Here is a 272,494-nt window from a genome sequence, read left to right on the forward strand (position 1 = left end):
AGGCTGCATGCAGCAGAATTGGAGTGGTGCTGGGTGAGACTGCAAGCAGCAAAACAGGAGCGATGCTGGGTGAGACTGCAAGCAGCAGAACTGGAGCAGTGCTGGGTGAGGCTACATTCAGCAGAACTGGAGTGGTGCTGGGTGAGGCTGCATGCAGCAGAACTGGAGCGGTGCTGGGTGAGGCTGCATGGAGCAGAACTGGAGCGGTGCTTGGTTAGGCTGCATGCAGCAGAACTGGAGTGGTGCTGGGTGAGGCTGCATGCAACCGAACTGGAGTGGTGCTGGGTGAGGCTCCATGCAGCAGAACTGGAGCCGTGCTGGGTGAGGCTGCATGCAGCAGAACTGGAGCGGTGCTGGATGAGGCTGCATGCAGCAGAACTGGAGCGGTGCTGGGTGAGGCTGCATGCAGCAGAACTGGAGCGGTGCTGGGTGAGGCTGCATGCAGCAGACCTGGAGCGGTGCTTGGTTAGGCTGCATGCAGCAGAACTGGAGCGGTGCTTCGTGAGACTGCATGCAGCGGTGCTGGTTGAGGCTGCATGCAGCAGAACTGGAGCGGTGCTGGGTGTTAGGATTCGGTCCCCAGTCCTCTTTTGCTGACCATAGCTTTCACCATCACATGACACGCCAGCAGTATAAAAGGGAGTCCTACCATAGTGTTGTTGCTTGTTATTTCAAACCTGTGGGTTCCTGCTATTTTTGGTTCCTGTGAAGCTGTTGGTTGTTGCCGTTCCTCACGGGCTCGTGAGGAACCTTGGAAAACTTGCCCTTTTACCCGTATCCCTTACCTTGATTCCCACTGTGGTAAATTCCCTGTTCCCGTTCCCCTCTGTACCTTTGTTGATACCCGCCCTGTGTTCCCGTAGTGAGTTAGTTAGCGTACCTGTTTCCCGTTCCCCCCCATCTCTTGTTAGAGATTAACCAACGACATCCAGGGGCTCCTGTTTGTCAGACACTGTTTTAGTGTCTTTTTGTTTCCTTTAGAACCAGAGACTTGTAGCTCACCTAGAACGGGCGCTAGCCGTTCGTTCCTTCTGCAAGTCTTGTGGAAACTATCCGCCTCGTTTAGGGCGGTTCTGACGTTGTGAGCTATATCCCGGCTGGGAATCTTTTTACACTCATTTCGCTCGTGAGACGAGTAGTATCGTTTCTCACTGTTTTTGGTTTTCCCCACTCACCACCCTTTTTAATATACAGGGGTTTTTTGTTCATGCACGTTCCTTTTGCATGTTTTTTACCCTGTGAAATCCCATCACGCCCAAACCTTAAACACCCGATAAACCTGTCTTGTGGTTACCAGATAATCCCCCTCGAAGCAAAACCTGCATTTGTTAATGGTAAGTGTCAGTGTGGTGAACTGCTGGATATGGTCTTTTGTTACTGTATCAGGATTGGGGACTGAAGATTATTGTGTGCTATACCTTTTTTGTTTCCCTGTCTATGCAGGTGCGGAAGCGAGGAGGAGGGTGTTGTTTGAATCTCCGTTCTACAGGGGTGGAAGGTTTGGAGCCTTTGTTTCCACCCCTTTTCTGGTTCAACGGTTAACTCATTTGTGCCATCTAGTGAGTGACCGGTGAGTCGGGGAAGTGGTTGGGACTTGCCACGTTCCTGCAGTGTGTGGGTTGGGCAGGAGCCTAACAGAATAACAAGCCCACGTTTTACTACACTGCCGAACGGATGGATGTAGAAGGAGGAGCTACGGCAGGGGCGGAAGCCCCTACCATGCTCGATATTATGGGTGCCTTAGCTGCCTTACAGGCCCAGGTGCAGGATTTGAGACAGGAGAACGTAGGATTGAGGCAAGAACTGGGGGCGGTAAGGGCGCGGGAAACCGTGCAACCAAGAGGACCGACACCCCTTATACACCCGGCTACGTTCCAGTATGGAGGGGCGGGACAGAGTAACCCTGGAGGTGGTACCCAGGTTGCAATCACTGTGTCATCCCCTGTTCCTGTTCCCCTGGCTCAACCTGAACGATTCTATGGAAACAGTGGGAAATTTGGCATGTTCATGAATCAGTGCCAGTTACACTTTATGTGTAGGCCGGGGGCCTTTCCTGACGATGCGGCAAAGGTAGCCTTTACGCTTTCTTATTTGGCTGGTATTGCTGCCCAGTGGGCTATCCCCTTAGTGGAAGGCAAGGATCAGGTGTTGCGGGATTATGATGCTTTCAAGGAGCTGATGCGGGGGTTATTTGCCAAACATGCATTCATGCAAGCCAGCGACTCAGAACTGCTGAAATTGCGACAGGGCAGACAGGATCTCCTAACGTATATAGCGACCTTCAACCGGTTGATCTCAGAAACACATTGGCCAGCCGATAAGCGGACCTCATTGTTTTACCAGGGTCTCAATGATGATCTGAAGGACGTGGTGTCGCAGGTAGTGGATCCACCGGAGGAGTGTGCCGCATTCATTGACCTGGTGATTAAACTGAACCATCGGCTCTCTGAGCGACGTGGGGATCGTGTATGTTTTCAGGTGTCCCGCGGTAACTTCATAAAACCCGAAGTAAAACAACCCCTTGGGGAGCCGAAGCCTGAGCCAATGGAAATAGGGGGAGTAAGGGGGCCTTTGACTCCTGAAGAGAGGAAAAGAAGAAGAGACAAGAACCTATGTCTCTATTGCGGACAGGGTGGTCACTTTGCTAGGGAGTGTCCCGTCAAACCATCAGGGGCGGGTTATGGCAAAAAGGTGGCATACGTACAGGTGGAAAGGTTTCCTCTTCCTGCGCAACACACGGGGCAATATGAGGTGTTGGGGGCGGTAGACCTGGCGCCCCGACATTTTGTCATCTCGGCTCAACTTTTACTGTCAGCACAGAATAGAGTACCTGTATCGGTGCTGTTGGATTCGGGTGCCACGGGCAATTTCATCGACATTTCTCTAGCGGAAAAACTAGGTGTGCCCTGCCAGTATAAGAAACAACCGGAGTTGGTACGAGCGATAGACGGAACCGAGTTGTCATCTGGGTGTATCACCAGACAGACGGTACCGTTACGGTTGGTGTGTGACAACGGACACTCGGAATGCGTGGTGTTTGATTTGATCGATGCACCTTCTTTCGGGTTGGTGTTGGGGGTGCCTTGGCTTCAGGAGCACAATCCCAGGATTGATTGGGTGCGGCGTCTAGTCACTCTGGAGTCGCATTATTGTCTGAAGAACTGCTATAGTGTGGCCAGTAAGAAGGTCCCACCGTTGTACTGTGCAGCTTTGGAGGAGAGTGGAGTTCCGCGGCAGTACGGGGATTATGCCGATGTATTTGATAAAGGCTACGCTCAGAGTTTACCACCACATCGGTCTTTTGATTGTAGAATTGATTTGATGGAGGGGGTTCCCTTGCCCAGTAGCCGGGTCTACGCATTGTCCGAACCGGAGGAGAAGCATCTTAAAGACTATCTGGATGAGATGTTAGGACTAGGGTTCATCCGTCCTTCTTCTTCGCCCGTGTCTTCGGCTATCTTCTTCATACCGAAGAAGGAAGGCACACTGAGGGCTTGCGTAGACTACCGGACGTTAAATAAGGCTACCGTTAAGAACAGGTACCCTCTTCCACTTATCCCCGTGTTGTTAGATCAACTCCGCAAGGCCACGGTGTTTACGAAATTAGACCTGCGCGGAGCTTACCATCTGATCCGTATGCGGCCCGGGGATGAGTGGAAGACGGCTTTTAAAACCAAACACGGGCTGTTTGAATACTGTGTGATGCCGTTCGGTCTGTGCAATGCGCCAGCGGCATTCCAGTACTTCATTAACGAGGTCCTGAGTGAGTACTTGGATAGGACGGTAATCGTATACCTGGATGACATCCTTATTTTCTCCGAGACAAATGTAGAACATCACACACATGTGCAGCAAGTGTTGCAGAAATTGCGGGAACATCGGCTTTATGCCAAACTGGAAAAGTGCCAGTTTGATGCAGTTGAGGTGGAATTTCTGGGATTCTTGATATCGGCGGAGGGAATACGAATGGACCCAAAAAAGATAAAGGCGATTCTGGACTGGCCGGTACCAACCACGGTTAAGCACATACAGGTACTTCTAGGGTTCGCCAATTTTTACCGGCGCTTTATCGCTCGATTTTCAGACATCGTGGCGCCGATGACTAGGTTGTTGCGTAAGGGGTCCCTTATGTGTGGTCTCAGGAAGCTCAAGGAGCCTTTCGTCTGTTAAAAACTTTTACCACTGCTCCGGTATTGGCCCATCCTGACCCTGCGTTTCCTTTTTTTGTGGAGACAGACGCGTCCGCGGGTGCAGTAGGAGGGGTACTGTCCCAGAAGGAGGAGGGCACAGGCCATATGCATCCTATTGCATATTTTTCGAAGACATTGTTGCCTGCCGAACGCAATTACACAGTGGCGGAACGGGAGTTGTTGGCAGTGAAACTGTCTTTTGAAGAATGGCATCACTACCTGTGGGGGGCCCGTCATACCATCACGATTTACACCAACCATAAGAACCTGGAGTTTTTTAGATCAGCCAGGGCGTTGACACCAAGACAGATGCGGTGGGTCTTGTTTTTCAACGAGTACGACTTCATTATAACCTACAGACCGGCTGCTCAGCAGATTAAATCAGACGCACTGTCCAGGATACATATCGATCCCGAGGAAGTGAAATCAGGGAAAGAAAGTAGACCTATGCTCGATAGTAGAAGGATTGTGGGTGTGGCTTCAGTAGAAGAGTTTGCGTCCAAGGTGAAGGATCTGTTGAGGCACATGGATTTGGCCCCGTGGTTACAGCTGTCGCAGGTGGTGCTCCGGGAGGGGTTGCTATATCAGGGGGATAGGTTGTTTGTTCCACCCGAGTTGAGAGCAAAGGTGGTGGAGTGGTGTCACTCTTCCTCCTTGGTCGCACATCCCGGAATAGGGAAGACGAAGGAGTTGTGCCTGAGGTGGTTTTGGTGGGAAACTGTGGCGCAGGATATACAGAAATATGTGACAGCTTGTCCTGTTTGTGCCATCAATAAGCCCTCACATAGTAAGCCCTCTGGTTTGTTACAGCCTTTGCTGATACCCCCTTCCCCTTGGCATACCATCAGCATGGATTTTGTCACGGATCTTCCTTTGGTATCAGGCTTCACGACCATTCTCGTGGTGGTGGACCTGTTCACCAAAATGGCCCACTTTATACCACTTAAGAAGTTACCCACCGTTAAGGAGATGGCCATGGAGTTTATGACTTCGGTCGTGAGGTTACATGGGCTGCCTACAGCCGTCGTCTCAGATAGGGGGGCGGAATTTGTATCCCATTTCTGGACGGAGCTCTGTCTGGTGCTCAAGATGGAGATACGGTTGTCATCTGCGTATCATCCCCAGTCAGATGGGCAGACAGAGCGCACCAACCAGACAATGGAACAATATCTGAGGTGCTTGACTACGTCCCTGTCGTGCGACTGGGTAATGGCATTACCCATAGTAGAATTTGCATATAACAACAGCATACACACGGCCCTGGGAATGATACCATTCTTTTGTTCTATGGGATACCATCCTAGAGCCCTAGCTATTCAACCCACTGGGCACATGCCAGCCATTGACGAAGTGTGTAAACGATTGGGTGACATCTGGGAAGTGGCTAGAGGCAGGTTACAGGAAGCCAAGGCGGCTATGAAAGTACATAGGGTTTCGGCCCCTGATTATAAGGTGGGCGATCAAGTATGGTTGGTTTCTCGTAACCTACGGCTACAGGGGTCGCGCAAACTACAGCCCCGGTATGTAGGCCCTTTTCCAATCGTACAGATAGTCAACCCTGTGGCGATGAAGATGTTATTGCCATCGGAGTATAAGATTCACCCAGTATTCCACACCTCATTGCTGAAGCCCTTTATTCCGTCAGATCAGGTCTTGCCCCCTCCCGCTCCGGTACTGGTGGATGGAGAGGAGGAGTTTGAAGTTCAGGCTATTCTTGATTCTAGGAGACGGAGGGGTAGGTTGTATTACCTGGTAGATTGGAAGGGGTATGCTCCGGAAGACAGGACCTGGGAACCTGCTGGAGGGGTGCATGCGCCCCGTTTAGTGAGGTTGTTTCATAGACAACATCCCAGGAAGCCAAGACCTGTGGGGAGGATCATTGGGGGGGGGTACTGTTAGGATTCGGTCCCCAGTCCTCTTTTGCTGACCATAGCTTTCACCATCACATGACACGCCAGCAGTATAAAAGGGAGTCCTACCATAGTGTCGTTGCTTGTTATTGCAAACCTGTGGGTTCCTGCTATTTTTGGTTCCTGTGAAGCTGTTGGTTGTTGCCGTTCCTCACGGGCTCGTGAGGAACCTTGGAAAACTTGCCCTTTTTCCCGTATCCCTTACCTTGATTCCCACTGTGGTAAATTCCCTGTTCCCGTTCCCCTCTGTACCTTTGTTGATACCCGCCCTGTGTTCCCGTAGTGAGTTAGTTAGCGTACCTGTTTCCCGTTCCCCCCCATCTCTTGTTAGAGATTAACCAACGACATCCAGGGGCTCCTGTTTGTCAGACACTGTTTTAGTGTCTTTTTGTTTCCTTTAGAACCAGAGACTTGTAGCTCACCTAGAACGGGCGCTAGCCGTTCGTTCCTTCTGCAAGTCTTGTGGAAACTATCCGCCTCGTTTAGGGCGGTTCTGACGTTGTGAGCCATCTCCCGGCTGGGAATCTTTTTACACTCATTTCACTCGTGAGACGAGTAGTATCGTTTCTCACTGTTTTTGGTTTTGCCCACTCACCACCCTTTTTGATATACAGGGGTTTTTTGTTCATGCACGTTCCTTTTGCATGTTTTTTACCCTGTGAAATCCCGTCACGCCCAAACCTTAAACACCCAATAAACCTGTCTTGTGGTTACCAGATAATCCCCCTCGAAGCAAAACCTGCATTTGTTAATGGTAAGTGTCAGTGTGGTGAACTGCTGGATATGGTCTTTTGTTACTGTATCAGGATTGGGGACTGAAGATTATTGTGTGCTATACCTTTTTTGTTTCCCTGTCTATGCAGGTGCGGAAGCGAGGAGGAGGGTGTTGTTTGAATCTCCGTTCTACAGGGGTGGAAGGTTTGGAGCCTTTGTTTCCACCCCTTTTCTGGTTCAACGGTTAACTCATTTGTGCCATCTAGTGAGTGACCGGTGAGTCGGGGAAGTGGTTGGGACTTGCCACGTTCCTGCAGTGTGTGGGTTGGGCAGGAGCCTAACACTGGGTGAGGCTGCATGCAGCAGAACTGGAGTGGTGCTGGGTGAGGCTGCATGCAGCAGTACTGGAGCAGTGCTGGGTGAGGCTGCATGCAGCAGAACTGGAGCGGTGCTTGGTGAGGCTGCATGCAGCAGTACTGGAGCGGTGCTTGGTGAGACTGCTAGCAGCGGTGCTGGTTGAGGCTGCATGCAGCAGAACTGGAGCAGTGCTTGGTGAGACTGCATGCAGCAGAACTGGAGTGGTGCTGGGTGAGGCTGCATGAAGCAGAACTGGAGCGGTGCTTGGTGAGGCTGCATGCATGCAGCGGTGCTTGGTGAGACTGCTAGCAGCGGTGCTGGTTGAGGCTGCATGCAGCAGAACTGGAGCAGTGCTTGGTGAGACTGCATGCAGCAGAACTGGAGTGGTGCTGGGTGAGGTTGCATGCAGCAGAACTGTAGCGGTGCTTGGTGAGACTGCATGCAGCAGAACTGGATTGGTGCTTGGTGAGGCTGCATGCAGCAGTACTGGATTTGGTGCTGGGTGAGGCTTGATGCAGCGGTGCTGGGTGAGACAGCATGCAGCAGAACTGGATTGGTGCTGGGTGAGGCTGCATGCAGCAGAACTGGAGTGATCCTGGGTGAAACTGCATGCAGCGGTGCCAGGTGAGACTGCATGCAGCAGAACTGGATTGGTGCTGGGTGAGGCTGCATGCAGCAGAACTGGAGTGGTGCTGGGTGAGGCTGCATGCAGCAGAACTGGAGCGGTGCTGGGTGAGGCTGCATGCAGCAGAACTGGAGCGGTGCTTGGTGAGACTGCATGCAGCGGTGCTGGGTGAGGCTGCATGCAGCAGAACTGGAGCGGTGCTTGGTGAGACTGCATGCAGCATAACTGGAGCGGTGCTTGGTGAGACTGCATGCAGCAGAACTGGAGCGGTTCTTGGTGAGACTGCATGCAGCAGAACTGGAGCGGTTCTTGGTGAGACTGCATGCAGCAGAACTGGAGCGGTTCTTGGTGAGACTGCATGCAGCAGAACTGGAGCGGTGCTTGGTGAGACTGCATGCAGCAGAACTGGAGCGGTGCTTGGTGAGACTGCATGCAGCGGTGCTGGGCGAGACTGCATGCAGCAGAACTGGATTGGTGCCGGGTGAGGCTGCATGCAGCAGAACTGGATTGGTGCTGGGTGAGGCTGCATGCAGCTGAACTGGATTGGTGCTGGGTGAGGCTGCATGCAGCTGAACTGGATTGGTGCTGGGTGAGGCTGCATGCAGCGGTGCTGGGTGAGACTGCATGCAGCAGAACTGGATTGGTGCTGGGTGAGGCTGCATGCAGCAGAACTGGAGTGGTGCTGGGTGAGGCTGCATGCAGTGGTGCTGGGCAAGGCTGCATGCAGCTACACTGGAGTGGTGCTGGGTGAGGCTGCATGCAGCAGAACTGGAGTGGTGCTGGGTGAGGCAGCATGCAGCAGAACTGGAGCGGTGCTTGGTGAGACTGCATGCAGCGGTGCAGGTTGAGGCTGCATGCAGCAGAACTGGAGCGGTGCTTGGTGAGACTGCATGCAGCGGTGCTGGGTGAGGCTGCATGCAGCAGAATTAGAGTGGTGCCGGGTGAGACTGCAAGCAGCAGAACAGGAGTGATGCTGGGTGAGACTGCATGCAGCAGAACTGGAGCGGTGCTGGGTGAGGCTACATTCAGCAGAACTGCAGTGTTCCTGGGTGAGACTGCATGCAGCGGTGCTGGGTGAGGCTGCATGCAGCTACACTGGAGTGGTGCTGGGTGAGGCTGCATGCAGCAGAACTGGAGTGGTCCTGGGTGAGGCTCCATGCGGCAGAACTGCAGTGGTGCTGGGTGAGGCTGCATGCAGCAGATCTGGAGCGGTGCTGGGTGAGGCTGCATGCAGCAGAACTGGAGCGGTGCTTGGTGAGACTGCATGCAGCAGAACTGGAGTGGTGCTGGGTGAGACTGCATGCAGCAGAACTGGATTGGTGCTGGGTGAGGCTGCACGCAGCTACACTGGAGTGGTGCTGGGTGAGGCTGCATGCAGCAGAACTGGAGTGGTGCTGGTGCTGCATGCAGCAGAACTGGAGTGGTGCTGGGTGAGGCTCCATGCAGCAGAACTGGAGCGGTGCTGGGTGAGGCTACATTCAGCAGAACTGCAGTGATCCTGGGTGAGACTGCATGCAGCGGTGCTGGGTGAGGCTGCATGCAGCTACACTGGAGTGGTGCTGGGTGAGGCTGCATGCAGCAGAACTGGAGTGGTGCTGGGTGAGGCTGCATGCAGCAGAACTGGAGTGGTGCTGGGTGAGGCTCCATGCAGCAGAACTGGAGCGGTGCTGGGTGAGGCTGCATGCAGCAGAACTGGAGCGGTGCTGGGTGAGGCTGCATGCAGCAGAACTGGAGCGGTTCTTGGTGAGGCTGCATGCAGCAGAACTGGAGTGGTGCTTGGTGAGACTGCATGCAGCGGTGCTGGTTGAGGCTGCATGCAGCAGAACTGGAGCGGTGCTTGGTGAGACTGCATGCAGCGGTGCTGGTTGAGGCTGCATGCAACAGAACTGGAGCGGTGCTTGGTGAGACTGCATGCAGCAGAAATGGATTGGTGCTTGGTGAGGCTGCATGCAGCTACACTGGAGTGGTGCTGGGTGAGGCTGCATGCAGCAGAACTGGAGTGGTGCTGGGTGAGGCTGCATGCAGCAGAACTGGAGTGGTGCTGGGTGAGGCTCAATGCAGCAGAACTGGAGCGGTGCTGGGTGAGGATGCATGCAGAAGAACTGGAGTGGTGCTGGGTGAGGCTGCATGCAGCAGAACTGGAGCGGTGCTGGGTGAGGCTGCATGCAGCAGAACTGGAGCGGTTCTTGGTGAGGCTGCATGCAGCAGAACTGGAGTGGTGCTTGGTGAGACTGCATGCAGCGGTGCTGGTTGAGGCTGCATGCAGCAGAACTGGAGCGGTGCTTGGTGAGACTGCATGCAGCAGAAATGGATTGGTGCTTGGTGAGGCTGCATGCAGCAGAACTGGATTGGTGCTGGGTGAGGCTGCATGCAGCGGTGCTGGGTGAGACTGCATGCAGCAGAACTGGATTGGTGCTGGGTGAGGCTGCATGCAGCAGAACTGGAGCGGTGCTTGGTGAGACTGCATGCAGCGGTGCTGGGTGAGGCTGCATGCAGCAGAACTGGAGCGGTGCTTGGTGAGACTGCATGCAGCAGAACTGGAGCGGTTCTTGGTGAGACTGCATGCAGCAGAACTGGAGCGGTGCTTGGTGAGACTGCATGCAGCAGAACTGGAGCGGTGCTTGTTGAGACTGCATGCAGCAGAACTGGAGCGGTGCTTGGTGAGACTGCATGCAGAGGTGCTGGGTGAGGCTGCATGCAGCAGAACTGGAGCGGTGCTTGGTGAGACTGCATGCAGCAGAACTGGATTGGTGCTGGGTGAGGCTGCATGCAGCAGAACTGGATTGGTGCTGGGTGATGCTGCATGCAGCAGAACTGGAGTGGTGCTGGGTGAGGCTGCATGCAGCGGTGCTGGGTGAGACTGCATGCAGCAGAACTGGATTGGTGCTGGGTGAGGCTGCATGCAGCAGAACTCGAGTGGTGCTGGGTGAGGCTGCATGCAGCAGAACTGGAGTGGTGCTGGGTGAGGCTGCATGCAGCGGTGCTGGGTGAGGCTGCATGCAGCAGAACTGGAGCGGTGCTTGGTGAGACTGCATGCAGCAGAACTGGATTGGTGCTGGCTGAGACTGCATGCAGCAGAACTGGATTGGTGCTGGGTGAGGCTGCATGCAGCAGAACTGGATTGGTGCTGGGTGAGGCTGCATGCAGCGGTGCTGGGTGAGACTGCATGCAGCAGAACTGGATTGGTGCTGGGTGAGGCTGCATGCAGCAGAACTGGAGTGGTCCTGGGTGAAACTGCATGCAGCGGTTCCGGGTGAGACTGCATGCAGCAGAACTGGATTGGTGCTGGGCGAGGCTTTATACAGCAGAACTGGAGTGGTGCTGGGTGAGGCTGCATGCAGCAGAACTGGAGTGGTGCTGGGTGAGGCTGCATGCAGCAGAACTGGATTGGTGCTGGGTGAGGCTGCATGTAGCGGTGCTGGGTGAGTGACTGCATGCAGCAGAACTGGATTGGTGCTGGGTGAGGCTGCATGCAGCAGAACTGGATTGGTGCTGGGTGAGGCTGCATGCAGCAGAAATGGAGTGGTCCTGGGTGAAACTGCATGCAGCGGTGCTGGGTGAGACTGCATGCAGCAGAACTTGAGTGGTGCTGGGTGAGGCTGCATGCTGCAGAACTGGAGCGGTGCTGGGTGATATTGCATGCAGCGTTGCTGGGTGAGGCTGCATGCAGCAGAACTGGAGCGGTGTTTGGTGAGGCTGCATGCAGCAGAACTGGATTGGTGCTTGGTGAGGCTGCATGCAGCAGAACTGGATTGGTGCTGGGTGAGGCTGCATGCAGCAGAACTGGATTGGTGCTGGGTGAGGCTGCATGCAGCAGAACTGGAGCGGTGCTGGGTGAGGCTGCATGCAGCAGAACTGGAGCGGTGCTGGGTGAGGCTGCATGCAGCAGAACTGGAGCGTTGCTTGGTGAGGCTGCATGCAGCAGAACTGGAGTGGTGCTGTGTGAGGCTGCATGCAGCAGAACTGGAGTGGTGCTGGGTGAGGCTGCATGCAGCAGAACTGGAGTGGTGCTTGGTGAGACTGCATGCAGAGGTGCTGGGTGAGGCTGCATGCAGCAGAACTGGAGCGGTGCTTGGTGAGACTGCATGCAGCGGTGCTGGGTGAGGCTGCATGCAGCAGAATTAGAGTGGTGCCGGGTGAGACTGCAAGCAGCAGAACAGGAGTGATGCTGGGTGAGACTGCATGCAGCAGAACTGGAGCGGTGCTGGGTGAGGCTACATTCAGCAGAACTGCAGTGTTCCTGGGTGAGACTGCATGCAGCGGTGCTGGGTGAGGCTGCATGCAGCTACACTGGAGTGGTGCTGGGTGAGGCTGCATGCAGCAGAACTGGAGTGGTCCTGGGTGAGGCTCCATGCGGCAGAACTGCAGTGGTGCTGGGTGAGGCTGCATGCAGCAGATCTGGAGCGGTGCTGGGTGAGGCTGCATGCAGCAGAACTGGAGCGGTGCTTGGTGAGACTGCATGCAGCAGAACTGGAGTGGTGCTGGGTGAGACTGCATGCAGCAGAACTGGATTGGTGCTGGGTGAGGCTGCACGCAGCTACACTGGAGTGGTGCTGGGTGAGGCTGCATGCAGCAGAACTGGAGTGGTGCTGGTGCTGCATGCAGCAGAACTGGAGTGGTGCTGGGTGAGGCTCCATGCAGCAGAACTGGAGCGGTGCTGGGTGAGGCTACATTCAGCAGAACTGCAGTGATCCTGGGTGAGACTGCATGCAGCGGTGCTGGGTGAGGCTGCATGCAGCTACACTGGAGTGGTGCTGGGTGAGGCTGCATGCAGCAGAACTGGAGTGGTGCTGGGTGAGGCTGCATGCAGCAGAACTGGAGTGGTGCTGGGTGAGGCTCCATGCAGCAGAACTGGAGCGGTGCTGGGTGAGGCTGCATGCAGCAGAACTGGAGCGGTGCTGGGTGAGGCTGCATGCAGCAGAACTGGAGCGGTTCTTGGTGAGGCTGCATGCAGCAGAACTGGAGTGGTGCTTGGTGAGACTGCATGCAGCGGTGCTGGTTGAGGCTGCATGCAGCAGAACTGGAGCGGTGCTTGGTGAGACTGCATGCAGCGGTGCTGGTTGAGGCTGCATGCAACAGAACTGGAGCGGTGCTTGGTGAGACTGCATGCAGCAGAAATGGATTGGTGCTTGGTGAGGCTGCATGCAGCTACACTGGAGTGGTGCTGGGTGAGGCTGCATGCAGCAGAACTGGAGTGGTGCTGGGTGAGGCTGCATGCAGCAGAACTGGAGTGGTGCTGGGTGAGGCTCAATGCAGCAGAACTGGAGCGGTGCTGGGTGAGGCTGCATGCAGAAGAACTGGAGTGGTGCTGGGTGAGGCTGCATGCAGCAGAACTGGAGCGGTGCTGGGTGAGGCTGCATGCAGCAGAACTGGAGCGGTTCTTGGTGAGGCTGCATGCAGCAGAACTGGAGTGGTGCTTGGTGAGACTGCATGCAGCGGTGCTGGTTGAGGCTGCATGCAGCAGAACTGGAGCGGTGCTTGGTGAGACTGCATGCAGCAGAAATGGATTGGTGCTTGGTGAGGCTGCATGCAGCAGAACTGGATTGGTGCTGGGTGAGGCTGCATGCAGCGGTGCTGGGTGAGACTGCATGCAGCAGAACTGGATTGGTGCTGGGTGAGGCTGCATGCAGCAGAACTGGAGCGGTGCTTGGTGAGACTGCATGCAGCGGTGCTGGGTGAGGCTGCATGCAGCAGAACTGGAGCGGTGCTTGGTGAGACTGCATGCAGCAGAACTGGAGCGGTGCTTGGTGAGACTGCATGCAGCAGAACTGGAGCGGTGCTTGGTGAGACTGCATGCAGCAGAACTGGAGCGGTGCTGGGTGAGGCTGCATGCAGCAGAACTGGAGCGTTGCTTGGTGAGACTGCATGCAGCAGAACTGGATTGGTGCTGGGTGAGGCTGCATGCAGCAGAACTGGATTGGTGCTGGGTGATGCTGCATGCAGCAGAACTGGAGTGGTGCTGGGTGAGGCTGCATGCAGCGGTGCTGGGTGAGACTGCATGCAGCAGAACTGGATTGGTGCTGGGTGAGGCTGCATGCAGCAGAACTGGAGTGGTGCTGGGTGAGGCTGCATGCAGCAGAACTGGAGTGGTGCTGGGTGAGGCTGCATGCAGCGGTGCTGGGTGAGGCTGCATGCAGCAGAACTGGAGCGGTGCTTGGTGAGACTGCATGCAGCAGAACTGGATTGGTGCTGGCTGAGACTGCATGCAGCAGAACTGGATTGGTGCTGGGTGAGGCTGCATGCAGCAGAACTGGATTGGTGCTGGGTGAGGCTGCATGCAGCGGTGCTGGGTGAGACTGCATGCAGCAGAACTGGATTGGTGCTGGGTGAGGCTGCATGCAGCAGAACTGGAGTGGTCCTGGGTGAAACTGCATGCAGCGGTTCCGGGTGAGACTGCATGCAGCAGAACTGGATTGGTGCTGGGCGAGGCTTTATACAGCAGAACTGGAGTGGTGCTGGGTGAGGCTGCATGCAGCAGAACTGGAGTGGTGCTGGGTGAGGCTGCATGCAGCAGAACTGGATTGGTGCTGGGTGAGGCTGCATGTAGCGGTGCTGGGTGAGTGACTGCATGCAGCAGAACTGGATTGGTGCTGGGTGAGGCTGCATGCAGCAGAACTGGATTGGTGCTGGGTGAGGCTGCATGCAGCAGAAATGGAGTGGTCCTGGGTGAAACTGCATGCAGCGGTGCTGGGTGAGACTGCATGCAGCAGAACTTGAGTGGTGCTGGGTGAGGCTGCATGCTGCAGAACTGGAGCGGTGCTGGGTGATATTGCATGCAGCGTTGCTGGGTGAGGCTGCATGCAGCAGAACTGGAGCGGTGTTTGGTGAGGCTGCATGCAGCAGAACTGGATTGGTGCTTGGTGAGGCTGCATGCAGCAGAACTGGATTGGTGCTGGGTGAGGCTGCATGCAGCAGAACTGGATTGGTGCTGGGTGAGGCTGCATGCAGCAGAACTGGAGCGGTGCTGGGTGAGGCTGCATGCAGCAGAACTGGAGCGGTGCTGGGTGAGGCTGCATGCAGCAGAACTGGAGCGTTGCTTGGTGAGGCTGCATGCAGCAGAACTGGAGTGGTGCTGTGTGAGGCTGCATGCAGCAGAACTGGAGTGGTGCTGGGTGAGGCTGCATGCAGCAGAACTGGAGTGGTGCTTGGTGAGACTGCATGCAGAGGTGCTGGGTGAGGCTGCATGCAGCAGAACTGGAGTGGTGCTTGGTGAGACTGCATGCAGCAGAACTGGATTGGTGCTGGGTGAGGCTGCATGCAGCAGAACTGGATTGGTGCTGGGTGTGGCTGCATGCAGCAGAACTGGATTGGTGCTGGGTGAGGCTGCATGCAGCGGTGCTGGGTGAGACTGCATGCAGCAGAACTGGATTGGTGCTGGGTGAGGCTGCATGCAGGAGAACTGGAGTGGTGCTGGGTGAGGCTGCATGCAGCGGTGCTGGGTGAGACTGCATGCAGCAGAACTGGATTGGTGCTGGGTGAGGCTGCATGCAGCAGAACTGGAGTGGTGCTGGGTGAGGCTGCATGCAGCAGTACTGGAGCGGTGCTGGATGAGGCTGCATGCAGCAGAACTGGAGCGGTGCTGGATGAGGCTGCATGCAGCGGTGCTGGGTGAGGCTGCATGCAGCAGAACTGGAGCGGTGCTTGGTGAGACTGCATGCAGCAGAACTGGAGCGGTGCTTGGTGAGACTGCATGCAGCGGTGCTGGTTGAGGCTGCATGCAGCAGAACTGGAGTGGTGCTGGGTGAGCCTGCATGCAGCAGAACTGGAGCGGTGCTTGGTGAGACTGCAAGCAGCGGTGCTGGGTGAGGCTGCATGCATCAGAACTGGAGCGGTGCTTGGTGAGACTGCATGCAGCAGTACTGGATTGGTGCTGGGTGAGACTGCATGCAGCCGAACTGGATTGGTGCTGGGTGAGGCTGCATGCAGCAGAACTGGATTGGTGCTGGGTGAGGCTGCATGCAGCGGTGCTGGGTGAGACTGCATGCAGCAGAACTGGATTGGTGCTGGGTGAGGCTGCATGCAGCAGAACTGGAGTGGTCCTGGGTGAAACTGCATGCAGCGGTTCCAGGTGAGACTGCATGCAGCAGAACTGGATTGGTGCTGGGTGAGGCTGCATACAGCAGAACTGGAGTGGTGAGGCTGCATGCAGCAGAACTGGAGTGGTGCTGGGTGAGGCTGCATGCAGCAGAACTGGATTGGTGCTGGGTGAGGCTGCATGCAGCGGTGCTGGGTGAGTGACTGCATGCAGCAGAACTGGAGTGGTGCTGGGTGAGGCTGCATGCAGCAGAACTGGAGTGGTGCTGGGTGAGGCTGCATGCAGCAGAACTGGAGTGGTGCTGGGGGAGGCTGCATGCACCAGAACTGGAGCGGTGCTTGGTGAGACTGCATGCAGCAGTACTGGATTGGTGCTGGGTGAGGCTGCATGCAGCAGAACTGGATTGGTGCTGGGTGAGGCTGCATGCAGCAGAACTGGAGTGGTCCTGGGTGAAACTGCATGCAGCGGTGCTGGGTGAGACTGCATGCAGCAGAACTGGAGTGGTGCTGGGTGAGGCTGCATGCAGCAGAACTGGAGCTGTGCTAGGCGAGGCTACGTGCAGCATATCTTGGGCTGTGCTGGGTGAGGCTGCAGGCATCAGAATCGTATAGGCTCCTGGTGATACTGCAAGCAGCAGAACCAGAGTTGTGATGGGTGAACCTGTGTGCAGCAGAAACGTAGAGTTGCTGGGTGAGGCTGCATGCAGCAGAACTGGAGCGGTGCTGGGTGCAAAAGCATGCAGCAGAACTACAGCGGGAGGGGTGAACTGCATGCATCAGAACTGGAGCAGTGCTGGGTGAGACTGCATGGAGCGGAACCGTAGTGGTGCAGGGTGAGACTGCAAGCAGCAGAACTGGAGCTGTGCTAGGGGATGCTACATGCAGCAGAACTTGATCTGTGTTGGGTGAGGCTGTAAGCATCAGAAACGTAGAGGCGTTGGGTGAGACTGCAAGCAGCAGAACCAGAGTGGTCCTAGGTGAGACTGCATGCAGCAGAACTGGAGCGGTGTAGGGTAAGGCTGCATGCAGTAGAACTGGAGAGGTTCAGAGTGAGGCTGCATGCAGCAGAACTGGAGCGGTGTAGGTTAAGGCTGGGTGCAGCATAACTGGACTTGCACTGGGTGAGAGTGAATGCAGCATAACTGGAGCGGTGCAGAGTGAGGCTGCAAGCAGCAGAACCAGAGTGCTGTAGGATGAGGCTGCATGCAGCAGAACATGAGTTTTGCAGGGTCAGACCGCATGCAGAAGTACCAGAGCAGCTCTGGGTGAGACTGCATGCAGTAGAACTGGAGTGGTGCAGGGTGAGACTGCAAGCAGCAGAACTGGAGTGGTGCTAGGTGAGGCTGCATGCAGCAGAAATGGAGTGGCGCTGGGTGAGGCAGCATGCAGCAGAACCAGAGTGGTGCTGGGTGAGACTGCATGCAGTAGAACTGGAGCTGTGCTAGGTGAGGATATGTGCAGCATAACTTGGGCAGTGCTGGGTGAGGCTGCAGGCATCAGAATCGTATAGGCACCTGGTGAGACTGCAAGCAGCAGAACCAGAGCAGTGCCGGTGAGCCTATGTGCAGCAGAACTGGAGTAGTGCTGGGTGGGCCTGTGTGCAGCAGAAAGGCAGAGTTGCTGGGTGAGGCTGCATGCAGCAGAACTAGAGCGGTGCTGGGTGCAAAACCATGCAGCAGAACTACAGCTGCAGGGGGTGAGACCGCATGCAGCAGAACTGGAGCAGTGCTGGGTGAGACAGCATGCAGCAAGCAAGATCACAGGCACAAATATGGTGACAATCACTTAGAGATGCTGCAACATGCACCTCCAGACAACAAATGGCATCAGATTTCACGTGAAACATACAGACCATGTCAGCCTTGGAGTGGAACAGCCACAACCATCACACGCGGTGCTGGGTCAGACTGCATGCAGCAGAACTGGACAGGTGCAGAGTGAGGCTGCATGCAGCAGAACTGGAGCGGTGCTGGGTGAGGCTGCATGCAGCAGAACTGGAGCGGTGTAGGGTGAGGCTACATGAACCAGAACTGAAGTGGCGGTGGGTGAGACTGCATGCAGCAGAACTGGAGCGGTGTTGGGTGACACTGCAAGCAGCAGAACCAGGGTGGTGATGGGTGAGACTGCAAGCAGCAGAACCAGAGTAGCACTGGGAGAGGCAGCATGCAGCAGAACGGGAGCGGTGCTGGATGAGGCTGTGTGAAGCAGAATCGGAGCGACAATGGGTGAGGCAATACATGGGATTCTGCTAGCCAGAATGTGTGGGAGTGACTGTGTGAAATTGTGAATGTGGCATGCTAAGCACATAGGGGTGATTGTGAGACTGTGCATGTGGCACACTTAGCATGTAGGGGTGACAGTGCATGTGGCATAGAGGTGACTGTGCATGTGGCATGCCTAGCCCTTAGCGGTGACTGAGACCGTGCATTTAGTATGCTCAGCACATAGTGGTGACTGTGCATGTGACATGCTCAGCACTTAGGTCTGACTGGGACACTATGCATGTGGCATGCTTAGCACATAGGGGTGACTGAGACTGTGCATGTAGTATTCTCAGCACATAGGGGTGACTGTGCATGTGACATGCTCAGCACTTAGGTCTGACTGGGAGACTATGCATGTGGCATGCTTAGCACATAGGGGTGACTGAGATTGTGCATGTAGCATGCTAAGCACATCGGGGTGACCGTGCATGTGGCATGCTCCGCACACAGGGGTGACCGTGCATGTGGCATGCTTAGCACACATGGGTGACCGTGCATGTGGCATGCTTAGCACACAGGGGTGACCGTGCATGTGGCATGCTCAGCACACAGGGGTGACCATGCATGTCGCATGCTCAGCACACAGGGGTGACCATGCATGTGGCATGCTCAGCACACAGGGGTGATCGTGCATGTGGCATGCTCAGCACACAGGGATGACTGTGCATGAAGCATGCTCAGCACAAAGGGGTGACTGAGACTGTGCATGAGGCATGCTTAGCACATAGGGATGACTATGCATGAGACATGCTCGGCAAACGTGCAACAGTGTGAGTTATTGCCTGTGTCATGCTCAGCACATAGGGGTGATCGTGTGAGCCGCCGCGGCCCGTGCAGGTAAGAGCGTTGGGACGGTGGGGCTGTTGGGGGAAGGGGGAATTTCAACGGACAATGATGAGGGAAAATTAAATAAATTAATAATTTTCCGTTATCATTGTCTGTCGAAATCCCGCAACCCCAACCAGGCCCCATCGCTCTTTCCTGCAGATCCCTAGTTCTGCTTGAAAAAAGGTGCTACAATAAGTGATCTAATCTTCTTTACGAAAAGACATGCTCAATGGAGGAAGGCACTTTACTCACTGCTTCAGATCACCTCATCCAGGGAGTCTTTTCACAGACATGTAGACTTATGGTTTACCCCTCACCTATGTACAGAGTGGAAGCAACAATGGGAATATCCTTACCCAATCATCAGACCACAACCTGGACAATTTTGACAATATTTTCCCCATCATCAAGAACACAGTGGCTAGCACTGAATCCTTTCCCTCCTAAGACGCTCTAGTTCCCCAGGCAACCCCCAAAATCCTAAAAGTGTGTCCTCTCAGAGCCTCAGAAAAAAACACAGGAGTATAACCCATAAACCTCTTGAGATCTGGGTGAATATATGATACGATACGACAAAATCCGAAAAGGTAACACTAGGGGAGTCAGTTATATCAGTATGTAAAATACATTACGAGGAAGGAGACAGCGGGAAACTCACGTAAAGTTTTTCAAAAGTGCACATGGCATCATATATTTGGAAAAAGGTTTAGATGTGGTACAGTTGTAACACCACTGTAGGCATAAAATGCATAGGCAGCCCAACTTGGACTTGGTGCACAATTGAGCTAAGTGACACATAGATGTTGTGATGCAAGTGACAAGGTGAGAACAGCGGAACGGCGCGTGGTGACAGTAAGTTATGTTATGTTATGTTATGTGGTTTTTATTTGGCGCACAGATGCTCCAGCTAAGGAGCGTCCTGGCGCCCGACAAGGCAGCTACACAACACAACTAAATAAAACAACACAAGCATACAACTAAGGGAATAAAAACGTCGACGAAAGGAAAGCAAATCGCTCATAGCGCGAATTGCCGGGGGTAAGGAGTTCCACAAAGCAGCTGCCCGCACTCGAAATGAGCGTCCACCGGCCCTACTTCGCTTAAAGCGCGGCACAACGGCCAATTCGAGGTCTGCCGATCTTAAGGGTCGTGCTGGGATGTAATTGGCCAGGAGGGTCGTAAGGATCGTTGCCGGGGACCCCTTCAAGATCTTATAGGCGACGCAGAGGACCTTAAACTGAATCCGCTGAGCCACCGGAAGCCAATGCAGCGCCCGTATGGTGCTGGAGGTAGGACAGAATCTTGGGAGGCCTACCACCGCCCTCGCTGCGGCGTTCTGGATCCTTTGCAGGCGCCCGATCTCTGCCACATTCAAACCGGCCAACAAGGAACTCGCATAATCCAGCCTGGAGATAACAGTAGCTTGGATCATGAGTTGCCTGGTGGGGGCATCGAAGAACTTTAGCACAGGACGAAGCCCACGCAAGATGCCGAAGCAGCATGCAGCCGTGCGTTTAGTGTGGCATGCAAACGTAAGGGAAGGGTCCAGCCAGACCCCGAGGTTCTTAAGCTCGGCGACTGGGATGGGAGCAGGACCCAGCTCCTCCGGCCACCATCTCTCTCCCCACAGTTCTGGCTGTCTGCCAAATACCATGACCTCGGTCTTACTAGCGTTTAGCTGAAGACAATTGGACGTCATCCAGCTGGCGACCGCCCTCAGTCCTTGTTGAAACCTGGGAGCGTCGACTTCGGCATCCCCGCTGATCGTGACCGCTAGCTGGGTGTCATCGGCATATGACACCATGGTCATACCCCATTGTTTGACAACCTCAGCTAGCGGCCTTACGTAAAGATTAAACAGCGTAGGGCTCAGCGAGGAGCCTTGGGGGACGCCCAGGTTCAACGGATGGAATTTGGACTGATAAGGCGGGACGGTCACGCTAAAGGCCCGGTTGGTTAAGAACGACCGGAACCACTCGAGAGCAGTGCCGGTAACACCAGCCTCCTCTAGGCGCAGCAGAAGGATAGGGTGCGAGACGGTGTCAAAGGCAGCGCTTAGATCTAATAGCACCAGCGCTGCCGTTTGTCCCGCGTCAAGCACGGAGCGAAGGTGCTCCACCATATAAAGCAGAGCCGTCTCCGTGCTATGACCTGCCCTAAACCCATTCTGTGTAGCGTCGAGTATATCTGCTCGACGGAGATGTTCCGAGAGAACAGCATTTACGTGTGCCTCCATCACCTTAGCCGGCCATGGCAAGAGTGAAATAGGCCGATAGATCTCCGGCTTGCTCCCATCCAGGCTAGGTTTCTTCAGAATAGGACGGACCATGGCTCGCTTCCACTTCAATGGAACTTCGCCAGATGTTAGTGACAAATTGACCAAGGAACAAAGCGGTGAGATGTCGTGTACCGCTAGGTCCTTGAACACTTCAGGGCAAAGTGGATCCTCTGGGGACCCAGACTTCACTCTGCGGGCCAAAGTGCCTAGGCTATCAGAAGTTAGCAAAGGTAGAGAATGTAGTCCCTCAGATGGTGGTGGCTTAAAAGGTGGATTCGCCGAGGGAACGACCAAAGGAAAGGCTCGATAGATGGCATTCACCTTTTCCAAGAAAAACTCTGCCAACTTTTCACAATGCTCCACAGAGCTCTGGTGTGATGTTGTGACTTTTTTGGCAGTGAGGTCTTTCAGTACCTTGAAGATAGCCTTTGCCGGGTTCGAGCTATTCCTGAATTGTGTCGCGTAAAAAGCGGCACGAGTTCTACATACCGCCCGATGGTACACCTTCACCGTTGACAGATATAGAGCTTTCTTAGAGCTGGATTGAGTGACTGTTTGGTTCAGCACGGATTGAGTTACATGGGTTGCGTGGGAATAGATGGGAGCGATTTAGGTAGAACCACACAGTGTTGAGGCGCCTTCAATTGCGCTGTGGGGTCGATGACGTTTCGATCCTAGGAACTTAGGATCATCATCTGGACGGGGCTCCTGTCTTAGGAAGTGCTGTACAGGGGGGAAGGGAGACGTGTCAGGGTGTCGACGGGAAAGCTAGAAGGCACGCATGGGGGAACCCAATCTAGGCGCAGGGGGGCCTGCTTGTAGGTCAGGCTAACAATAGTACCTGTAGTGGAGTACCAAGGAGGCGCGGGAAGGCAGGGATAGGCGGGAGTCAATTGGGGCGCGGGAGAGGTGTGACTATCATTTGGGAGGATGGGCTCAGGATCTAAGGAGTGATTCGCAGAAAATGGAGGCCAAGCCAATGTGAATCAGTGGGAGGACTAGCCAGAGCAGAACAATCTGATGTGGAAGTGGTGGCCATGTGAGCGCAAGGAGGGTCTCTGGAAATTGCAGGCGGGTGAGAAGTCTGGTTGGTCTGTGGAGCCATGGGGGTCGAAGGCAGTATCAAGGGAGAGCTAATAGTAGTACCTGTAGCTGGGACATCAAAGGAGGGATGAAGCCGACGCGTTCACAGGCAGTACGGCGTAGCGTGGGTGAATTGCATCTGAAAAGGAGGGGGCAAAGGTGGGAATGAGCTCACAAGGGTTAACGAGGCCAAGGCACGGTCGAGAGGGAGCCTCAACATCTCTTTTGACCCTACCCTTTCCCTTCCTTGCTCCTGCATAGGGACCATCATACATAATAGCACCTCTTCAACTACACCAGGTGGGACTGAATCTCTCTCTTGCAATCACCAAACTAGTCTGCACGCTCACCACTCCTCTTGAGCAGCTAACTCGGATTTACTAAGCTCCACAAGTCACACCATCACCCCGTCTATACTCTTGACCTCCAAGCACACTACTGCAGATACTATTAGTGTGCCTAAGACTCTCCCTCTAGCCAAATTGATGTCACACCCGAAATCTGAACTCACTAACTGGGCTAGCAGCTTGATTTCTATGACCCTGATGCTTCTTCTTAGCTGGGTGTTGCACTTCTCACCTCCTAAGTTACTTCACAATACTACCTAGCTTCTGCAGGTTCTTCCAGGCAAAGTTTTTCTCTACCCCTTCATTCCCAAAATCACACTCACTTCCTAGCCCCCGTCCCTAAGTTTCGGAAACCAGCTCCCACACCTCATTCAAATCCAGTCTTGACAAGATCTTACTTTTCCTTCAACAACTCAAGGTGGATGTTTACAGCCTAACATCTCACCTCCCAGTAGGCCAAACATCAGAGGTTAAGTTGGTCTCTAAAGGCTAAGTGCCACAACCACACACATCCTAACTACTGCACCAGGCTTTCAGCACTCTCCCATCCACTGGGACCTCACCAATTTTGTCTTCTACGCACCAATGATGGAAAACCTCACCCAACCCTAATGACCCCTGTTAGATTTGGGGGTCTCTGGTTGGCACAGGTAGGTAGTTGTGACAAGCAGGGACCCTCTCCTCTAGTCAGGACAAGGGGATTACCCTCCTCAAATAACCCCTGCTCACCCTCTAAGTAACGTGGCGCGAGCAGTCAAGGCTTACTTCAGAGGGTTGTAAGTTAAGCAGTTGTGACCACATACAGTAACCCAGTGACAACACTACAAATGGACACCACACAGGTTTTATATAAAAAATAAGTAGACTGTATATAGATTTACCACAAGACCAATAAATGACAAAAATACACACTATGATTACTTTAAGATGGTAGATTAAAGCTTAGTTCAGTTCAGTTCTTAGATGTGACACTCTGCGTCAATGTACCTTAAGTTGTGTTGCGCTTCCACGACAAGCAATGTCGCAGCAATGGGAAATGCAGCAAAGTTCAGGTGCAAAGAAATAAAGACGTGAAGATCTTCCAGATGCGGCACGCTTCTCGGGGTGCGAGAAGTTCTCGGTTCGATGCGTGGACTGCAGCGGCGACACCCTTACGATGCGACGGCAACAGCGACGCTCTTCTCTACGATGCGTTAAGCTCCCGCACGATGCGACAACTACAGCGACGACATCCAGGATGCGACGGCAGCAGCTCTGACGGCGGCGCGCTTTTCGGGGATGCGCGGTGCTCTTGATCAATGCGGTGCAGTGCGACAGTTCCAGCGCCAACACCGTCTTTTCTCCGGAGTTGCGACGGCAGGAACAGCGACGGCGACACGCTCCGACCTCGTTGCGCGATTCTTCTCCTGATGCGGTGCAGTGCAACAGCTCCAGCGGTGACACCCTCCTTCGGAGTTGCGACGGCAGCATCAGCGACGGCGACGCGCTTTGTCTTTGTTGCGGCACGCTTCTCTCCGATGCGGGCAGTGAGACAGTTCCAGCAGCGACACCCTCCTTTCTCCGGAGTTGCGATGGCAGGCACAGTGACGGCGACACGCTTCTTCTCGTTGAGTCGCGCTTCCAGCTCCTTGCGACACGCAGTTCCTCAGAAGGCCCAAAACAGCAGCAGGCACTTCCACAAGAACGCTGGGGGTGAAGTCTGTTGTCCATGAGACTTCAGCAGGAGGCAAGCTCTTTTCCAAGCCCTTGGAGATCCTTCACAAGTTGAAAGCAAAGTTACTCAAAAGTTCCTTTCTCCTTCCTTTGGCAGTAAGGCAACCACTGCAGGCCAATCTCCCAAGCAGCACTTCAGCTTGGGAATAGTCTCTCCTCAGTTTCTTCAGGTTCCTCTCCTCAGTAAAGGTTTCTTGTTGTTGTTCAGAGTGATCTAATTTCATGGGAGCAGGGTCCCAATATTTATACCCAGAAATCCTTTGTTATTGTTGGAGGGGAGAGGGGCCTTTGCCTAGTCCAAACCAATTCCTGAGCACTTTGTTTTCCAGACTTCTCCTCTCCTTTCACAGTGCAAGGCAGAAACATCAGACGCCCCACAGGAGGTGGAGCCAGCATTGGGGAAGGCAAGTACAGTCCTGGAGTACTCTAATGATAGTCTTCCTTCTCTTCATTCAGTGTGCAGGGCAGAGACATCAGCCGCTCCCCAGGAGGTGGAGCCAGCATTGTGGAAGGCAGGCACAGCCCTATTCAGAGTTCAGGTGCACTCCTCCCTCCCATCAAGATGCAGATCTCTCTATTCACCACTGGGTGACTCAGCCTGTCTCCTGGAATTCCCCAGCCCTGTCACTCACAGAAACCAGACATAGGAATACACAACCTAGCAGAGGCAGGTTTGAATCGTTACCTACTTTCTAAAAGTGGTATTTGCAAACACAGCATATTAAAATAAACTTTACTAAAAGATGTATTTTATTATTCTGAGTCCAGGCATACTAAACTTGAATGTCTACCATGTTCTCTGAGCCTGTTAGGAATATAAAGTGTAACAATTCTAACAGCCCATTCTGGCCTATGGAGAACAGGTAGCCTTGCAATAGTGAAGAACGAAAATGGCTGTAATTCACTATTAGGACATGCCACACACATCAGGGCTTGTCCTACCTTATACTTACAATGCACCCTGCCCTTGGACCTACCACAGGGGTGACTGATATGAAGAAAAGGGAAGGTTCAGGGACTGGCAAGTGGGTGCACTTGCCCAGTCAGCATGACAGTACCAGACTGCACCCAGGCTCTGCAGTGGCAGACCTTAAACACACTTTACACGGCTGCTTCTGTGGGTGGCACAACCAGTGCTTCAGGCCCACCAGCAGCATTTGGATTTACGCGCCCTGGCACACTCTGTGCACTAGACTAGGGTCTGACAAGTAAACCAAATAGCCAAACATGAAACCACTGATTCATACATAAATTTACAGTAGGGAGCACTTGGACTGTGGCACTGGATAGCAGTGGCACAGTGCACAAAGCATATAATATACCAGCAAAAATGGAAGGGAGACCCACGCCAATGGTGCCAGGTCTAACAACCCCTCTCGGCCCTTTAGATTAAAGGATCCACGGTCTGACAAGGATATTCATTCCCCCTCCTACTCTCATATGATCGCTAACCAAGATAACCTGCCAAATCGAGGCAATCCACTCTGACCCACTCAGAGCACTAAGGACAAACTCCAGATCCTTAAATAGGAACAAACTGACTCGAGTCCCCCCCCACTATGCATACCTCATATTTCAAACCACAGCTTAAATGCATGCTTCTCAACTGCAGATCTGCAGTAGGACATGCTGCTGATACTGCTGCCCTCATCCTTGCACGTGATCCTGACCTCTTAATGCTGACGGAAACCTGGTTAAAACAACTAATCTGCACCCATCCTCAACATACTAAGGCCTCCTAGCTATGACATCATTAGGCTAGATCGATTTAGTGGACAAGGTGGAGACATCACCTGTACACATTGTAACAACCTGTTAGTCAAACAATCACTATCTGCTGCCTAGTCGTCATGCGAATACTTGTGCATCAAGGTTGCATGTACCAACAGGCAAGTATGCAAACTCCACATGCTCTACCACCCTCCACGAGACAGCCTGCAGCTGTTGTTTGGGAACATGTACTCTGTCATATAGGTATGCACAGACAGGCAACAAGTCAGACAAGATCGTGACTACACCCGAGATGTAGAACCTTCATCTCTGCATGCTGAGGTACAGGGTCTGCTGCAAACACCCAGAGATCTTCTGATATATAATCACTTTGCTTCTGTAGAAGAGGACAGGGTTAGTTTACCAGGTCTTATACGATCATAGCTCCTTTTATGATTTATGGATTACTTACAATGCTGACCGTATTTGTTAGGCATTTTCTTACTCATTGTGGCACATATACTGCATATTAGAACACAATAGTTAAAATAAATATTTTAAACTTTTCTTGTGTCTCTGTCAGATCTTATTGTGGACAAGTACGAGTGCGAGAGCAAAAGGGTATGTCCTGTCACCGCGATTCCTGAATCAGGAGTGTTGTGTTCTGGGGTGTCTAATCACTTGTCCCTCTGTGAGTGAGTAGGAGGTCAAGTGAGACACTATAGCTAGTAGGGCTTGGGCTCATGGGTACTAAAGGTGGTAGGAGAATGCATTCCCTGCCTACTAAGGTTCTATGATCCCAAGCATAGTTCTGTGATTTGTAGATCTCTGCAACACTGCCTCTGCTCCATCCTCTTCCCCTGTGCAGCAAGAACCAGGAAGCACACGGCTTACCAGACCCCCTGACCAATCACAACACTGTCTTACAGCAGCTTTGTGATTAGTCCGAGCGCTGTGGTTCAGCGCTCAGACAGGGGCTGGCAGGCTGTGCATGTTCTCCACACAGGCTTTGCATTACTCTCTGGTCGGTTAAAATGGTATGCATACTTAGGAACAGCCTACCACTCTTTCCCCAGCTCCAAACAGCCAAGCCCCACCCCACACCCCAACCAACTGAGCCACTGCAGTTCAATAAAATTATAGTAACATTGCATTATCATTATTTTATTTTTCTGTTTTGAATTGCCCAGTGGGGCGACACGCCTCTGGAGCAGATACCACTGCGTTTGGTAGAGTTTACAAACAGTCCATAAAGTTAGTCATTGTTGTGCCTAGCGGAATTACAAGTGTCTTCTTGTCTCCTAGACCTGGTCCCCTTGGTACAAATTGTGAAGTAGAGATGAGCTGGAGAAGGGAGGCCAGGAAACGAGGCACCTTTGTGATGTAGAACACGATCCACTGAACTGTGTGCTTTGCTCTTACCTTGACAAGTCTCTTTAGCAAATCAGGGCGATAAAAAGTGTCAAAAGTGGAGGGTAGCGTAAGTACCTGAAGCGCAGCAGCTCTAGCCGAGTTAGGGATATTGAGATCATCCTGGGTGGTGATCGAGGAGCCTTCCATGCCACAAACAGGGCAAACTAAAGTTTGGAAACTCTTGACATTAATTTGGGGTTGAGAATAGCTGTGGCTAGGATGGCAGATGAACTATTCAGATGGGGTAGCTTCCACAGGGATGAAGGATACATGGTGGTGGAATTAAGGTGGGACCCACATGGATAAGGAGGTCAGTTGAGACTTCTGCTAAGTGGGAGGATAGGACTGGAATACAAGTTCCTCTTTCTCTCAGTTTTGTTTACTGCAACTAACAACAATTCCAATTAAACACCAACTTCTTTTAAACAATGACTTTTGCAAAGAAAGCTTATGTTCAGGCTCGTTTTTCCATGTAAGGTATGCTGTTATTTAAAAAGTAATCTGATACGTATCATGCTCACTTCACTGGAACATGTATTGTTTTTCTTGGTTACTGTGGCATTTATTCCAAATCTGCAGTAGGCAAGGATTACCAAAGAGGACATTTTGGCAAATGCTCTCTGGAGATTTGGATGGTGAAGAACATTGCAATCTGCAGGATTTGGATGCAGATCTGTAATGAACATCCCATTCTAGTCTTTGATGGTTAGGTCAAAGAACAAACAGCCAAAAAGAACAGACTCACAATGACTGCGGACAGCGGATAAGGATCCATTCCAGTTGGAACTCCGACTTCCTGGATAGAGAACTCATGATTAGACCCTTGTTTGTTACTGGAAATGCTGGTAAGAAACAAACAAATACATGTAAACAATCAAGGAAGGCAAGATTTGCATGATTAATATTCACAATAGGGATCACCCTAACCAGCTATGTACTTATCCCACCATTCCATAAATTCACACTTAAATACGCCTGGTGTAATGATCCTCAAAGGGCTAGAGGTTAGTACACAATGCCTAGAGATATGCCTTATCAGAAATGATAAACTGGTGTGTGATGTGACAAAATTGTTTCCATGGAAAGAATCCTTTTTAAGGATGAGAACCCTCACTCACCCAAGGGTGACATGCTTCATCATTGAGTCCCCTCCTCACACCCGGATTGCAAGGTCCGTAATGTGGGCTACAACTCCCAAAGTTGGAGGAGCAGAGGTGTTTTGATAAGCAATGGAAATAGAGTCAGTGAGGGACAGATTGCATAATAAATTATAATATGTGGTGTTGTTTAAAACTACTTCCAGAGGGCCAAAAATCTCTTTATTCTGTAGCTCCAAAGGGGTGGAGTTAAAAAAGAGGATTGGGTTTTTTTTAACAAATATTCCCCTATTGGTGGTCAACATGTTTCTGTCCATTAGCAAGCCCAAAAGGGGTTCCAGGGCATTCATCAGGACCTTGATTGATTAGTCACTCTGTTCAATGTGCTCAGAGAAAGTAGAAAAATTATTATTTATACTGGCCAGTCAAGGATCGAAATTGCCAGGGAGGTGGCCCGAATATGGAGGGGTGGTCCACAGTCGTTCTCCTCAAGTAGTCAGTTGTATCCACCCTCAAGCTACTAGGACCATCCAGGAGCGCCCCATGGTCCTCTCTGGAGTCCTGGCGAGGGTCAAGATACGTATGATTGCCAAGATGTCCGAAGATTAGTGAATAATTTGAAAGTGCATTATATCCATTACAGCAACCCAGGTTTGAAATAAGTCACCAGGGTTGATAAAATCTGTATTAAGAAGACCAATTACCACATAGACAGTTTTTGCATCTTTTGCCAAGTAAGTCAAAGCAGAAAGCATTGCAGCAGTCAAGATAAATTAATATCAGCTCCCACAACTGTGGTGTGTGAGAGATAGCAGCAATAGCTAATATTCTTTAAAAAACATGTTATTGGGATGATAAGAAAACTGTGAAAGAATATATGGCAAACGTTTTATATGTTTAGGTGCTTTCATTGCACAAAATGCAGTGGCATAATAAAAATTCACAGTGAACCACGAAATACAGGAAATATGGATTTCATCTTCAGAATGAAAGCTACCTAGGCAATCCAGGAAGCTTAAGCATTGTCAGGGATACTAGGATTAGGCTAGATGGAGGAACAAATTATGCCAACGTTTTTTTAATTTAAATATGCATTAAAAATTTGAGAATTATGGTGGCCTGGATGACAAAGATGGTGGTCATCAAGCTAAACTAGCTCTGTGCTGTCCGGCTTGAATCCAGCACCATATTGCCTCACCATTATCACAAATCACCGGCCAGTGGTGGAAAATAACGAACAGCCATCTGGGAGTCTGAGGGCGGTCCACGACAGGGGCAGCCGAACTGCATGACACCCTTTGCCTGGGAGGCGCAACTGTCCGAGGGTGCGGCTCTCCAAGTAAGAGCCTTCCTCCCGTAGTGGGCAAGACTGCCTTGGAGCCTGTGCAACATGCAGCCGTCCGAAAACCAACGGAGAGGGTGAGCATGAACCGAGTGCAGGCCCAGTGAAGATACCTTCTGTGGCAACCCCGCCACTGCACGAGGGGAGAGTAGGGCACATGAAAGAGGGCACGGGCGGCAACAAGTTGCCCCTCATGATCCTCATACCCTCAGGAGAGATACAGGTGAGCCGGAGGGAGATCAGAGGCATGTATGTACTGCACAGCCTGCCTCTTCACAGACTAGCGCAAGTGAAGTTAAGTCCCTTCCACCGACAATGCAGGGTAGATGCTTCAGTGCCCGGCGGACTGCTGAGGGAAGAGGTTGCATAGTGGTGGCTTCCCCTTGTGTAGGTGGGAATCCTTGGGGTTTTGGCACCAGGGTGAGGCCTTGCATGAGAGGAGGGACACAGTGAGGCAGGGAAGGGTCCCTTTCTGCCTTCCTGAACTTGCTACAAGGAGGTAGTTGACTGGGGTGCTAGGCACAACGGAGCGTGCCTGCTGGAAGGTTTGCAGCTCTGGAGACATCCTGGGAAAGCAAGACAATCGGTCTTATAGACCCCACAAAGAGCCTCCGTTGTTACACTATTGCAAATACATTTAAAGGGCCACTCATTTTTTTTTTTTTTAAATATATTTTTATTGCAGGAATCAGTAAATCAATACAATAGCGACCAGCATTATATTATGAAGCACGTATGACAAGAAAGCCCATCGACCCCCCTCCACAACGTTTGTACACAGCCAATTAGCCCATATCCCTGGGGTTGGGCGGCAAATGCAGCAGGGGTCAATAGAATGCTGGAGCTGGTCCGGATAACACACTGTCCGTCATCTGCTTTTCTAAACAAACCCAAAACCCCCAAAATAAACCCCCCCCCTCAAAATACCCGTTAACTGTGGAACCCCCCCTTCCCCCCCCCCCCCCCACCATCAGCGCCCGGGAGCTCATCTACAGAGGATCCATTGCTCGACCCACCGGGAAGGTAATAGTGCTGTCAATGCTAATGTTTATCGGGACTCAGGGCGAGTTGCTTCATCACTTTCGGAGTCGCTGGGGGTACAATAATCTCTGAGGGCCTGCACCAGCGTTTCCCACTCTAACGCGGCCTCCTGCGCCTTCTCATTACCCTGCCTCCAAGCCAGCTGGTATCTTAGCGCGCTCTCACCCGCCGCCCATTTCAAAAGCTCACTGTGCCATCTGCTGCCTGCAGGACCAGCCCGTGCCTTCCAGTTCCTGGTCACCTCTCGCTTAGCAAGGAGGAGCCCCAGGTCGATAAATTTACTGGAGATTTTATTCCGGGGGGTATGGGGGAACCAGTGCAAGAGCCCCACCGCCACATCGAATGATAAGTGCCTCCCCGTCACCTCCTCCAAAGTCGTCGCCACCTCCTGCCAGTAGGACGTCAGACCCGGGCAGGCCCATAGCATGTGTAGGAGGTCCGCCTCCTGAGCCGGGCATCTAGGGCATTCCGCTGAAGCCGTGGCAAAATAACGCCTGATCTTAACCGGGGTCAGGTACGCTCTGTGGAGAACGTAATAGTGGACCAGTTGGAAACGGGCGCTACGTGTACCCTTCCAGGCACGCCTCACCAGCTGGGCCCAGGTCGTCTCCGGGATCTCCCTACCAATGTCCTCTTCCCAACGGGACTTCAATGTGGCGAGAGGAACCAACCCCTCAGTAATCAACCTGCCATAGAGGCAAGTGACCGCCTTCACCGTGCCCGCCGACATCATCACATACTGGCATACCTGAGACAATTGGGGTTCCTCTAGCCCGTTCTGCCAGTGCGCCTGGATCGCTCGCACAATGGCCGAGTGTAGCAGAAAGTCGCCCCTGGAGATCCCGAAGCGGTCAATGAGATCCTGAAAGGACAGGAGCGCTCCGTCCTCGTACAGGTCCCCGACGAGCTGTAAGCCCGAATCCTCCCAGTCCGCCAATCGTGACCAATCCCCTCCGTGGGGGAGGGCCGTCAGCATCCCCAACGGTATTTCAGGCGCATATGGCGTCCGTAAGTGGCCTCTGGCGTGAGCCCGGTTCCAACATAGTCGGATAGTCCGCTCCTCCAGCGATAAGTCCCGTAGGACCAAGCGCTGTCGCAGCGCGATAAAGGAGAGGACGTGCCTGGCTATACCCGTCCCCCTACCGTCTTCCGGGCCTCTGAATTCCCTGGCTATCTCCTGGGTGTAGGTCTGGAGCTGCGCCGCCAGATAGTACTTCTCGAAATCCGGCACTGCGAGCCCCCCCTCGTCCTTTGGCCTCATCAGGGTATTGAGGGCTACCCGCCGCCGGCCCGTTCCCCAGAGGAACCCGACCACCATAGAACGCAGGCGGCGAAACGTGGCCGGTGGGACCCAGATCGGCAAGGTTCGGAAATAATACAATAGCCGGGGGAGCGCCACCATTTTAAGCAGGGCAATGCGTCCCGCCACTGAGAGCGGCAGGGTGGCCCAGAAGTCCATGCAACCTCGGAGCGCTCGCATGCATCGGGCAATGTTCCCATCTAGGAGGTCGGGTTGGTCGTGATACACAAATACCCCAAGGTATTTAAAGCAGTCGGGCTCCCACCTGATCTCCTTACTTAGCGCAGGAGCAGGGGTACCCCTGCGTATCGGGAAGAGGCAGGTCTTAGACCAGTTCACTCGGAGACCCGAGACTGCTCCGAACTCCGTTAGCGCTAATTCCGCTCCCCGTAAAGCGTCGACCGGATCCTCCAGGAAAAGCAACAGGTCGTCCGCATAGAGCGAGACATAATGTGGGCCCGCCGCCGTCCATAAGCCCGTGTAATGGGCTCCCGAGCGAAGGTGCATCGCCAGTGGCTCCACCGCTAATGCAAAAAGAAGCGGGGATAAGGAACACCCCTGCCGCGTGCCACGCTCCACCGGATATCGCGATGAAATCAAAGGGCCCGATCTAACCCTGGCCGAAGCGGAAGCGTAGAGGACTGCAGTCCATTTGACAAATCCCTCCCCGAGGCCGAATCTCCGTAATACCGTGCATAGGTAGTCCCACTCCAGGCTATCAAAAGCCTTCTCCAGGTCCACCGACAAGACTACCGGGGACAGGGCATCCACGAATGGTTCCCCAAGCAAACGGAACAGCCTTCGGATGTTCATTGTCGTATTCCGCCGTGGGATGAAACCGGCCTGGTCCTCATGCACTAGGGAACTCATATGTCCCAGCAGCCTCGAGGCCAGAATGCTGCTCAATATTTTGTAGTCCACCGTCAACATGGATAGGGGACGGTAGGACCCCGGGTCGGATGAGTCTCGGCCCGGTTTGAGGAGAGGAACCACCAACGCCTCACACATCGAGCCAGGGAGACGACCCAACCTCTTCGCCTCCCTGTAGACCACCAGTAACCGGGGGGCCAATAGGTCAGCGTAAGCTGCATAGAACTCCACCGGGAGGCCATCTAGGCCCGGGGTCTTGTTTCTCGCCATCCGTTTGATGGCCCCGCGGATCTCCCCTAGGTCGATATCAGAACCCAGGGTGTCCGCCACTTCCTGTCCTACGGTGTGGAGTTCCAGTGGGCTAAGATAGTTATCAAGCCGATCTGGGTCACGTGCGGAGCGACTACGGTATAAACTTTCGTAGTAATGCCGGAAGCAACTAAGAATCTCCGGTTGGGTGCTCACCTCGGTCCCATCAGCCCTACGCATATTTGTCGTCGTCTGGGACTGGCGCGTGGGGTTGGCCAACCACGCCAGCAACGCACTTGACCTGTCTCCCTCCGCAATAGACCGGACCGTATAGGCCTTATAATCGAAACAGCGGAGCCGTTCGACCTCCACCGCTACCTTCTCCCTCGCCTCTACCGTTTGTGTTTGCAGTTCCGGGTGTCCGGGACGGCTAACTTCAAGCTCGCGGAGTGCCCGGTCCGCTGCCTCTAAATCAGCCAGGATAACACGCCTCATGCCCACCTTCTTAGATATACAGTAGCCCCTCACCACCACCTTAAAAGCATCCCATTCGAACGCCCTAGTACTCGCGGAACCACCGTTGGACGCAAAATAATCCGTGATTCTCTCCCCTAGGTCCGCCTTGAAGACACTGTCCTCGAGGATCTCGGGGCGCAACTTCCAGGTGGGTACTGCCGGCGTCCCGGGGAACCAGCGAACGTCCAGCAGGAGGGGGTTATGGTCTGATATGGTCCGCGACAAGTACTCCGACCGGACCGCTGCCGAAACTAGTTCGGGCGAACCAAGAAAGCCATCCAGCCTGACATGCAGCTCATGGAGGCTCGAGAAGTACGAGTAATCTCTAGTCGCGGGGTGATGCGCCCTCCAAATGTCCGTCAAACCCCAGCGGGTCTGCCAATCTTGACGGCCCTTGGCCGTACGCCGGACCGGGGAATCGGGGAGCGGGGGATGCGAGCGGTCTATGTCCACATCCACTACGGAGTTAAAATCTCCCCCCAGCAGGAGGGGCCCGGCGAAAAAGTGGGCCAGCGAGCCCGATAACCTGGAAAGGAAGGCAGTCTGGTCAACATTAGGAGCATAGACACAGCAAACGTTCAGATCCCTCCCTCCTAGGGTGCCTGAGATGGCCACGAAACGCCCCTCTGGGTCTAACACTGTCCTCGTGACCTGAAAGGGGACTCCTGCCCTAATCCATATTAGCGCCCCCCTGGCATAAGCAGAGTACGCCGTGGAGAAGACCTGCCCTCGCCACCTACGCTGAAGCGCCGCCCCTTCCGCCTTGTTCAGATGCGTTTCCTGCAGCAGCGCCATTTGCACTCCCCTACGCACTAAATAAGCATGGACCTTGTGACGCCTGGACATAGTGTGAAGCCCCCTCACGTTCCAAGTTACACATTTCAAGTTAGCAACATCAGCCATTGTCCCAGAGTGTTCTTGCACAGTCTCCCCGTTCGGGTCCCCACAAAGAAAAAGCATCAATCCTCCCAGCGCTGATGGCGGCCACTTTCCCCACCCAAAACCAAACTACCCAAAAATCAACAAGGCCCCCCCCCAACCACCCCAGAACAGGACCCAAACTGCACCATCTAGATCCCATCCAAACCTCGACGTACATCAACCCCAAAATCCCCACTAGTCCTACGGTCGCCACCGTAGGAAGGCCTTATGGGCCAGGTGCGGGCTGGGCGGAGGCAGTGGGCCCTCGTCGCCCCGGCTACCAGGACTATAGCAAGCCCCCCCCGGTGTCAAAACCTCCCGGGGCAAGAGCAGAGGCCCCCCAACCCTCTCTCCACCGATGTCAGCAAAAAAAAAAGGAAAAAAGGGACGGCAACCGCCTCCCCCCTGCCGGGCCCCCACCCAAAACAAGGCAGCGTACCCCGTTACCCTTGTCCGTCCAAAAGGTCCTCCACCGATTTCGGTGTGATCACCGGTGTATGGGTACTGTCTGCCACTGAATCTTCTGAGTCCGATGGTGCCCCCTGAGCACCCGGGTTTTCTTCCTCCTCCTCGAGGGATTCGCCTCTAGCTCCCGACAGTTCCGACAGAACCTCCAACACTCCCCTCCGTTCCGATGATGTCTCCGCAGTCGATGGCCCTCCCGTGCGGCCGCGGCGATTCCTGACTCTCTTGGATCGCCTCCGTTGTTCCGGCTCATCCTCCCGTTGGGTCGAGGCGCCGAACCCATCTTTCCCTGTTCGATACAGTTCAAGCCAGTCGCAGACCTCCTCCGGGGTGTCGAAAAACTGGGTTTTATCGTCGACAATGACGCGGAGCTTTGCAGGAAATAGGAGGGAATATTGGATGCCCTCACTTCTAAGTTCACGCTTAACCGCCAGGAAGGAGAACCGCTTGCGCTGCGTCTCGTAGGTGTAGTCAGGGAAGATGTTCACCTGACTGTTCGCAACTTGAAACGGGCCATTGTGCCTGGCGGCATTTAGGATCAAGTCTCTGTCCCGAAAATGTAGCAACCGCGCCACCACCGGCCTTGGGGCACGTCCCTGCTGTGGGGGTCGTGCTGGAACTCTGTGGGCCCGTTCTAGAGTGTAGAAGGAGGACAGCCCCTCCGGGACCACCGTGTCTCGGAGCCAGGTCTCCAAGTATCGCACCATATCGCCGTCCTCGATTTTTTCCGGCAGGCCCACCACTCGAATGTTGTTCCTCCTGTTGCGGCCTTCCGCATCCTCCGCCCTCCGTTCGAGGGTCTCGATTCGGGACATGGCATCCTTTATCGTCGCAGCCAAGGTTCTCTGCGCCGGTTCCAAAGTTTTCACCGTGCCCTCCACCTCCTTGACCCGGTCTGAGAGTTTACCATGGTCCGCCCTAAGGAGGCCCAGGCCCGTCGCCACCTGAGCAATGTCCTGGTGGAGGGCCGACCGAGTAGCCTCTATCGCCTCCAGTACACGGTCGAACTGTTGCTGCAGTGGTGCGCCACCAGGTCCTTTTGGGTCTCCTTGCTCTTCCTTGTCCTGGGCTTCAGAGTCCGAGGTGGTCTGATTGGATCCTTTGGCTCCTCTAGGTTTCCCCATGCTGCCAGGGGCTCTCCGTGGGTGTCCCGGAGTATGCGTCTCCGTGTACAGGAGTCGGTCACGACCTTCCCGGGAGTTCGTTCTCACGTCGGGTATGGGCGATCTTCTTCTCCAGAGCCTGTAGGGACTCCGCCGCTTCGGCTCGCGCCACCGCCACGTTGTCCGAGGGCACCGATGAGGGGGCGGAGACAACCGTCGCCTGGTCGGGCAGGCCCGTTCACCCACTATAGCTCCGGGGTGAGGGCCACCAACTTCCTCGGTTGATCCGTGGCGCCAGAGTGTCGCGCCTCCCATGTAGTTGGATTAGGCCGGGGATCGTAGCTGGTTGCGGAGTCGCGATGCGGACCACCATCCGGAGCAGAGGGCACCCGCTCCCGGTGCCCTCCAGTGCGTGGGCACCCGCCCGGTCGTCTAATCGAGTATAAACCCGTTGTAGGAGGTCCGAGCCTGTCAATGTCCAATGTCTAAAGCAACCGAGGATGGTGAAGCCAGGTGCCAGTCGACACCCGCGAGACCTCCTCCGCTCAGTAGCTCCGATCAAGGGGACAAAGGAATCCGGGCGCCATGTTGGGTCGCACTCCGCAACTCCGCAAACTTCGGCATTTCTTCGGAGCAACCCCCGTCCAAACTCCACCAAGGCCCCCGGCAGGGTGTCGTCGCCTCGCTCAACCGAATACGGGGTCTGGGGTGCCCCTCAGCCACCGATGTTCAGGATAATCTCGGGCTTAGTCCCGGAGCCGAGCTCCCAGGCGACCATCGCCATCGGCGTCCAAGCCACGCCCCGCCTTTAAAGGGCCACTCATGCCGCCTCAAAGGGCCCCATAGTCTTCTATGGGTCTTGCGGGTCCCACCAGCTGCATTGTGTGGGAGAATACGAGGCAAAACCCCTTTTAGAGACAGCCATGGCCAAGGACAAGATCCCCCAACAAGGCAAGCAAACCTGCTGCAAAATCCGCTTAGCTTTTGCAAAGCCCGGAAGAAGGGGCACATGGCGCTGCAGTCAACAGGATCATGATCATCACTGCCATTAATCGGTCACAAGACACATTAGAAGCCAATATTGGGGCAGTAGGAGTCAAAATCATGTTTGTTGTGCCACGACCTTTGCCGTGCGGTGGACAGGATCGCAGGGGTCAAAGTAGGAGTAACAGGGTTGGAAGATAAGGTATCCAAAATGCAGTGGATGATATCTAGACTCTTTTACCATCACTAACGAACTGGCCGAAAGCATAGAAGATGCAGAGGGGAGAGCACGGAGAAACAAACTTCACCCAATAGGATTCCCTGAGGGCTGTAAAAGGTCCTCTGAAGAGGCTTTTCTGGGTCATTGGCTATGCTGCAACATGCCGTTAGATACATTGTCTTCCTATTTTGCTGAGGAGCAGACACAGGTGCCTTGGCTCCAAGGCAGCCCCCGGGGGATCCAGCCAGACCTTTCATGACCGGGCCACCATATGGCATCATGCCTGGGCTCAGAATGCCCTGATGTATCAATCCAACAAAATACAACAGTTTCCGGATTATACCAAGGGGGCCCAACAACAGCGCAAATCCTTCACAGAGGCAAAGAAGAAACTGAAAACCTCAATTATATGATACTTGTTGCTCCATCTTGCTAAACTACTTTATCCTCTATTAATACCAAACCCTCTTCTCGCTTGTTCATTGAAAGACTGCCTCAGGAGAGTTGAAAGCCTGAGACCACACACGTCATCTTCACTAAGGACTGGCGGTGACACTCTGCAGCAGGTCCCTGGACCTACCGAAGATGGTCTTGAAACAGAGGATGAAATACAAACTGTTCATGCTCATCCTGGAGAAGCGGATGAGACTACCCCGTGGCAGATACTTCATGGTACTGAAGCATAGGGAGAATGGGCAATGGTGGAGTTTGTGTCCCTATTCCCCGTTCATGATGTTGGTGCAAGATCAATACCCTGGGAGCATCGCTGGTCAATGGGGCAGGTATTTGGCTGTTATGGGCCTCATGAATGGGAAATCTCTGACATGAGTCAATGTCTGTGTCCCTCCACCCCTTAGAGTATCCGCTTTGGAAACTACAACTATAACTAGATTGGTGGGAGGTTTCCCTGTGGTGCTGGGGGGTTGGGTGTTGTGGGGCTGGACCGGGGTTGTGGATGAACACAGACAGAATCGAGAAAGGGGACAGAACTATTAGTGTTCATTTTGTGATGGAACTATTCATGTAGACACAAGGCCTTGCTGTGGACTGGTGACAAGCTAAGAACCTAAGGTTAAAAGAAATCTTTTAACCTGTGCTTGCACTTTATCTCTCCTACCTGTCTTCTTCACAATAATCACACTGCTCCCTGGTCCACCGCGGGTTTTCCTGCTTGCGTGGAGGGAGTACGCGGCAACAATCTTCACCCACTTCCGGGCAGAAGACCGGAGGGGACGGAGAATCTTTACTATTTAGTTCACATGCCACAATCTTCGCACAGCGGGCACACCACCGGCGCACCAAAGGGAAGCCAATCTGCGCCCGGCCGGGGCCAGAGGCCACAACCCCTGCCAGTTTCCTGACCCATATTTGTTCCTATAGCCCACACTCCCTATACATTCTAAGAGGAACAACATTCGACAACTGCCGACAATATTTGAATATCGCAGTTGAGCACATCAACTGTCCATATGTGGGTTTAACTTTTGGCCGGTCATTAAGGCACGGAGCCCCCTGTAAATCGTTCCATTATAAATGTCGTATACTTGTAAAGCGCACAGCTGCACCCAGCAAAGGGGAGTCCCGGCGCTGTGTACCGCTGGGGAACCCGTCCTGGCTTTCCCTGTGGGATGGTCCCCACTGGGAATCCCCAAGGTGGAGCCAGGCATCCCCGGCGTTGGTGGGGCCGTTGTGGAGATTAGGCAAGCTAATGCCCAGAGTTGCCGAGTGGGACCCCAGGTTAGAGTAGGCACCGAGGCAAGAATTGTCGAGTCCATGACCCTGGTCCACGACCCTGCCGCGTCGGGAATTGAACCCTGGTCCCGGGCCGACTTCTGCTCCCGGGTCTGCCGCCTCTAACCAGTGAGCCACACCACTCCACTATAAAGATGTTCCTGCTAAACTGCAGATCGTTTCCAAAGCATGCCACTGAAATCGCCTTGCTATTGGAAGAACTTAAACCTGATGCTCTCTTCTTGACGGAAACCTGGCTTAATAAGGAGTACGAGACGATCCTTACTCAAAATCTCCCATCATGGCTACCTCATACCATGACCGTAAGGAAGGCCAGGGGGGGCTTAGCGATTGTCTTTAAAGACCACTTTAACTGTTGCATTTCCCCAGACCAGGTACCAGACTGCGAGAGGCTTTCCTTCACCTTCTTTGGGTTACTAATATACCGACCACCCGGGGCCCTAGATCAATTGCTCAATATCCTCCCGCTAAGCATAGCTAATCTAGCCTGCTCGCCATCTAACTTCACAGTATTAGGGGATCCTAATATCTACCTAGACAACACCTCTGATCATACCACTAATGAGCTGATCATGAGTCTCTCCGCACTTCAGCTAAAGCAGAAAGTATCTGAACCGACCAACTTTAAAGGCCACTTACTTGATCCCGTTTTTAACAACTGCACCAAACTTACATCAGGAGCACCGTCCCTGCTACCCTGGTCTGACCACTTCCTGATTCCTCTGTCTTGGGAAGCCCCGGACCCCACCCTTCCTTCCAACTCAACCTCATGCCGGGAACGCAATTCGTCCAATCTTCCCAGAGAACCATGGATCTCAGCCCTCAAAGCTACCAGTAAAGACGCCCCCTTGGTACTCCCCAAAGTTACGGTAACTCAAACAACACTGCAAAAGGTTTGAGAGGAAATGGAGACAGACCTATGCAATCTCTAGCAAATCCGAAGACAGGGCAGCAATAAAAACCTATAAAGACTAAATCAAAGCCGCTTTCTATGAGTAAAACATGAATGCAGCTTCTAATTCTCCTAAGGAAATCTATTGGATCACCAAAACCCTTTAAAAACTGCCCCAGAAGCAACCAACCCTGGACAATGCCCAGTCCTGCTGTAACAACCTAGCGGAGTTCTTCCACCACAAAATACATTATATATACTCTACCTTTACTTCTATCCAGTCTGAACTAACTCTGGCCCCCACTAATTGTTCAGGATGCGGAACTCAAGCTACACTGGAGCTACTCGCTACACTGGAGCTACTCCCCCCCCCCCGGACAGTGTAACTTTAGACCCCATCATGCACCGGGTAAAATCGGGCTCCCCCTTACAACCTGCGCCCCCATACCTTGTTGCCAGTCAGAGCAAACATCCTACCAACGGTTCTCGACCTCCTGAACTCCTCCATTTCCTCTGGAGTGGTACCCCTGGCATGGAAATGTGCTATGGTAAAGGCTCTCCTAAAAAAGCCCAATCACGACCAGGACAACCTGAGCAATTACCGCCCCATCTCCCTCCTTCCCTGGAGGAGTAAGATTTTGAAAAAACACGTCAACTCAGTGCTGGGAGAGTTACTAGAAACCAACAATATACTCCATCTTTCACAGACTGGTTTCCGTCACCAACATGGGACAGAATCCACCCTCCTTGCAGTAACAGAGGAGGCTCAGAGGATTTTGGAACATGGGGGTTCTGCGGCAATCATTCTTTTTGACCTCAGTGCAGGATGACACTGTAAACCACGACACGTTGATTTTTAGACTTGGGAACCTGGTGGTGTCGGGCAGTGGCATCGCCTGGATACAATCCTTCCTAGGTGAACAATCTTTCCAGGTCTTTGAAGGTGATGTTGTCTCCAAACGTATGCCCCTCAGCTGTGGTGTGCCTCAGGGCTCTTCCCTGAGCCCCACACTATTTAATATTTACATGAGTCCCCTGGCAGAGATTGTCCGTCCATTTGGCATAAAAATCATTACCTACGCTGATGACACTCAGCTCGTGGTAGCATTAAACCCTCCTAAGAAGTCAACAAGCAACCTAGGAAGCTGCCTAGAGGAGGGAGCCAAATGGATGAAATTCTTTTGCCTAAAGCTCAATGGGGATAAAACCGAGCTTATGCTTTTCGGGAACACCCCCTCTTTTAACTCTGAGCGACTCTGGCCGAAATGCCTTGGCCCTGCTCCAGTCCCCAGATCAAAAGCCTTGGCATCTGGTTGGACCGCTCCCTCAGTTTTAACTACCAAGTGGCAAAACTTTCGGCCACCTGCTACGTCCTCCTGAGAATGTTACATAAAACACTCCCCCGTTCTCCCATTTCAAGCAAATAAAATGATCGCCCAAGGTCTTATTCTATTTCGCCTGGATTATGGGAAGGCCCTGTATCTAGGGGCCCTCAATCCACCATACGCAAGCTCCAGATAATACAAAACTGCGCAGCTCACACGCTCCTTTAGACCCCTCAACAGTCTGCAGCTTCTGCAATGAGGAGCCTACACTGGCTACCGGTCAGGGAGAGAATCCAATTCAAAGCCATGTGCATTGCGCACAAGGCCTTCTGGAAGAAGGGCCCTACAATCAGACGATCCATGATAACTCCCTACCAACTCAGCAGGCACCTCCGCTCAGCATACTCTTCTCTCACCCTACTATCTAGAACAAAGAGAGTTAGATGTGGCGAACGCTCTTTCTCCTACAACTCCGCCAAGCTATGGAATGCTCTTCCCCCACGCATGCGGATGGAGCCCAATCTCCTACCCTTTTGCACACGTTTAAAAACTCTTTTTAACAACTGTTACTAAACCGCTGTGTCCTTTCTTGTGTCCGCGTTCGTCTGCAGCGCTGGGATGCCTCAGGATAGCTATCGCGCTATATAAATGTTTCTTTCATTTCATTTCAGGGAGAGAGGCTACACATTTCACTCCAGTTTGCACCTTACATTCTCAAACATCAATTATTTCCTGCTGCCCAAAACAGATACACAGGGCAACGGCCTCCCTGATCTTAGCCCGCAGCCTTTCAGACCAGTCCCAATAGAAATCTGCATGACTACCAGGTAGCAAAGGCCTTCACCGAGATGGAGGCTTGCCCCTTGGTCTCTCCACGGTACGGTATGCAGGTGCAGATAGGCGAGTAAACTGACACGTATTTTGCACATAATCAGGAATCAGTTAACTCCCAGGGCATTATGTGCATTCAAAGCAACCCCCATTAGTAAGTATCAAAAGCTGCTTTATAGGCAAAAAACATAAAAAGCAGCAATTGGTCAATGACCTGGAGTCTTGGATACTGGATCTTGAGACGCGCTACCTAGAGAGCTCAGATCAGGAGCTATTTGGAAAATTAGTCCATAATCAAACTGTCTTACAATGTACATTATCAGATGAGGCGAGGAAAGTTTGGTTCACTTCACAAACATGCATTCAGCAGTGGGGAGACAAGGCCAGCATCGCCTTTCCTACGATCTACGGCAGCATACACCGATTACATATCTTTCAGACCAGGACAGGCCAAGAATCACTGACGATGGGACCATCAACCAGTGCTTTGCTCAGTACTATTCTCAGTTATACGCCCAGAGCTATGGATTGCCAGAGGCATCCATAGACTAATTTGTGACTGACCGGTCTCTCCAGATCCTTCGTACGATGATCCCAGAAGGGGGACTATCAGCAGCCTTGAGCCAACTGAACTTGGGAAAAATCAGCCAGGCCCAATGGCTTTCCGAAGTATTTTTCAAACTGATCATGCATAAACTGAGAACGCCTCAGGAGGCAGTCGTACACATAGCAGTGAAAACGATATGGATGCCCCATAACTTTCAATGGATTGAGATCACAGTAATTCTGTAGGCGGGATGACCTTAGGATGTTTGGTCCCCACATTGTCTTAGTTCCCTCCTAAACACGGAAGTTAAAATCATCTGCAGGGCTTGGCAGACCGCTTATTTACATTAATCCCCTCAGTGGTAGACCCGGACCAGGCAGGATTAATGCCAAGCATTAAATTAGGCGATTACTCAATGACTTCGCACTTTGCAACCAACTTGTGCAGCTGCAGCAGTGCTCTAGGAAGATATGGAGAAGGTGTTCAACTCAGTAGGTTGGTCCTACCTTTTCTCTCTTCGCTGCTGCCTCAACTGTGGGCCACATTTGCTTGCTAATGTGCGCCTCCTCTATACAGATATCACTACCTGCATCCATGTGGGCCTCATAACAATACATTTTGCCATCCATAGGGGCACGGGGCAAGACTCCCCATTATCCCCACTCCTTTTCGCCATTGAACTCTTGGCTGAATGGTTCAGCATTGATGTAAATGTAAATGTAAATGTAGTTGAGCTTATATAGCGCACAGCTACCCGCAGTGGGTTTCCCGGCGCTTGCTTAGGGAACCCGTCCTGATATTCCCCTGTGTGATAGCCCCAGCAGGGTATCCACAAGGTGAAAGTCAGGCATCCCGCCACGAGGGGCCGTTGTGGAGATTAAGCAAGCTATTGCCCAGAGTTGCAGAGTGTGAACCCGTGAGTTGAGAAGGCACCGGAGCGAGAATTATCGAGTCCGTGGAATTTTTAGCCCAAGACCCGCCGAGGCGGGGAATTGAACCCTGGTCCAGGACCGATCTCAGCTTCCGGGTCTGCCGCCTCTAACCCCTGAGCCACGGGTTGTCGCATAGAACAGCCGGCTATGCCGATGAAGTCTTGATATTTTTACAGACCCTGAGAGATCACATCCACGAGTGCTACAAATGTTTCAAATGTTTGGTGAAACATCATTCTTTTTCATAAATGTATCCAAGTCCTTGGTGTTCCAGATTCCCAACCACCTCCTGACTTAAGCTGGGCATCTGAGTTGGCGGTCTTCACACAGTGATTTTGCTTTCTCAGAGTGTTAATCACCGTGCACAAACATGACATGGGTAAGCAAAATCCAACCACCAATCAATTCACTAACCGCAGACCATAAGACATGGTCTGTGCTCCCCCACCCCCCCCTATGGGTAAACCTGCCATATTAAAAATTGTGTCCCTCCCCTGATTCGTGTACCAATTACAGAACTATCCTGATCCTTTGTTCGCAAAATACACTCTATGCTCAGTTTCTTGCGGAACTAAGGTCTCCTACATATGGCTGTCACAAAATGCTTGAACTACATGTATGAAGCGGATATTGAAACCTACTATAGGGCGTTACTCTTCACGATTATAAACAAATGGTGGTACGAGACCCAAGGGGATCCCACACTGAGAAATGGGCACTCCAGGGGACCCCCATTCGACACCATTATGGAGGAAAGATGTGATCAATGCTTCTCCCCTGCAAACATTACCGAACGAATATGACCTGCACCATGGCTAATTCTACCTCTATCTACAGGTACAACATGTGTGAATGCCCTGCAGAACAGGACTAGAGGACCTCCCGGATTACAATCCCGAAATTACTTCTTGGAGAACTGGGGGTGGGCGGTGCACTCACAGTGGCGCAGATAAGCTGATCACTTATACACACATGCCAAGACATCTTTGTGGAGCAATGGTCCGCATGGGAGTGTGACATAGGCACCCTCACAGATGAGGAATGAGCAGAGGAGATAGCCTCCTCACAGTATCTAGAACTTGTGACACGCCTCTGCCTTATACAGCTTAAAATATATTCATAAAACATACCTCACGAGACGAAGACTGAAAAATGGGTGTTGTGTTCTCCCCCTCCTGCCTCTGATTAATGGCTCAAGAGGCGACCTCATACATACTACATGGACAAACTGGAACAATAGCGTCATGAAACCGCTCGGTGTACGTGCGCTCAAAATATACCTTTAACATAACAATACTGGTGACGGATACTCTGTTTGGGTGGGGTACTAAAGAGATCTATCCCTCCAAATCCAGAATTGGTCCTCTTACACATTACTACAGACCTTAACGAAGGCCAGTAGAATTTATCATCACCAAGGTTAAGATTGACCACGGCCAAAAACGACGTAGCCCGAAGATGGAAGGGCAGTAACCCTCTGGGAGTAAAGGAATGGCGCAGAGCACTAGATCGGTGCATTTAGCAGGTAGCAGGCCAAATACAAAGTCATGAGTTGGCCCCATTAGTAGATTAAGTTCTGGATGAAATGGGCAGATTACAGGGGCATTACCACATGCTCAAGGGTCCCACAGATTGACGGCATTAAAGCACAGATCCGCACATTTACCGGGCTGATGGCTAGGGTCCCCTTCTGGTTAACAAGTCGTAGGACGTTCCGTAGAGGGGGCTTTTAGGGAGAGCGCGTGGTGGAGAAACATGGTTGGGTAACAAATGTCCTGGGGTTGTTTTAATACAGTCTTGGTTCCCTTTATTTTAAAACCAGAAATGTGTTAGTAAAAAAAATTGTAAATTTTGTGGCACATTAATCAACAAATTATTTATGAAACAAATCCTGCTATTCAAATTGCAATTATTGCCCATTGCTTGCTCCACAGCTGAACAACTCCAATATAAACATGTATTATAAAAAAAAAATAATGGTTGATATTTAATATGGTCCTGTGTTGCCATGTAGGGGTCTGGTGACATTTGATAGCCATTCTACCTTCAGCCCAATGGTTTACGTCACCAATGGCAATATTGTATCATATTACACACACCGATAGTCCCACAATACAGAGAAACACTAGGAGCATCAGTAAGAAGTATACAATAGAAACAAACATCAGGTCTCAGACTTCTCTAAATCCTGTCACCTGGCTCTGCAACCGCTCACATTTAGACAACTCTAAAACAACCACAATCTACTACCATCTGAATCTGCCTCAACTTCCAAACTGGGGCACTGTGCTTCTTGGCCACCAATGGAGAAATGGTCATAAACCAGATATCAGGTTCAGATCGGTAGGTTATACCGGAATAGATGCAATTATCAGACTAACCTGGTCAAAACATTGCCAAAACGTTTCAGAAATGAAAATTCCTTAACATACAGGAAAATCATCTGTGTCTTCACTACACTGCCAGCATGAGTAAGCCATTTAATTTTTACCAGAGTGGATAAAGTATGAGATGCATCATATTTTGAATAATACATGCCTGAGGTCTGTGCCACTACTAGCTATTGACTTACATACAGATTTCGACACTATCAAGAAGAGATTAATTAGGATAAATCTTCCATTTCCCTCGAATACATGACATCTCCTCTGCAGATCATCTCATCACATCTCATCTGCAGATCATCTCCTCTGCAGATCATCCCATCTGCATATCATCTCATCACATCTCATCTGCAGATCATCTCATCTGCAGATCATCTCATCACATCTTATCTGCAGATCATCCCATCTGCAGATCATCCCATCTGCAGATCATCCCATCTGCAGATCATCCCATCTGCAGATCATCTCATGACGTTTCCTCTGCAGATCATCTCATGACATCTCATCTGCAGATCATCTCATCTACAGATCATCCCATCTAGACCTTACCATCAGGAAGAAAGTTCTCATTAAACCCTACATTGTTCAATGTGTACCTGGCCCCTTCGGCAGGCATTATGCAGTCTTTCGACATTAAGGCGGTCTCTCATGCCAATGACATGGAATCTGCTTTCTCAAGTTACAAAAACTGTTTCCACGCAAGAAACTTTAAAAGCATGTCTAATCAGTATAACAGACTAGACGAAACAGGCACTTAAAATGTACATTTAATTAAACAGACATTTTGACCCTCAGGAGTGTACTCAAAAGTCTGGTCCAATGAATGCTGGCCCACTGGAACTGCTACTCCCCCATCTTCCATCCACAGAAATTTGGGTGCTAATTTTGAGAAAGACATGCCCTTTCACATACAATGCTCATTAAGGAAGTTTCTTGACTTGATAAACTCAGAAAACACTAGTACATACCTGGATTACTGCCAGGCTGGATTACACTAACAGTCTGTACTTTGGGCTTCCCAACTATCTGATCAATCGTCTGCAGATCATGCGTTCTGCATGATCTGCAGACGATTGATCAGATCGTAATCCAGCCTGGCTGTAATCCAGCTATGTACTAGGGCAGCCAGCCTATTTATTAAGATACCTCGATATTGCACGTATCTCATCTTCTTCAACATCATCACTGGCCCCCAGTACAATAGCGTATCCTGTTAGGCACATTGGTTCGGGCACACAGGACTTTCTACAGTTCTGGCCCCAAAGAACTCACTGACCGGATCCGTCACTGCAGTCCACCCACAACTCTGAGGTCATATGATGCCACGAGGGGAGGTGGATCTTTCGCCTTCTGGTGCTTCAGACCTCCATCATAGCATCAATGAGCCTTATTTTAGGAAATAGTTGAAAACTGTGTTGGGTCAGGACATCTCTTAGTCATCGACGATCTTGGATCAGCTTCCTAAGCCATTGCTTTGAAACAGCGACACTCATTACATCTGACATCAGCCCAGATGAGAATTTCTTTCAGTCATTCTAATGGCTAAGTGTATAATGCTCCGCCACCGAAGGAACGCCCCCATTGAAATGCAAGATGTACATAGTTTTCAGGAAAAGCGACTGGCAAAGACTACTGAGTGAGCATAGAAACCATCCGGAAAAGAAGGATTGAGACACTAAGAGCAAATCATTGGTCATGATAAAAGCACGCTTGAAGCATCAATTCAATACATATCATTTTAAAGAAGAATATTAGTAGAGCGTGAACATAAGTGTTTAGGGACTTAAGGTGTTTTATGCTTCTTGGGTTGCTTTGCGTGGGCTAAACTGGCTTTCCAATATGGCTGCCTTCTTTTGGTTTCTTTTCCATTTTTAAGCTGCGGGCTCCATGTCAGTCACCTTCAGCTATTGCTTTGTTTTCCCAAAGGGAGTTCTCTGCCTACTGTAGTCACAAGAAAGAAGTTCTAAGCCAATATCAGCTCTGTACAGAAGTGATTCTAACAAGCATTGGTAAAGGCAGTTGGACTGGTATACGGAAGGAAAACATAGGGCCACATGATTTTCTGTGCAATATCTAGGCAACCTGCCTCGTTCTGTGCCTTTCCCTGTGCTTGTAGACTGCTGTTTGATTCCCCAAGGTTGCACTGCTGGTAGGCAGAAAGCAGCAAAGCACAGACATAGGTGACAGAACCCAGCCAGTGGTATGCGGGAGCCAATGAGCAGTGATGTTTCAATGATGAGCCAAAGTCAGGACGCGTCAATAAATCATTTTTATTGGCTTATTGCTCACATACAAACATGGAAGACAAAGATTCTGATCCCAATCTCCACCCGAGTTTCCCTTTTCAAGTTTTTCTCCCTTTAAAGTGCCATTCATAGAGCTCACAAAGATGTAATTTCAGAAATGCAATACAAAATGTAAGTTCCCTTTAAACTTGCAGGAATTTAGTAAGAATTGGATTGTAGTATCTCTTTAAAAAAGAACAGTAGATTAAAAAAACTGTCCCGTGTGTAAATCTGCAGGTTAATGCCTGAGAAGAGGATAATGATGCCCCATGGGGAACATTATTAATGCCTATGTAAGAGCGAGACAGACGTCAAAAGGGGAAATGGTTTGGCCAAGCAGAGGGCGAGTCTTGTCAGCTCATCCAACAAACTAAGTGGTGGGAGTTTCAAGGAGCCAAGACTAACTATACGAAAACTCCCCCTTTGGGTACAAGGATGTCCAGTCCAATGCACATGCTGGTAAGGCAGATTCTATGTCGAAGGTGAGATGTATTGACCATCCTTAACAAAACCATTAATTCATGAAAACATCAATACTGATGTGTACATTAACACTGGAGTATAAAAATTATCCTGCACCACCTGAATCTGTAGAACGTATAGTGCAATCAACCTTCAAAAACAAACATCTCATTTAGTCAATGCAAAACAAAACACAAAAAACAGACGATTGTAAAAATAAACAGTAGGAAGCAATGTAAACAGACAATTTGAAAGAGTATTAGTGGCTATTGCATAGGTAGAGTTAAGCCCTCAACTCTACAAAATGCACAGATATATATGGCTTAGTAGCAATAAAAACGACATTGTAAATAACATGTATGAATGACGCTTACATTTTCTACATACAAAGCATTCATGTAACATAAGAATAGGAGCCTCGGAAGAGAAACTCTGCAACACTGAACAACAATCATCTTGGAGGTGTGCCAACTTCACTGCGGAAGCAACACAGAGTCATTAAATCACACATAAGTACTCGGGAGGGCTGTTACATCAAACGTGAATGTACTTACATCAGGAATTTTTTCTTTGTATTAGTTTTCTAAAATGTTTACTTCACAGGTAAGTGTATTTTACATGCATGTGTATTTATAGAACAGTAGCAGTAACTGAACTGCTTTGCATGGAACTTGCCAATCTAACCCAGTCAACTAGGCTTTGGCATGGCAAGTTTTGTCTAGATCGCCACCCCCCCCCCCCCCCCCCCGAAAGAAATTTTTCATGAAAGATAGACCAAAAAAAAAAAAAAGAAAATCACAAACTGTTCAAAAGAATTTCATAAACTTGTCATGAATGTAGAACATTATCCAGAAAGGCTGCTTTATTTGTTGAACAATCATTCAGTAAGGATTGTTGTGTGCGTTTTAAAAAAAAGGTCCCAGGCAGAGTTTAAGGTATTAACACTTTTGTTACTTTGCTTACAGTACTAACATTTGGCCGATAGTATGTTAATTTGGCTATTGGCATTTAGAGTGTGTATCTATAGAGTGCATTAAAGGGAGGGCAACAAAATGTACATTTGTTAATACATTTAGTAGTGTGTGTTGGATTGGAACTAAATTTGGCAGAAGCTAGGAAGGAATTGTTTCCATTGGTATATGAAGTGTTGTGCCAACCTATAAAGGGGGAGGGGCATAGTTAAAAATGGGAGGATCAATAAAATGTTCCTATGCTTAAAACTTTGGAGCGGTTTTATCAATTTGAGGCAAGTAGTTCGCAAGTGGTACCCAGAACAGAAGCACGCCGAACTCAGCGCCCTACTGAAGAAACCATCAGCGGACCCCACCGAACTCAAAAACTACCGCCCCATCTCGCTCCTCCCGTTTCCGGCCAAAGTCATCAAGAAGACCGTCAACAAACAGCTGGCCGCCTTCCTCGAAACGAATGGATCCCTCGACCTCTCACAGTCTGGCTTCCGGGCCAACCACAGCACAGAGACCGCCCTCATCGCAGCCACCGATGACATCCGAGCCCTGCTCGACAACGGAGAAACAGCGGCCCTCATCCTCCTGGACCTCTCCGCCGCGTTCGACACTGTCTGCCACCGCACCCTAGTGCAGCGCCTCAGCAACGTCGGAATCCAGGAGAAGGCACTGGAGTGGATCATCTCCTTCCTCGCCGGAAGGACACCGAGAGTCCGCCTTCCCCCGTTCAGATCAGAAGCCACCGAAGTCGTCTGCGGCGTACCACAGGGATCATCGCTCAGCCCCACCCTCTTCAACGTCTACATGAGCCCCCTCGCAGCCATCGCACGCCAACACAACCTCAACATCATCTCCTACGCCGACGACACTCAGCTGATCCTCTCCCTCACCAACGACCCCGCCATCGCCAGAGCCAACCTACACGAAGGGATGACAGACGTAGCCGAGTGGATGATGACCAGCCGCCTGAAGTTCTCATCCTGGGATCCTCACCCTCCGCCTGGGCCGACTCCTGGTGGCCCCCGCCCTGGGCAGCGCACCCAAACAGACAGGCCACATACGCAACCTGGGCTTCATCCTGGACTCCTCCCTCTCCATGACCAGACAAGTCCACGCAGTCTCCTCGTCCTGCTTCAATATCCTGTGCATGCTACGTAAGATCTTCCGGTGGATCCCCACCGAGACCAGGAAGACGGTCACCCAGGCCCTCGTCACCAGCCGACTGGACTACGGCAACGCCCTCTACCCCGGAACCACCGCCAAGCTCCAGAAGAGACTTCAGCGGATCCAGAACGACTCAGCAAGACTCATCCTCGACATCCCCCGACACAGCCACATCTCCGGACACCTGAGAGACCTGCACTGGCTCCCGGTCAACAAGAGAATCACCTTCCGTCTCCTCACCCACGCACACAAAGCCCTACACAACCAAGGCCCAAGATACCACAACAGCCGCCTCAACTTCTACACTCCTACCCGCCAGCTTTGATTGGCCAGCCACGCCCTCGCCGCCGTTCCCCGCATCCGAAGAGCCACAACAGGAGGAAGGTCCTTCTCCTACCTGGCCGCCAAGACTTGGAACTCCCTCCCGATCCACCTCCGCCTGACCCAAGACCATCTCTCCTTCAGGAAGCAGCTCAAGACCTGGCTGTTCGAGCAGTAGCGGACCCCCCCTCCCCAAGCGCCTTGAGACCCTTTGGGTGAGTAGCGCGCTTTATAAATGTTTTTGATTGATTGATTAAGTTTGATGGAGTACAAGGGTATTGGCAACATTAAAGGGATTGGGGTGGCGGGTCAAATTATTTTTAGATGTAATCATTTTTTTGCAGAGTTTAATGGATCTACACGACATTAGGCAGGGACTTGCCATGTTGAACCTACTTTTAGCACGTTTAATTTCACGCAGATCCACCTAGGTGGGAAATGGGGAAGTGTTAACTTGCTAATAACATTGGCACTGTTTGATGTACTTGCACAAAATCTAAACGAAGCTTGGAAGGTTTTGTTTTTGATTGGTATGTTACGTTTTGAGAGGAAAGTTAATTGCTTATAACGTTAACACTGTTTGATGAATCTGTATCAAATGGGGAAGGCAGTCAGCAAGTAGCACCCAGTGCAGGTATTTAAGGTTTTATGCAAATTCAATTGGGGAGGGGGGGTAATAGGGGGGGAGTTAGTGAGAGGGCAAGTATTTTTGATTTACTATTAACGTTGCTAAATTTCGTTTAGATCCATTTAATTGATCCAACGTTATTAGTAAATGTAGGAAGCTGGCTCTTTATGGGATATCCCAAAAAGAGTTATATTGTGCAAAGTACAGCTATTTCCTTTAGCACTCCCAAGGTGCTTTTATAGAGGGAAGTGTTATCAAGCAGCCTTAGGCTTATCAGAGGGGAGTGTTAGACACTCACAAATAGACAAAGTAGCCAATAAATGACACACAACTCAATAAGGAGATCCACACCAATTTATAAAAATAACTTGCATCTTTATATATATTTTTAGGCACCAGCTCAGGTAAGTAGTTTTTGCAAGTCCTTTTGCAAGGATGGCTAGTGTATCAGGCTTGAAGGATTTTTAGGCCTCAGGTATGGGTTGCATTTAGGGGGTAGAGATGAGTTTTAGGATTTCAGAATGAACACCATCCACTCCGGATCTCCGTCAGACCCATGCCCACACCACATCTTCAACAAAGCCAGCGCCGCCATCGCACCCAATCTGCGAAAAGCCATCAACATCTCCTTCAAGACAGCAATTTTCCAGGAGAGCTGGAAGCATGCCGAGATCAACGCCTTGCTCAAGAAATCCAAGTGGACCCTAAGGACCTCAAGAACTTCCGGCACATCTTCCAGCTTCCATACCCGGCGAAGATCATGAAGAAGACAGTCAACAAACAACTGTCCCGCTACCTCGAGGAGAACAGCATTCTGGACCCGTCCCAGTCCGGATTCCGCAGCGACCACAGTACCAAGACTGCCCTCATCGCCACCACCAATGACATCAGGACCCACCGCAGCCCTCATCCTCCTGGACCCGTCAGCCGCCTTCGACACGGTCTGCCACCGCACACTACGAACACGCCTCCACAACGCCGGGATCCAAGAGAAGGCCCTGGACTGGACCACCGCCTTCCTCTTCGGCAGAACACAGAGTGGCCCCTAAGCCACAGAGATCTGCGGCGTACCCCAGGGCACATCCCTCAGCCCAACGCTGTTCAACATCTACATGGCACCGCTCACCAACGTCGCCCGACTGCACAACCTCAACATCATCTCCTACGCCGATGACACCCAGCTGATCCTCTCCCTCACCAAGGACCCCCACACAGCCAAAACCAACCTCCACGAAGGAATGAAGGCAGTCGCCGAATGGATGAGGAACAGCTGACTGAAGTTGAACTCGAACAAGACTGAGGTCCTCATCCTCGGATCCACCCATTTGGCCTGGAACGACTCCTGGTGGCCAACCGCACTAGGAACAGCTCCAACACCCACCACGCATGCAACCTAGGGGTCATCCTCAACTCCACTCTCTCCATGACAAAGCAGGTCAATGCCGTCTCTTCCTCCTGCTTCAACACCCTCCGCATGCTCTGCAAGATCTACAAGTAGATCCCCATCGAAACGAGAAAAACGGTCACGCAGGCCCTCGTTAGCAGCAGGTTGTACTACGGAAATGCTGTCTACGCAGGAACCTCGGCCAAACTCCTGAAATGGCTTCAATGCATCCAGAACGCCTATGCACGCCTGATACTCAACATCCCTTGCCACAGCCACATTACACCCCACCTGAGAGACCTGCACTGGCTCCCCGTCAACAAGAGAATAACCTTCAAGCGCCTCACCCACACACACAAGGCACTCCACACACTGGACCCGCGTACCTCAACAGCCGATTCAGCTTCTACACCCCCACCCGCCAGCTCTCCTCTACCGACCTCGCCCTTGCCATAGTCCCCCGCATCTGAAGAGCGACCCCCGGTGGCAGATCAATCTCCCACCTCACCGCCAAGACCTCGAACACCCTCCCCATCCACCTATGGCAGACCCCAGACCTGCTGACCTTCAGAAAACTCCTCAAGACCTGGCTTTTCGAGCAGTAGCAGCATCCCCCACCCCAGCGCCTTGAGCCCTGTAAGTAGTGCGCTTTACAAGTGCTATGATTGATTGATTGGTTGATTGAATGAGTAGTATATAAGGATAGTGAGGGTTGTTAAGGGTTCAGGGATAGGTTGTAAATAAGAGCAGTAATGTGCCTTTTCGGCCTAAGTGATGGGCAGAGGGTACAAAATATTAATTATTTTTTGGGGTTCAGGGAAATGTTGTGTTTGGGCTAGTAAAAGGTTTTAGGCCTCGGGCATGGGTAGGGAGGGGTTAAATTAAGGAACATTTTGGATTCAGGGACGTAGGGTTGTTCACACTAACATGTAAGGGTTGTGTGAAAGTAATATGTGTTGGTGTTTTAAAATGTTGTTTCAAATAGTAAAATTACATTTTTTAAATGTAATTAGATGTATAAACATTTGAAATCTATTAACATTAAGTTACATTTAAATTGTTAGTGAGCAGTTTCATATGTATATGTACATAAATATACATGGGTTTAAATATATAAGTGTAAATAAGGGTACATATAGATTAAAAATGTATATTGTGAATAAATTAAATAATAAGGGTTAAAAGTAATACTTGCCTATGAAGTAAAGGACTGCAGATGTAAAGCCATGCGATGTAAAGGTTGCCCCTGATGTAATGACACGCACTATTAAGCCACTCCGAGTGTAAAAGCTGCAATGTAATGACTCCTGATGTAATCAACTGAGTAGTTGAAACCGAAATTCAATCTTTGACATCATCCGCTGAAGTAAAATCAGAACATGAATGAGATAAACACATTGAGAGATTTATGTGGATTTAGTGTTGGGCGGATGCAATATCCTAATGCACTTATAATAAGGCAGCCAGAGTATGCTTTAAGTTTGTGACTCCTAAGTGCACAAACTTCAGTTTTTTTGGTCCTTTCCTTTAGAAATGTTATTGAAGCCATATTTATTGAAACTAAATGGATTTCCTGAGATATCAGAAGAATGGACAAATGGTAATAGAGGGAGTGAAACTTTGTTATTCCAATATCACCAGCTGATGAAATGATTCAAAGTGCAAACAGTGCTATATACAAAAGTACCAGTAAGAAAGAAGAGATTCACTGCATGTGTGCACCACGCCAGAGCAGCATTCCACTCGATATGTAATACTCCATCGCACCCAGAAAATTTAAACCTTCTACACACAGACAGTATGATGTTATTCTAATCTAGTATTGAAAAAAACTGTGTATTCTTCATATGGGAGAGACCACAAGGTTGGGAGGGATAAGTCCTTAAGAGATCTATAGACAGCACAGAGGGTGGAGCCTTCATTAGATCTTTCTCTAATCAACAAAGATTAAAAAGATTTAGCAGAATGTGATCAATATGTGACAAGTAAAAGTCATATGGCATAGTCAGTGCCCTTATACACAAGGGTCTATGTTGCCACTGCATGAATCCCTGAATTCACAGCTTAAAATGCCTGCTGCAGACTAAAATTGGGAAGCACTACTAAAGAAGGACATATCTGGGATTCACAGCAACATTTATGAACCCAATTAAATCCAGAGGTAAACTTTTGCAGTGGCCTCTGCTCCTCAGTCACCCTTTGCATGTTGTCAGAGGTTGTTCCATTATGTTTTCGCAATGTTTCATAACTGCACGATTGATTGTCTTTAGACGATTTCTTCACATCTGTAAAACAACAAACATAATTCTGGATATCAAATCAAGGAGCTGACCGCTCTAGTGCATCAAATATAAGAAATGAACCCACACAAACAGTTGATCTGTAAAGAGGTTCATAATGCACACACTGAACTGTGCTTCTAACTGAGGCTCAAAGATGCATTAACTCACCACAAACTCCCCACAGTAAGACCCCACAAAATCTGTATAAACGGGAATCGGCTATCAACCTCAAAGTTGTGGTAAGCTACACCAACTGAAATAGATTCTTTAAAGCAGAAAGAGGGTAAGATACCAATTTGGACTATCAGAAATTGAAAAATCTGTTTCAGATCCATGTTAACACAGCAGTTTAAAAAACATTCATTAAAATTGGGAGCAGCCATAGCCTAGATGCAGCCAGGCTGCCATACTCTAGCCAATGAGGTGACAGCATGCAGTCTACCTTTCTTTCAATGACTATGCTACAGAAAACACCAAGTCCGACTAACAGAAATGTTGATTTGTTCCAAAAAAAGAGCTTTAGCCATCTCTTAAATGTTCAAGAAATGCAATACTCTTTCCATCGAAGTGGCAGGTTGTGGAGAGAAGCAAATGCAAAGAAAGTTGGTAATGGAAAAAAAAATTTGCGATGAAATTGAGAACTTTGTGGATGAATCTAGGAAATGTGAAGATAAACTTTCTTTTGACAAAGCAGAAGTATGGTTATTTCCAAGTAGGTGCATGCAATTCACTCAAACTCCTTGTTGATTTGGTGGCTAATACAGGGGTCTTCCATGAAAGAGGAGTGTACTTTGAACTGGTTCAAAAGGAGGCCAACTTAGTGCCGCCTAGGCTTTAGTCAGCTGCCAAGATGGGAGATATCTTTTTTTTAACTGTAGGAATACACCCTCCATAAAGTCCATATGCAGCCTTGATGAGAACTAAGAAGGTTTATCCAGTTTAATGGATGTATTTGGAAATTGTTGCCAAGTCACTATTATAGAAGCATATGTAAGGCTCAATTTTTTCAATTTCAAAGCTATGGTAAAAAGCTGATGTGGCGTCAACAAAGCGGTGTCCCTTAATTGTAGATAGGGATCACAGACAGAGGAGGAGTAGGTCTCTTTTTCCAGAATCTAAAAGAATTAACGTACGAGTGAACATGTTTAACAATTCCATGTATCAAGGTTGTCACAGCCATACAGGACCCATTATGTTTCGTGTGCAATGTTCTCTCTTGATTTTGCACAGTACTTTGGGCACAAAGGAATCATTAGGAAGGGGTACAGGAACTTCTCAATCCAGTAATCTCTTTCGACTTTCCTTCTGCGGTTGTTGATGTCATGTTGGCAGAGAGGCGCTCCCCCCTACAAAACTGGTGTACGCCAGTCGATGGGATACATTTGTGACATGGTGCAGCACCAGACACACTTGACCCGTTAGAAGCCAAGTTGTCTTAATTCTTGTTGTTTTTGTCTCTGGTCCAGCAAGGCCACTACTGCATTGTTGTGGTTACCGTATCGGACTTCTCTATCTAAGAACACCCTTCATGATGTTCTAGTGGGAATACAATTTTTTATGTGCACCCCTTTGGAGCCTCTATGCATTTGCCCATTAAGGCCATCATTAAAAACTGTCTCATCGCCATGACAACAGCTAGGCATGTAAGCGTGCTGCAGGCTCATTCGGTCAACCCACCATATACAACACTTTTTCCACATAAGTTAGTGTGGAGGACCCAATGTCCTTTGTGACAAAAGTAGTCACTCCATTCTACGTTAGGCACACATCCCCCTTCAGACATTCTTTGCCCCACCTAACTCCTCTATTGAGGAAGCAGGACTATCGTTTGGACGCTAACATGGCACTAAGCTTTTATATTGATTGCACCAAAGAACATTGGGGGGATGATCGGCTCACTGTGGGTTTCTGTTGGGCAAAAAAAAAAGTGCAAAGCAGTGAAAAAGTAGACCATTTCCAGATGGATTGTTCACTGTATAAAGATCTGCTACGTACTAGTGAAGAAGGCTCCATAAGGTTTACGGGATCACTCCACCACAGCTAAGGCTGCCAATACTGCGCTTGCACACAAAGTACCTTTCCTAGACATTGTGAGCCTGATAAGTGGGTGTTGGCATATATCTTCATGAAGCCCTACTGTCTCTATTGTCGGGTCCGTCAAGAAGGATATTTTGCCCGATCTCTCCTGTGGTCCTTTTTGGTCTGAGCCACTTCACAGACCCACCACCTGGATAAGTACTGGTGTGGTATCCATTTACAAGGTAAATAATCTTCTCTTAGAAGTATCTATCAGATGAACAAGTTACTTACCTTCGGTAATGCTTTTTTTAATAGATTCATCCTCTAACTGCAGACTACTCACCAACCATCCCCCGTCCCCATTCTGTGACAAATGAAAAAAGGGTCTTGAGCCTTCCAGAGAAGGATATAACTTTGTTAAAGATTGAGAACTTCACAAGAACCGAAGGAGTCAGTGCGTGCTTGTAAGAGACACATACGCAGATTTTTAAGATGACCCTGAGAAAGGTAGCATCAGTAGATTAGTGTCTGCTTTTGTGATGGGTTTGAGGCCTAGGCTCATTAATCACATTCAGCAGAATGAATGGTGTTGGCAGACAAAGAGTATGGATGAGATCTTGGAGCCATCAAAATATTGTAGTGTTTATTGTGATGCAAAGCAGAAGTAGCTCAAGGAGAAGCTGATGATTGCCCAGACTAAGCAATTTGAGAGAGAGACCAGACCAAATTAATTCACATATAAACTTTTTTCAGCCTGGAATGAATCAAATTAAAGGTGTGTAAATGAGAAATAGAGTGATGCGGATGCAAGGTAGTGGAAGAGGGATGATAAACAATGAGGACATGAATGTTGAAATGATGAAGAACACCACTGCTTGCCACTTGTGTGGGAAGTTAAAGCACTGGAAGAGGGAGTGTAGTCAAAATCTAAATAGGATTCAATGGGAGGTTGTTCGACAGATTAGAAGAAATGGGATTGTCCCGAATATGCAAAATTCTGAGCAGAATGTGCAGAGTCAGAAATCATTCTGAATGTCGATACCTTCAACCCCAATGGTGGAGCCAAACACGATAAACTAAATGCTCTATAGTGCAGCGTATCAATATAATCCATTGTTACTGAATGATGAGTTGGCTGGGACCAGTTCACAATGATGCTGCCAGAGGGAGAGGAAGATTGCGTACCTGGAGCAGTCCTGGCGGTAGACCCAAGAGGCCCAAATGTTGGCAGAGATGTCAATGGCTATCCAGTTTTGTTTTTGAATGATACAAGTGCTACTCGTTCTACAGTTCGTTCTGTGGGAGTCCTAAACCTACTCCTTTCAGGAAAAGAAGTCCAATTTATAGAGATTAGCAATAAAACTATTAACCAGGTACCAACAGATGTCCCAGGTGAAACTGGTCAGATGGAGATCAAGCACCCATTTTTTTCACGAGATTCCAGTCCTGTGAACTTGTTGCAAGGGGACTTTCTCTGCAAAATGAATTTTGTGATCTACACAAGATGAGGATTTGGTGTTTAAAATAAACATTTATTTCCAACCATGACAAAAGAATGCCTGCCTCTGGATTTGCAACATAATGTCAAAGATGAGGTGGGAGATATTTCTGGAAAAGAAATTGGACTGATCAAAAGAGCAGAGCCAGTTAAAATAGAAGTCAAACCAGATGCAATATTCCTTAGAACTAGATCGTGATCGAAAAAAAAATGATTGAGCAGGTAATCTTCCGGGAAATACTTGATAACGAGAAATAAAAAGAATGGCAAATGAAGAATCGTGCAAAATCTCCAAAAGATTAATAAGGTTGTGATTCCATGTTTTCCAGTGGTACAGAATCCAACACTAGTTTTGTTAAAAATGCTTTATGATGCACAATGGTATACAGTCAACCATTTATGCCAAGCGTTCTTCTCAATTTCTATGCACGAGGAATCTCAATATTTCTCTGTGCGTTTTAAATTCTGAATACAGTTATCGTGTGTTGTAGAATCAATGGTATACTTAAATCCCTTTGATTGTTAGCCGAATTCTGTAGAAGGCCTAGAAAGTTTGAAGCTGCACTGCAATTCAGTATTACTGCAGTACATAGATGACCTTCAGGCCTCATCCAAGACAAAGGAAGACTGCAAGCTTAATGCAATAGCCATAAAGACATGATCACCCCCTACAAAGCCCCCAGAAACCTTCGTTCTGACAGCGAACATCTGGCCATAGTCCCAAGATTTAAGAAGTCGCGCACCGGTGGCCGCCGCTTCTCGGTCAAGGCCTCCTCAAAATGGAACGCACTTCCTCGCATGTTGCGCCTTGAACCTTGTCACGCCCTCTTCCGCAAAAAACTTAAAACCTTCCTCTTCCCCAAATAGTTCCTGGTCTCCCCCTCCTGGATTTCACAACCTTATAGCGCGGGGATGCCTTCGGGTCACCAGGCGCTTTATAAATCACAAAATAATAATAATAATAATAAAGAATTATGTGGCTGTGAAAGGACATAAGGTTTCTTCAACTAAAATGTAGTACTGTAAGAAAGAAGTGATTTGTCTTGGACACCACTCTGAATATGTGAGGAAAGTCTAAAAAGAATGAGTTTCTGCAACTTTGAAAATGAGCCAGGTGACCATCCGGAGGGAGGTTCTGATGTTTCTTGGATTTGTTGGCTACTGTAGTCAGTGGATTCCACACGTTACCTTGATTGCAAAACCTTTAGTAAGGTTGACATGTGAGGGTCATTCAAGATCCCGTACAATTTGACAAGAACGTTCTGATGCATTTGAAGAGCTCAAAGAGTCTGCATGTGCCCACATTCCGGATGCTTTATTACAGTTTAACATTTTATCTATATTGTTATGAAAAAGGCAGATGCGTACTTTAGATTCTGACTCGAAGGCATAGTGATTTAATGTGCTTTGTAAGCCGTAATGGATCCAGTTTTAGTAAGTCTTCCAGGTTGTTTGAGATCGGTTGCAGCTGTTTGTACTACCACTGAACAGAGAGAAGGAATTGTGATGGGTCACACTTTAATTGTTTATGTTCCATACTCAGTAGGCTTCTTGTTGACAAGAACGAGAACTCAGCATCTTACCAGGAGGAGGTTGACACATGAGCAAGTGATACTTGCAGCTGAAACATGACGATCAAGAGGTGTAGTACTTTGAATCCAGAAACAGTGCTTCCTATTTCAGACAAGATTTGAGAGGGCAGGAAACTTTATGCTGAAATTTAACCTGAACTGGATTGACTGAAGGTGACAGAGTTGTGCAGAAAACCTCTGTAAATGGCTGATCTGACAATATTTGTTGATGGTTCCAGTTTGTGAGACCAATATGCAACACTGAGAGCACCCTATGCAGTATGTACCGTTTCAGAGACATCAAAAGCATCTTCTCTGCAAATGTAACTTTAGTGCAAGTGGAAGAGTTGGTTGGATGGACAAAAGCTTGTTCCTGGTTGGAAAATGTCAATGGATTGATTCCCACAGCCAGCCAGTATGGTTTTGGAGTTTGATTTAAACACCAGTCAGTATTGTTTTGGAGTTGTGCATTATTTTGGCCAACTCTGGACCAAAAGGGGTTTTAAGGCCTCCTATGGAGCCCCAGTAAAGAGTGGTGCTTACATACTGGATTTTTGAAAGCTTTACAGAAGCCAAAGGAGATTGCAGTGGTCAAGAGTGTTGTCCATACACCTGGTAAAGATCTAGTAACACTTGGAAACAAGTACACAAAGCAGGTGGTAAAGTACTGTGCATCACAAGAGGAGACAGTTGTGCAGTAAAATGAGGATAATGACTCAAGAATAAGTACAGTGCAAAATGCAGATAATAACTTTTTATTTATTAATTGAGTGAGCTGAGGGGGGTCACAAAATTCACCAGATGCGGAGAAAAAGATCGGAGAAATTGGTTTACAAGAAAAACAAGATTTGTATGTAAATGCTAAAAATAAATGTGTCCTTCCAGATTCGATGCTCTACCCAATATGTAAATACTTGCATGGTAAGTCGCATGCAGTAAGAGATTGTTGTTGAAGGAGTGAATTCCGCGGTTTGGGTTACTCATTTCTATATGCACTTCAAAAATTAGGATTTGCAAATCAACCGTACTGCATTCCACATGAAGCATAAGTACCTTTACAGCTATAGTCCACAATCTTCTGGTGTTGTAGAAAGGGCAAATGGGACGTACACGTGACGGAAAGACTAGTTTGTCTCCCATGAAGTTGTCAGGAGAGCAATGTGGATTGCCTATGTTCTGTCAGCTGCACTTATTTCAATAACTGATGATATTGTGCTAGATTGCTGCCTGACTGGTCTGGAGAAATCTGTCTCATCAGGTGAATGTGGCAACTGAAAAACAAAAGACATTCCCTGCCACAGTTTGAGCATAGGAGATTGGATTGCAGTTCGAAAACATGTCTAGAGAAGAAGTCGAACAGTTCCTAACAGGTGATCTTGACAAGCATTTTGGTGAAAAGTGCAGGAGCGCCGCAGTGGAACCACGCTGCTCACACAAAGGGGGTGAGAGTGGCAGAAGCTGGTAAAGGCAAAGCAACACAGAGAAAAGGGCAGAGTCGAGCACAAAGTCAAGCTCAGGTTCATAGCGTGGATCTAGAGGGGGGTGAACACTTTGAAACGGGTACCAATACAAGCAATGGAGTGAGAAAATCGGCGTTACGGGTTAGTAAAAGTAATGATTTAGAACCTGAAACTTCTGAGGTCCAGTTTCACAACCGGGACGGCAGTTCCGGCAATGCATATTACTCTGTGCTACAGAGCTGGGACAGCAGGACCCAGACCTGTAGCACACAGTAATTATTTTTTTCATTTAAAAAAAAGAAATCCTGAAACAGAGCTGAGGTTCCATTATAGCTATGGTCCACAATCTTGTGGTGTTGTAGAAAGGGCAAATGGGAAGTACACTTGACAGAAAGACTAGTTGGTCTCCCATGAAGTTGTCAGGAGAGCAATGTGGCTTGCCTATGTTCTGTCAGCTGCACTTAGTTCAATAACTGATGATATTGTGCTAGATTGCAGCAAAGGCCTGGCTTATCTGGCAAAATCTGCCTCATCAGGTGAATGTAGAAACTGAAGAAACAAAAGACATTCCCTGCCACAGCTTGAGCATAGGAGATTGGACTGCAGCTGCAAAATATGTGTAGAAGAGCTGCCTGGAGAAGAACTGGAACAGTTCCTAACGGGTGATCTTGACGTCAAGCACTTTGGTGATATGTGCCATAGTGGATCCATGCTGCTCACACTAAGGGAGCGAGAGTGGCAGAAGCTGGTAGAGACAAAACTCCCCAGAGTGGAGCACAAAGTCAAGCTCAAGTCCACAGCGTGGATCCAGAGGGGGGTGAACACTTTGAAACGGGTACCAATACAAGCAATGGAGTGATAACATCTTAGTTTCAGGTTGTAAAAATAATGATTTAGAACCTGAAACTTCGGAGGCCCAGTTTAAAAACAGGGCAGAGGGTTCCGGCAATGTATGTTAAAGTATGCCCATGGGCTGCAATAGCAGGACGCAGCCCTGCGGCACAGATTAATTCTTTTTTCATTTAAAAAAGAAAATCCTTAAACAGGATTAGAGAAAATAGAATGCTCCCCTCTCCATGAGAGTCTTCTGCCATGGTGGGGGAGCATTATAATATTCTTTCTGTTCCTTAACCCCAGGTTTTACCTGGTGGTAAGGAACAGTAAAAGAGTTACTGCATGTCCACCCATCTAAATTGGGCAGGCGGACATGCAGCCATTTTTTCAGATGGCCCTTAATCTCCAAGGCCATTGTAGAAGTTTGGTCACAGTGGAGGCCGAGTAGTCTGTGCCATGGCCAAACTGACCACATTTAATTCGGGAGGGCCTTGGTATTGGCGGCATGTAACTCTGTCTCCGTTGCGATGGAGTATACATACCGCCAATATATAAATCGGGCCCTATGTTCCTTGGACAGTAAAGAGCATCTGATGGACTGCTGCTGAACAGAGAAAAGCTGAAGATGATATTCCAAGGAAAATAAGAAATTGCAAGAAAAAACATTGAGCCAGTTGAAAAACCTGAGAGACAGACAAACTAATGAACCTATGGCCAAAGGATTACCAAGGAGTATACCAAATAGAAAGTATGCCTCACCTGAATGGTTGTATACAGCTGCAGTATCTGAAAAAGATTAAGTAGCAGAATTCGAGATTACAAATTAGTAGAGAATCCGGCAAGTACAAGTTTGAGACAAACTGAAAAAGAGAATCTAAAGAAGTACTGCCTTGAAAGAAAAAAAAGAATAAAAAGCAAAGTTGAAAGAAAAGACAATAAAAAACTAAAACAAGAAATTTAGTCTGATTGAAATTAACTTTTGCAAGATTTTTTATATAAAGAACACTTTGATTACTATTTTATGTTTAAGACTTTTTTTTGGTTTTGTAAGAGATTCAATGGGAAAAAAATATCATAGCAATTTTAAGAAGAGATACAATACAAATACTCTCACCTACAACAATAGGCCGGTGAGGCAAAAAGGGATGCAAAGGAGTAAAATCTGAAATAATACATTTCCAAAGAAGAAAGAAAAAAAAACATTAATAGAAAGGAAAAGTGGAGGCCTTCGGGGGAGAGTACCGGGTAGGCTGTCTAGCGAGTGCTATTTGGTATCATACATTAAGGCTCTTCTACTAACTAATGCTGGTGTAAACGGAGACCTTAAGTATCCTAAGTCTGTTCTGCGGGAGAGGTTTCTTCAGGTATCTGGCGAATCGTGCGAAAGTAAATCAGACAAGTCAGCTCTGAATTCTCTACTGAGATAGCCAATGAAGGGACCGCACATCTTATCGAATCACGGCAACTGATTTTCCGCTACCGCTGGGAGCTTTTCCATTCCCAATAGATCCCACAGCCTGTGCAGCCAGTCTGCATGTCGCGGTATCATAGCCTGGCCCCATCGTACCAACAAGGCTTGTTTTGCCGCGCACAAAGTCAGCGTGATTGCGCGCCTTTTCAGGGATCCAAGGGGATATGTTAAGTGGTTGGGGAGACCCAGAAGAATATAACTCGGGAACCTCTGTATTGAAGATTTGATCTAGTGGAGAAGTGTGGCTCAATGGTTAGAGCGGCAGACCCTGATACAGAGGTCTGGCCCGAAACCAGGGTTCAATTCCCGCCTCGGCGAGTCTTTGGCTCAATTTCCTCGGACCTGATAATTCTCGCCTCGGTGCCTAATCTAATCATGGGTCCCACTCTGAAACTCTGGGCAATAGCTTGCTTAATCTCCACAACGGCCCCAACGGCGCTGGGATGCCTGGCTTCACCTTGGGGGTGCCCAGGAGTGTTCACTTGACAGGGAAAAGCCAGGAAGGGTTCCACAGCGGTATGAGTACAGCGCGAAGATACCTCGGGGTATAAGTGCGCTATAAAAGTACGAATTCATTCATTTAATTTCATCTATAGCATCTAATATCTCCTGCCAGTATGGCTGTATTTAGGGCATTGCCACAGGAGATGTGTTAATGTCCCAATGTCCCCGCACCCTCTCCTGCATGCAGGGTCTTCTCTTTTCCAGTGTGCTGTGCGCTCAGGCGTGTAGTACCAGTAGTGCACCATCTGTAATAGTGTCCCTTTACCTGCGGCAGAGCGTGCCGATGTATTTGCCAGTTTCTGTATATAAAGCCATTCCTTCTGAGGAACCGGTCTACCACACTCCTTCTCCCATCTCACCTGCGCTTTTGTTTTACTTTGCGATTGTGGTGTATTCAGGAAGGTGTATATATCTGATACCAGCTTTTTATCTGTGTGCCTAGTGTTAAGCCACTTTTCACACAGTAAAAGGGATGTAATGTAATGTAAACAAATATTTGTACCGCGCGGCTATCGCTCCAAGGAGCATCAAGGCGCCACTACCAGGATGGTGTAAACACTGGTCATACTGCTATTAGTAATTGCGCCACTCCTTCATACTAGTGTTCTAGCATGGGTGTCAGGAAGCTTAAAGATCCTGGTTTTTAGAGCCTTTCGGAATTCTAGTTCCCGCTCGATTGCTCGGAGGTGGAGGGGGGAGTTTATTCCATGCCTTTGCCCCTAGTACAGACAAAGATTTGCCCCCCCCCTTGAACTTAGTCTGAACATAGGAACAGACAACAGGTTGGCATTGGAGTAACGCAAGTTACACCCAGGGTGGTAGTGAAAGAACCTCCCTTGTAGGTACTTTGGTCCCTGAGAATGGAAGGCTCTGAAAGTAATAACTAGGATCTTAACCTGTGCTGATGACGAGCTGAGCTCGTCATGAAATGATGGCATTATGAAAAAGTCAGCATAGGAGGGGAAAACACCTAGCAGCCAAGGTGTTAAAAAGGATCCTTTTGATAATTGGTAACCAGTGCAAGATGTTTAATGCAGCAGATGCAGAGGATTTCTTTGGCAGTTTCAACACCAGCCTAGCTGCTGTGTGTTGCACCATCTGGAGTTTGTGCGGGACTACTTTAGTGGACCCCGCATATAGGCTGTCGCAATAATCTAGTCTAGATTTCACGAGTGCGACCGTTACCATTTCCTTAGCAGCCAGGGGGATCAGGTCGAAAAATTTCCTTAGTCCCTTGATGACATTGAAACACGTCCCTACTACTGCCAGTGCCCGTTGTTTGAAAGACAGAGCGGAGTCGAATTTGATGCCTAAATTACGTGCCACATTGTTTGGTATGAGGGGGTACCTCTGCGTTAGCCGCCACAGATGTTAAGGGACAAAGTCATTATGAGCACCCATTGGTATGATTTCTGTTTTGCCCGTATTACATTTCAAATGGTTCTTCCCCATCCAGTCGAATGTAGCCGTTAGGCAGCTTTTCAGATGATCTTCCCAGTCCTGAGTGTCTTTATCAAAGACTAGGATCAGTGGAGTATTGTCCGCGTATGCTACCACATCAATACCAAAGGACGATATCTGCCTAATCAGAGGGGTAGTATACACATTGAAGAGTGTCAGGACTAGACCCTTGCGGTACACCATTCGTAAGTGGTTTTTCCTTCGAACAGAAATCCCCCAGTGTGACCACCTGTCTCCTGCCACTTAGAAAGTTGTTAATCCAGTCCAGGACCTTTCCAGTTATGCCAGATGTTGCTAGCCGGTCAATCAGGATGGTATGTGAGACCGTGTCGAAGGCTGCCTGCATAGGGTTTCAACGCTGGTTGTGTAACTCAATGGCAAATAGAGCTGTCCTGCCATTGTGCCGATGACGGCAACTCATATCTTTTTTAGATTTGCTGAAAGGACATGATGCCTAAATGGTTGAATAGGTCATCCACCGTCTTACAGACGTGACTGTAGCTCGAAGTATCAGGGAAATATACACTCCCTGTGGCCGGTGTGCTTTAGGGAGACAGACAATCTTCCGTATGTGAATGCCTGTAATGGCCTGATCGATAAAGTACCACTGTTTCTCCATTGTGGGCCTATTCCACTTCACCATATACTGCAGCTGAGCCGCCTGGTAGTAATGTTTGAGGTTGTGGAGGACGTGGCCTCCCAATGTAGGCAAAACGTGCCCTTTTCCCCGCCCGTAAGTAATGTTCTAGCAAGTGTTGTACTTTGGGTAGCAACAGGGGTGGGGGGAGCAGGGGTAGTGTAGAAAAGTTGTATCTTGTTGAATGTAATACTGTTTTTGACAATTCGGACTGGGATGCTGCTATTCAGGACTTCACTCCATCTGCTTTCTCCCTGAAATGTTGAGTTGTGTACTTAGGTACACTCCAGATTGGATACTGGGCTATCCTTGTCAGTCCCTAGTTTATGGTACCCATGTACCCAGGGCATAGGTACTCAAGATGCCTCCCAAGGGCTGAAGCATGTATTATGCCACTCTTCAAAGGCCATGCAAAATTGAACTACAGGCCTGCCATTGCAGCCTGTGTAAGTTGGCGCATGCACCACTTACTTAAGTAGGTTTACTATATCTAAGGGTCACTGCACTTAAAACCTTTAAGTCACCCCTATAGCAGGCAGAACCAATCCTGAAGTCAGGGTGCTTGGTTCTAAGTGAGAGGGTGTCCTTGCATGAGCAGGACACCCCTTTAGCCAACGGAGTCCATTCTTCCAGGGTGTCAGCAAAGCAGCCATATACTAGTATAGGGGGGCATTATGCGACCGAGGGATGACCAACTCTAAAACGGCTGAAACAAACCCCATTTGTTTAGTATCAAACATGTTGGAATAATTCCCCCACACTGGTAACCGGTGTGGGAGGTATGATTCCACCCCTCAGAAGCGTGCTTCGTGGGGTCCCAGGTGTTCCTGGTACCAGCCTTCTAGCTCCTGAAAGCACAACATGGTTGCTTCAGACCAGAGACCTGTCTGCCCTCCTGCTGAGCCAAGCTCGAGCAGGGGAAGGCAGAACAATAGGCATACTGTCACAGGGAGGTGTGACCATCTCCCAGACAGGATTTAGTTTATTAGGACTGAGTGGGTGCGCTTGACAGCGACTGAAAATCTGCATGAGGGGCACATTTGGTGTCCCTGTCCATAGTCCAGTTCAAACCAGTCCTGGGAGCCGTTGGCTCCCGCTCTAGTGCGAAACTTGACAAAGGACATGGGAGTAACCTCCCCCTGTTCAGACCTTCCCCTGGGAGGGTCCCCTGAATCTTTCCAACCCTCACCCGTAAGTACTTAAGGGCTTACCTGGCTGTAGGACCCTGGGTTCGTCGTGGACAAGATTCTGAGGAGAAACCACTGGTCTTCGCCCGTCTGGGCACTTTGGACTTTTTTTTAGGACGTCGTTTGGGCCCGACTAAGTCTTCCTCTCAGTCTGCTACATTGTCTGTGCACCATACAGGATCTATGTAGGACCTGTGGAGCATCCAAGACACCTGAAGATATTCTCCCTTGGAGTTAAGGGGTCGCTCCTGTGCATTCGCAGGCAACGCAAGACTGCTGACCGGTCTGCTGATCCCGAGCTCCTACGGACTCCGAAGGCTTCAGCAACACAGAAAGTGGGTTCCTACGTCCCTCGAGGACAGAGTTGCCCTCTCACCAAGTTTGAGGTCAGAAACCCCCGTGGGGGCTGTAATACCCGGACCCCTGTGCACTGCATACTTTTGCAAGTGCTTGTTGGCTTTTCTGCAACAAGTGCATTAGGCTCAGAGTATCCCCAACCTCTGGCAACTTCTCCTGCAAAGATCTTCAACCAGCCCGCACCGAGTGCACCACTGCCTGTTTTGTAGAGCTGCTCAAGGTCCTTTCATGACTTCTGTGCCTCTGGCCTGTGAGTCCAGTTGAGGGTCCACTTCAGTGGGCTCCCCTGTGTGTGCGGAGTCTCCTGGACCGTTCTGGTCCGAACCGTACATATCCTTGACCTTCTGCGTGGGTTGCTGTGGCCAAGGCTTGTTGGTGCTCCCGCTGGACACTGACCCCTCAGCACTCTACTTCCTTCGTGGCACAGCACGCATCCGGCTCCTTTTCATCCTCGATGTCGCCTGGTCCCTGTGGCTGCAGAGTCAACGCTCCTGTCAACTATCCTGAAACACCAGACATCGGTGGGCATTTGTCTACAGACCCCCTGGTCACTCCGAAGTGACCCAGAATCGTTCCCCTCTGCTTTCAGGTACTCCGACAAGAATCCACATTTTGATACCAACTGACACTTTTTCCCCTTTCAGCAGCAGTTCTTCTTCGAAGTCCTCCATTGGGTTCGACGGCGGTTTCCACCACCACTACATCCCTATGCACCCGGCTTCCCTGTGACAGGTAAATTGGGTACCTCGGTATCCAGGAGTGAGGTGGCTCTCCAACCTTCTGTCTTCCACTGGGTTTCTTCGAAGTCCACTGAGAAGGGTCCTTAAACTCAAATTCCAACCACGACTTTCACATAGACTTCTAAGGAGCACGCAGTCGTGTTCCCACACTGCACACGCACTCCTTGGGGTCCCTATATACTCTGCTTTGGTGGTTCCTTGGGGGTCGCAGCAATTCTACGTCCTCTCAACACTGTCTTGACTCGAGTCGTGGTTCTTATACCACTTTTAGTATATGCTTTGGTCCTCCCCAGGAACCCACTGTGTATGAGTGGTCCTAACTGTCATTTCTTTGGCCAAGTACTTTGTGTTTATCTCCATGTAGGAGATAATGTAACTAGATATTGTTATATAATGAATACAGTTTTATAACTACTGTGTGGTTCTCTTTTACATTAATCTATACAATAAGACTGGATTCTGATTTTAAAAAAATCTGCTTTACAGTCCTTCAAGACTAAGCCTGAAGGGTGCTCTCCACAGCTACCACTTGGATAGCTTTCTAAAGGTTATCCTGAAGCCTCTAAAATCATCATAAGGGTTTTCTGGACTGGTGCAGGGTGCCCAATTTAATTAGTGGAGAGCATATACCAGGCCAGCCTCTCACAGGTAGGATCTGCATGAAAGAGTATCTTGGGAAGAAGTGTCATTTTTACAGCCGCTAGTTTCCCAAGCCCGGGCAGCGTATGATCCTTCCATTTTTCCAGCTCTGCACGGGTCAGCTTGCAGGCGGCGATTAGTTGCTCTCTGCCGTTTGCCCAACCGTGGGGTGTATGTGAAGGACCAAGTAGGTCACCCACTGTGAAGTCCATGGGTACGGGTAGAAATTCCGCATAGTGTACTTCTGGAGCCGATATACTGAGGTTGAGGAGCTGCGATTTCTGTGCGCAGAACTTGAAGCCTGACACTGCTCCACTTTCAAGAAAAGCTTTGATAAAGAGCAAAGTGGTCTGCCAATATCACCAAGACAACATCGCATATAAAAAGCAATTTATTGTCCCTACCTACCATCTTCACTCCCACTATCTCTGCATTTCCCCCGACAAGTTCCGCAAATGGCTCCATGTATAATGCAAAAAAGAGCAGGGACGGGTCAGCCCTGACAGGTTCCCCGTTCAATACAGAAAGGCTGTGATATTGTCCATTAACCCACACCACTGCCTGAGGATTTGCATAACCAGCTAGGATCAATCCTATAAATCGGGGTCCCAGGCCTACAGACCATAGAACTGCTTTTAGGTGTGGCCAATGAACTCTATCCAACGCCTTTTCGGCATCCATCGAGAATAGTGGTGCTGGTGTCTTAGTTTGTTCAAATTGGTCTAGATGATGACAAATTCTCTTTGTCAGCTTGGTCCGGATCAATGAGGACCTGAATCATTGGGGCTAGTCGCGCAGCTAAGACTGTGGTGAAAGCCTTCGCATCTACACTTAAGTAGTGAGATAGGTCTATATAATGCACATTGAGTAGGTTCTTTGCCCTGTTTGGGTATAACTGTAATGGTGGCTAATCTCATTGTATCTGTCAGGGTGCTTGATTCGCTAAAGGAATTATATGGTAGGGTAAGGATTGGGGCTAAAACGAGGGTAAACAGTTTGTAAAATTCTGCAGGGTAGCCAATGTGTCGCGGCGCCTTCCCGCCTGGTAGGTGGAATATTGCAGTAAGTACCTTGTTGGTAAGTATGTCTTTATCCAGGGCAAGGGCATTTTGGTGGACCAGCCTATCTGTTTGTGTGCAGCTCAAGTAGGTTTCTACTTCAGCATTAGAGTATTCTTCTGCTGTATACAATTCCCTGTAAAAATGTTGGAATTATTGTGCAATCAGCTTATCCTGATCCAGCTTATCCCCCTGGGCATTCACAATTGTGGTCACCCTCTGGTTATTTGTCTGGGCTCGGAGCCTCTGGGCCATAAGGCGCCTGACCTTATTCCCTCCCATATAGTATTTCTGCTTGATCTCTAGTAGGGCATATTCAGCTCTATCCATATCTAAGACCTTGAGCTCCTTTCACGCTATATTAAGCCTGCGGCGAACTTGGTTCATCCCCGTTCTTATATATAGACCCTCCAGTTCTTTGATCCTTCCCTCTAATGTAGTCCACTTTGCCCCTCTCTCCTTATTGAAACGGGCCATATTGCTAATAATGTGGTCCCGTATGACTGCATTTAGGGTGTCCCATAAGAGCACAATAGGGTGTCAGTGTGTCATTTACTTCCAAGAAGGCTCAGAGATTACGGTCTTGTATGTAAGTATTTTAAGATTCAGACGCCAAGTGCAGTGTTTGTGAGTCGATGTGGGAGGGCTGAATGTGATGTAGATGGGGGAATGATCAAACAGTACAGACACTCCAATATCTATTTCTTGGATATAGGATTCTAAGGACTAGTGGTGAAGAAAAGGTCAATTATTGTAGGTGTTTGGTGTGCTGCCGAGTAGTGGGAATAGGATCTCTGTAGGATGGTATTTACGCCAGGTGTCAACAAGGTTAGAGTTAAGTTGTCGTAGGCCTTGTGGTGATAGTACACCTATGTTACCCACCCTTTGTACTGAACGATACAATGCTGCATCCATTACCAAATTAAAATTCTCGCCTACGAGTATGTGCATATCTGTAGTTTCCGTCACCCGTCCGAATGCATCTAGGATAAAGGGTTCCTGACATTCGTTGGGGATGTAGACGTTAGCAACGGTTATGTAGTGTGCCCAGTTTGTAATAGGAAGTGAGAGAAGGAGACCCAGGATTTCAGCTTGCGTACTAATAACTATCCTCAAAATGTGTCGCTAAAGGATCGCCATCCCCGTTTTTATCCCCTCCCCGCAGAAAAATATTGGCGGTCGAACCAGTGAGACCAGAGTCATCGCCAGTCTGCTGGAAGCAGATGTGTTTGTTTGAACAGGTAAATATCGCATTTAGATTCTGTTAGCATAGATAAAAGTGCCATCCTTTTTGCTGGGTCATTCAACCCTCTCAAATTATAGCTAACTATTCTAACCATTTCTCAACCATAGGTGTCGTGCTTAAGGTAAGCCTATGTCTAGCCTTTTGAGCCCTCCCACTGGAGTTTAAGCAAAAAGTAGCCCAGTGAATAACAAGCGATATTGAAAACTACCAAGAAAAAGAAGAAAAAAAGAGAAGGTACAAAAAAATAAACAATACTCATCAGAAACTGGATATCAATTCCCCCTCCAAATCGTCCAACACATGAGAAGCAGGGTACATTGTGTTGGGGGTGCATCACAGGGTTCATCAAGTCCTCGGTCCCTGCACCACGCAGCCCAACCAACACTTCAGCATATCAAAATTGGGGAAGGTCCTCAGGTCTATGCTCATCTTCGAGGAGGTCAGTAGCTTGATCTCGATGTTGTTGTCGTCATTGCCGTTCCCAATCCTCCTTAGTCGCTATTCGGCTCATCCGGCGCCTCCTGGTTCTGCAACTGTTTCAGTAATGCTTCCCTTTCTGACCGACTTTCCAAGTCCGATGGTTTGTTCACTTCATTCCCCCTTGATCGGAGGGATAGTTTATTCCGGCGCCTAGTTGGTTTGGACTTATTGTCTCCCTCCGGTATGTCACCAGATACAGAAGCATCAGGTTCTATTTGGTCTTTCTCTTCTTCCAAGTTGCGGACACAGCGGTTCTCATTGGCCTACACGAAGGGGAGGCAGAACAGGTGGACCCACTTACATCGAATTCCCTTCCGTTGCAAGATTTCCATGAGGGATTTTTGATGGCGCCTTCTCTGCAGCGTGATGGGGAATAGATCCTGGCATAGCCATATGTTAATGCCCTCAAAGTCAATGGTGGTGCGATCTCTGGCTGCCATCATAATTGTGTTTTTTTCTGTGTAATGTAAGCATGTGAGAATATCTTGTGGCATCCCAGGCGTTTTTGCGGGGCTCTGTTCGTGCGCCCGGTCCAGGATGACATCTTGCCATGCCAGTCTGGGGGCCACATGGTGGAAGAGTCTACGGACATACTGCTCCAGCCCAGTTGCCGTAACTTGCGGAGGGACTCCTTTTATACGTATATTGCCTCTCCTGGATCTGTTTTCAGGGTCCTCCAGTCGATACTAGAGTTTGGAGTTCCTTTCTTGAAGGTCCAGGAGTTCTCTGCGGTGAGCATCCAGCTCTTTTTCTCTTGCATACCCCATTCACTTCAGTGAGACCACCCTCAGACCTATGCCCCCCACCTCTCTCCGGATCTATTTAACTTTGGTTGTTATGTCTTGCTTTAGCGCCGCAATATCGGACCCGCTCCAAAAAGGGTTTCCAGGAAGGTTCTTGTCACTCGGGCTTCCTCCTCCCCCCCGGTCTCCTATTGTTTTCTCTGGGCTAGTATTGCATCCCATTTGTTTTTTGTGGGTAGGCTTGGTGAGCAAATCTTCAATGCTGCCATCTTTATTGGTAGGGGGTTTAGAGGTTGCCATTACTTCTCTCAGGAATTGAACAGTTCCGTATTCCTCGCCTCTATTTTATTCTCTGGACTGCCTTTTTAGACTGTTTTTTTCCTCCAGTCCCGCTCGAAGCACGTCACCTACATCTTTGAGTTATCCCCCTAGGTCCGCTGTAGCTCCAGGCTGCCAACTTCACCCCCTTAGATGTGTCTTTAGGTCTGTGGCAGGAGCTGCCTTTCCCTCTGCTCTGGCAGCCACAGATGCGGGCCGCTCTGCCTAATGCTCTGGTCACTGGTCCGGTAGGCCTCCTGCCTGGTGCAGGCCTGTCTCACTTCGTGCAGCTGCCCAGGATTCTTAGTCTTCTTAACCGAGCACCCACCCGTAAGCTCCACTCTTCCCGGAGCGCGGCATCTGAGGGCCGGGAGCAGCTCCTGTTAGGTTTTACTGATAGCGGGTTTCCTATAGGTCTTCACTCGGACCTCACTGCTGCTCGCCGCCAGTCTGCGAGGGGAGTGCACTGGCCACTCTCACCCCCTACCTCTGACTGCTACCTCCGCCGTCCCCATCTCACTCTGAAATGCCGCTGAGCCCTCCCAGACGCCTCAGACTGCCGACCTCCGGGAGACTCCAACCAGCGCCATTTTGCACTGTAGCCGCCAATGGCATCCAGGGTTACCCGTGGCTCCGCTCCGTCCGAAGCCAGCAAACTGGACCACCAGTTGCTCCGGCAGCCGCCCAGAGCACTGGAGGTTCTTTGTTGGTGTTTGGGTAGCTCCAAGCTGTGTTGTAACAGTGGCGAGCGGCGGAGTTCACAAAGGTCGCTACTGCTCAGCCGCCATCTTGGCCACACCCCTCTGATTATTATTTTAACAGAATAAGAAGAGAAGAAAGTATTGTTTTAAAGAAATATTTTGCTGATTTTAGATTTTGTAAAAGAAATTGCGTCTCAAATAGAATATAGGGTACAGTGGATAGGGTAGAATTGTAGAGTTAATAATAATATTATTAGTTGGGCTGTTGGTGAGGTTATCTTCATGTTGAATATGGAGACTTCCTGGTTAGGGCTCTTTGCTCATCTTCAAGCTCATTTCCTTAGCTGAGAAAGGCCGCCTGGCATTGGGCTTCTTCCCTAAAGTCTCCCTCCTTCCCCGAAGGGGCATACTATGGCAGTGTTTGCAAAGGCTAAAGATTACCAGCTATTGAAGCAGTATCGGTTACAATAACGGGGACCAAAGGGCGAGAAGCACACAAGACTTCACTCTGCCTCTCAGCACTGCTCTGTGCACAAGGAAGCGGTCACTTACCTTCTAGTCTTGAAAGTCTCAAACTCCTCACGGAGAAGGGGTCTGGTGAGGGAACAGCTAAGTCTCTGCATTCCAGACAGTGTATCTCTTTATATTCTTTAGGCTGCACCAGTGCACTCTAAATAGCATGTTCTCTACCCTTCAAGGGGAGACAGCCTTCGTTCCACCACAGATTTCCAGCTTTCTTTAACTGGGTGAGCAATGCTCATATACAGTTATAGTGGCTGTGTCTCGAGCCCAATGGTCACTCACATTTAATATTGGCCTCAAACCTCTGCCAAGATCCAATCATATAAAAAGGCATTTGCTTCAGGAGTTTCACAGTTCAATGTTATCCAGATGAGGAAACTCTCGGGTTGGGGCTTGGCAACCAAACTACCATGGCCCATATGGTGCTGCTCTCCAATACTGATCCTATGATGCTTGTTTTCAGTCCAGGGAGGACCTTACCTGGCAGTTCGGGCTGGACTGTTCCCATTGGGTGCAGGGTCAAGACTGATTTGCATATGGCTGGGTCCAAACTGGTATGGCATGGTGAGCAAAATAATGATGGATTTAGGCCCAGATCTCTGTACTGGGGTGAATGTATGACATTGTTCTGCATTCTGTCCATCAATTGTTGTATTTGCTCTCCGTTAGGAGATGCAGGATACTGAAGATGGGAAGTCACCTCACCTTTCTAGATGCTGTGCACTCTTGACCATGCACTCAACTGCAGTCTTTGTTGAAGAGTTCTTTCCAGGCCACAGGATGCCTCACTGGAAGAGGCTTGGCCAAGGGCACCAGAGAAAAATGTTATTCAGGCCCCCATTAAAAGGTTTGCAATTTCAATCGAAACACGCTATTGTATCTAACGGGGCTCAGTGAGTGCAAGACGTTGCTGTGCTTATGATGTGGTCAGGGAATGCACCGCTAGACTCTTGGCTACAGCCTTCACTGCACAAGCTTTTCTCTGCTTATAGTCACCTCTGGGGTGCCCTATGACTTGTGTTGTCAGCAGGAAAGGGCAGGGACTAGTGTGCAGACCCCTGCATTACAGGAATAATGTCATATTTGGAGTTTTTCATATGGAGTCGATGCCATGTATCTGAAGAAAGGGCCTCAACCAATCCTTGCGAATGGTCATTACAAAGAAGGTCTGCTTAGAGATTACTCCTCCAGGCCCCAATTCAAGATGGAGTGGAGTCTTTCTGAAGTAACGAGAGTTACTGTTGGATATAACTAGGCAGAAGTAATGAGTAGATGTGGTGCAACGCATACGTTCCCTTATCGTTCATCTTGTTGATCACCAAACTGTTATACTCTTTTAAGAAGGAATCTTGATAGACCTTTGCAAAGTCCTGTCCTTTATACCGATACATTAGCTTCGTCATGGTTACTGTATGATTGGCGGGGAAAGCTGAAATGTAGGCCAAGCTCTCTAAAGAATCTTTATATTTTGCCAAGTTATCTTCTTGTTGGGAGTTTTGATCAATTTACGATTTATCTTCCTCTGGTCCATCATTTACTCTGAGGGACATTTGAGGCTTCGTCTATCTAGCAGGATTAATAGGGGCTGGAGAACGACACCTCCATGACTTTCATACTAACAGAGGCCAATAATTGAGGCTGAATGTCATGAGATGGCACTACAGTAATGCCTTTAAATACTTTGCCACTGACACCAAGTGCTATAACGTTTTCGGTAGTGCATACTTTTCTTTCCTTCACTTTTCGACACAGAGTATTGAAGTTGGTAGTCAAGGACCACTGGTGCCAAAAGGCAGATTTTATTTCTGGTCAACGTTTAACACCATTATTGGTGGTTGAACTGGCAAGGGTATGTTTGTCACTTTCACAAGGATCACAGTACTTTGGTATTGGGTGTCATGGTTCACTCCTTTTTGATTTTCACAATTTCATAGGAATAGACAATTTGGGATTACTTGTCTGGGATTTGCAAGCCTAGGGTTTTTTGGCAAAGATAATGTATCTTCTTACACATCTCAGCTGGTCCTCTGGCACCTCATCAGAACTCAACATTATTCTGCGGCAGTTTGGAGGTTTCATTCCATGTTAACGCCGAGCCATCCTATAGCAGTTCTGATACTGAATCATTAAATGGATTGATCTCACCTGCCTTAGCATGAAGTACCAGTGATTGAGCACTTAACGGTTTCAGCTTGAAAACATGACAAACCTGCCAAAGTGTTGTATCCGGAGATGCCGGTTACAGACGTACGGGCATTCGAAGACAATATCCAATCTGACCTAAAAGGTTTTGTCCACCTTAGAGGTCAAATGTGCAGTACTCTATTTACAGCCAGAACACAAGGGATGCTTTCAAGTTAAGAGTCATTATCCTGGACCAGAAAATACATTCATCCCAGCCCCCCAATTTAAAAGCCAGTGGACTGGCACATGAAAGCTGGGTCTGAAGCATGCCATCCCAGACACCGTGGTATCATGTGGTAACTTTTAGTCAAATGTTTCACTTACCGAACTGCAAGCAGAAGAGATGTCACCAACAGACACACAATGCCAGCAAAAAGGATGACCAACCTCCCGCGAGACTGTGGCAGCCCGCCTATAATAGGAAGAAACATGAATAATGTCTGAGCATGCTCTCTTCATCTCAATCATTGCATAGACTACATTTGTTACTGCTGGGATCCATCATAAGAGACTAGAGACACGGCAGGCGCCAATACAAAGACTGCATACAGCCAAAGTTAGTCATAAACAGGTCAGTCACAAACCCCCTACAACTAACCAAGGATGAGTGTCTAACCTCTTGCATCAGAACTATTGTAAAAGTCCGATTATCAGCGTGACAGAGCTCATCATTTTACAGCCAAGAACTTCCATTTGAGGCTCCTTTTTTCAACGACTGAAGATGCAGGTGACTCTCTTTGAAGATGCTGCAGGTTCAAGGTCACAACTCCAAGATACCACAAGCTACAATTCACACAAAAAACCTCATTAAATTGAATATATTATCTTTAGAGAAATTAACTTGAGTGATTATAGATGTGAACACAATTATGCACTCCTATTGTTTAATATATATGTTCATATAACACATGTACTGATATGTTACATAAAATACTGCTATCTGCTTCTTTAGATAGGGTTCGGTAAAGTAAAAAGTTTTGATCACGTTTCTTTTGCAGACTTTCACTGAGCAAAGGTCTAGACACTGCTGGAATTTTATTATTACATACTAGCAGCCCGTCCCGACATTGGCTGGGGATGAATGCGTGTGTGATTCACGCTGGTAGTTTGAGTGCTTTGTGTCCCCGCCTGAGCCCCGGACTAAATTTCAATTGTGAAGTGGCTTTTATCGTGTGGTACGCTGCCTAGCTGGAGTCTCCGCCGGAGCCGTTGTAGCGTGAATGGCGCGCTGAATGAATGGCGCGCTTGTGCGCCCCTTTATGTTTTTTTTATGTGCAGCCCCTCTGACAAAGCTGACGGCCAGAAAGGAGTAAAGGTTTGTTTTTGTTTCCAATTTGCACCACAATATGGCAAGGTCCGTGAATGCGGCGCACGTGGGTGTTTGGAGACGGCCGTGTCAGAAGCCAGCAGAACGCGAAGGTGGAGCGTGAATGTGCGCGCACATTGCTTGTGAAAACCGCGCCCCTTAAAAAAAAAAAATTGTCAAGCCCCCTCTGACAACGCTGCACGCCCACAAAGGTTGCGCCGCACTAGATAGGAGTAATGCCGCCTGAATGTCAATGGGCGTGAATGCGGCGCACCTTGGTGTTTGGAGACGGTTGTGTGAGAACTGAGCACAACGCCAAGGTGGAGCGTGAATGGTCGTGCACATTGCTTGTGAAAGCCGCGCTACTGAACTCCGCTGCCATTTTTTTTTGTGCCACGCCCCTCTGACAACGCTGCACGCCCACAAAGGAATAATGAGAAGTGTACTTTGACACACTCACGCCAACGCCCACAAGGGACTACTTTACCCCTAAGGTTCTTTGACCTTTGTAATGTAAATGGTGGGCAGCTGTATAGCCTTTGTCCATCTGCTGCAACTCCCCTTTACAATGCTGTATTGGGTGTTGTGATTGGTGCTGTACTTCTTGAGCTTACCCGCCTCAAACGTTTCAGCTCTCTCTTTAGAATAGTAGTATAGATATAAATAGTGTAACACTCCACCTGACCTCAATTTGAACAGGAGCTCTTATCGGTCAAAATTATAATTTTTTAAAAAATATTCCTTATGCCGCCTTAAATTTTTTAAAAATGTAAGACAGGTTAGACTGTTGGGCTCTCCAGAGTGTTGGGTTTTGTTGGTACACTGCCTGCAGAAACAAGACTGGTATGAGATTTTAAATTAAATGTACTTTGTAAGTAGGTTATGAAATTCCTATTGGTTTGCATTTTTCTACATTTTGTATTATGGTGGTTATGACGTGAAATGTATTTATATTAAAATATATTTTAGCAGTCTTACTGTATCAGGTTTTATTTTTAATAGAAACGTGTTTTTAATACAGACTGATTATTTAAAGGTAAATAAGTAATATTGATAAATAACTATATTTTTGTGTATTTTGATTCCTGTTGATTTTTAGTCTTTGTTGGATTGCTAAGTGGTCTATAATAATCAATCAAGGAATTTGTTGAGCATGCTACTCACCTGTTAGGGTCTCAAGGCGCTGGGTGGGTGGGGGGGTTCGCTACTGCTCGAACAGCCAGGTCTGGAGTTGCTTCCTGAAGGCGAGGTGGTCCTATGTCAGCCGGAGGTGGATGGGGAGGGAGTTCCATGTCTTGGCTGCCAGGTAGGAGAAGGATCTTCCTCCGGCGGTGGCTTTGCGGATGCGTGGAATGGTGGCAAGGGCGAGGCTGGCGGAGCTGGCGGGTTGGCATGTAGAATGCGAGGCGGTTGTTGAGGTACACGGGGCCCTCGTCTTGTAGAGCCTTGTGTGCGTGGGTGAGGAGTTGGAATGTGATTCTCTTGTTGACGGGGAGCCAGTGCAGGTTCCTCAGATGGGCAGAGATGTGGCTGTGGATGTCTAGGATGAGTCTAGCCGAGGCGTTCTGAATGCGCTGTAGTCTTTTCTGGAGTTTGGCTGTGGTTCCGGCATAGAGGGTGTTTCCGTAGTCTAGGCGGCTGGTGACGAGGGCCTGGGTGACCGTCTTCCTGGTTGCGGTGGGGATCCATCGGAAGATTTTTTCGGAGCATGACCAGGGTGTTGAAACAGGATGAGGAGATGGCATTGACTTGCTTGGCCATCATGAGGGAGGAGTCCAGAATAAAGCCCAGGTTGCGTGCGTGGTCTGTGGGTTTGGGGGCGGTGCCCAGGGCAGGTGCCAACCAGGAGTCATTCCAGGCCGAAGGGAAGGGACCCAGGATGAGAACTTCCGTCTTGTCTGAGTTCAGCTTCAGCCTGCTGAGCTTCATCCATTCCGCGACGTCCTTCATTCCTTCCTGGAGGCTAGTTCTGGCGGTGGCGGGGTCGTTGGTGAGGGAGAGGATCAGCTGTGTGTCGTTGGCGTAGGAGATGATGTTGAGCTTGCGTGCGACGGCCGCGAGGGGGCTCATGTAGATGTTGGATGGTGGATGGTGGGGCTGAGCGAGGAGCCTTGTGGAATGCCGGAGATGACTTCGGTAGCCGCGGACCGGAACGGGGGGAGGCGGACTCTCTGGGTTCTACCGGTGAGGAAGGAGATGATCCATTCTAAGGCCGGGCCTTGGATGCCGGTGTTGCTGAGGCGCTGTATCAGGGTCCGGTGGCATACCGTGTCGAAGGCTGCTGAGAGGTACAGGAGGATGAGTGCGGTGGTTTCCCCGTTGTCGAGCATAGACCGGATGTCGTCGGTAGCTGCGATGAGGGCGGTCTCGGTGCTGTGGTTAGCTCGGAAACCGGACTGTGACGGGTCGAGGGATCCGTTTGTCTCGAGGACGGCGGAGAGTTGTTTGTTGACCGTCTTCTCGATGACTTTGGCCGGAAACGGGAGGAGCAAGATGGGTCGAAGGTTCTTGAGGTCCATGGGGTCCGCGGTGGGTTTTTTCAGGAGGGCGCGGAGTTCGGCATGCTTCCAGCTCTCTGGGAAGGTGGCTGATGCGAAGGAGCTGTTGATGACGTCGCGGAGTTGGGGTGCGATGATGGAGTCGGCTTTGTTAAAGATGTGGTGTGGGCATGGGTCGGTGGGAGAGCCGGAGTGGATGGTGCTCATGGTGCGGGTGGTGTCTTCGGTGCTGACCGGGTTCCAGGTGCAGAGGGTGGCGGTTGGGTGCGCTGGGGCTGTGTGCTGAAGCTGTTGTGTATGTCGGCGATCTTGCGGTGAAAGTACGAGGCGAGGGAGTCGCAGAGGTCTTGCGAGGGTGTGATGTAGTTGTTGCAGGTGCTGGGGTTGGAGAGCTCTTTGACGATGCTGAACAGTTCTTTGCTGTTGTGGGTGTTGTTGTCCAGGCACTGTTTGTAAGTAGATCTCTTGGTGGTACGGATCAGTTGGTGGTGCTTGCGGGTGGCGTTCTTGAGGGCTGTCATGTTCTCTGTTATCTGGTCCTGGCACCAGATTTTCTCCAGGGAGCGGCAGGTTTTCTTTGAGTTTATGCGGTCGTCCTTGAACCACGAGGCTTTCTTGCTGTGGAGTCTGCTGGGTGGTTTCCTCAGTGGTGCAAGTTCGTTGGCGCATTCAGTGATCCATTGTGCGAGGTTGGGGGCTGCTTTGTTGGGGTCCGGCGTGATGGCGGGAGGGTTCTGGCTGAGAGAGGCGGTGATCTTGCTCCAGCTTCTGCAGGGGGCCTGCTGCAGGTGGTGGTGGGGGGGGTCGTGGTTTTCTTGAAGGAGAAGTGGACGCAGCTGTGGTCTGTGCAGTGGAGTCCGGTGAAGTGGCTGAAGGAGATGTGCTTGCTGGAGGAGAAGACGGGGTCAAGCGTGTGGCCGGCGTAGTGGGTGGGGGTGTTCGCTAGCTGCTTGAGTCAGAGGTTGGCGAGGCTGTCCAGCAGGGTGGTAGTGTTGCTGTCTTTGTTGTTCTCCAGGTGGAAGTGGAGGTCTCCTAGGAGGATGTAGTCTGGGGAGGTGAGGGCGTGCGGGCTTACGAAGTCTGCGATGGCTTCGCTGAATTGAGTGCGTGGTCCTGAGGGTCTGTAGATTAGGGTGCCTCTGAGGGTAGTCCTGGGGTAGGTGTGAATCTGGAAGTGCAGGTGTTCGGCGGCTGTGAGGGTGTCTTCTGAGTTGGTCGTGATGAGGATGGTGTTTCTGTGGACGATGGCGATGCCTCCTCCGGTTTGGTTGGTGCGGTCCTTCCGGGTGATCTTGTAGCCGCCCGGCATGGCTATGGCGATGTCGGGGGCTGAGGAGGCATTCATCCAGGTTTCCGTGAGGAAGGCGACGTCCGGTGTCTAGGAGGTTCCAGAGTTCGACTGCATGCCTGTGGACGGAGGGGGTGTTGAGCAGGATGCACTTGAGGGGATTCTTGCTGGTGGTAGGCTTGGCGGGTGTTGGTCAGGGACGGGTGCAGGTGAATATGCACTCTTGGCAGGAGAAGGGTCCGTAGGTGCATTTCGGGGTGGCCAGGTAGCAGGCTGTGTTCAGGCTGGTGTTGAGTGCGTGGAGGGTGCGGCATTGTAGGTTCGCTGGGTGTGTTGGCATCGTCGAGATCCAGGGTTCCTGGCTCTGGGCGCGGACGGGCGTAGAAGGGCTTGCCTTCGGCACGCAATCGGCGCGACCGCTGCGTGTACGTGCAGACTCTGCCATAAATGGAGAGAGGGAGGGAGGAGCAGCTGGGAGGCGGGAGCGGAGTGGCGAATAGGAGGGGTCGAGGGTACAGAACAAAGAAGGGGGGCTGGGCTGCGGGGGAGCAGCGGCGGGGAGCGGGGAAAAAAAAAAAGGCCGCCCACTTTTGGTAAATGAGGACAGGCTTGGTATGTCCCTTCGGGGCCAAGTCAAGGGACTAGCCTAGGCATTTCCATAAGCACACACTGGATTAGCACAAGCTCCCATGCCACAGAGCACCGTTCAGATAGGTATTAGTTAGCAGTGGCATTCCAAACGTTATCTCTCTGCTGAGAAGGAGGTTAAATAAGAAACTTTGGCATTGACAACAGCCAACTGCCCCAGCACGATAGCTTGCTCTGGGTCCATACTCCAGATGGCATGGGGGTGCAGAGAAGTTTCCCTTCTGTGCACCAGCAGTGACTCACCAAGACTGCATCCAACTGCAGAACTCTTCAGGGAGCAGGGACCGACAAGAGAACCCGCCCAACGCCAGGGAGAGCAGGCTCCGCGAAACAGAAAGAGTGATGGAGAAGAACGAGAGGCAGGAGCCCAGATCTCCTCTGCACAAATCAACCCCAGGAAACCAATAGTCAAGCTAAAGCTACCAGTTAAGTTATCAGGTAAAAAGTCATTAAAATAAAGCAACCACGCGTTTTGCATTACAATCGCAGAAATTGACACAAAAACGTGGGCCTCCCTCAAAAATAGTAGAAGTAAAATAAAATAGGTATAATAAAATAAAAGAAGGTCAGAGAGCAGTACTTTGTAGGATGTAGTAGGTCTTTGAGTAGTATACAGGTTTAATGAACTTTGAGCTTTTGAACATTCTAGATCTGCTTTTTCATGAGAATTCTCCGAGCGTCTCATCTTTGGTCCTTATTTTTGCAAAGTCTACTTTGGAAACTACGACTACATTCTTAAATCAAATTAAACTAGGTTACTTTGCGATCCAACAACTATTCTTGCAGTTATCTAATCAACTATTGTCCCAAATCCACATTACATATTTCTAATCGGCCCAAGATGGTGGAGGCTCCACTCTGCGCTCCCATACATCTTTCCGGAGCCAACATCATGGGGGCTGGAGGCAACCCTGGGACACACCCGCCTGCCTTGCAATGCCCCACACCTTTGAGCAGGCTTTCGCCATGAATCTTGCCTTTTTCAGTCTGCTACTGCGCCAGTTTGCGCCGGCCACTGCTTTGCACTTCTCTACAGGTCAGGCCTGGAACGTCATGTTGGCCCGCAATACATCGAAGGACGCTAGCACTGCTGTTTTGGGCCCCGGGGAACTCCCTGGGCCGTTTTACTTAAAGTGCCCCGGGGGCACAACAGGGGTTTGCACCCGCTTTGTGCATCCCCATGGCACTTTGGTATTATTAAAGGGGCCACAGACGCTTGTGCGTCCCCTTCTGGAAATACCAATAGCGCTGGCACACATAAATCTGTTCAAGGGGGCGGACCCTCATTTGCATTGGGGCGTGCTCCATTCAAATGAGGGAATCCCTTTGCTGTATTACCAACGCAGGTGCAGAGGCAAAGAAGCTCTTGCGCCTCTTGAGAGCAGGCCTCTGCAGGAGGTAAAGGGGTCCTATGGACTCCCCAGACATCCCCTTTCAGGCGGGTGGAGTCAGTGACTGCACCCACCTGCAAGGGGATCGCTATTCCCCATAAAAAGTGCAGGCGGATTGCTGCCTACACAGTGAAACACGGAGTGGCTGTAAAGCAGCTGCTATGGATTTCACGTGAATGCGCTGCCCCCAGGGCAGCAAATGTTCACGGCTGTCCTGTGGGCAGTGCATTCCCCATAATGCAGTGCATTTTGCTTCATCGCAATGAAGAAATATGCGCCACATGTGGCTTCTGGTGAACTTGGGCCAAGACCCCAGAGCTTGGACGTCGGCCCTGCCCGCCTACACTGGGTCCTGGAGGAATCTGCAACTACCAAGCTGCGGCCGGTCTTCCTACTGCAGGGGATTAGAGCTACATCAGCCCTGGAGGTGTTTGGCGCAGCCTGCCTACTACTGGCGACCATCATAGCTTCCAGATATGGGCTGGGCCGTACCGAGGCCCTGAGGGATTTTTGTGGTGACATTACGACGGCCGGGCCTAGACGACAGGAAAGATGCGCTGCACCCCTTTACTAGGGGATGGTCGGCAACACTACTTAACAGGCAGCTTCCGCCCCAACTGACTATTTTTACCGCTATCAGTAATGATAATCCACCAGGGCCTCACTGAGACTGCCATGTGAGGGGATGCATGCTCCACACCCACCCCACAACTGGTCCCCTTCCTTTGTACCCCCCCTCCACCGTACCTCACATCAACAAGACCACCATGGGAGGCAGATCCTTCTCATACCTGGCTGCTAAAACATGGAACTCACTCCCCACTTACCTTCGCCTTACCCAAAACCACCTAGAATTCAGAAAGCAACTTAAAACCTGGATATTTGACAAGTAATCCTCCTCCCCTCCCTTAGCGCCTTGAGACCCTCTGGGTATGTAGTGCGCTATATAAATTCTTTGACTCGACTTGACTTGACTCCCAAAAGTAGCTACTACACACTGCTTTTTTTTCCTTGAGTCACGACTTAAGTGTATTGATTTAAGTGGAATCAATTGATCTACGCAGTTTGGAATTTTTACGTTGGTATGATAGATGGACGTTGAGTTTATTCATTTTCTTTTTCTATTTCTTTTTTGTTTCTGGCTAATCTAACTGACTATGACTGAACATGACACATTTGCTTACAGTGAGGACCACATCCAAAAACGAATTAACGCACCCCGCGCGTTTTCCTCAGTATCACTAAGTGATACTGCCAAAACACAGAACGAAATAGATAAACTTACGAGATTAATGAAAAAACAAATTCGGACAGAGCTTCATGGCCATTATTTATTGCAACATCTTATATCAGGCACTATTCCTGGTGGTCTCCAGATACGAAAGATTCCAGTAATATTCACGGAAGATCCGTTATATAAAAAAGGCTACATCTGCATTGAGACGAAGTGCACCCGGGACCTGATGGTTTTAACTATTGAGACTGCGCAACGCATTTCCAAACAGGAACTAGTTGAAATTGCGAAATTAGAACAAGAAATAAAAGAGAATCAAGCCATATTGGATGCAAAGACTCTACAAAGAAATTGTGGAATTTAAGGACTACACAATAAACCGAAAAGAAATCAAGTTTGAGAGAGACAAGAAGACCTTCTCACTGGACACTACATATCCTTATTTGCAGGCAGATTTTAATGCAAGACAAGAATCACAGAGATTTCTCTCTGAAAACCAAGGTAGATCAAGAGACAAGTTCATCTCTTTTTCGGACACCTCGTCATCATCAGGAGAATCAGAAAATAAAGGCAGATTTAACTCCTTCAATCCGATCAGGAGGGGAAACAACCAACCGCAACTCAATTCTTCTTTTCCAAACAGAGGAACTCCTTTTTTAGGAAGAGGCCAAATGAGGCCCCGCGGCAGGAGCAGATATCCCAATCAACCATGGGAAATGAGAACCAGGCGGCAATATTATAAAACGTAACTACATCTTCAATCTTTAACATTTCAAATCGCTAACTAACTTCAGCCGAGGAAAGTTTACTCAGCAAAGGACTGTCTTATGTACCAGCTAAAAACACAGACTTTGTCAAAATTAAATCTGAAGTGATTGAATTTTGTTGAAATTCACGTCTCAGGACTTTTTTCTTAGAAAATTCATAACCTATGTCTATGGAAGTAACCGGACTAAAAAATAAGTCAACATTCTGCCAGTCCACAAATAAAATACCAAAAGAGGTATTTACCTTTGAAAAAACAATTTCATCTTCAATTGCAATCAAGAAAGAAAAAGGAACTTCGATAAATATAACATCACAAAATCAAAGAAAGAGGCTATTACTACTCTAAAGAACGACACACCAATTGTAATAAAGCAAGCCGATAAAGGCGGCTTCATAGTGGTCTGGAGGACTCAGGATTACATCATTGAAGTTAAAAGACAATTGGATGTCAAAGAGTGAAAAACCGATAAGGATCCAACAGTAGAGATCCAGAATGAGCTTACTCCAATATTAAAACGTGGACAAGAACACGGATTTATTGGCCAAAAAATATCCGAGAATTCCAATTCTCTATATTCTTCCCAAAGTCCACAAATATGCAACTCATCCACCTCGGAGACCTGTAGTCTCAGGGTGCGAATCGATCTTAGAGCCCATTTCAAAATATGTGGATTTTTTTCTAAGACGGTTTATGGAACAGGTACCGTCCTATATCCAGGACACCACAGACTTTATAAAAAAAAGAATAGATAAAATAAAATTTTTCACCTAACCAACACATTTTGGTGACATTGGATGTAGTATTCCTTTATACTACGACCCCACAAGAAGAGGGGTTAGAAGCAATACAATCTTTTTTGTAAACAAGACCACAACCAACCAGAGTACCAACTGACTTCATTATGACATTGGCGAGTTTTTCAAATTTGAGAATGATTTTTATTTTCAAATTAAAGGATGTGCTATGGGATGCCCTTTCGCTCCAGAACTGGCAATTTTGTACATGGCAAAATTTGAAGAGAAGTGTGTTTACAACAATCCATTCACCCATAGTATATCGGACTGGGTCCGATATATTGATGACATTTATGATATGCACTGGAAATGAGGAAACTTTACTTCAGTTTTTTGAGTGGCTAAACAACAGATTTGCTGATATTAAGTTTAGCATCAACCATGCACCACGAAGGATGACATTTCTGGACATGGAAGTGTACGCTTCAGAAGGGGGCTTTGCAACAACTTTATACAGGAAAGAAACGGATCGAAACAAATCCATGCACTACAACAGTCGCCACCCAAGAAGCCTAAGGGATAAACTTCCTTATGGACAATTTTTATGGATAAAACTTAATTGTACATTCAAAGATGAATACTACTTTCATGCCAATCAGCTAGCTAAAAGACTAAAAGATCGCAATTACCCTGAAAAATTATTGAAACATGCTATGAAGCGTGCTTGGTAACTCCAAGGGACGTACTTTTGGAAAGAAAAGAGAAAACACTCTCTAAACAAACCGGGGGCACAGAAAGCATACCTGGCAGACCGGCTGGACTCCACGCATCACGCCGCTTGCCTTGCTCTCCCCCGCCGCCGCATCTGCCATCGTGGCAGCTGAGAGGGGGGAGCACTGCTGCCTACAACTCCCAGGGTCCTCTGCTGGGACTCGGGGACGCCGCCTGCAGCGTCATTGTACCGCGCCCAGAGGCGCATAAAGAGGCGACACTACTGCTGGGGAGCGGGGGCTCTAAACAATACGGGGCACAGAAAGCATACCTGGCAGACCGGCTGGACTCCACGCATCACGCCGCTTGCCTTGCTCTCCCCTGCATCTGCCATCGCGGCCGCTGAGAGGGGGGAGCACTGCTGCCTACAACTCCCAGGATCCTCTGCTGGGACTCGGGGACGCCGCCTGCAGCGTCATTGTACCTCGCCCGGAGGCGCATAAAGAGGAGACGCTCCTCCCGCGTCGCGGGACGCGCGCGGCCAACGCCCGGGCAGAGGGCAGGCCATCTGTGGCCATTTGGGGCCAGAGGAGGCCGGGCCCAAACTCTTGGCTGTACATTCCACCATGGGTAAGAGAAAGCTACACGTATCGTTGGACCAGGGAGGAACTAAACCCAAAGTTCCAAGGAAAACTGCCACCATTATTTCCTACCTTACCTCTGCAGTGGGAGTATTGTCCTCGGAAATCGCCACAGCTGAGAAAGAATTTGGTTTAGTAAGTAATGATCCTGATTCGTTTGGTCCCCATAGTAATGTCACCAATCGGGAAAATCACAACCCATTTGAGCCCACCGTAATAATTACACACAACAAGGCGAATACCGGCCCTACAACTTCAGCTTTATTAGTAGAAGATACACAAACCAGAATTACCTCGGTTTCACCCCTGCAAACAACGGTGGGATGCACAGAACCCCTTAAAGGTCCCAGTCTCTCGCCCAAAAGAAAATCAAATGGGAAGGAGGAAGCGCAAGGCGGGGAAAAATAATATTGATATCATGAGTGATGATAAAGACATCTCTAATCTGAAAACTAGGATACAGGACATCATGGAGAACTTCTTTTCGGAGCGGTTAGAGCATATCCTGACTACTATAGCTAAAGACATTGTAGACTCTCTGAATAGCTGTGTTTATGATTTAAGTAAAAAATGCGAAAAAATAGCGGCAGCTGTAAATGGGATTAGTTGCTCCTTAGAAAGGAAACATAATAAGGGCCCATTTTGTACTAGAGACAAGATTGATTCAGAGAAGACAGGTGCAAATGTCCAAAAGGGTAGAGTCCCTGGCATGTTGGTATCAGACAACCTGCAAAATTGCACAACACTTAATGTGGGTACGGAGGCTATAGCAAAAGAGATGATGACACCCCCCAATGATCCAGGGAACAATACTGATTTCATCAAAGTAAGCCCTATAAGAAAACATGGAGCAAAGGCTGAGATTCAGCGCAAGAGGCCAACGGCTGTACAGCCGCGGATTAATATCCCTCCGGCCGCAGCACCGTTTGTCGCTTTCCTAGTGGGAGTTCCACCATTGAATGTGGGGGGATAGGTAGTCCACAGATGGGTTACTTCATCTGACTAAAAGATGGTGTGACCAGAACTGTACGGGTAGCACTGGTATCTCCTCAAATATCTCTATGGCAAGAAGAGTGGGATGGCTAGGGAACACTAGAAAGGAGATTGACGGTGATTGCGTTGTAGTTAATTTTAACAGCGCAAGTCACCCACCGCGACTCCTTTGGGATGCATCTGAACTGAGGTATGAGGAAGGAACGGTGAGGGCGGTCCCCTTAGGATTCTTCTATCCCCAAGGACTACCGTGAGGGCGTCACAGGCAACAGTTCAAAGGGTGGTAGCTGAGCAAAACAGAGTAGCGGTTCGGCCTCCTGATATGGATCAGACAGGATGGTCCTCAGCCATTACAGGTAGAAAACTCTCAACCCATCCTTCAAACCAGGTGAGCCAGATAGCAAACCTGTTTGTTAATACAATAGGATCATGTCTTATTTCTAACTTGGCCGACAATATAGAAATTGACTGACTAGCCCTATCCATTACTTCATCTGATAAACATATCACTGAGAGAGGTATACTGGATAAAGATACAGATATTGACCATCTAATCCCAGATTCCGATATATTCAGCATTATGTCATGGAATATCGCTGGACTACGGGCCAAAAGGGCTGACTAACTGGTTCAGATATTGTTGCATTCCAAGAACCTTGGGATAGGAAGGGAGATTTCTGGGTAGATGGTTATAAGACTTAATCAGTGCCCGCACGGCCCTCCTTAGCTGGGAGGTCAAAGGGGGGGGCTAATGCTCCTAGTCTCCACCAAATTAAAAGGGACGGTAAGATTGGTGGAGGTTCAATCCCCAAATGTACTTGCCATAGAATTTATGGAGTTAAGACATGGTAAAACACTAGTGATACATTTTTATAATGCAGAGGAGGGGGGGTTACGCAATGAACATCTCCTTCTTTTGACCCATTTTTTAGAAGAGTATAAAAGTCAACAAACCAATTTTGTGTATATTATTGTTTTGGGAGATTTTAATATTCATTTATGTAAACACAATTGTCGAATAAGGGAGGACTATGGCCCTGCGTTTGCTTCAGTCCCCCACTTTGAACACACAATGAAGAGGGAGGCTCTGGAACATTTTCTGGCATCCTGTGATCTATATGAACCGAGCTTTTACGATAATCGAGAGAGGGTTCCTACATTCAAGGGTAGGGAGAATAACTCAATTATCAACTATATATTTGTATCACCAGCCTTGTTAAAACATACAATTGTGTATAATGCATTCTTGTCCCAATTTAGTGATCATAATCCAGTGATTATCAAAGTTGACTGTGGGTTTGCTTTCTTAGAATTGGGATCTGGGGTTAGAGGGCCAACACATGTCAAAACAAAACAGCAAGGGAGGAGGCTGAAATGGTCTAAAATTATACATGAAGATCTGCTAAACAGCTTACATGTGAGAGTTAAGGATGAACTGGACATTTGTAAAGATCAGTGTCCCCAGGGGAAGGAAATAATTATTGCCTTTGAAAAAATATGTCAACAGGTGGCGCAGGAACTCACACCCAACTAAACATATCCCAGCTAAACTGAAAAGATGGTTTGATTCCAATTGCTCTAGAGCGCACCAATCCCTGATGAAAGCACTAAAAACCGAACCTAGAGATAATCTATTAATTCAAGGTCTAAGGAAAGACTATAAAAATGCCCAGTTAACCAGAAAAAAAGAAATTAACCAAAGGGCGTGGGAAAACCTAATGGACACAGCAGTACTGAAGGATAGTGCTAAGTTTTGGGACATAGTGAATAATCCTCTTTTTACTGGGGATGAGAACGGGCCACTGGATATTAATATCCCAGAGCAGGACTGGATAACCCATTTTGAAATGATCTTCGCTAGTAAGACACATTTTCCCATTTTTTTGGCAGACACGGAAGATGAAGAAAGGAGAGAAGTGTCTTTAGTACAGTGGAGGTGGAGCGGGCCATAAATGATAACAAAAGTAGCAAGGCGCCTGGCCCTGACGGAGTGCCTGCGGATTTATACAAGAGTAATCCAAAGGAATGGGCAAACATCCTGTCAAATGTTTTTAATTCAACTGTAAAAGCAGGTTTTTCTGAAACATGGGCCAAATCTATTATAATACCGGTGTTTAAGAAGGGTCAAAGGGGGGACCCGCGCTGCTATCGACCCATTTCGCTGATTGACTCATCGGTGAAAATTATGGCTAGAGTCATACTGAATAAATTGACAAAATGGTCTACGGACAATAAAATCTTATCGGATTGTCAGTATGGCTTCAGAGAAGGCAGAAGCACAGGACCAGTGCCTGAATCTATACCCGATATCTCAGAAATACACTAGAGCGGCCAAAGGGTCGATTTACCTTGGTTTCATGGACCTCTCCACACCGTTTGATCTAGTTAATAGATCAAAGCTGTGGAGGATGTTACTGGACCTGGGTTTTGAGCAGGGCTTGGTGTTCTTTTTGGCAGATCTACATAGGGATTTAACGGCAAGCGTAAGGCTAACACAGGAAGGAGCTTGCTCACGGTCTTTTAAATCAGGTAGAGGGGTCAGACAAGGGTGCATTCTGGCCCCCCTCCTTTTTACTTTATATGTTAATTCCTTAGATAAATATCGGTTAACATCTACACTGGACATACCGCGTATAGGAGAAACTTCCATCTCAGTTCTCCTATACGCGGATGACGCGGTCCTAATAGCCCGCACCCCACTCGGTCTACAAAGACTTTTAACTGCGTTTGGGGTTTTTATGGATTCCTTGGATCTGGTTGTAAACAGTGCAAAATCTAACACCATGGTATTGGGTCCTGGATGAAAGAAGGCTAGAACATTTTTCTGCAAGGATGTGGAAGTAAAAAGGGTAAAATCCTTCACATATCTGGGCATATTGTTCGATGAACAATGCTCTTGGTCCCCCAACTTCTGGCAAAAAAAACATCAATGACCAGGGCAACTTCGGCCGTCAAAGGTTTTGCCCAAAGACTAGGAGGCAGGCCATGCGAAGCTGTACTTTCCATTTATAAAGCCAAATGCCTTTCAGCGGCAATGTATGGATCAGAAATCTGGGGGGTATAAGCAAGCGGAGGAATTACAAAAAGTAGAGAACAAATTCTTCCGCTCTATCCTCTCAGTCCCTCAATCCTCCCCTACTTTTCAGTACATCAGGAGCTAGGGATGGGGTTTGTGGCAGATTCTATCAGTGTGGCCCCCCTTATCTGTTGGTTGAAAGTTTGGATTAATTCTGACTTACACCTAAATCAATTGATAATGAAAGATAGTCTCAAATTAGATAAAGCTAAGGATATCCAGTGGTTATCCTACGTGAGCCATGAGCTGAGACAACTGGGCCGACCTGAACTTTTTGAAAACCCGGCATCTATTGTCAAAGAGGACATTGGCTGGGTGAGGGAAAATTTCATGGCTCGTAAAGCCATGGAGAGGGAGGAAAATGAGCTTAAAAAACCGCTTGTCAGAGCCCATTATTTACTGACCAAGACTCCAGCGATAGAGCCATATCTACAGATAGTTACAAGGTCTTTCCACCGAAATTTATTGACAAAATTTAGGTCTAATTTAATTCATTTTGCTTTGGGAGTGTTTGATGGGTGGAGTAAGCCTGAGGATACGGCACTCTGCAAATGTGATGATATGTCTATACAAGATACAATGCACTTGACCTTCTTTTGCGAATTTTATCATGAGAGCAGGTCAAAATTCCTAAAACCCCTGTTAAGAAGTCTGGGATTGCCCAAGTGAGGCCTGCTTTATTATACCTACAGATGCTTGATACTTCCTGGGTCATTTTTAATGTGGCTAGTTTCCTGGTTGCTGCTATACGTGCAAAGAACTTAAGATGTATAAATAATGGTGTTGGTATGGATATTCTGTGCTCATGATCACTTCTACGGATTCTTCTATCTACCTCATGTTTTTAAAGTATGCCTTTTGATAAAATTGTAAATAGATTGTTAATATTGATTTAAAAAAAAAGTTTTTATGGCGTTTTTAAACAGCATAATGAATTGAATTTTTGTATGTTTATGTGTACTTTGTATGATTTTAATTAATCGAATAAAGTGGTATTGACTTGACTGGACTTGAGAAAACAAAAATGGACAGTTTGTTATGTGTCACGACATTCATTCCCAATACCAACTTTTTGAAGAAAGTCATCTGCCAAAATTGGCATCTGGTTCAACATTTAGATGACACACTGAATCAATATCCAGTGTTCACATTGAAAAAGGATAACAGCATTGGTAACCAGGTCGTTCGAGCGTCCCTTCCAAAAATTGGATCTAGACAAACATTACGGGATCAGTTGGGTTTACCCCCGATAAAGGGTCACCATAAATGTGGAACTTGTGTTTGTTGTAATCAGAAGATGGAAGGTTCTGTGTTTTCTCTTAAAAACACAAATTGAAAACATGACACCTTCACTAATTGTAAATCGAATAATGTGATGTACGGGATCGTGTGCCCATGTCAGAAACTCTATATAGGGAAGACTAATCAAGAAATACGGCAAAGAATATCCCAACACAAATCGAGGATTCGGAAAAAAGTACTGTCTGCACCATTAGTTAACAATTGGATCCAAACTGGAATCCGACCCACGAGGAGGAGATTTGGAAAGAAGACTTACACAGAGAGAGGCACTATTGATTGTGAAATTTGACACAGCAGTCATTGGTTTAAATTAATTATCTGAAATATACAATCTGTGAGGAGTGGTTTCCAAAGATACATCAGTTTTTTTACACCAAGCTAAACTTGTGATTTTGCCAGTACTCTTTTGAAATGAATCATACTAACTTGAAAATAATTTTGTGCTGTAAGATGTCCCCATCTTTACACATACATGCCTACAAGGGTTGAACTTAAAAAATAATATTGTGCTATGTCATCTTCACATAGACCTGCCCATAGAGGTTGAATATTAATGCAATCCTAACTGGAAAACTAAGTATCCCATCATCCTTAGGATCATGTGACAAAGCAGTCTGGCTCCTTTAGAAATTAAGCTTCACACATATACAGGGTTTTTATCATTGCCCAATAAGTAATTATCTCATGCCGTATTTCAGATATATTCCACAAAATCAAGATTGACGTTCTCGTTTTGATATTTGGACTGCCAGCGACTAAAGCTACATTTCCCAGCATTCCGGAGGTCAAATGACGAATAGGAAGTTAAATCCTCCAGACGCGGTGTTTGTTTCTCGAAGTTATGAGGAAAACAGACGGCCACTTCTAGCGTCCAAACAAGATTAAGATATAAGTAAGTACTGACAGCGCCGTGCGCGACGTAAAGATTAACTTTAGAAATGCTGCCGAGCATCAATCGAACTGAACGGGTCGATCATAACGCATCCTGCTAAAGATTGACGCAAGTCAGACCTTGATAATGGTCACGTTCACGAGCATATTTGTGTTCAGCTCCGCCGGCGTTGATATGGGAAAGCTGTGTATTCCAGAAACGTTATTGCCTGATACACGTAAAAACTAAGTGTATGGGCCCCTTCTGTGTAGGTTTAAACTTCGCCATTTTTGGCAATTTGAACCACGTACCTTATTAGAATTGTGCCAGTTGTACACGATACCAAGAGTACATGTTTACATAGTTTAACTTACTATTACAGGCAAGAAATTACAATGTGTGGTGACTCAAAAACACACAAGGCACGTGTTGTACACTATTTGGCATTTTTTGGTTAAAGAGACATTTTCAGTTCAGACAGCAGATTACACCTCCTGTTTTTCAACTTCATAGGAGCTGGTTTTCACAGCGAGAATGACCGTTGGAGCGCCCCCCAAAAATAGAGGAGTAAGTGCAGATTCACACATTTAGACAAAACAGTCTCATAGAATGACTACTGGGACGGAGCTCTCATCTCTCCCCCCCACCCCCCTTTTTTAGGTCGAGCAGACCTAAAAAGCATGTGAAGCATGCTGTCTGCGAAGACATCTTTTGTTGGCGTGTTCCGATGAATGTGAGACAGGGGATGTGCACGCGCTTTCCATCGGCGATTTCACCTCCTGGGCGCGCACGCCGAGCCCGGCGCCGTGCACATATCCTGTTCTCAACATTCACCGCAAGTCAGCTTCTGGCCATCGCGCGCGTACACACAAACACAGACACAGACACAGCCACACTCAAGCGTGCGCACGCATGCACACACAGGCACACACACACACGGACTTACGCGCGTGCACACAACACCCTCCCCCCCTCCCCTCCTCCCCCCACTCACCGGGTTTCTCAGGCTCCTCTCGTCCCGCGGTGGTGGCGGCATTACACACGGACACATTCATTTTCGGTAGGCACCGGGGGATTAAACAACAGGGATTTCCTGGAAGTCCGTCCGAACACAGACTCCCACTGGCTCCTTGCCCATTACACAACTCCTCCCCGCCGCATGCACCCAGCTCCCGCTTGCATTCCCGATCTCTCAGACACGCCATTGACATTCCGCCGAGTCCCAGGCCTTGGAGCTCAGCTCCTCCGTCACGTCCGGCCCTCGCGTGCCACGGATTTCCTGGTGATTTGTTGCAGCTGAGCTCTCGCCGCTGTCCTCACGGGCTGGCTGGCAGGCCAGGCAGGAAGGAGATAGGGGGAGGGGCTCCTCTCCCCGCTTGTCACTGGAGCCCCGCTAATGAGGAGATGGGCTCCAGGATTAACAGCGTTAGGACACAGCCGAGTGACTGGGGTCAGCGCTCAGGCAGAACAGATGATTTTCACAGACTCTTCGCGTTTAGGGCGGGCAGAGGGGACTTATAGAGAAGCGGTGTATTGTGTATCCACAGGTTTTAAGAGCGAGTCCCTGTGTGTGTGTGTGTGTGTGTGTGTGGGTCTAGGTGAATGCTGATGTGTTTAAATGCAAGTGTGCGTGCCTAGGGATGAATGCATGCTTCTTTCTATACGAATGTATTTGCGTTGATGTGTGTACTTCCGTTTGTCTGATTGCCGGTGCGTGTATCATTAAAGCACGAGTGTTTGCATGAGTCTCTGCATGCATATGTACTTTGTGTGTTTGCATGTTTTGTGCTAATGTGAGCATGGAGCACATCTGTGCTAGCACAGGTCTGTTTTGTATGTGTGATGTCGCGTGTATGTTTGCATTTTGTTTGATCGTTTATGTTTATCCTTACATGCGCGTGCATTTCAATGTTGTTCTCATGCGCACCATGAGCATTTGTGTGTTGTATGCATTAGGCATTTAAATCGGTGTATGAGTATTTTGTGTGTATGTTGTATTTGTGTCTGCATGCAGCAAGTCTGTGTTTCTGTAAGTAGGGGTCTGGGTTTTATATGTGTATGCCCATGTGTGTTGTGCAGGAGTGTCTTTGCAAGTGTGTAGTACTGCCTTTGCACGTATGTTTGTGCACGAGGGCTTGTGCATTATTTGTTTATGTCTTTGCCCGTGCAGCGCTCAATCCCTTCGGGGTGCTGAGAGACGAGAGATGGTGCGCAGACTAAGCGGCGACGGCGGTGGACGGACTGAATGTGACAGGCTCACGAAGCCGCCGTGTGCCAGTGGGAATTACACCGGTGGCAGCTGTAATCCCATCCCCACGCGCCCCCTCATCTGCTCAGGGGACAGCCCCAGGGAGGAGGGGGGCGTGCAGTGCGGCGTGGCCGGCTGTTTGTGGAGGGCTCCTTCCCCTAATTAGGCCGGCGGGCCTCGCAAGGCGCTCCTCATTAAGGGGACCGTCGCTCCATGTCGTGTACGTGGTAACGAGAGCCGAACGCTTCCCCTCCTGTACACCGGGCCGAAGGAGTTCTAGGCTCCGGAGAGAGCGACTGAGGGTGCCGGCCTCGAGGTCAAGCCCAGAGTAATGCCGTAAACACCGCTCCGCTCGGGAAATAATAAGATTCTGCCTCGTGCTTAGCCTTTTCCCCACGTAGCGCGTGCCACTTTCCTGCCTTCCCCACCAGAAGCCGGGCCAGAGTTTTAGCATTGATGCGGAACCCGAGCATTCATTGCCTCCTGCCTTCATATCAAGTTGCAGTCAAACTGAAAGCAAATTATTCCTGTCACCATTTCTGTTCCTCTGCGTTTTAACGTTTTTTAAAGAAAATGTGTGCAACGCATCTCTCAGCGAGAGTCGGGCTTCCTTATCACTGGAATGTCTGATTACAGAATACCACTTTGCTGCGACAAGCCAACAGCGCGCGCAGGCCATCCAGGGCAAAGCATCTCTCACCCACACATCTAACCACCCTCTTACCCACTCATATCACCATCCTCTCATCCATTTATCCATCCTTTCACCCACTTATTCAATCATCCTCTCACTCATTCATTATTCTATCCACTCAACCATCCATCTTTCACCCATCCACAAATGCATCCTTCTAGCCACCCATCCATCTTTCACCCACTCAGTGTTCATCCTTTCACCCATTCATCCATCCATCCATCTTTTCACCCACTCATACACCCATCCTCACAAATGTATCCATGATTTCATGCACCCACTCATCCATATATACTTTTATCAACCCATTCTTTCACCAGCTCATCCATCCATCCATCCTTTTTCCCTTTTTAGGGCTCGCCCCTATTCCATTCCGTAAGGAATAACCCACAGCAATGCCGAAAGCTTGTTGTTTATAGTCTCCATTTACCACATGTTTATTGTGGCTTTAGTTCAGGGATTACCATAGTAGCACGTGTACCCCACTGGGATTTACATGGTCTGTTGGCCACTCGCTCATTATGGCTCCGTCTGAGATGGATTCCCAGTCATAGTGTGCTAGACTGTGGCTTGAGGGCACTGTGAGCCTTGTGTTTAATTTTCCTTCATCTTAGATTTACGTAGATGTATGTATGCTGCGCTTTGGGTTTGCCTAGCTCTATCTTTAGCTCTTGCGGACTTTGTAGTGTGTTCATGAGGTTGTGCAGTAGAGCATGTAGTGTGTGTCTATGTCTTACAGACTGCTTCGTAGTCCAGCAGAAGGAACATTTGCTCTCCATGCAATGTGCTTATTGTCTATCTATGACAAATTGTGTGCAGATCTGATCGGGGCGATGTTCACAGCTCTGCCGCTGCAGTGTGTTCAGAGAGAGAGAGCACATCCAGTCTTCAGGTCTGTAACTAGTGACTAATTCCAGCCTTGGTCGGAGTAGAGAGTATACAAATGTCAAGATCGACTTGCTAGCTACAATGATGTCTGCCATGCAACCATTTACTTCGGACCCTCAACCTCACACACCCTCACTCACCCTCACCCACCCTCACCCACCCCCCTCACCCTCACAACACTCTCACCCTAGCTCACCCTCACCCCCTCACTCACCCTCTCACCCTCAACACTCTCACCCTAGCTCACCCTCACCCCCTCACCCTCACACACCCTCACACCCCCTCACCCTCATTCACCCTCACACACACCCTCTCACCCACCCTCTCACCCTCACACACACTCCCCGCCCACCCTCTCCCCCCTCACACCGCCACACACCCTCAGAACGCACACCCCCTCACCCTCACACCCCCCCTCACTCTCACGCCCCCTCACTCTCACACCCCCCTCACTCACACCCCCCTCACTCACACTCCCTCACTCACACTCCCTCACTCTCACACCCCCTCACCATCACACCCCTCTCCCTCACACCGCCACACCCCCTCAGAATCCACACACCCTCACCCTCACACATCCCCTCACTCTCACACCCCTCACCCTCACCCTCACACCCCCTCACCCTCACACCCCCTCACACACACCCCCTCACACCCCTCACCCTCACACCCCCTCACCCACACCCCCTCTCACACACCCTCTCACCCTCACACACCCTCTCACCGCCCCTCACCCTCACCGCCCCTCACCCTCACAACCCCTCACCCTCACAACCCCTCACCCTCACAACCCCTCACCCTCACAACCCCTCACCCTCACACACCCTCACACACCCTCACTTACCCTCATACATCCTCTCACCCTCACACACCATCACACACCATCACACACCCTCACCTCACGCCTCACACTCCTGCACGCCACACACTGCTGCACGCCACACACCGCTGCACGCCACACACTGCTGCACGCCGCTGCACGCCGCACGCCGCTGCACGCCTCATACTGGGCACGCCTCACACTGCTGCATGCCACCCTGCTGCACACCTCACACTGCTGCACACCTCACACTGCTGCACACCTCACACTGCTGCACACCTCACACTGCTGCACACCTCACACTGCTGCACACCTCACACTGCTGCACACCTCACACTGCTGCACACCTCACACTGCTGCACACCTCACACTGCTGCACACCTCACACTGCTGCATTACTCACACTGCTGCATTACTCACTGCTGCATGCTGCACACTACTGCACGCTGCACACTGCTGCACGCCTCACACTGCTGCACGCCTCACACTGCTGCACGCCTCACACTGCTGCACGCCTCACACTGCTGCACGCCTCACACTGCTGCACGCCTCACACTGCTGCACGCCGCACACTGCACACTGCTGCACGCCTCACACTGCTGCACGCCGCACACTGCACACTGCTGCACGCCTCACACTGCTGCACGCCGCACACTGCACACTGCTGCATTACTCACACTGTTGCATGCTGCACACTGTTGCATGCTGCACACTGCTGCATGCCGTACACTGCTGCATGCCGTACACTGCTGCATGCTGCACACTGCTGCATTACTCACTGCTGCATGCTGCACACTACTGCACGACTCACACTACTGCACGCCACAGACTGCTGCATGCTGCACACTGCTGTATTACTCACACTACAGCACGCCTCACACTGCTGCACGCCTCACACTGCTGCACGCCTCACACTGCTGCACGCCTCACACTGCTGCACGCCTCACACTGCTGCACACCTCGGGACACCACCACATCACTCTGGGACAGCACCACATCACTCTGGGACAGCACCACATCACTCTGGGACAGCACCACATCACTCTGGGACAGCACCACATCACTCTGGGACAGCACCACATCACTCTGGGACAGCACCACATCACTCTGGGACAGCACCACCACATTACTCAGGGGCATCACTCAGGGGCACCACCACATCACTCAGGGACACCACCACATCATCACTCACAGACATCACCACATCACTGACAGACATCACCACATCACTGACAGACACCACCACATCACTCTGGGACATCACCACATCACTCTAATACACCACCACATCACTCAGCCCAACCACATCACTCAGGACCACAACAACATCACTCAGCCCAACCACATCACTCAGCACCACAACAGCATCACTCAGCACCACAACAGCACTGCCCTTGCTTGCTACCAACACCAATTGCCATAGCCAATAGGAGTCGCATTAGGAAAGTGTAAGCTATTGGCTTTGTAAATAAAAATGCTATTAATTTATATATTTTCAAAGCCAACACATATTTAAAAAAAATTGTCATTTACAATACAAATAGCTCACACTTTCCTAATGCGAGACCTATTGCATTGCAAATGCTTGTTCCTCTTGGTCTTCTTTTCTCCTCAAAGCACATTTTGTTGAAAATCAGTTGTGGAGACATAAAAACATTGGAAAGGAGATCGGCTCTCTCTCGTAAAGGTAACTGAGGTTTATTTGGTGGTGCGTTTGCATGATTGAGGTTGGTCCGTGGATAATATAGTAACATAGTGTCATTGTCCTTTTTCAGCTATTGGTCCTGATGAGAACCGGGTCTAATAACACCGGAGTTTGAAACGCGGCGACCACACTTTTTTGCTCAACAAGTGCTACCTAAGAGGATATCCCCTTGTCGGAGTTACTGTAGAAAGCTAATGAAATAATTAGGACACAGAGAGGGTTTTACCAAAAATAGGCACTGTTGGCTCCAATATTGTATAGTCAAATAAAAAAGGGAAAAAAATGTCAATGTGTGTAATTGTCATGTTTAATTTTTTCATGTTTATTGGTTTTATTTTAAAAAAAAATCTGATTTTCTGTTTTTGTATTTTTTCTAGGTTGTGTCTAAATTCAATTTGGTTGTTTTGTATGTTGTACAATGTCTGATAATTGTGTGTGTGGGTTATACATATGAAACTTATGTGATGCAAAATATTGAAGCTTTTGATACTATGAAAAAACAAATATTAATTGAAAATAAACAAAAAGTAGGTAATTTACTTTGTCTCGGTTCACATTCACTCACGGATGTGACTGCAAAAGAAAGTAGGGTAATAAGTGTTAAACAGTATTGGCAATTGTTTTTGGTGTTGTTCGTCTCCTGGAGGCATACGACCCTCTCCGCCTCCCTTGTGGCCATGACCTGGCTGCTCATGCTGCCCAACGGATATCAGTGGAGGGGCAAGCTGGCCAGGCATGGGACAAAGCTTTCCTCTGAAGTCAACATGTATCGCTCTCACGACACCGCACCCCATTAACAATGGACCCTGTGCTTCCTGCTGTATTTAGTCTACGCAACCTTGGGCAGCAACAAATCCTTCACCACCCAGTTGCAGCCAAAAATTGACTGCTACACAGCTTCCTAACTACAACCTCCCAGGGCTCCTCAAATCCACCAGACCATCTTAATTTGCCTTTGAACCCTGACAGTAAGGACTATCCTTCAAGCCTCCCACTCGGCTTTAGAGACCAAAATAGGCGAGATGAGTGGAAGTCTCCTTACTTCTCCAGGACCTCCGGGGAGTGGAAGAAAAGGTCACGGAGGACCGGATGTTTAAACTGGAGGGCACAGTCAGGGAGCTCAAGTAGAGAATCCAAAGCCTTTCGACTTCTGCGGTGCTGGAGGCTCGGGCCAAAGATCCAGAGGGCCAAGCCAGCCGCGGCATTTTACGCTTTGTGGGTTGAGCAGAGGGACAGTCTCCAGAGCAATTCCTGGAAACCTGGCTGACCTCCTGGCTACCTATTTCCTACCTATCCACCTATCAGCCCCCCTTAAGCCCCATACTCCACAATAGCAGAGTCTCTTTACTAGCTGGATGGAGACGCCATCCTCCGGGAGGCTCACACAGCGAACGGCCTCTGCTACAAGGTACTAGACTATACCTGTGTGTTACAACAGAGGCACCAGACCCAAGATGGTGTTAGAAACAACAACCACGGGGATCAGCTACATGCTCCTCTTCCCTGCATGCTTCATTCATCTCCTAAGGAGGCTCTCACTTAGGCTACAGAACAACTTTTCATGAAGTGCAACACCCTACCCTCTTGGGGAGAGGGAACCCGGGCTCGACACCCCAGGAAACGCACGGGGTAAACAGGCCACAACTGCCTGGGCTCTCGAAGACGTCTCGCTCTGAATCCCAAAAGGGGTGGGGAGGGGTGGCCTGCAAAAGCTTGCCAACCTCTTTGTCCTGTACCACCCTCCTCAGCCATCTGCTCCATGAATGACAGGAACCTTTCAAAACGATGGTTAATCTCCATGGTGACTATATCCATCTATTCTCTTATGACTACCACCAGTACAAAGATATCTTCTAACTAGCTCTGGCTTCCATAAGATGGATTCGGACTCGTAGGTATTCTTTTTCTGATTAGTTATTCATCTAGTTACTAGTTGTTGTGTAATGGGGCAACAGACGTTTCTGTGGTGGTTGTGTATGGTGGGAGGGTTCTATAGGGGGGGGGGGGGGGGAGTTTAAAGGTTTTTCTTTTAATTGTGGTTTGTTTTAGTTTTCATCTGCATTGCACACCCACTTTTCCTCGCCGGCCCCTTTAAAATTCTTTCCCTACTATGAATCCCGAAACACCGCTCACCGCCCTCTCTTTGGAATGTTAATAGCCTCAATCATAAACTCCAAGGTGGGTCTATCTTCCAATACCCTAAATACCACCCTCCCGTTGGTGGTGCTCCAGCAAGAAACCCACATGCCCAGCAATCAATGATCCGTTTTGCAGTAGGGGGCGGTGGGGGCTACACCAGAGTTTACCACGTCAAATATACAGCCAGTTCCAAGGGCACTGCTATCCTGCTTCATAAAAGTCTCCCTTTGCTCATCACAAGATGGTACTGATGTCTTAGGCCGCTTTGTCCTGGCGGAGGGTCACATTGAGGGCGCCCACTGAACGATGGCTTCGGTTTATGGCCCCTACCCCACATTAGTATCCCCTACACGGGAGGCCCTTGCATCCTTATTCCTACAATCTCTCCCTGGCCTCATCCTTTTAATGAACGGCCTAAACTCACTGATGAACTCTCTGATGGATTCTAATAATCCCACTGCATCTATGATTTGGCTGCCTCGACCTTCTCCAACAAATAGCGCCTGCTTCATCTCCAGACTAAAGAATACACCTTCTTCTCTCACAAATCCTATGACAGGCTTGGATATCTTTTCATACCCTCTACAGATACGACAAGACTGAGCGTTACTCATATCCTACCACGTGCATTGATTGATCATGTCCCCGTTACCCTGACTATCAGATCCTCAAGATACCAGCAACTAAGTCACTGGCGCCTTGGCGCATAGTTGCTGGCAGACTCCGACTTTGAAGACTTTCTCCAGACCCAAATCTCTGACTACTTAGAGACTAAAAAACAAACATATGTGTGGAGGGTCAAGGGGAATATTTTACGACCGGTCTGGTCGTTCCCCTGCTGTCAAGATACAAAACACAACAACAGAGCAGACCAGGTCTAGAAATGGTGTGTAACTATACCAGTGACTGTGAAACAGTTGGATGCAAATGTGAGCAAATGCTATTGAAAACAAAAACTATTGAAAACAACAGCTAGAGCAAATCCCATCAGCCCACCCTTATGGTGGAGTTTACGTCATGTGGGAATTGCTGGTCATACCATACCACGTCCGACCATATAGTGCCGGTGCGGGAGTGGATGTCAATAGTCTAACCATGGTGTACATCCTAGAGTGATGTTAATAAAGTGCAGTGCTCAAGTGATAGTGATAAATAAAATTGACTACCCAGACTCTGAAACACGTTCAGACAGAAGTCCATGTGTCAAGGGTTAAAAACACGCCAAGTAGTAAGACTACCCTATGGCGCTGTGCAGGACGGTCGACATGTTTCAGCCTTAGGGGCATTGCCCCGGCTTTCTTCAGGACCTTAGACATAGAATAGCTACTGCAACTACATGTGATGTGTGAGGAGAGAAATAACAATGAATGTACTAAGAAAAAGTTACATATCTACCAGGAACTTTAATGCTTAAATGTCCCCTGGAGGGAGAAAAACATGTCTTCTTCCTATCAAAAACAGAAAAACATTTTTTCAAAAAACATTTTTTCAAACAACACTAGATTACACACACACACACCCGCATGCATACACAGATCTCTGTGGTATAGTTACACACCATTTCTAGACCTGGTCTGCTCTGTTGTGTGTTTTGTACTTAGAGACTAACCCACACTTAGTTACTTCCCCCACCATGGTATGGGAGGCAATGAAGGCAACCCCTCATGGCTAGATAATCTCCGACAAGACAGCTGCCCGATCCCATAAAGCTGCCCGATCCCATAAAGAGGTAGTCTTCCTGAAGCATGATCTATACTTGGCAGATGAGGTCTATGTAGCTAAACCCACTGCCCAACTGAAACATACAGCGAATTTGAAGAGGCTTGGACTTCGCCAGAAATATCTGGACACTTCAGCCTCCACATACCTTATCTCACAGGGAAGGTCTATGAAGTGGGGGATAAAGCTGGGAAGCTCATACATTGGTCGGCGAGCAAGGACCTAGCTCTATGCCCGATTTCTTCCTTGGTGGTGGGGATGGGTAGAGATGTGTCATATCCTCATTTGATCGTGCAAGAATTTGCCCACTGCTTTACCCACAGGCATGCCACTCACCCGGCGATGGAACCTGAATGCCTTCACCCTGTTGTGAAAGACTTACTTCTCATCTGCCTAGCTGACACTGACAGACAGGAACCCAGCATGGAGGCTGAGATATCAGCAGCAATCGGGGCACTCCCCAACGAGAAATTGTCTGGCCCCAATGGCTTTCCACTGGAACCATATAAAATATGCCTCCCACTGACCACTCCCTTACTTGCAATGTACAAAGAAGCCCCAAGAGTGGGTTAACTCCCCTACAATCTCTATGGACCATCTCAAACCACGGGAATCTCTGCTGGTCCTATAGGACTATCTCTATCCTTAATATGGAATCTAAGAATCTTTCCATGGTGGCAAACCCGGTGGTGAAAATTATCACCTCTAACTCAACCAGACCAGAATGGCTTTATGCCAGGACGCAGTACTCGTCGCTGTCTCCGTCAGGTTCACAGCATTATTGCCTAATCTGCAGATGTGACGTACAGTCCAGCCCTCATCTCGAATGATTTAGAGAAGGTCTTCTACTAAGCAGTTAGTTCCTGTTCTGCTTGTTGGAACCGATTTACTTTGATCCCCTCTTTTGCCGTCTGGTTCGTACACTTTACTCCGGTTCCTGGGCTAAGGTCTGAGTAAATGGGGGTAGCCTCCAGGGCTATACCCGTGGAGTGTGGTACGAGACAGGGCTGACCTCTCTCATCCCTACTCTTTCTATTCCCCATTGAGCCGCTGGCAGAGTGGATCCATCAGGGTGCACAGCTCTGACTTACATTGGCTGGATGAAGGTGAACACCGGGTCTCGCTCTATGCAGATAACTTGCTTGTCTACCTGGGCCTCAGTCCCTGGCCTCCTGCAGGTTAAAGGTCGACACCGATTCCTCCGGCCTCAAGGTGTACTGGTTCAAATGCACCTACATTCCCCTACGGGACTCCCATAATGACATTAGAGCCATAATCCTGTTCCCCTGGTATACTGCCCATTTCCGATACTTGGGAATTCAGATCGCCTTCACCCAGCGGAAGGCTTGGGACCTTAACTCCACACTCCTCGTAGCTGGTGCCAGAGGAGACAAGGCCCACTGGGCTACTCTTCACTTAATGTAGCTGGCAGGATAGCGTGGTCTAAGATGGTCTTTTTGCCAAGGTTCCTTTAAGTCTTACCAAATTATTCTAATCCCATCCCCCGGTCGTTCTTCCGCAACCTACATTCTGAGGGGACACATTTTGGCTGGTCCGGGGACCTGCTAGGAATCTCATTCCTCAAGGGCATGCTGCACCTTTACAATTGTGTGCTGGGGGTTCTCAGACGTTCCCCAATATATTTGTGGGCCAACCACCTTTTCCCCATCACTGACTGATTCTTCTCTGCCCATGGGAATCTCGCCATAGCGATTTAAAGAAGACAGAGTACCATAATGTTCCAATGCAGAGTTCAGTCTGCGCTGTCCCCATAGACCTGCCCTTAGATACTAGTGTGATTTTGCTCGCTCCGCACCGATCTTTGAGGCAGATTGGGTGGCACAGGCTGCCAACAGCAATGACACCACTATGGGTGGGTTATTGGCTCCCCCAGACTGCTGCCTTGATGTCATCTGGGAGTGGGACTTCATAGGTGTCTTGACATTGGGGATGTTGGACTGACACGTCTATGCGTACATTCCAACACCTTATGTACACCTACACTATGCACAAGTCAATTCTTTGGCTTTTTACAGCTACGACACGCTCTGAAAGCCTCCCTCAACTCTTAGGTGCCCTCAAGCCAAGCACCTGGAAACGCACTTATTATAATCGCGGTTGGTAAAGAAGGGCATATATTATCAGTGTATTGGGGAGAGGAGTTTACCCAATGGCTAGGGCGGTCGACCTCGAATCTGGGGATCAGGGTTCGAGTCTCGGCAATGACACTACACATTCTGTGATTCTGGGAAAGTCACTTAATCTCCCTGTGCCTAGCAAAAATGAATGTGTCCTCATGTAATGCAACTGGTGGCAGGTAAAGCGCTCGGATACCCGATTCAGGTCAGGTTTGCGCAATATAAAACATTATTTTTAAAAAAAGTGGTGCAAGTGCTTTGGCAACTGTCATACTAAGTTTTTAAATTGCCACCGTAAGGAAGAGTATACATTTGACCCTCACCATCCATCGTGATATTGTAGACCGCGTGCTGCCAGCCCCTCTCACCACACATCACGCTGCACTGGACGTATCCGACGGCTTCTGCACTGGGGATCTGCAAGCTGTGGTTACCCGACAGCAACTGAGAGGCTGGCACATTGTTCTTATTGTGAGACCAAACCACAGTGTCCGCTTTTCCAGTGAAGCGGCAGTGAAGGAACACATCATTTTCAGACTGTGTGGCTGCAATCGAAACGTTGCAGACAGGATCTGCAAGAAAACAGAACATATTTAGAAAATAAATTCAACAGCTCAAAATGGACGCGGAGTCATGTTCTGAAGAGCTTAAAGTTACATTGCGTTGCAAGATCAAATTTACATTTTGGAAAATGTAATGCCACCAAGAAATTTTAAAGCAATTAACAAATGAAATCAGCCTAAACCTCCAAGATTCACTTGAGTAAACATAATAGAATATTTTCCTATAAAAGCTTGCACTTGTAACCAAGGTATATCCGTGGCATGCAGGTAAAGAAACCTACCCCATTTGATGGTGCAATTACCAAACACAAATTTCCAATCTATTTGAATTGGGTAAACAACGGCAAGATTGAGAACTCCATACAAATCGGGTTTACCCCAGGAGCATTCAGCGGTCTATCCCATGGGGTGGGACAATACAACTAATCTAGGGAAATTATCAATTAATGTGTCATTTTCAAACATAAGTGGGTAGTTTTTAATCAAGTAATTGAAAAAATTCACTGGTGAAGAAATGAAACCAAAGGCAGACTTTTGAGTGTGTAGACCGCAGCCAGAGAACAGAACACTGGAGAATTGTAATGCTTCAGGGAGTTTTAACACTATTCTCTGCAGCTTCGTGAACTTGGATTCAAGTAGTCATTTTTTTTCTTTGACCAGTATGTGGTTAATAAGCCATCTAAAACAGACAAACACTTGGTGGGACTATCCTCACATTAAACTTTTGGGCTGAAATTTTGGCCACTGTGGAGGCAATTCTCGGTTATCTAATCTGCACACACATCTCATTACTGCGTCCTTGAAGTTCCCTTTTGCAACATCAAACTATATTTAACTGCCTCATTATGTGCAACAGCCCAAAAAAACTTTAATTTTTTGTTAGAAATGTGCGGTCTCTAGTTGGCAATGGTTTGCACCTTTGGCCAAATAGGGGGCCTTCCTTCTAGTCAAGATAACGGCGATACACTCCTAAAATAACCACTGCTCAACCCCTAGGTAGCTTGGCACGAGCAATCAGTGTAATGTCTGTGCAGGACGGTAGTGGCAACCATCGCAGTTGTGTTGTGAAGCGTAGTGGTGCAGCATGCAGTGCTTTCAAGTCACGGTGCAGGCAGAAGCTCAGTGGCAGTCCTCCAGCAGCATCAGTGAGACTGGGACTGCGGTGTGGAGGGTTCGTTGTTCATAGAGGTGCTGACAGGTCATGGTGCAATCAACAGGGGCAGTTGCTGGGAGCTGGTGTCGGTCGGCCCAGACTGTGGGGTGCGACGGGGGTGGTGTGTCGTGTGACTAACAAGCAGTGCCCACAAACCACAGTGCGTCATAGGGGGCCTAGTCAGCGATGCAGTCGGTGAGACCAGGGCAGCAGAGTGAAGAGGGGCTGTGCGGAGTGCGGTGCCCACAGGTCGCGGTGTAAGCAGCGGCTCGGTGGAGGCGATGATCATCTGTGAGACCAAGGTTGCGGTGCGAGGTGCAGCGGTGCCTTCTGAGGAACCTTCAGGACATAGAGCGAGCAGCAGTGCTGGTTGCTTCTCCCCCTCTGTGGCAAATTATACCCATGGTTCCAGAGTCAGTACCCAGAGGTAAGTGAAGTATTTGCTGTCCCCGAGACTTCGAGAATAGGAGGCAAGCTCTCGTTCAAGCCCTCAGCAACAAGTGAAGAAAGTTTAGTCCAGTCCTTTCACTGCCCAAGGCAGAAGCAGCAACTGCAGGCCAACCCAGCAAAGCAGCAACACAGCAAAGATGCAGTACTCCTCCTGGAAGTTCTTCCAGCTCTTCTTCCTAGCAGGTTCCTTGATCCAAGCGAGTTCTTAAGGTCTGGGCCCCAATATTTATACTCCGTTTCTTTTTGTTCTGTTGGGCAAAGAGTGTGTATATAGTCCAAACCAGTTTGGTCCTCTCTGGCCCAGCTTCCCTGCAGGAGGTGGAGACAGCATTGTCCAAGGCAGACCAGGCCCATTCAGGTGCAAGGAAATCTCCTCCCCTACCCTAAATGCAGCCCAGGTCTATTCAACCCAGCCCCGACTCATCCAGGAAATGCAGAACACACCTCAACCCCCCAGTGGCTGTTTGAAGAGAATGCACATCCCTTGCCCCTGTCACTCCAAAGCAAAATAGTCAATCCACAACCCAGCAGAAGCACAGGATGGTTAATCAAGAAAATTCCTACTTTATAAAAGTGGTATTTTCAGACACCGAATAGAAAAATCATTTACTAAAATATGCATTTCTATACTCCGAGAAATGAATTTTAGAATGCCTGAACTCAATCTTGTCCCAATAGGAAGGTATACTCGTAAAATGTTAGAGTATTCCCCATTCTATCCTATGGCACAGATAGCCTTTCAACAGTGAAAAATGTAATATACTGCATTTCACAAACAGGACATATCATACATACCAGTACATGTCCTACCTTTCAAATACACTGCAACTCACCCATAGGGGTGCCTAGGGGCTACCTTTGGGGTGACTCACATGTACTAAAAGTGAAGGTTAGGGCTTGGCAAGTGGGTACACTTGCCAAGTCAACATGGCAGTAAAAACTGTGACAGACATTGCAGTAGCAGTTCTGAGAATCCTTTGAAAGGCTCGTGTGGGTGGCACAATCAGTGCTGCAGGACCACTAGCAACATTTGATTTACAAGCCTGGCACTCTCAGTACACTTTACTAGGGACATACCAGTAAATCAAATATATCAATCATGGAAACACCAATTCAAAATTCAATTTACAATAGGAGCACTTGCACTTTAACACTGAACAGCAGTGAGAAAGTGCGCAGAGACACTAAACCAGCAAAAATGGAGTCAAAACCGGGAGGTCAGAAAGCAAAAAGACAGCCGAAACACGCCGAAAGATGCCAGGTCTAACACTTATGAGAAGAAAAGATCCTCGGCCAAGCATACACTCGCATTAGCAGCTGTGGACATTCATGGCTTATGATCAATTCTCAATTGCAATGTCTGATCATTGTAAAGATTCTGAAAGGTTATGGAGCCCTCTTGTACAGTAAGCAGTCACATGGGATCCCTACTGGTTGCTTCTCAAGACAGATCTCTAAATAGGCATTTGCTAGGCCAGTACATGTAGTTTTTTCGGGGATAATAGGTGCCATACTCGTGTCTGCCTGTGTGGTTTGTTCCCAGTCTGTTGTCACCCTTTTCTAATTGAGAAGGTGCCACGTACTCTGCTGTGCATGTTTCACTATTATCTAGTTGGGCAGATGGTATGTACTCTTCTGTGCATGATAGTTATGCAGGCTACGGATTTTATTGTTAAGATCACTATTTCAAGAGGTGGGCTGATTAGTTAAAATCCTCAGTGTTCCTGTGACCTAAAGGTCACCTAATGCTTGTTTGTAGTTTACAAGTTAAACTGCCTTAACAGGTGGTTCTGATTAGTTAAAACAGTCTGGTTTCTGCTGACCTAAGGGTCACCTGATGCTGGTCAGTTTATTTGTTCACCAGCCCTGACAGTAGGTAATTAGTTAGGCTTCCTGTTGACCTCAAGGTCATTGGGTATTGTTATATTCTTGCCTGTCACTTTAAGTCTACTGTTTGGTCGCATGCCACTGCATGAGACATGTTTTGCTTTAAGATCCTTCTGTGTTCCAGAACTGTTCTCTAGGTGCATTAACTGTTGAAGCTCAGAGAGCCTGAACTGAGACATAGATGGATGTCATTCGTGCTGCCAATAAACCTACATTTCTTTTTCATCATTCCTGTCTGGAGTATTTCTACAAATTTGGCGACGAGGGAAATCACCACTAGCAGCACGAATTTATCTTAGTGGTGCTTTGAACCCATTTCATTCATTTTGCTTCAATTTAAAAAATTCTCAAATGGTATGTACAAGATTTCTTTATATGCATCTTTGATTATGCCAGCGGCTGTTATTTCCTCTTTGTGCTTTGATTGCACCTGCGGCAGTAATCGTAATTTATTTGTACTATCTTCAATTTATACCATTTGAACAACATGAGAACGGTCAAGTTGAGAGATTCAATCGAGTTCTGAAGAATTTTGTTGTGGAATCAGTCAAATCTGGAGTATCTTGGGTAAGTTCTTTAAGGGAAAGGCTGTAGACTTACCGTATTACACCTCACACTATCACTGAGGTAAGTCCTTTTAAGTTGTTCAAGGGTAGAAATCCAGCTTCAAGAATGTTACCGTGGTGGTTAAAAGAGAAATAAAATCAGTTTTCTGTGGACCAGGTTAATATTGAGGATGTTGCCAGACGTGTGGGAGAGTAAGCAATTCAAGACTAAAGAATGGTATGACAAAAAGTGGAATACAAAATCTCAAGAATTTCAGGTGGGAGAATGGGTGAGAATTCTCAGACCGGGTTTGTTATCCAAGGGTTCCAATAAGTTTAGTGATCCCATTCAAGTTAAAAAAGTATTTTCTAATAGTGTCATGACTCAGGATGGCAAATTTTGGAATGTCAAGAAATTAGCTAAGTGTACTGTCATGAGTGATAAGAGAAACCCATCTAATAAGCAGAGCGATTTGTTTCCAACTGATTCTATTGCTCATAGAGTGAAGGATACCAAACGTGTCATCAACATTCCTAAAAGATATGTCAATTGATTTTGTTTGTTTTAAGACTTGTATTTTTAGGTTTTCAGATATGCTATTTTGTTTATAGTTGTATAAGTTTATTTTCTTTGTTTTATTTGTTTTGATAAAGAGGGAGAGGTGTTATATTCTTGCCTGTCACTTTAAGTCTACTGTTTGGTCACATGCCACTGCATGAGACATGCAATGAGACATGTTTTGCTTTAAGATCCTTCTGTGTTCCAGAACTGTTCTCTAGGTGCATTAACTGTTGAAGCTCAGAGAGAGCCTGAACTGAGACCTAGATGGATGTCATTCGTGCTGCCAATAAACCTACATTTCTTTTTCATCATTCCTGTCTGGAGTATTTCTACAGGTATGCTTGCTTGTTGTTGGTTATATGATAGTCCGAGCAGTGAACTTCGCTCGCAGAGTTTTCCGCATTACGCAGAGCTCGCAGAGTTCTGAAAAACTCAGCTTCGTGCAGCAGAGTTTTTTTCCCCTTACTCGCATTCATCAATGTCAAGCTGGCGAGCGAGGAAAATTCACCTCCCGGTGAGATTTTTCCTCATTCTCGATAGTCAACATCAAGTTGGCGAGCGCGAGCATAGGAAATCAATCTCCTGGCGAGATTTCTCAACGCGGACAGTCAGATTTGTCATTGCGAGTGGTCGCATATGCATGCGACCGCTCTCGTTGAGAAGCCATCCGTTCGCGTTGAGAAAGTTGCTCAAGAGGCAGAAAGGAAGAAGCGCCCACTTGCCCTGTGCATGTTACGGTTCACGGTGATTGCACAGTGTGGACAAGTACCAGGCACTAAAAATCACAGCGAACGGCATTTATCTAACGCACTCTGCTGGTAGCGGAGCTCCGCTTAGAGCGGCAGAGTTTTTTTGGGCACTTTGGGGAGTTTCGAGTAGCGCAACTCTGCAAACTCCGCCCCAAATTAGTTATATGTTTATTTGTAAAGCACACTATCACACATGAGGGTATCTTAGTGCTGCCCTGTTCACATGCCCTTATTTAGCTGCATTGCCATCTAATTAAAGGTCTCCACTCCCTGCCTCAGTTTCTTGCCAGACTGCCAAAGACCACTTTCTAATTGACAAAAAGCACTCATTTATCTTTATGTAGGTTCCAGTGCTTAATGTGTTTGTTTACACAACCTTCAATTCCCGGCCCCATTCTCCACTAGAATAAGCCTTCTAGTTGACAGGAAACACTTATCTTTTAAGAAGCTTCTGATAAACAATTGTATAAATACAGCTTTCAAACTTAGCTTGGCTTCGTTGACATCTTGAGAGAGCTGCATCTTCCATCAGCACCACTCTTGCTACAAGAATAGCTTTAACATCTTCACCTGGAAGCTTCCAACAACCTTGAACCCAGAAAACGGTTCAATCAGCCAGCAACCCCTCTTGGAAATCTGTCCCCTCCAGATAGCTTCTAACATTGAACCCGGTAACCTGGACAATCAGCCAGCACCACCAAGCCACGATTGCCTTGACTATGACCATCTTTTCGCCATTCAACAGTCTAGCTATTCCGGCCCTTCACACAGACATCAGCTTAGTGTACGAACCAGGCGCTTTTAGTTTTGACATACTCTTTCTTCATGGACTCCCTTGAAATTACAGTTTCAATAAAAAAAGTCTTGGCTAAAATAGAAGACTGGCTGTGTCAAGTAACACAGTGTTACGGACAGATAAAAATGTCAGATTCATCTGAGCAGAGGCTAAAGGATAAGCGCTCAAGATTGCACGCACAGGTTTGTGATAAAGGGCCCTTCACAGGGACTTGAATTCCTTATGGCAATTCTTGCTTAGTTGGTTTCATTCAGTACTCACATCACAAGCTGATTGTAAAGCATCAACATAAGGTTGTCCGATAGGACTGTATTCTTGGGCGCCTTCCCACTAGAGCTTAGGAAGATGATCTCAGGTCTTGCAAAAAGAACAATTCATGGACACAATGCACAACAAGGTCATACATTCACCCCAGTGCAGGGATCTGGGCCTAACTCCAATGTTTTTTTTTCTCCCCATGCCATTCCAGTTTGAACTCAGCCATATGCAAATCAGTCTTGACCCTGTGCCTCATGGGAACAGTCCAGCCCGAACTGCCTGGCCAGGTCCTCCCTGGACTGGAAACAAGCATCCTGTGACCGGTTTCTGAGCATCACCCCTCATCAGCCAGGCTAGCTTGAATCCAGTGGCATGGAAAGCACAGGACCCAGGCCTGGGCAAACCTGTCGACTTGGGTGACAAATGCAAAAAGAACAGTTGATGGACAGAATGCAGAATATTGTCATACATTGACCCCAGTACAAAGATCTGGGACTAAATCCATGGATCTTTTCCTCCCCATGCCATTCTAGTTTGAACTCAGCCATATGCAAATCGGTCTTGACCGTGCACCTAATGAGATCAGTCAAGCCCCAATGCTAGCCAGGTCCTCCCTCAACTGGAAACAAGCATCCTAGGACTGGTTTCAAGGTTTCAGCCCTCACCAGCCAGGATAGCTTGACTCCAGTGGCATGGAGAGCACCGGACCCATGTCTGGGCACATCCTTCCTACTCGGGGTGAGTCAACACTGATGTGCATATAGGTGGGTCTGAAGTAGGGTGGTGAAGTGAGCTAAAGAACAATGATTGATTCAACCCAGATCTGTGACTGGGGGTTGAGTGTCTGCTAGGTTTCAGCGCTCCGTCCATCATCTCCTTTTTTGTTTTGCTTTCTTTGCCCTTAATTAGCAAGGTATGCCCCAGATGTGGGTCCCTTGCCTACTTTATCACTGGATTTAAGTTAGCCTGGGGGATTATAGGGGTGTTACCCCGAAAACGGTCCCAGGATGCTTGTTTACAGTCCAGGGAAGCCCTGGCTTGGCAATTCGGGCTGGACAGTTCCCATGAAGCACAGGGTCAAGACTGGTCTACATATAGCTGGGCCTGAACTGGGGTGGTGAAGTAAGCTAAAGAACAATGATGGCTTCAGACCAGATCTGTGACTAGGGGTGAAAGTCTGTAAAGTTTCAGCGCTCCGTCCATCATCTCCTTTGGTTTGTTGTCTCAGGTGTTTGGCATGAAGGGCCTCTCCATCTTTTCACATTCTGTTCTTAGTTTATATATTTTATCTGCTCATTATTGAATCTTTCACAATAAACAATTACCAGAAAAGGCATTGGCACTCTTCCGTTTACATTCTGTGTAGCCATTCTTATTGTTTTAAGCCATGCTTATTGTTTTAACACTAAACAAGAAGAGAATTAGCAGCTTCCATGAAACCTTGTTCATTTTCTAAACAATCGCAAAGAACAGAGGATTCAATTTGTAAGAAATAACATCGATATATTGAAGCAAACTTTATTAACACTTAATGACAGCAGCGAATATTGACATGACTAAACATACTTTTAAATTTCCACATTTACATCTAAATACCAAACAAATATAATTTAAAAAAGGGCATAAAATCTGGAAAAAACTGTTCATTGAAGGGAAAAGCCTAGTCATGTTACTGCCAAGATTGATTATTTCAGTAGATGTCGCTGTAAGGCACAGTTCATTGGGCAAAATGGCAGTGAGTTGAGTTCTTCCTTTCCCAAGTCAGGATCTATTCCGGATGAAGTTAATCTCAGGTGGTCTCTCAGCATCCACTAGTTGACTGCTCAATGGCAATGGTGTAATTCAGGTGTCAAAATCAGTGCGTGATCCCACTTTAGGATTATCTGACCATTGCCAGCATATTTGTAACAGGTTACATTGAAAGACACGAGGCTTGGAAGCAGGTATTCCAGAGGAGAATACTTAGTCTTGTGGAGTGGTGTGGTTCACTGGTTAGAGGCGGCAGACCCGTAAGCAGAGAACGGCCCGAGACCAGGGTTCAATTCCCGACGCGGCAGGGTCGTGGACCAAGGTCAAAAACTGACTCGATAATTCTCGCCTTGGTGCCTAACCAGGGAACACACTCGGCAACTCTAGGCATTAGCTTGCCTCATCTCTACAACGGCCCCCCACAGACGCCGGGAATGCCTGGTTTCACCTTGGAGATACCCAGAAAGGGACCATCTCACAGGGAAAACCAGAACGGGTTCCCCAGCGGTCTTCAGCACCAGGATACTCCATGGAGTCTCAGTGCCCTTTACAAGTACACCCACATTTACATTTACATTTGTGGAAAGGGATTCATGTGAAAGCAGGGAAGATGCTGGATGCGTCGGTGGTATGAGGAGATCCCATATAAAATGCCTACACTCATGCAAAGTTCATTTAACCTCAATCGGAACAAGAGGTGGTGAAAGGAGCAATGCTCACTAAGTAAGGTGGCAAGTTTGTCAAGTTGTTTTACGGCACTCCCAGAGGGGATCAAAGCAGAATCTATACCTCTGCCAGGGAAGCCAGTTTGAAAGAAGAACCTTCAATCAAATGTCCAAGAAAAAAAAATGTACTCTCCAACCATCAACCAGCATTCCCATGGTCAGGCCACTGACAACCGGCATAAAGCTGGCAGGATGTTCTGGATCAAGGTTCTTAGGGTTCAGCCTTAAGGTACATGAGAAAAGGAAATTGTTGAAGTGTCTTGCTGTAATGCTGTGATTTTGGAGAGCCTTAAGGAAAGCAGGAGTCCAGCAGGGATCCCAGTAGGCCACTGGTAGCCTAGGATAGTTCCTAGTATTGGGAGTTGGAGAGTATTTCAAAGTCTCCCTCAGACCATTACCTACCTGGATGTCATCCTGTTAAGCTTGTTCTGTGAAGACAGGTTGGTGTGTTCTTAGAGCTTGAGAATATTTGCTTCGAAGACCAGGTAGTCTGATGTCAGAGAAGCTTTGGAGTATAGGATCTTTGTGACAATTTAAATTGTGAAACCCTGTCATAATCCAATGTAGTTCTTTGAACATTTTGCTTCCAAAGCTGAACTACTTAAGTCTTTTGACGCTTGTGATAGACCGAAGACCCCAGCATGATGCTGGAGGGAAAACTTCGTGCACTACATCCGTTGTAGAAATTGCACTGATTTGGCTTCAACTCCATTATTTCTACTTTCATAGAAGACGCTTTTACATTAGGGTTTGGGGATGCAACACTTAAGGGGCTGCAGTCTTTCTAAACCTTTGGGGATAATTAGAAATCCCCAACTTATTCACCTGGCTGAAGTGTATGTGGTAAATTAAACATCAAAAGTAATGAAGTTAGTTTCATGATCTGTAGGTCGTCGTGTTGGGAAAAACGATTGCAAAGGTCTTTGTGAGATGTCAACAATGAAGACCAAGACTGTGGCCACTCTACGAGACTTGGATGCTTCATGCATCTGAGGAAACCTGGTGTCCTGATGGAGAATATTGCATTCAATGGTGTGTCTCGCCAAGTCTCTTGGCGATTAGGATAACAATTGCTCACCCAATAAACTGTATATTTTGTGATTTTCACAGTATGTATTAATTCAAACAGGCGCTTCTGCAAAATTGCCAATTTGTTGTAGCTATTGTAAGTCCATAATTTGGAATGCACCACAATCGTGACTGATATAAAGAATCAATTTAGACTTCTCAAATCCCTTAACACGGAGGTAGCTGGTCAAGAGTTTGGATTGTTTTATAGTGGTAATATGAACTCATTCATCTACGTAATAGAAGGGACACTGATGCACACATTTGGATACAAACTGCATACTATCAACCATGGATAAATGATAGAGGTAATACGTTGATTAAAAGTTTATCGACAAATGATTGGCAATAATATTGTTTACATTACAGACTAAAAGATTGAATGATCCAAAGCGTGGATTAAAATTAGGAGCAAATTGGGTAATACACAAGGTGAGGGAAATCAATAACTTCTAAGTTTGTCAGAAGGGAAATTATTTGGGTACATTTTTGTGATGCAAACCAGATGTTCACATCTCACATGAGTCTGTTGCGGTTTATGGTGATATCTGTGGTGGCATCTGGAATGACATCTGGTTGGTTGGAGTGGCTGGCCGTCAATAAACTCAAAGAAAAACGGTCAAAGCAGGTGACCACAAGCAGGTTGTGTAATCCGTAATACATCCATAAAAGTCGTTGGTATTCGTCTTCTAGGAGCCATTTCTGTGAGGATTCTACATCTGGGGACAGTCTCAAAGGAATGGATTGTATAGCCAGTTTGTGATTAACTATGTTGTCCCCGAAGAGGAGAGCAGGTCAAACATGTTTAACAATTCTTTTTATTCCTTTTTTTTTTTTTTAATGATTATGCTCTTAGCCTAAAGATCGGCCGTGGGATGGGAGCAGTTTATACGGTGGTAGTAGTAGTTTACAGGATTGCAGCAGAGACTCAGCGGATGGAGAAAGACTAGTTGTAACTTGTAAGGTCCTTCATTCTACATGCCCAAGCCAAGACCAAAACAAAATGTGCTAAACCATCCACTAGAAATTGTGCATTGACGGAAAGAGGTCTTAAATAGTGGAAGTGGAGTGGTGTGGCTCACTGGTTAGAGGCGGCAGACCCGTAAGCAGAGGACGGCCCGAGACCAGGGTTCGATTCCAGACGCGGCAGGGTCGTGGACCATGGTCAGCGGGCTCGATAATTCTCGCCTCGGTGCCTACTCCAGTCAGGGACCACACTCGGCAACTCTGGGAATTAGCTTGCCTCATCTTCACAACGGCCCCCCCAGACCGCCGGGGATGCTTGGTCGCACCTTAGGGATACCCATTAGGGACCATCTCTCAGGGTGAGCCAGGACGGGTTCCCCAGCGGTCGAAGCGCGGAGATACTCCTCCGGGAGTCGATTCCTAGCGCTATATGAACCCACAGTTAAAATTAAATTAAGTGGAAACCATATTGAATCCGGAGAAAGTTTAATGCACTAAGACCTCTACAGAACTTCCCAAACCAGGCCAGGTACTTGGGAAAAAAGGGCAGGGAACCAAATCGCCCCATCAGGGGTTATCAATGAAGCTGAGCAATGGGTTGAGGTATACGACGGTTTCATTTCACCATCACCTGTTCCAATCACATGTGAAGCTAATCTGATCTGTAATAACCAATTCACTGTAATAGCGATTGCAGACCATCTCAGTAGGTTTAATGACAAGTGAAGACAGAATATCTGCTCCAGCGACTAATAGATGACCTGATCAGATTAGAGAATTAACTGAAGGCTGAAATTCTAGAGCTAGAGGCCTTGGGGAACACTCCTACAAGCAAAAAGCCTGAACATTACCCTATCTCCCACCCCAATCCTGCAAATGCCCCAGGGAGCCCAACCCAGGGCCAACAATAGTTGATATGGGGAGTTTCAACTGAACCCCTTTCTCACTGATGTGTGAGCTTTATCCAAAGCTGTAAAAGTGGATACATTTACCCACAGATTTTACCATCACTTCTCCAAGCATTAGGCCTTTAGCCTTCTGTGAAGATTGAAATTATACTGATTTTGGGCTTATGCGCATTAAAACTGCTTTTCTCCTTTCTGCAATCAGACTGAGGTTTGCATTTCCTAGAAGGCAAATTGACCTCGGACTTCCTCCCTTCAGGAGCTCAGTATTCCGGTCACTCCCAGGGACATAGGCCTCTTCCACCGAATCCAAAAATGTGTGCCACCGGACCCAACAAATCCAGCAACCCATCATCACATTGCTTTAAAGCATGCTCTTAACCTTTCCTTGGATCCCTTCAGAGTTTCAATAAATAGGAGGTCAATTTAGGATCCAAATTTGGACCGTCTCTTTTTCACCTACACCAGGTCATGAGCATTCTGCCCTCATCACATTTCTCTTTTCTCAATGTAATGTTTTCTAATCCTTTGCTTAAAATAATCTGCTAGATGCTCTATTGGCAAGTAATCTGAGTTTCCCACAAGTCTCACATTGTTAGGTCAAAAACAAATCTTTGAACCAATGGGTCAGTGTTGGTCTTAACCTCATCAAAATCTCCAAACTCAACGCCCCCATAAATTCTCTATATCCATATACAAATTGAATACTCATCCCAATCTCCATTCCTCTATATTGGTAAGCTCCAATACCCATCATTCGCAGGGATATCCTGCCTTCTCACCGTGCCGTCAAGGACCCTTTTCTCTGTAAATCACTCAGGATTTCCATTCCCTGAAATACAAGGTTCCTCTTCTAATGTCATTTGCCTTTTTCTTTAGACTCTTACCCACTGGACATTTATTCATAAAACCCTCCTCTACATAGAGACCAAAACTCTTACTCTTCATTTCCTGTATTTTTCTCTTCCTACTTGCTTTAGATAGATCTATATTTCATAGTTTCCTGCATAGAATCCTTGATCTCTTGACTCCCAATCTCCCCGAGTCGGTGCTCTAGAGGTCTTCCCTGTTCTCCAGTCATCCCGACTTTAAAAAACCTACTGCGTTATTTAATTGGTCACACTAAATGTCATCAAACTCTTTTAGTCCTTTCAGAGGGCCTCAAAGACAAACTTCCTGAGCAGTCCGGTATGCATAGCTATACTGTAGAAGGAATACTCACTCCATTCTTTTGGGCCATGCACCTAGCCGTTTTAAGAATAGAAACGCATTAGAACCCAAAGCTACATTCTCCCTTAAAATGTACTTTGCACAAGGTTTTTCCATTTATATCCTCCTATTTGTTTCTGTTCAAGCTAACGCTGTTAATGTACGTGTTTTCAGTTTTTGATGTTCTGGTGCACCATAGCACGATGGCCAAATAAAACTTTAAAAGCTTGTGAATCTGTTCTTCATTCCTTACTACTCCCAGTTCCATTCTTCAACATCAAGAGAAAGTGTTTTAATCACACTAAGTTGTAGCACGGAGGTGTGTGATTAAATGACGTTCTGGTGGTATGTAAAATGTGGATATCAATAAGTATGAGCTATGAGATCTCTTCTGTGGGATTTTCTGGTTACTACGCGCACATCTTTGGTAGCACTTATGGGTGTTTTTTTGTTTGTTTTTCTTTTCTTATTTAACCTTATCTTTAGGTGGTGCCATGATAATTTACGGCTTGGCATACCTATTGGAAGATTATAATTAGTTCCATATCTGTTGTTCCAGCCCTGAGGAAGTCTTTGGGTCACACCCTTTGACGAAACACGTGTTGGCTGTTGTTTGTATTATCAAGACTCAACATGTGTGTCAACAAGTCTTCTTGAACATCTCTCAAATAAGAAAATAAAAGACAAAGGACTGATGACTACAAATGCGTGTATATGGACAAATGATTGGAACTAAAACTTTTTATCTACATTTGTGAATACTTTTTCTATGCTCGGGGGTTCCTCTAATTGGTTTCATGTTATAATAACAATTGTTGTACTATTGTTATTTCTATGACAACGTTACGTGGTCGCTGTCTTTGGTTCCCCTTGATGCAATTTATGAATATACTAGTCTTAAATTATTTGCTGCTTGGGCAATGCGCGGAGTATACCTCACTACGTGTTTGTGCAAAGGCTGACTACTCCCAGAGCGGTTGGAATTTGAAAAGGTTTTATAAACCTGTGTAATTGTGGGTACTTTCAATGACGTCACTCTGGTCTGATCACAGCCTTTCAAAGTAGGCAGTGTTCCATTGGCCCCAGGGCTTCCATTCTTCTCATCATGAAAAGCTCAGGACCAGCCTAGCTCCGAATACAAGTGAAGATGCAGAAAAAAGCTTGGATCATAAGCTATATTGAGGTGAGCGAATCAACGCCTGGTGAGTAAGTTATCTCTGTCTGTTTTCTCTTACCATCGCTTCTCCCTCTCCTCCTAAATCTGTCACCAGCTCCATTCAGCAGATAATCAACTGACCTCATCCATCAATTACTGAACACATTATTAGGTACCAGAACCAATACCGGTCAGCAGGCCTCTAAAAATCCACTTGCAATGGAGAGTGAGACTTAATCAAGTCGACCCATTTCTGCAGTGCTTAATTTGAGCCAGTGGTTTGCGGTGCTCAGCACCAGCACTTTATTGTCAACACCGGCACTTAAGAAGAGTCGCAGTGCGGCGTTGTGGCGGTGCTCTCGGCGGTGCCGAAGCTTTGGCGTGAAGCGAGGCGGTGCGAAGTGCAGTGCCCACAGATCGCGGTGCAAGCAGCTGCTCGGTGGCGGCGTCAATAGGGGTCGTTGGTGGGACCAAGGATGCGGTGCGGCGTTGCACTCTGCAGTGTCTCCAGGACACAGTCGGCAGCAGCGTCGTAGAAGTCGTTGGGAGGCTTTGCCTCGGTTACAGCACAAAACGCACTGTCCCCAGTGCTGCGGCAGAAGAGCTTGAACTCTTTGCTGTTCCTGAGACTTCGTGAACAGGGGGCAAGCTCTACCTAAAGTCCTTGGAGAGACTCACAATTTAGGTCTCAGAAAGTCCAATCAAGGCCCTTCACTGCCCAAGACATAAGCAGCCACTGCAGATCAGCCCAGCAAAGCAGTCGCCCCTTTTCGCAGCTTCGCTGGCTCTTCTTCTTGGCAGTCTTCTTGATCTAAATGAGTTCTAAAGATCAGGGGTTGGGGCCCCAGTATTTGCATCCAAAAATCCTTAGATCTCCTAGGAAATCTACTACCTCTTCCATCGCAGCCCAAGTCTATTCAGCCCTTTCCTGACCTACCTAGACTATTTGGAGCCACTCCTGCTTCCTAGCCATCTCTCGTCCTAAACCCAGACAGGTGATCCACATTCCAGCAGAGGCACACGGGAAGACTGAGCAAGAAAATACCTACTTTCTAAAAGTGGTATTTCCAAACGCAGAATGTAAAAAACACCTTCTAAAAGATGCATCTTTAGAATCGGAGTTCAGGCATACCATACTTCATTTTTCTACCTAATTCCCTGGGCCAGTTATGTTTATAAGTTGTTATAGACAAGCCTCCCGTTCGCTCCTATGGGGAATCGGTAGCCTTGCAGTAGTGAAAAACGAAATTGGCTGTAATTCACGATCGGGGCACGCCTTACACACCCGGGCATGTCCCACCTTTCACATACACTGCACCCTGCCCACAGGGGTACCTTGGACCTACCTGAGGGGTGCCTGACTTGTAAGAAAATGGAAGGTTCCGTGACGGGCCAGTGTGGGCACGGCCGACTCAATATGGCAGCCACACTGTGCGCAGACTCTGCGATGGCATGTCCGAGATACCTTTTTTCGGGCTACGTATGTGGGTGGCACAATCCGTGCTGCAGGCCCACGAGTAGCATTTGATTCACAAGCCCCACCACCCGTAGTGCACTTTACTAAGGACTGATAAGCAAATCAAATATCCAATTGTGAAAACATCAATCCATAACACACTGAGCACCTGCACTTTACCACTGATCAGCAGGGAGGACAGGAAGCAAAAACTCTAGGGAAACACGCCAAAAGATGCCAAGTCTAACACATGTCCCCTCCAGCTGAAAGTAGGGAGAACTACCCACTGTCCTGGGAGTTCACTTCACTAAGACGGAAGAACCTGGACAGACCATCTGCATTGGCGTGTTCTGTGCCAGGGCGGTGTTCCACCGTCAAGTCCATTCCTGTAGGAAGATGGACCACCTCAGCAGTTTAGGATTCTCTCCCCTCATTAGCATCAACCATCTGAGGGGCCTGTGGTCGGTCTGAACCCGGAAGTGAGTCCCAAACAGGTATGGTTTCAGCTTCTTAAGTGCCCAGACCACTGTGAAAGCTTCCCTATCTATGGCACTCCACCTCTGTTCCCTGGGAAGTAGTCTCCGGCTAAAGAAGACTACAGGTTGGTCTAGGCCTTCTTCGTTTAGTTGTGAGAGCACTGCTCCCACTCCATGCTCTGAAGAGGTCGGTCTCCACAACAAATTCCTAGGAGAACTTGGTTGCCTTGAGCACGGGCGCCGTGCACATGGCGGCGTTCAGGGCATCAAAAGCCTTCTGGCAGGACTCAGTCCAAATCACCTTCTTTGGCTGCTTCTTGGAAGTCAGTTCAGTTAAGTGGGCAACAATTTTGCCATATCCCTTAAACCTCCTGTAGTACCCCGTGAGTCCCAAGTAGGCCCTCACCTCTGTCTGGGTATTGGGGGGCTCCCAAGCCAGAAGGGTGTCAATCTTGGGCTGTAGGGGTGCCACCTGGCCGATCCCTACCTAGTGTCCTAAGTACACCACTGACCCCTGCCTGATCTTGCACCTACTGGCCTTAATCGTGAGGCCTGCCTCCTGCAATGCCTTCAACACTTCCCTGAGGGGCTACAGGCGTTCGTCCCAACTGGAACTGAACACCGAAATGTCGTCCAGGTATGCAGCGCTGAATTCCTCCAGCCCGGCCAACACCTGGTTGACCAACCTCTAAAAAGGTGGCAGGGGCATTCTTCAACCCTAAGGGCATCACCCAGAACTGGTAATGTCCTTCCGGGGTTGAGAACGCGGATCTTTCCTTGGCCCCCTCGGTTAGAGCAATCTGCTAGTACCCAGTCGTTAAATCAAACATACTAAGGAATTTGGCAGCTCCAAACCGATCGAGGAGCCCAACAGCTTGGGAGATGGGGTGTGCGTCAGTCCGAGTGACGGCAATGAGCCCCCGGTAGTCCACAGAGAACCGCAGTTCTGGGGTGGCACCGGGTGCTGTAGCCTTCAGGACCAACACCACGGGACTGGCCCAGAGACTGCTGGACAGCTCAACCACCCCTAACGCCAACATCTTCGAGACCTCCTCTTTGATGCTGGCCTTGTCCCGGTCAGCCAATCTGTAAATCTTATGTCTCACAGGGGGCTGTCACCAGTGTCCACATCGTGGGTACACCAGTGAGATTCACCTGGGGTCAAGTAGAGCAGCGGGGCAAACTGCCCCAGCAACCGGCGACACTCGCTCTGTTGCTCAGCGGTCGGGGAGAGGATCACACCATTACCGACCCATCCCCCTCTTGGGCAGACAGGAGGTCCGGGAGAGGCTCCCTCTCCACTTCCTCCCCGTCGTCCATCGCCAAGAGCATGCTCACTTCAGACCTCTCAAAGTGGGGCTTGAGGCGGTTCACGTGGAGGACCTGTAAAGGGGAGCCTGCAAATCCACCAGGTAGGTGACCTTACTTTTGCGCTTCACCGCCTCCAAGGGCCCAGTCCACTTGTCCTGCAAGGCACAAGGTTCAACTGGGGCCATGGCCCACACTTTTTGTCCAGGTTGACACTACCAGAGTGGCATTCTGGTCGTACCACTTCTTCATTTCCTCCTGGCTGGCCTCGAGGCTCGCCTGAGCGAGTTTCCTCAAGAGGGCCATTTGGTTTCCAAATGGCAGCATGTAACTAAACACATCCGGGGATGTCTTCCTGGAAGCGGCCTCTCAGCCTTCCGTCACCAAGCTTAGAGGTCCTCGCACCAGGTGACCGTACAGAAGCTCAAAGGGACTGAACCCGAGATACTTCTGGGGTACCTCCCTGTACACAAAGAGAAGGCACGGTAAGAGGATGTCCCATTTACGCCTCATGGGTTCAGTGAGACCCTTGATCATGCCCTTCAAGGTCTGGTTGAACCTTTCTACCAGACTGTTACCTTGTAAGTACCACACTCCTTCTACGGGGGATGTCATATATTTTGTTATGAAATTGGTCACCCTGTCAGAAACCACCTCTCTGGGGACTCCCATGCGGGAGAAGATCCCCATTAACGCCTGGCCCACCACTGGCGCCGTTGTTGTCCTGAGAGGGATTGCCTCTGGGTGGCATGGTCCACCAAGACCAGTATGTACCTGTTGCCCATGGGATCCAGTGGCCCCCACAATGTCATCCCTACCCTTTCAAAGGGTGTCCCAACAACGGGGAACGGTTGGAGAGGAGCTTTCACCTTCTTCCCACTCTTGCCACTTGCCTGGCAAGTTTGGGAAGACCGACAAAACACATCCGACTGCCTTCGCATTTGAGGCCAGAGGAAGTAGGTGACAAGCCTGTCAAAAGTCTTGTCCTGCCCCAAATGTCCCTCCAAAGGCGCTTACGGACCCAGTAGGAAGGTCCGTAAGCGCTGGAGTACTACCAGCACACGGGCTGACCCAGGTTTTGCGACTTTAGGCTTGCTGTACAGGAGATCATTCTCCCAGTAGATGCAATGTGACCAGGACTGATCACCAGTCACGTGGGCTGCGGCCTGCTGCCGCAATTCAATTCAATTCAATTCGGTGATTTATATAGCGCGCTACATACCCAGAGGGTCTCAAGGTGCTTGGAGACGGGTGGGGAGTTACTTGTCGAATATCCAGGTTAAGTTGTTTTCTGAATGCTAGGTGGTTCTGAGTGAGGCGAAGGTGAGTGGGAAGTGAGTTCCAGGTTTTAGCCGCCACGTAGGAGAAGGATCTTCCTCCCATGGTGGTTTTGTTGATGCGAGGTACAGCAGCAAGGGCTTGGTGGGAGGAGCGTAGCTGGCGGGAGGGGGTGTAGAAGGAAAGTCGTGTGTTGAAGCATTCGGGTCCAAGTTCGTAAAGTGCTTTGTGTGCGTAGGTTAGAAGGCGGAATGTTATCCTCTTATTGATGAGGAGCCAGTGGAGGTTTTTCAGGTGACCAGAATTGTGATCTTTACGCGGAATGTCTAGAATGAGTCTGGCTGATGCGTTCTGGATGCGTTGGAGTTTTTTCTGAAGTTTTGCGGTGGTACCGGCGTATAGGGTGTTTCCGTAGTCCAGGCGGCTTGTAACCAGTGCGTGGGTGACAGTTTTTCTAGTTTCAGTGGGGCTCCAGCTAAATGTTTTTTTGAGCATGCGAAGAATATTGACGCAAGATGATGAAACTGCGTTGACTTGTCTGGCCATCGAGAGTGAGGAATCCAGAATGACGCCCAGGTTTCGTGCGTGGTCTGTTGGGATGGGTGCTTTTCCAAGGGATTCTGGCCACCACGAGTCGTCCCAGGCGGAGGGGGAGGTACCTAAGATAAGGACTTCTGTTTTGTCGGAATTCAGTTTCAGGCGGCTGTGCTTCATCCACTCGGCTACTTCTCTCATTCCTTTATGTAGGTTGGTTTTGGCGGTGTTAGGGTCTTTGGTGAGTGAGAGGATCAGTTGAGTGTCATCAGCGTAGGAGATGATGTTGAGGTTGTGTTGACGTGCGATGGCCGCGAGGAGGCTCATGTATACGTTGAAGAGGGTGGGGCTGAGTGAAGATCCTTGTGGCACGCCGCAAATGACTTCAGTGGCTTCTGATTTGAATGGTGGGAGGCGGACTCTCTGAGTTCTTCCGGCAAGGAACGAGGTGATCCAATCCAGTGCTTTTCCTTGAATTCCGATGTTTCTGAGGCGTTGTAACAGGGTGCTATGACAGACTGTGTCGAAGGCTGCGGAGAGGTCGAGGAGGATGAGGGCGACGGTGTCACCATTATCCAGTAGAGTTCGAATGTCGTCTGTTGCTGCGATGAGTGCGGTCTCAGTGCTGTGTTTGGCTCGGAAGCCGGACTGTGTGGAGTCGAGGGATTTGTTGGTTTCGAGGAAGGCGGCGAGCTGGTTGTTGACAGCTTTCTCGATGACTTTGGCCGGGAATGGAAGGAGTGATATGGGGCGGTAGTTTTTGAGTTCGGTGGGGTCAGCTGTGGGTTTTTTCAGAAGTGCGCTGAGTTCGGCATGTTTCCAGCTATCTGGGAAGGTGGCGGAGGTGAGGGAGCAGTTGATGACATCTCGGAGGTGGGGTGCGATGATGGAATCTGCTTTGTTGAAGATGTGGTGAGGGCATGGGTCTGTGGGGGATCCTGAGTGGATGGAGTTCATCAGGCGGATGGTATCATCCGTGGTTATTGGGTTCCAGTCATTAAGGATGTTCAAGGGGGGTGAAGGTGTGGCAGAGGGTTGGGTGGGTTGGTCTCCGGGTTGGTTGTCGAAGCTGTTGTGGATGTCTGCGATTTTGTCGTGGAAGAACGAAGCTAGGGAGTCGCAGAGGTCTTGAGAGGGAGTGATGTCGTTGGAGTTGGCAGTGGGGTTGGTGAATTCTTTGACGATGTTGAATAATTCCTTGCTGTTGTGGGCATTGTTGTCAAGTCGGTCTTTGAAAGCGGCTTTCTTGGCAGTTCGGATCAGTTGGTGGTGTATGCGGGTGGCGTTTTTGAAGGCGTCTCTGGTGCTGGTGTTTGGGTCTTTTTTCCAAGCCTTCTCAAGGGAGCGACAGAGTTTCTTGGATTTCTTAAGATCATCGTTGAACCAGGGGGCGTTTTTGCTGCCTAGTTTGATTTGACGTTTTTTCAGGGGTGCCAGGTTGTCGGCGCTGTTGGTTAGCCATTGAGTGAGGTTAGTGGCTGCTTGGTTGGCGTTCGATGAGTGGGCAGGGGTGTTTTGAAGAAGCGATGAGGAGATCTGGTCGATGGTGATTTGTTCCAGTTTGTTCGCAGAGTAGGTTGAGGATGGTTGTGGGTTGTGGTCTTTTTATAGATAAAGTGAACGCAGCTGTGGTCCGTCCAATGGAGAGCTGTGGTGTGACTGAAGGAGATATGTTTGCTGGAGGTGAAGATAGGGTCGAGTGTGTGACCTGCGAGGTGAGTGGGGGTATTAACAAGTTGTTTGAGTCCGAGGTTGGCGAGATTGTCCAGAAGGGCGGTGGTGTTGCTGTTGTTACTTTTTTACAGATGAAAATTGAGGTCTCCCAGTAGAATGTAGTCCTTGGAGGGGAGGGTGTGTGGGGTGATAAAGTCAGTGATGTCTTCACTGAATTGTGCTCGGGGTCCTGGTGGCCTGTAGAGGAGGGTGCCTCTGAGTGTGGTCTTGGGGTCGGTGTGGATCTGGAAGTGAAGGTGCTCGGCGCTAGCGAGGTTGACGTCTGAGCTGGTTGAGATGCGGATGGAATTTTTGTGGACAATAGCGATGCCTCCTCCCGTTTGCTTGTTGCGGTCTTTTCGGATGATCTTGTAGCCTTCCGGGATGGCAATGGTGATGTCTGGGGCGGAGGAGGCGTTCATCCATGTTTCAGTTAGGAAGGCGACGTCCGGGGAGATGGTGTCTAGTAAATTCCAGAGGTCGATGGCGTGTTTGTGGACCGAGCGGGTGTTGAGCAGGATGCATTTTAGGTGGTTGGTGTCCGGTCTCTGTTTGGTGTTAGTGGATGTGGAGTTGGTCTTGGTGCTGTCAAACTTGCAGGAGTTGCACGTGAAGGGTCCATGGGTGTGTCCGGGGGCGGCTTGAGCGCAGTCGGAGAGTCGGCCGGGGTTAAGGGCTAGGAGGATGGAGGCGGCGTATGTAATGCGGGTGGGGTGGTTGGGACGGGGGCCAGGGGGTCTGGCGCTGGGCGCGGTACAGGCGTAGACGGGCGTACCTTTGGCGCACCTTCGGCGCGGCCGCAGCGCGTGGACGCTGTGCGTTGGGTCATTGGTCATAAATGGAGAGAGGGGGGGGCGGAGCGTGGGAGGGGCAGCTGGGAGGCGGTAGCGAGGAGGGTAGGTGGGCCAGGGGAGTGAACAACAGGGAAATGGAGGGCGGGATAGCAAGTCAAAAAACGGGGGGGCAGGAGGATTGAGGGTCCGAGCAACAGCAGGGAAATATTACCAAAGTAGTTCAGATACCTTACAAATTAAGCAATCAGAGAACCCAGCGCACAATGTGAAAAAGCCTAATGCAACAATTACAGACAGCAACAGGCTACAATTGCAGACAGCAAAGTCGCGCTATTAAGGGTGACTGCAGCGCGATGCTCGGCGCTATAATCTGGTGAGGAGCGCTAAACAAGCTGAAATGCGCACGATACCAGACACCAGCGTGGTCGAGTCAATGGCCAGTGAGGGAGCGTGGGGGGAGCGGCCGCTTCGGATCAGATCCGGACGGTCACAGCTGCAGAGAGGAGGAGGTGATCTCTCTGTTTGTGGGTGGGAGGGGCAGCTGGGAGGCGGTAGCGAGGAGGGTAGGCAGGCCAGGGGAATGAACAACAGGGAAATGGAGGGCGGGATAGCAAGTCAAAAAACGGGGGGGCAGGAGGATTGAGGGTCCGAGCAACAGCAGGGAAATATTACCAAAGTAGTTCAGATACCTTACAAATTAAGCAATCAGAGAACCCAGCGCACAATGTGAAAAAGCCTAATGCAACAATTACAGACAGCAACAGGCTACAATTGCAGACAGCAAAGTCGCGCTATTAAGGGTGACTGCAGCGCGATGCTCCGGAGAAGGGCATTCTTTCCCCTCCCGGCAGAACTCCTCCCGGGTGGGACCCCCTTCTTGCTGCCAATGGGTTTCTCAGAGATGTCCCCCAGTTCGGCTACCTGTTCCTCTGTAGGCACCGGGGCGTCCGCCTCCTCCCGGGCCGTGGGAACTTCGGGGGGCGGTTTCCCGCGCCCTTTCTCTTGGCAGGGACCTGGGCCACTGTTTCAGGCTCCAGGTCCCTCTGATCACCCTCTCTGGCCGCCATGGACCGAGTGGACACGCATGCCCACTCTGGCATCCCAAGTATATCCAAGTGGGACCTGAGCTCAACATCCTTCCACAAGGACTACTCCAGGTCGTTACCGAGCAGACAATCGGCAGGCATGGAAGGGCTCACAACTACCCTCAACGGACCTGAAACCCCCACCCACTCAAAGGGAACCTGCGCTCTTAATGGTCTACTGCAATTACTTGGTGCAATGCCCCTGGGACTACCTGCTTCTCAGAGTCCTGGTGACACCGGACTGAGGTCACACTTGCTCCAGTATCCCAGAGCCGCTACCCTTTGCCCATTGATGGTCACCCAGGTGCTGTATTTCTTTGTTTTAGGGGGCACCTGGTTTCCTGGGATCATCTCACTGCCCCATAGTGAGCCAAGGGTCATTTCTGCAGGGTCCCACCATCCTGTGGGTACTCCTCCTCCTCCCCAAGCGCTTCACTAGCCAACACCTTGGACTGCCCACCTTGGACGGCCCCCTTTGAGCACCTGGGGTCCCCTTTCATGTGCCCCACCTGGTCACATGCAAAACATCTGCATGGGCCGGTCTCCGCTGGCCTCCCGGTTGAGACCGATTGTTTCTGATCTCCGGGGGGATGGGAACCTTTACCCTGGGTGTTATTTTGGAGCCCTTTAGAGAACTCCTGTGTTTTACCCTTCTCCCCCCACCTTTCTGCTGGGGACCCTGCCCACCTTTGGCTGAGTCTCCCCCAAACGCTTTCTTGTGGACCCTGGTCCTCACCCAGCAGTCCGCCTCCATAGCAAGCTTCCTGGGGTCAGTCAGCTTACTATCAACTAGGTGCTGGCGCAAATCTGCAAAACATAGACTGGACAGGTGCTCCCATGCAATCAAATTGTAGAGCCCCTGATAATTTGTCACATTACTGCCCTTTATCCAGCCATACAACGATCGACAAAACACATCCGCACATTCCAACCACGTGTTGGCATCAAACTTCTTACTGGACCTAAACTGGTCCCTGTACTCTTCAGGAGTAAGCCCATACTTAGTGAGGAGGGTCTCCATGTTGTGATAGGTGAGGTGATACCCCTTACCTAAAGCTATTAAAGTATCCCTCGCTTCTTCTGGGAAGAGAGGCCACAATCCTGCTCCCCAATTCTCTTCAGGGACCCCATTCATTTGGATTGTGGCCTGGTACATCTGGAACCACCTCTGTATGTCGTCCCCCTTCTTGAACTCCTTGCCTACATTCTTGGGGATGTGCACGATTCTGCCTGCCTGCCTGCCTGCTTTGACTAGTTGCTGCCTCCATCTGAGCTGGTTCTTTTCTCTCGACCCAGCTCCTTCATTCTGATTTCGTATTCCAAATGCATTCTCTTTTCTTCCAAGGCTAATCTAATCTTTTCTAGTTCTGTGGCTACCTTCCTTGCTTCCAGTCTATCCTCCATCTCCTCTGGGGATAGGCCACTGCTGCTGGGCTGGGAGGTTTCCCCCCTCCCAACAGCACATCCACCTTAGGACTAGGCTCCCCCGCCTCTCCACTAAGATCACCAGATTGCCCACTTGTGTCTCTGGCTGATACCCAGGCCCTCAGAGCCTTTTGTAGTTAGTCTTTCCAAGTGAGGCCTCTGACTTGGACTTTTAGGTTTTTGCAAACGGATTTCAATTCTGTAACAGTGTAGAGTTCCAACCTATCCTCCTCAAAAGCAATTTCCATGAATGCAACGGATGATGCTATTGATTCCGGCATGACAAAGTAGAATGTGCACCTGGCAAGATCACAAGAAAAATCGACCAAAAACAAAACGGGCTAGTATGTGGTACGTAATAGTCTGCGATACGGTAGTAGTGGTAGTAGTGCACACCAATCACTATAAGGCAAGCGCAAGTTCTATCCTCACCGCTGACAACCAATGTTATGAATGGGATTTTTGGTGGGCTAGGGCGAGGGGCAAAGCCAGGCAAAAACCACAACTCTAGTCAGGATAAGGGAGTTACACTTCTCAAGTACCCACTGCTCACCCCCTTGGTAGCTTGGCACGAGCAGCCAGACTGATCTTAGAGGCAGGGTGTAAAGCATTTGCACATAACCAACAGTAATACAGTGTACGCGCTACAAAAGGACACCACACCAGTTTAGAAAAATAGCCAATATTTTTATATACTTTAAGACAAGACCAAATACGATAAAAATCCACAATACTATACTTAAAAATCTGCAGTTATCAAAATAAGTTTCAAACACAGTTCCTTGATGTCGATAGCTCCGTCAGGGGCTATCATGGCGTTGTGAACAAAAAATCCAACAGTTCTGTCTGGTTGCAGGGTCGCGGGCCAGCTACAGTGACGGGAAGTCCCCCAAACAGTACCTGTGATAAATGCAGCCCGTTGAGGCGCTTGAAGTCACTCACGTTGAAGGTTGAGCTCCTCTCTGAAGGAATCAGGAGCGCTGGCAGGAGTCAGGTGCTGCGGTGCGAAGTGTAGCGGTGCGGCGTGCGATGCCCCCAGGTCGCGGTACGAGCAGCGGCTCGGTGGCGACGTCAGGTGGCGTAGTCAGTGAGACCAGGGTCGCAGTGCGGGGTTTTAGGCTGCGCTCGTCACGGAGCTGGCAGGTCACAGTGCAAGCAGCGGCGGAGTCTTTGCTGAAGCGCTGTCCTCGGCGGACGAACTAGAGTCGATGGCACCAGCGTTGGTAGGCCAAGGCTGCGGTGCGGGATGAGGGATGAGGGCGGTGCATCGTGTAGCTTACGAGCGGTGCCCTCGAACCACAGTGCAAGCAGCAGCATTTATTTCGGCGTGGAGCGGCAGCATCAGGGAGGCTAAGACGTTCTCGTGAAGCAAGGCGGTGCGTAGTGCGGTACCCACAGGTCACGGTGCGATCAGCGGCTCGGTGGCAGCATCAACAGGCGTCGTCGTGAGACCAGGGTCGCGGTGCAGCATTGTGGCTGTGATCTCTGCGGTACTGAAGTTTCAGCGTGAAGCGAGGCGGTGCGGAATGCGGTGCCAACAGGTCGCGGTGCAAGCAGCGGCTCGGTGGCGGCGTCAACAGGTGTCATCAGTGATACCAAGGTTGCGGTACGGCATTGCGGTGTTGCCTTCTGCGGAGCCTTCAGGACACGGATTCGGCAGCGGAATCAGACGTAGTTGAGAGGGTTTGCCTCCGTTACACCACAAAACTCACAGTCCCTAATGCTGCGGCAGAAGAGCTTTGCTGTTCCTGAGACTTTGTGAACAGGGGGCAAGCTCTACCTCAAGCCCTTGGAGAGACTCACAATTTAGGTCACAGAAAGTCCAATCCAGGCCTTTTACAGCCCAAGACAGAAGCAGCCCCAGCAGATCAGCCCAGCAAAGCAGTTGTCCCTTTTCGCAGCTTCTCCAGCTCTTCTTCATGGCAGTCTTCTTGATCCAGATGAACTCTAAAGTTCAGGGGTCGGGCCCCAGTATTTGCATCCAAAAATCCTTTCATCTCTTAGGCAGAGGGTGTCTGTGCCCAACCAGAACCAGTTCTGCCTTCTCTGGTGTGATTTCCTGGCAGGAGGTGGAGACGGCAGAGGCAGACCAGGCCCTTTGAGGTGCAAGGAAATCTCCTCCTTCTTCCATCAAAGCCCAGGTCTATTCAGTCCTTTCCTGACCTACCTAGACTATCTGGAGCCACTATCCTGCTTCCTAGCCATCTGTCGTCCAAAATCCAGACAGGCAATCCACATTCTAGATGACTGAGCAAGAAAATACCTACTTTCTAATAGTGGTACTTTCAAACGCAGAAGGTAAAAACCACCTTCACTAAATGATGCATCTTTAGATCCTGAGTTCTGGCATACTATACTTCATTTTCCTACCTAATTCCCTGGGCCAGTTAGGTTTATAAGATGTTATAGACAAACGTCCAATTCTAGCCTCGCAATAGTGAAAAACAAAATTGGCTGTAATTCACTATCGGGACATGCCACACACACCCGGCATGTCCCACCTTTCACATACACTGCAACCTGCCCACAGGGGTACCGTAGGCCTACCTGAGGGGTGCCTGACATGTACGAAAAGATTCCGTGAGGGGCCAGTGTGGGCACGGCCGAGACAACATGGTAGCCGCACTGTGCGCAGACTCTGTGATGGCAGGTCTGAGATTAATTTTTCTGGGCTACGTACGTGGGTGGCACAATCCGTGCTGCAGGCCCACGAGTAGCATTTGATTCACAAGCCCTGGCACCCGTAGTGCCCTTTACTGGGGACTGACAAGTAAATCAAGCATTCAATCATGGAAACACCAATTCATAACACACTTTACCAAAGGAGCACCTGCACTTTACCACTGATCAGCAGTACAATAAGTGCACAGAAACGTTTACGCCAGCAAAAACAGAGACAAAACAGGGAGGTCAGAAAGCAAAAACTCAGGGGAAACATGCCAAGTCTAACAAGCATATATTATAAATGACTAATATCTGCTGCCCAAGCCTTTGAATAGTGTAAATTGTCACACTTGTAGGAGATTAATGGTTAGTATTTGAGTTGGTACAGTCATTGGCAGTCGTGGCAGGGGCAATATGTGGTGCAAGCTGCAGTGATCTCCTGACGAAGGCCCTGGCACTTAATTTTTTACAAATTAGGCAGTGTATTTCTAGCACTTACTCGTCCGTGCTGGCGTGCAAACTTAAGCTGGGAGGAACATGTTTCTCTTCATTCAGAAAGTGAATGAGCAATAATGTTATGTTATGTTAATGGGAGTGTTGTAGAGCGCTCGGCTACTCGGGTAGAGTGTCCCGGCGCTATACAGATCTGTGGAGGCATGGCTGAGGAAAACACAGGCGAACTACTGTCCAAACAGCCAGGTCTTAAGCCCCTTCCTAAAGGAAAGCAAGTTGTCTAGTTTCCTGAGGGAAAGGGGCAGTTTGTTCCATAGTTGAGGAGCCAGCAATCTGTAGGAGCGTCCTCCAATGCGTGCATGTTTGATTGCAGGAACAATGGCCAGCGCTTGAGAGGCTGATTGTAAAGATCTCGAAGGAAAATAGAACTGCACTCTTCTCCTTAAGTAGACAGCCCCAGTGCCGTGCAGAGATTTAAAGGCCGTGATAAGAGTCTTGAAATAAATGCGTTTACGCACCGGCAGCCAGTGAAGCGAATTAAGAAGAGCAGGTGTGAGCCCTACGGCTAAGGCCAAAAATAGCCCTTGCTGCCGAATTCTGTACAGATTGTAGGCGTGTAAGGAGATATTCAGGGAGGCCTAAATAAAGTATGTTGGCGTAGTCCAGCCTAGAACCGATCAGAGCCTGTACCGTAATCCTCCTGTGGGCATGAGATAGAAAAGGAAGACATTTTCTGAGGGTTCGTAGAAGGCCAAAACACTGGCCGACTACACTAAGAATCTGGGGTTTAAGGGTCAGGCCATTATCAATTTTTACGCCCAGATTTTTCGCCATAGAAGTGGCAGATGATGGAGGGTACATATCGGTAGGCCACCACGATTTCCAGTTGGTATCAGGGGAACAGACGAAAAAAAGAATCTCTGACTTAACAGAGTTACATCTTAGCTGGTTCAGTTGGAACCATGAGAAAACAGCCTCGAGGCAGCTCATGATGGTATCACCGGCGAAGTCTGTGTTCTTATCACAGGTGAAAAGAAGCTGCGTATCGTCGTCGTAGGATGCAATCCGGGCTCCATGAGATTCCACCAAATCAGCCACGGGAGACATATAAATATTAAAAAGAGTAGGGCTCAAAACCGAACCCTGCGGGACTCCCACATCCAGCGGAGGAACTGGAGCAGAGAAAGGGGGGGCTCAAATCGATTGTTGACGACCAGATAAGAAAGACTCAAACCAGTTGAATACCGTCCCTTTCAGACCAATCTCCTGGAGTCTTGAAAGAAGACGGCTGTGAGGGACGGTATCAAAGGCCGCAGAAAGATCGAGTAGAACCAACATTGCCTTCCCTCCACTGTCCAGAACCTCTTTTATAGACTCAGTGACTTCCAGTAGACCAGTCTCAGTGCTTAGGTTTGAGCGAAACCCGGATTGAGTGTGATGGAGAATATCTCGGGTTTCAAGGAAGTTCGAGAGAGTAGAGTGGACATGTTTCTCCACAATTTTAGCAAAGGCAGGGAGTAGCGAAATTGGTCTGTAATTAGAGTGTACAAGGGGGTCCAAATTAGGTTTTTTCAATAGCGGAAGGATGTGAGCCATTTTCCATGGACTGGGAACAATGCCGGTTTCAAGAGAGGCATTGAGGACCGGATTGATGATGGGATTGATAATATGTGCCATCTTGGCCAGGAACTTTGCAGGGAAATGATCTAACGGAGAACCTGACTTTAATTTAGATAATAGATCCAGTGACATTTGTGGGGATAAAGGAGGAAAAAGTGAGAGAGTATGGCTCTCCGGGAGAGAATGAATCGCGGAGAGATTGGAGCCAAAGTCTCTTAGAGAATCAGTTGGCACGAAAGAGGCCTGAATACTTATGATCTTATTAGCAAAAAAACTAGCCAGTTGTTTGATCCATAGCTCTGTAGGTGAAAATTTAGAAATTTAAGAAGCGGGGGAGGTGAATTCCTTGACTATTATGAAAATTTCTTTGCTAATATTAGCTGCAGATTCGATTCTTTTGGAGAAGTGAGATTTTTTCTCTATGACAATAGCCTTATGATACCCTTTGATAGGTTCCTTATATGTCTCCTTTGATGGGACATCGTAGCTTTTGCGCCACGCTCTTTCGGCTTTCTTACGAAGCCTTCTGCTCTCGTGGAGCGCAGGGGTGAACCAAGGTGCCGAAGCACGCAAATTTCTTTTAGACCAGATAGAGAGAGGCGCTATCTCGTCAAGACGCTGTGTGAGCCATGACTGAAAAATAACTAAATCGCTAGCCAGCTCACCAGTGAGCTGGCAAGGGTGCATAGCAAAAGATTGCTCCAGCATGTCAGTCGTGACACAATGATATGAACGAGACTGCGCCGTAGACTGCGAGCCTGAGCCAACACTGGCCACTTTAGAAATGCGCAGAATGTCAAAATTCAATAAAAAATCATCAGACCAAGTCAGGGGTAGGGGAGGGGAAGAAATAATGGGAATTGAAGAAATAATTTGATCAAGGATGTGGCCTTTATTATGAGTAGCTGAGAGAATATAAGGAGTCAAACCAAATGGACTAGTCACGTCCTGAAGTTTCATGGTATCAGTTGCGTCTGCAGTATCCATATGGATGTTGAAATCCCCTAAAAGTAGAGACAGTGCTTCAATTTCATGATTAATGGGGAGATGGCGGTATGAAGTTCATCATAAAAGGAGCCAGAGTGGCCAGGTGGTCTGTAAAGCAATAAACCAGCACTCGAGTGAGGAGGGGAAAAAGACAGACAAAAACCAAGTGACTCCACCCCAGGGATATCCTCAGTAATGACAACTGAACAGGAGTAGCACCTATCCACCACAATCCGGACTCCCTCTCCCCTACCTATAGCTCTGTCTTTCCTCACCATATAATAATTTAGAGGAAGAGCATTAGATATATCCGGGCTCGAAGAGTCGCCGAGCCAGGTCTGTCAGAAAGAGGCACGCAGGCTTAAACTCGGTTAGTAGGTTAAAAAGATCTAGGGCATGTTTACCCAGGGACCGTGTATTGAGTAGCATACAGGAGTAGTTATTTTGATGGTTTCCCATGATCGACACCAAATCAGAGGGGTCAGCGGAGCACGCGATGTCCTTACTAGCAGATATGTTATGAAGAGTCCAGCCGCAACTCGCGCAGCGTGAAACATCCTTGGGGTTATTAGGGAGCACGAGACAATCGCATGCCATATCTCCTCTTATGCTTTTTAAAAAGCCGGGATCATATCTATGCAAGATGCCTGGCGTTCTGACTAGAGATCCATCTGCATGGCCAGGCCTTGTCGCCTCCGGGACGCGGACGGGCTTACCTTTGGCGCACCTTTGGCGCGCATTAGGCGCGCCCGCTGCACTCGTCCGCTGCACGTCCTCGGAGGCATTTAAATTAAATAGGGAGGAGGAGGTGAGTCAGAGGGCGCTAAAGACTAGCGTGCTTACCTTAGTTACCCCCAAGATGGCGGCCGCGCTGCAAGCAGCGTGAAAACCAGAGTGCAGAGTCAGTTAGGGCTACAAAACACTCGCTGTAGTGTCAGCGAACCAAGAGATTGAGGCAATAGCTTTTAGTTACACACTGTCCCCCAAAGTAAAAATGTTAACAGTAGTTTCCAATCACACTGTCACAAAACACATTAAAAACAATTCCAGCTCGCAAGCGTTTTAAACTAATTGGAGCGCGTGTTCCTGGCTGAGCCTCAGGAACAGATCTGAAAGCGGCGCTTTGAAACCAGGTGTTTTATGGTCAGAGGGCGCTAAAGACTAGCGTGCTGATCTTAGTTACCCCCAAGATTGCGGCAGCGGTGCAAGCAGCGTGAAAACCAGAGTGCAGAGTCAGGTAGGGCTACAAAACACTCGCTGTAGTGTCAGCGCACCAAGAGATTGAGGCAGTAGCTTTTAGTTACACACTGTCCCCCAAAGTAAAAATGTTAACAGTACAATCACACTGTCACAAAACACATTAAAAACAATTCCAGCTCGCAAGCGTTTTAAACTAATTGGCGCGCGTGTTCCCGGCTGAGCCTCAGGAACAGATAATGAGGACATTAAATCTTATTTTTTATCTTGACACATTTGTAGTCTGTTCAAGGACAAGGGTCAAATGTAGGTTTGTCTTTTTACTAATTGTTGCTGATCCGTTAATGCAAAATTGCGTTTACTTTTTTCCCTTCTCACAGTTACATCTTTTTGTCAAGTGAGCTATCAGACAATATTTGTGAAACAAAAATGGCAGTTTTTTTTTCTGACAACATTTACACAGCTTGTAAATGAATAGTACAAGTATTTCAAAATATATCAGAATTGAATTTTGAAAGAATTTTTGGGGGGAAATTCACAAGCGTGATGCAAACAAAGATTTTAAAAGGAGCAAAACAAAATCAGAACACTTTACTTGGTGATGTGCAAATGAGAAATATATGCAGAAACTCCAAACATTGTACACTATGTAGTTTTATTACGAAAACCATTTAGTGGGAAATGTAAAACTACGTCAGTGGGAAATGTTGTGACCATTTTGATGTAAAATCTGTTGATTGCAAACAATAGTGTGCTTCTACTTTATGCTTTAGTTACATATTATTAAAGTTTTAAAACATGATTTGAGAAACATTCCTGCCCTGATGACAATGTAGTTTATGATCTAAGAGACAAGTCAGCGGTCCTGTGTATCCTATATGTGGCTAGATTTTTTTACATGGAGCAAAAGTTGGATCTATTAAATCATACAAAAGAGTTGTTTTGTACAGCACACATGCTGAACATCCCTTATTTGAAGGTGCTCTCATATCTGATAAAGAAGGAAATGGCGTCTCAGTGCCTTAAAATATTTTCCCAGGATCACCCAATTTCAAATCAGTTTATGGGTCAAGAGCATTATAATAAGGTCGAGTAGATTATTTAAGTCACTATACCTGCAGGTCTAGTGACATTTGTTGGATTTTTTGAGCCCTGGTCAGTGTACCTGGGCTTATGTACAGATTGCCAGACGTGGACCAAGAAAATAATTGAAATTACGATGCCCATATTGGGACATATGGTAGACTTTGAAGGAACTCCTGTGCTTTCTGAAAAAAAGTTATTTTCCATCAGAAAATTGTAAATTTTACACACATTTTTGAGAGGAGAATACTCAAATTACCCTTTCCGGGAGGTGTATATTTTGAAGTGAGCCAAGACTTGGCCTGTATTCTCTTGCAGCCCCAAGGAGTGTTAAAGCCCGTGAGAAAAAAGATAATTCTATTGCGAGCGTCTGCTAGCATTTTCAGATTAAATAGATCGCAATTTCAGCCTCGGCGTTTGAAGATTCTGTTATAACACTGCAAAGAGTTCTGCTACTAGCAGGATATTTGCAACTAAATGGTTTGGTATTTTGTTGGTAATACACACTTTAAGACACTAAATCCCAAACCATCTGGACTCAAACTTACCAAGAACACGGATATAGTGGTAGGACATGTACTGAAGATCCCGCGTCTGACAGTACCAGCCTTCATCTTGATGACTGACGTTCATTAATAGAAACGTTCCATTGCAAGGTTGTATACGTCCTTTATATGCCTTAAAGATTTGAGGGTCATGGTGATAATACATTAAATCCTTCCCTGCTGTGTTTGTTCTCTGCGCTCCAAGAAACACCCACTCAGAAGTAGCCACAAAGGGTATTTTAGGAAAGAGCACAGACTCGCCCACAGTTGCTGTGATGTTTTGGTCCAGAGCTGCAAGAAAAGAACAAAGTTAACTGTTTGAGGGCAAAGTCACTGTTAATGGAAGAAACATTGTGCCCACTACTGCATGAAACAAACTGACAACCATTAATGATTATAAAAGCAGCTTAAAACTAACCTGTTACAGCCCAACCTAAGCTGCCTCTGGGCTACAGAGAAATGCAAAAAGGACCATCCTAGCATTCCCGACACCCTACAGACTTTCAGAGTTCACTACAGGGACTCACGCGGACTACCAGCATCTTACCCAAGTGCCATTCCCAAAGGAGAGAGCAATTCATGTGTTTGCCAGCCACCTGGTTCTGTGGCCCCAACAGCTATTGTCACAGTCGATTTAACTGTAATAAGGAGAGGCAATTTATTTGGGCTCTGAAAGATTGTAATGCTAAGTGGGAGTGAGTAAATAGAGGAGACACGCAACGGAAACATGATGTTCAATCAATCAGGGTTTGTAAAGCGCTGTTGCTCACCCATGAGGGTCTCAAGGCGCTGGGGAAGGAGAGCAGTGGCTATGACTAAGTGCTGAGTTAATCTGAAGAGGCAGGTCTTGAGGTCCTTCATGAATTGCGTCAGCGAGGGGGATTTCCTGAGATGGATGGGCCGGGTGTTCCAGGTCTTGGAGGAGAGGTAGGAGAAGGACATTCCTCCGGTTCTGGTCTTGCGGGTTTGTGGGACAGTAGCCAGGGAAAGATGGGCGGAGCTGTCTGTTGGGTACGTGGAATGTGAGGCTGTAATTCAGGTATGTGGGTCCAGAATTGTGAATGGCCTTGATGCCTGGGTGAGGAGTTAGCAGGCTATTCGTCTGTCGACTGGGAGCTAGTGGAGGTCGCAGAGGTGTTCAGTGATGTGGCTGCGATGTTAGGGAAACTGTTGCAGAAATCAATTTTGATGAAGGTGATGGCACGCAACCCCTAATTCTTAGCCAGGGACCAAAAATCCCATTACACATAAACCACTTACCAAACAACGGGCCCATCATTAATTTCCCATAAATGATCCCGGATAACGAGAGCTGCTTTTAGGGGGTTTTATTTTGCAGTTTTAATTATGCACAGAACTATTCCTCACATTAATAGCATAATTCACTTATTACTAATTATTCTTAAATTCAACTGTCTTCCTTTGGTCGATGGACCATTAGTTGATCAGTTGATGGTAATCTATGACTAACTAAACAGTTGAACACTTTAACTGAATAACCACAGAGTCCTTTATCTAGTTAATAATTTGTTTTCATTAACAAAAAATGCTCATAATTCAGTGCAACATACAAGATCACACATGAGAGAACCAATCAATTATCATGCAATGTAATCAAAATGAAGCATTGCCTCAGCATCAAAGCATGCATAGGGATGGGAAAAAGAAGGTACAGCAAAAATACTTTGCAAAACTATATTGCGAAATTAAGGCATTAAAGGAGGGTGATACCCACCAAAGAATAAGGAAAACCACTTCCTTGGCCGAGACTGAGCAGGGGTCCCCAGAGATCGGCTCAGAGGACAAACCTTGACAGAAGCAGCAAAATCTTGCAGTAACTAATAAGAAAACAATAATCTCCCAATCTATCTTTCTTTGCTCCAATGCTCCTCGGTTGCAATCTCCACCCAGTCTATACCTGCGAAGTTCGGGTACCTAACCCAATAGATGATCGATGACTTCTCGTTCAATCTGCTTTTCTTTCCTTCTGTCTCAGTCTGTGTCTCTGCACGGGTCTCTTTCTCTCCCTCCCCAATCAACTAACTAACTTTTTCTCTGGTTCGGCCTTAATTATACCTTCATTAGTCTCTCACTATCTAACAATGTGCATTCTTAGCAGAAACTCGGGCTGTGATTGGTTGACACGGGTCATGTTAGGGCCTCCTCATCAGGTTCTCATCACAAATCCATCCCATACTGGTTTTAACAAAGGAAACGTTAATGCTGAACACAGGCATATACTTTTAACATCAATAATTATACACTTTGCAACATTCTTGCATTAAATGTAATTATGACATGCGGTTCACATTCAATTGCACGTCGCGATGACAGTTCCCAGAGTCGCTGTCAAACTTGGCACGGAAATAACACAACACAGGTCAGCGTGGCCTTCACACGAATTACGCCATCTGGAACACTCTGCCGTTCATGAGCGTGCAGACATTCAGCGCATGCGCCGACTCATTCAGGCCACGACAACCACATACTGGCTCAGGCAAGCAGACATTTTCGTACAGGCCCAATCGCGTACTAGGTAAACTAACACAAAAGATTATTAATTCATGAAATGAAGCCCATTATGTTTACCTCCCCATGCTAATACCCTATATTAGTTATTAACTAGCAAAATCTATTAGTTTAAAGCAGTTTTTTCTGTTTTCGTGCACAGCATGCAAAATGTGCAATGTACAACATAGCATAAACATGCACTAGTACAGTTTTTCAAAGCTCAAACAGTTAATACGTGCTCATGCCATTCTGCTTTAGTCTATCAAATGCATCTTGCACCACGTGTGCGTGTGTGTATTCAGGGTTGGTTAGTTCATGCAATTAATTTTGTATTATGGGAGTACTTAATTTCAGGAGGGTGCGATTTGCAAACCGCACTCCATCAAAGGCGAGTAGGTAATAGATTTATTCTGCCATCTTGGACATTTCGGTCTTCCCAATACTCTTTTACAGTACTGGTGCTGGAAGAAGGCTAAATAGGGACTCCAAGATCCCAGAATTTAGGGATGAAGGGTGTACTGTCCTATCCAGTCTCGGCACTTGCAAATGACTAGGCCCCACATGAAGAGTAGTTCTACATGTCTTTACTCATCCGCGAACTCAACGTTCTAAACCTGCTTTCACTTAGTTACGCTTCAACGCCTACGTCACAGGTCTACTGAGTTCCTCAGGAATCAAAAGACTTCCATCATTCTATATTTACACAACACTACATCTCCCCCTTTTGTTAATTAAAAAGTTACAACTTTTCCCAATAAATATTAACAAATACATATGCAGTTAGAACTCTTCAATGAGCCTTTGTGGCACCTGGAATACACGTGATGATCGAATCATCAGAAACCGGAAGCAAGCAGTCTAAGAGTCTGATCTGCGTAGGTGAGGTGGAAATAACACCAGTTGCAGGATCACCAACTGTCTGTCTGGGCCCAGTCTCTACGCTGACATTGGTGAGTGATGAGCCATATGTCGAAGGTGAAAAGAATCTCTAGTAAGGAATTTCCTAGGACGTTGGGTAGTCACCATGTGTCCTTAGGTGGTTGTAACAGTTAAGGGCTCAGCCTCGAAGGGAGCATAAGATTTTCACCTTCTAGATTTTCTAACTAGTACTCGATCTCTTCTCGTGTGATATCTTTCACATGACGTCGCTTGTCAGCATAGATTTTCCATTTTACGTTTGAGACCAGAATCTTCGGTGCAAATGTATCAGTCTTTGATCAAAGGTTGGTACATTGAGGTAACTTTTACCCTTAAGGTAGGCGTAGGCAGCCCTATGGGCAGGGTGCTGTGTAGATTAAAGATAGAATGTGTGCCTTTATTGTGTGTCATCAACTCCTTTAAAAAATAGGTATTAAAGGAAACAATACTTAACACTTCTTGAGAAGAGTAATTTAATTGCCTTCTCAATCCAACTTCATTTGATCAGACCTAATCAATCTTTTACATACACAGGACAAGGTTGCCTGTTCAAAGCGTAACATAGGCAAAAAATGACCAGTTATTATACAAAACAGCATTCAACAATGTGACAATACACATTTAAGACATACAAAAAATAACCCTACAAACATGTGTCTCCCTCTGATTGTAGGAGAACCACTAGGAGGAAATCTTCAAAATGTAACACTGGATGGCTATAAATTTGCCAAGCTCAAGTGTAACACACAAAAATGACAACAACAAAAAATTGCAGCTATTCAGAGATTCCTCCACTGGCGTGTCGACGTGACCACGTTTCAGCCAGATCTTCTTTGGCTTCTTCAGGACAGGGTTAAATGTATTATCAAACACAGACCAAGTTGGTCTAATGTACACCGGTATCACTCACAGCGGCCAAAATGTAGAGTCTCCTAGAGCCGGAGATACGGTCCAATTCTACGTTCTCTCCATGTCGGGGACAAAATCACCCGCAACACTGACTCGCAGGGGAATTAATGCAAGTAGCGCGCACCGTCTAGATCCACTGGCGTCTTTCCTTCCGTATCCGATGTGCCTGCCCTTAAGGTAGGCGTAGTAGCTCTATGGGCAGGGTGCTGTGCTATGTAGATTAAAGATAGAATTTGTGCCTTTATTGTTTGTAATGTCCTGGTAGGGACAACCAGCCTATTTTATTTCTCACTACCGCAAGGCCTGCTCATTCCATAAGCTAACATTGGGAATCCCCTTACATGGGTTTAAGAGGTAATTCCTGATCTGAAAGGAGTAGTCCTGCCATGTTTAGAACGGAAATGAAAAATAATACTTCCTGGTAGTGATGGAGTTTTTATTACTATTTTAGAAATGCCACTTTTAGAAAGTGGACATTTTCCTGTGATAAACAGTCTAGTGTCTTGCAGCCTAACTCCAATCCACAACTAAGTTTGAGTGACAGCTGAGCTTTGTGCATAGTTTCCAGACCGCCACAACACAGAAAGGGCTAGGTGTGACAAGAAAGGTATCTGCATACTGATAGTCTTCCTGGGCTGGGAGAGAGGGAGGTGGGGGACATTTATATTAGTATAGGGTGTGTGACCTGCCCTCACAGAAAGGGCTTGTTTACCCCCTACTGAAGTCTGGAGCCACCGCTTGGGTTGAAAGGGGTTTGATGTACACTTCAAAAGGTTCCTTTGAAGTGACCTCTTGATCAAAGACATTTTGAGTATAAGTACAGGGGCTCTGACCACATGATTCTAGACACTGGGTGGGACTTGTAACCAGACGCTGGTGGCTCCAGACTGCACCAGTGGATTTCTGTGCTGCCAGGAGGAACTGCCACCTGGAGCACTTGCTTTGGTATGCTGGACTGCTGGAGAGAAGGCTACACACGAATGGACATATGTGCTGGCCTGCTACATGCCTGTTGCTCCCTGTGTGCTCCGAAGGAGTGTTGATTATGCTTCTTGTACCTTCCAGTCCAGTTCATGGTGAGCAGTGACTGAGGCTCCTTGCGTTTTTACCTTTCAGCGCGTGGTGAATGCTACATTTTTTATTCGTCTTGGTGCCTGAGGGCTGAGCAGGGAAATTCGATAGGGCTCATGGCACACCACATTTTAAACAAGCAAAGATTCCTCAGTGTGGCACAGAGCACCTGAAATCACTGCACCTGTGGGCTGAGGAAGGAGCCGCAATTGCCCTTCCCCAACCCCCTCCCCCCTTTCTGGGAGTTACCGCTTTTACGGAGGAACAGAGCAGGACAGAGCAGCACGTCCGATGCCACACACAGAGATGGCGATCAAGGTACTATGGGGTGAGGGGTGTAGCCGCACCACATCCTAGCGGACCATTTTTCTAAGGAAGGCTGCGTTTGGGGGCAGCAGCCACACTGCTTGCGCATGGGCAACAGCCTTGCACTACACTGCATGCAGAAGAGCCAAAGACTGTCTCCCCGCCCTCATCCACCATTTGTGCTTCCCCATCTCATTTGATGGCACATACCATGGGTGGCATTTTGCTTGCTAACAGCACTGGTACGCCGGGAAAAACCTCAGAGGCTCCTGGTGGTAGCAGAAATTACTACATAATAATAATAGATGCTCCTGTGTGGTGGGGGGTTTTAACCTATTATGATTAACAGGCACACAGGTGCCCCTGCAGCCTATGATTTTATTGTAATTGCTGTGATTTACCCGGACCATCTGCAGTTCTCACTGATTAAATACTGTGGAGAGCCTACTAGAAGTCCAGGTGCTTCTGAGGCTGTTTTATGCTTCCTATGCATTTAAAGTGGTGTTCATCTGGATTTAGATAACTAGAAAAATAATTTATGACTTCTCTACCTTTCTCTCCTCACTATGGTCCCTCCCACTGCCACTACATTTTTGGTTATTGATTTGAAGAATGCGTTTTTTTCAATACCTATTCACTCAGACAGTTGTTAGCTTTTTGCATTTACACTAAAAAAAGAGATCATTCCGGTTCTGTATAGCTCCACATGGCTATACAGAAAGTCCCAGTATTTACAGTCAGGCTTTGAAGAGACTTCCTTTCCTGTAACAAAAGGGGTGGGTCTCATTCAGTATGTGGAAGATATTTTGTTAGCTGCTGACACTCCTCAGCAACGAATTGCAATATTGTAGACAGCAGGTTACCTATTTAGGTCACCTCCTGTCCAAGGAGGGATGTGTGCTCACACCAGATCGCATTCGTACCATTCTAGATACTCTTGTACCCAGCACTCAAAAGGATGTTTGTGCATTGGTTGGCCTTACCTCTTTTTGTAGGCAGTGGATTCCCTGTTTTTCAAACATTGTTAAACCTTTGTTAGCGCTTTTGACCAAAGACACCCGATGCCCCTCCCAAGGACTGCTGAATGCAAGAGCGCCTTCCAACAGTTACGTGAAGCCCTTTGTTCTGCACCAGTATTAGGTACCCCAGATTACACTAAATCTTTCACGCTCTAGGTTCACGAAAGAGAAGGTTATGCCCTCTCGGTCCTAACACAGACACTCTAATCGCTAATCTTCATGGTGCTTTTTTTAAAAGACGGCAAGTGTAGAAAGATATTTCAATGCATCCAAGCGTAAAACGCGTCGGTGCAATCGGAAATGAGAAAGTGAATTATGCACAAAGCGCGGACTGCATAAGGGAATTAAATTATTAACGGTGCTTTTAAAACACATGAATGTTGAAAGATATTTCAGTAGATTGGGAAAGAGAAAGTAATTGAGCAGAAAGCACGGACTGGATTGGAAAATGCAAAGTATTCATGTGCAGTAAAGGATGGCCACATCTTACCTCTATGGTATTGCTCTGAAACTGAGAAGCATGCGCTTGGAGCCGGATCTGAAATAAATTGGATTCAGCTTATCGGCAACGTGCAGCTGCGGGTGCTTAATTGTAAATGCCTGCAGGCAAATGGTAAATTGGACCCGGCTGGAGACAGGGCGCAAAAGCTTGGATTTCATTCAGCAGTGACGTTCATGCGGGGGACCTTCATAAAATGACAAGACGGCAAAAGTGAAAGCAGGGGTGCGAGCGACGGCAAACACGCGAGCGGCAAAAGTGAAAGTAATCACGCACCAGATGGCGCCTCGGGTTAATGAGATAAGAAAGGCAGCTGGCGGCTGCGCGCGTTCACGTGCCCCTGCAGGCAAGCTTTAGGCCAGGAAAAGTTTGTGGGTAGCACTTTGAAAAGCCCCTAACTAAAAGTCGAGTAGCAGCGCATGCGCTGTTCTAGGCTCGACCTAAACAAGCACAAGTGATCAAACTATTTCACCCTAAGAGTGTGTTCAGAGGGTTCTATATTTACATGATTATACAGGACTAATGTGCCAGTTTGGCTTTGTGTGACGCTGCATTCTAGGAGATAGATGCCTGCGGCAACACGTCATTCACTGATCGGTTCCTTGCTGGCGGGGCAAATTCAGCAAGTGTTTATCAGCTGGTGGAGCTGCACTCGGTGTGTGTTTACCAGCGGGTGGAGTTGAGGTTGCCCAGTTCGAAGAGATATGTTCAGTTTGGATGTATACATTGGGAGAGCTGTATTCAATGCATGCGTGTGCGTTATGGCAGCTGCATTTACTTAGGGCTGTACACTGCCTAGAGCCGCATTCAGTGATCGTTTCCCAGTTGGTTGAGCTAAATGCAGTCGGAGTGGCAGGCTCGCCAGGTTGGCAGAGATGCATTTGATGTATGGTGCAGCCTATTCTTTCTCTTGGGGGATCCAGTTGGTACAGATGTATGCAGTGAGCTTGCTAGTTGACACGCAGTATTCAGGTGGTGTTGCCAAGTTGTGGGATGGAACAGCCCGTTTGGGTTGGGTTGTCTAGTAGTGGGATGGTTCTGCTGGGGTGGACCATTTGTAAGATGGTACAGCCCGTTCGTCTAGGGTTGCCTAGTTGTGGGATGGTGCAGCACATTCGGAGTGGGTTGAGGCCAGCGCGCTAGCCAGGACTTTCCTATTTGTGTAGAAATGTTGATAAGCGAGTTTGTACCACGATTTGTCCATATTTAAATCAACGAAGAAACAATGCAGAATGTAAGCACAACTTGCAGCACTCACACTTTATAAAACGGACCGTGACAATTGACTCAAAAAATATGTACTTTATTAAAATAATAAAAACATAGCAAATATTTCAAATCAAATTTTATAGCTTTTAGAAAAAGCTTTGAACACAAGATGGCTTGAAATGTCGTACAAAATAAAAATATAGAAGCAGAAACATCAAAGTACATGTGATCGGACCTAAATTCAAAAAGGGAATTTGAAAAATGTTGGCATAGAAATCTGTGATTACACATATGGACCGTTTAATTGGGACCGGGAAAGTGATGGGAATGCTGCTGATACAGCTATGTAGGTATAAAATACCCAATTCCACAGGTGATGTTGTGGGGTGGCGACCCCTTGGGGCACGGGGGCCCTTAGAAAACGTGTCTTCAATAGTTTACATTTCTGTAGTTTACTGAAAGGCCTGTGATTGCATTCAGACCCAAAAGGAGTGGCTGACGGCATTCAGCTTTTTTGGAACTTGTACCCCCAGTCATAAAAGAACAATCTCTAAAAAAAAAGGATAAACCTTCCTTTGCCTTTACAGGTGCACATATCAGAAATTTAGCCCTAGCATGCAACCCATCCACTGAACGCCCTTTGTCATCTGTATGATCCCAATGCAAACATACTTGGTTCCGACTGAGTTTTAGAAACACCTCCCTTTGGCCTAGATCAATTTTATCTGCTGGGTACCTGCACTCAAAAAACAAGTATCAAGAGAACTTCAGAATTGTAAATATTTTGGGTGGTTTTCCTAGATCGACCACACAGTTGGTGTTCAAAATAACTCCAGACAGTAGAGACTTAGCTACCAACTTCTCTAACTGTATGTCAGCGATAGCGACTTGGATGAATACCAACTGCCTCCGTTTAAACGGAGATAAACAGAGGTATTGATAGTAGGTAAAGTTGCTTCTGCTTGGTCCCATGCATGGTGGCCTAGCGAACTAGGAGAATTACCCATGCCTGTGGAAAAAGTGAAAAATCTTGGCGTCATGCTGGACGCCGACCTCTCAGGCAAAGCCCAGGTGAATAAGGTGACAAGCAAATGCTATGGCACCTTAAAAGTACTTCGTAAAGTACTTGACCTTCTGCCGACCGAAGCGAGAAAAACCATAGTCCATGCTTTAATATCCCCTCACTTGGACTATGGCAATATTCTCTTACTTGGTCTAAATCAGAAGGGACTGCACCAATTACAATGCATGCAGAATTCAGCAGCACGATTGGTGCTCGGTCTCCCTCGGAAAACATCTACCAAACACGCGCTTGCTAAACTTCACTGGCTCCCTATTAAAGAGAGAATCATATTTAAGACTCTCTGCTATGCACATCGCATTTCTCAAAACAAAGGCCCAAGCTATCTGAAAGGTCTCATCGCCATCCATCGGCCGATTAGAGATCTAAGATCGTCGGGCATGATGCTATTTAAAGTCCCCCGCATCACAAAAGCTAAAATGGGAGGAAAATCATTTCGCTATCTGGCCACTAAATTCTGGAATGCTCTGCCAATCCATTTGCGGATTGAGCCCTCCGAGATGAGTTTCAGAGCTAAACTTAACACTCACCTCTTCCCTAAATACTAACTTTTGTCATCTCATGGTTCAAGCTCTTCTTGATGGGTCTGCATTTTGTAGTCAGCGCGGGGACACACAGCTTTGTGTAGCCAGGCGCTCAATAAATGCTTATTATTATTATTATTATTATTATTATTATTATCTGTTAGCATCACTAAACTTTCAGTAGGAGAAACGATGTGCTCAGGGGTGCACTCCAGAATTTTAGCTAATTTTTTCAACTATAGCGTTATAGAAATTAGTGCACTGACAAAAATAGAGCTTAAAAGCACAACCAGCACTGTGAATCAAAAAGAAGCAAAACCTGGTGAGGTACAATGAAGAAAACGCGCCTCTGTTAAAATTATATTGGCACCGCTGTTTGCCCAGATACAGCTACATTTCTTTAATCAGACGCCTGGTCATCAGTTTGGTCACATACCCACCTTGTCAATAGCACATATGTACACATTAAATTTTTTATGAATTAATCCGCTTTTCATGAAGTTGTGTGCAACTGAGAAAATTGAAAAAACATGTTTTGCATTCATTCAAATTAGTGCTTATTTTTGTTAACTTCTCAGTAACACAGCTGCCTAAAATGTCACAAACTGGTAAATTGTACTACGGTATAACGGACTTTTTCAATCTATACGGTGTGCAGGTGCCTGGTGAAGTCCTGCCATACTTCACATATCAAAGGCCGGTAAAGTGCGTAAATAAATCCCATCCGTACAGATTTTCTGCCACCTCCAAGCACATGAACTCAGAATGGACGTCATTAATGCTAATGATGTGTTGATTAATAATTAATGCCTGAGAACACATGCCATTGGTAATGCTATTACTGTATTTGAATCTGAAAACGAGCAGCAGGTCCCATTCATGGGATTCCCTTCGGTCTTGTAATCTTGCTGTCTTTTAGTGGGAGCGGTCCTGGAGTAGAACAGTACTATCTGCTTTGACATGGCCTCATGTTATCTTGTTTTCTGACTTTGCCTTGCTTGCTTAAGAGTTCCTACTATTGGCTTTGACATGGCCTCATGTCATCTTGTTCCCTGGCTTTGCCTTGCTGCTCGCACGTAGCTGCAAAGTGGGGAGGGCAGGTGTCTGCTCTTCACTAGTTTTTTGCTCTTCACTGACCAGAGTGAACTGGATATTATCTGTAGAATGTGCAACTCTGTCTTGAAGTAACAAGCATTGGAAATGCAATAGGGCTCGCATTAGGAAAGTTTGAGCTATTGGTCTTATAAATGAATTTTTTTTATTTATGTGTTTTTTTTAAAATAGCTAAATTAATAGCTTTGTCATTTACAATGCCAATAGTTATAACTTTCGCAAATGTGACACCTACAGCATTTGTAATGCAACATGTTTTGTATTTACGTGACTTAAATGTATTGATATTACAAATAACAATGGCTTTTAATTTTTTTAAATAATTAATACTTAAATAATTTATTTAATTTGTAATGGCAATAGCTTAAACTTTTGTAAATAACTTTTGTGAAGATTATGTTCAGTGTTTTTTATTGTGACGAAAATCCAAGAACAGAAGTGAAATATTAACATCTTTTTGTGATTTGTAATAAAGCGTGAAAGCTTGAAAACAGCTTGAAACATTGAACCAGTGATGCTGTGGTTGCGCTGAGTGATGCTGTGGTTGCGCTGAGTGATGCTGTGGTTGCGCTGAGTGATGCTGTGGTTGCGCTGAGTGATGCTGTGGTTGCGCTGAGTGATGCTGTGGTTGCGCTGAGTGATGCTGTGGTTGCGCTGAGTGATGCTGTGGTGGTGCTGAGTGATGCTGTGGTTGCGCTGAGTGGTGTGTGCATCCGTGGAGCTTAGTGGGTGCATTAGTGGAGCTTAGTTGGAGCATCAATGGAGCTGTGTGGTGGGTGCATCGGTGGAGCTGTGTGGTGGGTGCATCGGTGGAGCTGTGTGGTGGGTGCATCGGTGGAGCTGTGTGGTGGGTGCATCGGTGGAGCTGGGTGGTGGGTGCATCGGTGGAGCTGGGTGGTGGGTGCATCGGTGGAGCTGTGTGGTGGGTGCATCGGTGGAGCTGTGTGGTGGGTGCCTCGGTGGAGCTGTGTGGTGGGTGCCTCGGTGGAGCTGTGTGGTGGGTGCCTCGGTGGAGCTGTGTGGTGGGTGCCTCATTGGAGCTGTGTGGTGGGTGCCTCGGTGGAGCTGTGTGGTGGGTGCCTCGGTGGAGCTGTGTGGTGGGTGCCTCGGTGGAGCTGTGTGGTGGGTGCATCGGTGGAGCTGTGTGGTGGGTGCATCGGTGGAGCTGTGTGGTGGGTGCATCGGTGGAGCTGTGTGGTGGGTGCATCGGTGGAGCTGTGTGGTGGGTGCATCGGTGGAGCTGTGTGGTGGGTGCATCGGTGGAGCTGTGTGGTGGGTGCATCGGTGGAGCTGTGTCTGTGGAGCTGTGTGGTGGGTACATCGGTGGAGCTGTGTGGTGGGTACATCGGTGGAGCTGGGTGGTGGGTACATCAGTGGAGCTGTGTCGGTGGAGCTGTGTGGTGAGTGCATCGGTGGAGCTGGGTGGTGGGTGCCTCCGTGGAGCTGTGTGGTGGGTGCATCGGTGGAGCTGTGTGGTGGGTGCATCGGTGGAGCTGTGTGGTGGGTGCATCGGTGGAGCTGTGTGGTGGATGCATTGGTGGAGCTGTGTGGTGGGTGCATCGGTGGAGCTGTGTGGTGGGTGCATCGGTGGAGCTGTGTCTGTGGAGCTGTGTGGTGGGTGCATCGGTGGAGCTGTGTGGTGGGTACATCGGTGGAGCTGGGTGGTGGGTGCATCAGTGGAGCTGTGTCGGTGGAGCTGTGTGGTGGGTGCATCGGTGGAGCTGGGTGGTGGGTGCCTCCGTGGAGCTGTGTGGTGGGTGCATCGGTGGAGCTGTGTGGTGGGTGCATCGGTGGAGCTGTGTGGTGGGTGCATCGGTGGAGCTGTGTGGTGGGTGCATCGGTGGAGCTGTGTGGTGGGTGCATCGGTGGAGCTGTGTGGTGGGTGCATCGGTGGAGCTGTGTGGTGGGTGCATCGGTGGAGCTGTGTGGTGGGTGCATCTGTGGAGCTGTGTGGTGGGTGCATCTGTGGAGCTGTGTGGTGGGTGCATCTGTGGAGCTGTGTGGTGGGTGCATCTGTGGAGCTGTGTGGTGGGTGCATCTGTGGAGCTGTATGGTGGGTGCATCGGAGGAGCTGTATGGTGGGTGCATCGGTGGAGCTGTATGGTGGGTGCATCGGTGGAGCTGTATGGTGGGTGCATCGGTGGAGCTGTATGGTGGGTGCATCGGTGGAGCTGTATGGTGGGTGCATCTGTGGAGCTGTATGGTGGGTGCCTCGGTGGAGCTGTATGGTGGGTGCCTCGGTGGAGCTGTATGGTGGGTGCCTCGGTGGAGCTGTATGGTGGGTGCCTCGGTGGAGCTGTGTGGTGGGTGCATCGGTGGAGCTGTGTGGTGGGTGCATCGGTGGAGCTGTGTGGTGGGTGCATTGGTGGAGCTGTGTCAGTGGAGCTGTGTGGTGGCTGCATCGCTGGAGCTGTGTGGTGGCTGCATCGCTGGAGCTGTGTTGTGGGTGCATCGCTGGAGCTGTGTGGTGGGTGCCTCGGTGGAGCTGTGTGGTGGGTGCCTCGGTGGAGCTGTGTGGTGGGTGCATCGGTGGAGCTGTGTGGTGGGTGCTTCAGTGGAGCTGTGTGATGAGTGCTTCGGTGGAGCTGTGTGGTGGGTGCTTCGGTGGAGCTGTGTGGTGGGTGCTTCGGTGGAGCTGTGTGGTGGGTGCTTGGTTGTGTGTGTGGTTGTACTCACGAACATATTGTGACTTTTCACAGCAGTGTTTCGGTGCTCCAAGAGAGAGCAGTGAAGGTGTTCAGATTAGGCACTGCCACACTCGCGAATGTCTTACAATGCATAGCAGAAGTCAAAAGTGCTTCGGCATTGCACACTGCCACCACCACACCACCAGTGCTGGAGGCCTGAAAGGGAGAAAAGGGGTCCTTGTATCATACCACAGTCAAGCTAAAAGAACCAGTGAAGGTCTTACTGTAAACAGCAGGAGTCAAGGGTGCTTCGGCACTGCACACCACGCACTACCCCCACCACGCCACCAGTTCTGGAGGCCTGGCAGTGTGGGTGGGTGTGTGTATGTCTGTGTGTGAGAGAGGGAGAGAGAGCGTGCATGTGTGTGTGCATGCGAGAGAGCGAGAGCGCGCATGTGTCCGTGCGTGGGTGTGTGTGAAAGAAAGAGAGAGAGTGCATGTGTTTGTGCGTGTGTGTGTGTGTGTGTGTGTGAGAGAGAGAGAGAATGTGCATGTGTGCATGCCTGTGTGTGTGTGAGAGAGAGAGAGAGAGTGCATGTGTGTGAGAGGGGGAGAGACAGAGCAGAGCCTGCATGTGTGAGTATGCGTGTGTGTGTGTGTGTGAGTGCGAGAGAGCGTGCACGTGTGCCTGTGTGTGGAGGGCTCAGGCGTGCAACCCCTTCAATTTCAACTGGGTTGGGGCCTTTGAAAAAACCTTTTTTAAATGAATTGTATGATCCCCAGGTCCATTTTTTTCTCGATGCTGCCGAACAAATAAGGTGGAGCCACCAGGCGTGAGAAATAATTGGCTACCTTGGATGGGTCATCTCAACTATGTTTTGATGGTAGAGTGTCAGGTGTCCATGGCAGTGTAGTAGTTCCATATAGTAAATGTATATGTTATGAATTGGAAGCTGTTGTGCTGAAAACTAAAACCATAATTTTTTTTTAAAACTTGTATACGCACTTCAGGTCATACATTTGTACAGAAGTCTTTATGAATCGGGCCTTTAATGTGTTTCATGTGACTCTGTTAATGGTTTCTGCATGTTAGTGACAATGGTATTTTTACTGGGGATCATTGTTTAATGGGGTGTTAATCTGCGATACGTAAGCCAGCTGATTGAATCAATTGCTAAATTAAGGGTTTGTTGGGTTTTTTTTGCCAAAAAGGAAGGTTGCGCTAACATCTGCTCGCGAAGTCCAAGCAGCGCTCTGTAACAGTCCACGTGATCAACATAAGGTGCTACTAAGCAGTTTTGATGTATGAGAATGTGTAGCATAAACTATATCCAATTTCAATCTTTATTTCGGCCAATTTGACCATCAAAGATATAGAGTAAAACACATGTAATACAATATAAAACCTTTCCACCATAAAAAAAAAAGAGTACATCTTAAGTGACAGTAGATAAAAGGTCATACATTAAAATTCATATTCTTATACTTGGGTAATCAACTGCAACTTTAAAATACGGGTGCGGGTATGCCAGACACTTGTGAGGAATTTGGCTAATGCAAACACCGTTGGTCCCGAGACATCAGTTTTTAAAATTCTATACATCGGGAGGTATTGCCTACAACCAAGGTTTCTGATAAGGGGTAAAAGCCAATATTTCCTAGCGGCCTTATAAGTTGGACAGAACAAGACCACATGTAGGTCGCTTTCCTCAAACACAAGTACATGCCGGGCATTGCTTGGTGGAGGGCGGTGTTGACCAGGAGCTGGTATATGACCGCAAAGGCAGTGTGCCATATCTCCATTGGAGAAATAGCTTCCTGGTCAGCACAGGAGTCATCCCATCCAGGACCCTCTCCAGCCTGTAGGAATCCTTGCTTTGTATGAATACAGATGTTAGTGACCCCTCACGCTGGCAATCTAAAACAATAGCCACTAACATGACTTACATCTCCATTCAGATTTCAAAGAGACACATTTACCATAAAGTTCACAGCCCCAAAATGTGTTGATAAAGTATATGTACCTCGACATGATGTGCTGTGTCAGGCTGTGCATATTATGTGGAATGTGTGCCATCTTGTTGTAACAGCTGTCCAAGGGATAGTGTTTTCAACAAGCAAGTAATGCTACATCTGTACTAACAAGGCGCTACCGGTCTGGTTATAAGTGCCCGTTAAATTGTGAACACTAGGCAAGCACCTATTTGCACATGGGGTTGTAATTAGAATAGGAAGGATGATTATCGCATCAGGTAATTACCAGGCGCAATAAAGTTTGCAACCCTGCTAACCATTAAATGTCAGTAGGTCAAACCTGCCGGACTGCTTAGGTAAAGTGATAAAGCGGTCTGAAACCACGAAGAGACAAGAATTTAATTCTGGCTTCTGACTTGGGGAAAGTGCGTGATCCTGGGAAAATCGCTTTCACCTTCCGCCTAAATCACCGAATCTACTGAAACACGGGAGGCTGTGAACCTGACTAAAACGCATACGACCTATATAAACTACTCCTGTATGCTTGTTTTAATTCACAGGCAACATACCACGTGCAGCGTTACCCTGCCAAAAAGCATGGTTATGGGGCAGTCGCTACCCCTCTGTGTTACTGCGTCTCCTGTAGGATATGCAGGTGTGAAGGGGTATTCAGAAGCCATCACCAGGGGTCTGTGGATGAGCCCGTAGGTGTGTGACGGAGGGGAAGCTTGTTGATCAAACCGCCCCCTCTTTATTGTGCAAATGGTGCTCGACTGAAGGGGACAATAGCCGCCCGGGTAGGTGGGCCAGTCGGAGGAGTGATATCAGAGCCCACTTCCTGTTAGGAGCATTTAATGTGTTCATTAACCTAAGCACTAGACACCTTCAAAGCTCCCCCGCCCCAAAGCCGGGCACGTTTCCCAGGCCGAAGCCGGCCCGCAGGATGGCGTTTATAAAAGTGCAGATTTTCACATCAAAAGTGTATTTGTCTACTGGGGGCGCGAGCGGGTTCACAAAATGCAACAGCTGACTACCACACCACTTGAATTTAACGGTGACGCCTGGGGGAGGGTGTGGAAAAGAGTGTCAACATCCTCCCCACGTGCATAGTGCAGCTGCCCTATGTGGAGGAGCCCCATCTCTGTAAAAAGAACGTTATTGAGGCCACCGCAAACCCACGGAGGGAAGTGAAGGACCCTTCTTAACCCCCAATTTTTTAAACACTGTGTTACGGTGCAGATGCAAAACCTGCCAGGAGGGATAATCCTGAGACGGTAATCCCTAGGCTCCCCAGCGAACATACTGTGCACGGGCATCCATCTGTCGTGTATGTTAAAGAACAGCGCTACAGTCTCTTCCAAGGAAGGATAATATCAGGTCGGTTGCAATGCTGGTCTCAGATGATGTTAATATTGCTCGTTCAGACAGAACGAGACTGCTGCAGCTGGCGGAATAATGCGCGAGAGCGCCGGGGAAGCCTTGAGGAGACAGAGAGAGCAAAAAAAATGGCGAGACGGGGGCACGCTGCGGGCAGGGAGAGAAGTGCATCGGAGGACTTGAGGAGAGAGAGATAGAGAGCAAAACAAGCACAGCAGAAACGAAAGGCACGGCCTGGCGGGCCGTGAAACTGAAAGCACGGCCGGCCGTGAAAAAGCATTTGATGCAGCAGGGGGCGGAGCGGGAAGAGCTGCTGGCGGCACCAAGCTGGCGATTTGATGCTGTGCACGCGCATTTTAACTCATTGCTGGTCTCAGATGATGTTATTATTGCTCGTTCAGACAGAACGAGACTGCTGCAGCTGGCAGAATAATGCGCGAGAGCGCCGGGGAAGCCTTGAGGAGACAGAGAGAGCAAAAAAAAAAGGCGAGACGGGGGCACGCTGCGGGCAGGGAGAGAAGTGAATCGGAGGACTTGAGGAGAGAGACAGAGCAAAACAAGCACGGCAGAAACGAAAGACACGGCCTGGCGGGCCGTGAAACTGAAAGCACGGCCGGCCGGCCGTGAAAAAGCATTTGATGCAGCAGGGGGCGGAGCGGGAAGAGCTGCTGGCGGCACCAAGCTGACGATTTGATGCTGTGCACGCGCATTTTAATTCATTGCGCTTGCGCAATGAGTTAAAAAGCACATGCACTGCAAGGAATCGCCAGTAGTTGAACTCTGTTTAAGCCACTATAGAGCTGCGCCAGCTATGCGCAAGAGCGCATCAGCAGGCGAGCCCTAAAAATGCGGGAGCTTGGCCAGCCTCAGTCTTGGCCTAGACGCAGACTGGTACAGCCAGCTCGGTTTTTAGGTCTCGCCTACGCAGCACGCATGTGCTGCATTGGAGGGCCTATAGCAGTCGCTCTGCTAATTTTCAAGCACACACTTGTGCTTGTGGCGGCATCCACCTTGCGGGAGCGAGCAGGAGCACGCCACAAGCATGAGTTCAGTACTTGAAAATTAGCACAGTGCTCTCCCAAGAGAGAGCGAGCGCCTCTCTCCTTGCCCACATGTCCCATCCCCGGTCTGCCCAAAGATGTTGCACCCCATCACCTCTTATTCAGCCTCTGCCTTTCCAAATGGTCCTTTACATTATGTTCTGCCTTACAAAATTAAACTTTTGCCTTAAATCACCTTCAGTTTAGAAGAACATTTCAGCAAAAATGTGTTCAGTCAATCTTGCTGTCGCCTTTTGCCCTCATTAAATGTTGTGTGGCTCTGCAATGTTTAAGAACAGTCCTTGCTTTATTGTTATGACCGAATCCACATTGCCTGATATCTAGCACTTCACATCAGACTCTTTCCCTGGCAGTGTATGAGGGTGCTTTCTCAAAATATCGTCGCTGTCCCGATTGATTCTATCATTTGTTCAAATGATTTGGTGGCACCTACAATGACTTTTAGTTCTTCTTCAGATATTGATATTGGATGTGTATATAATTTTGTATTCTGGAGCGAACTCGTGCATATCTCCTGCTGCATTTGTTTTTATGCTTTTGTGTGTATCTGTTTTTTTAGATTGTTGGCTGATATTTTTCTCTTTGCTTTTTGGCACATTTGCCAATATTTTATACTAATTTGTTAGGTTTCTTTTTGTTGGATTTCTTACTGCGATTGTAGTATGTATGTTGTAGTGACAAATCTCCTTTTCGTTTTACAATATTCAGTGACCTTCCCCATATGCTTGATATGTGCAGCTGTTTCCCACCATGTATCTTCTGCATAACTTGTGCTTTTGGAAAAGGCTCCATTGTTTCAACGATCACCTACCCCTCAACCATATGCCGAAGTTCTGCACCAGTTGTAACTTGGGCCATAGACAATTTGTTATTCTTCAGCTTTAAATTTCACTTGGGAATATTTAACCCTCTCACTTTGTCTTTTGCTTCCCATGCCCTTCATCACCCTCTGTCCATTGACTGCACTATGAGGATTCTCCTTTTCTTCTGCAGTTATCACTTTACTGTGTGAGTAGCGTTTACAGACAGTTCTGGTGTTTCCGGGTGTTGTGCTGTATAGATCTAATGGCTTTTGGGGCATGATGAGTACATGACCCTACCCACAACAAGCATTGGCATAGCCAATAGGTCTCGCCTTTAGGACCTTATAAGTGTTTAGCCATGCAACAGTTGATGTTGTTGCACCAAGGATAGTGTGCTGCATAAAAGGTCCCAAAAGCGAGACCTATTGGCTATGCCAATGCTTGTTTCTAAGGAGAAAGGGGCGAGGTTTTCTAGAAGCTTCGTTTCACGTTGAGTAATGTAAAGTAAATATTTTATTTGTTGATTACTTAAAATCATTACAATCAGCAAGGTACATATATAAAACAAAATTAGATTAAAAATATGCAGCTACAGTGTACATTTATATCCAAGCAAATATCTACTCTAAGAACAACTTTAAAACAATAAGACATGCAGAGATAAAAAAGGCCCAGAAGAATAATATTTAAGACGGATTTAGCAATAAAGTGCAATTGTGCTAGTAAAATTTTAACGATACAAAAGGGGATGATGGACGGAGCTTTTGAGCAAATCAAACACTCACCCCCAATCAACTGATCTGGGTTTAATCCATCAACATTCTTTAGCTCCCTCAGCCACCCCAGTTCAGACATGAATATATGCAAATCAGTCTGACCCTGTGCCTCATGGGAACAGTCCAGCCCGAACTGCCAAGCCATGTCTTCCCTAGACCGGAAACAAGCATCCTGGGACCGGTTTCGGATTCATAATCCTCATCAGCCAGGCTATCTTGAATCCAGTGGCCAAGTGAGCAAGGGACTCACGTCTGAGCATATCCTGCCAACTTAGGGCGAACAAAGCAATACAAGGCGATACAAGGCCATGATGCACAGGGTCAAGGCTGATCTGCATATGGCCATGTCTGAACTGGGGTGGTGTGGAGTGCAAAAAAATGATGGATTTAGGCCCAGATCTCTGTACTGGGGTTAATGTATGACATTGTTCTACATTCTGTCCATCAATTGTTGTTTTTGCAGCAAACTTTTAACAGCAGAAACTAACGTGCCTTGTGCTAGCAGCTAAAGTTGTCAATATACCAAATAAACTTTATAATAATAAAAGATACATAAAAAAACAGCCAGACTTTAGGATGCCCGCACTATCCCTAAAAACATTTAATAGCAATATAAGAAACAGCACATAGGCTATCATACCCTAACAACTACGGTTTAAAGGCGGTGCATAACCCAAGAAAAACATTGCAGCTTTTTAAATAATTTTTGTAGCGTAAATATCTTTACTTCGTTGAGTAATGATATTTAAGCTGGGAACCTTTGAGGGCCAGGTGGAAGTTCACCACAGAATAGACGCATTGCTGTGGAAGCGACGGAACTTGAGTCCTGACTGAACTCATTCCTGGGCTGTTGAACGGGCTTCCCCAGCAAGAGTTGGCAAGGATGTTGCAGAATCAGTTGATGAGGTGTTACTAACCATTATATAGATTTATATTTTCTAAACTTTGCCCACTTGTATATACTGCATTTTATTCTAAATGTACATTTTAGCCACTTGACATTTGGGAGTCTGCATTTACTGATATATGCGGCCTGCCTTTTTAAAACATTGCATTAATAAACTTGTGTGTTGTTATTGCATGCACCAGGATTTGTTTTCTTATCTCGTCCTAAGGGAGTGTTGCTCAAAATGTATTGTTTATAGGAGCAGTGGTGTATTTTCCTCCAAGGTGGGAGTGCAGGGTTTGGGTGTGGCTTATTGGTGAGAAGTCACATTCTTTACAACTACAAGACCCCTTCTTACTGTATTTGAAAAATCAGCCTCTGCCTGCTTCAACTCTCTCGACCTTCAAGTGGATGCCCCCGGAATGCAGATAGACCGTCACCCACGCACTCAAAACCAGCACACTGGACTACGGGAACACCCTCTATGCCAGAATAAACAAAACCCTGCTACACAAGCTCCAAACCATACAGAACACTGCAGCCAGACTCGTCCTCGGAACCCCACGACACGAGCACATGACCCAGCACCTACGAGACCTCCACTGGCTCCCCATCGAGAAAAGTAACCTTCAAGCTACTCACCCACGCCTACAAATCCCTCCACAACATCGGACCCAAATACCTCAACAAAAGAGTCTCCTTTCACAGACCCAAAAGGAACTTCCGTTCTGCCGACCTCACCTTGGCAGAGATCCAGAGCATCCGCATATCCGGAGCAGGCGGAAGAGTCTTCTACGTCACAGCAAAGACCTGGAACGAGCTCCCAGTCAACATTAAACACTCCGCCCCTCTGCACACCTTCAGGAATAGCCTCGAGACCTGGCTCTTCGACTGACCAGGAGCACCCCCCCTGCAACTTGAGACTCTCACGGGTGAGTAGCGCGCATTATAAACCCTTGATTGATGTCCCAGGGAAGTTATTAGCTACTAAGCCCTAATTATGTCAATAGGGGGTTTTCGTTAACGCTTGTTAGACTCTACCCAGGTCCAAAAATATCCACACTTGAGTTCTCATACAATCTCCAAGGGATGGTCTAAATAAATTCTGTGATTTATCTAAATGTTCACAAATTTGACAATTCTTTATTAATCTTTCTGCGTCAACATCCACTCCCGGCCACCAATAAAAAGTTTTCACTCTTCCTAGATGTCCCTCATGACTTATCTCTAGAATCCCAGGCCTAGGATCAGTCAGAGGCATCAATCCATCTCCTCTTAGAACATTCCCATTAGCACTAATAAATAATTCTTCTCTGATTTCCCAAAATTTCCTACACGCATCATTCAAAATTATATTATTCCTCCATCCTTCCATAATCAATTGTTTTATGGGTTATAAAAACTCATCTTGCTCAAACTTGATCTTCATCTAAGATGGCTACATTGTCCTGCTCAACAACCGCTACACTATAATCCTCCCATTCTACACACATATGCAAGAGGTCTCAAATGCTCAACCTAAAAACTCGAAATGAACATTCATCCTACCCCCCAGAGGAGAGCAAATCCATAGTCATTTGCCAGAACTTTGACGTCATCTCTGAAGATGCCCTCCTCAAACGCATCCTCGAAACAAAACCCTCTAACCATTCTTTTGACCCCATCCCGTGCCATTGACTTCTACACCCACACTCTTCCCCAGCCAAGGCTCTCTTCCTGTTGCCCTTAAAACAGGACAGGTTACCCCACTTTCTTAAAAAACCATCCGCTGATGCGAACGACCTCAACAACTTCCGCTCCATCACCAACCTCCCTTTTCTTGTGAGAATCACAGAAAGATGTGTACTTTCCCTGCATATTAAGGATAATAATCTTCTTGACGAATTCCAGTCTGGTTTCATTCAAGACGGCAGCCCTGAAACAGCCCTGCTGCAAGTGATCGACAATGTGCAGCATGTACTTGATTTTGGGGGTGGGGGACGCTTGTCTTCCGATTCTTCTAGACCTTTCTGCAGCCTTTGACACCGTTAATCACAATACTCTCCTAAACACTTTACAACAGAGAATGGGCTTGGAATGCACAGTGCTTAAACAGTTTGCCTTATTCCTCTCCGACAGATCAGAAGTGATTAAAATAGCGAACAGCCTTTCGTCATTAATGGTGGTAGGTCAAGACGTCCCTCAAGGTTCTATCCTCGCACCCACTTTGTTCAATCTTGATTTGGAACTATTGGGAAATCTAAGTAAATCTGGAATCCATTACCATCTCTATGCGGATGACCCCCAAATCTACCTAAAGGAGTCTTCTGCACAAGAAATCTCAATCCTCAACACTACTCTCAACTTTATTTAAAACTGGATGTTAGCTCATCAACTCATTCTGAATCCTTCCAAAACTGAATTCCCCCTCCTCTCTACCTCCTGGTCAATCTTGCATGGACGAGCTGAATTTACTCAACAATAAACCTATTGTTGTTGACAGCGCTAAATCCTTTGGCGTCATACTTGACAAAAGGCTCAATCTACTCTGCCTGTATCACCCAAAAAGCCTTGCACACTTCCTCCCCTCGATACCTGGCGAATAAACTTAAAATCTCTGGAGGATCTAGACACTCTCGAAATGCGGAAAATGTACTGCTTGAACCCCCTACCTTCAAAAGGGAAAGATTGTTGGCTCAATCCTTCTCAGACAATGCAGTGAGAATCTGGACCTCGCTTCCGTCGCAGCTCCGGACCACCACCTCCACCCGGACCTTCAAAACTGACCTCGAATCTCATCTCTCCCAAAGACACTTCCAGAAATAATACATCCCTTTTCATGTCCCTGAAGGAAGTTCTTACAATGCTGTAAATATGTAATCTATGCATGTACGATCCTCATCCTATTGTGTTTTTGTTTTTTGTGTCACTTCCCATCTATTGTTTTATTTTACTTTTTCTTCTTTCTCGTTTGTATCTGTAACGTATACATATGTAAAATTCTCCTCATGTAACGTACTTGGTTCTCTTGTGAAATGCTAAGGCACCTTTGGGTAAAGTCTGTGCTTTATAAATATGCATAAAATAAATAAATGAACACACAGAAGCAGCAGCGCTCCGAGCTCTGTCCTATTGGTGAGCTTTAATGGCTCTTCCTTAGCTCCGCCCACCCCAAGAGAGGCAAACCTCGGAATGGACAGACGGAAGCATCAGCGCTCCGAGCTTAGCCCCATTGGCCAGCTTTGATGGCTCTTCCTTAGCTCCGCCCACCCCAGGCAAGGCAAGCCCTGTAGTGAACACACAAAGGCAGCAGCGCTCCGAGCTCTGCCCTATTGGCCTGCTTCGACTGGTCTTCCTTAGCTCCGCCCACCCAAGGAGAGGCAAACCTAGACATGATGCAGCAGCAGTCCTGAATGGGGCACCCAGACAAGCACCATTACAGCAAGGAAAAGTTTGTTTGGTCTCTGCCGACTACAAGCACCGATGGTAGTAGGCATTTAACAAGCATTGGAAATGCAATAGGTCTCGCATTAGGAAAGTTTGAGCTATTGGTCTTATAAATGAATTTTTTTTTATTTATGTGTTGTTTTTTAAAATAGCTAAATTAATAGCTTTGTCATTTACAATGCCAATAGTTATAACTTTCGCAAATGTGACACCTATAGCATGTGTAATGCAACATGTTTTGCCCACACTCACAGTAGTGTTAAAGACGTGCTAAGTAATACTTTCACGAACGTGTGACTCCATCTTCGAAGGCTGTAAATGTGCTTGTGGCTGAGAATTGTAGGGAAGTAGGGCCAACAAGAAACAACTAGTGAATGACAATGCCTTTTATTTATGTTATAAAAACGAAAACAAAAATAAAAGGCATGGTTTATTTTCTTTTGAGGTCAGATAGCTCACTGGGTTAGCTGCATGTTGTTGAGATCTGTCCTTATAGTGTGCGCTGCAAATTCACCCCCTTGCTCCACTCAGTTTGGGTTTCTTCCGGGTTAGTACAAACCGTACAGTTATGAAATGTAAATATTAGAAAGCAGCTACGAGAAAGGATTAGTAAAATCTTGGAAATTATTTCATTGAAGGACACATTCATTAAAATAACCTGGGCAGTGCAGTCTTATGTTGTTTGACATTCTGTAAGACGGTCTGCTTTGCATTTTCTTGAGGACGTTGTTTTTGTTCAAAGCGCTAATCTACCAACTTGCTTAAAAACCGAGCTCAGTATCTAAACCTCCCAGGATCACGGGTGGTTGTCGCATGTCCGCCGCCGACCCGAAGGTAATCAGTCAATTAATGAGGTCATCGAAGATGCTGTTTAGACAGAAACTGAGGAAGAGTGGAGAGGCCAAGACAGTGAAATGGCAGGAGAGAGTGAGACAGAAATAGAGGAAGAATGGATAGGCCAAGACAGTGAAGGGGCAGGATAGAGTGAGACAGAAATAGAGGAAGAGTGGAGAGGCCAAGACAGTGAAGGGGCGGGAGAGAGTGAGGGGGAAACTGAGGAAGAGTGGAGAGGCCAAGACAGTGAAGGGGCGGGAGAGAGTGAGACAGAAATAGAGGAAGATTGGAGAGGCCAAGACAGTGAAGGGGTAGGAGAGAGTGAGACAGAAACGAAAGGCACGTGGCGAATAGCGAACAAATGTGAACATTAACAATGCAAAAATACAACAAAGCAAGGCGAAGTTGTGTTGTGAATGGACCTACACTGCATGCAGCTCTGCCACACCCAGGAATACCCTCGCCCAAAGAACAAACTGCAGGAAGAAGCTGCCTCAGCCATGTCTGGAGGATGTAAGAAGGGGTCGACAGAAGGCCATTCCTGGCCAGGCAGCCATTGTTCCAGTGTCGTCCCCTTTACATGGTCAGTAGGAGCAAGTGGGAGGAGGGAGAGGGGTGTGAGATAGATCAAAGCCTTTAATGCTGTCAGTGGCCGCAGGCTGCCAGTGGGAGGGAAGGAGCATATGGCGAGCAACGGGGGGAGTAGGCATATGGGGTGTGAGTGAAGCCAAGCGTGCGCCTGTGGAAGCTTGCGCGTTACCATGAAGGTTTATGTGAAAGACCAAACCTTAGCCAGCGTCTTTGCAGGTCTCTTTAGCAGAGGCGGTCCTATGCACGAGACCCGACAACACAAGCTCTCTCCCCCCACACCCCTGCCCCACACACACACAAAAACTGAAATTTCTTCTATTTTTCAAATATTTTACGAACCCCTGAAATTTAGAAGAGGGTGAGTAACGATAAAATTGTAAACATGCCGCAAGGTCGTAATGTGCAAACCTATCAACTTATCAGTCAGAGACTGCTCCCACTGACCATCTAGACAAGTAAAACAAAACAATTACTTTAAAGTCCGAAATGCGGATGGAAATGGCTCTTGTGGCGCCTTCATCCAATTCAACTTAAAGGTCTCCGGTACTGCAAAAGAGAAACGAATTCCTGCAGCCCCACTCCGGCAGTCCACTGCTACAGACATTCATTGCTCGCCTTATCGCTAAGAGCTACGGGTGGCTGCCAATAAATGACACGGCAAAACTGCACAGTTTGACTATGGATCTCGACAGCATTACTTTTAAGGCTGTAATCCGCAAAACACTGAATAAAGTGAAAGTCAGACAGCAAAATTTACAAAAAAATTATATTGTTTACTTTTCGGGCGAATTAACCAAAGGCTGGTAGAGACCGCCGTGTAGCTAGCTGCACACTTGCAAGACAGCAAGCGTTCCAACTGCAGTACCAGACCCTCACCCTGCCTACTGCCAACCCAGCAAGTATACCGATGTGCAAAAGTGTGACTTAATCAGTCGACACTTATCAGAAGACGACGACGTCTGGAACGGATGGCAGGTCAATTAAAAAGATTCCATTTCATAAATGTAATATGGAGAAAAAAAAATTCAAGTCAACGAGCGACTGTGTTTGGGGGACATTTAAAGCGGACATTTGAAGCAGAAAATAAGGAGTTAGACTGGTGGGTATATTGAGAGGGATAGCAATTATATGTAAAAAGACTAATTACAATCTCCGATTCTAAACAAAAAGGGCATCCTACTCATAAAGAGAACGCTAACAATCACATCACTACTGCCGCCCTCCTGTATTCATCTCCTATGTAGTGCGGACGCATCCGACCGGCAACAGCCTACACCAAACCGGAAAGGAAACATTCCTGATCAGCAAAGTGATAGGAACATCCCTCTCCTATGTGTCACCGCCTCGCCCAACACCAACTAATTCAACCTGACCTACGTTGCACAGGAAGATGGTGGAAAGGGAGCATGGCAATGTCATTCGGATGCACTACCAGGCGAAGTGTCCGAGGAAACTCCATATTATGTAGGACAATACCCTCCCAACCCCATGGTAGCGTGATCTAGTGCGCTGCAAGGTAAACAAACAGCGGAATCGCTCATGGGAGGGGGTGCCTGCAGCACTCAGTGCACAGAGGTTCTGTTGTTACGCTGTGTTCAACAGGTAGCGGTAGGCACGGGAGATACAAAAAAACAAACATTGGCGCCGCGCGGCTGTAAATGTGACGCCACGCGGGAATAAAACCAAGTTAAACGAGGTTACCTTTATGTTTAAATATTAATAGCTTTTTATGTTTGTAACAGGCAAGCTTCTGTGTTCTGCGACACGGCGGGCAGGGGAGGGGGCGGAGCGGGGAGAGGTGCGACACGGCAGGCAGGGGAGGAGAGTAGGAGGAGGAGGGGGGAGGAGAGTATGGGAGGCACGGCCTAGCGGCCGTGCAACCAAGAAGTGAGGGGGCGGAGTTGGGGGAGGCTGTGAGAGAGAGAGTGGGCAAGGCAGGCGGCTGGGGGCATGTGCACGCGCTTTTAAGCTCAATGCGCATGCGCATTGAGCTTAAATTTCACGGGCACTGCAAGGAATCGCCACGATTCCTTGCAAGTTGGTTAAAGAGTGTTTAAGCCCCCATAGTCTCGCAAGCTCGATGCGCATGCGCATCGACAGGCGAGACCTAAAAAGTGAATATGCTGTCATTCAAAGTTAGAAATGATGGTCTATTGCTGGGGATCTTAACCCCCGCTGGGGACTTGAAGCCTTCTTTGGGGGAAAGATGGGGGGTTGAGAGTTCTTATAAAATGACGTAATATTGACATTAATAAAGGGGGGACGCGTTTGAACTGAATTGCTTGCCACTTACCTTGTTCCAGCTGTGAGGGGGAACAGCTTACTTCATTCCTGGGTGCGTCGTGAGGGGAACGGCTTGCACCCCCCGCATTTCTGCATCTTATCACCGCCGTGAGGGGGAACGGCAGACAGAAAGAACTACCCTGGCCAGAATTCCCTGCCTGGCGTGGCCCGGTGACGCCACTCCCGCCCCATGCAACGCGGGACGCGCGCGGGCGATGTCCAGGCAAAGCCCGAGACAAAGGCGGGACCGTCTTAGGCCGGAGAAGGGTGGGCTGGGCCGGGCCGGGCCACCCCCCTAACGTTTGAAACGAACTGGGACTGGAAATTTAAAAAAGGTACTGCAGTTGCATTGTCGGGGAAAGGCTGGTAAATCGTATTATCATTGTTTTAGGTCGGTACGATTTAAGTTATTATATTGTGGGTTGAGTATTGCCTACCCACTGTAATGGCCAGGAGACGAGCAAATAAACCCTTGATGGAAAAAACCGTGCACTACCATAGACTCATATATAGTAAAAGCAGTTAGTGTCCTATCTAAGGAAATCGACCGAACTGAGAGGCGCCTATCCAGGGGTCCAGTTTTGTGTTTGGAGAACAGGTCAGCGAAGAGTGTATTTCGGCTAATGAACATAAACCGACTATTCCTGTGTCAGTTGCCACTTCCGAAGATGTAATTGGTTTAACTGATGGTATAAATAACATTGATGAAGAACATTCTTGTATTTCTAACACACCTACACTATCTATCCTGGCCATTTCTCCCCACGCTTCCCCCGTTTCCCCAATTAAAACAAAGGGATACAAAAAGAAAACAACAGGTCAGGGAAACACAAAGGCCAAGAAAGACAAAAGACATTCCACGTGGGGGGCACAGCAATCACAAGTATTAAACAAGGCATAGATGTTGCCCAATGCACAGTAACTCCAGAAGCTATCTTTGACAAACTAACTGAGTTGCTTAGGCCACTTCACGATAGAGTAGACAATATAGCCAAGGAAGTCCATAAGTTTAGTGGAAGCCTTGAGAAAATTAATGCAAGGATTCAGCAAGGTAGATCAAGGCTAGATGCAAATAGTGAGGCAAACAGCGAGGCTGCTACTCTGCATACTAATAGCAGTAGTAATTTATCGGTACCCAAAATGAACAACTATCATACGGAGAGGCCATCTACAGAAAATGTAGGCCCAAGCAAAAAATCAAAGGAACATTCTACGTCAACTAGAGTTATGCCAGCTGCTGATTTCAACCATGGCATGAATCGAAGGGAGAAACCAACCCCAGGGGCTAGCAAACTTCCAGCAAAAGATGCTACTAAAGTAGGCTATCCAGACCTTGTGCCCCCTACTATAAATAAGACACCTACATTTATTCACCTACCACCTGAATGTGGGGCTTATGTAGCGGTCCTAGTGAATGTGCCCAAATTACGGAAAGACCAAACGGAAAACCACGAAGCACTTAAGAATAAAACTTTACATTGGCTGTCTAATAACTGTGGCTTTCCAATGGCTGGGGTAAATCAGGAACTGTTAACTCAAAGGGTAGGGTGGATCGGTCCCCTCAAGAAAAGTTTTAAGGGGGATTGTATAATTATTCATTTTAGGACCCCGGGATGGGCACGGAATACCTTTGCAAGCGCCCCTTCCCCATCACGTTGGGAGTATAATACGACCCTCCTGCACTTAGGATATTTTTATAGACCCCTGATGGCGATTAGCAATTATGACAGCCCAAATTATAACTCTAATTTTAACAAAATGCCACCACCATTAATATCGCCACCTTGCATTACTGTCCCATTATACAACAGATTCCAGGCACTAAGTTTCCTAGAAGACAATGACTGATTTATGATAGATTATGGAACTTCCCAGAAAATTAATCCAATAGGGGCTCTGTATAAGGATGCTGATGGAGTAGCATTAGAGGTCAGGTCATCTTTTTCTTTAACACCACAAGATTGCAGGAAAACCCACCCAGAACTGGCTATAACTACAATAAGAGAAACAAAAGATATATTCTCAGGGTGGTCAATAGAAATCCCAATAATAACAAGTGGGGAAACAATTGATATTTCCCACAAGGAGAGCTTAAACACCCATAAACAACATGTGAGCCTGTAAAAGATAACTTAAGCGAAGGTTACACTATTGTAACGTGGAATATTGCAGGTCTTAGTAAGAAACAAGACACGACGTTCTGGAGGGATTTTATTACCTCAGATTACGATATAATCTGCCTGCAGGAAACCTGGTGCAGAGATTCGATTTTTGTAGAGGGTTATACCTCACATTGAATTTGAATTTGAATTTAAAATATTTATATAGCGCAACATTCACCAGGCGGTTTCTTGGCGCTGTGGAAGCAACTTTAGCAGTAGGGAGGAGAACTGGCAAAAGAAGAAAAAAATAGAAAGGGGGATCAGTTTACATTACAGAAAGCCTGAGAAAGGTCTTGAGATCTTTTCTAAAAGTGGAATACTGTGTGGCCAGACGTAAGTGGTCGGGGAGGGAATTCCAGAAGGATGGTGCTAGGAATGAAAAATTGGTTCCGCCCCATTTCTTACGTCTGTACCGGGGAACCTGAAGAAGAGCTCGAGTAGACGAGCGAAGCTCACGAGCAGGGGTATATTCTTTTAACAATGAAGAGATGAAAGCAGGGGCAGTGCCCTGGCGGGCCTGAAAGACCATGCAGCCTGTTTTAAACAGGGATCGCTCCCTAACAGGTAGCCAGTGTAGTGCCTTCAATAGAGGGGTAGAGTGGTGGGAACGAGAGAGACCATGCACCAATCTGGCCGCCTGGTTTTGAACCAGCTGGAGCTTCCGCAGACTATACGCTGGGATGCCGTTGTAGAGGGCGTTGGCATAGTCCAGCCGGGAAACAACCAGAGCGGACATGATTAGCTTAAGTGCAGGAGGAGAAAAAAAACGAGAGACAGAGCGAATAGTTCGAAGAACAAGAAAGCAAGAAGAAACAACAGAACTAATTTGTGAATGAAGGTTGAGATGCATTGGCTAAATGCTACCAACTCTACGGCAGGAAGAGCAAAGGGCGGCCTTTTGATTCTTGTTTCCAATAAATTAACGACATGCAAAATCAAAAATTGTACAATAGTAGACACTCGAAGCCAGGTAATGAGGCTTCATTTCCATAAGGGTAAAGACTTGGTCTTAGTTAACTACTATAACAACATTTTTTATAACAGCAGGGGGATTGTTATTATTATTATTGAGTTTTATATCGCGCGTGGTTACCCTTGGGCATCCCAGCGCTCATCCAGAGTACACGCCATAGCAATGAAAGCGTTTAAGCAGGGAACAGATGGGTCTTTAGGAGTTTGCGAAATCGCAAGTTGCCAGTTTCAGAACGTAGGGCAAGCGGAAGGGCATTCCATAATGCTGCCACATTGACGGAGAATCTTCTACCGCCAGTCCTGGCTTTTCTTACTCTTGCGACTTGCAAAAGATGTTGGTGGTCTGAGCGAAGGGCGCGAGGAGCCTTGTAGGGTTGAACCATACCCCGTAAGATGGGTGGCCCTTTCCCCTGCAGGATTTTATGGGCCATACAGAGTGCTTTAAACTTCACCCTCTCTTGTTTGGTTGTATTTCATACATTGGGAAAAGAAAGTGAAAGGGTGTTGGCATTGTCAAGCAAGTTAGCCATTATCCTTTGGGTCGGTGATTTTAATATTCAAGCATGTCTGCTGGCCCAAACTAAGATATGTGGATTCACGAAGGGCATAGTGCCAATGATAATGTTGACCACGTGCATTTCCCCCACTGTGAATATGGCACAGCTTTAAATACTATAATAGCAAAATGTGATCTCGAATTATTAAGCTGCACCATGACATGGGGTAATATTAATGCCCATCCTTTAACGGCAGGAACGCCGCCACCAACATCGATCACATCCTGATCTCTTGCAACAGTGACTACTCCAATTTATGGATTACAGAACAGGTTGTTAGTGATCATAACAGCATCTCTTTATCACTTATGTTGGGGGAATAAACAACTCAACTACAATGACCATATTTCCAACATTGCCCACATAAGACCAAATGGCATGAGGATAAAATGGGCTGGCGTTGACCCGCAAAAGATACAAAGGGACGTGGTAACAAAATGTAGAAGGGAAATAGATCACTGTCTCAGTGAGGATGCTAATTCAAACTCATTGATTTGTAGTTTCCTTAAGAAAAATAACACAATAGAAGGTCTACTAACTAAGAACCATAGAGTAAAAAAACAGGTGCATGCTGGATTGTTTGATAAAAACTGTACTCAAGCTCTACATAGTTTGAAACAGGCCCTAGGCACCAAACCACGAAATACAGCACATACCCAAGATTTAAGTTTGAATTATTAGCTAGTTATCAAGGCCAGAAAAAGAGAACTCCAAGCTGAAGCATGGGATAAACTTAGCCTAGCAGCAGTTACCAATAATAGCAAATTGTTTTGGGAGACAATAAATTGTCCCTTTTTAAAGGATGATTGTGTACCAGAATTGCCACTTTGATAAAAATCTGCACGACTTGTAAATCATTTACATATGGTACCTTATTGCGACATTTGCACATCATGCAATTTATATAGCTAGCACTTGGCACTTTTATGCGATTTTGCACGAATACATTTTGTTTAGGTTGTACATAAAGTTACCCATGCTGTTTAGCAAATATTTGAGAATGTAATGAGGGCTGTTAACCATAGTTTTGTACTTTAATGATTGCTTACACGGTTGTTATTGACAAACCGAATAAAGCTTTTGAAACGAAATGACATGAATAAAGTGCTGATTCCATTCCCTCCATTAAACATTTTCCGTGCTTGCACTAGGAGGATGCCTTCATTTATTTTACGCGCTTCTGCCTGCGGTGCAGTAGTAGACACGTTTCTGCCATGCATAGCCGGAGGGAGTCTGGCCCCGAGGCTGAAGCATCCCCTCCTGCGGGTGAGGCGAGCTCTGCCGGCCCCTGGCGGGCGGGGTGACTCAGGTGAGCAGGGGATGCCCGGTGTTGCGACGCACCTGCAGAGGGGGTAAGAGGCGAGGCAGGCGCTACACTCCCGGCTGCGACTCCAACCCTCCCTGTGATCCCTGTTAAGGGGAGGCTGAGACCGGACAGCCAGCGCTGCCCCTTCGAAGCCAGGTTCTAGTCCCGGTGTGGGCTCGGCATCCCAACCTCCCCCCCCCAATAAAAACTGACTGATACTCAGTGTGACGTCGCTGGTGCTCATGTGCAGCGCTATGATGCCTGCGGGACGAGTGGGCGCTGTATAAAGCTTCAACAAATAATAATAAAGGCAGTCTCATGCACAGAGCGGAGAATCGCCCCGGCAACAGTCCGCTGCAGACTCACCGCTGGCGGCTGCAGGACAGGCGAGGAGCCGGGCTGAGAGCAGGAGGAGGCAGGCTGCAGGGAGCATGGTGCGCCGAGGAGCAGCGCCTTGAAGCGGCAGGTGCAGCGCCTAAGAGCGACGCCTCGCACTGCACACTGTCTCCACGCCGACTCCAGATGCCGGTCGGGGCGGGGCACGTGACCTGACACCCTGAGGCGGTCCTGTCGAGGCCAGGCAACCTTAACCAATCATCAGCGATGAGAGCGGGGCCACGCCTCTGTGCTTTGCCTGGCCTAAGGCGGGGGTTACAAGGTCTCCCTATCACAGCAGACTGCTTTCCGGGAAGGATTGGGGAGGGGTGGTTTGCTTGAAAGCAACCCCTCCGACCAGCAGAAACAGGGCGGTCTCAGCAGTGCTCTACATACATGCTCTCTACTACTGAGCGCACGCCCCCCCCCCCTGCGAAAGGTGCGTATCAGGGCCTCAGTGAGACGAACTGAGAGAGACAGAAGAGAGACTCGGGAGTTTTGTACCTATCCTTGTTCATTTATTTAATTATTTTATTTATTTAATTCACTGTTATATATAACGTGAACTTTACCCAAAGGTGTCAGAGCGCTTTACAATGAAACAAGAAAGTTACACAAGATACACGTGTTGGAATTTACACACTAACTTGTTAAATATACATTCAGGTTTATATCGAAACAATATATATGTAGCACTATACTATCTTCAGTTATTAGCGCTTCAACAAAGCAAATTCTAACCTTCACGAAGGGATGAAAGAGGTAGCCGAATGGATGAAGAACAGCCGCCTGAAACTGAACTCGGACAAGACGGAAGTCCTCATCCTGGGATCCTCACCCTCCGCCTGGGACGACTCCTGGTGGCCCCCCGCCCTAGGCAGCACACCCAAACCAACAGACCACGCACGCAACCTGGGCTTCATCCTGGACTCCTCCCTCTCCATGACCAGACAAGTCAACGCCGTCTCCTCGTCGTGCTTCAACATCCTGCACATGCTACGTAAGATGTTCCGGTGGATCCCCACGAGACGAGGAAGACGGTCACCCAGGCCCTCGTCACCAGCCGTCTGGACTACAGCAACTCCCTCTACGCCGGAACCACCGCCAAACTCCAGAAGAGACTCCAGCGGATCCAGAACGCCTCAGCACGACTCATCCTGGACATCCCCCGTCGCAGCCACATCTCCGGACACCTGAGAGATCTGCACTGGCTCCCGGTCAACAAAAGAATCACCTTCCGTCTCCTCACCCACGCACACAAAGCCCTACACAGCCAAGGCCCAGGATACCTCAACAGCCGCCTCAACTTCTACGCTCCCAAATGCCAGCTTTGATCGACCGGCCACGCCCTCGCCGCCGTCCCCCGCATCTGAAGAGCCACCACAGGGGGACGGTCCTTCTCCTACCTCGCCGCCAAGACATGGAACTCCCTCCCGACCCACCTCCGCATGACCCAGGACCACCTCGCCTTCAGGAAGCAACTCAAGACCTGGCTGTTCGAGCAGTAGCGGAACCCCCCTCCCCTAGCGCCTTGAGACCCTCTGGGTGAGTAGTGCGCTATATAAATGCTTTGATTGATTGATTGATTGATGTTGCCATTATCAAACGAAATGAAGTCTCTTGCACTACCGTCCCTGACATGATAGAATGCGGAGTGTGCCTTGCATCGGTCACTGTAGGCGACAGCGGCAACCTGTACTAGCTGGGTGTTCAGATTGGACTAACAGTGACCGTGTCGGACGCATTATTCGTAGGGCCCACCAGCCACCAGCCACTCACACCATACTATTATTGGTCCCTCCACCAGACACAAACAATGAGAATGCACTGCCTGTGAGGACCAAACACCTGCAAATTGCAGCGACACCCATTCGCATTAACTCTCTCCCATGGGACTGTCCCCCACTGCGGGAAGTAGGGGCCCTGACTCACCGAAAACCAGATGAGGCCGTCCATCGATTGCTAAACAGGGGTGTGGTGACGTGGGTCACCGGGGCAGGGGATAACCTAGGCCGCAGGCTTGGGCCTTCAATACGTTCAAATGAGACACACAGAAGCAGTTTAACAATTCTGGGCCGAAGACCCCGAGCGGTCTCGTGCCCCTTTATTTATTCCCTCGGGCGAGCCCGCCCTCGGGATATGTGTGTGCGTGCGAGTGTGAACGGGCCGGTTAGCTCCTTTATTACATCCCTCCAATCTTTCAGATACATAGGCTCTTCTCTGGGAGAACACACAGAGCCTGTGTGCACACCACGCATAGTCTTTCAGTCTCTGGCTGGGGGTCGGATTCGGCCGGAGACCATACTTCTGGCTCCGGGAGTTCTTGCTTGCTTCCGACCCTTCAGGATCCTCCACGGGAACGGTCTTGCACCCCACAGGACCTTTTCTGACCTCTGTCGCTTCCGGCTCTCTCCGAGGTTGTGTTTGCGTTTCTTCCTGTTGGTTCTGTGAGGTCACTGAGGTCACTGCGAAGAAGCTCAAGACCTGGCTTTTTGAGCAGTAGCGGACCCCCCAATCCCCCCCCCCCCCCCCCAAGCGCCTTGAGACCCTCCGGGTGAGTAGTGCGCGTTATAAATGTCTTTGATTGATTGATTGATTGAGACCGTCCCTTTTCCGCTCCCCATTTCTTCGGTCGGTCCACTTACCACACTTCAGGCTCATATGCAGTGCAATATTTCCAGTTCGGGTGACGTTCTTTTATTATCACTTGGTCTCTAACTACAATGTTCATTGGTTGGGCTCTTCGAGCTTAGCTCGCTTTGTCATTAGACAACTTCCTTCGTCCCTGTGTGGCGTTCTGGTCCAGTTCCGGGGGACTCCAGGACAGGTCAGCCGGTACGCAGTCTCTGGGGACCTTTCGGAACAGCAGGTGTGCCGGGGCACACCGAGTGGTGCAATGTGGAGTTTGGCGATAGGCACTGAGAAATTGTGAGAGACATTGTTCCGCATCATCTCCCTTTTCCACCCCAATCCGGAGGGCCCGGTTCAGAGTTCTCATAAATTGCTCCACCTCCCCATTTGCCTGGGGCCACTGCGGTGTAATCTTCCTGTGCCTGAAGCCACGGGAGGCCAGATAGACCTGGAAGTCTCTGCCCTGGAAGGGTGGTCCGTTATCTGACCGGATTTCTTCGGGCAGACCCATCATTGCGAATGTGCGATCCAGTACCACTTTGACATGGGGAAACGCCGTCGAGGGCACCACCTCTACCACCGGGAATCGTGAATGCAGGTCGATGAGCACCAGGGTGTTCTGTCCATCCGGAAGTGATCCGAAGTCAATGCTCAGTTTGGACCATGGGTCCGGACACGGGTCTTCGGTGATTACCGGGTGTGGCACCGGGTCTCCGCTTGTGATGGTGCACGAGTGGCAGTTGCACACCACCTCTCCACAATAGCGTCCATCCCTTGGAACCATACTTTGCGTCTAAGTCTGGCCCTGGTTTTGGATGCACCTTGGTGGCATTGATGCGCCAGACGGATCACTTCTTTCTGCAAACTTGTCGGGATAACGAGGGAGGTTCCTCGGAGTATCACCCCGTGAGGGCCTACGCTGACTTTGCTCTGGGCCCTCCAGACCTGCTGTCGAAAGCATTGTTCCTCTGCTGTGAGGGAGCAGACGCCATCCAGAAAGTGTCCCCAGTTTCGATTGGTCAGTGTGCTCTTCACTCTCGTGAGGCATTCATCGGACTCTGTGAACTTCCCCACGTCTTCCAGCGTGAGAGCGACAGGACAGGCTTGCTGTGAGATCATCTGCACAAACTCTTCGACATCGTCGACATCCTCCTGCGTGAGAGACGGCAGGGGCTCGCCCGGATGGCACAACAGGAAATCAGTCGGATTGTCGACCCCTAGTCGGAAATAAACCTCAAAGCGGTAAGTCTACAGCTGCACAGCCCATCTCTTGATCCGTGGAGGTGCAAGCCTGGCAGTTCCAGCGAAAAGCGGGACAAGAGGCTTGTGGTCTGTGATCACCCGAAACTCATGGTAGTAGAGGTATAGATGGAAGTGCTGGCACGCCCACTTTAAAGCCAATGCCTCCCGTTCTATTTGAGCATACCGCATCTCTGTGGCAGTAAGCGCCCGACTGGCATATGCTGTGGGTACCCAGTCTCTCGACTCCGTCTCCTGCATGAGGACAGCTCCCAGGCCGACGGGGCTTGAATCCACCATGACCTCTGTGTGCCTGTTCGGGCGGAAGTATGCCATTACTCGGTCATCGATGAGGGCATCTTTGACCGCCTGAAACGCCACGTCTTCCTTGGCTGACCAGGTCCATGGTTGTCCTGCCTTTGTTAGGACCCGAAGTGGTTCGGAGAGGGATGCAAGGTTGGGGATGAACCGGCCACAGTATGTGGCCATCCCCAAGAAACTATGGACTTCAGTGGCTGTCGTGGGTCTCGGTGCTGATCGGATGGCTTCCGCCTTCCTTGGGTCTACACGCAGGCCATCCCTGGAGAAAATGTAGCCAAAGAAGTCTACCGACTCCTGGTAAAAGGAGCACTTCGCCCGGTGCAGAGTAAGTCCATTGTCCGCCAGGCATTGCAGGGTGGCCGTGAGGTGTGTGTGGTGGTCCTCGAGGGTCTTGGATAATACGAGTATGTCGTCACTTAAGTTGATTACACCAGAAAGTCTGGAGAGCATCTGCCTTATGGCGTTTTGGAACTTCTCCGCCACTGATGAGATGCCGAAACTTAGCCTTTTGTACCGACGTAGACCATCGTGTTTGGAAAACGTGGTGATGTTTCGGCTGTCAGGGTTGAGCTCTAGTTGGTTATACCCGCATTGAAGTCCAGCTTGGTGAACCACCTGGCACCATTTAAGTCGGCAACGATGTCATCCATCGTGGGTGTGAGATGATGCTCCCTCTTCACGGCCTTGTTCGGTAAGCGCATGTCGACGCACAGTCGAATGGCTCCTGGTTGGTTCGGCTTCGGGGCAATGACGAGGGTGAGACCCACTGGGTTGGGCCCGACACCTTCTCAATCACCCCCAATTCCTCAAGCTTCCGGAGTTCTTCCTCTACCTGCGGCTGCAGGTGGAACGGCACCCTCCGGTGCCTCAGCGCCATGGGCCTGACCGTGTGGTCCACGTTCAGCTTGAAGGTTTTTCCTTTTAGGCAGCCTAAGCCCTTGAACAGCATGGGGAAGTACTTGAGCATTTCACGTGCATGCCGCTCGTGTACCTGGTTAGCAAAGAATACCAGCTCTAAGTCTTCTGCCGTGTGGCAACTGAGGAGGGTCCCTCTCTTCCCCTCCGTGACATGGAATCTCGTGTTCAGACTCCGGCCATCACTGTTGACCTCCACCTCCATGACCCCTCGCAGAGGGAGTGGCTAATCGCTGTTGTTCGTGTATATTTTCACTCTGGACAGCAGGAGGGGCGGGCGAGGCACCAGCTTCTCGTATTGGATGCTGTCCATCACATTGACTGACGCCCCAGTGTCTATCAGGGCGTGCACCGGGGAACCTGCTACGGTGATGTCGCACATTGGCGGTGGCCGTCTTCTGGAACCCTTTCTGCCAACGAACGACACGAAGAATACATCATCGTCATCCTCTCCAAGGTCGAAGTATGATCGGGAGTTGTCGCTGCAGGGGCCTGGATCATCCAAGGTCAGTTGTGGTACCCCTTGTGTGAGTCCGCAAGGGCCTGGGGTGTTGCGCCTCCCACCACTACTCCGGCAGACTTTAGCGAAATGGTTGAGCTTGCCGCACTGTGAGCACGTTTTTCCCTTCGCAAAACATTTGCCTCGGGGGGATGATCCATGCCGCAGTTGCCGCACATGGAGGTCTGCGGAGTCCTCACACCTCCTCTGGACTGTTGAGGTCGTCTGCGGATCACATCTACCTTCTCCTCCTTGACTGTGGGCGTCCGCGGCGCCACCGAAGGACGATTCAGTGCTGCTTCCATCTCGTCTGCCCGGGCGTTGGATAGTTCGTGAGACCTGGCGAGGACTAGTATTTCGTCGAGGGAAATGCGTGGCTGCCGGAGGATGAGATGCCTCAGCTGGACTGAGCGGCAGCCCTGAATGAGCTGTGCGCGGATTTCTAGCTGCTGATCAGGCAGTTCACATGAGGGGGCAAGTTTCCTTAAGCGGGCATATTAGACGTCCACGGTTTCCGCTTCCCCCTGCCGCGCTTGCCGCAGTTTGAACCACTTCTAGTCCGGGTTGATCTGGGGATCAAAGTGGCGGTTTAGAGCCGCAACCGCCCCGGTATAGTCGTCATCACCGCCTCTATCCAGCAAGGTCTCAAACAGATCGTACAGTTCTGCTCCGCCATAGCACATGCGGAGCGACCTCTTCACCCTTTCAACCATCTCCCTTACGCCTACGAAATAGTGATCGAGGCAACCGATCCAGGAGCACCATCGTGCCGCAGCTGTGGACGGGTCAGCGAGCTCACTGAATGGCGGCAGCGGGGCGGCTAATCCGTGGCCGGGGGGGTGGAGGGGGGCGATGACGTGCTGGGCGACCTGAAATGGAGCAGGAGCCTGGTGGGCTGCATGTTGTGGGACGGGGGCCTGGAGCGGAGCCTGAGGAGGCACTGGCGCCGTAGAGGGGGAACCGCCGCCGGTGGTGGGTGGATTACTCATCGTTCCTGGGTGCAGGGGGTGCTGGCGCAGTCCCCACGAAGATGCGGGCGACGGCTGCCCGCAGGCGTGGGCGTGTGCGCCCTCCTTCTCTCAGTGATCACCCCTGGGCTAGGGCCACTTAGCTGTGCGCGGCTGCCGGTGTGTCTGGGCCCTAGACAGGAGAAGGCTGCCAGACCAGGATTTGCTGTACTCCTAGGGACCCACGAGTCCTTGGGTCATGAGGGCCTTGGCGCCGATGTCCAGTGCCTCGGTATTGGGGCACAACAATCCCCATGGCGTAGACCCACCTGCTGATGGGGCAGCCCGAAAGAGCGGCAGCATGAGACGCTCCACTCCTGTGTGGAGGCGGGTGATGCTGGCCAGCAAAGGAGATCCTCGGGAGGGGCGGTGGGGGCGTGAGTCTACAGGCAGGCCCCAGCTCGTGGGGGCCGACTCCACCCCCGTGCGAGCACACCTGAGCGAGAACCTCTGGAGGGACAGTGGGGGCGCGTGTCTACAGGCAGGCCCCAGCTCGGGGTGGCCGACTACTCCCCCCGTGCGACCACACCCAAGCGCACTTGACGAAGTGCGCAGTCCTGTCTGTCGGCACCACACGTGGGGGCGGGAGCGCTATCGGGCAGCGGAGCAGAGCGGGTCCTGCAGCCGAGGCGGTGGATCGCAGGGGGAGCAGCGCACACGACCAACCGCCTCCGCTTGTGGAGGCCTCACCTCGGTACCTGTCCTGGCGCGATGGGTCCCCCGTCTCAGCAGTCGTGCACCCTGTAGGGCGCGGGCAGCGGCAGTAAGTGGGGTAGGCACCCGCGGTCGTGTCTCGGCGACAGCTCGAGCGCGGACAGCGCAAGCACCGCGGACACGGGGTCCGGACACCGGCCTGTGTCTACGGGGTCGAGGCGTGGGGTAGGCCCGCGTCGTCGCCAGTGTGGGGCAGGGGATAACCTAGGCCGCAGGCTTGGGCCTTCACTACGTTCAAATGAGACACACAGACGCAGTTTAACTATTCTGGGCCAAAGACCCAGAGCGGTCTCGTGCCCCTTTATTTATTCCCGCCCTCGGGATGTGTGCCTGCGTGCGTGTGTGGACCAGCCGGGTGGCTTCGTTATTACATCGGGGATGAAACTAGCACGACGCAAGACCAGACGGCGTGCCCTGGTGCGAAAAAGTATCACCAGCTGGGCAGGGGAGGTAGATATACCTTCCCTCCGCCCACTGGCGCTCCAGAAATGATAGAGTTGTGCTTGGACATCCGGGAGGTCCAAACATTAGCCCTGTTGTGTTTGTGCCATCATGTGGCACTAGGGAAGCCGCCCTCTTTTGGGGGACTCGCTGCGTGGGCCGCGGACAGCCTCATTCAGGATTATAAAAAAAATGAAAGGTGGCAAAATTAGATAAAAAAGACTCCAGTCTAGCAACAGATAGGAGAATCATTACAAACCTGAAATCACCTTTAGTAGCTACATAGAATCAACACACATTGGAAATGCAATAGGTCTCGCATTTGTTGGAGTTGGAACTATTGGCATTGTAAATTGCAATTTATTTTACCAATGTGTTATGGAGTGTATGTATGTGGTGTGTTGTGGAATTATGTGGGTGGGATTAGATTAGTTAGTTGTGTAACTGTGTGAAGTGTATTTGTGTTGTAGAATTATGTGGTATGGTGTACTATGGAATTATATGTATAGTAATTATGTAATATTGGGTGTACTGGAATTATGTAGAGTGGGATTGTGTGCTTTGGAGAGTAATTATGTGGAATGGTATTTTGTGCTGTGGAATGGTATGGAGTGGAGTTTAATGATGTGGTGTGCTGTTGAGGGCTGCCTTCCATAACACAAAAACGTGTACAAATAATACTTTTAACATTACATAATACATGAGGTAAACGGCCAAACATTAATGGACTTGGTAAAGTTATGCCGTCCCCCACATTAATAAAACAAGGAACTCAGTTGTGTGTGTTTTTTCTGTAGCAATTTGTATAGCATGCTCATTACTTAGCAAGTCAAGGGGTGCAGCTGCAAGCGTTGTACAAAAATTAGTTGGACTAGGTTTAAGTTAAAGGTAACAATGCACAGTTATGTTTTTAACATCACTTCTGATCGTCTTGCTTTTTCACAAGGAATATATTTTTTCCTGTGAAAAACAATCCCTTTCTCTAGACTGCTATGGTTGTATGTCAGTACAATGCATGCTTTTACCCCGCATGCCATTACAACGCGGGGATTACAACGCAAATCGTTACAACGACTTGCGTTGGGGGGCGGTGGATAGTGGAATAGTTTAATTTTCTATTCCAACTCCAGTCCCCGTGGATAGTAGGGAAGGTGTTGGAAAGAAAATGAAACTATTCCCTATCCAACAGCGCCCTCCAGCGAAAGTCGTTGTAACGACTTTCCTTGTAATACCCGTGTTGTACTGGTAGTGCAGGGTAATAGTTGCGTCGTAAAGGATGTTCCCCGACTGCTATAAAACACATGTTTTGCTGTCTCTAACACTAACATTTGCACAGCCAGTATTTGTGAGCACTGGCTTTAGTCTCAAACTCTGAGGTGGCTTGACTCATTAAGATTATATCTGGGTTCACATCCCCCACCCATCCCATCTACCCTACCCCAAGGATAACATATTTACACACCCCGCCACTATATTCAGCTATGTGGAAAAGCATTATCACTGTACTAAATTGATTAAAATACCGATTATGTAACTATTGAGATCTTGGTTAACAAACTCAAAAATGCCTTTAGTGCTCACACAAACATTTGATGACCAAACGTTTCTGTTTTGAGCCCACGATATTGAGATTCCCAAAAGCCTTTCGGCTCCTGTTCTGCAGTCTAAACTGGTATACGTTCTTGCCACAGTTTATATGAGTGTGCATGGGAGTTGCAGCTATGCCTAGAATATTACACAACTGCATTTCTGTCCCATGACGGCACAAGACAAAAAATTAAGGGAGCAGTTTTGCAAATTCTCTAGAGGACAGAGAATGAGGAATTACTGATCAGATAATAGAAGTTAGTAGCAGCACTACGTAGAGGACTTGTAATGAAGAATTACTGACAGAACCACAGAATCAACTAGCAGCACTGTCTAGAGGACTTCGAATGAGGAATTGCTGACAGGATCAAAGATGCAGCTGCACCACTGCCTAGAGGAGTTAGAATGAGGAATTACCGAATAGAGCAGAGAAGCAGCTTGCAGCACTGTTTAGAGGACTTAGAATGAAGCAATTACTGACAGTACCAAATAAGTAGCTGCAGCACCGTGTAGAGGACTTAGAATGAGGAATTACCAATGAGACCAGAGACCAGCAAGCAGCACTGCCTCAAAGAGAAAGAATGAGGACTCACCACTGGGACCAGAGAAGCTGCTGCTGCACTGTCTAGAAAACTAAGAATTAGGAATTACCACTGGGACAAGAGAAGCAGAAACAAATGCAAGAGAGTGATGGTGGTCAGGGATGTAGCAATGGTCTAGATGTGAGTGAAGGATGTTGGGTCAGAATTAGAGAACCAGGGCATGTGGTAATGGGTAAATCCAAATGTTTCTCCCCTGTGTGTGTTGAACACGTGATGGCCCATTCTATACGCACCAGTTGTGGACGTATTTTGAATAAAAGAAACAGGTCCAGATAAGCACAGAGGAAGAGCTATGGGTCATCAAGCCCAACTGACTGTAGACAGGCTATTTGTATCACTGACGGGATTTGATGAAACATTACAATTATTCTATGACATCAGCAAATAGAAGCGATAACATCAAAACATAAACTAACTGGTGAACCTTCGCCAGGAATTTGAGGGCAGAAAATAATCAGAATACTGCGTGTCTGCTTGTGACAGTTTGGGCATGTTTTTATTCTTAATATATTATTAATATGGGTGCAGGGAAGTCTGAGAGAAAAAGAGAGAGTGAGGCAGAAAGAGAGTTTTTCCCCTGAAACTGATTGTGGCTAGAGTGAGTATATGGCCCACCTTTTCACCAGAGAGATAAAATAGAGCATGTGTATAGCTAATCACTTTTCAGCCATTTTCCATCAGATTCCCTAATCAGCAATATTCAAAGTGTGACAATGTCAGACAGCCTTCCATATAAACACCAGCAACATTAACTCCACTCCAAATAGGTACGGTAAGGTAAGGTAATTTTTATTATGCATGATTAATTAAAACCGTTGCATACATTAAACGATCTTTAAAATCAAAACCACTACTACAAATCAGTGCTAAAATAATTCCCTATAAAAAAGGGATTAACCATTGTGATTTACATAAAAACTGTATAACACTTTCAATGTTTTAATCAAGTAAAAAATCTATCTCAAGTACTTTGCATTATTAAGCAGTCAGTCCTTCGAATCTCCAAATAGGCACCCTGGAATCTCCATGCTCTCCCCAAACCTAGCCACGACAGCTGGAAAGGTGGCCCCCCAAGCTTCTCAGCCCCAAGGTAACTGAAACTAGCGAAATCTAGATTTCATCCACTTCCAGTCACACAATGTTTAGCGAGACCACTCAGTTTCCAGGTCACGTATGTGAGCACATCCGCTGGATTGGAAACCACAAGGATGATGCAGCTATGGCTGCACTTCACAACCTGAGGAATGACGTTCTTGAAGACATTGACATTCCTTTGGACTAAATTGAGACAACTCTCCCCTTTTTGCTGGTGGACTCCACCAGTAATTACCACAAATCTGGGATTTGCATTATCTGGACTGGACACGATCTTAGGAGTTTTAAGGAACAAGCTCCCATGTTGCAAACCCATACTTTCTCCTTTTAGTTTGTCCACTAATATATCAACCGGAGGAAGTTGTATCCCGGACTGTCTATAGGAGTAGCACAGAAGACAGTGCTGTTTCACGCTATGGAACCTTGGAGGTTCTGTCTTTGCCCCTGTCCTGTTGCAGCAAGAAGGACAGACATCGATTTTCAGACCTCACTAGTCCCTGTTTTTTTTTGTTAGGTCTCACTACGAATGCAGCGCATTCGCTGCTTCGTTAGCAAGACTCTATTGCTGCCACTTTGGTGCTGGAAGGGAGACAGGAGGTGGCACGTGCGGACAGGAGATGTGCACTCCGTGCACGTGCGCATCTCCTGTCCACGCGTGCCACCTCCTGTCTCCCTTCAACAGAGAAACCGGCGGCACAGCACGCGCATCGCGTACTTTCACTATCCCTCCCCTTCAAGAACCCGGACATTGGCTTTGGAATTCTTATTTAGAACAGCTTTCACGCTGCTTAAGATGGATAGTGAATTAGATTTTCATTTGCTGGCCAACTGTGGGTAAATATTTTCTGTTGAAATGTGTGCAAGTTTTATAGAACTCTTTATCTCAACTGCTCAGTGGTGACACAGGTGCAAATGTACGGGTGGGCATGCTGGAGCACCAAGGCAACTGACTTTATTTATTTGGGTTACGACTTTGAATGGCAGTTGTTGCCAGTATATACAATGACATCAACCTGGCTTTTATTTATCATGTTCTTAGAGCGGAGCTCGTATAAACATCTCGGATGGCAACTGCCCAGAAAGGATCATCACTCTCGCTAGACCTACTAATGCCATATTCAAAGCATTTTCTATTATCATTGACAAACTAGAAGAGGTCTGTCTCAATATCTTTTGGGTAGTGCAAATGTCTAACGGGGCGTTGGCGAGTAAAAACATGGCATTGAAAAGCAACTTTTTTTTCCCTACCTGGCAAGTGGCGAGAATTTTCCTGGTTGCTTGTGTGAAATCTCCACTAGCCTATCTGACTTAAATGTCCGTAATAAACATGATTACCTTAAAAGATGTCGTGGAGAGAGTCTAATTCCACCGTTGAGTCTCAAGGGTGTTTTATTTTGGTCTGGCTAATGGTCATAACACAGACGTATGGGAAAAACGTCCTTGTGCACATTACATAGTTGCAACATTATGTCACAGGCAAAGTAACATGTTCTACATGCAAGCAGCTACCCCTGTGTCTGTTGCATTGTCCAGAAGGCACGTTCGAATTGCAAATTTTTGTTCTGTGCTAAGGCCCATCTTTTTTCACCATGTAAAAGTAAAAATGCGTACAGCGTAATTTAAACTAATCACAAGCTTTTTTGTTTTTGTTATCTTGGCTGCGATACTTTCTCAAAGCTAGACTAGCAACCAAGTGGAAATTGTTGCCTAAGATGAAGTTGCTTGTTCAGATTTTCTTTTGCAACATGGTTGTCTGATGCTTTTGTTTTTTTCCTGCCCACGAAGGACATCAGTAGCACGATGACCAACAGCACTGCTTCCAGCAAACCCCCTGTCACTCTGAGGTTCATGGTCCCTGCCAGCAAGTGTGGTTCCCTCATTGGGAAAGGAGGTTGCAAGATTAAAGAGATCAGAGAGGTACATTGTTAGTTTTTAACCCATTGGGGGCAGTCTTTAGGTGGGTAGATGTCATATCTGCCTTTACGCCATGTTGCAGGCCCCAGCTAGAGCAGTCTAAGGTGTTAAGACATACTAGATGAATGGCTAGTAAAACATGACTTAACAATAAGCTTCAATTCTTTAAGTATACCTGTCTCTTTAGCACTTTGACCTATTGAGAACACCTTTCACCATTATTTAGTTTGATTCTCTGGGTCCAACAAACTTAAAGCGCTGGGTTGGGTTTCACTTGTTCGCCAATTGCCTTTGAAACCATAAGTTCTGTAGTGGGGGACAGTTTGAACTTCAGAGGTCCGTCACCTTACTCAACTTCATTCTCCCATTACGAAACTATCTTAGGCTTTGCATCCCGGGGTTAAGCCATTTCTTTTACCTTCTCCTTTGAAGACCACTGGAGCACAGGTGCAAGTAGCGGGGGACATACTGCCCAACTCGACAGAAAGAGCCATCACAATTGCTGGAATTCCTGCTTCCGTCATAGAGTGCCTCAAACAGATAAGTGTGGTTATCCTGGAAGTAAGTCTGCAATAGCTGTTCATTTAGTTCTGTATAGAGTTGCTCTGTCATAATTCTTTTGCAGAGCACATGTACATCAAAAAGGGGTTATCGCTTGTTCTTGGTTCTGAGACATATAGTTAACAAGCATTTGCAATGCAATAGGTCTCGCATTTACACGAGTTTGAGCTATTGTCAATGTAAATGGCTATACCTTTTTAAAGTTTTTGTTTTTAAAACCTACATAAAAGGCATTGTCATTTACAATGGCAATAGCTTAATCTCGCGTAAATGCGAGACCTATTGCATTGCAAATGCTTGTTGAATAAATATTGCCAGATTGTGCATGCAGCCGGACAAACATGCTTGCATGCATCCTCCCAACTGATACACTTTTATTTACCTGAATAATCAAGGATCCGATTGAAAATGCGTACTAGCATGCGTGCTGCCTCAAAACATATCACATTTCTATGTTGGAGAATAACCGGTGATCTGTTCTGCAGCTGCTACTTCTCCACGTACGAGCAGTGCACTGCCCAAGACAATTTATTGAAAACACACTCCAAAGCAATGTTATAAACACAGCACTGAACATCCAAGTGTGAGCGATGGCGGCTATAGTCCGAACCACCTTGTTAACTTTCCAATGTCGTATTTCAGTTTCCAGCAGACTGTTCCGTGTTGTGCTTTGCAAGTCCTTTGCTACTGCAAGTTATTGATAAGCTTTTATAAGCAAACAATCCTTAATGTAACAAGCACCCAAGATCATACGGAAAGAAACGCTGAGAAAGTAATGAAGTTAAGTGGAAGTAGAAGGAATGGTGATGAGGGAAAGAGGGGAGCGAATAGGGGCAGGATGAAGGGAGGTTTCAGGTGTATAATTCTTATTTTATAACTACTAGTAGTTTTATATCATCATCTTTATGAATATCAACCAACAATGGTTTTAGCATTTGTGAGTCAGCTCGGTGGTGCATAGTCCATGGCAGGTACGCTAAGGGGCACCTGAATGTTATGGAAATGGCGCTGTGCTGAAACAAAGTGTGACAGCCGTGTACAGATTAAAACGTATGCGCGTGGCGGCCCATGAAGGGGGTGATGGTAATCAAAAAACCATGAAGTAGGCAGTGGTAATAAAAAAAATAAAAGCAGGCGCCGTACTAAATATAAATCGCGGTGCGCGTGTACCTTTTATGAGGTGCAAAGAAACATGAGAGCGGGCACCGTGCTAAATCATGAAGCTCCGCACCAGTGTGCATACAAGTTATGAGCACTCACACAGTAACACCAAAATTAAATAAAACAAGTAGTTCCCAAAGGAACACATAAACAACTACAGCGTAAGGAAACTGTAGTTGGCCGGGGCTCCTGAACTAAAAACAGAAGTGATCTATCGGGAGCGGCACCAATTAAGCAGCCAGGAAATACAAGGGACGCAGGAGTGAACCAATGGAAGCAGATGGCGGGATTTCACTCAGTGTAGGATTACAGCAGGTTCTGCAGACAGCGCATGCATGCGGCCTAGGCTCGAACTAAAAACAATGGTTGTAGTAGTCTCATACATTTCCTCCTTTTATTAAAAATAACAATCAATCAATCAATCAATAGACTTTATTTCGGTCACAAGACCATAAAAGCACAGAATAAAAAAGACAATGTAATATGTACAGTTTCATTACTGGCAAATGCTCATTGTCAGATACACAATCCAGTTGGTTTCTAAACATTGTAAAAATATGTACAAAATAAAAGTACTATCAAGATTTCTTTATAAAGTACTGATTGATCATACCCCAGGAATACAGAGACTTCATCTAAAAACACTATGAATATGAGCTAATAAAGAGTCCGTCAGTCATGCACAATGACTTCGCTGGGGTTACCATTTAAAATACATATGGTCAATGTATCTCTAGTCTATGTACATAGATTTTTTTGTATATAGGTCTTAAAAGATACATTGACTGACAAGTATATAACTAGTGATAAAATAAGATAAGAGCACACGTGGGGAGTTACAAAACAATCAGATCCCTAGTCAGTTAAATTTAAAAACTGTGCACTAGAATTCACACAGCCGCCTTTTTCTGAAAGACCCCTGCGTAGAAGCCACATCGAATTTAAACAAGCATTTACAATGCAACGGTTTCGCCTTTGTAAAAGGTAGAGCTATTGGCATTGTAAATGACAAATTTTTTATTTATGTGTTGGTTTTTAAAACAGATAATTAAATGGCATTGCCATTAACAATGCCAATAGCGTAATCTCTCGCAAATGCAGACCTATTGCATTTGCACCCACACGCACACACACAGAACTGGTGAGGTGCAAACAAAGGTGTTGAGGTGCTGTGTAAACACATTTTTTAAAAACACTTTTCTTCCAATCCACAAATTCAGAAGTTACAGACCAGAAAAATCCTTATATAGGGAAGCCACTGCAGCCTGGAACTCACTACATCCTAACCTCAAGACACTGACTCCAACCAAGCTCTACCTTCCATAAGCATCTCAAATGTCCAGACAATGCGTAAGACTAAACATCGTACTGTTTCTAGAAACTGCTTTTATAAGTCTTAGCTCTGTTAAAAATGTTTGTTATTTTGAATTGTTGTTAATGTAATCCTAAAGGTTTATCCTATGTTGCAGTTGTAAAGAACCCTCATACAAAAGCTCTGCTATACAAATGAACAAATAACCAAAACAGAACTATTACTAAAATAAACGTCACAGTCTGCTGAGGTACACTAGGAATGTTGGTAAAGCACTGTGGTCAAACTAAGAACACCTGTAAAAGGAAGCAGTTTGATTAGGGGGAAAGCAGATCGGTAGTAAGAGATGGAAAGACAGGGCACGACAAAAAAGCAGATGTTCTGGACCATGACTCTTTTGGGTCCAAACAGGCAAATGTACTGTAGTACATAAGCAAGCAGCGAGACTGATTCACCAGCAACCAAGATGGCAATCTGCCAGACCCTTACTTCAAAAACTCCACTGGCTCCCCATTTCCCAACGAACAGCCTTCAGGACGGGCTGCTTAATTTTCAATTCTCTATACTGCCGGAGCCCTAAATTCCTTAATTGCCTATTATCTAGGTACACCCACTCCAGCAACCTGCGCTCAGCCCACCAACAGCCGTTAACTTTCCCTGCCTTCAAGTTACAATGCCAGGGTGGACGCAGGTTTGCCTCCTTGGCCCCCAAATTGTGGAACTACTTTCCACTGGAGATTCGGTCTTGTAACAACATTCTGACCTTCTGGAAAATGCTAAAGACATGGCTGTTTGGGCAGGCTCATGAGTAACTTTATCCTATGGTCTGACAGACTTTAGAGTTAGCGCTATGAAACCATCCGGTGTACACGCGCTGTAGAAATTTTTTATAACAATATAGCATAACAGTACATTCCCATCATCTGAATGCCTTTAAGCGCTTTCGGATCCCGGGCACCCATTACAGGCGACACCATTCCTTCAGCATTTCATGAGCCTAGCCTTTACAGCATGTGCATTGCATTCTTAAAGCAAATGGCTGTCCTCATGTCAAGAGTCCGTAGGTCCAAGACTGCTGCGAAACCATACCTCATTTACATCCGTTGTGATGTGTAACACAAGAAAAGAGGCAAAACATGATGGGCTCTTCTGCATACTGAATTTCAGTATTCTACCTTTTAACACATCTGATGAACAGTAAGCACAAACTTTACTTGTGCTACCTCCTTGGCTGGTAAAGATGAAAGTACACAAGTTTAAACTTTTAATAAACTCCCCACACAAAGCCTAGCTTGAAGACAAAGTGTGCATACCAATGGGCCTCGTTGCACATCGCCTGCCGATCAACCCCAGGCCACTTACCACACAAAAGGTAAGGTAGGGATGTCTCTTTGTGGGGTGCACAAAAGACTTGTGCTCTCTCAAGGGAAGACAATGTCCCAAAGCGTGCCTCCCCCAACTCACAGTCAGTGGGGCATCCGCGTAGCAGAGCAGAAGGCCAGGCACAGATGGGGCCGCCCACATTGTCATGCAAATGTCTTCTCACAGCGGCGGCCCAGCTGCGGGTCTAACGGCTCTCGGCCTCTGCGAATAATTTAAAGTGTCCAAAAGGACCGAATGGAGCTGATGGGATGTGCACAATGACAACACGGAGCTGCTCAATACTTAAGGAAAGCAGAAACGTCTGTATTGTGTGGCACACTAAATACGTTTGTTGGCTAAAAAAGACTTTCTAGAAGCAAACAGTTGAAAACACCTGACCGACAAGCTGCAAATAGAGGTTAAAAAAATAAACTAGTTTGCATATGGGTGAAAGAAAAGGTTGTACGGGAGCTTTAATGACGGGCTCCCTTGCAAAAGCAAGAATTTAAAGCGATTTCATACTTAAACCATTGCCCGATCTACAGTGTGTCTTTACAGGTGTGCTTTGCTGCCCATTCAAGCCACAGACACGCTCAACACAGAATCACCATATTGTAAATTCTTTTTAGAGTAGTAAAGTGACAATAACCAAACAATAGAGATCTACAACCCCAGTTTAGTACAGCCTAACGGAACATTTGATTGACAACATCGGTATCACATTGCTTCCAAATAAAACACTGTATCTCGTTATTCAACAGATGCGCTTGCTTATTACCAAATATTGCACATAAATAAAAATCTCTGACTCATTAAACGGCTCCGCCTGCATTACAGGTGACAGGGTTTATCTGTATTGGTCACACTTTAAAAACAAGCACCCTGGATGAAATAATAGCAGGCCGCAACCAAACATGGGGTGAGCAACACTCAATCAACATCGGGAGGGGGGGCGGGAACGGGCACACGGACAGCGGGAGGGGGGCGGGAACGGGCTTACGGACAGCGGGGGGGATAACACATAAAATACTAATATATATACACAAACGAATGCAACCTTAGTGCTGCGGACCTCGGGTTGTCTAATGGAATATTTAAGCTGAACATAAGCTCCCAAACAGAAGAGACGTGCACACAGCGACCCTTCCCTGCGACCCTGTGAAATCACGGCCAAGAAGACGAGCCAGCGATGCACCGCGCCCCCTCCCTGGGGCCCGCTCCGGTTTTATATATCAGCCCACCTCTAGCACCCACAACATGGCGCCCTCTACAAAGGCGCATAAATGTTGCCAGTCCAACATTGTGCGTGTCACGGATGCAGCCTCACTCCACCCACCATCAAGGACATGTCAGGATGTGTACCTGGTGCCGGGCTCGCTCCCAGCCCGCCGCCGGGAAGCCCAGCCCTAGCAGCGGGGCACACGTCACTGGGCCCGCCTCCTGCCGCCGATGTAACCAATGGGGGACGCCGAGGGGTAGAGACAGATTTCAATTGGCCATTAAGGAGCCTTGTAGTTTGGCAGAGGCAAGAAAAACGTATAACGTTATTTGGCTCAGTCTAGGTTTTAATAATCCCTCAAGTAAAATAAACACATATAAACATTAAGAGGAGCATTTGGGGCTGTGTACAGTTTTTACAACTTATGCACTGCAGTGCATAGAATAAAAACGAGAGGGAGGGTAAGCGTGAAGAAAAAAGGGGCGGGACTTAAAAAAAGACCCAGAAACGCCCCCGAATCGCGTTCTGACGGGGAAATTGTGACTGACAGCCAATCTCTTCCAATGGCTAGCCTCCATTTATGGAGCTAGCCAATGGAAGACAGAGACGGGACGAAGCCCCATACTGTAGGACATAAGGTTTCGCCCTGGGCGGAGCACTGCTTCGCAGTGCTACGGCCAGGCCGAAACCTAAAAATGGGAAACTGCAAACTGCAAACACTATGTGCGGATGGGTATCATGTTTTAATAATCTATAGGCCTCTATGTAGGACCTAAACCCCAGATTGCGGCATATTTGGATTATCCATCTTTTGCGTGGGGGGTGGTATGCCGGGCAAAAAAACAAGACATGAATTTCAGATTCTTCTCTATAATTGCATGAAGGACATTGCTTCTTATTTCTATTGCCCAATTACTGGTAAGGGCGTTTACTGGGAGACTCCCCACTCTGAACTGCATGTAGAGTTTCCTGGCCTATATGGGGTAAATCATGTCCAGGATATCTTCCTTCCTGTATTCAGCCTTTATTATCAGGAACTCCACAGTCATCTAACCCCCTGTGGCACTTCCCTGAATGGCTACAGGTTTGCCTGTCTATAAAGGTACACCAAATCTTGCCTAGATATAAATGAGCATGATGTCTCAGGGGTTAGCCAGAGATCCAGCCTACCTAGCCTGGCCAAGAGATCCTTTATGTGGCACAGCCACAAGACTTTTTTAGTTGGTAGAATAGTAAGGATCTCCCTCAGCTCGTCCCTGTAGGCGGAAAGTTCTGGGGTCACCCACACCTTGCGCCAAAAAGTAATGGGCCTCAATGCAATTTCTTCATTGATGGGCCGCAGGCCCAGATCCATGCGAAGGGGCACCAAGGGGGAACTCGGTGGCAGGCTCACTATCTGTCTCATAAAATGATTCTCTATCTTTAGGAGATTAGTTGTGGTGTATGTCCCCACAGTTCAGCCCCATAAAGGGCAGCCCCTCTCGCCTGAGCTTTGTATATTCACATCTCTGGTCACCTTAAAGACCTCCACTGGCTACCCGTCAATAAGAGGATCACTTTCCGACTGCTTACCCACGCACACAAATTACTCTACGACATCGGTCCAGAATGCCTCAACTCACGACTGTCCTTCTACACCCCCTCCCGCCATCTACGTTCCTCCAGCCAAGCCCTCGCCACTGTACCTCGCATCAACAAGACCACCATGGGAGGTAGATCCTTTTCATACCTGGCTGCTAAAACTTGGAACTCTCTCCCCGCTTACCTTCGCCTTACCCAGAACCACCTAGCATTCAGAAAGCAACTTAAAACGTGGATTTTTGACAAGTAATTCTCCTCCCCTTCCTAAGCGCCTTGAAACCCTACGGGTATGTAGTGCGCTATATAAATCCTTTGACTTGACTTGACTTGTATATTTCAACGGCGGGGGACACTGGCCTATATGTGGTTGACCTATGGTATTTCAATAACCCTCCCGTTGTCTGTGATAGTTTCAGTCTTGCCTTATCGATTTGTGAATTCCAAAGAAAATCTTCTGTTAGCGTAATGCCTAAGTAATCAAATATCCTCACCCTGTCTAGGGGTATGTTGTCAAGAGTGGGATTTGGCGAGTAGATTTAGGCGGGTTGAAGATCGTGTATTTCGTCTTAAGTAAATTTATCTCCAAACCCCGCATAATACAAAATTCGGCAAATCCGTCCAGGATGCGTTGGAGACCTGTTGGAGTTTTAGACAACAACAAGGTGTCATCCGCAAACATTAGCGCAGGTATCTTCCCCAGACCCAGTTTCGGGCCATCATTGTCCTTGATGTTGTTAAGATGGTCAATGAGCCCATTGATGTACAGACAGAATAATGTGGGGGCAAGGACACATCCCTATCGTACCCCCTTCTTGACAGGGAAGCGCGCGAATAGTTCCCCATGTTTCCCGCTTCTGACTTGCGCATAAGTCCCTGTATGTAGCCTCATCAGAACTTGAAGGAGGTAAGGTGAGATCCCAAGATTGTTTAAAACCTCCTAGAGTTTCCCTCTAGGAACCAGGTCGAAAGCTGACCTCAGATCAACAAAGATAAGATAGAGGCTGCCACTCTCCATCTTAACTGTTTTCCCGAACAGTAGTTGTAGCCTGAATTTCTGGTCCACAGTTGAGGTGTTTGATCTGAAGCCGGCTTGATAGGGACTTCGGATATCTTTCTCCTCCATCCAACTTTGAATATGTTCAAGGAGAACCCTACCCATCATTTTTTGTGAAATATCAATAAGACTGATGGGTCTATAGTTGGATGGTAAAAGGGGGCAACCTTTTTTATAGATGGGGACTATCTCGGCCCCGCACCAGGTGTCCGGCGCGGCCATGCCCTTCAGAATGGCATTGAATAGGGCACATAGATAGGGGGTCCAAACCCCGGGTTCCATGCGGAAGAGCTCCCCAGGAAGCTTGTCTAAGCCTGGTGCTTTGTTGATGGGTAATCTATTGATGGCATTCCCTACTTCAATCAAGGTAATGTCCCACAACCCTTCTGAGCTAGTCTCGTAGGTGGTCCCCCCAGAAACTAATATTTTATCACCCACCGATTCCTCCCCAGCATATGGGTCCCCAAAGTGCCTCTCCCAGACTTCTGGCGCTATGTTGGGCTCCCAGACTGCTTGACCTTCCCTGTTTCATGCACTTACTATAGCCCAAAATTATTTCAGGTCTCTATCCTTCAGGGCAGTCCTAAGTGCTTCCCATTTTTCAGTTTCCCATTTGTTCTTTTCCCTTTTTAGGGTCCCTTTGTAATTTGCCCGAAGACATCTAATTCGGGGTCTGTCCTATGCCTTGACTGCGGCCATTAAGTCCTGCTTGGCTCTACGGCAGGTGGCATTATACCAGGAGTTTGTATTATACTTGGTTCCTCTAGGTGTTGTAATAGGGTATACTATCTCAATCAGACTAGCCGTTAGCTGCTCATGAGTTTCGCCTGCCCTATTTTGGGTCCCATGGCAGATCTCCATCTGGCCTAGTTCCCCCATTTCCTCTATCAGGGGAGTCGCCAGCTCATATACTTTGGCCAGCTTAGTTGGCGAGTGTTGTATTTTACACCACCTTACTCTTCGTCTGTTATTTGAGAGCAGCAATGGGTCGGGCCCCTTGGACAGTGGGAGTAATGCGTTGGTGACACCCGTGTTCTTTGTGTTCAAGGACAGTACCAAAGCGTTGTGGTCATTGTCCTGCCTCTCAAGTACCTGGAAATCCAGGACCTTATCCCAGGATTTAGTTTCCACTAAGATGTAGTCGATCAGAGATGTTTGGCCTTCCCTGTTGAATGTGGGCTGGCCTGGCTGGTCAGATTTTGTTCTCCCATTGCAGGCCCTAATGGAGTGAGCTAGGGTCAATGAATGGAGTTGAATAGCCAACGGTGTCCAGATTTTTATGGTGTGGTATCGGGTTCTCCAGACCTACATATTCTGCAAAACTGCTTAACACCATAAAACAGAAGTTGGCACGGAAACTAGAAATGCAAAAGACAAGTTTATTAGTACCCCATGGGGTGGTGGTACATTCTGTCAGAGTCTGACTAAGCGCCTGCATTACTTTGCTAGGAGGACTGTAAATGTCAATTCCGATTCTGGCAGGGAAAAACTACATTTCCCAGAAGCCTCGGCTGAGGCTACATTAGTCTGTGTGACACGCTTCCTGTTGCGTGTTATTCCTGTGTTTGGGTTCGAGTGGAGAAGAAGGTCGCTTTCACGCTGCTTCGAGTAGAACGCCTGGGGCACTGTCGTCGTTGGGATCAGCGGCAGAAGGTAGGAGCGGTACCCGCCCTTTTGTGACCGTCATTGAGCGGAGCGCTGTGGTGGCGGCCACGCGTTGCCGTTTTCATAGTGCGAGCAGTGAAGGAACTGCAGCGCATTATCCTTGGTACGCTTATTGATAGAGCGGAGCGTGGTGGTATTCCGCCACACGCTGCCGTGTCTTTTAGGATTATCGGAAGTTACTTCCTGACATTGAGTTTTTCGTCGAAGAGCGGAGCGGAGTGGTAGAAGGCACCACACGCTGCCGTGTCTTCGTATGCGTTGTGTAAAAGCAATTTGACTTTCACTTATTCCTAACTGCTGTGAGTAGGAGGTGCACGGTGGCGGTCGCAGCTCCGTGGCACCAGAACAAGGGTCTTGTTAAAGTGTGTGTGTATTCATTAAACCCGCATGCGGAGCGCGGTGGCGGTCGCAGCTACGCGTTGCCGTGTGAGCAAACTGAGGATTCATGGGATGTTGTGCTCTAATAGTATTAGTCTGGTATAATACTATTCAACAATATTCCGTTCTTTCTTTTGGGACATCTTCATTTTGGTATCTGTGGATTATTAACTGACTTGGTTGTGTCCAGTGGATTAGCAGAGCGGAGTGCTGTGGTTCTTGCTTCCCACACATTACCGTGGTCTGCATTTCTACTTCAGTGCTTATACCCTGTATCTCCTCAGTCCATTTATTCTGTGTCAGTGGTGGAAATCCACCTCAGGAACCCCTTATACAAAAGAGCAACTACATTTAGAAGGTAGGATAGGCGGTATATTACCAGGTCCATTTTCTTCAGTTGCAGTTATGATATTGGTCTCACAATATTTATATTCTATATAGGACACAAGCATCTGCCAAGAGGGGAATCAAAGAAACATATTTCCGTATTCCTGCTTATATCCACAGGTATTTAGTTTGTCAGGAAAGTACATTGGTGTTGGCAGTGTTGGATGAACGGTGTTCTTATCTCTGTATGTTTTGTCGTTTCAGATATTTCCCTTTCCCAGCACACCCCTTCCTTTCCTTCCCTGTTTATTATTTTGTATTTACCCCTCACCTAATGGCTCAAATGCTCTGTTGATATTATATCGGAGTGTTTGTGACGTTGGGAGGTGGGCTTTATAATCAACATCCGGATCCTGTGGAGCGTACATGACACATTCCTACAGCACCCTTCGGCAATGCAAGAAGTATCACACCGAACATCGGTGCGAGACCTCTTTTATACAGTTTTACAGTAATAAACATTTGCTCAGTTTAGGTACATATAAGGACATTTTTGGAACAAAGCCAACTCATGGGAGGAGTTATAGCACTACTGGTCAGTTTTGGGGAACATTCCTAAGTAATGACTGTCCACTAGTACAGAGGGTTTGACTGCGCATGTGCAAGCTTGACCAGTACTAAAAATAGCCTGTTGCTGGGCAAGTTAGGTGGTCAGTGGTACAGAGAAAGGACAAAAGGGCATGCTGACCACGAGGCAGCGCGTTCATGTAAAATGGACGCCAGTGTTCTCAAAATGGCCCCCAAACATCATGGTCAAGATAAGGGGAAATTCGTGTAGCAAAGCTGAACGCTAACCTGATCACTGTCAAATTACGACAGACGACCCTTTTAGCGTTTGGCTGAAGCTACCTCATAATGGACGTAATCAGGGTATTCATCGTCAATATTGATTGACATAATATTCGTTATTTCTCTATCGATCATTTGCTCATTCTTGACAATAGCTCGTTTGGATGGAATACAAGCAGAAATGCACATAGAACATAACATAGGGCCACACTGAAAACATAGGCATAGAAAGAAGAGTATCCCAATTATTATACATAAAATTGTCAACAGTTTCCAACCCCAAGTACTGAGCAACGTCCAAAACCAACCCGAAAGTGTCCAAGTACCATTATCAGGATGTATTTCAGCAGCTATTTTGTGCAATTTAGAAATAGCATCATATACAGAAGGTGAATTATCAGGCACATACACGCAGCAACTCCTTCCGATAATGCGTAATGCACCGCCACGATCAGCTAACACTACGTCTAGAACCATTCTGTTCTGTAGTGTTACAATTCTGGTAATTTGAAGTTCCTCAGTCAAATTCCCTAAAGCAAAAACTGTCTCATTAGCAACGGCTTCCACAACACGTGTCAGTCGTCTGATCTTTCTGCTGTTTAAAGCAGCACCAACAAATGAAAAGAGGCCTAAATTGAAATCAACATATTGCTGCAGGGAGGTATCCGTCTGGTCAATTTCGTCAATTGCTAATGTTCTCTTCACTCTATTTAGTATAAAATCATGGTATAACACAAAATCGTTATGATACATAGGCGGGGCAATAAACACAGGAGGTAATACAAAAGATATATAACATATTCCTAACCATCCTATAGGGAGACGGTAATAACCTTTATTTCCACAAATAAAGTAAGTGTTTCGTGAAGCCACAAAGGTGATACCATTTGGAGTGTCAAAGGTGAGAGTAGTATTACATTCACTTCTTCCTACTGGGATTGTACCTTTATTTCGGACACATAAATCGGCTTTAGTATCAATAACTGTAATCACATGCAGACTAGACATGTTTACATTTCTCTGATAGTATAAACTCGAGGCGAAGATACATTATCTGGTTGATATTCTTCCCATTCAAATTTAGTTCCTTCTGCTTGCGGGTAACCATCTCGATCATTATAACAGACTTTATTGAGCCGAAAAAATAATCCACCTTTTGTCGGCCATCTCAAAGTGAACAGAAGAGTGTACCAAGCATTGCAAGAACCATTGTGAGAGAACGGAAGAGGAATAAGCGGAGTGCCTCCTTTCTTTTGATGTCCGGGCAACATTCCACATACCCAACAATTCGAAGTGTTTGTCATATTATGGGTGTGATGTAAAATTTGAATGAAACTGTTATTTAGATAAGTCTGTCTATGTCGTTCTTCATGATAGGGCAAAGTGAAATGAAAATGTTCGGATGGAATTGAGGTAGTAGGCAATAAATATTCTCTTGCCGGAACCAATCGTTCTACCACCCAAGCTATTACCGCTATCACCACTATGGTCATAACGAAAAGTACTGCCCCAAGAATTCTCTTATTCCGTATTGTAGAAGGTGCCATAGTTCAAAGCACAAATGTCTCAAAAAGAAAGCAACTAAAAAATAAAAATATGAGTGCTGAGCTCCGAGGTAGCCGTTGGTTTCTTCTCCGAGATTCAAGACGGGTGTTGCTACACTTGGCAGAACTGATCCCCCCCCCCTTGATATTCCCGGCTTCCGTTTCACAAACCTGGAGCGGTAACCCAACCAGTCTCGCACAAAACAACTGCTTTTCTTGGCCGTAGATTATATCTCTCTCCACCAGAGACAGTGTGGTCCGGGAAGGCTCCCTCCGATTCAGTAGACGTAACAGCTGGGCTCTTCTCTTCGTCCAAGATGTCTCGATAATCAGACATTACACAAAAGGGGGGTTTACCCATGCAGTCACCGGGACCTGGGCACTATGTGGTACATATGAAAACGGGGTCCCCGCAAGAAGGTATACAGTACTAGATATACTGGGACCTTGAGCAAAATTCAAAAATCAAATCAAATACACGTATTTATGAAACTTGCACAGTATTGTGATTTATTAACAATACTGGACACATCAAATGATAACAATTACTAAATGTAAATTGATCTATTAGGAAGCCCCAAGGAAGGGGAGAAAGGAAAAAGGAGGGGGGTGCTTAAAGGAGTGAAGTACAAAAAGAATTAGTCATGTTCAATCAGATCACTCAGATAATGACAAACAAAAATTAGGCATTTCAGATGCAACAACCGAAATTTATGGACAAAATTGATACAACTTTTAGAAAGACATTCTACGGTAACAACCTATCAATGGAAACGTCAGGGACTTGAACCGGATGTCATAAGAACACAAGCCGTCGACGTTTCGACCCCTGTATTATAGGTCAAGTTAGATCCTTAGACGGGGTCTTCATCAGGACAAAACGGGAAGGGAGGTGATGGGGCAACAATATCTGAAATTTAGAAAAAAAGGGGGGGTCAGACATTCAAAGGGGTACAACTACTGTTACAAATTAACTTAAGACGTCGTAACAACGGCGTCAAGGTTGTTATTAATAACAAAATTACCATGGTCAACAGGCCCCAAAAGGCTCTGCTGAAGGAACTCGGGTACACCACTCAGTCGTAGGGGAATATCCGCCGCGATAACAAATTCGCAAACTACAGAGGAATTAAAATCAGAAATGGAAGTTCATTATTAGACACACTATGGTCTTCAAGATGTATAGCTCACTGAATCAGGTCATAAAGTACAACCTTTAGTAATTGTTATCATTTGATGTGTCCAGTATTGTTAATAAATCACAATACTGTGCAAGTTTCATAAATACCTCGATAATCAGACAGCACAGTGGGGTTCACCAGATCCGGAGAGACACGACGACAATGAGTAGAATGCACCCAGCGCTTCTTGTTCGTGACTCGCACAGCCGTTCGAGTCGCCAGCAACACCTGCTCAGGGCCACTCCACCTCGGCTCCAAGCTGCTGGTTCTCTCAAAGGACCGGATCATAACGTGGTCGCCAGGACGAAGATTGTGAGCCTCTCCAATAGAATTGTCGGGGAGCGCTTCTCGAACCTGTTGATGAATAGAAAGTAAATCATTTGTTAATCGTGCCAAATAATCGTTCATCATTATACAAGGCACATCATGTAACAACCGAGGCTTAGGAACTCCCCATGTATTCATAGGCCTTCCAAACACCACTTCATAAGGTGTGAGGCCAGTTCGGGAATGGGGCACTGATCTAATAGATAGCAATGCTAGAGGCAGAGCATCCGGCCATTTCAAAGACGTAGATGCTAGCTTCAGTTTCAGAGTAGCATTATACCTTTCCACCAGACCTGCTGACTGCGGATGGAATACAGCATGAAACTTTTTCTGAATTCCCAATCCCTTCATGACGTATTCCACTATTTTCCCAACAAAATGAGGACCATTATCACTCCACAGAAATTTACAAACACCATAGCGTGGGAAGTACTCTTTGAACAAAACCTTAGCTGTTGTATTATCCTTCGTGGGGAAGGCCTCAATCCACTTACTGAAAGCACACACCACCACTAAGACATACTTAAGGTTATTGCAACGCTCAAGCTGGATGTAATCCATTTGCAGTACTTCGAATGGTGCAGTAGGTGGAACAAACCCTCCTTTTGGAGTATACGTCCCTTTAGCAGGATTGTACTGCAAGCATATCAGACAGGTCTGTACTACTCTTTTGGCCGTATTGGCAATCTCAGGATGCTCCCAGACTCACGTAAGCAATTTAGTAATTGCGAGAGCTCCAACATGTGCCAATCCATGTGTCATTTGAACCATTGCTTGCAAGTAAGCTGCAGGCAATTTCCATCTCTCCATATCTTTACTTCTCCAACAATCCTCATCGTCCAACACTCCCTCCGTTGCCCAGGTTGCAAGTTCTGCTTCAGATGTTGATTTCTGAATGTCTAGTATCTCCTCTCTAGCATCATGCCATCGTCCAGCCTGTGATTTCACCACATACATCGGCGAGGCATTTTGTAACATAGCAGTTTCCCTCGCTATGCAATCTGCAAAAGCGTTTCCTTGTCCTACTTTGTCTATCACTTTCTTATGTGCATTGCATTTAATTATCGCTACTTTCTTTGGACATAGTAGCGCATTCAGGAGATCACGCACTAGTTCTCCATGCATAATGTGCACGCCGTGTGAAGTCAAAAACCCTTGCTCTCTCCAGAGTAGGCCAAAATCATGCGCTACTCCAAAGGCGTACCGGCTATCAGTGTAGATGTTCACACATAAACCAGCACTTAATTCACATGCTCTTGTTAAGGCTATCAATTCCGCTGCTTGGGCCGATTCCTGTGGTATACCACTGTCTTAAGTGTCGTGATCGCATATGCTGCAGAAGTTGTACCATCTGGCAACCTTAAACACGATCCATCAACCCATAGTTTAGAAGAACGAAGGTTTTTTATCAGTGAAAGGGTGCACTGCCTGTTTTAGACGCATATAGTTCCAGACAACAAGAGTTTCTTAGGTGCTAGACGGCGAGTGGACAAACCCAAACCACTCCTGTGAGCAAGAATTACTCCTAATACGTAATTGGTTTGCCGTAGCACTCTATAAAGTAAAGACGTTTTGTACAGTGACAATATACAAGCATGTTCCAGAGCACAAAATGACAGAAGTTGACAAGTTCCACAAGATGAGTAAATCTTGGCGTCTTTAATGAAGGTTACAGCCAGCCGACACGTGTTTCATCGCCTTCGCGATTCATCAGGGCTAGACGGCCGTGTCAACATCCGAAGGTCGCTTAGCTGGTGATAATTCCAACCCAGCCGGGCCTTCCCTGTTAGCACTAGTGTGAGTGCGTCCAGAAGCGGTGAAAATCCTAGTATATCTGTTATGACAGTATATACTTTCAAGGACGGGCTCGGAAATCACTCGAATTTTTCATCAGACTTTCAAAACTTCTCTGGTTGGAAGTATGCCACATTAGTTCAATACCATGAGAACCTGGTGCGGTCCCCAGACTGGTTAGTGTCGTAAGCCGTGTGCGGCGTTTCTACGGAGCAGCAAGTGAGTGCAGCTCTTCCCGGGCCCGGGCCCGGTTCCGTGTAGACGACAGTGCCCCAGGCGTTCTACTCGAAGCAGCGTGAAAGCGACCTTCTTCTCCACTCGAACCCATACACGGAACCGGGCCCGGGAAGAGCTGCACTCACTTGCTGCTCCGTAGAAACGCCGCACACGGCTTACGACACTAACCAGTCTGGGGACCGCACCAGGTTCTCATGGTATTGAACTAATGTGGCATACTTCCAACCAGAGAAGTTTTGAAAGTCTGATGAAAAATTCGAGTGATTTCCGAGCCCGTCCTTGAAAGTATATACTGTCATAACAGATATACTAGGATTTTCACCGCTTCTGGACGCACTCACACTAGTGCTAACAGGGAAGGCCCGGCTGGGTTGGAATTATCACCAGCTAAGCGACCTTCGGATGTTGACACGGCCGTCTAGCCCTGATGAATCGCGAAGGCGATGAAACACGTGTCGGCTGGCTGTAACCTTCATTAAAGATGCCAAGATTTACTCATCTTGTGGAACTTGTCAACTTCTGTCATTTTGTGCTCTGGAACATGCTTGTATATTGTCACTGTACAAAACGTCTTTACTTTATAGAGTGCTACGGCAAACCAATTACATCAACCCATAGTTCTCCATCTACATCTGGAAGAGGCGTATCCTGTAAGTCAATACAACCCTTTGTTTGTTCTTCAGTCAGGAAAACACAATCATGTTGTTCTTCCTCCTGGCCCTCAGCAACTGGATACGGCAATAAAGTAGCAGGGTTCAGAGTAGCACATCTCTTCAATGTGATATGTGGCGCCAACAGTGTTAGCTCATATCCTGTTAAACGTGCACTCGTTAAGTACTGGGTCTTTGTTTGATTTAACAGAGCATCTACCGCATGGGGAACTAACACCAACAATTTATGTGACAAAACTATTCCCTCACTCTGTTGTATAGCCACTGCTGTTGCTGCGACTGCTCGAAAACACCCAGGTAATCCTCGTGCTACGGGGTCAAGTACTGCCGAGAAATACGCATACGGTCTCTGTTTATCCCCGTGTGTCTGCACTAGGACTGACAATGCACACCCATCCTTCTCGTGTACATATAATGTAAAAATCTTCGTATAATCTGGAGTACCTAGTACTGGTGCAGAACAAAGGGCTTGTCTCAATTGTTCAAAAGCATTCTGACATTCATCTGTCCATTCAAGGGGAATCGGTGTAGTTTTGGACAATAATGCTAACAAAGGTTTTATAATGTGTGAAAACCCCATTATCCACTGCCTACAAAAAGACGTTAGGCCTATAAAAGCACGAACATCTCTTTGAGTGCGAGGGACTGGTGTATCTAAAATCGCTTGGATTCGATCAGATGTCAATGCACGTCCCTCCTTAGACAAAAGATGACCGAGGGAGGTCACCTTTGGTCTACAATATTGGAGCTTTTTCCTCGAAACCTTGTGATTATTGTGGGCAAGAAAAGAAAGCAAAGCAAGACTACTCTCCTCACATTGCTCCTGCGTGTCTGCTGCAAGTAAAATATCATCAACATATTGAATGAGAGCCACTCCAGACTGTAAATCGAAAGAATCAAGCTGTCTTTTTAGAGCCTGGCTATAAATGCTAGGACTTTCAGTATAACCTTGGGGAACTCGACAAAATCTATACGATTTATTATTTAATGTGAAGCCAAACAGATATCGGCTATCAGGATGGATGGGAATGGAAAAGAAAGCATTTTTCAGATCTATGACGGTGAAGGTAGTGGCTGTGGGCGGAATCAAAGTAAGTAGGGTGGTAATATCAGACACCACTGGGTATTGGGGCACTACTATCTTGTTAATTTCTCTCAAATCAATAATAAACCGATAGATTTTGTCATCAGTATCTTTCTTTAAAATCGGAAGAATAGGGCTATTACAGACATTATAGGGAACTTCCTCTACCACGCCTGCAATAATCAAATCATGTACAATTTGCGTTAAAGCAACTTCACCTTCCCTGGAAATTTTATACTGTGGTACACGAGGCAGAGACACTCCCTCCTTTACAGTGATGCGAATAGGAGGGATAATCATCTGTCCAACATCCGTGTCCGAAGTAGCCCATAACGTTTCTGGGAGAGAGGCTAACGCCTCGATCTCTTGCATGGGGCACAATCTCTCTACATCTGGGTAATTGTCATTCAAAATAACCCGCACCCCTTCAGGAGCGCAGCGTATGGTTGCTCGAAAATATTTAAGCATATCTATTCCCATAATATTGTCTGGGGTGTTTGGTGACAACAAAAACGGGCACGGGGCAAGAAATTTGTCAATGTGAAATGTAAGGGGTTGTGACAATGGGCTAAGAGAGGGTGTTCCATCGAACCCTATCGATGTAATCATTTCGCCAAACAGGGGAGCCCTTGGAACCAAGTGTTTAGACAGAGCACTACGAGTAGCTCCTGTATCAACCAGGAACTGATCAGTAGAACCCAAAACGTCCGCTGATACATATGGACCTCTTTGATCTACTGGTACTTCAACCGATTCCACACCCCATCCTACGCAATCCTATGCATGTACATAATCCTGAGATTCTGCAATCTCACCCTCCGCTATCTGATACTGATTCCGTCGATCAAAAGTATTATGATCAGCCTGACCACGACCCCTCGCTTCAAACCTACCACGATCACTCGCTCCACCCTTCGCTCCTGAATAACTATTCTGTGTCCTTCCACCTCCTCGACCATGCTGATTACGTTGTTCTCGAAGCACCGGACAGTCTGAGGCCCAATGTCCAAACAGTTTACAGTATGCACACTGATCCTCAGAAATGTCGGTACGAACGGAAGACGTACCATACGATCCACGCCTACCTCTATCATTCCCTCTCGGCTGTGTAGCATAAACCTGAGCCATCATCACTTTCGTCTTTAATTCCTTCGCTTTCTTATCAGTACTTTCTTTAGCCTCCAATTCCTGTCGCTCATAATACTGAGCCATAGCCAATAAAGAAGCAGGGGTCGCCGTGGTCCAGGAACTTTCACTAGTCTTTAAACGTTTTGCAATCTCCTGTAGGAGGTTCGCTACATACTTGTCAACAAATAAATGCCTACCCGTGTCCTCTGTTAATAATTGCCCACTGTAATCATGGAATGCTTCCTCAAAACGTGAGAAGAAGTCAGAAACCAACTCATCCGCCTTCTGCTTACAAGAGGCTAACATGGTCCAATCAATCTTTTTAGGAGGAACAAGCGTTTTTAACTTATTCAAAATAGCCGCCGGGAGATCTAAAATTAATTGAAACGGCTTACATGCGGGCTCCCTATCCAAATCAGCTTGGGCTAAAGTTTTCCGATCCGCCCCCAGGATCGCTTGATCATCGAACTTACGAATCGCCCTCCACATATCAGGAGGCAATATTAACCCAAAGAAAAGGTCAATATCAACTAATGTCATAACACACGAAGAAATAGCCTCTTCCACTCCTTCATAGAAGGCTGCCGGATTCTTACGGGGGTCAGGCAGAGCAGCTTTAAGTGCCATAACATCTGTTCTGTTCCACGGTGTGTAAACCCAATTATATATAAAATAACCCTTTGCATCCACAGACATTTTGTCATCATCTGTACCTTGCCCTTTAGGAGGGACATATAAAGGTGCAGCTTCACGCATAGGCATAACATGGACTGTAGAACTCTTATCTGCTCCAAAGATAGGACACTCTTTGGATTTCTCCGTCGATCCCGGCGCAGGCGCAACTGATGCCTTTTTCGCCTCCCGTAGTCTTAACGCCTCATCCCGTAGCTGGACCAACCGTTGGAAAAACGGATCCGCATCTGTAAGAACAAAAAGACCTTTATGCATATTCTCACGACCAACTGATACATCCTTAGGCTCCAAATCAGTTGAATACTTTCTAAATCGTTCTACAACTTCATCTCCAAAATGGCTCAAGAAATACAACCGTTCTCGCTCAGACCACTTACGCATGTGGTCATCAATCTCTGAAATAGTTATCGATTTAAGATTAAGTTTTCGAGCAAAACTACGCAATTCCGCAGCTCAGTCAGCACTTAGCCTAGTACGACTACCCCCTTGATCGTCTCTGTCCGAATCCTCAGTCGGGGCCGTAGGTGGAACGTATGGATGCGGGCAACGGTCTAATAATGAAAAATCATCAGATTCATTAGTAAGGACAGGATAAAGAGGACGTTGAATAGGGAATTGACCATTCATTTGCAAATTACAATCCCGTGCCTCCCTCTCTTTCTTTTCCTGCAACTCTTTTTCCTCCAGCTGTAAAGCTTTATCACGAGCAGCCTTTCGCTGTTGTTTGTCCGCCAAGGCTTGTTTACGCTTCATTCGCTCACGCACCGCTTTCTCCCACATACGTACGCAATCAAACATATCTTGTCTAGACCTGCGCTGAAACAAACATTGCTCCACATACTGAACCTTTCGTAAATCAAACAACCTATGTAGTGGCCATTGCAATTCGTGATCAGATTTGGTATACTTGTGCCACAATGTATTGTACATAATAGGGGGAAGGCCAAATTTAACGTACATTTCACGATTAGGTGTCCCCTCTGGGGGAGCCGGCTGAGATTCATTTAATCGATAACTAGTACCTCCTCCAAGACAGCACATTCCTCGAAGTGTGCTTAAAACAGGCATGTCAAAATATCACGGAAACACAATATTACAAAAATGGCACTTAATATACTTCACACAAGGTGTGCCGTTCAAACAAATACAAAATCAGAGAAATATCTCTACATTGCCTGCCTATGTGAAGTGCACTGCACATATAACTCAAATCATAGAACCAAATGTTAGCTAACTCAAAACAAATCCAAAAAGCCACAGTAAGCGTCCGTAGACTATCTTACCAATCACAAGCTTACCAAATTCTCAAGTATCCAGGTTCCAACTGCCAAGTTCCTTAATCGAATCAGCCAAACAGGCACTGTACGACAACTCGAACGATCAGGATCTCAGTCGAGGACCGGCGCCACCTGGAAGGTCAGATCAGAAGGAAAGGAAGAAAACACCGTGGGTGCCAAGACTCGGGTCACTCAGTGGCAGCGTACGCGTCCATGGCGAGTTTCCAATCCTTCGTCACGACCTCTCCTTCGGGCATCCGAGTCGCCGATGAGTCCCTTCGTGGTCGCCAATTTGTGGTATCGGGTTCTCCAGACCTACATATTCTGCAAAACTGCTTAACACCATAAAACAGAAGTTGGCACGGAAACTAGAAATGCAAAAGACAAGTTTATTAGGACCCCATGGGGTGGTGGTACATTCCTACAGCACCCTTCGGCAATGCAAGAAGTATCACACCGAACATCGGTGCGAGACCTCTTTTATACAGTTTTACAGTAATAAAAAGAGTAGGCGGAACACATTTGCTCAGTTTAGGTACATATAAGGACATTTTTGGAACACAGCCAAGTCATGGGAGGAGTTATAGCACTACTGGTCAGTTTTGGGGAACATTCCTAAGTAATGACTGTCCACTAGTACAGAGGGTTTGACTGCGCATGTGCAAGCTTGACCAGTACTAAAAATAGCCTGTTGCTGGGCAAGTTAGGTGGTCAGTGGTACAGAGAAAGGACAAAAGGGCATGCTGACCACAAGGCAGCGAATTCATGTAAAATGGACGCCAGTGTTCTCAAAATGGCCCCCAAACATCATGGTCAAGATAAGGGGAAATTCGTGTAGCAAAGCTGAACGCTAACCTGATCACTGTCAAATTACGACAATGGGGCTAACTTGTGTTTCGGGTACAGACCAGTAGCGGTCTTCTTCTGAGGGTTTACCTTGATTTGGGTCAGTTAGTGGTTCATACTGACAGTTGAAGTCTCCCCCTACAATCAGCATTATGCCTGGGTCTATAGTTGATAAAAAGCATTCCAGTTTATCCAAAACCACTGATTCCTGTCTATAGTTTACAGGCCTAGAATACACATTGATAAGGGCTATTTTAAATTTGTTTGGGAATGTCAACATAACGCATAATATATCGTTAGTTTGCAAATTTATCAGACAGTTAAAGCTCCCGACGGCCTGCCCCTTCCACTGGAGAAGGCCAGAATACCAAAGGATGCAAATCCCACCCTATGGTATTCCCCCGTGGCCCAGGTCTCCTGGAAAAGGCAGATGTCGTGGTGGTCTATGAAGCCTCCCCAGTCTGGGCAGGGTAGTTTATTTTTAAGTCCTGCCAGGATCCATGATAGAATCTTTATACTATCCCCTGCTGATCTAGGCATTTCCTGCACTTCTATGTTGGAAGTACATGGGATTCCAGGGAAATTATTGTCCAACTGGCCTACATCGCATGGCTCTGTCCATGCAGGTAGAGGTGGGACGGTCAGATCAGTTAATTGCTGTATTCCCTGTTTCAATGTGTATACATTTAATAACCCACTTTCCCCAACACTATTAGCTCTAGAGTTCCCAATTACTTGTAGTGGCCACCCCCTATTGTCCTCCAATGGGACCTTTGCTGGATAAGCTGGAGTCAAATCCCCCTGTCTTTGGGAGAAAGTAGTATGGGATGATTTTACATGTGTATCGCCCACATAGGCACAGTGTTTATCAATCTACCAGATCAAGGAGACTGTATCTGTTACTTACAGGTATATTAAAGCAAGGGGTATTGTCCCTCTCCCAACCACCTTTCTGTATATCCCTTGTGTGTGCGCCTGTGTCCCAATTTTCTTGGCCTAAGGCCACCCTCTCTTCAGAAATGCCCTGTGGATAAAAATATCAAAGTGGTAGTGTTTGCGTGTTATTGCTTGCCATAAAAGACGGCCATCCCACAATATACTGGACCGTGTCCCTATCCCTAAAGTTAATCAGAATGCAATCCCCCTGTATATCTTTCAGCCTTTGTCTCCTATCCAACTAACCCTTCGGACATGGATAATTTCGCTGTGAGCCCAAGGGGGGAGTGGTCTGTTACTGTTTAGCCAGAATAGGACTTTGTTTCTTAATTCTGTGTATGAGTCCACCCTGCTATTCTGCAGACTAGGCACTCCAGCTAGAACCACTACGTAGGGAAAGGAGGCTGGTGGCAAGTCTATTCGTGGGAGGCGAGATCTGCTTGGCTGGGTGGTTTGGCCATGCATATCTTTTTTGCTCTTAATCCCCTCGTTGGGGTACCTACTGCCCTTATCCAAATTAGACATGCCCACAGGACGTATCTCAGAGCCCCTTCCTTGGTTTAGGTCTTCCCCATTTAGGAGACCACTGGCTCCCATTTTATCAATGGCTGTTCCTGGCCTATCAGGGGGTGGGTATGAGGGGTTGGATTGATCCTTCGGAGGTGCTGTTACCTTAGTACACTCTTCATGAGCTGCCCTTGGGGTCACAGCTTTGGCACACTCAGTCCCTTGTACACTCTGTGGATGTTTGGTTTCCCAGGACTCTGCTAATGTTGTTAATGGGTGAATTTTCCTCAATACTTTGTCTATACTGTTTGTGATCGCCTGATCTATGTAGATTTTGAGGTCTTTTATCATCTCTGAGGCCCAGTCTGGGATATTCCTTTCATCCTTGTTGCTTGGGTCTGGTAAGTGGACATTAGTTGTGCTCCTGGATCCAACAGCCGAGATTGTACATGTGTGTTTATTACCTGAGCTAGCTTTGCTTTTCTTTTGGGGCTTCTTAGTCTTAGTTAGAATGATTTCGGAGCCTCCCCAGCATCTCCCCCTTGTGTTGGTGTTAGAGCTACTTCACCCTGTGACACTGCTACCTGACAATTCGGTAGGGGGTTGGGTGAGAGGTCTAGATGTTGGGGTTCCCCAGTTGGGGCTATTTCCACGCTTGGCGAGATTGGGGGTCATGTTGGCGTTATCGATAGACGCCTCTCAGTTCGTGAGATTTCATTAGTTACGGCACCAATTGCCTGCTGCAGCATTTTATCAATGGCGGTGTGCTTTACCGCGGGAATATGAGAGTGCGTTTTCTGCCTGGTACTAGCTCTACGAGGTCGGGGGGTGTGTTTTCCCATACTTGGCTTGATGAATGTCGGGAGCAACCACCTGCTTTCCACCCCTCGGTCAAGGAGCTATATACTGCTAACTGTTTCAATTTTAAAGTCAACGGTAATAGGCCCGTGGGAAAGCAAATACAGGGGTACACAACTAGTGGTTGGGCAATGGTGATCGGAGAGTCAAGTTCCTGACTGGAAAGCGATCTGGAGAACTCAGTCACAGTACCTTGCTTGTAAGTCCCAGGAGTAAGGAGTCGGAAGCTTCTGAATTTGCACCTTCTATATGTTTGGAACGGTTGTTTTCAGATAAATAAATGTAGAACCACTATACAGTAACTCATGACTCTGTTGTATTAATGATATTAGATAGATTACTTATTTGAATGAAAAAAAACACTTCACATTAGCAGCAGTACCTTACCAGTTCGAAATGCTCGGACCGTAAGTTCTTCTCTTATGTTTGGAGCTAAACAGTATGCTTGTGCGCCTGCCTTTGTATACAGAACTTAGTAAGGTGAATGTTCAGATCTTCTTTTTAGAGAACTATTTAACTCCCTACTATTTATTATGTAAAATTCAGTCTGTTTCTCATGATGTTAACATATTAATATAAGGCATGTCATGCTTTTTAAAAGTCTAAAGGCTGAGTAACCCACAGCAGTGACAGTACATTGGAACTGTTACCAGTACAAATTAGATTACGGCGGCTCACTTTATGCAGAAAATATATGACCTGGTGTGCAGAATACCTGTAAATACCCCATTATGTCACTTCAGGTAATTACATGCAATTTGCAATAAAAAGTTACTGCGAATGGGCAATTCACAATAAAAAAATTCAGTGAAAGCACACAAACAGAAAATGAGCAGCTGTTGTTTGCTGTGTTTTTGTTCATCACATTTATGTACACATCATGTAACTGTCAGTTGTTCTATTCAATTTTTCTATCTTCTCCCTCCTCATTTCTTCTGTATTGCTTTTCATTTTTAAAAAAACCAAATAAAGCTTCTTGAACAAAACAAAAAGTGGCCTTATGGCAAAATTTGATGCAATGACCTATCTCAGGTAAAATATAGAGTGAAATGATGGATTTGTATTTTGCATGATAATTTTCACACAACCCTAGTCATAGTAAAATGAACATCCAAACACAAATAATATTTGTGCTGGGCACCTGTGCATTTTACACTTGAGGAATACATTGACAACATGGGAGTATGATGCGCACACTTTTATTTCCTCATTTTGTAGATGTTACTAAACCTTTTTATAATTTTTGCATAGGCCGGTATCAACATCAAGGAAAAGGAAATACAGCAATATTTGGAAACACCCTGGACGGAAAGAAATAAACAGGTGCTCCTTAAAGCAAGATTTGGAATATTGCCTGGCCTGTGTCATCTTCCACCGTGGGAGAAAGTGGAAACCCAAACGATATGTAGATTGTGTAACAACGGTGGAGAGAATATCCTCCATCTATTATGTACTTGCCCGGAGCTCTAACAGGAGAGAAGAGAATTGCTTAAGCTACCTTTTAATGAACGCAGCATAAGGACATGCAGACAGGCCCTGATTAGGTGCCTACAATCGAGTGATATAATTTTGAAAGCTACCTTTGTAAAGTTCTTATTGACAGTTAAAAAGAAATTAGGAGAATAATTACTTTTAATATGTAAAATACTACGAAACCAAATGAATTTATTCAATGTAATGGTATTTTAAGTGTTTTTATATTTGAACATAGCTTTTACTGTTTTTGCGTTTTAGATGTGTAATATTGTAAGATTTTAAATAATCTCTACAATAAAGATTACTTACTTACTTATTTACTTACTTACATCAAGGAGTTGGTGACCACACAATGTGCAAAATGTGAGCAGCACAGTTTGCCCACTGCACAACAAACAAATCCAAATTTGTGTCTATTCTAATACTAACGTTCAGGGACGGATGAACCTTTGGAAGTAACATGCTGTTCAAACTTTATGGAATGCCATATTATTATACACCCCAGACCAATTTCATCAATGAAAGGAAAACATATACAAAAAGAATGGAATTCAAAGCAATGCTATTGTTAATTTAAAAAAAGATGTAAGCTCACTACATGTATGTTTTGTGAAAAAGGGAAACAAAAAAGCATGGAATGTAGCTATATTTTAATCATCTACTGTTTGAAGAAATGTCTACATGGCTCCATTTGTTTTACACTTCGCAGGTATGTTCTTGCATAGCACTCGGGTTTTCTTAGGAGTCTGCTGGGTTCAAGACACTTGACTTTCCTTGAAATATTAATTAGCCTGGAAACCAGCTAAAGAGGGTTCAAGTCAAACCATGAAACAATAGCCCATAACAATTCGCTAATGTCGCCCTCCTTCCCTTGGCCTTGGCCTCGGCTGCATGGTGCTGTTTTTACCTGCACAGGGAAGCATGATTAAATGTACATACGTATGGTCACATGGCAACAGCTTCCATCCCCCAAAGCCCCTTTGAGTCTCCACGCTTCTCGGCTCGGAAAGCAAAGGTTCAGAAATAGTGAACCATTGATGTCTTGAGCAGGTAATGTGAAGTTCATGAAAAAGTGTGGGAGGAACATATGGTGATTATAGGGGAATGCATTTAGACCATTCAAAGTCCTATAGTCACATTTTTAGAAATATGAATACAAAATATTTTCTCCATCATAGAATAATAGGCATAGGGGGTTTATTAAGATGTCAGGCGGACACAACACCAGTGCGGATACGGGTCTGAGCGACCTTTTTTTGGCTGTACCAACCACTTAATGAACGATCGCAAGAGCCCTTTTTATGTACGGGAGCTTGTGCTGCGGTCATAAATCGGCCTCTGCAAGCTTCCATACAGAAAAGGGAGTTTGTGTTCATCCCTGCACTGCTTGGCAGGCACCCCAAGATGCCGAGATCCAAAGGGGGGCACCATAGGGCCCCTCGGCCCCTAACTGGAGGCCACAGTAAGAAGGGGGCCCTGCTAGGGGCCCTCAACGGCCCCCAAACTCGCTTTCCAAGATGCTTTCGATGTCACAAAGCCCAGCATGGAAAGCCTGTCAGAAAGGGAGCATCGTAATCCAGACTATGTAAAACAGCATCCGTGTGGATTAGGTGCCTGCTCTGACTGGCAGACTGGCTCCTTGAGCCCGTCGGAAGAAGCTTGAGTGTTTCAAAACCAACACCCTCCATTGAAATGAGTGTCAATTTTGAAACCGACGATCTGGGTGGGAAAGTCCCCAACCTAAGGTCTGACCAAGATCCTAATCTGATCATACTCTGTGAGAATATATTCTAAGAATGAATTGTACTGCCTAACTATTATTCTGCCTTGCAATTATGCATTTCATTCAGTTCAAAACTGTTTTGTAAGGAGTTTCCCAAAATTTTATTTTTCAGAAGTTAAGAGGGCAAATTCTGAAACATTTCAAACGACTGGGGTGACATGGCAGAGCAGAGTGCAAGTATTGTGTTAAATTAGCCATGGGCTTGGGGAAACATGATTGTCACTTGTGGACAAAACAAAATCATGACATTGCACCAGAAACAAGAGTACTATGACACTTTAAAATGTCATTCTGAAATGTTCAGTTTAGAAGTTGATAACAAAGGTGTGTGGATAGAGTACTGAAAACGAATCTAGAAATCAAAATCTGTACACAAGCGGTAACGGCAGCTGAATGATATCAGATAGAAATCATACACATTTCAGGCAAGTGTGACCACTATGCATTCATCCTAAAGAAGTGCAAGTTTGAATATTTTTGGATTGACATGTTTGCACAATCAGCCTGAATCCTAGGATAGTGCAAATGGGACAACCTTTGCGTAATTTTATTCCATTTATAGCTGAACCGGAGTGTATGGTTTGTCTTTCCTAAGTTTAAGTTGCGAAACACGGAAGAATGTGTTACCTATTTCATATGTTCCATTTCTGCATCCCACAGTTGTTGCGTATTCTGTTATATTACCTCTCACATCATACAGCAGGAGTGGTTTTTAGGTCGAGCATTCGAGACCTCTTGCATATACTTTAGTATATACTTATATGTGTGTGTAGTTTGTGGGCTCTGGAGATCAGCCCTAGGACTTGTCTGCTTCCGCTTAGGGACTTTTTTTCCTGTTCAACTGCAGCGATTTAACTGTCTTGATAGCAAACGACCAGTAGAGGTCAGTAAAATACCAGAATTGCTTTCTGCTGAGGGGCTTTCTTAAAAAAAAAAATTCTGGCAACTGCCTCTATTAAACTTTCTTGATAGAAAACGACCAGTAGAGGTCAATAAAATACCAGAATCACTCTAGCAGTCTCTAGATTCCAGTCCATAGAAATTGTCTATCACGAGCACACGTAGACAATAATATTTTTTTCAAATCTTGTATTTTCAGTGATATGACCACCAAAGGCCCTGATTTTATATTAAAAACAGAGCTTTGGACTACACCATTTCCCACTGAAAGGCATGATTACTCTCCATGTGCTCCCATATCTGGCGTGTCATGCAGTTTGGTGCTTACTTTCACTCCATGTTAAAGAACAGTAGATGTTTCAGCACCCAGGCTAATGTGCTGCATAGCTACACACATATAAGGTCCCAAAGGCGAGACCGATTGCATTGCAAATACTTGTTAATTTTTAACTTCACATTAACTGCTATTGCCAAAGTGTCATCTAGTTCAATGATGCACCATCCACGAATATAATAGTAGACTGTGAATTGACTCTGTAATCGGGACATGTGTCGAGGTCGTCTATTCCTACTTACCACAGCCCTTACTTGGTAGACTTCAACGTTACGTTTTCCTAAAGCTGTTTAACTCGAATGAGGCTAGTATTAGTTTCTGAGGTATAAAACAAATTTAGCTCCTTCATTTTTTGAAGTCTATGTCATCTGCCAACCATCGTTCTGTCAAGGCCTTCTCATGGACATTGAGTCCTTCCAGTCGCTTTCATTTGTTGTAACATATGGGAAGAGCTTCTGCTCTTCCTTCAAGTGATCCCCAAGAAGGGCATGTAAACATGAAGTAGGCTAAGGGGTCATTTAGAGTATGGCAGAGCGATCGAACCCCCTTATTCAGCCCTATTTTGGAATCCTGAGTAACCCGTAATGAGGGCCTGCATTACTGTTTTGTCATGAACTTCCTCTATAAAATGAAAAATGAAAATTATTTGCTCTGAGAAAAGTGAAGATCTGTACCTCAAGCATTCCCATGAAAGTTATGTATCAGTATTTATCAATCATAGATAACTATTTCAGGATAGTCAATCAATCAATCAATCAGAGTACTTGTAAAGCACGCTACTTACACGTGAGGGTCTCAATGCACTGGGGGGAGGGTTGCCGCTACTGCTCGAAGAGCCAGGTCTTGAGGAGTCTTCTGAAGGCGAGTAGGTCTTGGGTCTGCCATAGGTGGGTAGGGAGGGTGTTCCAGGTCTTGGCGGCAAGGTAGGAGAAGGATCTGCCGCCGGAAGTTGTTCGTTGGATGTGGGGGACAGCGGCGAGGGCGAGACTGGCGGAGCGGAGCTGGCGGGTGGGGGTGTAGAAGCTGAGTCTGCTGTTCAGGTAGGCTGGTCCGGCGTTGTGGAGTGCTTTGTGTGCGTGGATGAGGAGCTTGAAGGTGATCCTCTTGTCGACGGGGAGCCAGTGTAAGTCTCTCAGGTGGGGGGTGATGTGGCTGCGGCGGGGGACGTTGACTATCAGTCGGGCGGAGGCGTTTTGGATGCGTTGTAGTCATCGTAGATGTTTGGCTGGGATTCCTGCGTAGAGTGCGTTGCCGTAGTCCAGTCTGCTGCTGACGAGGGCCTGTGTCACCATTCTTCTTGTTTCAGTCGGGATCCCTTGTAGATCCTGCGTAGCATGCAGAGGGTATTGTAGCAGGAGGAGGAGACGGCGTTGACCTGTTTAGACATGGAGAGGGAGAAGTCGAGGATGAATCCTAGGTTGCGTGCATGGTCGGTGGGTGTTGGTGCTGTTCCCAGTGTGGTCGGCCACCAGGAGGTGAGTCCGAGGATCTTCAGACGGCTGTTCTTCATCCAGTTGGCGATGGCCTTCATTCCCTTGTGGAGGTTGGCTTTGGCGATGTGAGGGAGAGGATGAGCTGGGTGTCATCGGCGTAGGAGATGATGTTGAGGTCGTGAGGCCATAAAAGTATGTATGAAATTGATCCTTTCTGCAGCGGTCGGAACGCCCTCGCACAGCATCTACTTCACGCACAGGACACAACATTACTAAAGAGGTAATCCTTCAAGATATTAATTTATTAGATATTTACATAGCACCAAGGTGAAATGGCCTACGCGTTTCAGCCGTAGCCTTCGACAGGGCTATATACTTTAATAATATATAATCACATTAGACAACTTATTTATGTAAGTTTCAAGCAGCAATCAATGTTCACTTGAGATAAAACCCATTACAAATAGTATTCCCTATAAAATATGATTCAAAGTCATGATAAAAGGTCTACACAATCAATGAAAACATTTAAGAACCCGTAACGTTATTTAACAGCAGTGGTAGGCTTCCTTTTCGCCCACATCAGGCCCAACAATTATGCAATGGCACATACATACAACGAGGATGGATCCGTGCGTAGAATTCTTAATACTACAAGGTAGCTGGCAGTGTCTCGCCGCCTACACACTGGTGCAATCCAGAGCGGAGCTTAGCATACAAAGGGCAAGCGAATAACACATGCGGAATTGCCTCTTTTTGAACTTCAGAGAATGGACAATCCTCACTATCAACACCCTTCCATTTTACAGCAAACACCTGTACAGGGAGTGAGCCCACTCTAAATTGATGATAAAGCTTTCTATGAAGTTGGTCAGTTATCAAATCCCAATACTGCTCTAACCTGTGGGCAAGCTTAGAATGTAAGAACTCGCTAGTAAGTGAGGCATTCCCGGCGTTCCCCTCTTCCTTCTGGAGGATGTAAGCCCGATAATATTTTTTCATCACATCCTTTGGTCGGATTTCTCCAATCTCAGGGTGGAGGCCTCGGTTACCGAGACCAAACGCCTTCAATGGCTGCTTTACTGAGCATAGCCATGGTACTTTATTTGATTTATCCAACTCAATGTTTTCGCATAATGCCGCTGCATAGTGCACTAAATCCGGGGTAACCCAAATCCTACGCCAGTATAATAAAGGCCGCAACTGGGCCTTCAAGGCTACCTTTTTCATACCCAAATCCATGAATAAGGGAATGTGACCCAGTCCCTGTTTCACCCCCGCCTGGACTGTGCCCCCCTGAAACCTTACCGTTGTCAAGGACTTCCCACTCACGCACTATTAGACAACCCCCTCGGGTCCGTAACAGTGACGGAGCGAACAGCATGACCCACACTGCCCCGCCCCTCTCTCTGTTCCAGGAACCTATCACCGGGCCTCAGGCACCGGAAGTACGTCACCGTGAACTCGGAAGTCCCACCCCGGAGGCAGCGACAGCACCAGTGAAAAGCGAACGCCACTGTGAGGACGAGGTCGGAGCATTGTGGCAGGATACTCAGACTGGTGTTGGAGAGCGAGAGGAAGAGCAAGCCGAAGAAGACGAGTGGACGGAGGACTGGTGGAGCCTTTGAGGAGGTGGCTGAAGAGCGGCCGTGGCTCACTGGAGAGCTACGGCGGACCGCGTGAGTAGCGTAAACCTCCCCGTGAGCACGCTAGGTGCTCGGTGTATATATTGTATAGTTCTCCCACTTTTAGGCACTTCTCGCACGTTAACTGCACTGTGATTATTGTAAAGCACTTCACCTTGCAAATCGCCCTCCTCCCGTCACCCTCACCCTGACACTCTTTTCTCTGCCTACTTCCCTATCTTTTCGGTACGTTCCTCTTCCCCATAGAACCTTACCTCACTAGTCCTTCCTTTTCTTCCCACGCACGTCCCGGTGTCGGTGTCAGCATACGTTTTGAGACCCGGTTCGGTCTAACGGTCCCTTCTCTCTCTTATTGCCCTCCGAGGTACCTCCCCAGCAACGGAGACGAAGAACCTCCCGAGACCCTGCAAGCAGAAGATCGTCGATCCGGAAGAACCATCCCATCTCACCGGACTACCTTTACCATCCTGTCTGTTGACTCTCGTACCAATAAAAACCAACTATAGCCCACTATATTCGGCCTCCTTGCCTGATTTTCCGGCCCGCGACACCCCCACGATCACAGGGGGACAAAGTGGCACTCACTGGGAGCGCAACCAGTTCTCTAGCAAATTTGTTCTCAAATTTTGCCATCCCCATAGTATCACCAAACCCCCATAGCTCAGCCTCATGCAATTCAGCCCCTAAGGCCTTAGCTTAATTGATTTTCAAGGCAGGAGCAATAGGCCTAGTATAACTGGCATGCAGTTCTTTTAAAATTACTCCAGCTGTTTGTTTATGTTTTAACGTGGCAACGTCAATATGTTATCCCAGGATAAATTGGGTGTAAGTTTAATGCCCAAGTATGTGAAAGAATCTACATGCTCAAAAAAATCACTTTCCAAAGGTAGTTTTCCAAAACATTTTTTACGATGATTAAAAGTCATACATGTTGTCTTATCAACATTGATCTGCAAGCCACACTCCTCACAGAAATCACTAAAACTGACCAAGAGTTTTTAAAGGCCACTTAGTGATTTTGAGATTAACCGAGTGCCGTCCCCAAACAACAGCAATGGCATTTTACCATTTACCTAACTTGTGGCACCAGCCTAAACTTTTAGAAGATGATGTACCTGCCCATCTGCAACTGGCCCCCTCCAGTCCTGACCCCCACTCTGGCGGGAAGACTGGAGGGAAACCCTACGTGATGAAAGGGGGTGTGCCAGCCTGTGCCAACTCCAAGCCTCGGGTGGACAATGCGAGGTGAAGCACAACTCCGGGCTCCGGTCATCTTGAGGATGGGGAGCCCTGCCCAATCAGAGATAGGCTCCTGCCCCCTCCCACAGGAGAGGAGCAGGATAGGGTGTGTACTCACCCCAGGACAGGCCCCTATTGGTCCCTGCCCTTCCCCGACCTGCAACACCCCTAAATGTAGTATTTAGGGGCACCCTGAACTTTCCTTCCTCAGAACCCGATTTCAAAACAAGAAAGAAGACCAAGAAGAAGAAGATCTGCCGTGCAGCTGCTAACAAGAGGACAACACCAACTGACTTGGACCCAGCCCCACAGGCCTGTTGATCCTTAAACCTGCTCCTGCTAAATACCAGCGTCTCCTGCGGACAGCAACCTCGAGAACCCCGGAGGACCTGCCAGTCTTGACCCTCTTAGAGACTGGGACTCCCACGAACAGTGGCTCTGCTCAAACAGCAATACCCCTGGTGCCAGCCAGGAACCGCAAATCCAGCCCACTCTGCAGCCGCCGAGCCCGGCCTGTGCCCAAGTGGCCAAAGATCCTGAGGACGTCCCCCGGTGATTCAGACCTGGATTCCAGTGCCCAAGGACCCTCCTCAATGACCCAGATGACGCCTGCAGACTCAGAACCAGGGACCCCTTCTACCGCGACCAGCAGAGAGTAAGATTTCCCGACGTCCAAAGACACCCCTGCACCCGGCACCCCCGGCCTCTATGGGGTACCTACCTACCCTTCAAGATCCCAAGTTACCCCTCAAAGTGTTGGTTGCTCCAGAAGATCCACCGTCCCCGGGCCTGCAGCCTTTGTTCCCCTTTCAAGATCTCCATTGAATAACATTGAGCGCCCGACGGCTCAAAAGCACCCTGCAACCAGCCGCCCGAGTGCCCCTGGCAGTGCAATCTGTGTCCTATCCTACTTCCCCATTTGCCCTGAGCAAGTGACCAGGAGCCCAGCTCCTACAGCTATGTGGCCTGCTAGCCAGCAGCCACCGACCGAAGGCCCCTGCCTCTCATTGGATAACATTGGGCCTAACTATCTCTGCACCCGGCTGCTCCTGTGCCGCTGAGGATGTATCAACGGTACCTACCTGACCCTGGGAGACCCCTGAGTCTATGCCCAGAACCTTAATTCTGCCAGTCGAGTACTTACCTAAAAGCTGATAACTCACTTTTCTTCCATAGGCTAACATTGACTGGTTTCACTCAGAAATTCTTCAGTGTGTGGAGTTTGGGAACTTTGAAATATTCACCTAAAATCAGCCAAACAAAGAATTCTGATTTACTCACCTGTTATCAGGAGAGAGCTCAGTGCTGTACCTTCTAGCCCAGCACAAACCCTGAAAAGTAATTTTAACCGTACTTACCAGTAACCTGAATTTTCTTCCATAGGAAACCATTGACTGTTTTTCTGTGAAATTTCTTCTAAGTGTCAATTTTTGCAAACTCCAAATATTCTTTAAAAATCGTACCAAGAACCAAAACGTAATTACTTACCTGTTTTAGATAGAGGTCCCAGTGATGAACCTAGGCGTCCTGTACTGGATTACAAAAGTAACGAGCACCTACTTTAGCTGCAAATTGAATTTCCTTCCATAGGATAACATTGGTAATTTCAACTGAAAAAGTTTTTGTGTCAATTTTTAAAATACAATAATTTTGCTTAAAAATCACTACAGAACCAAAACTCTTTTACTTAACTGTTTACAGCTCATGTCCCGGGACTGAATCTAGGATCCAGTCCTGTGGTTAGAAAAGTAATCTATAGAGTAATGAATTGTCTTTAACCAGAAATTCCCATTGAGCTCAATGTTGCATTGTGTTTGAAATTGTGTTGCCTATTGCCACAAACTGATACCTTGTTGGTTCTAAAATAAAACATCTATATCTTTTGATACAAAACCATTGGCCTAGAGTTCAGTTCTTGAGTGTGTGAGACCATTTGCTGACTGAGTGGGTACAATAATTTACACTGTCCTCTGATACAGCCTTACTCCTCGACCAAGCTACCACTTTAGAGAGTATGGTTATATCTAACTTTAGCCTCTGCCAAACCTCTGGGGACTGGAGGACTCTATACACACTGTACCTTACTTTGGTCCAGTAAATATAGAGCCACTTTCCCACAACTCGGGTCCGGACAGCATACCAGATGGTAGAGTCTGACCGAATGATTACGATGCATTTGAATGCATCCGGATACGAATCGGTCGGGTTCCCATTGGTTTCAAGGGGAGCCTGTGTAGTGAACATGAACATAGGCTTGCATTGACAAAAGGAGTGGTTGGGTATAATCATTTACCCCTTGGTACCTGCCACACTGTGCATGGTTGGGAAGAGGGGACCCATGGGTACCCTCATGCGCCCGATCCGGAGGGCCCTGGGTGAAGGGGGGCCTGCTACCGGCCCCCAAAGACCGATTTCAGCAGCTTTTTCAATCCGGGCAATCCAAATTGGAAAGGCTGTCCAAATTGTTCATAGTTCGTGCTTTCTCTGTAAACCTAGTCCATAGAGCTGTACGAATCGGCTCCAGAAGGCTCTGTGTCTCCGAATGCCTTCAGGAACCGATTTGGTCAACGCTAAGGGTTTCCAAGCATCAGACTTGGTTGTTCAGAACTGTGAACGATTCGGACGGAAACAAGAGCTTGTATATCAAAGTCAGTGGTGAGTGCGTTGAGCTGAAGAGCAGCCAGAGTCCTCTGGGGCGATTCCAATTGTGGGATAGCCCACCTTTCTTCCTCTTCAATTGTGATTTCAATATCATCTCTTCGGAGGGGCTTATAAGTGGTATTGAAATCACCAGCAAGAATCAAGTTGACCCCAGGATGGTGCCTATCCAACAAAGCTTCAAGTGAGTCAGTTGTTGATGAGGGAGCCCCACCCATTTCTACTCCCGCATAAATACTAAGCAATACCAGTATAGGCTTGCTGTAGGCACTGAATTCAATACCAAGTATATTCACATTTGCAGTATTTACTTGTCGAATTTTATAGTTCATTGAGGACTTGACAGATGTTATCAGCCCACCAGAAGGCTTTGTCGGGGTGAAATTTGTCTATATACTTGGCCTGTACACCAATGTCAAATCTGTCAATGAACTAACACCAGTGTGGAAGTAACAGCTTGGTTTTGAGGCCTGTAACCTTCCAAGAGATTAAAGGAATGTTTATTTTTAATTTTAAAGAGTTTTACATAGTGAGAACTTGACCCGAATCGAGTACCAGAGATCTTTACATAGCACCAGCTGCATTACATGAGGACACATTCATTTTTGTTAGGCACGGGGAGTTTAGGTGATTTGTCCAGAATCACAGGATGTTCTGCATCATTGCCGAGACTCGAACCCGATTCCCCACATTTGCGGTCCACTGGGCTAGCCATTAGGTCAACTCCTCTCCCCAAGTTTAGTGGAGAAGAGTTAATTGGGACACTACTGGAGAGGTGGTTTATTTCCTCAATATTATTTTTTGAAGCAATTAATCGAGTGGGACTTGTCTGAGCAAGAACGGGTGGTGCCAAAACCCCTACCTCAGAAGCTCCTCCTAGGTGGGTGGCACTGGTATTCACAGATGGGGTCTTCGTCTCATTAGGATTTAAAAAGTTGCTAGTTTGGTATTTATATAGTGCACACCAAGCAAGAAAGCAAAACAACACTGTACATTTGGGAGGAATGGGAAATAAAAAACAAGATGGCAAACGTTAAGTGAGGATTCAGAAATGCAGTTTGCACATTACATTTCACATAATAATGAGTCAAGCATAGAGGCTGAGATTTAAACCTGGGTCCCCAGGTTCCAAAGTCAGTAGTTCTAGCCGTTAGATCACATCTCCTCCCAAAAAGTTAGGGACGTATTTCTTTAGTTTCATGCAGTGCAGCACAGCAAGTCAGCATGCTGTACTGCATGACAGGGTAAGGGCAGAAATGCACTGTATTAACACAATATGTGGCATTCCTGCATTTTCCCAATGCTGGCGCACAATGTGCTGCCTAAAGCCAAAGCAGGCACTCTTGCACCAAGGTGCAAGGGTGCCTGCATGGTAAGCAGGTTTGTTTTTGTGCAGGCGGGGGCACCTTCCTGCACAAAAACAATCCCCTGAGGCATTTTCCTCTTTATATGTTTGCTACAGAATGCACCTATTTCACTTCACAGGGAAGATGATGTCCTTTGGTGTAAGTATGGCGACTCCCCACACCCACTACCTCAGGGAGCCCAAATATTTATGAGTGATAGACCATGCTTCTTTTTAGTGAATTGTATAAACCAGCATTTGGACTTGACATTCACCAACCACAATCAGTAGAAATTCCACAGATTTAGTCAGTCCTGAAGAAAGCCTGTTGACCCTGAGTTGCAGTTGTAATAGGCTGAAACATGTTGACCTTACTTAGCTATAGATGTTAGTGGTAATTCTGCCCATTGAACATCACACTTTTTTTATCCTTGCTAAAGTACCTTATTAATAAACAAGTATTAGGATCGTGAAGGCTTTTTTAATTTGTAAGAGCTTCATTTACAAATCGCATCGAGCCCTCCCGCTAACACTACTTGCAGTGGATGAGGATCCAATGACGAAGCATGCCACTGGTGGTACAAGTGGGTGAGCATACTACTAATATATCCATGTGATGCAAGGGTCACATCGATTCACCTGGGTGCAGATCCTTTTCCACTTTGTTATATATTGAGACCAGTCTATCTGACCTCTTAGCACGTTTAGAGTTCGCCATTTATTGTTATTTTTATTGTTAATTGCTATTTATTAAGCACGTTATCACCACCAGGTCTCTAAGCGCTGTCAAAGATCCAACCTTAACAAGAGGGGGTTTAGATTGCGCCCCAGGCCTCCGCAAAAAAGGACTGTTTTTAATTTCTTCCTGAACGGGAGAAGGGCGTGTTCCTTGCGTACATTCTCCGGTAGGTTGTTCCAAATGTGGGGGATGGATGATGAGAATGCTCTTCCGCCTTTCGTGGACTTGTTAAATCGCGGGCAGGCCAAGAGGCTGGCATCGGAGGACCATAGCGCCCTGCTAGAAGTGCAATTGGCAAGGCAGTCCTTGGGGGCTTGGCCCTAGATGGCTTTATGTGCGATACAGAGGCCTTTGAATTTTGCTCTCTGTCCAACCGGGAGCCAGTGCAATTGTTTAAGGAGGGGTGGCACATGTGCTCGTCTTTGCGCTCTAAAGATAAGCCTAGCAGCGTCATTCATAATCACCTGCAATCTAGTCAGGAGGTTACCCGGAAGGCCAATGTACAAGGAGTTGCCGTAATCCAGGCGTGATAGTATCAGAGCAGATACTGCCATTCTGAGTGAATTGAAGGTGAGTAAGGGGGCGAGCTTACGCAGCTGTCTCAGCATGCCTGTGCATGTTCCCACAACTGTAGATACCTGCTGGGTCATAGTGAGCTTGGCATCAATTTTGAAACCCAGACTTTTTACAGCCACGGCCGACTCTGGGTATGCGCCAAGCTCTTGTGGCCAAAAGAGTTCTTTCCACGGATTAGACTCTGAAGTGACGGCCAGTACCTCTGTTTTATCCGGGTTGATTTTAAGGGAGTTGGCTGTCATCCAGTTAACAGTAAATTTCAAAATGTTTTGGAATCTTGTATGGGCTGACGTGGAGTTGTCTATCTGAATGACAATTTGAGTGTCATCAGCGTAGTTGTATATTTGACATTCCATATGGTTCAGTGCCGCTATCAGGGGCTGGAGGTATGCATTAAACAGAAGTGGTGATATTGCCGATCCCTGCGGTACCCCACACGAGAGTAGTCCTAAATCAGACAAATGATCATTCAGTTGTATTCTCTGGGAGCAGCCTTTTAGGAAAGAGCGAAGCCAGGTAAGGGCCGTACCCTGGATCCCTAGCTCCAAAATGATTGACCGTATCAAGTGCCGCGGATAGGTAGGACCAGGGCACAAGGTTTTTTCTTGTCGGCCCTCAGTCTGAGTTCATCTAGAACAGACAGCATCACCAGTTCCGTGCTGTGGTGCGCCCTGAACCCTGCCTGGTTAGGTTGTAGGAGATTGTTATTCTCAATATGATTGGTTAGAGTTTTTAGCACGTGTTGTTCTAGTGCCTTTGCGAGGAACGGGAGCTGTGAGATTGGCCTAAAATTTTCCCCTTTTTTCGTACTGGCCCCAGGCTTTTTCAAAAGCGGAATGACACGTGCGTAAGCATGGGCGAATTTTGCGAATCTCGCGTTCGCGAATTTTGCGGATTTGCGAACTCGCAATCCGCAAAATCCGCGAATTCCCGCGAATTTGCGGATTTTTTTTTTTTGTGTTCGCCCGTGTTTCTGCCAGTTCGCGAGGGTTTTTACAATTTCGCAATTTGCGAACTTACCTGTCGGGTCGCAAGTTTTGCGAACTTGTTGTTTCTACGTGTCCAGCCTGTTTGGGACACTCTTCTTCATCACTGCCACTCTCTGTCACCACTGCCACTCTCTGACTACTCATGCCACCCTCTGGCCCACCCATGCCACCCTCTGTTTCATCACCACACTCTCTGGTTGTCCAGTGTACATTATTTTCGGCAAAGCAAAGCACACCTTCCCTGCCTCAAGTGACCTGAATTAATTTGGGGCTGATTAATGTGTCACAGAATATTTTTTTAGCTGGCACCTGCTTCCTTAGTGCGCCCTGATTAGTGATCTTTTGCACTTGCTAAGTGCTTTCATTGTTGCAAAATTAGTTACAACACCTGCCCTGCCCCAACTGACAATAATGAATTAGGGGCTGATTAATTGATTTTAACTTCCAGCCTGGCTCCTGCTTGTCTCCCTTAGCTGTAATTCAGGACCTTTGTGGCATATGTGTAACTATTCTGAGGTTCAGAGCAGGGTCACATAATAGTTGCAACTGGCAACTGAACTCTGGAGGGGCCCCTCAGGAAGCACTACAGGAAATGGCTACTAATGATGAGCCTGAACTTTTGAACCTGGTAAGTAGTTACTTTCAGTTTTTCTGCAATTTTGCACTTATTCGCGGGGCGCGAACTCACGCGAACAGTGCGAACAGTGCGAGCAAAATCCGCTGCTCGCGGATTTGCGGATTTTGCGGGAGATTCGCAAATCTCGCGGATTGCGAATTTACCGAAAATCCGCAAAATCCGCGAGCGGAACGGATTTTCCGCCCATACTTACACGTGCGTCATGAGGCTTTCCCTCTCTTGTGTACTGATTGTTATATTGAAAGGAAGCTGAGGGTTGCCCCTATTTAGCTTTTCACCCCCCTTGTTTTCTTACATGTTTGTTTTTTAAACAGGGCGGGAAGAAGGAGCAGTCCTTCTACGTTTGAAAACCACTGTTATGTTATGTTATGTTATGCGTTTTTATTTGGCGCACAGATGCTCCAGCTAAGGAGCGTCCTGGCGCTTAAACTTTATTCTGCAGTGGTTTGTTAACATATAGAGGGACCCCTCCCTCTCCTGGCCCTGTTTAATAAACACTGTCTGTAATGCTGCATACCAATTGGCTTCCTTACATACTCAGAATCTATACAGCATATGTACTTTGAGTATGTAAAGGCACCGAGGGGTATGCACTAGAGCAGTGTGAAATAACAAATGCACTAACAGTGCATACCCCAAGATGCTGCCGTAATCACGTCAAAGTATGCAAGGGCACTGAGGGGTATGTACAGGGTATTTGACAGCAGTATTTCCTAGCACAAACTGAGTCCTCACATCCACTTTTGGACTTGAGGGTGCACTTTGCTCTACGAAAATAGCACTGAATGCCCCCTTTGTCCCGTCGAGAAATCCTGCAGATTCCCATGGAATTGTAATGTAATTCAGTGGAATTCCACAGAATCAATTGCTGCCAAATCCGCCCACCCTTTTTTATGATTAGGAGTAAGCGATATATTCAGCTCTGCCGGACTTTTGCCCACTCTGTGTTATGCTTGTACCGCAGAGTACTGGCCATATTCCACCAACCGCCACATGGCAGAGTTTTTTCTTGCATGCTGCTCTCTAATGGTAAATTGGCGAGCAAGATTGCGGTAGCTGGGATGGCACCCGGTGAGATTTCCACAATACGGGATGTCACGAACATTCACAATCTGAAAGCTGCCCCTCAAGTAGAAACTCTATTCGAGCTGCATAAAAATCAACCTGAGAAGATGCACCCTCTGGCACGCTGCCTGGTGCAGTTGGTGCTGATTTTTCAGCGCAGAACGAGTCCTCTGTGCTAAATTACAGTGCAAGCAGCGCAATGTGCCTGATTTCTCCTGTTCGCTGAATTTCACGTATTCTCGCAGACTTTTTGTGTAAATATGCAGAATTTTGCAGAGTAAAACTCAGCGAGTTCCACCCAGGGCTATTTATGATCGCAATCCTAACGTGAATATGTTGTGTTGCATCCACATGGATTGTAGGCAAATCCATACTTTTCTTATATAGGAGTGTCTGAGATTATAGAGAAAACAATGGAATGCTTAGATCATATATTCCATTTCTGATAACTTCACTGGGGATCAATATCATTTGAGCCCATTGTGTTTTAGCTCATCTGTGCAGCTACAGAGAACATTATATGTGAATCCGTTTTGGCCAACCAAGTAAGAAACAATCAAAAACAAAGTTCCAGGCGATGTTGTGTCTGAATGGGGACACAGGAAGCCTCAGATCAATTCTGGCCTCCTAAGGGCTTCATCAGTGAAGTGCAGCTTGAGTCCTGTTACAGAGTGAACTTAGAATCTATATCTGGGCCTACTCATCCTAGTTAGAGAGACTCACTTAGAAAAAAAATGATAGATGGTATGCTTTAATTACACTCAGCAACTATTGGTTATTCTGGGCCACATTCATGTCTATCTTTTGAGCTTTAGTGTGTTATTACAAACAAGCCAGCCATATCCAAACCATGCTCACTAGCCTTGGCGCAACCTACATGAGACTGTCCAGACTGAAATTTTTGCCCATATCCCCTCTGAAAGCGAGCACAAGTAACCCTAGGCTGATTTTGGCATTGCTGGGTTTTGGACCCGTCAGCCTTAGGGTGGTCTTCCCCCAAATGTTTTTCCTGCTTACCTCTTCTTTTGGCTGAATCTTGTTGTTGGCCTTAGGACTCCGAGCACTTTACCACTGCTGACCAGAGCTAACGTGCATGTGCTCCTCGCCTAGACATTGTAACATTGGTGTATACACAATTGGCATATTTATTTTACTTTTAAGGCCCTTGTAGAGTGGTATACTATATGCCCAGGGCCTGTAAATTAAATGATACTAATGGACCTGCATCACTGATTGTGCCACCCACATCAGTAGCCCTGTAACATGTCTCAGGCCTGCCACTGCAGAGCCTATGTGTGCAGTTTTACTACCACTTCGGCTTCACATTTAAAACTCTTTGCCAAGCCTTAAACTTCCCTTTTATTGCACTTAAGTCACCCCTAAGGTAGGCCCTAGGTAGCCAATAGGGCAAAATGCTTTGTAAATGAAATATAGGACATGCGTGTTTATGTTTTGCATGTCCTAGTAGTGAAACACCCCTATATACATTTTTCACTACTGTGAAGCCTACTCCTCTCATAGGATAACTTTTGGAATTCCTTAATACACCTTTAAGCTGTCATTTCTGATTAGAAAGGAATGGTTGTTTCATGTTTTCTAGCTTTGGAATGGTAATGATAAACCCTCTTTACTGATAAAGTTAAATTTAACATTACTGTTCTAGAAATGCCAGGTTTAGAAAGTAGACATATCTCTGCTCTAACAGCTGTGTCCCTGCAGCCTGTCTCCAGTACACGTCTGGGGTGGGTGACAGCTACACTTTGTGCATTCCTTCTAGACAGCCACATACACAGGATGGTTATGTGTGTCAATCAATTATTCAAGCATTTGTAAAGTGCACACTTTCACCGCCGGGGTAGTTGGGCTCTGTACCTGTGTCGAAGAACCAGGTCTTGAGTCCCTTTCTGAAGTCTGCCAGCAGGGGGGCCGTATGGAGCTGGAGGGAAGGACATTCCAGTTCTTGGCAGCGATGTAGGAAAAGGAGCGGCCACATCTGCGGCTGTGACGGATGTTGGGGGGGGGGTGCGAGGAGGAGTGCAGGAAGCTGAGTGGATGGTTGATATAGGTAGGTCCTAGGTTGTGGAGGGCTTTGTAGGCTTGTGTGAGGATCTTAAACTGGCATCTCTTCTTGATGGGGAGTTAGTGGAAGACTCAAAGGTGGAGGGCGATGTAGGTTCATCTGGGGAGGTCTAAGATGAGTCTGGCTGTGGCATTCTGTATGGCCTGTTGTCTGCTGATGAGCTGAGTGGGGATTCCAGCATAGAGGGTGGTGCCGTAGTCGAGGCGGCTATTGAAAAGAGCCTGAGTGATGGTCTTTCTGGTGTTGGTTGGAAGCCATCTAAAGATTCTGCAGAGTATGTGAAGTGTGTGAAAGCAGGAGGAGGCAACTGTGTAGACTTGTCGTTTCAAGGTCAGTTGGCTGGTGAGGGTGATTCCAAGGTTGCGTGCATGGTTAGTCGGTGTGGGTATGGCTGAGAGGTATGTAGTCCACCAGCTGTGTCAGAGTACTCATCTGCATTCTGATGGCTCTTCCTGGGCAGAAAGCGAGGGAATAGTGACATTTACACATGAATAGGCAGTGCCCTGTACCCACACAATGGAGTTATTAGCCTCTACTGATAGTCTGGAGCAAGAACTTAGAAGAAAGGGCTTCTGTGCACTTCAAAGAACCTTCTTTGAAGTTACCCCCTCTTTAAAGGCACAACTGGGGATATGAACTGGGTCTCTAACCCAACTAAATCAGACTCTTCTGGCCCTACAACTGGACCCTGCCAGAAGAACTAATGTGCTGCATGAAGGACTGACACTCTGCTGGACAGCTGACCTGGAAGGCTTGCTTTTCTGCTGTGCTGCTCTACGTCCTGCTGCTCTCTACCCCTGCTGAGGAGAGCGGGACTATGCCTTGCAAGTGAAGTGATCTTTAAGGGCTTGTTGGCTTGCCTCATGGTGCTTGAGACTCAGGGCTATTAAAGTCTCGAACCCTGCTCCTTTGGTTGGTTCACTGGTAGTGGACCCAGATACTTGCACCATAAAAATTGAGGCATCTGCAGTCTGCGTGTAGGAGAACCTATTTGCAGGGATAAAACCTGGTGCATCGCACTCGGAACGGCAGCACTGCGTCCAGAACCACAGCTTAAGAACCAACGCATCGCCGCCACTGTGTGGAGAAGATCGATGTATCGTCCCTGCAGTGTGGATTAATCCAACACATCGTCTTCGGAACCACCGCACACTGAACAGGCGCTTTGCTCAATGGACCTGATGCATCTCCACTACTGCGTGAAGAAAATCAACGCATCACCTCGACTGTGGGTGTGACATCGACGCACGCTCATCTGCACCCCCATCTTACTATTGCGACCAGGATCAAGGTACCTCTGTTCACAAGGCATGCGTGGCTCTTGTCCCCAGCCTGCGCTCCATCACGGTTAGCCTGAACTGTTGACATTGCCCAAGTCCAGCACAACCAGATAACCTCCATTGGAGCTAATTGCTTCTAAGCACTAGAACCCTTTTTATTCTTTAAAAAAATCATAACTTGACTTGTACTATCTGGATTTATGTAGTTTTGGTCCTGATTTATTTATTAAAATATGATCTATTCTAACCTGGTGTGGAGACTTTGTGGTGTTTTCATTGTGTTAGTATGTGTGTTGCATAAGTACTTTAAACATTGCCTCTTTACATAACCCTGATTGCTCTGCGTGAAGCTACCAAAGGGTGAACACAGGATATTTTTAGTGTGTTCAAAACAACAATAGAGGGAGAGTAGAGGTAATGACAGTATCACCCTCCTGGCTAGTATTTATAAACAAAAACATTCTATCAATGTGTGATGGTGGATTTTTAATTTTTATCTTTATTTTTAGTGGAAAACTTATACGTGAATGGCGAACTAGGCTCTCTCTTAGAGTGACAAGACGAGGGCACTTATGTGCTTTTAAAATACCCCTCACACACTAAGAATCCCTTAGTGTCATGCTTCATCATTGGGGTCTTCCCGTCCCTCTACGGGGCGGGGTGTGCTACGACCTACGAACTACGTGGGAGCACTGTTGTTTGTGACAAAGGCTATGTGTAAGTGCAATGTCGGTGTGATCAGTGAAGTGTAGGGACCTAATTCAGTGAGTGCAAGATAAAAAGTTAAAAATTCCCTGGCAAGTAGAAAAAAATATATTTTATTAACTTCTCTGGCTGGGAACATTAAAAAGGGGGGTTTTGTGAGGTAGGGCTATTAGCTCACTACCTGGTCGACATGTTTCATAAGCAGTCCCCTACTGCTTATTCATCAGGACCTCTTGTGGTCCCTACAAATTAGTACTCAGTTCTAAAGTGATATGCCTATTGTCCTACAAAAAGGTAGCAAAAATCGGCCACCTATTTGAGCTTCTGGGCATGAGTTGGCCCTCGTTGAAGCATAAAAAATGACCTAGTATGGTCTCTGTAAAGGAATAAGGGAGAAAAAAACAACATATATTGGCAAAAATGATTTACTGATCAAGTTCAATATCACATTATTGTCGATAAGTCTCTTTATTAAGTCAAGGTTCACAACGCTGCTGAGTGACCTCGTATGTCTAGAGCATTCAAGTCACGCTCACTGGAGAGGGGAGTATCGTTTGCCATCAATCTATGTGGACAAATTCAGACTCACAAAACACACAAACACGCAACTCGATACACTAAAATGGCACCATTGCAAATGGGGACTTAGGGATCTATATACAAAAAATGTCGATCTAAATGACCGTCGGATTTGTAATCAGGAGAGGGAGGTGGCAGATATCGTTCTCATTATCACTGAGGCGAAAAAAGATATGTATACATACTGATTTGGCAAATGTTAGCTGCCCCATGAGCTGGCAGGCGAAGGGTTTTCCACGCGGTACACTGTAAAGAAAACCGCACCTTTTTCTTAGTTATACAATTCGCGTGTAGATCTTACTGCCTCTCGTAGTAAACTTAACCGAGTTTAGAGACTCGTGGTATGAGTCTTTGTACTTACATTTACCGAATTTCGTGCAATGCCTTATTCCTACCCTAGTGCCGCTCTGCAGACTAAGAAGCGTTTTGTTTCCTTCCTAGTTAAAGTTCAAATGCGAGTGGTGTTTGCATCACCTGATTACGGGTGGCGCTGAGAAACTGGTGCGCTAACCCAAAATGGCCGCCAATAACGGGACAAGGGGAGGGTGATTTCGCGAAAGGTTTCATCTGTTTCTATGCTCTCTATTGGACTGCAACCTAAATCGAGGGCGCCTTAACTAAGGCTACCCCTCGTATGCTATATTTATAAAAACAAGAAATTTATTTGATCGATTTTAAATACCATTGCAAAAGATTTTTTGTATATTATTTGGTGGACACATAAAGGTTACTGAGTTTGCTGTAATTGATCGCGTACTGGATGCATCAATTGAAGCATACATCACAGTGAACAGTGATAGACAGAATGCATGGAACAATACTAACCCATTTTTTTCAAGAACCAATATTTGCTTTAGATGTGGTTTTAAACCACATTTTGGTGGTGCAAGGTGTTCAGTAAAGTCAGTTGTATGTAAAAATTGCAATAAGTTAGGCCATTTTGCTAAAGTTTGCCAAACATTTAAGTACAGTACACGTTCTAAACCTGTTCAGGTAAAATGTATCACTGAGCAGAATATCCAAAGTGAAGAAGAAGATTGTGCTACGAAAGAGTTAAGCAACATGGTGGTTGTTGTCAGAGATGATGGTAATCCAGAGTTATGTGTTGATCCCTATGTCGACATTTTGATTGGAGATCGATCCTTATGTCTACTTGTTGATTCTGGTGCTCTTATTACAATGATTACTTTGGAATTATTTAAAACAACATGGCCTAATAGATCTTTGTACCACCGGATAGAAAGGCAATAAATTATGAAGGTCGTGAAATCAACCTATCAGGATACATTGAAGACATCCTTGAGTTTAAGGGGCGGAGGATAGCTGGAAAGATTTATGTAGCCCACAAAGGTTTAAATATCTTGGGCTGGTTCCACCAGGGGTTGTTTGGGATGGTACTTAGACCAGGAGCAAAAGAACAAGTTTTGGCTATAAGAGACCATCCTGATCTGGAAGGCCTTGTAAGCCAGTATCCTCATGTTTTCTCTGGGGAATTGGGTAAGATAAAAGCCTTCCAACATGAAATTATTGTAAAGGAAGGTGCATCCCCGGTTAAACATAAACTAAGGAATGTTCCTTTTAGTATAAGACAATATCTAGAAAAAGAATTAGATTATTTTGTTCTAAAGGAATAATTGAACCAGTGGAGTCTTCTTTATGGTTGTCCCCTTTGGTCGTGGCTCGTAAACAGAATGGTGAGTTGAGAGTCTGTGTTGACCTTCGTTGCCTGAATAAGGAGATATGAGTGGATTCCCATCCTCTCCCAAACATTAATGAAATGTTGGCCACACTTAAGGATGCTAAGGTTTTTACAAAATTAGATTTAGCTTCGGCCTACCATCAGGTTGAACTTGCTCCTCATTCAAGAAATCTCACGGCATTTGTTTCACCATTTGGGACTTTTCAGTACGTACGCATGCCCTTTGGCCTCTCTTCGGCAGCGTCGGTATTCCAGCACCTAATGTCAGAGATGTTGAAGGGGATCGAAGGTCTTTCTGTGTTTCAAGATGATGTTCTCATCTTTGCTCATGACAATGCAACACATGACAAGATTTTGAATGCAGTGTTGTCCAGATTTCAAGAGAATGGTGTGGCGCTACGTAGAGATAAGTGCGTTTTCAGGGTTGGAGAGGTTGAGTACCTGGGACATTTGGTGAATGAGAATGGTATTTTCCCAAAAGTGAGTTTAGTGGACTCAATCGTCAAATCTAAAGCTCCTTCAGATAAAACTACTCTTAAGTCTTTTCTTGTATATGTGAATTTTACTCTGGTTTTGTGCCAGATTGTGCGAGCAAATTGAGACCTCTCTCATGTATGTTAATGAGAGGTGTGGTGTTTGAATGGAGTAAAGAGTGCCAAGTTGCGTTTGAGTGGGTTAAACAACAGTTGACATCTCCTAAAGTTCTCAGACATTATGATCCATCTCTTTTGTGTACTCTTAAGGTAGATGCTAGCAATGTAGGGTTGGGTGCAGTTTTGACTCAAAAGAAAAATGGAGAAGGTAGAACAATTGGTTATGCATACAGGGTATTGTCTGCATCAGAAATTAAATATTCGGTCATTGAAAAAGAATTATTGGCATGCTGGTGGGCTGTTATAAAATTTTGAAATTTCATTTGGGGATGGAGGTTCTGTCTCCAAACCGAACATAAACCCCTAATTTTTATTCTTAGAGGCAAGAATGTGAGGGATTCCACACCTAGAATATCAAGACTTTCTTCAAAATTACTTACATTTGATTTTTCAGCTGAATACATCCCTGGTTCAAAGAATGGGTGTGCAGATTTTTTATCCCGTTCTTCTGATATAATTGAAATTGAGACAGATCTTAAGGAAGAAGATAGAGAAGATTTTATTGTTGCAGCTGTAGATGTTCCTCATTTGTGTGCAGTGTCAGAAGAGGTGTGGCGCAAGGCTCTTGCAGATGATTGTTCTTTAGCTAAGGAGATGAAGTTTGTAGAAAGTGATTGGCCTAAAGAAAGGAACTTATCTTTTGAATTCAAAACTTTCTTGCAAGTCGCAGATGAGTTAACAATCGAAGATGGGTTGTTGCTTAGGGGCGACAAGTTAGTTCCTCCGGCTACATTAAGGGCAGATTTGGTCAAGAATTCTCATGAAGGACATTTAGGAGCAACTTTGACTAAAAAACGAGTGCGTTCTTCTTTTTGGTGGCCTTCTATGGATAGTTTTGTTGACGAGTATGTAAAATCATGTATTATTTGTTCCAGTTGTGATAAGGTTACTAAGTTACGCACTTCTCAACTGACTCCCATTGTGTTGCCATCAGCCCCATGGGTTAAGTTAGGGTTGGACATTGTTGGTCCTTTTCAGGCGCTGGATTCTTCGTCAAGATTTGGTTTGGTCCTCATGGACTATTATTCAAAGTGGCCAGAAATAACATTTGTGAAGGAGGTCACTTCCAGGACAGTTATTGATTTTCTTAACGATGTGTTTTTAAAAGAGGGATTTCCTGAGTTTTTGATTACAGACAACGGAACACAATTTACTAGCTTGGAGTTTGAAACTTTTCTCAAAGGTTGTAGTATAAAACACTTAAAGAGCTCAGTTTATCACCCTCAAACCAATGGTTTGGTGGAGCGTATGAATAGAGTGTTAGGCGAATGTATCCAATGGGCGTTGTCTAATAAATGCATAGTTGCCAATTCAGTGAGGAGTATGCTGTGGTTTTACCGTACTACTCTTCATTCAACTACAGGTGTGTCACCTTTTGAATTACTTCGAGAATGCAAAGCTGCAACTTTATTGTGTCCTGCGTGGATGTCTAAGTGGGTGAAAGGAAATGTGTGGACTGATGAGAGTGTTAGAAGTCAGGTCGAATCGGTTCAGAAGAAACAAAAATTGTACTTTGATGACAGAATGCGTGTGAAAGATATTTATGTTAAACCAGGTGATGTGTGTGTCAAGAAACCGATTCATGTTCTAAAAGGCCTTTCCAAAGTTGGTTCTCCATCTAAGGTCTTGGATGTGAAAGGTAATGCTGTAAAACTCAGCAATGGTCAATGGTGGAATAAATCTCGGGTGATTAAAAAATCATCTCATTCATTTCCTGTGAGTCATGGTGTTCAACCAACAAGTTCAAACTTTACTCACTCAACTTTTGTGAATAATGGGGTTCATTCTGATAGTTCAAAGTCTTGTATAGATAGTGACAAATTGAGGCACAGCATGCGTGTTGTACGTATTCCTCTTAGCTACAGAAAGTGATGTATACTTTTCTTACATTTTAGATACAGGAGGTGATGTATGTTTTTTTTTAAGTCATTCTTCATCGTTAGTTGTGTTTGTTTCTTCCTTTTTGGACAATATGTCATTTTTCAAATTTCTGTTGTTTTATTGCTTATGTTAAGTTTCCTTTTTGTTAGTATGTAAAGGTAGACCCTCATCAGTGAAGTGCAGCTTGAGTCCTATAGAACAGATGGCTTTATGCCCATGTGGGAGCTTACCCTCGCACTTATGTATACTAACTTGGACAGTGGCGCAGAATGGTTACCAGAGGCTGAAATGATTTCAAGCACTCTACCCATCACTTGTCTTTGTTTGTAGTGCTTTCAGTTGTATACATTTATCTTTGGAATTGTTTCATTAGCCTTCAGAAATCTCAATGATGAAGTTACTCAGTTGTTTCACATTTTAGCTTTGTATAAAAATGTGGTTGTTAGACAAATGGTCTAGCGAGAATCTAGATGAAAGTTGAGGTGGGTGGCACACAGTGTTGTGGAGGGTGGTGCCGAAATGCTGTGTGGTCTAAGGGTCAAGATGATGAAATTTTGTCCCTCAGCTGTTATGGTCTGAGGTAGGCCCAAGCAGGCGACACCCTTGTATTTCTTTGCCTTTAGCAGAGGACACCAGCCACCATTTTATAGAAAGTGCCCCTGAAACAGAACAGGTGTATACACCAGTTGATTGTCCTCCCGGTGCACTTTAATATTACAGAATGGACCATAGATGAATTTGTGGCCCCTTCAGTAATATGTATCACGCAGATGCAAGATGTGCTTCAGCATGATCACAAGGGGGCGTTTCTTGATCTGCATGGGGGTGTGGCCTCACACAAATAAAGGAATTATTTTCCCTTGTGCCTACAGCATATTAAAGATGCAGGGGCAATGTCAAAAGAGACATCAAGAGGTGCACTGATTATGCACCACCTAGATGTGGTTGTCAGTCAGCGCACCCTGATGGTACTCTATGGAATGAGGGATTGGGGTCCTTGAAGCCCTCAAGGCATACACCCTGCAGGTGGGTGCAGTCGATCACTGTACCAGCCTACCGGGGAAATCTTTGGCTACTTTCAAACTCAGGCTAGATCTTTGACTGCAGTGAAAGTCAGAGGGATGACTACAAACAGCCAGTCTGTCCTTTGATAATGCGCTGGTCAGAGTGCATTTGTGGCTGAGCTCTGAACAGACCATTGACTCACAAAGAATAGACTCTCCTGGTCTGTAAATGGTGCACTGTGATGCAGAGTGGGACAGTGCGCCAAGTTCATGCTATGACTCCAGGTGAGGATACTCAGGGATCCACCAGAAGTGAAACGTCTTGGATTGGGTTGTGGGTTGGAGGGTATCTTGGTCCTATACCATCAGGATTTCTGGGTTCGGAGTCAGCTGGTGGGAATTGGGTTATCTATTCTACGTGGCTGGATGGCTGTGGTAAGAGATCCCTTGCACTGGGAGGAATGGTTTGCTGTGCAGAATCTGACTCACCTTATCCTAGATAATTCAAAATATCTATTTCAGATCATGGATTCTAAGATTGAGCAGTTGAAGCAGAAGTTTACTTTTTCTGGAATATTATTTGGTTTCTGGATATCAATATTCGCCGTCCTAGATTGGTGCTGTTAAGCAAATGTATTTGCCAATATGAGATTTAGGTGCAAATTGATTTAACGATGGGTGGTTACAATAAGAGGGCAAGTTCTCCTTGTGGTGGATTCTCGGCCAATGGAGAGTCTAGCTGCTGACTTATCACTGCCATAGGAACCCTAGTACCTGGCTTTTACTTGGGTAGTAAAAAGAAATCCTTGCAAAAGAGTGAACTCGTATGTAGAGGAGACGTCACCATTTGTAGGTTCTCAAACATATTAACGATATATTAGTGAGCATTCCACAGCAGATTCTTATCCAGGCTCAGCCATCTGCCACCTTGACCCAAATCTAAATCAGACTTTTTTTTTTAAGCTATTTTTAATATCACAGAAGATATAATTTGATAAGGGACTCTTTAACAGCTGGCTAGTAACAGGAAACCCTCCACGTTGTGGTGTAGGTGGTATGCTCTTCATTGGAGAATTCTTGGCCTGTGCAGAGTTCTCATCATTGCACGACAGATGTAATTCTGATGTGAGATTATCAACTGGGCCAGTCTTCTCAAATAAATGAATTACAACTTTCTTGTCATGTATGTATGTATATGGTAGCTCAAACCTAGCCAGAAGGCAGTGCAGCACTTGTACATGGTCATAGACAAGAATACAGCCAATGAAGAAGAGGAGAAGAAGCTGTGTTGTGAATTGTTGATGCATTGTGATGCACTGGTCTTTAAAGGGGTGAGTCTACAACTCTTCCTAAATTGGAGCAGCTTTGGGGAAGTCTTGATGGACACAGGAAGTTTGTTCCAGATCCTGGGTGCACAGACAGAAAAGGCCTGCTGTCTTGTTTTTTTCCTTTTTATACTTCTTAGTCTGATGGTGTCCTGACCCTGTATGTGCTGAGATTCATCAGAAATCATGAGCTTCACTGCAACATAAATGGTGTTACTAGTCGTGATAGCTTTGTAAATGATGCTTGTTTTGAAGATGGTGCCGGCCGGCAAGGGGGGCCAATTGAGTTCCATTAGGATGGGGGTGATGTGATCATATTTCTCCAGGCCATGGAAGAGATGTGCTGCAGCGTGTAGGATTCCTCCTAAGGACAGCCAGTGTGTAGTCTGGGAGGCCACGGAGCAAGTCATTACCACTAACCAGATGAGAGAGTACAAGGGCTCGAACAGCAGTTCTGAAGTCACTTTCTGAAAAGAAATGGGTTTGCGTTCTTTAGAAGGTTTGTGTTTTTCTCTGCAGTGTGTTTCTTGAGGATGAGGTTGGGGTCCAAGTTGAATGCAAGTGACCTGGCATTAAGAGAAAGTTGAGGTTGTAGCCATCAAGGTTCATGCCATTGAAACCAGGTTAGTGCTGTATTTTGTCTATGGTTCTTGCCAAAACCCAGGAATTCTGTTTTGATTGGGTTGAGCTTTAGATAGGCATGATGGGCAAGCAGTGTCGGGACAGCGGATGTGTGACACTGAGGGCTGACAGGGTTAATGTTACCATTCAACTGTAAATCAGCCCAGCTGCGTACCCTAAAGACCTTTAGTGAATTAAGAGCCAAAAAAGGAGAATCCACAGGTTTCAGCTCTATAAGGGTAGTATGGCGAATGCATGAGATGGTTAATGTGAAGTATACAGCATTGCTGTCTCCGTCACAATACTATCTATGTGTTGGGAAAAAAATGCTGTTGGATTTTCCTAAACAAAATTCCAGTTACTCCATAAATAGCAGAACTATCAGCAACCTCAGAACTCTGAACCGGCAGCCATTGCATGCAGAATTTCATTTCTGCAATTTTGGCAGATCATGGAACTGAAACTTAATTAGATTGCAGTCATATTTAGAGATAGGTGACTGAGGAAATCTGCATACTTGAGAAGGAAGTCATAAGGCCGTCTTTGGAGAATTCTGATCTGATGGTGGATGCCGCAGCACAATAACCATGCCATACGAATCCTATGGTGGACTTAATTCTGCTGGCCGATTCTCTACTGGTAGCCAATACCCAAGGTGCATATAAAGTGGGCCAGAAGAGAATGTAATCTATGTGCCCTAGCTGCACAGCACAGTCAATACTTTTACCACTCAGTGAATTTTCCTCCCTACCTTAATTACCCCTTCATAAGAAAAGCTAGCACGAATGATGAAGGAAACCCCTGCTAACAGCACAGACAAAGAAAACCTAATGTAGTGAGAGCGATGATACACTGATCACAAACAAAAAAAACATAAAAGGAAAAATCACAAGCCATTTAATGAGAATTTGTATTTGTTTGAATTTCAAACGTGGCAATGTAACTGTAGCAATTTGAGACATGGCTAGCCTAGAACATACTTAAAGTACTTTTAACTGAGCAAACGGCAAAAGGCTTAAAAATACAAGACCTTTTTTGCAGCTTATTTATTATTCCAGTACATAGATTTAGCATATGCCTCTAAATATATGCTATTTCTATTATTTGATGTGTGCTGACATTTGGTTTAAAATTGCTGGGTTGTTTTGATTCTTGTTTAAAGAGTCCCAGAGGCTTTGCCCAGTGTTCCTGTGCAGAGGACATCAGGGCGTTTCCGTGGTGTGCCAAAGATCTGCAAGTGCACTTATCTATATAATAAAGAACAATTAACCAACATTCATGAAAACACCTCCAGGCCATGACTGTCAGAGACTGTGGGATGGGCCCTCCTGCAACATGATAAACACACCTTAGTTAAGTGAGCAGATGAGGCAGGAGGAAACCGCAGTCGGTGCCACTCGCCTTAAACATTAGCAGCAGGCAGAATGAGGTTGAATGACAGCGGCTGAGGATCAGCCCAAAGCGCTTTTAGGTCTCGAGTGGCGTACAGCGCACATGCGCAGTCGAGCTCACCAGATTTTATGTCTTAGAGTGAGTTTCAATAGCGAGGGTTAATCCAGCCCCTCTTCTCCATTGGCTGGCCTCGTAAACGGTGGCCATCCATTGGAGAAGAGGTCGCCATGACGTAGTTCTTTCTCTTTAAGCCCCGTCCTTTTCAGATTGGGTTCCTTGACTTACTGCTGAAGTAAAAGGTTTCTTATCTTCTTTATGGGTCCAGACGGCCACATAAAGAAGATAAGGAATCTTTTTTCCCCAGCAGGAAGTCGGGGCGCCCAGTCTGAAAGGGACGGGGTTAAAAGACAATTTTCTTCAACCTCGCGTACTAGTGCTTCAAGATCTGATCTCCGTAGCTGGACAGCAGCAGCGAAGCGGCAATGCGGACAGGCCTGCGTGGGAGCAGACTGTGGAGAAAGTTTTGGCTCTGCCTGCGCCGTCCCTGCCCTTCCACTGGCTTAGCCCGGCCCGGGGGAGGGGGCGGGGGACGCTCCCTCTTATCCCTATTCTGTCTGCTTCCTGCTCCGGAGCTGTTTTTCCACTCCATCCCGGGCACAGTGTTCCTTCGTCCGTGTCAAAATCAAAGCTAGTGCCCTTATACTAGAATCAATTCCAGGTATGCGTTCATTAGAGCACTTCTAAGACATTGTTTTTGTCGTGTCAGTATGTGACCCACTTAAAAAGACCACTTGTTCATTGCTTACATTGACCATCCGTGCAATTCACTGTGCTTATTATTTCCGTCGTTGATCTTTTAACGGATGTTCATTTGCTCATAATTCTTTTAGCATCCCGGGTTGGGTTAAGACCAATCCCGAGGCAGAACATATCCAGAGAGTCATCTAGATTTAGAGGAGGTACTGCTAAAGAGTAAGGTGATATAGGATTGGTGCATTACGGGCCTCTCAGCCTATCACAGGATTCCGACGTGCTGGATGGCTGTGCAGTTTCGCACATGCTCGTCTGTGTCAGCTACTATCAGTTTAGTGGGTTGGCTCATGTGGGGGGTGTGCTGTATTTACCCTGTTTAGGGCTTGGAGAGGTTTAGTTATTTGTTATACATGTTACGTGATTCAGTGGCTTCCTGTGCCTGTTTAGTGGTGGGGTTGAGCTCATAGTTGCACAGGGATCTTCTTAGATTTCTCCATGAATAACAGTAGGCTTATTGTCTAGTTGATTGAGCTGAACCTTCCCTTTTGCCCGGGGGAAGAGGGTGCTTTGCTTACGGGCTCCAGTGGCGAGTAACGAGTCCATAAATTCTGTTGTCAATTTGCCCCAGTTGTTTTGTAAGTCTCCCTATTCATTTTTTAACTTTCTGAGCACCTTGCATAGCCAGTTGATCACTGTGGATGTATCTGTGGCCCTCCATTTGATCCTCCTGTCTAACTTTGTAGCTTCCCCGCATGCGGAAGTGCCCACCGCGCGAAATGGTGTAGGCATTGGTATTCCTAGGTCCATACTTAGAGTCAGGGGATTGTGGTTGCTTTCCCCCTGTTGGAAATCTCAAAGTTGGTAAGATTATTTGCGAAGGTTTCACACAGGAAGATGTAATTGATTGCTGAGATTTATTTGAAGGTGCTGTGTGACTGATACTGGGGGTCTTGGGCCTTGAACACTTCTTTGGCAGGGATTAGTTTCAAGGAACCGAGGAAATCGTTAATTTTTTCCCGTTCCTTGCTATTTTGAGTAGCATTGCTAGGATTTCCCAGGTCACGGATGTTAAAGTCCCCTGTGAGGACAACTTTATGAGAAATAGGTGGTTACAGAGGTCACTGGTTGCTTGCTGTTTTGATGCTTTCTGCGGGTTGTGATAGCAGTTGATCAGGAGCAATGGAAGATTTTTATGAGCTATTGTTAAACCTGAGACTGTTGCCACTTGCAGAGCTAGGGAGTTTTGATTGTGGGGCACAACTTTGAACTTGTTGTTCTGCTTCATAAAGACTGAGAAACGACCTTGTGGCTGGCCAAATATGCTAGTGCATTTGGCTTGTTTAAACATCTCGTAGAAGCCATGTAAGACAGTTGGGGTGAGCGCCCACGTTTCCTGTAGGCAGATGATATCATTTTATGTAGGAAGCCACCTCAGATTTTGCTTGCAGAACTGCCCTCAGACCAGCCACATACCATGATGTAATTGTGAGCATTTGCTCTGTTGTCAGTTTCTGCGAGTTTAGGCGAAATGGTTGGGCGTGGTGAGGAATAGCCCAGTTGGGTGCCCCTTTGAGGATTAACCAACTGGTTCCACTCATCATGGTTGTTGGTTTTTGACATGCGTCCATGCGTCTTACATTTCTTTGATTTTTAAAGAAAGGTGGTGGCTTGGTGTTGTGTGTGTCTGGCTCTGTGTGTGTCTGGCTGTGTGTGTGTCTGGCTTTGTGTGTGTGGCTGTGTGTGTGGCTGTATGTGGTTCTGTTTGTGTGTGGCTCTGTGTGTGTGTGGCTCTGTGTGTGTGTGAGTGAGAGACTCTGTGTGTTTGTGGCTCTGTATGTGTGTGTGTGGCTCTGTGTGTGTGGCTCTGTGTGTGTGGATCTGTGTGTGTGTGTGGCTCTGTGTGTGTGTGTGTGTGGCTCTGTGTGTGTCTGTATGTGGAGTGGCTCTGTGTGTGTGTGTGTGTGTGGCTCTGTGTGTGGCTCTGTGTGTGTGTGGCTCTGTGTGTGTGTGTGGCTGTGTGTGTGTGTGTGCGGCTCTGTGTGTGTGTGCGGCTCTGTGTGTGGCTGTCTGTGTGCATGTGTGGCTCTGAATGTGGCTGTGTGTGTGTGGCTGTGTGTATGCGTGGCTGTGTGTGTGTGTGGCTCTATGTGGCTGTGTGTGGCTGTGTGTGTGTTTTTGAAACATGAATAAAGCCTGCTGTTATTTGCAATGTCAATAGCTCAAACTCACGTAAATACGCGACCTATTGCATTGCAAATGCAATAGGTCTCGCATTTGCGAGAGATTAAGCTATTGGCATTGTAAATGACAATGCCATTTATTTATCTGTTTTCAAAACCAACACATGAATAAACATGTTGTCATTTACAATGCCAACAGCTCTAACTTTTGCAAAGGCGAGACCGTTGCATTGTAACTGCTTGTTGGTTTTGTGCTCACACCAAAAACATGTAAAAAGTATAATTTTCAAGCCGCAGCAAATGCTGTGCAGAATTATTTTAATAAAAGCTTCAGCAGCCGATTTTGAAATTTGGAAACCAGGTTCAAGTCCCAGCATTAGCTCAACCAGCCTGATTTAGATGTTGATGGACGGGTTACTCCATCACAACGTTAATGGTGACTGCTATCCTGTTTGCTGAAATATACATCTTTTTTTTAAAAAACTTTTTATTGTCAAAAAGAAGAGATATTGTAATCATACATTCAAGTAAGATACATATAATCCGAACAAGCTAAATAAATAAAAAGAGAGAGAGAACAACAGTTTAAATCATATAGCATACCCATATATAGCCTAGATAACAAAATAATGACACATGCATATATTCAAAATTCCTCAATAGCATTCCTTACTAAGCTTCTTTTCTAGGCAACCAATTCATTTATTTATGTAATTGCTTTGCTTGAAAACAAGACATCTTCAAGCTCTCTAACTCTAGGACCCCCCAAACAGATCTATATTTCTGAAGAGCCTGAACTCCCCTAACTTTAGCCAGAGCCTTCTCTCTTTTCCCAATTTCTTTAAAAACTAACCACCATTCCATCTGCGTAGGGGGTTTAGGAGAGATCCATGCTCTAGCTATCACTAGTCGTGCAGCTACAATAATTATTGACAATATAGGGCCATCCTGCCAGCATCTTCTTTATATCCTAACATCCTCTCTGTTGTCGTCAACCTAAGATCCCCACCTAATCTAATAGAGATAGTCCCCGGGATCGTATCCCAGAACTCCTTCAACAAAGGGCAAAGCACAAACATATGTACAATGTCTGCGGCATATTGCCCACATTTAGGGCAATTCTGACGAGTCCTTCCCTGAGGACCGCCCCATACATTACCTGCTTGAGACGATCGAGCAATTTTTTTCCTGTGTATAATAAAGACGACGCAGTGCCCGAAATTGCTGCAGCAGTAAATTAGTTGAATGTACAAATCGGGACATATTATCAAAGGCTATCTTCATCTTATCAATAGTAATAGCTTCCCCCAAATTCTCACTCCATTTAAGCGCCAATTTCTCACACCCATCTGCCCTATTCTGATACAGCATTTAATATGCCTTGCTGATAGTTGTAGGCAGATTCTGACCATAGATAAGTTCCCACATACTAGCCCCACTAACCATCCGTATTTCTAACCTCCTAACCAAATGGTCTCTAATCTGTAAATATTTTTTTAAAAAAGGCATTATGGAATGTTAAATGTTACAGAGAGGTTATCAAATGTCTTTATACCATTGCAATCAAACAGTTGTCCCAAAAAGTGTACCCCATATTTGGCCGATTGAAGGGCTGTGTTATCTTGATAAACGCCGGGCAGCATTGGATTGCCCCATATGGGAAGTTTACTATGCAGCCTTTACCTGAATACAGCTTCCCTGTGTCCGCTGCCACCTTCCAGGTGCTCAATAGGGCCCGCACAACAGCGGTGGGTCTCTTTCCGCGGCTGGGCTCAGCCGCTTACATCCAAACCAAAAGTTAGCCCCAATGGAAAGGACCACCAGCAGATTAGTATTTCAGCTTTTAATGGTGAAGGCTCACACGCAGGCAATAGTGCAAGTACAAACATCTTCGTTTTGCAGCCAAGCCAGACGCGTTTCAAGAATTGCTTCTTTTCCTCAGTGGCGTGCTTTGCGAGTAAAGGACGTGTTCCATGTGCATTAAATAATCAATCAAGAGTCTGCGCCAGTTGCCGTGGCCAGTCTCATGGCCTTATGGTTCCTCTAGTGCTGGGAACAATCGAACTACAGTGAGTGTGTCCTTTGATGAGCAACCTTGTGGGTTGAGTGTTCCCATCTACATGTGGTATCTAGTTTTATGGTATTTTTGGGGAATGAAAGTCTTTGGCCAAACATGTTTTATTGGGACCAATTTTCTCGGTGCAACTATCTATCTAGCAATCGATCTGGGCCTATGTCCTCATTTGTCTTTTGGCTAAGAGAGACCCCACCTGATACCTGTCATTCGATAGGCATGGGTGTGTGTCACAGGTCCTGCCTGACCACGTGTCTCAGAGTTGATGGGGAGGTCACCTTGGGTAAATCCGACAGCAATGATCCAAGTTTACTGGAACTCCGAAAAATAAAATGGCAGTCACTGGTATCAAATTTATCGACAGTCTAAATATTGTGCCGTACAGTCGTCATAGCGTACATTGACATTGTCTTTACTGATATTGACACAGTTATGCTTGCCTAGGTCATCGCGTACATCAACATGCATTCTACTGGTAACAACACTGTCATTCATGCATGGATTATGGCATACATTGACATAGTTACTGATGGTGTCAACATTGGTGGCCCTCAAACATGTTTCCACCGGATGCTGCTTCTTCTAAAGCCAAAAACCTAGGCGTGGTGGTAGATGATGGCCTCACTTTCGGCCCCCAGATCATTGGACTGACTGGTAAATGCTTCGGCCTTTTAAAGATGCTGCGGAAATTTCTTCCGCTGCTCTCGCTGAAGCATAGAAAGATCATTGTGCAGGCCTTGATAGGTTCGCGTCTGGATTACGCGAACGTTCTCTATCTTGGCCTGCCGAAATATCTTTTGGCCCGACTGCAGATTGTGCAGAACTCTGCGGCCAGAGCCATTTTTGGTCTCCAGCGCAGAGCTGGAGCCACAGAGTTGCTACAGAAATTGCACTGGCTTCCAGTCGCTAAAAGAATTGTTTTTAAGGCGCTCACTTTCGCCTTTAAATCCCTGCATCGGATAGGCCCCAAATGCCTTCAGAAACGCTTGGCTTTTTATGTGCCTCGCAGGACGTTACGTACTGCATCTCTATGCAAAGCCTTGACCCCCTCTATTCGCCTGACTAGAATCGGAGGACGTTCCTTTCGATTTCTAGCGACTCAAGGTTGGAACGACCTGCCTGTTCCGCTCAGGAAAACTGAGGATTTACTTTCCTTTAGAAAAGGACTTAAAACTTGGCTTTTCACCCAGTAATTGGCCGCTGTTTTCTTTCTTTTCGTGTCTGTTGTGCTATGTTTCTTCTTATTCCTTTGGCTCTTTGCCAAAGCGCCGGGACACTCTGTGGAGTAGCCGTGCGCTATAAAAGAGCATTTTTTTAACATAACATAACATATTGGCTATGCATTTATGGGCATTGGCATGGTTATGCAGGCACAGTTTATGGCACACGTTGACATTGCATTTATTGATATTGCCATTCTCAGGCCTGCACATATCATGGTATTCATTGACATCATATTTACCCATTAAAACAAAACTGTCATAAATGGCAGTGGTGGGTCCTACAGTAGCGTGGACCGGTATGTTCTAGAGTGTTGGAGAGTCTCACAGAGTGTTATACAGTGGAGTGTGGAGGCAAAGAGTGGGGTAAAGTGTTGTACATTGAAGTATAGGTTCATAGAGTGGAGTTGAGTGTCATAGAGTGGCATGCAGTGTAGTAGAGTCTTGCCGAGTATAGCTGCATGTAGTGGAGTGTCGTAGAGAAGAGCAGAGCCCCGTGTTCTGCTCCCACCTTGCTGCCTCACTGCTCCTGATTGTTCAGCCTCGGTTTGTCTCCAGTATTGCCTTTGCCCACATTGCTCTTGTTTTATGGTACTACACTGCCTCCAATTATTGCCTGTATTCATCTTTGGTATCTGTTTGCTTATATTGCTTTGTTTGGTAGTTGTTCTAGTATTTAGTTGTGCCCATATTGTGCTTGTTTTGTTTGTTTATCTTCTTCATGCCTTGAGTGATTCCTCTTGTTGTTTGCTGTCTCTGTGACCCCGCCGCTCACTCGCTTTACGCCTCCCACCAGCCTGCCCACATCCCAGGACCTATTTAATGGAGGTCGCAGCACACCCATGTGTCATGGGCATGCTGCTGATGCGCCAAAGGCTGGCTGGCCCGCACCCTTTCCCGGCTGGACTGCGCCTGGCCAGAGGAACTCTAGTCCATTGACCACCCACAGATACTACACCGCAGAACTCTGAGCCCTGGACTCCAGATACCGCAACAACAACTCATGTATCGCATCTCCCCGATCCATGGCAGGACCTTTTACCTGCTGCCACTACACCTGCCTTTCACCTGCCTGCCTCTTTTGCCAGCTACACCCACCTCACAGACCAGGACTGCCCAGGAACTACTACACTGCCTCCTATTCAACTCCCGAACACTCTGCCAACGAACCACCAAAACTTGGGACACCATCACAACCCTCACCCCTGTAGTTATCTTCATCACAGAGGCCTGGTTCAACCCATAAACCACTCCCAACATTGCCATCATGATACCCTACGGCTACAAGGTGATACACCAGGAACGTGCAAACAAATACAGAGGCGGCATCGCCATTATACACAAAGAAACCATCTGTTGCACTACGACCGAAGACGACATCGATCATGGAACACCTCAACTTCCAACTCCATACACATGGTAAAACTACTATCAGAGGCACCCTTACCTACATACCCCCAGGACCATGCTCTGGCTTCTGCAATGTTTATCTGCAATTATTATCATAAACCATTTTATAGCGCGCTCTGCTACTGGGGAGTATCCTGGCGCGGGGGAAATACAAGAGGCAGAAAGCAGACCCTCACAGAAGTAAATGAACTCTTAAATAGCACTGTTAAACAAATATGTTTTCAGATGTTTTTTAAATGCGGCTACAGTGGGTGTGGAGCGCAAGTGAAGAGGAAGAGCATTCCAGGCGCGAGCCACGACCACCGCAATCGACTGACCACCAAGTCTGGCACGCTTGAAACGGGGAAGGGATAGTTGAAACATGGTGGAGGATCTCAGAGTCTGTGCGGGAACGTAGCTGATGAATCTTTTTCTCAGGTACTGGGGGCCTTGATCATGGATAGCACGAAACGCCAGAACCAGTGACTTAAACCGGATGCGCTGTGCAACCGGGAGCCAATGAAGTGTGCTAATCTCCGCACGAACGCTCTTCCATCTAGGAATGTTAAATAAAAGACGGACTGTCGCGTTCTGGATGATTTGCAGGCGCTTGACCAGGTAAGAAGGAATTCCACTGAACAATGCATTAGCATAGTCCAGCCTGGACAGTATGAGTGCTCGCGCAACAGACTCCTTTGCTTCTCTAGGAAGCAGGGGAAAGAATTTGCGAAGCATTTTTAGGGTCGCAAAACAGGTGCCAGTAAGTTTTTTTATGTGATGTTTAAATCTTAAGTCCTCGTCAAACCAAATGCCCAGGTTTTTGGCGGGTCTCCCCATCTCTTTCGGGCCTGGGATGTCAAAGGGCCAAAGAGTGCTCATAAACGAAGGGGGAAAGGAGCCATAAAAAAGAACCTCAGATTTGTCCTCGTTGCATTTCAACTGGGCCTTCGTCAACCAGCGAAATACCGAGGACAAACACAAATGGACTGTAGAGGTATCCAGGTTATCATCAGGCCAGGTGAACAGCAGTTGGGTATCGTCTGCATACCCAATAATCTTAGCCCCGAACTGTTCAGCTAGATAGATCAAAGGTGTAATATAGACATTGAACAGAAGGGGGCTGAGAGTGGAACCCTGCGGGACACCTGTAAGCAGAGGTTCAGGCTCAGAGGCATAGGGAGGCAGCCAGACCTGCTGGGTCCTGTCCGACAGGAAGGAGGACAGCCAGTCTAACACCACCCCTCCAATACCTATATCCGCCATCCGGCTAAGAAGGAGCTCATGGGGGACGGTGTCGAACGCGGCAGAGAGGTCCAAAAGAATTAGGACCGCTCTGCCGCCCCCGTCTAAACAGTCCCGAATGGCCTCGCTCATCTCCAAGAGGGCTGTCTCGGTGCTGTAAGCAGCCCTGAAGCCCGATTGGGCCGGATGGAGGGCATTGGAAGTTTCAACAAACCTCTCTAGTTGTCGAAATGCCACCTTCTCGCAGATTTTAGTGAGTGCCGGTAAAAGGGAAATTGGTCTATAATTCCCGGGGGCCGTCCAGTCTAGGCCTGGTTTCTTTAGGAGAGGTAGAAGCTTAGCCTGTTTCCAAGCAGTAGGGACCACGCCCGTCCTCAAAGAAAGGTTAACAATCTGCGTGATCTCCATACAGACTAATTCCGCCACCTCCGAGAGCACCCGGGCCGGGCACGGATCGGCGGGTGAGCCAGATTTCAGGGACTGAATTAAGGGAGAAATGGTGTCCTCCACAATCTGCTCGAAGATCGTGAACTGCTGTTCCGACCTAGGGCAAAGAGAGGGACACAGGCCTTCTATTTCCTGGTCGGTGGGAAGGGCTGCTGTAAGGTCTTGCTGAATCCTCTTTATTTTATTAATGAAAAAGGAGGACAGTTCCTCACACCATTGCAACGAGGATGGATGGGAGACGGCCTCAGCGACGGGTGCCACAAAGCTTTTCACAATGGCAAAGATCTCTTTGCTACTGTTATCTGCCTTGGCGATACGCCCAGCATAATATTTCCCCTTCGCATCCTTGATGGCTGAATGGTATTCTTTTTGCGCCAGCCGTAGAGCGGATTTAGCCTCAGGGCTATAGTCACGTCTCCACGCTCGTTCCAACTTCTTACACCCCAGTTTTAGTTCCCTCAATTCAGGGGAAAACCAAGGTTGGGAGGGGGTACGTCTAGATCTGGTCAGCGTGGTCTGCCTAATAGAGGCGGTAGCCGCCTGCTGAAGCCACTCATTAAATTTGCAAACCGCATCGCCCAGGAGCAAATTCAAATTGGGGCGAGTATTGCTCAGAGCCTGTCTAAATGCAGGTAGGTTGATCTTTTGGGAGTGAGGAATAGAAGGTGGGGGACAAGGCTCCACAATCTCCTAATTAAATCTGACCAAATCATGGTCGGACCAGGTCGTTTTTTCAACAGCCACAGATTGAATAGGGAAGTTAGAACATACCAAATCAAGCAAGTGGCCCCCCATATGCGTCGGGGCTGTCACCCATTGCTTGAGTTGGGCAAGCTCCAAAATTTCACCTAGTCTGTGGGCATCAGACAGATCTGGGACATCCATATGAATATTCAGGTCCCCAACCAGTAGGAACCTAGGAAAACCTAGGGCTCGTGGGACCAGATATTCTTCTAGGGCGTCCAGAAAGCGGGTAGCCAGACCCGGAGGTCTATATATGAGAGAGCCTCCTAAAGTAAAGTGGGGGGAAGTTGTGATGGAAAAGTGAAAAACCTCACCCCCTATATCCGCAAGCGGCGGCTCAGATGCGAAGCATGGTACAGAACATATGTGCTACGGTGGATGAAGAGAAAGGACTGGAATAAAGACCGGCGGCAGTGAGAGAGGAGAGTGGACAGAGCGTCTAAGGAGAGACTGTGTAGCAGAATGGAGGGTAGTTATCTTAGAAGAGGTTGTTCTAGGGTATGCAGGGCAGAAGAAAGGATAAAAAGTGCAAAGATGAGTGAGGGGCTCTGAGGAGTAGGGTCACTACAAGGGAGAGAAGCGAGTGGATCTGATGGTTAAGTGGCAACAAAGAGAGTAGAGAGACGGTAACGAGGAGAGAAAGTTTCATAGAGAAGAGAGTTGGTAGCAGTGAGAAGACATGGGGTATGAGGAGAGAGGGTGTATGAGGACAGAGAGAGTGTAGGGAAGAGAGAGAGGCCGAACAGACGGATGAGCAAAACTGCAAAAAAGTATTTAAACAATAAAGGACGAACGAAAAGTATGTCTTAATTTCAAGGTTGCTTCATCGTATTAATGATCACAAAGTATATGCATTTGTACATAGTGCTTGGTTTTGTAGACCTTCAACATCAGGGGTTACTTTTACCGACCCTTCGGGGCTCATGTTATCACCCCTAGAGAGATGGGAGGCTGAAAATGACGGAATTCAAATCCCCTTACCAGATGGGCGCGTGCATGCATACCTGCATCAAGTGATTTAGCATTCTGAGCTAGCGCAGCTTTTCACATTGACATATTATCCCACTAATGAAAGCCATACAAGATACGCCTTCTTCGTTTGAAGTAATTTGGGGAGATGGAGTGGATCACCAGCCTAATGTCCAGTGGCAGGCCTCCAATTGCTTCCTACAACAGTGGACATTACAAAAAAATACGAATTGCACCATAAATACTATAATCTGAAAACTGCACAATGTCTACAGAAATAAGCCTTTCATGTTGTGACGTTTTCAAATTATACAATCAACTTAGTGAAAACGTAGACCAATGCAGCAGGCACACTACTCATGAAAAGAGCGTTCTCTGGTGGCCCCCGGCGGCCGTGACTCCTGTTTCATCAAGCCTGAAAAGTATGGAGTATTGGAGACAATAGTCTCTTTAAAGGCTTACAATTGTGATGTTTATTTCTTACTCGAAGAAAAAGAGAAAGGGCGGGGTCTGATTCGGCTGAGTAATGTAATGAGCTTGCAGTGAAAGCAAGTAATTACAGGCGAAACAATAAATGCGCAGGACTTTTAAGGAAACTTAAACAACAGAAATGCCAACTTCTAATACAATATATCGTGACAATTATTTTTGGAACATAATAATGATTTACGAAGCAAATTGCATTTAGCATTGGACTGCAAGGCAATCTCTAATCTCTAAGGGAGTGCGGTATCATGATATAATATACAATTATTTTAAACGAGAGAGTAAGTTGACTCACAGTGAGAGGAAGGCTAAGTCAGGAGAGAGAGAAAGTAGGATAAGGGGGAAGAGAGAAGGAGGAGGTGTGAGAGAAATATGAGGGAGAAGTGGAAAAAGAGAAGGTGGGTAAGGTGGAGAAAGAGTAGGAGGTGGGGAATGAGTGGGTGGAAGGGTGAAGTGGGTGGGGCAGCAAGGTGAAGTGGAGAGAAAGGAGGGTGAAGTCGGCAGAGAGGAAGATGAGAATGAAAAAACAAGTTAAATAGATATTAATGCTAAGGAGACACTGCATGATTTCGATGTCTCCAAATCCGATGCTGATTGGATAGATTACTGAAAGATCCGTGTCGGATTAAAATTAAGGAAAGGTGAAATGTAAACTCACAATCCCACAGAAAAATAAGATACGACAAGGCATGAGGTAAACGGGCCTTTGAATACGAGCGTCAGGTAAGCCTGAGGGATCCTTTCGACAATAGCACTAGCTCTACAGTGAAGACTCTTTCAAGGGGAGACAATGTACACAGGGCCGGACTGGCTACCGGGCAGTTTGGAATGCTGCCGAGCTGGTGGCTGAGTTTCTTGCAGTGGGGGGCTGATTTCGTTCATGGAGACCTGCGTGTGCTTCGAAATAATGAAAGAAAAACGAATTTCATTTTGTAAACGTAGGTCCCCATCAACGAAATCAGCCCCCGGCACAGCAGCATTCCAAACTGCCCGGTAGCCAGTCCGGCCCTGAATGTACAACGGGACTTACCCACGGTGGGATATTCAACACGGCAGCCATAGAACTCCTGTGGCGTTCGGGGAACAAAACTCCTGCTCTGTCAGATCAGCTGAGCAATACCGAAGACGCTCGGCAAGAATACCAGGGAGTTGCAAGACACGGCAGCCATTCATGGTCGCGGGTCACCCTCTTCCTAAGCGTCAGAAACAGTCTAATAGAGAGGGGACTGCATCAAGTAATGGACCGGAGGCTCCTATGCAGGGGCCATTTTTGAAAGGGAGGAAAGCCTTATTTTATACACAGTAGACGGGAGGGGATACATTAATTTACAGAAAGCCCAATGAGGTCTCGGAGGGAAGGAAAAAATTTAAATATTTATACAATACCAGTGTTAGATAATCTAACAGCGGGCAGTGTGACAAGAGGAGGGGGAGTTTACTCAAGGGTCTCGGAGCAAAACAAACAAGGGAAACAAGCCTGGGAGTTGTGTGCACTGGCACACGCAACAAGCATTGGCGCCGCGCGGCTATAAAAGTGACGCCGCGCGGCAATAACAAAAAAAAGCTCTTGGCATTTATGTGGGGGGGGGGGCGGGGCGGGGCGGGAGCGCATTGGCGGGGGAGCAGCAGCCTATGATGTGCGTGATTGAGAAGTGAGCTCGAGCGCCCGCGCTTGAGTAACTCACATGCATTGGGGACAATCCTCGCTGGTTTCAAGAGCTGTTTTGCCCACTATAATCTCACTGAACAACGTATGCGCGTTGGTTCAGCGAGACCTAAAAAGGGCTGCTGGCCTCAAAACTGCGATGTCATAGTATATACTAGGGACCTAAAGGAAATTTCAAGCCCCCTGCTCTATTATGTACTAGGGCCTTATAGGGTAGGTCATGCCAATTATAAGTGTATCCTAATAGTGAACCCTAATGCACGTAGGTGTTTTTACTGCACACTGTTTTCACCACAGCACTGGCCCTGGGACTGGTTAGGCAGAGCCCAGGGACAGTCAGAGTCAGTTACAACCAGTACCAGTCAGCAAACAAGCATTGGCATAGCCAATAGGTCTCACTTTGGGGATCTTATAAGTATTTATTTATGCAGCACAATATCCTTTGTGCAACAACATCAACCGTTGCATGGCTAAACAGTTATAATGTCCCAAAGGCGAGACCTATTGGCTATGCCAATTCTTGTTTTCCTAAGATTTTGATCCGTAAAATCTGGAGACGTTACAGTATTTTGTGACACAAAATCTTTAAGTACAACACAACATACTGAATCCCCTCTAGCTGATGCTGTGATGGTGCTGTGGTGGTGCTGAGTGATGCTGTGGTGGTTCTTAGTTATTCTGTGGTGGTGCAGAGTGATGCTGTAGTGGTGCTGACCGATGCTGTGGTGGCCTCGAGTGATATTGTTGTGGCCCTGAGTGATGCTGTGGTGGTGCTGACTGATACTGTGGTGATACTGAGTGATGCTGTGGTGGTGCTGAGTGATGCCGTAGTGGCCTCGAGTGATGCTTTGGTTGCGCTGAGTGATATTGTTGTGGCCCTGAGTGATGCTGTGGTGGTGCTGAGTGATGCGTTGGTGGCCTCGAGTGATGCTGTGGTGGTGCTGAGTGATGCTTTGGTTGCGCTGAGTGATATTGTTGTGGCCCTGAGTGATGCTGTGGTTGTGCTGAGTGATGATGTAGGGGTGTAGAGTGATGCTGTGTTGGCCCTGAGTGATCCTGTGGTTCGCTGAGTGATGCTGTGATGGCGCTGAGTGATGCTGTGGTGTTGCTGAGTTTTGTTGTGGTTGCGCTGAGTTATGCTGTGGTGGTGCAGAGTGAGGCTCTGGTGACGTTGAGTGATGCTGTGGTAGCGCTGAGTGATGCTGTGGTTGGGCTGAGTGATGCTGTGGTCGTGGAGAGTGATGCTGTGGTGACGTTGAGTGATGCTGTGGGAGTGTGGTGGTCGACTACCGCAGTGACCTTCTAATCAATGCCCAAGAAAAAGTTCTGAGCAGGCTGCAACTGATACAGAATGTGGCTTGCAGGATACTGTCAGGTACTCCAAAGTTCAAGTCAATTTCTAATGTGATGCGCCAGATACACTGGCTGCCCATAAAAAGCAGAGCCAAATTTAAAGCGCTATGCCACAGCTTTCCAAACTTTTCATGTTGGTGACACACCTTTTTGTGAAATTTGTTTCAGGGACACGGTAACGCGAGCTAGCCCGAATCACCCACAACCCCACACACACAACCCCACACACACACAACCCCACACACACACCCCTCCACACACACACAACCCACCCCACACACACACAACTCCACACACACATCCCCACACACACACACACAGCTACACACACACACCCCCACCCCCCACACACCACCCCACACACAACCCCACACACACACCCCTCCACACACACACACACACAACCCACCCCACACACACACAACCCACCCCACCCCCACAACCCCACACACACACCCCCCACACACACAACCCCACACACACACATCCCCACACACACATCCCCACACACATCCCCACACACACATCCCCACACACACCCCCCACACACACCACCCCACACACAACCCCACACAGACACCCACCCACACCCACACCCCCACACACATTCACCCCCAGATAATGTACGTATGTTTGTATGGATCTGAAGAAAACCCACATGGTTGGTAACAGAGCATGAACAGGAGATTTGCACATTTGTGATATAACATTTTATATATTTACAATCACATTACATTCCACACATATTTACAATTTTATGCACAGTGAGGTCAACTAATTTGCCCAGAATCACACATTTTAAAGTCAAATGCCCTGGTTGAACACTTCCAGAACGCTGATCATAGCCCTGCTGAACTTTGCTGGCTGATCCTGGAATAGGCCTCTCTGGGCCCAAGGTGTGGAAATATGGGGCGCATACTAGATGTGAGGGAATGCAAATGCATGTCACTGCTTGACACCATCAATAATGGCCTTAATGAATCTGAAGTCAGCCATGCCCAACTAGCGTGTCTCTCGCATGAATGAGTAGTCACACACACGTGCATTGGTATTTTGGCAAATATTCACATAATACAGTGCATTAACATCATCGTGGTTTACCTACCTTTACTCAGATATGTAGACAAGATACAATGTTTTCCTCCCTGACTGTATTCATGTATTTTGAAATGTTAATAGTGTGTAATATAGCAAGTATTTCTGGCCTTGTATTCGCTATGATTTTGCCTCCCTCCGTGGAGTGGATACAACTCAATGATGTAATTTATTTTGTAGCATTCTGGATGTAATCATATTTGTTACAGAATACACATTGATAACACATGCTATGCAAACAAGAAACAACAGTTTCCTCCTTGACTATATCCCGACTGTATCCGTGTATTTTGACCGGTAGAAATGCTATTAATGCGTAGTATGGCAATTATTTCTGCACCAGCATTCGCTGTGTTTATATAATGGAACAATTTTTATAATCATTCGGTATGTAAATACATTTTTAACACAATGCGCATTGTAAAACACGGCTTACACCCAAATAGCTGGATGTAATATCCCCCAGCCCCGCTCGTCGTGTGTGCTCAGACGGCTCCTGGGCACTCACACAGCCGCACCCGAGCACTTCACAGGTCTTTAAAAGACCACTTAACATGCTAATAAGGCTTTGTTTTTCATATTAGAGCACCTGCAGCGCCACTCTGCCTGTGGCTGGAAGGCCCGCGGGGGTGATCTAAACAGCATGCTGATCGCGCAACACACCTACCCATGGGGCGCGACACAGTAACTTGTCGCGCTACACAGTTTGGAAAGCTGTGCGCTATGCATTGCTTACAAAGTAGTTAACGATATAGGACCTGAATGCCCGAAAAAAGCTTTTCTGGCATACGCGCCCAGCAGAGCCCTGCACTCAGCAGATGCCAACCTTCTGATCGTCCTCAGAATCAAGCAACTCAACTGGGGTGATAGAAGACTTATAGTGGCCACGGCTAAACTATGGAATTCACTTTCCCTACAAATTAAGACCGGTACCACCTTGTAATCTTTCAGAAGACAAGTAAAAACTTGGCTCTCTGAGCAATAAGTGGCAAGCCCTCAGCTAATCCTTACAGTCCATAGCACCGAGACACCTGTGGTAAATAAAATTACCGTACTATTTTTCCATACAATTAAATATCAATAAGGAAGCTCAATCAAATGAGAGGCAGAGTCCGTGGGATCTGAGTCATACGGGCTTTAATTAATGATCCTCGAGGATCGGATATCATGTTCCATCACCACTAAGGTTCAGGAAGGGACATTCAACGTTTTATTAACATCACACATTATATATAGTAAAACAGTATACTTGAAATGAATACAGTAGGCGTAACAGGTGAAAAGAGAGAGATAAGAACACATGTGCGTAACAGGAGGCGTGTAAGAAGGCGTACACATGGGCGTGCACTTGACATGTCAGAGAAACGTCACAAGAAACGTCGCAAGTGGGTGGATGCTTAGAGAAAGTTTGCAGGATCAGCAGAAACCTACGACCTAGATGCGCGCGCAACTGAGCATGACGTGTAACTGGGGAGAACTGGGGGCTTTGACTTTAGCACTAGTAGAGGAGACTGGTGTCTGGGATGTCAGAGCAACCTGTACCTATAGCATATCTGGTATCTCATGTTTGGAGGATGTAGTGTCTGGAGTAAAAGGTCTCTCGGGCAGAGGCCATTCAATACTGAATGCTAGTGCGTGCATACGTGTCTTGGTGCAATGCGCGGAGCCATGGGCCTACCATGGTAACGGGTTCAGTAAATCACTTGCAAGGAGGACAGGAAGGCCGGGCCCTTTGCTCTGCAGCCGGGAATATGTTTACCTATTTCACTAGACTGGAATATGTTTTTGAGGAGGCTGAACAGATAACTTGTAGGCAAAATACTAAGTTGGCAGGCAGTCCAGGCCGAGCCGGGCACCGCTTCGCTGGCAGGAAGTAAGGCAGGGGTCAGGGATGCATACCTAAACTACAGCTTTCAGAGACAGGGAAAACTCGGAGCCTCAATTAAGGGCCTAGCTCGAGTGAGCTAGGAAACATGGAGAAAACGTGTGCGAGAAACAAATGTGTACCATATAAAGACGTTGGCACCATAGGCCTAGAAGCCTAAGTAACGGGATTTTCATGTAGGACTGGATAGCTGACATGTTAAGGTTGTACGCAAACGCATATGCGTCTTTGTGGCATGCACGGAACAGAAGTTACACGACATACAAGGAACATGGGTGCATGGATAGGGTGCGAGTGGGGGACACATTGGCTACCTGAAAATTTCTATTACCTCATTCCCTCCTTGGCCCCTACTACACCCTTTAGGATATGTCTATCTTCATAAGACTATCTATATGTTCGTATAGCATCATTTGCTCATCTTTTTTCATTCGGGAACGGGAACGCGAACTTGGACGGGGAATACAAGCTGTGGCGCACAAGCCGCAAATCGCTGGCCCACATTGCAGACAGAGACAACAACTGAATACTATGAGCAGTATCATTCCTAGGAACGACAACAATTTCCATCCCCAGGCGGATATCACACTCCAAAGCCAACCGGACCAGGTCCAGGTGCCAGGATTCTGGTGTATCAGGTGAGCTATTTCATGAAGCCTTGTTATTGCTTTATATACGGACAGCGCGTTATTAGGAATAAACACGCAACGACTGGATCCGATGACTCTACAAGCCCCGCCCCTATCGGCCAGAATAACATCAAGGACAAGGCGATTTTGAAGAACAACAAGTCTCATAGCAGACTGCTCTTCGGTCCGGTTACCTAAAGCTGAAGTCGTCTCATTCACTACTGCTTCCAAAGTTCGTGTTAATTTACGTATCAATTTACTGTTCTGGACAGGACCTACAAAGAAAAAGAACCCTTTATTGAAATCTGTATATTGCTCCCATGTTGTTTCAGTCTGGTCGACAATAGGGGTCTTGATCTCCCTTCTATGTCTTACATGTACAAGATGTGGATTTCGATGATAATCAGGCGGGGCTAGAAAAACAGGTGGCAATAGGAACGCAATATAACACGTCCCATCCCAATCTAATGGCAGACGTACATAAGCTGTCTGACCACATATAAAATAAGAATGACGGGAGGCTTTGAAAGTAGATTTTCCTTTATCACTGAATTCGACAACAGTATTACAATCACTGTGTCCGAGATGTACTGAACCATTCTTTCTGACGCATAATTCGCCTTTTACTGGCAAAACTGTAATAAACGGCAAGTCCGAATTAGTCTCAGACTGCACATTCAGAATCATGAGGTTAAGTGTAAAATTACCTAATCCATACACTTCATTTTCTAGATCGGTCCCTGTCCTTTGGGGAAGACCTTCCTTGTCTGGGAAACATATTTTATTCATAACTGTATTCAGGTTCCCCCATATCCAATTGCCTTGGGAAACTGTGGACTTACTGTCTAGGGAGGACATTAAAGTAAACCATGCACCACACGAACCATTATGTGTGAACGGATAAGGAAAGAGGGGCAGAGCTCCCTTGTATTTCTGATAGGGAGGGAGTCGGCCACATACCCAACAATTGGTGGCATTGCTGGTCTGGTGAGAATGGTGTAACATACGGATGAAAGTATTATTGCGCATTGCTAATCGATAGGACAGCTCGTGGGGGGGCAGGTCGCTGAAAGTGTGCTCTACAGTATCATTAGAGGAAGCATGTACATGAGAATCAAGAGGAAAGAAAACATGTAGCATTAAACTTATGCATATAATCGTAAGACTCAGAAGAAACATAAAAATTAATGCGATAACTCATCGGCTGTGCAAATTCTTGCAATATTGTTCTCTCTTTTTAATTCGCCTATCTCTCTGACTACTTGGGTCTATCTTATACATATCAGAAACCTGTCTAACCGCTTCACCCGAGGGGGACTTAAACAATTAAACGCTGTCTGACTTACTAGACCTCAACTTGGCACGATACTCCTGCTGAGGAGTTTTCTCTAACAGGGGGAGTTTAGAGTCAGTGTCTGAAAGGGGGCAGTCCTTATTCACAGTTTCTGGACACAATCCATGGTATCTCTTCACGTGGCTGGAGTGCAACCATCCCTTGCGACCTTCAAGCTTTACTGCGGTCCTCGTCGTCAATAACACCAATTTTGGCTGCTTCCACCTCGGCTCCAGAGGGCTTGATCTGTCAAAATTCCGCACGTAGACGTGGTCACCAGGGACGATTTCATGCGGTTTTACTTGGGTGTTGTCCGGGAAGGCAGCCGCGACCTGTGAACGACAAGATAGTAGTGCAGACATCAAGGAAGCCAAGTAATCTGTCAGCATAGTACTATCAACATCGGTTATTTTGCGGGGCATAGGCGTACCCCACATGTTTGGGGGACGTCCAAAAATTATCTCATACGGGGACAATACGGTTCTAGAATGGGCTACCATTCGCATGTAAAAGAGGGCAACTGGTAAAGCTACTATCCAATCTACACCTTTTTCTGCACAGACCTTTGCTAATCGTGTTTTCAGGGTTTGATTATGTCTCTCTACGAGACCAGCGGCTTCTGGGTGTCGTACGCAGTGGAATTTCCACTGGTAACCTAACAGGAGTGATACCTGTTTCATAAGCTCGGACGAGAATGGCTGACCATTATCAGAGTACACGACACGGGGCAAGCCGTATCGCGGGAAAAATTCACGGACCAGTTGTTTGGCAGTGGTTACAGCAGTGTAATCTGGGACTGGATATGCTTCTGTCCATCGGGAAAGGGCACATACGACTACGAGGACATACTTGAATCCTCGGCATCTGTCCATCTGGATATAATCCATCTGGAGGACTTCAAAAGGATGGTCAGGAGGATGAAATCCACCTTGTTCCACGGGAATGCCTTTGCCTGGATTGAACTGACAACAGATCATGCAAGTACGCACTTTGTGTTTTGCTGCTGCTCGTAAATGTTTGTTGAACCAAAGATTCTGTAAACTGTCTAACATGGCTTTCTCTCCTAAGTGTGCTGGACTATGTGCTGTGTTAATGATAATTTGAACCATAGAGTCGGGGAGGAACCATGTGGCTCTTCCCTTCGTCATCCATCCCTGATCTGTCTGGATCCCTCCTTGTTCAGTCCATTTCTTAATTTCATCTGGATGTTGCATGTGTCTGTATGTCGAGTACATCTAGTGTGGGATCCTTAACTGTCAGGCAATGTGTCAGTGAAGTTACTTCAGTCTTTGTCGCGTCAGTCGGGATATCTGTCTGAGTCTGAGCTGTGAATTTGGCTGTTCGATCTGCCAGGTCGTTACCCTGGGAAATAGTATCAGTGACTTTGGTATGTGCTTTGCACTTCATGATAGCTATGGCTGTAGGCAAATGTATTGCTTCTAACAGGGCTTGGATGAGGGGACCGTGCTGTATCTTGGAACCGTGAGAAGTTAAAAAACCTCTCTCTTCCCAGAGAACACCGAAGTCGTGAACGACTCCGAATGCATACTGTGAATCTGTGTATATATTTACTTTCTTGTTCTTGGCTAGTATACAGGCTTGAGTCAGAGCGATGAGCTCTGCTGCTTGGGCAGATAATGTGTCAATACGATGTGTTTCTATGACTTCAGTTTCAGTAGTCACTGCATATGCGGCTACTAGCTCTCCTGTGCTTGTTCTCATACATGAACCATCCACGTAAAGTGTCAGGTCTGGGTCGGGCAATGCGATGTCTGTCAAGTCTTGTCGGGGCTTTGTCACGGTATTAATGACTTCTACACAGTCATGGGGTGCTGGATCAGTTGTAATGGAGGGTAACAATGTGGCAGGGTTGAGAATGTTACAACGTCTGATTTCTATGTGTGGCTGGAACAGTGTCAATTCATAACCCGTAAGTCGTGCTATGGTCAAGTGTTGAGTCTGGGTTCGGTTTAGGAGAACTTCCACGGAGTGTGGAACCTGTACTGTCAAAGGATGTCCTAATACTATTGAGTCACTTTGTCTGATAGCTAGAGCTGTTGCTGCAACTGATTTTAAGCACGCAGGCAAGGCCTGGGCTACTGGATCCAATGTACTAGAAAAATAAGCACAAGGCTTATGGTGTCCTGCTTGATCTTGTGTGAGAACAGATAATGCTGTGCCGTCGCGTTTTGTGACAAAAAGTGTAAAAGGTTTACTGTAACATGGTGTCACTAAAACTGGTGCTTGACATAAAGCTTTCTTCAAGTCATTAAAAGCTTGTGTATGTTCCTGAGTCCAAGGGAGGACAGTCGAAGTCGCTGCCTCCTGTGTTGTCAACTGTATGAGTGGCTTGGCTAGATATGCATACTGAGGAATCCATTGTCTGCAGTAAGAAGTGAGGCCAAAGAAGGCCCGTACTTCCTTTTGTGTCTTGGGTTGTGGCAGATGTGCAATTAACTGGATACGATCTGGTGTCAACTGTCTACCCCTCTTGGACAGCAAGTGTCCATGGTATACCACTTGCTGGGCACAGAATTGTAGCTTCGAAGGGGACACTTTATGCCCCTTTTCGGCCAGAAAATACAAGACTGTCAGTGATGCGCGTTCGCAGTCACGTTCGGTCCGTGCTGTAATTAACAGATCATCAACATATTGCAGCAGAGCAGTGTCAGTAGGCATGTGAATACTGTCTAGTTGTCGTTTCAGGGCTTGACTGTAAATACTAGGACTTTCTGTGAACCCTTGAGGTGCACGTGCAAATTTGAAGCTTCGGCCATTTAAACAAAATCCGAAGAGATACTGGCTTTCAGGATGAATGGGGACACTAAAGAAGGCGTTTTTAAGATCTATCACAGTGAAGAACACCGCTTCAGAATCAATGGCAGTCAATAGGGAAGAAATATCGGGGACTACTGGGTACTGTGGTACTATGCATTTATTAAGTTCTCGAAGGTCGATCACCAGTCTGTAGACTGGAGGTGCATTTGGGTCTGTTCGTTTAAGAATCGGAATGATTGGAGAATTACATACATTGGAGTCAGTTTCTACGACTACTCCCTGAGCAATGAGCTCGTCAATAATTTTCAGTAAGGCTGTTACAGCCTCGGGGGTTCATTTGTATTGTCGGATTCGGGGCAGTACAACACCTTGCTTAAGAGTAACACGATAGGGTGTAATATGCATACAACCTACATCAGTTGGACCTTGCGCCCATAAATGCTATGGTACATTCTGCAATCTTGGATCAAAATCTCTCAACACATAATGGCCTTTAAAGTCACGTAAAAATAATCTCACTCCTTCCGGAGAACAACATATCACTGCTCCTAGTGCTTTCAATGTTTTAATACCAAGCAAGTTTTCAGGACATGATTTCGTAAGTAACAAATCTGTAGTTCGAGACAACGGACCAACTGCAAGGGGAACTGGTTTTGACACTTCATTAACAATAGGCTTTCCTGAAAATCCAAGGGAAACATTCTGTGAGCCTGAGAGGGGTGCCCCTGGAACCTCGTCGTGACTGATGGTAGTTCTGCTCGCCCCTGTGTCAATCAAAATTTTTCTGTCTTTCCCTAATACCTGACTATGTACATAGGGACCCTCTTGATCTACAGGAACCTCGATAAGGGGCAAGCCAACCTCCCTCTCTAGGCTGTTTCATGTATACTTCTGATAGTCGGGGTAATCTGACTGTGCATACTGGTACATTTGCTGTGTGACATGTTGTGTGGCGGCAATGGGTTGGGGCTGGGGTACAGCTACTGTTTGTTGTGCATTCTGTGGAGGTTGCGTATTCTGTGGAATATTCTGTGGAACATGTTGTGGAACGTGTTCTGGTCTAGGTGGACGCGGTTTTTCTTTTGTTTTGCCTGTGGCTATGTTGTGTCTTAGAACGGCACATTCATTGATGAAGTGACCTGGCTGTTTACAATAATTGCAATTCCCTTTAACAGGAGCTGCAGAATGACTAGTCTGTGTGGTACCCCCCTTCTGACCATCTGCTGGGACGGACTGGGCAACTAGTACTTTCATTTTCGTATCTTTCATACGTCTCTGTTCATGTTCATGTTCTTCTCTGATTCGGTTCTGGTGGTACTGTAACATTTGTAACATTTGGGAAGGAGTATTAGCTTGCCATGTGCTTTCGACTTTCAGGACTCTATTTTTAACTTGTGGTAAGGAATTCTCGACTAATTTGGTCACAAAGAGATGTGGATATGATTCACTACTTGTTTTCAGACCACTATTAATAATGAAACATTTCTCGAATCTAGAATAAAAATCACTGGTGTCTTCATCTTGTTTCTGTTTGCAGGCTGAGATTGCATCCCAGTCCTCCTTTTTAACTGTCAATAACCTCGCAAGACTTGCACTAATAATCCTGGTAATGCTTTAGTTTTGACCCCAAGACCTGTACCTGGGATTCGTCTATTATCTTCGTCTTCTAATTCAGTCCAAATAATCTTTTTATCTCCCACCTCCCGTTCTTTCTCCTTAAGTTTTTCGTAGATACCAGCCGGCAACAATACCTTTAACATTTTAAGAATGTCGGAATATGTATAGTCTCCCATGAGTAACATGTCTTTTAATTCACGGTGGAAGCCTGCAGGATCTTTATCATGACAGGGCACTAATTTCTTCATTTCCAATAATTCCATTTTAGTCAGGGGTGTGTATACGAATACTCGTTGAAGCTCACCCCCTGGGGTCTGGACGGGATGAACTTCTCGTAAGGGATTCTGTCTGTCTATGTAAAGTGGTTGTCTTACTGGGGGTGGAACAGAAACGAAATGTGGAGTCAGGAAAGTTCTGTATTTGTGGCGTTGTTCTAGAATTGTATTAATTAAATCGGTACCTAGGCCTCTCCATCGTTTTAGGAGTAATTCTTCCAATATATTATATAGGGGACCTGGATCAGAATGCTGGCTTTCATATAGGGTAATGAGATGTTGGATCATGTACATACCAGCTAATCGCTGATCGTCTGGAGAAAGGCTCAAAAATGTTTGCGCTACTGAATCATCTTTATATATACTAGTATTTCCAACCCATTGGACTGCTGACCGTGCTAGTTCCTGATCATGCATGGAACTAAGTTCCCTGTAACCTATTCTATCTTTCAGTATTTTATCGGTGGCTTGAAATACATGTTCAAGAGAACATTGTTCAGGTATGGGAGAAAGGAAACGTTTCTTGTTTTCTAGATGAATGGGTCTGTCAAAAGGTCTGGCAAAGGAATACTGTTTAGGAAGTTTCACTCTTCCTGCGTACGCTATTCTATCTGGGTCTTCTACTGCATTATCTACATCTTCCTCCTCTGAGGCTTCACTCTTCTCTGTCTCGGCCGCATTAGCCGCCTTTTCTTTTTCGTGTATTATTACAATTTCTTTACGGATCTTCCTGTACATGGTTTCTACGCAATTTTGTTTATCATGTTTACAATCTGCTATATTATTACTCCAATTCATCAGTACGTCCATCTCTTCTTTGCTAGTACCTGGCCGATCTCGTTCCCTTATCAAACAATTTATCAAAAACCGTAAGATCATTCTCTGTGTATCAACCTTGTGATGTGCCATGGCCTCGCGAATGCATTCTGGTCTCTCCCCTGTTCTAATAAAATGATATATATTGTCTAGATGGTTAGTCATTTCTGGTATAAGCATCAAATAATTTGCAACACGTCGTAAACGTAACGAAATTAACATCATTTCGCCTTCACCTGGTACTGGATCATATCTGCAATCTGTAATGTACTGTCTAAGGGATGCGAAAGTCGCAGCTTTCGGTGTGCGTTGTAATGCTACTTCTCTGAGTGTCACTCGTTTTACTTGAGGCGGGGTGACAGGTTGACCCCCTACGGCGCCTCCTGAAGCGGAAGCGTAACTATCAACTAGATGTGTTGATACTGCTGGTGTCATAATTTGAAAAGTAGGTGCAGGTAATGTAGGCAGACTCTGGGTTGTATCTATAGAAAAAGGATTGGTAGGACCGATAGCAGGAGGGACAGTAGTAGTAGTTACGGGAATAGTAGTGACAGGGATAGTTGGGACAGGTTGGGAAGTGACAACGGGTGGGGGAGTTGAATCTTGAGGGCGTGTAGGTGATGCGTCTTGAACAGGCTGAGTAGGCTGCTGTACATTATTAACAGGTGGTACGCGTACATTGGTATATGCTGGAGCTACATCATCTAAATAGGACGAAAGGAAAATGTCCGCTGCGGTCTGTTTGTGACGGAGTTTAGTCGGGACCAATGGTGGTGGCAAGTTACGGGGTACTTCCGGGGTCGCCTTGGGCAGGCCCTCGGAAAGAACAGGATACATGCCTGTAATAAGGGCATGTCGTTGTCGGTCATGTTGTTCTATTCTGACTCGTTCTCCTTCTTCTAGTAACTCTCGTTCTTTAGATTTTTCGGATTCTTCTCTACTTCTCTCTGCTTTTCTGATTGCTTTCTCTGTTCTTCTATGCGCTTCTTTACGCCACAATTCTATGGCATCTTTCTGGGATTGTCTGGCTTTCTTTTTCCACAATGCTTCTTCTACTCTCATGATGCATTCAGCATCCCATGTCCCTGAGACAGGCCATCTAAACTTCTCTTCCAGGTCTTTGGTGTAATCCACCCACAAATCTAGATACAGTACGGCATCTAAGCCATGTTTATGGTACATAAAATATCCAGGAGTGTCCCTAGGCGGGACGGGAACTGCTTCTTCGAGTATCCCTTTCCTAGTTCCTATCTGACGTAATTTCGAGAACAGTGGCATTGTTGAAGTGATTCGGATGTGAACACAATAAACACAGTAATGAATAGCAAACAATCATTCATACCACGACATTAAACACAATTTACATTTCAGACTGATATTACCTGGTACATAGAAAAACACGAATTCTGAACATTTCTCGAGATACAATACTAGAATACACTGGATTACTAGATGCACTGCTAAAACAGTACAGACAATACCGGTCCCATAAAGAGACACGTCGGACCGTATTCACCTAAGTGAACACGTCTGGACCAGGTCTGTGTACCCAGACCTGTCTTGACCGGGCACAAATTAATGAACCCGTCTAGATGCGTTCCCAACAACGGTACTCACCGGGAAGCAAAAACTGAAGGCCTCGGAAACTGGACTGGACTGGACTGGACTGGACTGCTACGGCGTCTGGCTATTACTGCTACCACGCATGCGCCTCGGAACAGGTGGGCCTCCGGATACCTCGGACCTTGCTCTCTCGGCTTGGGGCTCTGGTCGGGATCCTCCGCATTCCTCACCGCCTCGTCTGGATGCCGGACCGCAGTCTCCGTCTCCTCCGTGGGCTCGAGGGAGATAGCAGGAAAACCCGCAGGCGTGCACGGTTTCCGTCGCAGCTGTAGAAGGGGTCAAGGCCTGCGTAACATCGCCGGCGAGTGGGGAAGGGGGGTCCCTATTCGGGCGCCAGATTATGTGGTAAATAAAATTACCGTACTATTTTTCCATACAATTAAATATCAATAAGGAAGCTCAATCAAATGAGAGGCAGAGTCCGTGGGATCTGAGTCATACGGGCTTTAATTAATGATCCTCGAGGATCGGATATCATGTTCCATCACCACTAAGGTTCAGGAAGGGACATTCAACGTTTTATTAACATCACACATTATATATAGTAAAACAGTATAATTGAAATGAATACAGTAGGCGTAACAGGTGAAAAGAGAGAGATAAGAACACATGTGCGTAACAGGAGGCGTGTAAAAAGGCGTACACATGGGCGTGCACTTGACATGTCACAAGAAACGTCACAAGTGGGTGGATGCTTAGAGAAAGTTTGCAGGATCAGCAGAAACCTACGACCTAGATGCGCGCGCAACTGAGCATGACGTGTAACTGGGGGCTTTGACTTTAGCACTAGTAGAGGAGACTGGTGTCTGGGATGTCAGAGCAACCTGTACCTATAGCATATCTGGTATCTCATGTTTGGAGGATGTAGTGTCTGGAGTAAAAGGTCTCTCGGGCAGAGGCCATTCAATACTGAATGCTAGTGCGTGCATACGTGTCTTGGTGCAATGGGCGGAGCCATGGGCCTACCATGGTAACGGGTTCAGTAAATCACTTGCAAGGAGGACAGGAAGGCCGGGCCCTTTGCTCTGCAGCCGGGAATATGTTTACCTATTTCACTAGACTGGAATGTGTTTTCGAGGAGGCTGAACAGATAACTTGTAGGCAAAATACTAAGTTGGCAGGCAGTCCAGGCCGAGCCGGGCACCGCTTTGCTGGCAGGAAGTAAGGCAGGGGTCAGGGATGCATACCTAAACTACAGCTTTCAGAGACAGGGAAAACTCGGAGCCTCAATTAAGTGCCTAGCTCGAGTGAGCTAGGAAACATGGAGAAAACGTGTGCGAGAAACAAAAGTGTACCATATAAAGACGTTGGCACCATAGGCCTAGAAGCCTAAGTAACAGGATTTTCATGTAGGACTGGATAGCTGACATGTTAAGGTTGTACGCAAACGCATATGCGTCTTTGTGGCATGCACGGAACAGAAGTTACACGACATACAAGGAACATGGGTGCATGGATAGGGTGCGAGTGGGGGACACATTGGCTACCTGAAAATTTCTATTACCTCACACCCATGGGTATTTGTGCGCTCTAGAAGTTGTTAAAATAAATAAATACGACCACATCATCCCCACCTCGATGGAAGTTCCCTGCCTGCCCGTTGTCGACAAGCACAATCTTCAAAAGCCAGATGTACCGGGCCCATTCACAAACTGCACATTGTAGTACGTGTAGTAGTACTGCAATAGTCCTGGTAAAGTACCACAAATGCTACCCACACACCTAGGAGTATAATCTACACTTCCACCTCTCTTACATGTTCTATGAGGAGATCCTCACGCATCTAAGTTTACTACTAAACAGTAAATGTGGAAGTGACCAGGGGTAGTGATTGCAAAATAAGACATGTTTTAAAAAATACAAAAAATCTTTTTATTCAAATGTTTCATTCTTTTTTACAGACAAGTGAAGAAAACATTATAGGAACTTGTGCCAACAGTGAGAGAATTCTTACAATCAGTACCACACCCAGTCATACATCACAGGATTTCTACAACATCTTCATACAGTAATGAGTATAAGAATCTTAAACGCACAGATTCTTATTGTGTACTTAAGACCAGATTTACAAGCGTTTGCCCAATGCGGCACAGCAAGTAAAGTGGCTGCGCTGTCTTGAGTCAATGGTAGAGAGCAGACCTGTGCCCTATCTACTAGTAAGTGGTGCATTTCTATTCTTTTGCCAGCCAAGCATGCTCCCTGGCGCCGTAGTGCAAGAGTGTCCGGCCTTGTGGTCAGCATCGTCCTCTTTGCATGCATGCTGGAGAATGCAACACACGAGCAAAGAGGTAAAAAGGGAGAAAGGAAAATATTTCTCCTTGTTACGCCTTCCTCAGGAAGGTGCAGGATTTTGGCACAAATTTGTGTGTATAATTCTCAGGGTGCACTAACCTAACTAAAAACTGAAAGCCCTGCCCGTTAGGGGCTTATTTAGGCAAAACCATGCACCACACAGGTTGGACCATTAACTCCAGGAAGGGCTTTCAGTTTTTAGTTAGGTTAGTGCACACTGAGAATAAAACTATTAAAAAGGGCAGGTCTGGACCTATTTTAAACAACACTGCCCACTTATGACCCTACCCTGTCCACATACCCTCACACACCCAACGACTTCATCAAAAAAGATCTCCGCTACAGAGCCCCTTCGCGGGTGCCCGTCGGGCATGCAGCGTCACCCGACGAGGAGCAGGCCCAATGATGAAGCATGACATCCTCCAGGGTGTGAGAGGGCACCTCATAACAGACCGTAACACTCCCACACACCTAGGAACCGCACATTGGCTTATTTTTCATAGGCTGAAGAGCCCAGCAAGGATGTCCTCCCAAAATAATGCTTGACCACACTCCCCAAAAATAGGGTGTTCTTACATCATAATAGGTGGCATTTGGGAAGGACTAGGGAGGTGTTGAGAGGGAGTACAAAACAATAAGACCATCCTATCCACACACTGCTATTCTAAATCAACTACTGCTACAAAGGTCCCAAAACAGAGGTAAATGGTTCTTCAGCTCAGATGTGGAGTAAGCCCAGCACTACACACAACTGCCCGTACATAGACAAACACCCTCCTGTAGAAAATAAATGTGTAGGGACTCAAAATAAAACCTTATAGCAAATTTAAAAAATAGTGCAAAAATGTTTTATTAAAATATTAAGGGCCCCATGCATCAACGAAAAAAACGCTCGCAAACGGGCAGATTCTCAGAATCCCAAATGCAAAAATCGCAAAATTTGCGATTCCTTAAATGCAATGCATTAACTTTAAAAAATTTGCGATTTTGCAAATAGGAATAGGAAATTACCGTTAATCCAAATTTGACGGTAATTTGCGATTTCTTTGAAAAATGTACTAAAGTGCATTTTTCAAAGTCCCAAGTTACACACACACATGCCCATGGAGCATGTGTGTGCGCAACATGTGGATAAACTGTCATTTATGGAGTGCAACAGGGTGTCCTTTTGGCACCCTTGCACCCCTGAAATTGCATTTGCAAATTGTGAGTATCTATTAGGTACTCGCAAATTGCACATGAAATTCCTATTCATTCTTATGGGCGTCTAGGCCCATAGAGATGAATGGGAATCAATTCCTTAATTGTGGCTCGCAATATGCAAGTCGTCATTATGTAATGTGTAGGAATCTCAATTTCTTTTGCGATTCCTACATGCATAGGCAATTGGGATTCTTTAAAAATCGCCATTAAAGAATCGCTATTGTCTATTTTGATGCATGTGCATCTAAATTACATATATATTTTACTTTAGATTACATTTTGTTTCAATTTAAACTTATGAAAAATAATGTTAATTTAGGATATTTAAAATAATTAAATGTTGCATGTAAATTAAGCTGTAAATGTTGTACTTTTTAAGTTTGTTCTACATTTGAAATAATTTACATTATTTAACATAAAAATATGTTTTATATTATTTGTAAGTTCAATCTACTTTTTTATTTTTATTTTCCTTATACTGTACTATGGGCAATACTATATTCTTGTCTACTTTTAAAATAGCAGAAACTAAAAAATGATACAACACTATTATCTTAATTTGGGTTTGAATATTTAATTAATCTAAACATATTAAAATGCCAGGAATGTTTTAAAGATGTATTAACAAAAAACCCATCTCCATGAAAAGGAAATATTCTTTATTTTGTATTAATAACTATTAAAGTTGTTGTATAGAATTATTTTAAAGTAATTTAATTAAAGTGTTATAAAAAGTAATGTGACGTGATAGTTTACATTTAAAATAAGGTTAATAAAATATGTTAAAATAAAATAAAATATGCTTTATTTTGAGCTGTTTTGTATTAAATTAAATGTATGTATAATTTTAATGATTTTAAATAATGTAATTTATTTTAACATTATTTCCTAATGGGGCGGAGGAGATTTTATGGGGACCATTAGGATGACGGGCGGACTCCTGTTGTGTGTAAGGACGGCCCGCCATAAGTGCGGGGGTCCCGTTGCGGGTATTAGGATGCGCCCGCCACAGTGGCGGGCGCATCCTGTATCCTAAGCATTGCGGTGGGGGGTGCTGAAAGCACCGCCCGCCGCAATGCTAAAGATACATGTAGTGAATTACAGAGCGGTGGATGTCACATTGTACTTTGCAATGCTGGTAGGTATCATAGGTATCCCCCATGTGCACC

General features: G+C 47.2%; 1 protein-coding gene and 1 pseudogene across 1 annotated transcript; both read right to left on the bottom strand.

Annotated features, from left to right (window-relative positions):
* Positions 1-49,719: 49,719 nt before the first annotated feature.
* Positions 49,720-173,796, bottom strand: LOC147725616 (uncharacterized). Its single transcript, XM_086964308.1, has 6 exons — positions 173,692-173,796; positions 140,534-140,821; positions 107,495-107,743; positions 77,683-77,770; positions 63,870-63,896; positions 49,720-55,731 (listed from the first exon to the last, which is right to left on the bottom strand). Exons 1-6 carry the CDS (start codon positions 173,756-173,758, stop codon positions 55,713-55,715), a joined length of 738 nt encoding a protein of 245 aa, XP_086820434.1. The 5' UTR covers positions 173,759-173,796; the 3' UTR covers positions 49,720-55,712.
* Positions 173,797-184,346: 10,550 nt separating this feature from the next.
* On the bottom strand, positions 184,347-187,277 carry LOC147725617 (L-lactate dehydrogenase B-B chain-like; annotated as a pseudogene).
* Positions 187,278-272,494: the final 85,217 nt, after the last annotated feature.

This window comes from Lissotriton vulgaris, chromosome 3_2 (genome assembly GCF_964263255.1).
Source record: "Lissotriton vulgaris chromosome 3_2, aLisVul1.2, whole genome shotgun sequence".
Lineage (NCBI taxonomy): Eukaryota > Metazoa > Chordata > Amphibia > Caudata > Salamandridae > Lissotriton > Lissotriton vulgaris.

Bases quoted from the DNA above. Each gene is read 5' to 3' on its own strand.
- LOC147725616 (XM_086964308.1), bottom strand. From the start codon at position 173,758: ATGCTCCCTGCAGCCTGCCTCCTCCTGCTCTCAGCCCGGCTCCTCGCC. The intron at 107,744-140,533 runs GTAAGTTTGAGT...GTTTTCTTGCAG, and splicing joins CCACTATATCCGTGTTCTTG to ATCCTGTCTGCAACGTTTCG. The intron at 77,771-107,494 runs GTGAGGGTCAAA...TTCCTATTATAG, and splicing joins CTACAATATCACGATGGATG to GCGGGCTGCCACAGTCTCGC.